The sequence below is a fragment of the Onychomys torridus genome, chromosome 10 (genome assembly GCF_903995425.1).
Source record: "Onychomys torridus chromosome 10, mOncTor1.1, whole genome shotgun sequence".
In the NCBI taxonomy this organism is placed as follows: Eukaryota; Metazoa; Chordata; class Mammalia; order Rodentia; family Cricetidae; genus Onychomys; species Onychomys torridus.
This window is the reverse complement of record NC_050452.1, coordinates 6,488,959-6,736,458: the sequence shown is the minus strand read 5'-3', so window position 1 is coordinate 6,736,458 and position 247,500 is coordinate 6,488,959. Positions and strand designations below refer to the sequence as shown.

General features: G+C 42.3%; 1 pseudogene; it reads right to left on the bottom strand.

Annotated features, from left to right (window-relative positions):
* Window positions 1-44,565: 44,565 nt before the first annotated feature.
* Window positions 44,566-202,898, bottom strand: LOC118592249 (annotated as a pseudogene).
* Window positions 202,899-247,500: the final 44,602 nt, after the last annotated feature.

Sequence of the window (247,500 nt, the reverse complement as noted above, 5' to 3'; positions counted from 1 at the left end):
AGGACATGAAAAAGTTAGATTGCAATGCATAGCATATCACAGATACCCTATGGATATGTAGGAAGAGAGCTGATTATGAGGTCAAGAAGACATCTGATATTTTACTTGTCTTATTTTACTAGTTTATAGGTCCATAAACTAGTTCTGAAAAACCTAGTCATAATCCTCCTGTTGACAAAAGCAAACAAAATCTGTAGTGGGCTGTGGCGGTTTGAATGAGAAATGGCCACAGACTCATGTTTCTGAGCACTTGGTCCCCAGTTGGTGGTGCTGTTTGAGGGATGTTATGGAACCTTTGGGGGTACAGTCTTCTTCCGGAGTGTGGATGAAGATGTGACCAGTCACTTCCTTGTTCTGCTGGCTTGCCCTTTTCCTGTCAAAATGGACTGTCCCTTTGTAACAGCAAACCAAAATAAACTCTCTTCCTTAAGTTGCTTTTGTTCATGGTTTTTAATCATGGCAACAGAAAAGTAACTGATAATTTTCACATAAAGTTAGAGACCAATGTCAACAAGCCTTTGTTGATAAATTGTACTAGTAGTCATATCAAGCAGTGTCAACTAAGCTATTATTCTATCCATTGTTGAAATTGTGTGCTCCATGATTTCAGTGTATTTTTTTAAACCGAGTCTTCATTAGAATCTTGAGATATATTTTCATTATCTTATTTTATAAGTGAAGACACAGATTCAGAATGAATGAATTTTCTACATGATTAAGTGGCAGAGGTGATATTCACAACAAATTTATGAATTCTGGAGTCATCACCTGATGAGCACAGTATGTTTCCTGGGTTCAATTTTATGTGCTCCTACAGTCATATCTGAGAGAGAAACTGGGCTCTAACATGCTGTGCCTGTCAGCCCTGAGAGTCTGAGATCACACAGGTAAGACAAGATATGCAGGTACAAATCTATCTTCTACCCTTGGACAAGAACACCCACTTATCTCTTTAAGAGTATGGGTTTGAGGAAAGAGCTGAATGATAATTAAGTGGCTATGATACAACTTGATTTAGAGAGAAAACACACGTCAGGGGTTTAGAAACTGTGACCCTGCCATAGAAACACTTGCCCAAGGAGCTGCAGCTGGCCTAAGAAGCAGAGGGATGAGAGCTTTCCATACAAAGTCACTAAGAGGCCATGGGGATTCGAGGCTCAGCAGTTACCACTGCTTCTACCAACTTCCTGGGAAAATAATTGCTAATTGGTGAGCTGCCAGCCAATTGTTTAATTTCCCCTTAGGCTAGTTGGACCCTGGTCATGAACACCTCAAACCCATGCTCTCTGGCAAGCCTGCCTGGAACTCTGTTCAGGGATGATATCTGCCTTGCTGTGACTGTGTTCAGGCAGAGTGGGCAAGGATTGTGAGAAGGCCTGTGTCTACTACTGTTCAGGACAACAGCAGGATGGATGGGCCAGTCAGTTTTGTTGTGGCCATGATACCATGCCTGACAGAAACAAACTTGAGGAGGATTCTGTTTGTTCACGGTTTCAGAGATTTGAGTCCATCATTGTAGGGAGGGTGTGGTGGAGCACCACAGCATCCAGAAGACAAAAGACCAGGGGAGGGTTTCTGAGCTAGCAAGAATGCTCCATCTGTGGAACAGTACCACCCACATTCAGAGTGGGTCTTCCCTTCTTGGCTTCCCTTCTCTGGAAAAGTGCATGGAGACACTCCTAAGGATGGGCTTTATCAGTCTCCTAGGTGCTTCTGATCAAAGTAAAAAAAAAAAATATATGAAGTTTATCCATCACAAAGGGCTACCAAGGACCTGACAAAGAATGCTGTGGGCTTGAGCTCCTAGGAGACCACACAGTCAGGGTTGTAGTTTGAGGTTTTCTTTTCTTTCTTTCTTCCTTTCTTTTTTTTCTTTTCTTTTTTTTTTTTTTTTTTTTTGGTGGAAGTTTCAAGACAAAGTTTCTCTGTGTAGCTGCTCACTCTGTAGACCATGCTGGCCTTCAACTCATAGAGATCAGCCTGTCTCTGTCTCCCAAGTGCTGGAATTAAAGGTATGTGCCATCACCACCCAGCTTGTAGTTTGAGTTCTTAATGAACAGAACAGAACAAATGGTGTGAAGAGTCTTTAAAAAAATCTACTTTTTAGCAAATCCTCTAAATATCTCCAATGGTAATGAATATCTATCAATCTAGCCCACTAATTATTGAGATCAGATAAAATGGTTAATATCTGCCTAGAAGTGGACAGGTGACTTCAGAGACAGAATCATGGTGTGGCTATTCAAATTGCTTAACCTCACGTTCATCTTTAGTAGCATCAACTTTGGGAAGGCTTCCTACAAACAAGGTTACTTTTAATTCTTCAGTGAGAAGAACCAGGAGCTTGGCCAGTGGTAATCACATGATTCATGCTTGGTTCTCATCCCAAGTCGTTTTCCAGGTACAGAGACATGTTTCCCCAGAAGACATTAAATGATGTTCTTAGGAAAACTGGTGAATTTCCTGTACGAAGTTTTAAAATGAGCACGATGCTCATGGGTCCTGACAACTCTCCAGTATCCTCGCCTGGGCACCATAGTCATGGCCTGAGCATCCATCCTGGGTTATGAATGTGAGGAGTTTCTTGAACACCAAAATGGAGGAGAGGCTACACTCTCCTGCCTTCCTGCAGATTCATTATAGGCTCTAGTGAGTTAGTGCCTGGAGTTCCTGTGCTTCAAATAATGTGTATGAGTGTATATAAAATTTTTCTTTGTATTTTAAAAATAAATTTAAATGTAAACTCTCTTCTTTGTTCATAATGAACAAAATGTCTAAAGTAGTGCTGAAAATACAATTTGAATGAACAGGAACAGCATCTGGAAGCATGGCTAGTGGGAAGTACGACTGTTTGAAGAGGTTTAATTCTTCTTTTTTTCCTCTCCTTTCCTAAGCAAATGCTCTGGAAAGTTCATTTTATATCAGAACAGCTTTTTCTCAAACCTGTTTTAAAGTTAATTATCAAAAGCTCGCATCTTCTATCTCTTGCCTATGGATCCCTGCTGGGTTTGTTGTTTAGCTTTCCTTGGGAAAGAGCCGCTCTATGGAAGATCATTGACATGATGTCACAGTCCAGGGACTCTAAGCGTGCTAGCTAATCAGCTTAGACCATCAGTACCTCCTTAATGTGGGACTGGGGACCTTGCGGATGCAGGGCGAGAGCCGCACTAGGCTGCAAGCACATCACTTTATTTCTTCGGCTTTAAGCAAGAATAATTTGCCGTTTTTTCCTCCCATCTTTCTCCCTTGTTGTTTTGCCCCTGAAAACCGTGCAGCCAGAGCAACCTCGAGGGTGGACACTAAATCTTCTGATGCAGGCAGAGCAGTGATAACATCTGAACTGAGGGTGCCTTTCCAGGGCATGCTTGACAGATGTAGTGGGGCCTTTTAGGATTTAGTGCTGGAGCGTATCTATTACCGCGCTGCAGCACAGCTTGGCGGGAGCAGTGTGGTAATCTCCCATGAATTCACTCTGACTTATCAGAGCAGCTGAGCAGGTTGCTACAGGACTCCAGGGCTCTATGGCCACTTGGGAAGAGGCAGACCTTCCAAGGGAGGTTCTTTGAACTTCTTTTCTGCAGGGGCGCGTTTCTGGAGTGGGATTCTCCTGTTCTGGAATTTAGCACTCCCAACCCGTTAGCCTTTGAAGGTGTCATGTGGAATTCACTTTTACCATCCTCCTCCCCCTAGCTTCTTAGAATTTCAAGGGGTCAAACTTAATTTCTAACATGGCTAGTAGGGTCAAAGTGAATGCTTTTGTGGCATAGCAGCCTGTTGTGGTCTGTGACAGGGCCAAGTAAATAGGACGTTTGCCAGGGCACTGCTTTTCTCTATCCCTCTCTGACCCTATTTTACCTCCCTTCCATCCTTCCTGTCTTACCCTTCGCCTCTCTCAACCCCTCTCCCTTCTTGCACGTCCCTTCTTTATTCTCCTCCCTCCCCATGCCATCTTCATCCTTTCTTCTGCTCTTTTCTCTGCTCCTCCCTGGCCCTCCCACCTGCCCGGTTCTCTGTAGGTCCAGACCAAGCAGCATCTTCCCTGGCTTCTGCCCCAGGAGTCCCATTTAGTCCTAGGCCAGTGCGCTGTTGGACAGCCCAAACTCTTCTGCTTCAACAATTACCTTGGCATTTTATAAAAATACCACAATTGATCACAAACACAAATTGTTTAGATCGCAGATTAAAGTTTAATTTTGGAGTTTTGCTGTAGGGTTAGAATTAGCTCCAGAGTGTGTGCCACATAGGAGGTGCTGTAATTTGTTTTAAGGATAAGGCCTTCGGGCAACTGTGCATAAAATGAGTATGACTCCTTATTCCCACGGTTGATTTTTGAATGGGAGTGCAATTAGAATTTTTTCACCCAGAAGCACATACAGTCAGAGCAAAGATAATACCATGAATGTATATCAGCTTAGGAGACCTCTCTTGGAAATTTATTTATTGTTCACCAAGTTCTAATACAGACAGAGCTGCACTTTCTAACAACAATAAACTCACCCTTTCAGTTCAAGTCTGCTGTGTTTATAGACCCTTCAGTGCTCACGTTACAATGAGATTTCAATGGCGAGTTTTAATGTCACGCACAGAGATGTGGAAGTGGTTATTTTTCTTTATAGAACAGAATCTTCTAGAAAACATGCCCTGGTAAATCAGTGACCTCTCTGTACCCTCCATGGTGGTGCAGTTGTTCTTCCACAGAATTTTATTCCTCAGTGTTACAGAGCAGCCCCACTACAGAGAGTGGTAGGAAGGTGGGGTTTTCTGATGAGTGACAATCTGTTCTTCACGGGATAAGTTGGCATCAGTGTCCACAGCATCCTTAACCTATCAAACATTAACTGACCAGTGTGCTCTCTCTTTTCCCCCACTCCCCCATCTAATTCCTCTCTCTCTCTCTTTCTTTCTCTCTCTGTCCATTGTTTGTTTTTGGAAAAAAACTAATCTCACTGAGGTTGGTAAATAAAGAACATACCTTCCCATGCTTCTGTATTTATTATTATTATTATTATTATTATTATTATTATTATTATTATGTGTTTTAATTTTATACATCAGCCATGGGTTCCCCTGTCCTCCCCCCTCCCGCCTCCACCCCCACCTTCCACCAGCCCCTCCCCTCCATTCCCATGTCCTCCAGGACCAAGACACCACTGGGGATTCATTTAAACCTGGTGGATTCTGTACAGGCAGGTCCTGTCACCTCCTTCCAGACTGAGCATGTGTCCCTGTGTAAGCCCAAGGTTCCAAACAGCCAGCTCATGCACTAAGGACTGGTCTGGGTCCCACAGCCTGGGTGCCTCCCAAACAGATCAAGCTAGCTTCTGTATTTTTAATTAACCTTATAGACTATTTGGCTCTATTTTCTGAAGGATATTGGAGAACATCCATGAAACCATCCACTGCAATTCCTCTCAGCCCACCTCAGCAAGCTTACTAGCCCAAGTTTCAGACCAAACATATATGCCAAGCCTCTTCTAGTAAACATGAATGGATTACGGTAAATGGCCACCACTGGCATTTTTTATTTTCTCCTGGGCAGGGGTAATTTTTTAACTCAGTCAACAGGTGCCTTGTGTTGGAGCCTGGCAGGTTCACCAGCTTAGTCTGAGTGTCCCACTTGGTGGTACAGTCAGAGAGCGTGGAAGCTAGAGAGCATGTGACTTGCAAATGCACACAGGCTGCTTAGGAGGTGAACATGATTTTGTGAGTCAGATCTCTGCAGCCTGTCAGAGGCTAAAGCTGGTAGGAAGGTGTGACCAGCTTATAGAAGACCCTCATGGTATTACTGCCTTTCTCTTGGAAATAAAACCTTGGTACTTTCTTTGCCCTCAAGCTTTACTTCTTGAGAAAGCAATTCCTAAAGATTCTCTCATTTTACCCACCCCATCCATAAACATCGTGATTTGTGGCATCTGATTCCTTTTAAATATGTTTAAACTTTTAATATAACTAGACCATTTTCCCATTCCCCTTTCCTCCCTCTAACCCTTCCCATGTGCCCCTCCTTGCTCTCTTTCAAATCATTGCTTCTTTCTCATTAATCACTTTTACATACATACATGTATTTACAAATATATTCCTAAATACATAAATGCATTCGGTTCAGCCTTACAATGCTACTTGTGTGTATGTTTTCAGGGCTGATCATCTGGTCCTGGCTAACCAATTTCTGTGCTCTTTTTTGGGGAGGACGGTTTCTACTGCTCTTAGCATCCCTCAGTCACCTGGCATACAATTCTTTAAAACACTGTCCTGATTTCTCCTACAGATGCAAACCATTTGCACACTTTCTCTTTTTGAAAAGTTAAAGTCACACTTCTTTGCAAATTAATCTTTTCACTTAGTATAGTTTAGCTACATTTCCATGTCAGTAAATGAAGACACTCTTACAGGCTACCTATTGTTCTAGTGTTTGGTTGTAATAAACTGTTTAACAAGCCCTCAATGTTGGATATTTGGTAAATTTCAATGTCTTTAAGCTACAGTTTTCATTTCATATAGTGATATTTAAATCTTTCTGTACTTTCTTGATTATCTCTATAGAATAAATTCACAGAAGCAGACTATATGGTTCAAGAAATATTAAAAAATGTGTGTGTGTGTGTGTGTGTGTGTGTGTGTGTCTGTGTGTGTGTGTGTGTCTGTGTGTCTGTGTGTCTGTGTGTACCTGTGAGATTGCATGTACTTGTGCATGCAGGTGTATGTGTTCATGTGCATGTAGTCATGCATGCATATGTGTGCCTGTGGAGGCCAAGGTCTACATCTGGCATCTTACTCACTTTTTGTCTTATCTTCTGAGAGAGGATCTCTCACTGAAGCAGGAGTTCACTGATTTGGTTAGACTGTCTGGCTAACGAGTGCTTATTTCTGGGGCTCCAGGAACGCTGCTGTGCCTGCCTTTTAGATGGGCACTGGAGTGTGGGGCTCCAGGAATGCTGCTGTGCCTGCCTTTTAGATGGGCACTGGAGTCTGGGGCTCCAGGAATGCTGCTGTGCCTGCATTTTAGATGGGCGCTGGAGTCTGAACTCAGGCCTTCATGTTTGTGAAGCAAGCACTACAACTGAGCTTTCTCATCAGATCCAATAAAAAAAATAAGGCCTTTAAATAATTTTGTTGAATGATACAACTGAGTAACTTATACAAATTTATGCTCCTTCCAATTGGATGTATAGAATATTATTGTCCCGAGACTTTCTATATTGTCAGTTTAAAAAATCACTAAAACTTGATAGATGCAGATTCACTGTTTCCTTATTGTAATTCTTGTCCTTTTGGATTTTCTTAATGCTATCTTATAATTGGTATTTGGTGCCAATCTCCAGTTGTCTGATTTGCATGACAACATTGCTTTACTTCTTGGGATAAGAAAGATGCTTTCCATTTCTTGAAATGGGAAGCATAGCACTGTGATGTGGTAGGTGTTGTGTAATCCTTGTTCACTTGAATTCACTTGAAATGTGTTAAAGAGCCAACCAGAGAGAACCATTTCTTTCACAGAATGAGGCAGTTCAGAAATTTAGAGGAAATTTGAGAAAGGATTAAAAATAAGTGAAAGATTTCTCACTATAACTTGAAAACTTTAAGAAATCAAATGGAGTCAAAGTTTAAAATCTTCTATGCACTGTTAATGGTAGAAACTCTTTGGAAAATAATTCGGTTTTATTTTACAAGTTGATATCAGCCCACCCTTTGATCCAGATAACCTACTTCTAGAACAACTACAAATAGTCATGAATATTTCTAGTTGCCACTCTCATAATGATCAAAAGACTTGAAAAGATTTGAATGCCCAAACAAAATGAATATATACACTGGTCTCTATGATGGGAGGAAATCAATATTACAGTGTGGATAAACTTTTTTTTTTTTTTAAATGATGGTGAAATACAGTTCTGGAAAGCCACATCCAACTATTTTATAGTTCTCTAGAGCAAGAACAACAACGCTAAGATTAGTGGTCATCCATGATACAACTGGACGGTATGAATTGGGACTATGGTTGTGTTTTTAGGTGTTCTTAGGAAGATGGAAATGAGAGATGCATTCACATTCAAGAGAATGCATTGAGTTCTACAAGTTCTCTTGTAAGGTTATATAATATGCATTTGAGTCAGTCATAATTTGAAGGCTTTAGAAATTTAAAACCAAGAATAAAAACCCAAGTGAATGCTGGTGGCAAGGATGTGGGTAAGTCTCATAGAAGGAAAAACTCTGTGTCTTTGTCTTGAAGTCATTTCTTGGCTGCTATATCTGCTCATTTTCTAAATAACCAACTCCAATGCACTCCCCCAAAGTCATTGATGGAAATGTGTCTTAATAGACAAGTGTGTAAGGTGGTTCCCAGCATGCTCAGCACACTCTACTCCCCTAAATTCTCCTCTTGTCAAGTGCCGCCCAGTGGATGGGGGTAATGGGCTGGAATGACTCGGTTGGTCACTGATGCCTTCCTTGCCCTCCTGACTGACACTGTTCCTAGTCTCTCTGCTGGCTTAATGGGTGACTTTTGAAAGTCATAATGACAAAATCAGTTTCTTGTTTAAAAAACAAAACAAAACAAAACAAAACAACAACCTTTCATATCTGATTCTACATGTTACTTCTCAGCCTCAATTCTCACCCTAATCAAACTTTAACAAGGCAGTTCAAAGGGTTTGAGTAGGAGGCAGGAAGCTGCTCAGGATATTGGGACAGATTTTCCAAAAAGGCAAATCTTATCAATAGCTTTAGGTCACTTCCTCTTTGTGAATCTAGAGTGGTTAGCATCTTTTTTGATAATTTTCTGTTCCCCTTTCCGCATTGTCAAGAGCAACTGGAGGCATTTGACAGTATCTTGGGGTGGGGCATTTGACAGTATCTTGGGTAGTCTCAGTGCAGAAAGAGGGAAGACCAGGGATACCACTGAGCATCCCATAATGCACAGGGCAGCATGCAATAAAGGAAGCTCTGACTCCAAAGATTCCTGCTGCAGAGTTAGGAAATTCTAGCTTGGAAGGCTTATCTTTCCATTTGGGGACAAAATTCCTGTTGGTGCTTTCTCTTAAAGACTGGCCTCTTGAATAGAATATGGAAGTATCAGGGAAAGGAGAGGATGGCTACATTTGCCTCTACCACATGGATATGGATTGCTGGTGCATTTTCCATAGGTTTTGGTTGGCGATCTCACAGTAATAACTTGGCTAACTTCCTTCCTCTAATTTGGCTCCTGTTTTCTGCTGATTTGATTTGTGTCTTCCAAGGATCTCTTATGAAATAGGTATGTCATAAAAAAAATGAATTGGTTGCTAATGAAGTTGGGAATATTGTCCACCAAGACTAGCTGTGAGCAGCACGTGTCTGCTGGGTGAGAAGGGTTTGCTAGCACCGGGGGTGGAGGATGTTAGCTCTTCCCAAGCCTTCAGTTATTGTGGATTTGCAGAGTGTTGTTCTATGAGGGGTCATTCCATTGACTTTTTTCATTCCTAGGAGAAGAAATTGAGACTCAGAGGGGTTGAATATTTTGTTCAAGTTTTCATAGCAGGTTCTTAGCAGGCCTGAACAAGAACATCATCTCTGTGCTCTCTCTTCACATAGCTGCTCAGTAAGCTAGCTTTTTAAGGACCTGCCTGAAGCAGTACTGTATAAGCAGCTCATCATTTTTAGGAAGGACGTATGTGATTCTGTGTCTGTGAGCAGGCATGTGTTCACATGTAAATGCCTCGGTGCCGAACGTCATCCATGAGCATGCTTTGAGTACTGTTACCCCCTGACCTCCACTGACCCCAACAGGCGAGGTCAGGTCCTGACTTCTAGTGGGCCAGTACAACCTAGAACACACGTCCCGTATTTTTTCGAGTTGTGAATTTGACAGCTATCCTCCCTTTCAGCTTTGGGATGAGAAGAATTTGCTTTTGTTCAAGGCATACAAAAGAATTCTCCAGCAATGATTCTCCACGAATAAGTCAATGACAAACTACGAAGCCATGCTGGTCGGTTTAGGCTCGAGTTTTGGGGAGCTGTTTGTGGGTACTCTTTGCTGGTGATGTGGAGATTACCAAAGCCAAGAGAGGCTGATGAAGACAAAGTTGGCCTAGATGGTGTCATGTTGAGAACTCAGCAACCCCAGGGTGCTCAAAACAGGGTGGCTGGTGGGGCCTTGGTGAGAGCACTGATGGTGAGCAGCATAACACGGCCACTCCCCCTTCACACCATAATGCTTTTATTGTAGATGTCATTGCTGTCCACATTTCCCCCACAAGGACAGCGTCTGAGCAATCTGCCCAAAGCTCATTACATGGTAGATGAGATAGCTCATTATCCTGAAAATTCTTCAATAGCTGCTCATAATAAGGGCAGTTAAGTTCAGAGTGTCCACTACCCTTCAAAATCGCCTTGCTCTCATTGGAGTCTAGTCCAACATTATTTCCACACACTGCTCTTCTTCCTTACCCAGGGCGGGGATGGAGAGCAGAAAGGACAAGAACACAGGTTCAGCATTTGCCTCTGTTGCTTCTGATGGTGCAGCTCCATGGGAGATCCCTTTTGACAGGCTCTTGGGGTTTCCATGTTTATGGACAACGAGTCTCTGCTGTACAGAAATCACCAAAAGAAAGGTAGGATGAGGAGTCAGAAAGCCTTACTGTCCCCTATGGAAGCACCTGGAACTGAAGAGGGACCCAGAAGACACTCACCCTGAAATCTACCTGTTCTCCCACAGTCCCAGGCCATCCAGGATCACCCTTTTTGTATGCTGGTATTTTTTTTCCCCACTGTGTCATGAACATACTCTTATCAAGGTACCCTTCCAAGATCTTGCTCTGCTGTTGGTCCTTAGAACAACCCTTTGTGCACATTTGCCTAGACCCAGCTCAGAGTTCCATGCTATTTTGCAGTACTCTGTCAAGTCCGTACTCCCCATTGAGGCCTCTTTGAGGCAGAGCCAGGATGGAGAGGGCAGGCAGCATTACTCCCAATTTTCCCTGAGAGCCTCTGAGAGTGGGGAGACCATGGTGCTTCCAGCCTGCATCCTAAGCCTTTTCACTTTCTCACAGCCACATGTGACATTATCGGGTGCTTATCATGAGCAGGCAAGGTTTATTCAAGCTTTATTTTAGCTAATTCTCACATCATCCTTTGAGATAGGTGTTATATTATCCTGCTTTTACAGAAATATGAGGCACACAGAGAGCAGATAATTTGTTCAAGGTCATTTAACTAGTCAGGTGTGTGGGGGAGGGAGGTTGGGATTTAAGTCCAAGCAATCTGACCTCGAAGCCAGTGTCATGGTGTTAAATTGCCATTTAGAGGATGAGAACTGGACCAGGCACAGAACACATGGTTTGGGTTTTGTCTCATTTTCACTGCTGGGCTTTGGGCAGCAAGTGATTGTGTTTCTTTTTGAGTCCCAATGGCTTCATTTATAAAATAAGGACTACCAATGGACAGATGTGGGCTCGGAGAATATTCATGAAGCCACTGATTAACTCTAATCCTTATATAAAGTTAGGGTCCTGGTGTTCTTGGCTCTACTTACCTGCTCATGGGTCTGTCTTGCAAATTGTCATTCCACATTTACATCCACATGTGGCCATCCTTATGGTAGGGCATTTTGCTTTCTTGGCAACCCAGTGCAACAGGCATCCATCTTGGTGGAACTCTTGATGCTGTGGCTTGATGGCTTTTTCATTGCTCATAGCCTCTTCCATCTTAGTCTTGCTGTTAATGACACAAACATATGTCTTTGTCTTTACTGAGTTCTCTTCTTTCATCTGCTGTCTCTCTTGACTTCTTCTGTCTGAACTGTAATCTGAACCTGTCCCAGGTTCACTCCCAAGTAACTAACTGTAGCTGGAGAAATCCCCCAACTCTGCTGGATTTTCATTTGATGAGGACAAATCTTAGTACCATCATTTTCTCCTATTCCTCTTGTGACTTTGTTTGCCCTGTTCTCAAGATAATAATTCTGACTCATTTTTTTTTTCTCAGAAATATCAACAGTCTGTCTTATTCTTCCCTTCACAGAAAGAATCTCATTTCTCATTTTCTTGAGACAGAAGCAGTGGATGAGAATTACTCCTGCATATTACCTTATAGGGCAGCCTACCTGCATGAGTGGACATGGGCCCTCTCATCCTTCTGAGTGGGTTCTGCCTGCCTCTGACTCCACAGAGCAGTGCCATGTGTACACTACACACTAGCCTGTCTTATTGTGCTGGTGTGCAAGGTCCTTTCTACCTGAAGGTCCTCAACCCTGGTGCTTCCTCGTCTTCAGATCCACCCTCCCAAAATAATTACCTGGTGCTCTATCTAGTTCTGAGCTTGTTTGCATGTCACCTTCTGAATGTGTTTTCCCTGACAACCCTGTGTAGAATAATGTCTCTTCTTTTGTATCATCACTGTGTCCTTACCCAGCTTTGCTGCAAATTTCTAAACTGAAATATAATCATTATTTACTTGCTTACTGTCTGTTTTTCCTAGGAGAATGTAAGCAACTTGAAGTAGGGAACTCGGATCTTTGCTGTGTTATTTGCATCTGGCTTAAAATTACCTATCATATACAGTAGATGCTCAAGGATGAGCAAATACATGATTCAGATTAGGATCATCTGAATGATCTTAGCTAAGTCATTTTATGCCCATCAGCTTTTGTCTTCTCTTGCTGTGATAGAGCACCTATTAAAAGCATCCTGGGGAGGGAAGCACTTTTTTTTTTTTTTTTTTTTTTGGTCACAATCAGCCTATCACTGAAGGAAGTCGGGGTAGGAACTCAAGCAGGAAGAATGGAGGAATGCTACTTAAAGGCTTGCTTCCTCAGCTACCTTTCTCATGCAGCCCAGACCGACCTGGTCAGGGATGGTACCACCCACAGTGGGTTGGGTTGTTCTTCATGAGTGAGCAGTCAGGACAGTGTGTAGCTGGAGTTTTTCTCTCCATCTCCTGCCAAGCCCCCACAGTCCCACAGCCCACGTATAAAATAATCACTCAGACACTTATATTATTTATAAACTGTATGGCCATGGCAGGCTTCTTGTTATCTACTTCTTCTATTTAAATTAACCCATTTCTATTAATCTATAAGTTGCCACGTGGCTCGTGGCTTACCGGTACCTTACATCTTGCTTGTCATGGCGGTGGCTGACATGTCTCTTTACCTCAGCCTTCTGCTTTCTCAAATTCTCCTCTCTCCTTGTCCCACCTATACTTCCTGCCTGGCTACTGGCCAATCAGTGTTTTATTTACTAACCAATCAGCATAACACATTTGACATATAGAACATCCCACAGCAAAAGTGCCTGCCACAGTCTGGTGGCAACAGTCTCTCATTTGAGATTTCTTCTTCTCAAGTATGTCTAAGTCAGTGCTGAGTTCACAGCAACTAAGCAACACAGGTGGAAGGGTCCCCACAACAGGACAGATGCCTACTCCAGCTTCTGTTCTTTCTGAACAGGGAATATCTTACTGGCCTTAAGATGTTACCTCCGATATAGCTATTGGATTAGTTCACAGGGCTTTACAAATATTTTAGCCTGGACCTGCATCCCTAGTCTGCCATGTGATAGCAAGCTTAAGGGAAAGATGTTCTACCCCCTTGGCCCTTGCCACCTGCAGCAGGCAAGAGAACTGATTCTGACCCTAACCAAATGTGGCATTCAAGAGAGGGGTCTCTGCACCTCACCTGGGCAACACACTAGAGCTGACCCTATTGAGGGGCACAGGTGAGCTGACCCTGAGCTGAGCATGAGAGATCTGGCCCCACCTCTCCTCTGGTGTGGGCCAAAGAGAGATCCCCCACCCCTTCGCCCCTGGCCTTGCTGCCTGTGGCAGGTGGGAGAGCTGAGGTCGTGAGAGAGAGAGAGCTGGCCCTACCTCTCACCAGCTGCAGCACTCAGCTGAGTGGTCCCTACACCTCACCTGGGAAACATAGTAGAGTTTGCCTAGTGGTGTAGGTACCAGTGAGCCAATCTGGAGGACTTGGAAACAGGAGAAGCAGGCCTTGTTGCTTACTACATAGGGTGAGCTAACCAGGACAGTGCAGGAGAGCTCACCCTGGTGTTGAGGATGAGGGAGGGCTAGTAGGCTGACCAACCCAGCTACTACCCATACTCAGAACCAGAGCTGAGTTGGTCCATTCCAACATCTACCCCATCTGTGATCTGCTGGGACATGTGAAGGGGCTGGTCCTGCAGACCCAAAGCAGCAGATCTCCATGACACAGGCTAACAACAGGATGTCCAAGAGGAGTCCCAGTGAGGGTCCAGTATCAATATTGTAGCAGAAACCAGAGGCCATGAACCAGACCAATGATTTTTGCAATGAACACTTGCAAGTAATGATATATGGGCTAAAGGGTATACTGTGTGACTCACTGTGTCACACTACAGCTTCCATGATAATATTTTTCTTTTTCTTTCTCTTTTCTTTTAAACTTTATTTTGTTTTTATGATGGGAGGAGGTGAGATTGCAAAGATAGAGGTGGATAGGAAGGGACAGGTTGATGAGTGGGATAAGTGGAATCTGTAAAAGCCACAAAAAATCACTAAAAAATTAAATTGGAAAAATATTTTTGTTAATTGGTTGATTAATTAATTAATGTGTGTGTGCATATGTATGTGTTTGTATGTCCATGTGTGCATGTGTGTGTATGTGTGTGCCTGACACATGTGTGCTGGTGCCTGTGGGTCCAGAAGAGGGTGCTTGATCCCCTGGAACTGCAGTTTCAGTCAGTTGTGAGCTGCTCAACATGGGTGTTAAGAACTGAACTCTTGTCCTCTTAAGAGCAGCAAGAGCTCCTAAGCACTGAGCCATCTTTCTAGTTACTGCTCTGTATTTAACAGCCATGAGTGCCTTGTGGATCCTGAAGGTTCTCTGCTTGGCTAGATTTCTAAACTGTTTGGCTGGGAGGTGCCAATTCAAACAGTAAAATATGAATGGAGAATGCTGTGGAGATTGGAGCATATGAGTGCTAAGAGACTCCAAGGGAGTCCAGGTCAGCAAAACTTCAAAAAGTGGGCAATGTGAACTCTTAGCTATACAGAAGGAGAGTGGTATAGGAGCTGTGCTGAACACACTCTGGCTAGTCCCTTAGGGCTGTGTGCCCAGTGATCCTCTCTGTTTGTACACGCTGGCTGGAATAGGTACTATGAAAGGGGAATCTTCAGTTTGAATCAAATTCGACAGGCATTTGTCTGGCCCACCTGGTGACATGAGTTCACAGAACCGGGGTGAACTCTGAATTAAACATATTAACAATGGTGACCTTTTGTGTGCGTGCTTTCAAGAGCCACTGTGTTGGGCTTATACTCAATCCCTTAGTGCCCAGGGGATGATACTCATAGCCCATCAGTCATGTCTGTGGCTCCATGCTAGGGACACTATACATGAAGTGGGGACACTTCAGATCACTAGCCATTTCTACCTCGGGTCCCTAGGCCTCCCTGCTTCCATGGCCTGTGGCATTTTCTGCTGTACAGAGGCTTACTTGCACACAGGAAGGGCAGCCCAGAAGTAGCTTCTCTAGAGGGGCCTTCAGGCACCCAAAACAGGAGCTAGCAGATGCATATAACAGAGGTTCCATCATTCTGTGAGGGACAATTCTCCGATGTTACACCTCAGAAAGTTCTAAAAGGTTCCTAGTGGGATTTATTCTTATCGGCCACAGTGGGAACTGGTTTATTTCCCAGCGGGATCTACTTTTACCAGGCACAATGGACCAGTTTATTTTCCAGTGTTCTATCTCATTTTTCTCCCTTCTTTGCTTATGCCTCCTGCATTGGCCTTCCAAGTAAAGTTCCTGCATGTTTACCTTCCCTTGCCATCTGCTTTTAGGGAAACCAAAGCCCTGGCCAGAACTGGTTCCAATGAAAACATCACAGACAGGAGGCTGGAGTTCATGCCTTTGTTTTTAAACAGACTGGCACTCACTTACCCTACCTGCCCTGTGAACCAAGTCACCAGGTCATTGGGCACAGGCCCAGCTGTTGTTGAGATATGGGAGCATTTGACTATATGGACTCCGTGGCAATGGGCAGAGCATCCTCGCGGGACTGGAGGTAGGGCCCACATAAGGCCTACAGCCAAGGTATCTGGGCCCACCTGGTTGAAAACAACATGACACATGCCTTTGAAACACCCACCGTAAAGCCTGGGCAGACATGACCTGACAGGCTGTGTCTGCCCCACTGTGTCCCACACTGAATGACTCAGGAACAGGTGCAGCCACCATATTTCCATCTTCCCAGGGTTTCTGTACCATCCCCAGACATCTGGGCTATGTGTGGGTTGGAGCATGTCCTTTTGGGGGCACCCTTCAGTCTACAGTGATAGAGGGATGGAAGCTCTGAGCAACACTTGGGGTGGTGGAAGGCAAATTAGGCATTTATAACTGAAAAATAAATGGGATGGTGTTTGAGGAGGAAATATTGGCAGAAGGGGTAGGAACTCTAGGGTCTCTTGCCTTCCTTGGTAATGTTCTGGAGTCCTAGTGATGACACTATGTATGCGGAAAGCAGGGCATGCCAGACCAGGAACACCCAGCAAGAAGGTTAGACTCTGCCATAAAACTGGGATAATGATCTGTTGCTCACTCAGATGTTCTGAGAACAAATTGGGATTACATCAGCTACAAGGCTCTAGGTGGGACCTGACTCAGCAGCAGCAGTAGCACTCATGGCCTCCTGTCTGCCTCCCTTTTCCACGCCATAGAGTGGCAAACGACGTAGAGGAGGTCCAATACCTCATTGAACTTCAAAAGAAAACAGCGATGTCAACAAATGATGAAGACATCCAGGATTTGAGATAAAAATTTAGTAAAGAGAAAGAAATACTAAAGAGAAATCAAGCTAAAATGAAGATGGAATTGAAAACCTGAATAACGCAACTAGAAAACTCTAGGGAAGGTCTTACTGGCCGCATGAGTCAAGTAGAAGACTGAATATGAATACTCAAACATACAGTAGAGGAACTAGACCAAACAAAGAATATAAAAAATTAAAACCACAAGAAAGTAACATACAAAGATATTAGCTACCATGAAAAGACCAAATCTGAGTTATAGGCATATATGGGCAATGACATAGACCAGATCTTTAACAATACTTATTGGAGAGGAAAACTTCCCCAAACTAAGAAAAGAAACACCAGCATAGATAGAAGAAGTATACAGAATGTCTAATAGACAAGGCCAGAAAAGAAACTCACTCATATGGCATATCATAGTTAAAACACTAAATACATAGCACAAAGAAAAAGTACTAAAAGCTACAAGAGAGGGAAAAAAAGTAAGCCACATATAGAGGAAAATACACCAGAAAACAGCTGGTTTCTCAATGAAAGCCAGAAGAGCCTGGAACAATTCACTCTATGTGCTAAAAGCCTATGACTGCCCACCTAAACTACTGGACACCCCCCCCCCAAAAAAAATTAGTGTATAAAAAAAGAAAAAGAAACTTTCCATAATGAAAACAGTTAAAAAAAAAAAGCCCCAAGGAGAATATTGGAAGCAAGACTTTGAACAGAAGAGAGGAGTAAATACAGCCAGGGGTCTTTGGAAAGCAAACAAATGACACCATAATTAATGAAATACTAAGAATGATCAAAACACAACCAGTAAAACCAAACCAAACCAAACCAAATGACTGTAATCAACACACACACCTTTAAACAATAACTTTAAATATTCATGGCTTCAACTTTTTAGTCAAAGGATATAAACTAGCTGAACAGATTAAGAAACAAAATCCAAAATCCAAAGCTGAGTTTAGTGGTACTATATTTAATCTCAAAACTGGAGAGGCAGAGGCAAGTCTGACCTACAGAGTGAGTTCCAAGACAGTCTGGTCTACACAGTGAGTTCCAGGACAGCCAGGGCTATGTTGTGAGACCCTGATCCAAAACAAACAAACAAACAAACAAACAAACAAACAAACAAACAAACAGAAAGAAACAACCCAGTTTTCTGTCATTTATAATAAACTCATCTTAGATTTAAAGACAGGCACAAGTTAAAGAAACAGAATGGAAAATCATGTTCCAAGCAAATGAGATCAGGGGCAAACAGCTGTTGCCATTCTAATTTCTAATTAAAACTAACCAGGAGAGACAAACAAGGGTCTTCATTCCAGTTAAGAGAACGATCGCTCCAGAACACATTACAATGCTGAGTGTATGGGCACCAAACGCTGCTGCAAGAAGTTTCATTAACAAAGCAAACTACAACAGCTGTGCATGGTGGCCATGTCTCTAATCCCAGCACAGAGGCAGGCCAATCTCTGTGAGTTCAAGGCCAGCCTGCTCTACAAATGAGTTCCGTGACAGCCAGAACTACACAGAGAAGTCCTGTGTTGAAAAAACAAAAACAAAACAAAAATCAAATGAACGAAAAGCATACTACTGGAATTAAAGGCATATATTAATACCAGTTCAATATAGTAGATGATTTTAACTCCCCATTTCTGTCAATAGATAGATTTTTTTTAGGATGAAAACAAACAAGGAAACTTCAGAATTAAATAACATCTTACATTAAATAAACCTAACACACCTACAGAATATTCTACACAAGCAACAAAGAATATGCATTGTACTCAGTAGCCCATGGAAATTTCTCTGTTTTGACCCCATCTGGGAGATGGACACAAAACAAACCTTAACAAATTCAGAAATAATTCCATGTATCTCATCTGGCCATTAAGCAATAAAACAAAATTAATAGCAAACAAATCTCTAGTAACTGCAAAATCCATGGAGATCAAATAGGGTAGTACTGAAAAATGAATGGGTCAAAGAAGAAATCAAGAAACAAATAAAAAATCATGGAACTAAATGAAAATGAAAACACAATATAGCAAAACCTCTGGGGCACATTGAAAGCAGTTCTAAGAGGAAAATTTATAGCCCTATGAGCCTACATTAAAAAAATCAGAAAGTACAATTAAATGACTTAATGATGCAACTCAAGAATTTGGAAAAACAACAACAAACCAAACCCAAATCCAGCATATGACAAGAAACAATAAAAATAAAGCAGAAATTAATGAAATAGAAACAAAAAACATCAGTGAATCTAATATGTTTTTTTAAGAAGATAAACAAGATCAACAGACCCATGGTTTAACTGACCAAAAGAAATAAAGAAAGGAAGGACCTGAGCAAATAGAATCAGAAATGAACAGAGAAACACTACAGTCCAGAAATTCAGAATCTTGTAAGGGAATACTTGATAGTTTTGGTTGCAAGCCTAGCCTTTATAACAGCTGAGTCATCCCTCCAGTCCAAGGGAATACTTAAAAAACTTGTACTCCATTAAGTTGAAAAATCTAAAAGAAATGGATGGATTTTTAGATTCATCCAAACTACCAAAGTTAAGCCAAGAATAGATCAACAATCTAAACAGACCCATAACAAATGAGAAGATTGAAAAGGTAATAAATAAAAAGCCTCCCAGAAAAAAAATTAGAAAGGCCAGGCCCCAATGGATTCACAGCAGAATTCTACCAAAATTTCCCAAGATTTACAACAAATACTTTACAAATTACTATTTGAAAAGAAGAAAGAAACAGAAGGAGCCTCCCAAATTCCTTCCACAGAGCCAGTATTTTGCTAATACCAAAAAAAAGGCAAATATACAGCCAAACTACAGAACACTGTTCCTGATGAACATAGATGTAAAACCTTCAATAAAATACTCGAAACCAAATATGAGCACATATCAAGAAGATCATGAACCATGATCAAATTGGTTTTATTTTAGTATTGGAGGGATTGTTTAATATACATAAGTTAATAAATATAATAAGTTATGTAAGTAGACTTAAAGACAAAAATCAAATGGTCATCTTAATAGATGCAGAAAAATCCTTTGATGAAACCCAACATGCTTTAATGATAAAAGTCCTAGAGAGAGTAAGACTGGAGGGACCATGCAGCAACATATTAAAGGCTATATATAGCAAACACACAGCCAGCATTAGCCTAAATGGAGAGAAACTCAAAGCAATCCTAGTAAAATCAGGAATGAGACAGAAATGTCTACCATACCACTCCTTTTTAATACAGTGCTTGAAGCATTAGCTGGAGAAATAAGGCAAGAGAAGGAGATTAAAGAGGTATAAATGAGATTAAAAAGAAGCCAAATTATCTCACTTTGTAGATGATATGATAGTATACACAAGAGATTCCAAAAAGTCTGACAGGGAAAAATGCCTAGAAAGCAATCAACAATTTCAGCAAAGTGTTAGAATATAAACCAACTTACAAAACTCAGTAGTGTTTCTACACCAACAGCTAATACACTGAGAAACAGATTGTGACATATTGCCATTTACAACAGCATCAAAGACAATAAAGTAACTTCGAATTAACCTAGTCAAGGAGGAAATGACTCTACACTGAAAACTTCAAATCTCTGAAGAAAGAGATAGAGGAAGATATTAGAAAATGGAAAGATGTCCCCATGTTCATGAATCAGTAGAAATAATTTTATGAAAATGACTGTTCTACCAAAATTGATTTATGGATTCAGTGTAATCCCAATTAAAATGCCCATAACATTTTTTACAGAAAGAGGAAAAAACCCTAAAATTCATATAGAACCCTAAAAGATCCACTGTAGTGAAAGCAATCCTAAGCATGAAGAACAGTACTGAAGGGATTACCATTCCAGATTTCAAAATGTATTACAGAGCTGTAGTAATAAAAACGATATGGTGTCAGCACAAAAACAGATATGTAGACCAATGGGACAAAGTAGAACACCAGAACATGAGTACATACAATTATAGGCACCTGATATTTGACAAAGAATCCAAAAACATACACTGGAAAAAAGACAGAATCTTTAACAAATGGTGCTGAGAAAACTGGATATACATGTGTAGAAGAATTAAATTAGAGCTGTATCTAGCACAATGCACAGAAATTAAATCCAAGTGGATTAAGGACATCAATTTGAAACCAAAAGAATGCTGCTTACTGGCTTGCTCCCTAGGGCTTGCTCAGTCTGCTTTCTTATAATTTCCAGGAATACATGCCCAGGAATGTCCACAGTGGATGGGGCTCTTCCACATCAATCATCAGTCAAGAAGATTCCCTACAGATCTGCCTATAGCTAATCCTATGGAGGCATCATCTGAATTGAGATTCCCCTTTCACAGGTATGTTTAAGTTTGTTTCAAGTTGACAAAAACCAGCCAGCACAGATCTGAAGAGAGTTCCTAATAGAAAAACTCTTAAAAATGCTTCAAAAAGTGTTCTTTATTCTTAGCATTTATGGAAGCACTAACTAAAACAACTTTGAGATTTCATCTCATATTAGTCAGAATGCCTAAGATCCGACAGCAAATGCAGTCAAGATGTGGGGAAAGGGGAACCCTCATTCATGGCTGGTGCAGCCACTCATTGTTTAGACAATGCTCAAAGAGCTAAAAATAAACCTACCATATAATCCAGCTATGTCTATGCCATTCCTTGGCATAGGATTCAAATCGTACACCAAAGGTACTGGTTCAGCCGCCTTCATTGCTACTATATTCTCAACAGTTAGGAAATGGAAGAACCTCATGTCCTTCGACTGCTGAGCGGATAGTGAAAACGTAAGCCATCACACAATGGAATACTACTCATCTGTAAAGAAAAATGAAATTTGCAGGTACATTGACAGAACTAGAAAAGATTATGGTGGGTGAAGAAACACATACCCAGAAGGACAAATTCCAAGCTTTCTGTCGTCTTTGCTTCTGAGGTTACTCCAACTTATATACTCACATCTCAAGATCTGGATCTAGGAAACAAAGATGAAAGAGACTGTGCAGGGGTGGGGCTGCAGGTGCAGGTGACATGAAGAGAGAAATTTAAAAAGTGGAGGGGGCCCTAAATAGAAAGAGGGAGGGAGGTCAGTGACTCAAAAGAGAATGAGAGAAGAGAAACAAGAAACACTAAGGGTGTTTGATAAAGCCTCCAGGAATCATACTATTTTGTTTTTTACCTAAAATATTATTTTACATATGAAGTTATGCTACTTGGGCTGATAATGCTCCCCACAAGAGCCATAGACTAACCAAAACTCCAGTACCAGTCATGAGAGATGGTTTGAGTTATTGGTCAGAGTAGTCCAAGTGACTTACAAAACAATATAGGGCATTGTTGTTGCCCTTGGTTACCTCTCAGAGGCTGGAGGTAAATCCCTGAAAACTTCCTTCCTTTGACTTAGCTTTGATCATATCAGAAATTATTGTGCAAGCTGCCAAGGGAAGGAAGCAGTTAATAGTCCTATCTAGTTGTGATGTCTACGAACTACTACAATGACCAGCATAGCAAGATACCCCTAAAGATTCAACAGTGGCACCCATATGTTGGCAGTAACAGCTATCTAATTGACAGAAATCAGGCTTTGTACTAGAAACACAGCAAACGACATGGACTAGTGAGGTCACGGATACAAGAGAGTCTACTGCTGTCACTTCACTAGACCGGCATCCTGAAACATGTCCTTATACCCAGAGGTAAGTACAACTGTTACCCCAATCAAAACAGCTTCTCTACAGCAAAGGGAGACCATTACAGAAAATCATGAATGGTCAGAGTGCAGGAGTCAGTGGATTATGGGGATCCTAGCCCCAACAGATAAATCTACAATACGACTCCTGCGTTCAAAGTTCAGAAGACATCAAGGAAGGATGAAAGATGCCTAGAGTCAAAGGACCAGGAACTCTGCTGTGAGATCATTTATCCTAGAAATGACAGAGAAGCTATACTCAAGATCTATATAATATTATATGTGTATTATATATAATATATACATGTATATACATATATATATGTATATATATGATAGATACAATATGACTGTCTAAACAAAACCTGAACAATGACAACTTTCAATAGACACACTAAAACAGAAGGGAGAAGTCTCATGGGGTCCTATCCTAGACAAGGAATGGTAACTAAAGACAGCTGAGAGAGGAGAGAGGAAGAAATAGTCTTCCCCAGGGATGAACCCCATAATTGATTATCGAATCCAAAGTGATTATTCCTGAAATTATATATATATATATATATATATATATATATATATATATATATATATATATGAGCAGCAACAAAAAACAGACTCATCAGGTTGTATTAACATATGTATGCATATATATGTGTATGTGTGTGTGTGTATATATATATATATATTAAATTGGTGATCTCTGAATATTATGTTTTATATATAAATAATATATATAAACTATTTATAAACTATATATATATATATATATATATATATATATATATGTATCAATTTGAGTGGGGCAAAGAAATGCCTAAATATGTGGTCAAATCTTGTTGCTGGTTGCATTTATGAGGCTGTTTCTAGAACTTGATATTGGAGTCTACACTTTGCCATGTGGCTTGTGGCTTACCAATAGCTTTACATCTTGCTTCTCCTGGCAGCTCTTTCTCCTTCCTGTCTCTAGTTAGAATGTCCCACCTAACCTTATTCTGCCTCACCATTGGCCAAACAGCTTTATTTATCAACCAGTCAGAACAACACATGTTCACAACATACAGAACAACATCCCCATCATTTCCCTTTTTCTTTCTATTTAAAAGGAAGGTTTTAATTTCAACATAGTGAAATTACATATAACAAAACAGTTATCTAGCAAGAATTACAGTTACAATATCTAGCCTATTTGTATTTGGCAAAATTAAAGAAAATATTTTATCTATCCTATATTTGTGAGTCTAAAGTTTCATATCTAACTTATCTTTTATCATAACCAAGGAAATTTATAATTATCTAGTCTTCAACTACACCAAAGACCTCAGAAAGATTTAATACGACCCAAGTAAACAGGAAGAGCATTGTAAGCACCTTCCAAAAGTCTACAATGACAGAGACAGCTGACTACCTGGACAGTCACCCGAAGTTCTTCTGTAAAGTTGGGGCATCCATTCTTCAGTCTACAGGCCTAGAGTCTCTCAGCCACTTCTCTCTGTGTCTTGTAGAATGTCTGACAGTTTCTTCTGCAAAGCAAGAACCTGAAGGACCATCTTGCCTTGTAAAGTTCAGTGGTCACCTTCCTTTAGGTCCTGCATGTCCAGTCAATACATCATTTTGTCAAGCAGTCCAGGCAAGAACAGTTTCTTGCCCAAATGGCTATTTTTGCCAAGAAGAAGATAAACTCCATATGGAGTGTCTGCAATGCCCATCTTTCTCTCTTAAGTAAATCGGTGCTGCCAGGAGCAGACATGTCCAATTATACAGGAAATATAAGTTTTTAAAACATTTTAAATGCCATATCCTGTATGTTTTTGAAGTGATTGAAGATTACCTACTTAACTGAATTATATCTATGTATACCTAGAAAACATAACATAACTGAAAGTTTGACTATTGTAGAAGGCTATTTATTAATCTGCATTTCTTAATTATCCATTACAATTTAAATGAGTTACCTAAACATGACACCTTAAATGAGAGTAGAAATGTATATATAGTATAACAAAATCAACTCTAAATTTGAATCAATAAACTAAAATCTATACCAATATAAAACATTTTAAACAAGTTGCTCTTTAAAAGTAGATTTAATAATTCACCCTTTTATCCTGTCATATCTATATCCTATATTTTTATATCATATCTCCCCTTCTTCTTTTAGAAAGATATTGACTATGACCAATAACAATTTGTAACCAATAAACTAAATAAAGATAAACACCCATAATCCATTTTGGGGGAAATGTGGGAGTAGTTTTATAGGCTACTTTCTGCTGATAGAGGGCACTGGTAATCTTATGGGGACATAAAGAAAATTTTAGGATTATGGTCAAGTCATGACTGGAGTAGTCTGCGAGGCTGTATTTTCTGAGCCATTTGCCTTGAAGTTTATTTTGGATGTTGGATGATCTGGGTCATGGTGTCATTAGACACCATTCAGGGGGTCTTGGCTAGTCAAACAGTATTAGCCTGGAAACAATCCAGAGGTTCTCATCTTCTGTGGAAACAAAAGCAGAACCTCTTTTTCAAAGCAATGTATCCTTAGACATAGATTTTGAAATCAAGATATCTTTAATGTGTATAATGATTTAACTCAGCAGCTTTTACAATCAAATGTCTCTCTGTAGTTAAAAATCCCAAAGACAATATAATCCAGATTCTCTGTGTGATATCCATCTTTATATGGCTTATTTTTTATATTATTTTTACTGTCTCTTTACAGACTTTAATTTTTATAACTATTTCTTTATATAACTGTCTATATTCATTTTCCTCTCTCTTCCAAGCCTATGTACATTTTTACATACATTGTAAACTATTTAGGGTTTATACCATCTGAATCTGCCTTATTGTGAATCAATTGCTTTAAACTGCAGCATGATTAGGACTGAAATGGCAGCTTTGGCTGCTGGCTCTGCCCACCTCAGCTCTCCAACATGGCAGAACTACCTTTACCGTCAGCTCTGGGGGAACCATACACACCACCAACTCTTGAACTCTTGGAAGCTATGGCTTATGCCTCCATCAAAGCAACATATAGCCTCAAACCCTTTTCTTTCTTTCTTTCTTTCTTTCTTTCTTTCTTTCTTTCTTTCTCTCTCTCTCCCTCCCTCCCTCCTTCCTTCCTTCCTTCCTTCCTTCTCTCTCTCTCTCTCTCTCTCTCTCTTTCTTTCTTTCTTTCTTTCTTTCTTTTTCTCTCTTTGTACTAATAAAAGCTATATCCACCACACAGCATACTGCATGGCTGGGAGACACCTCTGTGTATTACAGCAGGAATCTGCCATGCTGCAGGTCAAGCCTACATACTGCTGTAAATCTGCCATACTGTAGTTAATGGATTGTCTGAGAGACACAACTAGGAAGCTGTTTTTAGCTCTGTTTTAGAATGTTTTGTTTTTTAAAGCTTTCTCGGGTTTTAGGTGATCACTCTTGCCCCATGTTGGGTGCCCTTTGTAGCCAGAAGTCTTCTCCAGTCCTGCAGAATCTCTCCCACCTGCGTCCTGCAGCCACTTGGTCACAAATAAATACATGTAGGCTTATATTATTTTTAAAATATGGCCATGGCAAGCTTCTTGCTAGCTAGCTCTTGTATCTTAAGTTAACCCATTTCTATACATCTATACTTGCCATGTGGCTTGTGGCTTACCAATACCTTTACATCTTGCTTCTCCTGGCAGCGGCTAGCAGCATCTCCTCTGTTCTTTCTCCTTCCCCCATCTCTCTCTTTAGTTGGAATGTCTCACCTAAACTATTCTGCTTCACTATTGGCCAAACAGCTTTATTTATCAACTAATCAGAGCAACACACATTCACAGCATACAGAACGATATCCCCATCACATTTTCTCAGCTGAGTTTCCCTTCTCTCAGATGACACTAGTGTGTGTCAAGTTGACATAAAACTAGCCAGCAATGGCATTATCCATTTGGTGGCGGGAAGGCAAATTCACTTTCTTTTCTTGAGCTGAGACAGGTATCTTCTCCTGCCCTGGGCATCAGCATGCCTGACCCTCAGGCCTTTAGACTCTCGGTAGATTATACCACTGACTTCTCTCATTCTACAGTTTAAATGTGGCATGTTGAAGGACTTCTTGGCTTCCATAATGATATGAACTAATTCCTATAGTAAACCTCTTCCTGTGTGTGTGTGTTGCTAGGTATTGAAGTGTCCCTCAAAGGCCCGTATTTTTAAAAACTTGTTTGCTAGCTTGTGGTGTTACTGGGAAGGGTGAAATCTAGCAGAAGGAAGTTAGGTCATTGGGGCATCCTGGAAGTGGGCATTGGGGTGCTGCACTGTACTGATTCTTCTCTTCACTTTCTGGTTGCTGAAAGGTAAATAGATTTCTTCTACTACGTGCTCCCCATGCTAGGCTAGGCTACTATAGTCCCGGATCAACAGATCAAATGGCCATGGACTGTAACCTCTAAAATATTGAGCCCAAGATAAACCTTTCCCCTTTATAATATGATTGTTTCAGATATTTTGCCACATTGGTAGAAAGCTGGTGTGTGTGTGTGTGTGTGTGTGTGTGTGTGTGTGTGTGTGTGTTTATATCCTGTTGTTTCTGACACTCTAGAGTACCTTGATTAATGTACACAACTTTGTCCAGAAGGTCACCAATGACAGAGTTTTCTTAGGCAAATCCTGAGCAATAAGAAAAGATGATTACTCAGAGACTTTCACCACAAGAATGACATTTCCCATGGATACAGGCAGGGCATTCTCAACATCTCTTCAAAAGAAACCTGCTACCTTAGAAGTAATTCTCTCTTCATCCAAATAAGGGGCAGAAAAGTTTCTTCCAACCTTGATTTTATGCTTACTTCTTAGCAATTCGAGTGTCATGCCCCTGTGTATTAACTAATTTTCATTTGTGTGTGTGTGTGTGTGTGTGTGTGTGTGTGTGTGTGTGTGTGTACCCAGAGACAACTTGTAGGAAGGTGTTTCTCTCCTCCCACTTTGTAAATTTCAGGGATAGAAATCAGGTTGCCAGGCTTGGTGGCAAGGGCCTTTATTCACTATACCATAGATTATACAGTTACCCCTTAGTTGCCCACCATAGGGCATCTCAGCTGAAGTTCAGTTTACTTGTAAGGAATTGAAGCTTGATTCCCTTTGCTAAGTTCAGAGAAGAGGGGCACATATAACTTCTAGAGTCCATTTGGCATCGTGACTCCCAGAATGCTGTGTGATGGGCTTTTGATAACTATGCTAGGCCAGGAGAACCATGGGGAGGTTCACAGCAGGCCTGCTGCCTGGCAACCCACTCTGAGAAAAGCATTGAGAGTTCAGCTTCAGCCTTTCCAGCTCAACTCTCCCTCTCTCTCTCTCTCTCTCTCTCTCTCTCTCTCTCTCTCTCTCTCTCTCTCTCTCTCCTTTCTCCATGTTCTATGTCTGCATTTTTTTTAGCCTCTACAATGGAAACATCTGTCTTAAATCTGAAAGGCTAGTCCAAATGTTAACTAGGCTTATTTAATAGGAAGAATAATGCTAACTGCTTCTGTTTGTTTTCCTAAGTGATCCCCAGGCAGGAGGAAAGAAAATCCGTTGCCTAGAGTGAAGCTACAATCACCCTAAATCTGTATTCATAAAGAAGAGGAAGAGACTGATACTGTGATTATGGCAGCGATTGCTTGGTATCAAGTTCTTTCCTACATTCCCATCAGGAATCACTGCAGACCAACGATTGAGAAACAGAGCTGCTTTGGGGACTGGGTGAGGTGAGGACAGCTCCATTACTGTATGAAGCTGTATATATTTTTAAAAACAGCAGTGTTGGTGTATAATTGGCACATCAAAACTATATACAAAGGTGTACATTTTGATGAATTTTGTTAAATGCACACACTTGGGAAAGTGTCCCCATGGTAACGGTAATTAGTCTGTCTACTGCCCAGAGCGTTCTTGGACCTGTTATTTTTCACTCCAGCCCTCCATCGGCAAGCAGTCACTGATCTGCTTCTGTCACACTGAATGTAGTTGCCTCTTCCAGAGCTTTATATACATGGTCCATGCAGCCTGTGTTGTTCTTACCTGACCCCTTTCATCCAGAATAGTCCAATGTTCATCATGTTGTTGGACATACCAATAATTCTTGCCTTTTGCTATTGAAGAATGTTAATTATATGCATGTAATACAATTTATTTACTTGATAATATATTATTTGTCATTATTTTTGAGATGTTCTTATTATACAGCCTAGGCTACCCTTCATCCAGGGTTTTCTTGCCTCCATATCCCCAGTGCATGGGTGGCAGACAGGAGCCATCACCCTGTTCCATTCCCTCCCTGATAGGTATTTGGAACATTTCCAGTTTGTAGAAAATTTGTACACAAGTCTTTGTGTGGGTAATTTATATTCTCCTTTCTATTGGATAAATAGCTTGGAGTAGAGTGTGGATCCATGTGGCTTTTAAGAAGCATGAGGGATGATTGGAAAGAATCTAGGTCTGGCAGTCAGAAAATCTGTGTTTAATCTTAATTTTCCTAGTTACTAGCTGTGTTACCTTAGGCAAAACACTTTACAACTCTGAGTCTCGAATTTCCTTGTCTGCCAAATGAGATGAAAATTGATCTCCATTTCACACACAAAAGCAGACGACCATGGGACTTAACCCAGGAGGACACTGCCAAGTTTAAAGGCTTCATAGAGCACTTTGGAGCCATTATCGAGAATGAGCTCCCAGAGGGAATCAATTTCTGCTTCAGTTCTTGCTTTGCCAAGAGATGGAACTGTCCAAAGCCTTTGCAGGTGAAGAATTGCTCTTAGTATTTACTTGTTGCCTGTGGTCCCTAAGTTGCTGCAATTTTTCTTTCCCTGCTCTCCTGTCCCCTCCATCTCCTGTGACGGTCCCTCAATGAAGACAGGCCCATTGAGCAAGGCTGAACTATTAGAGTCATCAATGAAGCAAGCTGCAGTTGGAATTAACTTTGCCTTCCTGGCTTTGGCCCTTAAATCCAAATGATGGAAGCAAATCAGGAGGGCAGTGTCAGAGCTGGGACCCTGGACAACTTTGTGGGCTTGAACTTTGACTAAGAAAAACATTGTTAAAGGGGCCTCACTTGGGTGGGCTTGCTTTGCAGGTGCCTGTTCTCCTAGGAGGTGTCAGGCGTGATGGGTAGCATCTCTGGGGTGGGACAGGCTGTGCTGACATCCAAGTCTCACTGTGTACTGACTACTTGACCCAGTCGCCCCTGCTTTGGCCACTGTGAGATAAGATGAATGGCGATGTTTGCAGGCTAGGTTAGCTTTTCTGCAACTCTTTCCACAATATCTAACACAACAACCTGTGGGAGGGCAGTTTATTCTGGCTGTGGTCGAGGAAGACATGGTGGAGTGGTTAAGAGCATAGCTCTGGGAGCTATGGCAGATGCTGCTCACACCATGGTGGTCTGGGATGCAGAGTGAGACAGGAGCCAGGGACCAGAAATAACATTCAAAGGCCTGCTCCTAGCGACCTGCCTCTGCCCTTAGCTTCCACCTTCTCCAGGTCTCACAAGCTGGCAAATACCACTCAGAACATGAGCCTGTTGGAGACAGCTGAGATTATAGCAACACTTTTCACCATATCCCCCAGGATTCCCTAGAGTAAATGTCTAGCCATGCTTTGGGAGTCTGCAGTTTTGCCATCTTTCGCAGCTATCTTCTTCAGGCTGTATGACTTCCGACAGGGTGCTCTTGGGATGGATGGGAGGGATGGCCCCTTGTCAAGATGTTTTCTCCATCATCATCCTCCTAAGATGAAAGGCTCAGTACTAGTTATCCTTTGAGTCGTCAGCCTCAAAACAGCAGTACACTTACCTCACGGCAGCCATCCATGAATAGTGTCTAAATTAGACAACTTTCCTAGAAAACTTTCAGAACATCAGTACAGAGTAGATATGGGAAAGATGGTTGGGAATGCAGAGCCCAGGATTTTCTCTTTATCTGCAGGGCCATTTCTGGCCAGGGGAGGAAGTTGAGGGCATTATTTCAGTAGTCCATTGAAAATTTATTGTTTATCTGCTTTCAATTTTCCACTGTGTCTTCCCAACTCAGTCGTCTGTATTAGTGAATCAGTATTGGTGTCCTTTTACCAGACCAAAGAAAACACTGTCAGATAAGGAGAGTTGCCTGTTATCTCCTTCATTCTCACGCTTTTTCTGAGACTGAGGGACAGAAACAGATGGTGCTCTGTCCATTACACAGGGGGGAAATTAGAGGCCCTGTGAGCTTTTTTTTTTTTTTTTTTTTTTTTTTAAAGATTGTAGGTTTAATGATGAAACTAAGTGGTCAGTTGCTGAGAAAACAAAGTTTGGGGCTTGAGGACTGAGATTTTGTTGTTGTGGGCAAAACTGGAAGGAAATAGCATCCTTTTCCTCTGAGACCTTGGGAGGCCACAGTTCTATAAGCCTCACCCTGCTCCTTACTCACTCCAGAGCCTCCAAATCACTAGGATAAATGGAGGACACAGTTTAGTGAAGAACATGGCTGCCTTTCAGTTCACTACAAAGGGAAGTGATGTGTTTTATTATCCTACTGGTCTCTGTTCTGCAGGGGCAGCTTTGAGAAGGGCTCCCGTCGGCATCACCTGTAGAGTGCTGCTCTTCCTCCCTGCCGAAACCATGCACCGAATCTCAGCTTTTCCCAGCTTCCTTCTGTAGCACAGGAAGGCAGATGGGGTTTTGCAGGCAAAATTTTTAGCATTTTTCTAAGGAACATAGGCATGAGGACATAGGTGACTCACTCAGGGTCATGTAGGCAGTTGGTAAAACTAAGATCTCCATGTCACCTCTGTCATTCCAGCAGTCGTGTATGTCTCCTCACAAAATGTAGAGACTTGGGCCTATTTGGGATAAACACTAACTGCCTGCTTACTAAGGTCCTTTTCTGATGGTGGTGGTGTGGCGGTCAGGATGAAAGCTGCAGATAGGCAACAGTATTTTGCCTGATTCTTCTTAGAAATGGGGCCACAGAAGCACTAGTATGTGGCAGCTAATTCTCCAACAAGATGATCCACTTCCTTTCAAACCTATGTGTTTATATCTTTCATACCCTAAGCTCACTTTTGAGATTCTGCCTCACTCTTCCATTAACTTTCTGGAAAATGGGAATATCACCAAGACTAGGTTACCAGAGAGTTATGTAGAGTGAATGGGAATAAAGAAATAGGTCAGCCAAACAAGTAAGTAGGAAAACGGTAACATTTGTAATTCAGCTCTTTTATACATTATGACATCTCATTTCCTGTTTCATATTTTCAGAACACCAAGGTATTGGCGATTCTTGTTCCTCACCTGGAAACCTCCTGAAGCAGAGTACTTGGTAGTATATGCTTTACACCAAAAATGTCTTATGTTTTGCCTGGATCCATTGCTGGGGAATCAATAAAATGTATTCCAAGGGACAACTATCTGAAGAATTAGTGGCTGCAAAGACTTTCTCATGTTGTTTCCTGTTCTGACTCGGGAATCACTGCTACAGCGCTGGGTAGCAGTCAAGTGCTCACAGTGCTCAGAAGAAACCAACTTCCATGTGTGGTAACCACCTAACACACTACGCTTTCTCCTTTCTACTCTTAATATTTCAAACACCAGAAGAGTTCCTGAAATTTTAGCATATTTACCTACTTCAATATCTCTTTGGTGATTCATCTTCATTGTCAACTTTACTAGATTTGGAATCACCTGGGAGACACAGCTCTGTCTGCAACTTTGAGAGACTCCCCAGAGAACGTTCACTGATTATAGAAGATCCACTTGGAGTGTGAGTGTAACTCTAATTTGGGTCCCAGACTGAAAAAGAAGGAAAAAGTCAGAAAGCTGGATGGATACTAACATTCATCTCTCTCTGCTTCCTGAGTGTGGATTCAGTAGACCAGTTGCCTCACACTCTTGCTCCCATCACTCTTCTGTCATGGTAGACTCTACCTTCTCTAATCATGAGTCAAAGCAAACCCTTTTTTCTTAAATGGCCTTTGTTAACAGTTTTGCCACAGTAGTTAGAGCAGTACTAATGTAACATCTCCTCTTAAAGAGACACAATAGAACAGGTATCGTTCATCTGATCTCCAGTACATAGTCACAACTACCTTAGATGTCACCTTCCTGCCATCCTGAATGTTTTGAGAATGGGCTGTAGGCTTATCCTAATATTTGTATAGTCTAAGGCAAGAGTACAAATGGAGACCCATATGATACATGCCCAACTATCCAAAGGTAGATTAAGCTAAGGGACTATTACATAAAATATATCCATTTTCGTGTCTTGACAATTACACTTTTTAAATGGCAAAATCAACAAATATGTGCAAAGCTGTTCTTTTTATATAGCTAAGTTGGCATAAAATCAAAGATGACAGAATTTGTTACTGAAAAATTCTGTGTCATTTTTATGTCTGATGTGGTAGTTTGAATGTAATTGATCCCCATAATCTCAAAGGGAGTGGCACTATTAGGAGGTATGGCTTTGTTGGAGTAGAAATGTGTCACTATGTGTGCAGGCTTTGATGTTTCCTATGTTCAGGATACCATCCAGTGTCTCAATTAACTTCTTGTTGCCTATAAGATATAGGACTCTCAGCTACCTCTCTAGTATCATGTCTGCCTGCACACCACCATGATCCCCACCATGATGATAATGGACTGGACCTCTGAAACTATAAGCAAGCTACTCTGATTAAATGTTTTCTTTCTAGGAGTTGCCATGGTCATGATGTCTCTTTATAGCAATAAAAAATCCTAACTAAAACAGCCAGTGATATTTGGTCGAGTAATAAAATGAAGGTATTTATGCATTTTATTTTCTTACTTTAATTTCAACAAAAATCATTGATTATGAGAACCTAAATTTTTGCATATGTTTTTCTGTTGACAGCAGTGATCTAAGAAATAAAAATTAAAGTGCAATAAGATGCCAATAAATATGTTTTCTAAAAAACTGTAATTGGGAAATATAGCATATAAATTAAAATTATATTCATGCATACTTTTGAAAAGTTCTTTTTTCCTAAATATTTCAGAATATTATAGCAAAGAATAAAATATAAACTGCAATTAGGCATGTCAACATTTTTGCTTGAGGTTATATAAATAAGAGTAACATTTTAAGTTTTTGAAAATATAATTAAATCTTGTTTTTAAGAAACTAAAATTATTCTAGTTTTAGCACCTAAAGTCCACCTACTTGTTAGGATAAAGCTTCCACCATGCTTCATGAACATTACACCTAGATTTACATATATACATAAATTTAAGAGTAAAAGTAGTGTGTTATTGCAAAATGTTCCCCAGTCACCCTGTGCAACTGCCATAAATGCCATATTTATTTGTGAGTGCCTCTGAAATTATGAATTGAGACACACATAAAAGCATGAAAAGAATGCTCAGTGCTTCTGGGAAGCCAGAGTTGTGCAAGAATGGTTTGAATTTCAGCTATCTGAAGAGGACTTGACATGATAACTCATATGTTTACCTTTTCAGCTAAACAGTTCTAATGCTTTGTTTCTCCATATTGGAAAATAGCATCAGTACCAGTGTCAATAGCAGCATAACCCACAGATGTCTGTGGCAACCAAGTATGGATGCTGTATATTGGGAGAGAGGTGCAGAGAGGTTGTCATTGGAGCCCGAGAGAGACCAGAGGGCAGTGTATAGGGTGGTGATTGTTCTGTGGCAATCATGAGTTCTGAGCACATAACTGCCATGTTTTCTTCAATAAATGCCCTTTTACCTTATTTGTGACAAGTAGGATTCCCTAAACTATAAGGTCTAAGTCAAGAATCGCTTTTGCCTAGGTGTTGTGTGAGTTTTGCTGGAGATACATAAACAAATGTCTATGCACCCAAGATAGGGCACCAAAAACAGACCAAAGAAATAATATCTCCCAATCCTTAGTGGACCAGTGACTTCATTGAGATTGTAACCCCACCCAGTCCTAGCTTAGCAAACCAGTGACTTCATTTAGATTGTAACCCCACCCAGTCCTAGCTTAGCAAACCAGTGACTTCATTTAGATTGTAACCCCATCCAATCCTAGTTTAGCGGACCAGTGACTTCATTGAGATTGCTTGTAGGAATGTTAGAAAGTTCCTTAAAAGAGGATAGATTACCCCAAATCAGCGTTGTCACATAAATCCCATCCTGTCATTGAACAATTTGTGCATGCTACATTCCCAGAGCTCCCTGAATGACTCACAGACAGCTCTGGCAGCAGGTCAGAGAGTCTCTTCTCCTTAGTAATTGTTTACCTCTTTTAAACTCTTAAGGAAGTTTTGTGAATCTTATAAGCTTTCCTGGATTCAGGTAAGTTTTGGTATTTCTGAGTCTTTTGAGTTTCCTTCTTCCCTACAGGAGGGATGTCTCAAGATGGAGGATATTACTATATAATAGTAGGTCTAGGTAGACACATAATTGAAGTCCAGTCACAATATTCCAGAGAAATGTAACAAATCATATCTTCTATCTGTCTGTCATCTATCTATCTATCTATCCATCTATCTATCTATCTATCTATCTATCTATCTATCTATCTTATATCTACCTACCTATTTATCTATCTGTGGTGGTTTGAATGAGTATGGCCCCCATAGGCTCATATATTGGATATTTGGTCCCTAGTTGGTTAAACTGTTTGGAAAGATTAGGAGCTGTGGCCTTGTTGGAGGAGGTATGTCACTGGAGACTGGCTTGGAGGTTTCAAAGGACTCATGCCATTCTTAGTGTGTCTCTCTCTGCTTTCTTCCTGTGGATCAAGATGTGAGCTCTCAGCTACTGCTCCAGCACCATGCCTACCTGCCGGCTACAATGATACTCCATGCCATGGTCATGGGCTCTAAGTAACCCTCTAACCCTGTAAGCCTCAAATAAACTCTTACTTCAATAAGTTACTTTGGTCATGGTATATTAACACAGCAGGAGGAAAGCATCTAAGTCACTGTTCATTTTTCTGTCCATCCATCATCTATTCATCTATCCAAGTAGGGCATGTGGTTGTGGGAAGGCACTAAGAAGTACTAGAAGCTATTAGACACAAATATTCTGCCTGCTCTATCAGAAGTCAGGCTAGGCCATTATGAGATTCTCTTCAGGGCCCTATAAGCCATCAATTCTGTCACCTTACAGGTCTTACAAGCAATGTGCTCCATCCTCCCTGCCTGCATCTTTGAGCAAGTCCTGCTCCCTGATGTAGAGTCCCAACAACCTTGAACTGTGACTCTGCTCTCATCTAGTGCCTTTCTCCCTGGACCTGGCACAGAGGCTAGGCCACAGATGTAGACACTCACCTTACCACTCTCTAGAAAAGGAATGAGCATACAAACTTGTTGTGGGAGTTCATTTGCCCAATGACATTTGTGTGACTAGCCCTATGTCCACTCATGGTTTTCTCTGGATTAAAAACTTAGGAAAAGGCTCTCTCTCTCTCTCTCTCTCTCTCTCTCTCTCTCTCTCTCTCTCTCTCTCTCTCTCTCTCTCTCTCTCTCTCTCTCTCTCTCTCTCTCTCTCTCTCAGTTGGAGCAGGAGCAAGTGGCAGAGAAGTGAGGTTTGTGGTTGGTCTTTGTCACCCTTGGCAGAATGGCAGGACAGGGGCAGCTGGATCAGCAGCCGACCTACTTTGTTCTGTATTCCTGAGTGTGTTATTCTCATTGCACCCCTTAAATTATTGACCAGACTTTTGTGCTTTTGTTGGTTATCACTTCACAAACAGCTTTGGTCTTGTAGAATCAGTCTGACTTTCTCGTCTCTCCCTCCAGAACCACATCATGCTTCCTATATTCAGCATGTGCGTTGGTTTGAGAAGCAATGGCTCCCATAAGCTTATGTGTTTGAATGATTGGTCATTAGGAAGTGGTACTGCTTGACAGGCATTTGGAGGTGTGGTTTATTGAAGTCAGTGTGGCTTTGTTAAAGGAAATGTGTCACTGGGGATGGGCTTTGGGGCTTCAAATGCTCAAGCCAGGCTCAGTGCTGTCTCCCTGAACCAGATGTAGAACTCTCAGCTACCTCTCCAGCAGCATTTCTGCCTATGTGCTGCCACACTTCCTGCCATGATGGACTAAACCTTTGATTGGTAAACGAGTTCTGATTAAACACCTTCCTTTATAAGAGTTGCTATAGTCATGGTGTCTCTTCACAAGAATAGAACATTGACTAAGACACTATGCTTTCTTAATATTCTGGTAACTAAAGGGTGCCTTCCTTAGGGGCCCCATCATGGCCGTCTCTCCTAATAAAGCTTTCTCAGACATGAAGGCTTGTTTTTCCGCTTCAGGATATGAGGTAACTCTCCTAATAAAGCTCATCAGAAGGGTAATTACTCTTAGCTCTCTCTCTCTCTCTCTCTCTCGCTCTCTCTTTCCATATATATATATATATTCACATCCTTTTGTCATAACAGTGGCAAGTTCGAGACCCTGGGGGAATGGATGGCATAAGTTGCACTCTGATATATGCAGTAGTCTCAAGACCTAAGAAGAGTGAATTTTTCAGTTTGAATCTAAAGGCAAGAAAAAACCCATGTCCCACTTAGGCAGGAAGAATTCACATTTTTTTCCAGCCCCTTTATTCTGTTTAGGTCTTTAACTGATTGGATGGGGCCCATTTCTAGAGTACAGTTTAATCCATGGACTCAACTCTTAATTTCAGTCAGCTATACCATCACCGATATATCCAAAATACTTGACAAAATAGAGCTGACATATTAAATTAACTATTATAACACTGTGAGCTAAACATCAAAAAGAACTGTTTAAATAGACATTCACAAATCCATGCGCTTACAACTCTTGCTTGGGAGACTGGGCAATGGTGTAGAAACCTTCCAGTTTCAGCACTGATATAGTGTAGCTCTACTATAGGTTACTCCAGTAACAGTGAGTCCTTATTCTGAGCAACCAGATTAATGTATGCTGTAGGTAAATGTATATATGAAGGGCATACCTGTACACATATCAATGTAAAGGAATGTGTAAAATGTTCATGCTGTATTCATCTAAAATTGTTATAATATCTTGAGGAATATTCATGATATTGTGAGTTTCTGATATCAAAAATAATTATTAGTGTGGATAGATTATTTCCTAATGCAAAACACATGAAATAGATACAGATTTGTAAACAAATCTCATTCAATACCTATGTACTTGCCAAAAGTAAAGTGTCCTAGATTTTCCAAGAGGAGTAAATACTTGATGACCTGAAGTCGAAAGTCTTATAAGGAATGCAAGAGAGAGCTAGTATGTTCCCATAAGTACTGGGGATGGGAATGCACCAGGACACAGATAATATGCATACTTTACACCTCACCTTTTGTCTTCCTACTTGTTCCTAATTTGTAACCATCTGTCCTCTGGACTAGCAACTGATGCTTTCCTTTTTGGCCCAGAGCAGAGTTTGAAAAAAAAAAAGAAAATAAAAGAAAGAAAGAAAGAAAAATATTTTCTGGATTCTCAAACATGTGCCCGATGTGAAGACACATACTTTAATTGTATCATTTGATTTTTAAATAGTCCAATGAGATGAGCTTTTTACAAATGAAGAGACCAAGTCTTTCTTTAAGATAATATTCATTTTTATTTTTGTATATGTTCTTGTTGTCTGTATGTGTATCATGTGTATGCAGGTCTCCTTGGAGGCCAGAAGGGGGTGTCAAATTCCATGATGGTGGAATTGTGGGCAGTTGTGAGCTGTCTAATGTGGGTGCTTGGAACTGATCAGGACTTTCTGAAGGAGCGAGTGCTCTCACCTGCCCTGCCAATGCTCCAGTCCCAAGAGACAAGCTTTAGAGCCAATAAACATGGATCCAAACACTACTGCCCATAGTCCAAAGCTTCACATTGCTCAAATAGGTGTTCAAGAAATGCTGAATCAACTTGAGAGGGTGTGCTTGGGAATACTAGATCACATGAGCAAATAGTAAAGTGCCCACTGCAGGTCATCTTTATCTCTCTGTTAGAGACAGTACCAAAGGAAGCAGATAGTTCTGTGTTCACAACCTGTTTAAGTTTAGCAAATGCATTTTGAATAATAAAACTAGTTTCTACCTGGTAGTCAAATAACTTGACTTTTGCTTCCTTTCCAAGGTACTTTGTCCTTTCATCTCAGGATAAATGAATTAAGTTTGACTTTTGAGCTGAATTACAGAGAGCAGAAGCATGCTAGCATGGACATGTTCATGAGTTTATGGCTTTCTGAGCCCAGGATGGGGCTTGCTAGTCCATAAAGAGGACTTCTCCTCCTCCCTTGATCCCAGCAAGGAAGCTTGGCTCTACAAGTAGAGATTTATACTTAGTACAATGGCAATCACCCTGTGTAATTACACCTGGCCTTACTGGGAAAAAGTTTAGAGATCCATGGGCCCTGCCAAGTGCACCACAGGCAGGAACCCACCCCCTCAGTAAGCTTGCTGATAAGTGAGATGGGCGGGTGGCCTCAACTGAGCTGGAGACCCTTCTTTTTAGAATTAGAAAAACTGGCAAGAATGAACACTCTGCTTACAATTTCTTTTTGCAATGTCTTGCTACTTAAATACAAAAAATTGTCTGTGCTCACCAGATCTTTGCAGGTAACTAGCGTCACCAATTCACCTCAGAGAAGTCTTGTAGTTGCTGCTCTCATGGACACTAAGAGGCTGTTTTAGAGCTTGCTGGTGTGGATTAGACTTAGATCTGCACCTTCTGTTTTCTTGTGATTCCTATTGGTTTCTCTAGTTAGTATGCTGCTTTGCTATGGGGGTCCTCAATCCACCTGTTTCTCTCATCTTTGGCTGTGCATTTGTTTCTAGTTTTCTGTTTCCTTTTCCTTCAGTATTTGAGTGGAAGGTGGCTCCTCCCTTTAGTGGTGCTGTCCTGTTTGGCTTCCTTGCTCTGCTGTCAGGCCTCTTTGGCCTTGAACACCAGAAGATGGGCATAAAAGTGCTTAGAAGCTGCAGAGCACTGTTCAAATGTGTGAGAGAGATTACTATTCCACTAAGAATAAGAACCTTTCTGTAACTCTGAATCTTCAAGCTCTAACCAGGGTAGAGGAGAAAACCTGATTGGACAGGGTGGGCATCTTATGCACCGAGAGTCTACTGTAGCAGTTGAGCAGCCTGTGTTCTCCTCAGTTCTCTGTGAACACGTGCTATAGCCTGCATCTCCTGCTTCTTGAGGATGGAGACCCAAGCCTACATGGGAGACAGAAGGTCACAGAGGGCCACAGATGGCATCAGAGGACTCACAGAGGATAACCCCCCTCCTTGACAAATACTCCTAGTTTTTGGTAGTGTTTTTCAGTGTTAGGCATGCTAGGTAAACACTATTTCATTGGACTACCTCTCCAGCCCTGGTATCTTTTTATGGCTATGACCACAACCTGATTTTGGAGGCCTGAAAAACTGTGCCAGCCCAAGACTGTATTTCATTGTCTTTTGGTTGAACAGGGAAAGGAGTAGTGACTTGATTGGACATCCTGTTATAGAGGGTGGGTAGCAATGGGGCAATGCCTTTGTGGACTTTCTTGCTTCATAGGCAAATTCACATTACCTTTGCAAAATTCATCTTAACAGAGGTTTTAGGACAAGGCTTCCATTTGCCTATGTAGGTCTGCCTCCCCATAAAAGAAGGCCTGCTGAATTTGGGTCTGAATCAGATCTTAGCTCCATCTATAATTACTCCTTTTCAACTGGTGTAAACAAGGCCCAGGATATGGCTACAAATACCCCTAACTTGTTTTTATCTTGAGCAACTTTCTAACTTGAAAGTTGATCTTTATTTTACTTAAACTGTCATTACTGGAATCCATCCCAATCTCTTGAATTAACCAATTAATTATTCATCATCATTGTTATCATCATCATCATAATCATCATCATCATCTCTGTTGGCTCCCTAATAGTTTAAAAATGTTAAAATTTCCTTCTGAAGGGAAGAGGAGGAGTCTTTGCGTCTCCTTAAAAGAGTGTGTGAAGAGCCAGAGTGTGTTTTGGGAGGCAGGAGAGCACTTCATAAGAGACAACTCATACCTCTATGACCAAGCACCCTCAGGATCAGCGTATAGGTGACATTTGGGTCTAACTATGTCTTCACATCTCTACTTTATCCTGCACTCTTAATCCAACAAAAATGAACTGAGCTCCGGGCTGGCAGCAGAGATCACAGAGATCACAGTCCTAGCATCTTCTAGTATCTCTTCTGTTTTAGTTTTACTTGACAAAATGTGCTCCATGGTGTTCTCACCTGCTTTTATGCCCCTGTAAATCTGGATCGCAGTAATCACTTAGGGCCGTGTGGGGATTCCATAAATTGACATTATGAGAGGCATCTTCCATATCCATGTCTCATTCAGCACCTCAATCGCACTGATTGTTCCACAGGATAATTCATCTTCCAAGAGGAGTTTGGTAGTGTTTTAAGTCTTTGTGTGGGCAACGCAAGATGATATAGTGAGTGAAGTGTAGAAGCCAGGACTGGATCCCAGAGCTCAAACAGAAAGTGCTGCCACCTCAATACTCTCTCTTCTGAAAACATGGTTTTCTGCCATCCTGTTGTCTTGCTGTGTGGCAGAGGCCACCCTGGAGCTTGTGGTTTTTCTGCCTTATCCTACCAAGTGCGTGTGTCAACTCGATGAGCTATTTAATCTAGTTCACAGTTCACTTCAGGTGTTGCTAATGAGCAAAGACTTTATGTATTTACAGTGCACAAACATTTTTAATTTAATCAGCTGAATAGTTAAAAGAGCCATACTAGCTAAGTGAACTACTGTTAAAATAAGAACAGAAAGAAATGAGAACAACAACATTAGACATTGATTGGAATCATAATCAGTATTTTATTGGTCCAAAGAAAATAGGAAAAGGAACAAAATAGACATGTCTCCACTAGGAAAGAATAGAAAGATTTGAATATAAAGATTGAATTTCAGCTAAGCCATAATAATGACCACAGCAATTAGTCATCATAAGGATCAATATGCAAATAAATTATACTATAGTGAAGTAGATTGAAGAAAGAGATCGACCATGCGAACACTGAAGAGCTGGAACGTCTGTATTAATATCAGACTAGATAACTTAAGCAGTGAATTGTTGTACTGGGGATGAAGAGTAGTACCATTTGGGGCTGGAGAGATGGTAAGGCCATGGAGAGTATTTGCTGATCTTACAGAGGATAGGGGTTCAGCTCCCTCCAAGCACTGACACTGGGTGCCTTACAGATCTCTAACACCCTCTTCTGGCCTCTGTGGGTACCTTCATGACTCTGGTGCACATACAGACAAACAGGCATGCATATGCCCGTACATACACAATAAAGATAAATAAATCTTAAAAAGAGTATAATTTTATAATAATAGTTTATACACCAGTAGGATATAACAGACTTAATTTTATCAGAAAATAACAGACAGAACTTCCAAATACACAAAACAACAACAACAACAACAACAACAACAACAACAAAAACGAATAGAACTATCAGGAGTTATAAAAACATACAATTATAACGAGAAACTCAACATCTTCTCTCAATAACAAATGAGTTAGAAATCAGTGCAGATGTGTAGAATCTAAACATTATAAACTAACTTGACATAACTGGCCTTTATAGACGATTTCATCCAGCAGCAGAAGAACACCTGATACTCCCCCTGTGACAACATACCACCTGAGTCAGCACTCTAGCTTCTTCTGTTTGTGAAGAAGAAAATGCTTCCGCCTACAGAGAGTGCCATTGTTCTGGGCCTTCGCAGGCCATGGGAGAGTGCATGGAACTACTGTCAGATGTGTGGAGGCCTCACCCTCACTCACTGCTGCTGGAGAACCTAGTAGTAGCTCCAAGAGAAGGTCATTGTTTCAGAAGAATAACTCACCTGGCTTAGGATGAAGTCAGAGATTGAACCTCAATCAAATCTCTAACCCACACACTGTTACCTGGTGAGGAACACAGCAGCCTCTGGCTGTGTCTAAACCTATTAATATCAACATGCTCGCATTGCCCTCAGAGACTTGGCATCGAAAAAACAGTAACACTAGAATTATTGGACTGCTGAAGGTATGCAGGAAAGATCCCTACAACCTAAAATCTTCTTAGGAGATTTTATTTTGTTGGATAATGTATGATCAGTCTTTTTCACCTTTACCTTTCTAAATGCAGAAAATTTATGAGTAATTAGAAATATAATAAAACTGAAGTCTCCATACAATTGACTTCAAGTTACAAGATGTAATTTATGTAATAAAAATTGTAACAATCTGGGTAAAGAGGAAAATGTGAGCTAGAATAATACTTAGCATGGTGATGACATTTCATGACGTCGTCTTTTCTGGGATTCTAATGGGCAAGGGAAGAATGCAGCATTAAAAGAGCTGCAGCTGTGCTGCAACCTGCATGGTTTGTGATTGGTTTGACTGGGGGACAGGGACTGACAGACACACCTACAGGAAGGCTGGGCTTGGGTGGGCTGTGCACTTTCATGGAGATGTACCAGCAATCCAGAAACTCAGCATGTTTATTAGATACAGCTGAATGAATGAGGAGGCAGGCTAGGTAATTTTGGTAGGGGGTCTCTCTAGGGGAGTTGTCTCAGGCTGCTGTCATTTGGGAGGAGGAAGCTGTGGTTGACCCTTCCTGTACATACTGTCAATATCTACACTTGGACCAGAAGGCCTTGCTCTTCCCCAGAACCTGACCTGGGCAAGAAAGACTGCCTTTCCCAGGGGTCCTTGACATGGCCATGCTCACATCAACTATACACATTCACTTCGGTATCTGCTCTCCATATGACCATCTTGACCATTACACATACCTCCCATAGTACATGATGAGTCCTGTGTTTCTGTCAGCTAAATTGGCTTTCTCTGTAGTTGTCCCTCTTGCTAATGTGAAGGCATGCCCACTTCATAGTGTAGTGTTTCATCAAATCCACTGTGAAGTGGAGTTATACTGCTTTATGCCTATAGTTTATGTTCTTTGTAAGAGTAGACTGACATTGCTCCTCTCCTGGCCTTTGTGCTATTACCCTTTTATGTATATTATAAAACTCACAATAGATTTGAACTTGATTTTGCATTAAATAACCAATTATCTTTTAAGTAATTTAAAAACTATAAAACACATATCTGCCCATCTAAGTTTTCTTTTCTAGTACTCTTCATATTTCTGTGTACTTCAGATGTGCATCTTCTACTCTTCCTTCTACTTGAAATATTTGGCACTTCATGTAATGGATGTCTTTTCATTGTGAATTATTTTAGATTTCATATATTTAAAGATATCCTCATTCTGCCCTTATTTAAATGGCTATTTTCATATTGACAACTTACCTCTGTATTCAATAACAATAGATATACTACTCCAATGTGTTCTGGCTCATGTTATTTCCAAGTAAAAATGAGCTCCATTCAGATCTTTGTTTCTCTGTGTGAAAATATTTTCTTCATCATCAATCTTTAAGAAATTTGATAATGATGTGCCTTAGCATAGTTTACTGCTGGTGTGTGTGTGGGGGGGTGAACTTTATAATTTTAAAAAATATTTTAAAATTTCTGGTGAATATTCTTCAATGCTGTTTCTCCACCTCTTTCAGAGGCACAGACACACGAGGTTTCCATCACTGTCCCACAGCGTGCAGGTTCCTGATTTTCTGTCAATTCGGAAAATTTCTGTTGTGTTTTCAATTTGCTAATTTTTTCTTCAGCGCTGTCCAGCCCACTCTTCATCTGATCTTCAAGATGCTTCATTCAGACCTTGCAGTGTTTTTCTTTAGAAGTTTGACTTGGGTCATTTTTCATAAATTATCTTTCAGTTTTTAATTGGCATGATCAAATATTCTTTTATCTTCTTTTTTTCTTTCAGTCTTTGTCTTCAAATCTCTTCCTGGAAGGCCATGCATAACTTTCATTTATTGTATTTGAAATCACTGTATAATTACTTTTGTGAAAACACTGCCTGAATTTTCTAGGACAAAAAGAAAACCCTAAAACTTGTTTCAGGAATGAAGAGAAATGTCCGATTTAAATGGGGAAAGAAGTGCACATAATTACTGCTGCACTGCGGTCATTTCTGTGTCCCGTTTTCTTAAATCTCGTCTGATGACAATATCGAGGACAGTTATGAAAACAGACATTTGCATAGACTCACTTCTAAAGTCTTACTGAGAATATCTTGTTGGCTTTGGAGAGCAGGTCATAGGTGTAGCAGGATCTGCATATGCCTGTTGGTGCACACCATTGTGAATATTTGCAACATTACTTCCAGATTGCTGAGCACTTTTGTAACTGTTCTGGTAAATCCCTGTTGGATTATCTGTCCTAAGACTGGTCTGTATAACAGCATGTACAAAATCACTCCCAAAGCTCCCATTGGTGTAACTTGCAGCACTGTAAACGCCATTGAGTATTAGCCCCCAAATCTCTCTTAAGCAGACTAGGGTAGCCTATGCCATAATTTTCCCTGTCTCTAAAGGTATTAAATCCACCCTTTTGCCTCTGTCATGCCTCCTCTCTCCCTGGAATGACCTGAGCCTCTGTCTTCTTCCAGCTGAAGCATCTTGGGATTAATTGCTTGATGAGCTTCCCAAAGCTCAGAGATAAGGTGGCTCCTTGCTTACGTTATTAGGTGTGAAGAAAGTGTGTGCTGTGCCTGTTTTGACACTGCGAGCAGTTCTTCCAACTGGACGAATATCACCCTCTGAGGAGTTAGGGCAGTCACATCTCCTGCATCCACCCTCTGGAGACCATATCGATAGTGTCAGAATAGCTTTTCCATGTTCGATTCCTTTAGAACCCAGTCTTGCTCCTGTTGACTCTTATCACCATTGATATCCATAGCAGGCCACCCATCTCTTCTCATTTTTTCTGGCAAGTTCATCACGATTCATTATGGTTTCAACAAAAACAATGGTTTTATTCTCCTCATGCATGATCTCTTTCATTAGATGAATAAGTTCACCCTTTTTCACATTATGACACCCACCCACCATCTTTGTTATGGTGTGCACTCAGTGCACCAATATTGATATGAATATAGTCTGTCAGGGAATCTTCAGCAAGCTGTCTTACTTCTCTTGGACAAGCTCCACATTAGAATTTGCCTATAAGGTCTTATTGATCCACAGTTGTCTTTATTTGGGGTTCAAAGCTCATGTCCAGCATTCTATCAGCTTTACCGAGGACAAGGTAGGTTGTTCTTCTCAAACCAGTTCCCCCACACTCTAAAATGTCAATCAGTCTTTCAGGTGTTGCAATAAGGATTTCCCCACCTCTCTGAAAATATGGAATGCTTAACGAATTTTTGTGTCCCCTTGAGTGGGAGTTGAGCAAATCTTCTGTATCGTTCCAGTTTTAGTATGTGTGCTGCTGGAGCGAGCGAACCATCCTCTGTCTTCTTGAATGCAGCAACATTATTCTAGTCACTCTCAGTGTTCTGGTCTACTAATTCTACCATGGACAAGTCTGAATTCCTGGATTCGTCTTTTAATTATACTGACGTTTTTCCTACATCTTTGTAGGACTGACTATTTTTATTGGATCACAGAGATTATGAATTTGTTCTTGTTAGGTGTCATATATTTTAGTGTTCTTATAAACATTTTGAGCTTTATTCTGAGACATTGTAAAATTATTTGGAGGATCATGGCTCTACTTTTTCAGGCCAGCTCAGAGCATTTTAAAACTACAGCAACTTTCTCTTGGCCAGTCACCATTGCTGTCCTGGCTGGCAGAGCAGCCCCATTCCTTTTTCCCATTTCCCCACTGGCCTTGTTTATTTCCTTTTTCCTTCAGCTGGCCAGTGCTTGGCCTACTCTGACCCTCCTCAGCCCTCCACAGGGTTCTGTCTCTGCAGCTACTCCACCTCAGTATCTTCCCTGGATACCTTCACTATCATCAAGAAAACCAGCTTCACACCTTTAATCCTGGAAGAGCACTGTGCTCTGTGTGGATCCCTGTCCTCCCATAGTGACCTGGAACCTTCTGCAAGCAGTAAGTTGGGAAAATACTGTGAGTTTGGATCTGAATCATGCCCACAGCCTCACGTGTTGCTTGGTTGCTACTCTGTGGTGACATTGGCAAGCAGGACTTATTGGAAGGTCTTGGGAGGGCATGAGCTTTAAAGCAGGGGTGTTGTACCCCACTTCTTCCTCTCTTTTTCCCTTCTCTGGTGCTATAATATAATCATCATACTCCCCCCAAGCACAATGGGCCTCCCCATGAGTCCAAATCCATTGGGCCAGAAGATGAGAATTAAAACCTCAAATAACAAGCAGTCCTTTAAAACCCTGTTCCTTGTAAGTATTTTCAGATACTTTGTCACACCAGTGAATGCTGTGGGATGGTCTGTATGTTGAATGTGTTGCTCTGATTGGTTAATAAATAAAACACTGATTGGCCAGTAGCCAGGCAGGAAGTATAGGCGGGACAAGGAGAGGGGAGAATTGGGGAAGTGGAAGGCTGAGGCAGAGAGATGCTGTCAGCTGCCACCAAGAAAAGTAAGATGAAAGGTACCGGTAAGCCATGAGCCATGTGGCAACTTATAGACTAATTAGAAATGGGTTAATTTAAGATGTAAAAACTAGATAGCTAGAAGCCTGAGCCATTAGGCCAAACAGTTTAAATAATATAAGAGTCGGTGTGTTTATTTTATAAGTGGGCTGTGGGACTGCCGGGGCTTGGCGGAAGCTGGAGAGAGACTCCAGCTACAAGTGAAAGTCAACATGAGCTGCCAATAAGATCAGGTGTTAGTCACTGGTCAAAATACATGTTCAGTTTCATATATGTTGTTTGGTTTTTGTGTTAGGCAGAAGGGTGAATTTCTCTCACTCTATCTTGTCTAGAAGCAAGTTTTGCAGTATTCTTTATAAAAGTGTTGATATTTTTATATTTATTTATTTATTTATTTACGTGTGTGTGTGTGTGTGTGTGTGTGTGTGTGTGTGTGTGTGTGTATGTGTGTGTGTGTGTGTGTGTGTGTCAGAATTTACAAAAAGAAACTAGGAATGCTTCCTTTGGATTTAATGCTAAAAGATGCTTTTCCTTTTTCTTACTCTTTTTCCTGTCACCTTACTAATCTAATTCTCTGTCACTCTTGCCTAAGTCCACCATAGCTTTTGTTTATTTTTTGTTTTTTGGTTTTTTTTAAACAAAACAAACAAACAAAACAAAACAAACAAACAAAATCACCCACCGTAGCTTTTGAATAATGCTTAGTCTGCATGCCAGGGTCCCTGTCCAATAGTCACCATTGTTCCTGTTTAGCATCTTCTCCTCAGCCAAGCTTCTGCTGCTTGCCACTGTGGAAGGGTATAGGACAGCAGAAGCAGTGAACGGTAAGGTTTTTCCGCTCTTGCTCTGACCTCGTGGTTTTTAACTCCGCAATTGGTTCTGTGTTTCTTATTTAACAAGACAGTTACATCTACATTTGGCGCCCAACGTGGCAAGAATTCATTAAAAAACCACTTGCCTTGGCAGTGGGTCTGGCTTCCTGCCTGGGCAGGCCCGGCTCCCTAACCCGGGCCTAGCTTAGCTTAGGACTCAGTGCTGTGCATATCGCTCTGTATAAATAAAAATGCTGTTTGGCCAGTGGCCAGGCAGGAAGTATAGGCGGGACAAGAGAGAAGAGAATTCTGGGAAGTGGAAGGCGGAGAGACAGACACCGCCAGCCGCTGCCATGAGAAGCAATATGTAAAGACACTGGTAAGCCACAAGCCATGTGGCAAAGTATAGACTAACAGAAACGGGTTAATTTAAGATAGAAGAAGTAGATAACAAGAAGCCTGCCACGGCCATACAGTTTGTAAGCAATATAAGTTTCTGTGTGTTTACTTGGTTGGGTCTGAGCATCTATGCGCCTGGCAGGCAAGAGAGATTTGTCCTGACTGGGCCAGGCAGGAAAACTCTAACTACAGGCATGGTCTCTGGAGCCAGAGCTGCTCTTGTGGAATATTGCTTTAACTAGGCCAAGATGTGTTACATTTGTTTATGTTGCATTTGTACAAGGATTTAAAGATGTGTTACATTTGTTTATGTTGAACTTGTTCAAGGATGTGTTGCTTTGCCTGACTAAGGCACCTGGTTGGTCTAACAAAAAGCTGAACAGTCAATAGCTAGGCAGTAGAGGGATAGATGGGGCTGGCAGACAGAGAGAATAAGTAGGAGGAAGAATCTAGGCTCAAGAGGAAAGAGAGAGAATGAGGGAGAAAAAGAGGGAGATGCCCCGGGGCCAGGCAGGCAGGCAGCTGCCAGCCAGACACAGAGGAAGCAGGAAGTAGGACATACAGAATGAAAGAAAGGTAAAAAGCTCTGATGCAAAATGTACATAAAGAGAAACAGGTTAGTGGGATAAACATAAGATAAGGCTGAGCATTCATTATTAATAATAAGTCTCTGTGTCATGATTTCAGAGCTGGTTGGCAGCCCAAAAGAAAGCCTGGTACAAGGTGCCATTCAGTCCTACTCTCTGGCAGCTTGACCTTGAGAAATTGCCTTCTTTTATCTGACAGGAAGAACCACCATATTACATATCTTCTAGAGCTGTTGGGACCCTGAGTGAGCTGTGAGAAGCTTTACTGCCATTGCTGGTGGTAAGTTCCACAGTGACATAGTCTATTCTTACAGCTATGCCTCTGGTGCACAGTATTCTTTGTTCTCTAGGCATCTTTGCACACGGTTCTTCCTTCTGGGACCTCTCTATAGCCTCATGAATTTTCACCTGAGGAATCCTCTCTTCAGACTCATCTCAAATTTTCCAGCAAGGAGGTTGTCTCTGCCTCTGGTCGTGGCTGAATCTCTGTGGCACAGGGTAATGTTGTTTTGCTATTATTTTCTCCTCTGTCACTTCCCTATAGCAGGTGCAGAGACTGTGGGTCATCACAGGTCATCAGTGAGTATTAGCTGAAAGATGAATAAAGATGCACTCTTAACTTTAGAACACCACAACAAAAGAGACAAAAGGATGCACCACAAACAAAACAGAGTTGCTTGGATAGGTACCAGTAGGAGTCCAAGGTGCTCATGCAAAAGCACAGTAGATGCACAGGAGAAGCATGCTCAACATGGCCTCTGGAGCCTCTCTGTGAGCTCTAGGCTTCACAGGTCATTTCTCTTGTTCAGTGGTAAAAAATGCTTCTTGGCAAAGAGCACAACCTGGAGATGAGAAGTGAAAAAGACAAGACAAGAAAAAGAAAAGGCCACCACAAGCCAACATTAACAAGGCCTCCTCACCCCTGTCCTTGCTCTGTGGCACAGGTGCCCAGCAAAGGCAACATTATTGCTACACAGCTGGGTTTTCAAGAACTGTCTACCAATATTGACATTACCTCATCCTATGTTAAGGAAATCAAGGTGGGTTGGCAAACAATCACTTTCAATGCTAATTGTCGAAATCTGCAGGTCAGAGCTCTTAAGCTAATGCCTGTTGACTTAATAGCAATTCGGTGTTTGCTCTTTTTTTTTTTTAAATCATATTTTTGCTCTCTTTTTCCTATGGTACAAGGTAGAATTCTTAAGGTAGGTAAAGGGGCTTAAGTTTTCTGAATAGTTGTTTTCTTTCCATCCTTCTGCTCTCTGATACTTCTTTCTTTCCTTCTATTGGACGTTAAGTTAGCAGTAATGTCTGTCTTGGTCACTACCTCCTCTGTAAGGACATTGAGAAATCCTGATAAATCCAATCCCATCGTCTTTTGTCCTCCACAGTTCCTGAACACTGTGTGAGGAGATCCTTCAGGAATGAGTCATTGGTGATGTACTTGGAGTTCTGCTAGCATAGCCATTTCCAAGCAGCTCCCTGATGGTCCTGGAGAGAGTGAATGTTGGCAGAAGCTCAGTGTCTCATTTACAGGGTTCTTGGCTCCACACTGAACCCTGTGCTCCTGGTATTGGCCCACCCAGAAGAGTCTTATCCCACTGTTCCTATGTCCTCGCCTTCCCCTCACCCCATAGATCTCAGGCTACAGTGAATGACAGCAGCAATGTTTGGGGTTTCTTATTTGGGGAAGGAAACTGACAAGGTACCTGTCCTTTCTCTGCTAACACTTGGCATGAATTTGAGTCTATCAGTAGATTTCCACTTATTGATGAGCAGATCACAGAGTAGCCCCTGGGCATGTTTTCAAACTTAATGAAGAAAAGACAGTTCTTGACACTAGAGCACTTTGTCTCACTGACAGCATCAATCAAGATGTGCTCTGAGCTCCTGGATGCTTTAGGAGTGAAACTTTAAACACAAGAAAGGCTGGGGCCATGGGTGGGAAAGGTGTGGGGAGAAGTTTCTAGTTCATCTCAGTGTCCCTCCTCTGCCTACTCTGTAAGACAGAGAGTAAAACCAGGGGTGGGAACTGGTGGTAGCTGGGAGATAATGGAAACAAGAGGGATGACATGTAGCCGTGGCTTTGCACTTGGTGAAGGGTTTGTCATCCTTAGAAGTAAAGGTGTGGTGGTGGGGGATTCTCCTTCAAGAAGTTCACTCTCAGTGGGCATTGGTGGCACATGCCTTTAATCCCAGCACTTGGGAGGCAGAGCCAGGGGGATCTTTGTGAGTTCAAGCCCAGCCTGGGCTACAGAGTGAGATCCAGGACAGGCACCAAAACTACACAGAGAAACCCATCTCAAAAAACAAACAAACAAACAAACAAAAAACAACAATAACAAAAAAAAAATGAAGCTCACTCTCCTTTCTATTAAGTACACTAACCAACCAGTCAATGAGCAAAAAACTGGAATGGTGATGTGCTTGCTTGGAGATTATTCCTTTTAATGATTTTCAAATGTGTCTTCTTCCAGGTGAAACTTCTTTTCTCCTTGGAAGGAAAGCTGCTGCTTCTATAAGAGCACAGGAACTGACAAACGAACAAGAAGAAATGAGACTTGGTGGTCTGAGGACAGGAAGACGTGGGAAGATAAGCCCACATGACCATGAAGGTGATCCTGAAAGGACCAGGTCCTGTGAAGCCCTGCAAACCATGGGTCTAGTTCAGGGCTCTCCAGCCCAGCATCAGAGAGGTGCTCCATCTACCAAAGTGTGAGCTTTCCTGCAAGGCTGGTTTCTGGTCCCTCTTTCTCCTGAAGATGGGCATCCACTTTTTGCTAGGTGTCCTGCTGACCCTGGGAAGAAGAGGGGACACATGAGTTTTCTGTTTGTCATCATTGGGAACATGTGGCAGGCCCAATAGGCTATCCTTCCACCCCTTTATCTGCTTCTCCAGCCATGATGTTACTGTAACTCGGCTAGAATTCCTGTTTCTGTAACTTCCCCGAGCAAGAGCAATGATCTGCTCACATTGGCCAGAAAACTACAAACTGCCCTTGTTATTGCCGTCTTGACACAACTCAAGACAGTCTACTGCACTCTTTAGAGAACACCAATCCAGGGCAGCATTCAGTGGAGCTGGCAACAGCAGCTCACCGACTTTCTTCAATTTCATTCATTTTCTTTTCTTTTGAGACAGAATGAGACTGTCCTTGAACTTGTCATCCTCCTGCCTCAGCCTCCAGAATATTAAGATTACTCACACTGTAATTATGCCCAAAGTCCATGCCTGAGAGCTGTCACTCTGCTATGCTCAGGCTCCTCACTAGAGTGCCTCTAAAATTTTGTCACTTTTGGAAGGGGGAGTGTCTAGGATGGAGTGCTTACCTCCATTGGCCAGGAGTACTTAGGAACTGGCAAATTAAAATGGTATGGCCATGTCCTTATTAACCCAGACTCCTCAGTCAGTCAAGATGTTAGTTATGAATGGCAGCCAAGGGAAGCCACAGCTCCCAGAACTCCCTCTCCGGGGACTGCCCTGGCCCGTCTAGCTCTGCACTCTCTTCCAGATGGCAAATAGAATCTGGCCACTTTGTCTGCACTGGGAATTCAGACCAGGATCCTGGAAGAAAAGATGGGAAGAGGCCGTCTCTAGACTCTGTAGAGCTGCCCCTGTTTCTCACAAGGTCTGTCCACTGCCCAGTTTTCTGAACTGGTTTTAGCTTGTGCTACTCTAACCAGTTGCTGACTCCTGCTTTCTCACTCTTTTCTTATTTGTCACAGCGACTATCAATGACTTCTCCAGAACAAAGCGCCTCCCGAATATCTATCCACAGTTGAGAACCACTCCCAATGAATCTTGCAGCAAGGTGGGATATAGCTTTCTAATAACCTGTCATTATCACAGTGCTTCATGATCTGGCAGTCTGGGACATAGGCAGGTTTTCAGATTAGATGATTTCTAGAGGTTCACTGAATCTCCTTGTTTTCCTAACTCAAGCCATGATGTCATCAAAGGGAATTTCCATCTTAGAATATTAGTAAATTCCTTTGTTTGCACATATGTGGTTAAGATACCCTGGCTAGAGTACATCTGATGAGGAGTCTAGTGAAAATCTCTCAAGAGTCATCTTCATTGGCTGCTGGGGTGCATGTCTCTTGGAACACTGGGACCAGGTAGTTGGGAATGACCTTAAGTCTTACTTGAGATGGTCAGGATACTCTTGCTGTGTCTCCTTGAGCTTTGAACCATTTAATGCTTCTTTGATTGACATTGACAACTGAAGGGGTGGCTTTATGGAACACTGTGAGAGAATGCTTAAGGGGCTTTCCTCTGAACTTGGAGTGAGAGCGGGTGCTGTCTCTTGCTACCCCGTAGAGTGTTCCTGTAGAGTCCAAGCATATCCCAGAGTCTAGAAAGACTGCACTTGCAGCACTACACAGAAAGACAGCCTTGGCTTCCGAGAGAGATGGGACAATGGCAGAGTGGCCGAGCATGGATGCTCTACATGGTCCTGCCAGCTGGTGTCTCCCTCAGTTGCCCAGTCTCCTCCAATCCTCTCTGAACTCTGTCTGAAGAAGTCCCCAGGGCCCCAGCTCTAAGAATTTATGTAGAAAATGGTTCCGTGTTCTTTGAGTCTTGAATGAGGCTGTGGCTTTGATACCTATCAATTCTGGCTGTAGCTTAGGGCAGGGGTGGTATGGGATGGGTAGGAGTGTCAGTATGATCTCTGTCCACACCCCTCCTGCCATGATGACCCCTAGAGCAGCAAAGGAAGCTCAGCTTTGCAGCTGCGCACTGGCCAGTCATGAGGCCCCGAACAGGTGCTCCTCCGGTCATCAAAGTCCGGAAGCAGTTAAACTTGCTTTCACCTTTGTTGCAGTTCTCTTAAAAGAAAATAGAGAGATCTTGGAAAGGTGGAAGGGGCGGCAGGCCAGAAACGTAAAGTGTGTGCAATCACTCAGATACAAGTGGCACCACTAAAAATTGCCTTCATATATCAGCTTATGGTTTACACACTCTGGCAGAAAGGACGCTAAAAGGTCAGCAGAAAAAAAAAATGTCTATGTCAGGCCTGGAGCTGTGGCTTCAAAGGTGGTGAGAAGACACAATCTCAGAAGGGTTCTAGAGGGACCTGCTAAGTGCTTGCTAGGGAAGGGTTCTTTTTTTACTCCTTATTTTGCTTTATTTTTAAGGAAGTTGCCTGCTAACGTCAGCAGAGAAGCTAAGGTATAGACTCAAAGTAACCTTTCGCTCTGACCTCTGGTGACAAGACGGATAGTCCCATTCATCTGTGGGTGAGCAGCAGAGGCTCCCTGCATTTTTTCTCCCTTTTGCCTGGATTCAGGATATATTTGTTTGCAGAGAGGAATGTCACGCTTGTGAATGCACTGCTCAGTCATGTGCCTGCGGTGGTGAAAGCTGTGGAGGGAGAAGAGGCAGGAGGGAAGGGGGGCTGTGTGGAAAGGGCAAGCTATACTCTGGGGGCTTTGAGTGATGCCAGCTCAGATCCAGGAACAAATCTTCAACCAAATGATAATGGAGAATGTGCCTTCCAACCAAAAGGATCACAAAATGCACTGTGAATTAATAATGCACCCTTTTAGCAGTGATTGCCTTCTGAGATGATCTTGGGGAGGACCAATCACCCACTCTCCCTCCAACCTAGGAGAAGGAACTAGAAGCTCTGTGGCTTCCTTGGAGTTTTGTTTAAGGCTGACTCTCCCCTTACTTTATTAACCGTGTAACATTTTAAGGTTGTTTTTTCCTCTGTCTCCTCCAGCAAGTCTCTATTGATCACTGTTTACAGTTATAATCCCTTTCAAATTTATCATCCATGACTAACACCACATGTATTGATTAGCATTGACGGATGTCCCTCTACAGTACAGAACTGCTGTGATCTTGGCCAGTGAATCAGTAGAAATGGAGGGAGGTGGGAACATACTTTCTCCTTCATTTTTCTTCTGGTATTCCTTTGCTTCCCCTTCCTTCCTAGCTGAGATGAGTGCTTTTCTCCTGGAATTGAAGAACTGCTGTGCGTATTTTAATAACACTTTTTTTTTTTAAACCTTCCTTGTAGCTTTTTTGGGAAGAAAAGAAAGGGCTTCTCAGTGACAGTGGGGGAGGGGGGGTTGCCAAAAGGTCCTAGAGGGAGGTCAGATTTATGAGTGGCAGCCAGACATCTTAACCTACAGCCTCAAGTAACAAGGATGTAAAGGCTAGTTATTTTGGGGACACATTTGATGTCACTTGTGACCAAGGACAAGGCACCTGCAGTCTGGAGCCTGAAGGTGCCATTTGTCAGTAGTGGGATTTTGTAACCCCCTTTTGCTCGCTCTCTTCTTTGCCTGTTGTAGATTGTGAAGCTGCCCCATTAGCCTTGCCCACTCATGTTTCTGGGTCTTCCTGTCTTGGAACACTGGTCTGTCTACTCACTCTCATTATGCACATTAGGCACCAAGCCCATGTGTCAAGTCTACCCAGTTAACCTGCCAGACTAGCATTGAGCTGCTCACGTCTGGTCCTTATCTCCAGCCAGCCCTCCATGGGAGACCTGAGTGCAGCCACATCCTCTGTGTGACAGAGCACTAATCCTCTCCCACCTGCCAGGCAAGAAGGCCGAGGGAAGAGTCAATGGCTTCACCTAGGACCAACGCTCCCCACCCTCATTCGTGGACTCCAGAAACATCTTCTTACTCTGGAGGGTTTTCATGTGGTCTGTACCCTAGGAGCAGAGCTGAGGATAGAGGGGAGAGCTATAGAACTCATGAGGAATTTAGAGATCTTCTGGCTTAGCTTACTAACTGCACATGAGGGACCTGATGGAGCTTAAACATTTGGAGTAAATTGTTCCACATCACGAGCAAGTGTGAAGGAAGCCCCACCTCTGTGTCTTCACCAAATAACTCATTTTCCCCACCTTCTGGGGGCTGTCCCCCTGCTCCTCACTTTCTCGTCCTGATGTCCCACTCCTCCCCTCTCCCCATTCCTCCCAGTACTCCCTCAGCGACATTCTAGGTCCAAAGGGGGAGTCACAGGGACTCTTGGCTCAGCTCACTTTACTCTGCAAACCCATTTTCTAACAAATTCAAAGGTTTCTTTACCACAGAGAATTCACATTAAAAAGTTAATTTTCTTTCCAAAGGAAAGAAAGGAGGTATACCCAGTTCCTGGGAGGGCACATCTACATAGCGGTGTGCAGTTCTGTCATGCTATGGCGCCTTTGAATAGCTATTTAGTTGGCTTGTATGGAAATGATATTTTGTCCTCCCTCCCCGCCTCCCCCCACTATTGACAATAATTTGATGTTTTCTGCCTCTTTACTTGTCTATTTCCCAAGTTTTCATGGTCTGTTTGTAATAGTGTTTTGGGTTCTTTGCACTACTTTAAATTAAGTTTCTCATGTGGGTCTTATTACACCTGAAGACTGTTCAGCTATTTGATGACATAGTTGTAAATCCTCAATAAAAAGATCTTTAATAATCAGTTGGCATTTATTTAGTGCACCACCCATCTTATTAAATCTAACTCCTCAGGTTTAGTGGGACGGTTTATTGTGTTTCAGCACTGGAACAGTGGCATTCTTGTTCTGCTTCGGAGGGCACTTTCATTATAGACTCCTGTTTTTAGGCACTTATAATTTTCTCAAGTAGCACATTTATTTCAATGTGCAATCATTCTCAGTTCTCTTCTCCCCCCTCTCAACTTGTACCATTCCTTCCCCCCCTCACGTTTTTTACAAGTTTAATATGGAAATACTTCACAAATTTTAGAGGAAAGAGCTGTGTCAGGGGCTGAGAATAGCTGAGCAAAGCTGCCAGGCTCCTCACAACCCGGACTCTAGTTTGGTGTCATGGTTATCTTGACGCAAATGTTAATGGGGGAGGCTGGCAGTCCCAAGCATTTTCAAGCTCAGTTCAAGCTTTGCCAGCTCTTCCCAGTGGTCAGAAACAGAGGAATCCAGCCCAACAGCCAACAGGCCAGAAGGGAAAACAGACATCCTCACTTGTGACCCGTTTTTGTCCCCTCCTTGTCTGTTTTGTATGGAAGTGTGGGCCAAGCTCTATCACCCAGGGTCTGCACAAAGGGTGTCCCTCCGTGCCTACTCTGTGTCTGGCTACTGTCAGCTCTTCAGATGTCTGATCAAGCACCACTTTCTCCAAGATACCTGTTGGAACTGGATAAAATGAGTTGATCCCCATATATGCGGCTTTAGAGCAGGTGTTACGCCTCTGTTTATTGTGTGGTCCACTACAGCTGGTACATACTGTCTTATGAAATACATTGCACACAGCGTTCCCAATTCCATACCCAGTGCTACCACCTTCAAGCCTGAAGTTGATTGCAGTGGAGTAATTGCACAAAAAGATGGACAAATGGAGCATCTCAAAGTCTACTTCCTCCTACAGGTGCTAGGGATAGTTTGAGACTGAAACCTGTTTCCTCTCTTAAATTGTATACTCCACGAGAATAGGGACTTTGTCTATTTTGGTCTATGTTATATTTCTGTCTCAGTGTCTGGCATATAGTAGGTAGTCAAAAGTCTGAATTTAGAAAGAGAGACTTTAGGATAGATGTAACCTTATTTAAGCAAAGTGATTGGACCATTCAAAAGATCTTAACTCAGAAGATAAAGACTCTCCATGATTCACCTCTAAAATCATTTCATATTAAGAGTGGGCTTTTTAAGAAAAGAAAAATCCTTAGATGTTCAGCTGATTATGTTATGCTTGTGAAATAACTCATCAGATAGCTGGTAAGATTGTGTGACCAAGTACAAAGACAGCCTGTGAGACTATGTGACTATATGACCAGGTAAGGAGAAGATTGCGTTCAGTCAAGAGAAGAGGTTGGGTGATAATTTTTTTTTAAAGATTACTTCATAAATTTTTGTTTGTTTGTTTTTTCAAGACAGGGTTTCTCTGTGTAGCTTTGCGCCTTTTCCTGGAATTCACTTGGTAGCCCAGGCTGGCCTCGAACTCAGAGATCTGCCTGGCTCTGCCTCCCCAGTGCTGGGATTAAAGGCATGCACCACTGCTGCCTGGCCTTACTTTATAAAATTTATTATAAAAACATTGCAAATAAAATAAACATCATACCAAAATTAGCCAGACCCTCAGTCTATACATCTCAATAATTTCTTTACAGTTAGAATAGCCATCTGAAGTTGTAGAGGTCATTCTTGAATGTATTAGTATGCACTTGCCCACCATCAGAAATGAAAATCCATGACAGAATTAGAATAAGAGAAACAGTGAGCTTCATGTCCTCATCCATGACTCATGTCCACTATCTGCATTCAGTCCTCCCTCATCCTGAGTATCTAAAAATCAATGTTAGTAGACATTCTCTTGTAGTGACTGTGGCAGCATATGCCTGAAATCTTGGCATACTGGAGATCGAGGCAGGAACATCACAAGTTTAAGGGCAACCAGGACTATAATCAACACTGGTCCCCAGAAACAAAGCAAACCACCACAAAAGCCAGTTCTGTTATGTTCTACTGGAAGGGAATTCCCACAGGTTTTACTTTTTTGATTAGGAGGTGGATGCTTCTTTGGTTTTCTCTCTTTGCTGTTTCTCTCCATGCATTCACTATCCCTTTGGGAACTTCTAGCTGCCATCTGGTGAAATGCGGTTTGAGCCTGACACTAGGGAGACCTGGCTGTGAAGCTGAGCTTTAGTTCTATTGTGTAGGTTTAGAAATGGATTCCATCCTGCCTGGCCCAGCATTCTCATGACTAAAATATGATACTTCGTATAACTATTACATCACACATTAGACAAATATGTAGCAAGCTGACAGGTGTAAAGTCATCTCATATTTTCTAAACTTTTGCCATCTATTCTCTTGTATTTGGATTCTTATTTTGTTGAAGTGAAAAAAAAATGGGTGCTGCAAGGGTAGAAATACTTAATGCATGGTACTGATTGTGTGAGATAAGGAAGGCCTACTTTGTATCATTGATTTAAAACATTTCTTCTTGAGAGTTTTGTTTTCTGTAAGGAAGATTTGAGTAAGTTGAGCAACCTTCATACTGGGAACTCGTATCCCAAGGATCTACCGGAAGTCAGAACGAGGATGACGAGGCTGTGCAATGGGCCAAGAGTAGTGTATCCTGAAATTGAGACAAGTGACCCCAGTCTTGAGTTTGGATTACCTCCCTAGTGGAATCTACAGGAACCCTGGGAGAGACTGGTGAGAGGCCAGGCTGAATGTTGGCTGTGGCTATGACAGTCTCACCGGCTGGAAGAAAGATTGAGTTCCTGCACTGCCACAGAGAAAGGAAGAGTAGAACCCAAGTTTGAAGCTGGATCAAGATAAAGACAATTTTGTACCAATGTGCAGGGACTAAAGCCCAGCTCCAAATCACCTTAAGGTTTCATTGATCACTAGTGCTTGTATCCATCCCTTAAGGGCAAATGTAAATCTTTTCAAGAGGACAATTTTGCATTCTAGTCTTGAAGTTGCTGAAATGTTTTCTATATACAATGTTATGCAGCAAATAAAAATATCCAGACATATAATGTATAAATAGCAAAATGATACAAATTAAGAGAAATAATATATTTTATAAACACACCAGAAGGCATCAGTGTAATGGAATTATCAGACATTATTTTTTAAATGATCATGTATGTTTTTATTGCCAAGAATAAAAAAGGGATGATTATGAATTTGGAAGGATCATCAAATACTTTAACAAGTAAATATTTCTAGGATTAAAAATTATAATAGTAGCTGGGCAGTGGTGACGCACACCTATAATCCCAGCACTCGGGAGGCAGAGGCAGGTGGATCTCTGAGTTCAAGGCCAGCTTGGTCTACAGAGCTAGTCCAGGACAGACTCCAAAGCTACAGAGAAACCCTGTCTCAAAAAACCAAAAAAAAAAAAAAATTATAATAGTGATTAAGAGATCAAAAATAGGTAATAAATAGATACTGCTGGATAAGAAATAACTTCAGTATAGCTTAAAATAAAATATTCAAATGAAGTTAAGTATAATAGAAAGCAATAAATGAAGATGATGGAGAAGGAATGGGTGGAAAATCATGAATACACAGAAAATCAGGGTAGAAGAGGGAAGACTGGGTAAAAGCAGCATTCTAAAAGACAATGGCTGGCATTTCTTCAAACTGTAGCAAGCCACACATGAATGAGGTAGAGTAAGCTGCATGTGGCACTACTCTGTGAAAGCAAAAACAACAACCAACTTTCCAACAATGACAGCAAAGGCCAGAAGTACATGAACTCAAATAACAGCAATATATACTTCTGTGCCCATTAAAATTATCCTACAAAGGCATAAGAATGTATTTCTAGATAAGCAAACAGAATGTATCACTATAGATCTGCAGGAGAGAAAAGCAGGAGAAATATTCTATAATAATTTCAGACTGGAGGTTGAGAATATAGAAGGACAAGGTGTAGAAATGTGGGTAAATAGAAGTGAGTCTGAGTTATATAAATAACAATGTCATTTGGGAAGAGTGAGAACAGACCGTCTCTGACAATGGCTTCACTTAAGGGTTTCCAACTTTACAAAAGTACAAAACCAATGTTTAGTAGAAACTGTACCTCAGATTCTGAAGTGTTCCAGGACTAGGGATCTATGGTAAGATGCTTTGCCTGATGCTGGGCAGCACTATGGGGCTGCAGCTGCCAGTTAACCCCATGACCACACGGTAAGCCATGTTGCTAAGCTATCATGTTCTGAAGGTTTGTTGTATTAAGCTCATTTTCCACTTAACAATATTTTCAACTTACAATGGATTTATTAGAGCATAACCCCATCATAAATTGGGAAGCATCTGTAAGTATAATTAAAATACACTATAACAATGGCAGATAAATTGGAGAAAATGATGGAATTAAAGTGTTGTGAGGTCCCTGAATCACTGGGAAAAATGAAAGTGTGAATTAAACTTAGACAGAGGTGTAAGTAATGAATGTGTATTTTTATTTCTAGGTAGGCTTAAATAAAATGCAAACATTTTCATTAAAAGAATCCATAGAAAGATAATAGGAATGTAATAAGTATATATATTTAACCAATCAGAAAAAAGAAATTGATAGAAAATAGAACATTGTAAGATAGGAAAAATAAAAAGATAACTTTAAATCCAAACACATCAGCTGCTGTAATAAAGATACACAGATCAGATGAACTGGTCATTTAAGTTCTTAGGTCAGATAAGGAACAGATTGAACCATGTGATGCTGTAGAGATTAAAGCCCAATGAATGGCCTTGTCATACAAACTTTATCAGCATGCTCAAAGCCCTGGGGTCCAAATCTAACACCACGCCATAACAAAGACAAAAAACAAAAAAACAAAAAAACAAAAAAAAAACAAACTTTAAAAACAGGAAAATCAACCAGAAGAATGTAAATACAGCTAAATTAATGTTAAGGAAGATTTCAAAGCACAATATTATTAGAGATAAAAAAAATGGGTAAATTATAATGACAGGAAGGCCAATTTACTGCAAAGATATTACAGGTCCAAATCTGTAGCCACCTGGTAACAGCTCTGCGTGTGCACCAACCGGTTCAAAGGACAACTGTGTTGGTTACCTTTCTAAGGCTGTGACAAAACACCATGCCCAAAGTAACCTACAGAAAAAGTCTAAGTTAGCTTCCAATCCATGCCGGCAGGGTGTGATGGCTGAAGAGCAAGCTGAGGACTCACACCTTGGTTTGCAAACAGGAGGCCTAAAGAGCTAACTGGGAATGGCATGTGGCTTTTGAACCTTAATATCCTTCCTCCCTCAAGGCTACACCTCCTAAAACCACCCAAACAAGGCCACCAACTAGGGACCAAGTATTCAAATTCCCAGGCCTATGGGAGTCATCTCACTCAAACCACCAACACAACCAAAGGAGAAGTAGAGAATTCATAATTGAAATAGGGAAATTTCTATATAATGAAAAAAATATGCAGATCAAAAGTAATAAGGAGATAGAATGCTAAATAGCAGGGATAATCAATCAGCATAGGGAACACATGAAGAATCCACTAATGTACTTTTTATTATGCTAAAACATGTGTATCATAGTTTAACAATTACATGCGTAATTCCCTTTCAGTGGTATCAGACAAATCCACTACTGTGCAACCACCACCACCACCCAACTCCAATAGTTCACTTTTACATCTGTAGGCAGCATATGTCAAATTGGGCAATAGTTTGCAAGGCAGATAAAAACAAATTTTCAAATGAAGTCCTACAGAATGTTGTATAAATAGAGTAAAAGGAACATACTTATCAATAACAAAAAGCTTGAAAAGACTCAACTGCCAACTGCTTGGAATTAACTAATGTTTTTCTTAATAATTATTTCATTGAATAATAATAATGGTTATTAAAATATTTGTAGTACAAAGAAAAAATAGCACATATCAAGACTTTACAGGTGCTACTAAAGATGTGATTAGAAAGAAACACAGTGCATGAATAAAAAATTTAAAAAAAGCTTCTCTGGTAGTTTAAAATCCTGAAGAAAGGAAGCAATATACCTAAGAGTGAAACTTAATGAACACACTGTGACTATGTTATGAAGAAGTTTAGAACAGCCAAAAGTGCATTCATCAACATAAAGGATAGGGAAGACACAAAGAACCAACTAGGAATGAAGAAGAAGATGCAATGCAGATACTGCTGTTATTTTAGAAGAGGAGAGTAAAGAAAATTATATAGCACAAAATTTAGAAGTTTCAAGAAAATGAATGAGTTCTGAAAGAATAAAAATGTATAAGAAAAATATCAAGAAATTGTAATCTGTACTAACAAGTTTTTCACACTATGTTCAGGCCTGCATGATCTGATAAAGGACTTGGATTTTTATGTACTTGAGACCGTTAATCCATCAGTGGTTACAATGGGAAACTTCTACCTCTTGTCTGTTTCACACATCGTGGCAGTAGACATTGATGTAAAAATACTGGTTTTGATGTCCTGCCTTCAACTTTTTTGTTCATATACAGATATGAAATGAATGGATTATATGGTAGATATATTTTTAATTACTGAGTGTGCTTATTAGTTCTAACCCTTGCCACACACATACTGGTAGAATCTTTAGAGTTTATATAGATGGGATCACATTGAATGAGAAACAAATAATTTTACTTCATTTTAAGTTTAGAAGCCATTTGTTCTTTTTTTTTTTTTTTTTGATAAATTGATTGGTGACTTGTGACATTATGTTAATTAGATGTTAAAATGACCACCTTTCCAGATCCTGACTCTAAAGGACAGGCTTCTGGTCTTTACCAAGAAGTGTGATTTTTCTCACATGTTTTTCCCCTTATACAACTTTCTTACGGGGAAGCAGTTTCTTCTGCACTGAGCTTGTGGAGCGATATTCTGTTTATTTTTAGCACGAATGTATGTTTTTCTGTTGTTGGGTGGATTTTGTGTAAATGTCTGCTAGGCCATATTGTCTGCCTGTATTGCTCTGTTCTCTGTCCCTACAGATTTTTCTGTCCTATTTATTCTCGCAATTTTTGAAATATTTTAAAACCTGTTTCTAGTTGTTTCTTACTTCCTCTATAAGGTTTTGGTTTGACAATGTGAATGTTCAGTTATTAAATGCATAAATGTTTAAGATAATAATTTCCTCATATTGAATTGATTCTTTTGTAATTTTGAAATGACTTTTATAAATATGCTCTGAAACCTGTATCACAGTTTTAATGTAACTATTTTTTTCTCTTGAAAAAAAATGCTAAAATAATAAATATTTTGGCATTTTTCCTTTTTAACCAATTCACATTTTTCTATTGAAAGTGAGTATCTGTTAGTTAGTCCTAAGAATTTTTCTGACTACTGTGTTTTAATCACAACGTTAGACCACTTATATTAAGTGTGCTGTTGTTATTGTTGGACTTAAATGTGCCTCATAGAATCTTTTTTTAACTTGTGCCATCATCCAGTCTTGGTTCCTTTTCTGCCTTGTTTTGCATTGTGTTAGCATCATGTGGCTCAGTCTCCTCCCTCCTGCTGATGTGTGACCTGTAGCCTTTACCTCTTCTGTCACCGTGTTGACCACAAGCCTTGGTTTTCTTTATGTGTGACCTGTAACCTTTACCTCCTCTTCTGTCACCTTTATGTATGACCTGTAGCCTTTACCTCTTCTGTCACCTTTGTGTTAACCACAAGCCTTGGCTTTCTTTATGTGTGGCCTGTAGCCTTGGCTTTCTTTATGTGTGACCTGTAGCCATGGCTTTCTTTATGTGTGGCCTGTAGCCTTGGCTTTCTTTATGTGTGGCCTGTAGCCTTGGCTTTCTTTATGTGTGGTCTGTAGCCTTGGCTTTCTTGATGTGTGGCCTGTAGCCATGGCTTTCTTGATGTGTGGCCTGTAGCCTTGGCTTTCTTGATGTGTGACCTGTAGCCCTGGCTTTCTTGATGTGTGGCCTGTAGCCTTGGCTTTCTTGATGTGTGGCCTGTAGCCTTGGCTTTCTTGATGTGTGGCCTGTAGCCTTGGCTTTCTTTATGTGTGGCCTGTAGCCTTGGCTTTCTTGATGTGTGGCCTGTAGCCTTGGCTTTCTTGATGTGTGGCCTGTAGCCTTGGCTTTCTTTACTGTGGGGATCTTACTTGCAGCATGTCGATTTTCATCTAGCCTTTTGCTCAATATTTTCCCTAGAAATTGAAATATGAATATTGTATTCACTAGTGAACTTGCTGTTTTAGAGGATATTTGTAAAAAAAAATATTTACAGTGAATGGTTTTGATAAAATTCAACATGTATTCACATTTAATTCTTAGAAAAAACAGAAATATGATTAATAATGAATGAATTCTCAATATGATCTGTCTGTGAAGAACAAAGTTTTTATACATCCATGTTTAAAGATGTAATATTTAGCACATTCTTATACAATTGGGAATGAGGCAAGGACACTGGTTAGCTCTCCTTCACTGAGCATTTTACTGGAGTTCTCCCTAGCACAATAAGCAGATATAGAAAAATAGGCCCACACTTCCAAAGATGTAACACTCTTATTATTCATCGGCAGCATGATTTGGTTAATAGAAAAATCCTCAAATATGTGCATACATTATTAGAGTTTAGAAATGAGCTTAGGAAGACTGCCACAATATTGATGTACCTAATGGGTGCTTTTATGTTCCTAAAATATAAAATGAAATAATGAAAAGAGAACACAATAGTGTTGAAATATGAGGCTCTTTTATTAGAGTTAAGGTAGTATTTGCTTGATATTTATAAGAATCATTTTAAATATTATTGATAACTTCTTGAGTAGAATTTTCTTGGGGGAGGTTTCAAGACCTCCTCCCTGGCTTTCCTGGAACTCACTCTGTAGGCCAGGCTGGCGCCAAACTCAGAGATCTGCCTGCCTCTGCCTCCTGAGTGCTGGGATTAGAGGCTTGAATAAACATTTTTAAGATGTTAGTTCTTCCTATATTCATCTACAGAGCCAATGAAATCTGTAGAAAACTGCCAGCAGATTTATCCTGTAGATATGGGGAAGCTTATCTAATATGTATGTGTAAATGCCAAGTGTTATGGATAGCTAAAATAATCATAGCAGAACCAGGTGAGAAACACACTGTGTTGTGTAGCAAGCCACGTGTGAAGCAATGGCTAGCAAGACAGTGTGGTGCTGGCATGTGCCTGCACAAGGCAATCACGAGATCCAAGGAACAGGATACACATATTTGGATGCTTGATTTGGGCCAAGAGTAGAACTCTGGCACAGGAAGATATTAAGTCCTTTGTTCAATGATAGAACAGTGTTGATTCCATAATTCCCTAATGAAGGTTGACTATTACCATACACCATACGTGAAAATCAAATAGAGATCACTCATGTGTCTAAATATTAGCAATTCTGAAGATGATTTAGGAGAATCCCTTTATGTTATCTGAAAAGCACTAAATGTTTAGGAAAAGACTGAGCTACATTAAAATTAAGAAATTGTGTGTATCTATTGATACTATAAATATTAAAACACAAGCTACAGAGTGATATTTTCAATATTAAGAACCAACAAAATGTTCATATTCAAGCTACATTCAGAGTGCCTGGCTGGGTGGTGGTGGCACACATCTGTAAACCCAGCACTCAGGAGTGAGTTCTCTGTGGATCTCTGTGAGTTCGAGGCCAGCCTGGTCTACAGAGCTAGCCTAGGACAGGCTCCAAAAAGCTACAGAGAAACCGTCTTGAAAAACCAGAAAAAAAAAAGAGTGCCTATTCACTAATATGAAAAGATATAGATTAATATATCTTTTAGATTAATAGACTAATGGAAAACAGGCATGCAATTTGGTAGATCCTTTATAATGGGAGAAATACAAATGCCATGAACCTGTAAAAAGGCATGTGACTCATTAGTAATCAGTGAAATGCTAATCTAAAGTACAATGAGCTGTCACTATCCACATTTTTCTGGTGATTTGGATGAGAATGGCCCCCATAGCCTCATGTGTTCAAATACTTAGTCCAGAGTTAGTGGAACTATTTGGGAAGGATTAGATGTGGTCATGTTGGAAGAAGTACATCATTGAGGATTTGAGGTTTCAAAAGACTTGTGTCATTCCCGATGTGCTCTCTCTGCCTTCTCCTTGTAAATAAAGATGTGAGAACTTTGATGTTCCTTACACCATGTCTTTGCTCTACCATCATGGACTCTAATCCTTTGAAACTATAATCCCAATAAAATGCTTTTTATTTTTTTAGTAAGTTGTCTTGGTCACGGAATTTTGTCACAGCAATAGAAAAATAACAAATTAAATATTAATATTAAAACGGTAAAACAACAGCAACAACAAATAAAACAAGGTAATAATGACAAATAGAGTTGATGTCAAACAATTGTGCCAGCTTATAAGAATGTTCTGGAAATCACTCAAGCATGACTCACTTGAGTTGTAGCTACCCTACTGTCCAGCTGTTATGTTCCTGGGTCTACAACAATAGACAGTGCGCTGAAGGATGTGTGCAACTGTGCTCACAACACTACTTGTAAGAGCCCCATTTATGTCTTGCAGTAGTGGCATGGAATCCAGACACATAAGAGCATAGGCATAATTTCCTTTAGTAAAAGTCCAGAAAGGAAGAGCAGCTAACCCACAGTGTTATAAAGCACTGTCTTTGAGGGAGGGAAGGACTGTGTTGGAGAGAGAATGTCCTCAGATTTTGTTACCACTGTCACACAAAGCAGGTTTGCTGACATGGGCGTTTGGTCAGGAACCCTGATTACAGTGGCCAGGGTGCATTTCCTCTGACCTCCTGGCATTTTCCAGTCTCCCTTGCTTTATCTTTCTTTCCCTATGTTCAGGAACCAGTGACTTTGGAGTTGCGTCCTCATGCTGCCGTGTGTCTGGTTCCCTCATCTTTGCTTTTATCTTCTGTTTCCACTTTTCAGGACCACTATGATTACATTGGAACCACCTGGGTAATTCAAGATAATTGCCTTATTTCAAAGTCAGCTGATTAACAACCTTAATTAATTCCCATTTGCCACATGCAATGTAACATATTCACAGAGCCTGGGGATTCAAACGTGGACATCCTGGGAGCCCAGTATCCTGCCCACCCCAAGCATCATGAGGACACTGCACTTCCAGTCTCTATTTCTTGAATGTAACCTGAACTGGCCGTCACTTCCTGGCTAGGCTTTATTCTACCACTAACCCTGAACAATTCTGTCTACCTTTCAAGAACTACAAGTTGGGAGCCTAGCATGGCAACAGCCATGTCTTCTAAGTCCCGTGCCGTGCTGGTGATAGACGACACTGATGGCACTTTCTCTTCTGCGGCCAGTGTGCAATGCTATCTGAGTGAAATGACTAAGTAGACCCACTGTGCTTAGTTCTCTTCTGGAATTGTCAGGGGGAATCCCCGGAGCTCCTAAGTTGCCTTGCAGATTGACAATCTTCTCCCTGATGCATCCCAAAAGAATGTCATGTTTCTCACCCTAGAGCAGGGAGTCACTAGATTCCCTAGGATTCTGTTGTACTGTGCTGACTCTTAGTTTTGCTTTAACTGTGTAAGTTAGACATCAACTCAAAAGCCAATTCCCTTGTTCTTATTTTAGTTGTGAAAATAAATTTCAGCACAAGCAGCCATGTAGTAATGTCTTTTCCACATCGTCTGTTGGAGCAGACTCTCCCTAGGATGACTGGGGGGAAGGTGTTCTGTGATTTCAGCATGCCCAATACACATCCATGTTTCATGGAGACATGGCACGTATGGTAATTAGGAAAAAAAAAACCAGATTAGATTATTAGGACAAGTGCATTTCGAGTATGTTCCGATCTTTCGAGTGTGTGTAGATTTCCCTCTTTCCAGTTCTAGCAGAAGAGAATTACAACCACCTTTTGGACTGACTGGCTTGTTTCTTTCCTACCACATCACATTGTTCCCCTTTGAATGAGGTTTGGCTCGCAGGCTGAAGAAAACCAAGTCTTTAGTCCCTGGGGTGTTTGATAGTCTTTATTATACACTTCAAATTCTAGAGGCTTGTGCCTGAGTATGAAGATGAATAAGGAAATATAGAAAAGTACACCTGAGATAAAAAGTTTATCTCTGTCATTCAGTGAAAGGAAAACATATTCTTAGATAATTAGTGGCTTGTAGCCCTTCTGTGAGCTTGAGGTAAAGATTCATGCTACATGCATAATCTAGATTAGAGTTCAAGTAGAGAATTTCGCTGAAAGTGGTCTTGCTTACTAAGAAGCTGGGTGACTTTCCACCTTTGTCAAAAGAAAGACATTTGCAACCCCAGTCTAAAATGTTCCAAGAGACAGTGGGGCAGTGGTGGCACATGACTTTAATCGCAGCATTCAGGAGGCCAGAAGATCTCTGAGTTCGAGGCCAGCCTGGTCTACAGAGTGAGTTCCAGGTCAGCCAGGGTTACACAGAGAAACCCTTGTTTCAAAACAAACAAACAAACAAACAACAAAACAAAACAAAACTGCAGAAGCTGCAGGAGATGACACTGCAAAGTGAATGAAAGGTTCAGGCAGACATCAGGACACCCCCGAGGAAGCAAGGGTGCATGTGCAATGGACAGAAAAACTGAAGTTCAAGTCAATCAGATTGAATTTGCAGAACAGAAAAGTGTGTTACCCAAGGGTGGCTTGCTGGTGAAGAAGCAGACAAAATTAATCAGGGGTCCCATCTAGTTAAGTGAACTACAGGAGACCCCAGCAATGCTAGCAAGGACCAAATGAGAAGGAGATAATGGAGATGGAGACCAAGAGGTTGTTAGGGAACCTGTGGGCTGGGATAAAAAGACCCAAAATACGTCTAATCAAAAATATCAACAGTTGTTACTGGAAGAATGGAAAATAGTATATTAAATGAATAACTGAGAATTTTATCAGTTACTTAGCATAAATCTTTAGTAGTGCATCATAAATTGGGTAGGATAAATATTGGACAGAATAGCCATAAAGCACCAAAGACAATCAAAGGTTCTTAAAAACAGCCAGAGAACACTATATTTTATCTACAGAATTTGATATTTAGACTTTTCTATATCAGCAATAGAATATAACAAAATAATATATTCTATATACTTAAAAAAGAAACTCTCCATTTGGTGTTTTACATAGAAAATCTCTAGAGAACATCTCCAGATAAATTAAATAACAATCACCTTAATTTGAGGCTACCAAAAGGACAGACTTCAGATCAAAGGAAAATGATCACATGGACAGTCTGAGACCCTGGGAGGAATTACATGAAGTAATTAAGAGTGGATGAGGGGTCATCAAAGTTTAAATGTTCTAAGTTCCTGTGACTATTGGGAGGAGGATAACAATTTGAATCCACTTCAAATTTGGTGATTTACTATCAACAGAAAGAGAAAATGGAGAGTGAGGGGCCGAATCTCTTAATCTTAAAAAAAAAGAAATAGAAGGCAATTTGAAAAGAGAAATGGAAACAGCAGGATAGGGCTGGTGAGGAGGCACAGGGCTGGTGAGGAGGCACAGGGCACAAAGGTGCTTGATACACAAGTCAGGTGACTCAGTTCCCAGTTAAAATTAATGGAGATGACTGAGTGTAGACTTGTCCTATGACCCCACACTAATGCCTGACACACATACCCTACACACACATCACACACATATGCAAAAATGAGTTTTTAAAGTAGCAGGGCAATGGGGGTTGGAGAGTTATCTCAGCAGTTAAGAGCACTGGCTGCTCTTCTAGAGAAACTGAGTTCAATTCTGAGCACCCACATGGCAGCTCACAACTGTCTATAACTTCTGTTCCAGGGAATCTGACACTATCACATAGACATGCAGGCAGGCAAGTGCTGTGAGATGTTCTGTATGTCAAATGTGTTGCTCTGATTGGTTAAAATAAATAAAGTGCTGATTGGCCAGTAGCCAGGCAAGAAGGACAGGGTAGGCGGGACAAGGAAGAGGAGAAGGCTGGGAACAGGAAGGCTGGGAGGAGACACTGACAGCTGCCGCCATGAGAAGCAACATGTAAAGACACTGGTAAGCCACAAGTCACATGGCAAAGTATAGATTATTAGAAATGGGCTAAATATAAGAGTAAGAGCTAGACAATGGTAGGCCTGAGCTAATGGCCAAGCAGTTTAAATAATATGAATGTCTGTGTGTTTATTTTATAAATGGGTTGTTGGACTAATAGGGCTTGGTGGAGGCTGGAGAGAAGCTCTCCAACTACAGACAAGCACCAAAGCACATAAAATAAAAATAAACAAATTATTTGAAAAAAATAAAGTAGCAGGGCAATAGAGAACATGTGGTAAGATGATAGAGACAAACCTAAATATAAAATAATCACTCTAAATGGAAATTGATTCTCTGATCATAAAACAAAGACATCACATTAGATTTTTAAAGCATGTTAAATTGTTTTAAAGATGTGCCAAAGAACTTTGGAAAGGGCTGTAGACAAGTGTTATCCTAGCACTTGGGAGACTGAGGCAGGAGGATTATGAGCTTGAGACAAGCCTGGGATCTAGATTGAAATTGCTCAAAACAGACAAACAATAATCCCAAACATAAAGATGCATAAAATTTGAATTAAAAGGATGTCTAAACAAATTCTAATAAAGAGAAGTTTGAGATTAACTTTAGAAAAGAGCACTATCAAGAAAAATGATTCATCACATGATAAAATATCAAATTGTTGGAGGCTGTCAGTTTTACAGTGTAGCATGTTTTGATACTTTCTTCAACAAAGACAGCTAGAACCTTTCAGACAAGTCTAACTCAGGATTTGGGATTCTGGGCTTATTCTTTTATAAGTGCTGGGAGATGGGGCGGGAGGGGGGCGGGGAGAGTTAGTAAGCTTGTGGAGGATGGAAACAATGCATGACAGTTTGGCTAGATGGACCTAGGAAAACAGCCCACCAGTTTATAACACATGCTTTTCAAGGGCACGTGGAGCATGTGTTATCATTCAATGTGCACTGTCAAGTCTCAGCCAATTTCAAAGGTCATTACCACATGAGCTACATTTTATGAACACAATGCAAGTTTACTATAAAGCAGTAACATCAGCTACCTAAAAGAAACGACTAAAAAATTAGGATTGTACCGCAGATGAGGGTTTGGTTCCAGGACTCTTGTAGATAAGGAAATCTAGAGATTTCCAAGCAGATACATAAGATGGTACAGTATTTTGACATAACCTACGTACATTTTTCAGTATGTTTCAAATGTTAAGTTTAAACCCTTTTTAGGTGTACCTATGACAATGTAAATACTATATAAATAATTGTTAGATGCTTAGGGAATAATGAAGAGTCTTCTCATGTTTAATACAGACACAATTTAATTGTTCAAATGTTTTTAATCTACAGTTGGTTGAGCTTGTATATGCAGAACTCACATATGTGAGAGGCCAACTACATACTCCAGCTAATTCATGTACCACAGAGAAAGCACAAAGTGTTTAGGGCTGCATAATAACTTATGCTCCCAACTTATGCTACCATTATGTGGTAGATATCTAGAGCTAAGTTTATAGGCTTACATGCTTAGAAATAAGAAAAGCTGAAAATTAACATACTAAACCCCCAGTTTTAGAAATTGTGCTGTGGGATGGTCCTTCTGTACGCTGTGAATGTGTGTTGCTTTCATTGGTTGATAATAAAGCTGTTTTGGCCTATGGCAAGGCAGAATAAGGTTAGGTAGAAGAATCAAACTGAGGACTCTGAGGAAGAGGGGTGGAGTCAAGAGACACAAGCCAGCCACCCAAGGAACAAGATGTGAGAGGACCAGTAAGCCACAGGCCATGTGGCAATAAATAGATTAATAGATTACATATGAGAGCTACTTAATAATAAACCTGAGCCATTGACTAAGCATTTATAATTAATATGAGCCTCTGTGTGGTAATTTGGAAAGTGGCTGCCAGGTATTTGAGATCAGGTATCGGGACAGAAAGACTCCACCTCTGTTTACAAAGTTGGAAGAGTAGGGCAGTATAGAACCCAAGAAAATAGAAGGGGAGAGTAAAGATAACAGCAGAAATAAAAGGATTAGAAAAACAATGTACAACAGAGAAGACCCAAAACATCCAACATTGATTATTTAGAAGCACTAATGGTAGATTTCTGAAGGGATAGTCAATATGTCAGAAAAGAAGACAAAATAGGTGTTATGGTTTGGATCTGTAATGTCTCCACATGTTTATGCTTTGAAATGCAGGCTCCCTTTGGTGGTGCTGTTTGGGGGAGGTTGTGTAACTTTTGCGACATGATATGTAGCTGGCAGAAATGAGTCTCCAGGGAAAGGCTGTTGAAAGCCTTAGCCTAGCTGCTGCTCCTGGCCTCACTGGTCAACAGCTTCCTGGTCAACTCCACTACATTCTCTGCCCCCCCCCCCCCCCCCCCCCCCCCCCCGCCGCCCCGCAGAGCTGTTCAGCAAAATCTCCCAAAACCAGCAGTCCAAATACGCCTTTCCTCTCTTGCATTGTTCCTTTCTGGTCTTTCATCACATGGCACAAAAGCAGGTAGTACAATAAGTAAGGACCAGGAGACGGCACAGGATGGAGTGCTGTAGAGACACGAAGTGGGGCGGCTTTTCATTGTCACTGTACTAAATGCGGTGTCTGAGAGTGCCCCAATAGGTGTGCACAGGTGATCCAGCCCCAATGGGGGAGCAGCCAGTGTGCACAGGTGATCTATTAATCTGGAGGGTGTAAGTGTAGAACTGGATGACAGGTCTGGTGATGCGGGTTGAGTTAAGATGCACATAGCCTGGGGACTGAAGAGAGTAGGAGCACCCCAAGACTCTGGCTCTCCCTTTGTGATGGTTTGACTGGGAGCACGGAAAGGGTAAGGTGGGTGAAAAGAATGGTGGTTCAAACGCTCAAATTTGGATAGCTGTTCAGACCTGGAAAAGCTGGGCCTTCCTTCTCTGTCTAAGTGTTGACTGACCTGCTAGCTCCTACTGCCCATCACAGGCCTTCTGGTATTCCATCTTGGACAGCTACAAGTGATCTCTGTTCCCTGGAGGTACCACACACCATCACTGTTAGAGTCCTCCCACAGTGACTGCCTCATGGCCTTCCACTCACCTCTGACTGTCTGCTATTCTTTGTGCTCATTTCTATTCCTGTATCTATTGCTCCCTCCTTTTCAAGCCCTTCTCCCCTTTCCCCGTTTCCTGCTTTGTCACATCTCTCTATTCTTTTCCTTATACCTCAAACATTTTTAACCTCTTGTCACCAATTAGGCCCAGAACAGATTTAGGTTCTAGTCTCTGTCACAGCTACCCAACCCTAAGCTGTGAGTGTGGCCACAGACAGCAGGCAAACAAATGAATGGGTATGTCTCTGTTCCATTGAAAATTGTGAAAACTGACATTTGAATTACATCTAATTTTCATTTTTAGTTCTTTTCAGCCACTTAAAATTGTTAAGCAGATAGTGTGCCATAAACACAGGCAGTGAGGCCAAGGACTTGGCTTAACTGATCTCAGGACTGGAATCCTAAGGAAATGAAACACAGGCCAAATGATGGTCCTAACCCCCCACAGCTCTGTCTCTGGGTGTGTGGCTGACACATACCAGCAGTAACAGCAGGTGGGGGGTGGCAGGAGAGTGAGGAGGAAAGGAAGCTTGCCCTGAAGGAGGTGCCCTTTCCGATGAGCCTTGAGGGTGGTGGGTTTCACAGAGCTTCAATTAGAGGCCCTGGTGACTCACCCCTGGTTCTCAATTCCTTTTCTAACTTAAAGCCCGGTCTTACCACTTGTTGTCTGAGGTTGAGAGACATGACTTTCCCAGGAGGCAGACTCCGCATCAGCCTGGATTCCAATGGAGGTTCTCACATGCATTTAGCCTGTAGAATGGGGCAAGGATAGGTGGAGTGTACGTATGAGCTGTGCTGTGTAAGGGTTTTCAGGAGGAAGGGTATCTTGGCAGTTGGGAGCCAAGGAATACCACAAAGACACACCATGCAACAAACCTCACACAGCGATTTATTGGGGAGAAGAACAGAGTAGCAGCCACCTCTGAACTGGGAAGAGAGACAGCAGAGGGCTGGGAGAAGCAGGAGGCTTTTCTGGGCTTCTTGGAGCATGTGCAGTTAGCTAGTGGAAAAGCACAATGAGGCTGGTTGTTAAGTACAGCAAGCCTGGTTGTTTTGTAGCCAATAACCCTAAGTCACTTGGGGGTGGTGGCTTCCCAAGCCCCAGAAGCTCTGAGCAGGTGTTTTGTTCTTGGTCCTGGTCTCAGGCTTGGGGTCAAGCCAGGGGGCAGGGTGTTTTCCCCTAGCCTCTTTTCCCTACATGTTGCTCTGGTTGTGAGCTTAAAATTTAACCTATTTCTAGTCTTGAAAACCAGGTAGGTGTTTCTGCAGTGAGGGAACTTCATGAGTGAAAAGAAGAAGTCCCTGCTTCAAGGTTCCTGGGAAGACCCATTCACGTGGCTCTGATTCTGCCCTTTGTATCCAACATGACCCACCTTGAGCACCAAAAGAGGCCTGTATATTTCAGTGTTTGGTTTCTCTTTCTCCCTCTTTTCTTCCAAGATTTAGCAAAAGGCCAAGGAACTGAAATATGAATTGATTGTGCAAAACAAGCTAAAGTCTGCCTTGGGGCAATATTCGGATTTTTCATTTATTTCCCTTAACATCTTTGCAGTCCTTGAGTGTGTGTATAAAGGAGAGGAGCCCTAATTTATCACAGGGAGCATAAGAGACACTGTGGTTTTTGTCTTTGTCTTCTAATGATTAGATGGTATTGTCATTTAGAGGTGGGGGCCTGAGGGCTAAGAAAGCCCATTTAGGACCCTGGCTCAGGCTAGTGGGTTTTTTTTTTTTTTTTTTTTTTTTTTTTTTTTTTTTTATGATAAGAAAGCTTCTTTTCACTTCTCCCCACAGTCTATCAGCGAAAGGAACCTTGAAAAACTGGATTAAGATTCCAGCTCAACTATTTGCTAACTCTCTCTCTCTCTCTCTCTCTCTCTCTCTCTCTCTCTCTCTCTCTGTGTGTGTGTGTGTGTGTGTGTGTGTGTGTGTGTGTGTGTGTGTGTATCCCGCTTAACCTCTTGGAAAGCCAGGCAGAGAAGCCTATTCTTTAAAATGGTGACAATTAATAATTTTTAATTTGTAGGGCTGTTGAGAGGTCACTGGGAGATAATTAACAGAAAAGTGCTTTGTGAAGTATGACTTTGAAGAACATTTCTAGAGTGTTCTCCAGATCACCCAGTGCTCCCTGGTGCTTTCCAAAGGCCTTATTTGAGATACTGAAGCTAAGGAAGAAAGTCAAATGATTTCTTGGTCCCAGTGATCATCTGTCCCTGAATTTCTCCCAGGGGGTCTGCCCTTGGTGAGGAAACTTCTCCTTTCCCCAAGTTCGGCTATCATCTGCAAAGTCCTAGGTCCTTCTCTTACACACACTGCTAGCAACTTTGAAGTCCCTCTTCCTTCCCTGCAGCTCTGGAATTTGGGCTCCTGTGGTGTTTTTCAAGTGTTTCTTGGGTGAATATGTACATATATGTACTGTGCTCTTCTCTCTGTCTCTGTCTGTCTGTCCATCTGTCTGTCTGTCTTTCTCTCTCTGTCTCTGTCTCTCTGTCTGTCTCTGTCTCTGTCTCTCTCTCTCTCTCTCTCTCTGTGTGTGTGTGTGTGTGTGTGTGTGTGTAGACTTTAAATTCTTTGACCTATCATTCACTCAATACCTGGCCAGCTCTGAGCTCATAGTTAGTAACCGATAAGTACTTCAGGAAAAATTAAGTTGGACCATGTAGATTGCCTGAATTTGAGTTTTTGTTTCCCATGTCTCTGAGCATCTCATAGGCTAGTGAACACTCTGAACTTATTTTGTCTGAGGTTAGTTTCCTGGGGTTGGTATCAGAACCTTTCGCATGTTTAAGTAGTTGCTCTACTCTTTTCTACCAACTGTACAGTATGCCTGGTCCCCAAGGAAAATCAAGGCTGAATGAAAGCTTCCAGAGTGGGTCCCCTGTTCCAACCTACAGCTGATCAGAGATGCCCATCTCCAGATATTTTGATAGGCACTTGAGGGACTCTCAAATTAGATACTGCTGTTGAATTGTGTGTGTGTGTGTGTGTGTGTGTGTGTGTGTGTGTGTGTGTGTACTTGTGTTGAACTAAATGGGTCCCCTCTTCCAGTATACGAAGCTAGCTTCTTTTTCTGGCTACTGAAATATAATAGCATTCAGTCCAGGTATCACATGCATCGACTGGGAACTTGTGTCACTGAGGAAAAAGATGTAAGAAAAGAGGGGCAGGCTGGAGAGAAGGCTCAGTGAGAGCATGTGCTGCTCATGCTAAGGGCCTGAGTTCACCTCCCAGCACCCATACCTGCAGCTCCCAGCTGCTGGTCATCCCAGCTCTGGTGGGATCGGCCTCTGCACCACTGCCAGTCTGTGCATACACGCGCACATGCTAGTAATAAAAATAATTTTACAGATCTGAGGACAGCGGAGAACATCTCCTGGAAAGCTGATCACATTCGGGTTACACAGGAGCTGTCTCAGAAGGGGACCACTGCATTAACACTCCTGATTGCTTTCATCTCTGTATCTATGAGGTATGATTTATCCATGAGTGATTTGGGATCCAGGTTCTGAGTCACAAACATGTGTGGAATCTGGCTTTTGTTTGTTTCATTTTGGTGTGTGTGTGTGTGTGTGTGTGTGTGTGTGTGTGTGTGTGTGTATTTTAGAGTTAGAAATTCATTAATACAACAGTCTGAATACCAATGGTATTTTATAAATTACATTTACTTATCTATTCATTTTGTATGTGTGTATGTGTATAAGTCAGGGGACAGCTCTCAAAAATTGGTTCTCTGTATGTACTGTGTGGGTCCTAAGAAGAAAACTTGAGTAATCAGGTTTGGCAGCAAACAACTTTATGTTCAGATGTACAATGCTCAGATGGAAGATTAGCAGTTTATTCCTAATGGGCCAGACTGTAAATATTTTAGATTTTTTTGGCTGTACAATTTAGTTGCAACCACTAGGCTCTGCCATTGTGAATGGGTGTGACTGTGTCCCAATGAAACTTTGTTTATTGCAACAAGTAACAGACTGTATTGGACTAGAGTTTGCTGACTCTCTCAGATCTAGGATAGAATCTTTATGGTACATCATGCTTTATTTGTAAAACTCAATTCTAGGCCCTTTAGCATAGTGGCCTAGCATGAAACAGATACTCCACAAATACTAAATTAGATGGAACCAGGGACCTTGTGTTTCTAGAAAAATATTGGAGAAATCAGTAGAGTAGCCAGTCTTGGTGAGGAGTGGGGAAACAACAGGATTTTGGATGGAAAGTAGTTATGGTTAAAGAACCTGAGATAATTAAGGTAAAATTCTATTTAAGTTTGTTAAATTTTGTTGAACTGACTAGTAAAACTTTTCAAATAAATTCACACTAAGCATGTGTGTGCATGAGATGGGAAGAGAGAGAAGCAGAGAACGGAAGAGAGAAGGAGAAAAAAAGAAGGGGATACAGAGACGAGTTTTATAAATTTTACACATGATCTTAGCCAAAAGCCTGAGAAGTAATTGGTTTTCAAGTTTATCTGTGACTATAAGATGCAAAGCAACCAATAGGATTCCTTTGAGTCGGTTACCTTGTCAGTGTCCGTCAAGCGAGCTGTAAGTGGACTGAACTGCCCAGACTGAATAACCAGCTCTTTGCATTGGCAAGCCCCTCTTAACAGTTTTAGTGCTTTCGGGACTAGAATGAACTAGATAGATGAGGAACGTATTTCATCTGAAATTCCAGCCTTGATGGCCATGACAAAACCATGTTAGTAAAAGTGTGCCTGTGAGCTCCTGGCAAGCCACTGGATCAAGAAGTGGAAGTCTACAGCTCTGACATCATAGCCTCAAAAATGACCAAATGGCCACAGGGAAGGGTGTAGAGAGATGCCCAACAGACAGCAGGTTAGGAACAATCACAGACCAAAGGAGGAAATTGTACAAAGAAGTCATTCTTGCACAGAGACCGCACAGAGAGCTAGGACAGACATCCATCCCCCATCTCTTGGTCAACTGCCTCTGTCTCATTGTTAATCCATTTATCACCTGATTACATGCAGAGTATCTTTTATTGGAAGTAGCCATTCTCTTGGGTCAGGAGCTGGGGATCCTAAAGTGTGTGAATGGTAGCTAGACACAGCTTCTAGAGCCTCAGGTAGATTGGAGCCCAGGAGCATCTACTTAGTAGACTGTCTTCCTGAAGCCTGCAGGCTCCTAGAAGAAGGTTCAGAGCACTGGAGACTTTACCATGATGGCCCTTGGATTCAAATAGACCCCAAAGTTTCCTGCTTTGTGGGAACACAACTCATAGACAAGGGGTGTGTTGCAGGGAAGCCATATTGAGAGCAGTAGATCATTCTACTTTATGGATGGCAATGAGCTGTTATTAAAAAGAGCTTATTGGCAAAAAAAGGAGCCCACCTCTGGCACAGCAGCAGGGAAAGGATTTTAAAGTTTTAATGGAAAACTAAAATTGCTCAAGACAATTGAGACCGTTCCCTCTTCCCCACCTGTGACTTTGAAATGGATTTCTTTCAGGCAGTAAGCTATTGTTTACCCAGGACAGAACATGCAGAGGTGTGCCTTTTTATGCTTCTGCTAGAACACTTCTGCATACAATTGTTAATGCCAGTCCTTCGGGAAATCTGCTCTTGCATTCACGTGTCCCATATTGTCTTCCTTCCCTTCCTCCCCTACCCCTTCTCTTGCAGCAGAGTAGCAACCCTCCTGCCATTAGCAAGATGTCTATTATAGTGTCATTAAAAAAGCCATAGTCAGTGCGAGGAATGACTCATGTCATGGAGGACTTAATAATTCACTGTAATAAAAGTATAAAGTTTTATGATAAACCACTCTCAGGGGAGTTAAATATAATCCTTAGCAGGTCACACACTGACTACAAAGCTTACATTTGTAATGGTAATTTGAATTTACTACATCGCCTTTAGTTTTTAAGCGTTTGTGTGTCATTAGACCTTATAAATTGATTTATATGTTTCAACTCCAGTATAATTCCGCATAAAAGTACAATAAATTTTATGGATTGGAGATATGGCATCTAAAACATTTTAATAAAATTATTATTCTAAATTCATTTAAATGGCATTGACAAAAGGCTGAAACAAAGATGCCAATGATTCAGAAGTGTCGTGGACTGGATGAGGAGGAAGGGGCAGGTGCAGGGAATTTTGGCGTCGGCATGTCCTTCTCCACGGTCCAGGTCAGCAGACAAGGGGTCCCTGAGGTTGCTCTGGAAGGGATGCCTAGTGCAGTGTGCCTGCGTGGGATATCACGGCTCCCAGGAGTTTACTGATGGTGGGCTTGCAGATGACAGCGACCCGGCTCAAGCCTTCGCAGGGAGGGTTGTTCTGTTATTTGACAAAATGAATGAAATTTTCGTTCTTTCCAAGAAGACCTTGTGTTCAAGCAGGCTGCTGTCCCAGTAGGAACAAAACCTGGTTCTCAGTTCTTGATGGGTTTCCTTCAGTGTCTGGAGGAAAGACTTCAAAAAGGAGGAGGGAGAAGGAGAGATGAGGAAGTGGGGAGAGGGATTTGTTAGGAGGCGGGCAGGCTGCTGCGCTATGCCTGGCTGCCCTGCCTGAGCCTCAGCCTTGTCTTTCCCCTCTTGCATTTTGGAGGAACGTGTCTGGGCCACATGCTTCCTTGCCCTTCGTTATCAGAAAAATAAAGGTCAAATAAACCAGATTATGAGAAATGAAAACAAGACCTACAGAGGGAAACCTCTTATTTACTTTGCGGGGTTCGCATTCAAGGGGTGCAAACACTGCCAGACCTGGAGAGAAACGGAGCTTCCTCACGCTGCCTCTGTATCCCCCACTAACTTCCATTTTTTTCTTGTTGGTATTATTTCAGCTATCAGGCTAGGGCGAAATTGTTATTAATTATGTTTTCCTTCTGACTTTGTAGATTTGGGGGCCACTGCTCCTTGGCTCCTATCTTATAAAAACTTTTGTTTGTGTTTGGCAGCAGACCTAAAGGGCAGGAAAACAGCTCTGGCCTCCTGCAAACACATTTGATAAACTATATAGTCTCTTTAAGGGACTTTAAAGAACGACTTGGAGAATATATATATATATTTCCATTTTTATTTACTTTGAGACAGGGTTTCTCTGTGTAACAGTCTTGGCTGTCCTGGAACTCACTTTGTAGACCAGGCTAGCCTCAAACTCACAGAGAACCACCTGCCTCTGCCTCCGCCTCCCAAGTGATGGTATTAAAGGCGTGAGCCACCACCACTTGGCTTGTTTTTGTGTTTTGAATGTTACTTTCCCCAAAGTTGACATAATTTCGTGTGGAACTTCAAACCCCTTTTTATGTGTAGCCTGACTGAGGGACAATGAAACTCAGATGTCCCACTCTTTCAATGGACACTTTGTATCCTTCACACTCACTCAATAGAAAACTCTTATCCCCAACACTGGGTTAGCTTTCTCCCAGGAAAGAATAAGCACCAAGGGACTCAGTGTGTGTGGCAGTTTGAACGAGAATGGCCTCCATGGACTCACAGATTTGAATACTTGGTTCCCCGTCGGGAAGGGCTAGGAGGCGAGGCCTCGGAGGTTTCCAAAGCCCACCCCATTCTCAGTGTGTCTTCCGTTGTGCCTCTCCTCTCCTATGGACCCAGATGTGAGCTCTGTGCTGTTGCGTCAGTGCCATGCCTGCTGCTCTGCCCCCCGCCATGGTGATCCTGGACTCAGCCTCTGGAACCATGAGCTCCAAATTAAAGCTTTCTTTTCTAAGTTGTTTTGGTCATGGTGTTTTGTCCCAGCAACTGAGAAGTAACTGAGACAGTCGGTGCGCCCCTGCTAAATGACACAGTCAGCTGTACAGGTTGAGGTGCAGTTTACTAGAAACCCATTTGGAGTGTCTTGGGAAATGATTCCTACAAATGTCTCCACTCCTGGTGTGGTGCAGATTAGAACCCCAGTGTGCAGCTGAGAAAAATTACATTGTAACAAGAACCCTGATGGCACAGTGATGGCTTGTGGGAAGGAAGACTGAGAGAGGGTACTCAGGCTCCAGGAGCTTGCTGCTTGCGCCCAAACTAGGCCTACACAGGGCAGGGAGTGGGCAGAGTGAAGTTCTACCTAGTGACAGCTGAAATCTGGGTACATTTCTTAGATTGTCCAAGTGTCCTCTGTATTCACCACTCCACATCTTGCCCAATCATGACATCCCAGGGAATCCAGGCTATCATCCTTGCAGAGGCTGATGACTAGCCAAATTTGGCAATTTCTCATATGATATGATTTGTGTATAAGATAACTTTCAGTATGACATGGCCAGTGTTTCTGTTGCGCATGGACCTCATCAACATGCTATTTCCCTCAAAGCAGGGACTCTCCAGGAACCTCTATTTGAAATGCAAATGAGTCAGAGAAAGGGAATAGATATTTATCAGTCATTAACACCACGGTGAGAATGAGTAGCATCAGAATTTAGGGAGCTACCAATCAGGATCCTAAATAAGGGAGACTGGAAGAGAGGACTGTTGATGAGTGTGATTTTTTAGGGAAGAGTGCACCAAAGAGAAGAAAGAGAAGCTAGGCAGGGGGGAACCAAAATAATGGAGGCTGTAGATTTCCCGTGTGTAGGGCCCTACCAGTGACAGTCACTCGCAGACTTTGCCCCACAGTTACCATTCAAGTGACATGAACAATTCAAAAAGTCTTGTTCCTAGAATTTTGTCCTAAAATCTCGAAATCTTTTTGGAAATTTTTTGGCCCACTAGTAATTAGCCTTGAGCCAACAAGTCAAAAATTTGAATTTATTAAACATATATGAGAAACAGGAAAGCAAGCAAAGCATTTCCATGTATGTTGTCCTTTGATTATTCTTATGCTTGGCCTGGCACTTTTAGATACTTTGTTCAGATTAACTACCCTGGTGGGACAGTTATTGATTTCACTCCCATTTTGTGGATAAGAAAATTGAGACTTTGAGTGATTACCAAAATATTCAGTCCTCGTTGCCATGATCCCACGTTGGGCCACCCTCCTTGGGTAGCTCCAAAGCAACCCTTTTTGCCTCCCAGTTTTGACTCCGAAGCCAACTCTCCTCATTGCTTACTGTGGGCAAATAGTACTGGGTAAAGTCCACTGTTCAGCCCTCTAGTACACTAAGTATGCATGTAGAAAGTGAAATGTGATGTACAGGAAGCTCTTGGCATTTTAATTCCACTCTGATGGGTCTAGTGAACAGTTGTCCAACCAGAGAGACTTCTCAGGTCCCTTGAGTCTGAACATTTGAGGTGTGGTTAGAATTTCATTTTAATAGACCAGGCACAATGGCAAGGGCAGCTTCTCGCCAGTGTTGCTTTTGCTTGACCATTCCACAAAAGCCTAAGATTGGGATTGTGGACCCGTCCTCTTCCCCCAGACATCTGAAGAAGTAAGGTAACACACATGTATAGTATAGAGGTAGTCCATACATCCTGAGAAGGAAGAGCTGTTGGGGAAATCCACTTAGCATTCTCTAAGGAAGCTTCACACTGGGGCCAGAGGGCTGGAGTCCAGAAAATTGGTGGAGATTTCAAAGCATGTTTAGTGCTGCTCATCAGGCTGGTGGAGTTCCTGCCGGATCGACTTGATGACAGAGGGTAGCAGTGGTGAGCCTCACATACAGTGCCTACTCCTGGTCACTTGCATTAGTTTCTGTCAATTCATTGTGCCCTTCCGCCCTCAAAACCATCTAAGCCTTCTCTGTTCTCTTTAAGGTGTGGGTTACCTCTTTCCAGAGCTCAACGTACTCCAGTGGCTGAGGAAATTCTCTACATCATTGTCATCCTTTTCTCCACGTAATAAAAAAGTCTTGGAATCAGTTTAATCTAAAAACCTTTTGAAGATAATCATCAGTCTCTACAGCTGAGACACAAGGAGGATGACATTTCTTAGATTGTCTCTTTCTGAAATACATGTGTCTTAATTGCTCCATACTCTGCTTCTGGTACTATTATTTTGTTATATTCTCTTATTCCTATTTATCCCATCTTATTTGTGTATGTGGGTCTGTAATGTGCAACAGTGAAATGTATGGGGAGGAAGGTGTGTGACCCTCTAGGCCTGCACCATCCCCCAGCTGGAGCTATTAGCCACTTACATGCACAATTAACCAGCTGATTCTTGGATTGAAGGCCAAGGGAGCTAATGGCAGGTACAAAAATTGCACCCATATAAGAGGAGGTTGATCTGGACATTTAATCTTTAAACATTCTTCTTCAGGGTGACTAGGTTATGTGTGTGTGTGTGTGTGTGTGTGTGTGTGTGTGTGTGTGTGTGTGTGTGTTTATTTAATTTACCTGTTGTTGTTTCAGTTCCCTGGTTTGCTTTCTTCATGATTACTAATGGCATCAGTAGAGTTCCCTACTTATGCCATAAATAGCATCTATCATAACCATTCTACACAAGTTCTGGCATATGGATCTGTTGTGGGCTCTTTTAGTATAGAAATAATTTATTGAAAAATATTAATGATATATATGCCTTGTGTGAATGATGTGAATACCCTGTTAAGAAGTGTCCTTGAGAAGGGAATTTGTCTGTGCTGATAATCTATTTTGAGCCAGACACCATCCATTGTTTTATTTATCTTTCTAAGTACCAAGTGAGATTGGTAGGTTTTGTTATTTCACACAAGTGTTTATTAAGGTTCTTCAAAATGTCTGGGGCCACACAACTTGTCCAAGTTCACACCACTCATCTCTGATGTATTTGAGGTTATAGTCTAGATTTTTGCCATACTTACATGTCTGTTCAGCTTGTAGAGATTCATGAGTTCCTATGCCTCTGAATAGATATGAAATGCAATAGTTCAGTCATCTTAGGTGGTTAGAGCTGGTGATAATCAGACTACACAGAGTCCTTTGGGCTTTATGTGTTAAACTGACCATCTAGATTTGTCTAGGCTTTTCAGAACACTACCATACTGATGTCACAGAAATGTTTTCAGTTCATTCTCCTCTTTACTTCCATTTTCCACCAGACTTCTGCATCATTGCTCCATATTTCTGTTCTCTTTATGCCCTGATTTTTCCCTTCTGGAAGTCCCTGCCCTTCATAGAATAGATGCGATCTGGACATTTGACTTTCCCTTCCCTTCTATCCCAGCAAATTCCTAAATGGACCAGGAGGAGGTATAACTCCAATGTTTCTGCCTCTCAGGTTGGGCCTTGTGTCTCCCATGTAGCTAACAGAAGCATTCCACATGAACATGGATGTCTTTAGATGATAATGGATTTATAAAACATGATGCAGCCATTATCAACCACTACCAGTTTCCTCCTTGGGGAAATGAAGAGTAGAGGTATCCCATCACCAGTACTCACTGAAGAAGCACTAAGACCCATCCTTTTTAATTCTATTTTCGGTCCATGGTCCCCAAACCTTCACACATGGTTTTGATAGATTGACAAGGGCCTTCTATAGAGAATGGGTCCTAATAAGTGAGCACTTTTTCTGCTCCGTAAATGGAGGGCCCCAACTTAAATGCTTGCCGTTTCTGGTGGGAAATTCTGGTGACCCTGCAGTTCTTCCAAAGCTACGCTTCCATTCAGTCTCTGACCTGAATACCACCTGTCTCCACCTAACTGCCCCTGGCTATTTCCATTGCAGCCTTCCGAAGCACTAGGGAATGGATTAAATGCTAAGTGAGACTATGATTTCCACGCTTCCCAGCCTGCTCTACTTCCTCAGTGGTACCTCCATGGAGAGTGCCCCCCACAAGTGCAACTTGCTCTCTGCTTTTAAGAAAGAATAACTTTTCCTTTATTTCAAGTCCTAGCAGACACCCACATCTCCTCATCTAGAAGCATGATCCGACCAGGTGCTCCCTGACTAATTAATCATACTCTTGAATTGCTATTTGAATTCTGGATTCAGGGCTTGTTCTCTCTGGTGGGAGGTAAGGCTGTCTGAAGGATAGGACCATATCTTATTTGGTTAAAGCATGTTCAGAACTACTCAAACTGTCTGGATAGAGGAAGAGAAGGAAGGAAGGAGGGACGAGGGAAGGGCACTTCTGAAGTCGATATGTGACTTGGTTTGGGACTGCAAATCTGTCACACTACAACCTGCACAGGAGGGGGATCTATTCCTACATCCCTGTATTACGATGACTCAGCTATCTGAGCAGAAGCCCAGTGTCTGGATCTTGAACCCCTGACTCCACCCATGTGTAGAGGGAATGGAACAATCAGGAATCCCTTGAGGTATTCTTTTGGAGCCTCCCACATCTTGTGCTCTACTGTCTTCTGGTAGCGGTGTACCAGAGGCAAAGGCATAGGCAATTGTAGGAAGGAGGTGTGCAGCAGGCAAGCAAGCCTTGCTGCTCTCTCTAGTCAGCACATCCTGGGGTTACGGTCCCCTGCTTCCTCTGGCCAGATTGGCACATTCAGCACTTCTTCAGCAAGTGTGATCAGTGTCCCCTTTTGTTTATCCAAATACATGATTGGACAATAAACGATACCATGGGAAGCCCAGTGTCAGGGGTCTTTATTCCTTGCTGATTTTAAATGAAACTTGCTGCATAGGATGAAAAGAGCCATTAGCAGGAAAGAATTTAAGCCACATTATAAGGTGGAGAAAATTGTCCTGCATTTGGTCAGTCTGACAAGGTAAAAAGGATTGTGGGGTAGGGGCAAGCTATTAAGGACTGTAAGGCTTCCTCCAACAATGAGCAGGCATGGGGCGAAATCAAGAGCCTGGGTGGGTCTGGAGATAATGCATGAGTGCGTGCAAAGTGACCAGGCTTGAGGACGATAACTTCTGCTCGGTTAAAAACACTCCAAATGCCTTCATGCCTCCCTCTTCCCAACTATGCCTCCCCATCCCTTTGATTTGGTCTGTGGAACTTAAAGCATATTTGAGGTGCTTAAAAGAAGCCTTCAACTACTGTTTAACAAGTCAATACTAATTATTGCTTAGCACTGGATTATGGTCCAGATCATGGAATTAGAGCTGAGCTGTTAGGACACATTTTTGTACCTGCAAAGAGTTAATGAGCACATGCTGGGTCCTTGAGGAAACTGCCAAGCTAGTTTACTGTTTTATTTCCGTGAAGCAGGAACAGAAATCTAATAAGCCGTTTTACTTTTATCTGGATGCCTCCTGCCTTCATTAGGAAAATGAGGATGCTTCATTGTAGCCCAAGTTGGGAAAGTACTTTTTTATATTATAAAATTGGTCGGCTATCCAAAGCGTAGCATGATAGGTATACTTGAGGACAATAAATGCCAGCAAGTCTGGTGTCAACAAAAGGTAGTGATTTCACAACAGAAGGTGTAAGGCTACAGAGAGCAACTGGACATCCCTGACTTGTTCATGTTTGTGCGTGTGCTTGTGTGTGTGTGTGTGTGTGTGTGTGTGTGTGTGTGTGTGTGTGTTTGAATATTTTGATAGCTTGTATTTCTGAAAATGGGAGGGCAGGATTTCTGCTCTAGATCCAGTCTCTTGGGGTTTTTGGTTTAAAGCTAGTTACCAAGACAAGATGGGGAAGGGAAGGAGGACCAGGGGTGAGTTACAAACAATGTGTTTGTTCTGATTAGATGTCCAGCTGCGATGATAACTAGACTTTCCATAGCAACTCAATTCACCAGATCCCTGAGCAACTAAACGGTCACGGCTTTGGGGTCCTGCTGACTGGAGTGGGATTTGAACCAGTGACCTGTAAGCGAGAAATGCTATTTGCTATTGCTTGGTGCAGGTGCCCTTTAGCTTGACCCTCTCACCACCCCCCACCGCCTCCTCAAAATTAACATTTAGACATGTTTGGCACTGAAATGTGGGGTGCAGATGACTGCCTGCTCAATCTGATGGTCAGGTCTAAGGCTGATTTCGAAAAGCTTTGAAAATGCTTGTCAGAATGTAGTATTTGTATACATTCCATGAATTTTTGTTTTCACATGAGAAAACAAAGCAGGGAAAGATAGTTCATATGTGTGTCAAGGGATGTCAGACAGAATGCATAGCTTAAAACCAGGCTCTCCATTTCTCTTTTCCTTAAGTACGTTCTTCTGTGATATACGGTTCTGGATATGTTCTATAAAAACTGGGCGTACACCGAGATGTGAATCGTATGTCCACATAATATATCCATATGGATGTGGATATATTTCTATAACTCTCACTCTTTAGTCCTAGTATGGTATGAAGATGCAGGGATCAATTATAGATAAACAGAAGGGTACTCTCAGGATCCTCCAATAGACTGGCAGTTTCTCAAGAAGAAACGCTGGCTCTGTGTCTGCTGGTATTTAGCTTTGCAAGATTCAGACAAGGAGCAATGCTGTAGTTGATTTATTTGGAAGTAGGAGATGGGGCCAAAAGGAAACTTTTAGTTTTCAGTATTTGCTTACAGCCTTATAAAGTAAGTGTTCCCACTCGAGGTGTTTAATGGTGTGCACAATCTTTTTTTTTTTTAAATATAAGTGTGAATGGGTGCCTTGGGCTAAACTAGCCCCACCTCTTAAACTCTGAGGCTGTGGGAAAGACCCCTGACCTCCAGACCCATCCCTAATTGGCCTATAGTAAAAGAAGCAATTAAAACTAAGAGTCTGATTCATAAAATGTGAGCACAGCATTTAAACGTGTGGTTGGAAGCCACAGGACTTCTTTTCTTCTGAACCTACCTGTAGTGACCTCACTTTCCTCTTCTCCTCTGGGCCCTAGTTCCCTCCATCCTTTCCTGGGTCAAGGTCAGACTCAGGAGTGCTTTGAGCTCAAGTGCAGGGGTGTTACATTTGTCCATCTGTCAGTTTACCTCTTCTCTCTTCTTCCCAGGGTCAAAGTTTTGAGTCATGATTTTTGTTTAGATGTGAGCCATTCTTATTCCACCACTTTTCTGTCGCACCTCACTGTGTATGGCATGAAAACTCAAGTTTGTGACTGTAGAGACTGCAGTGAAGGGAAGATGCCAGGCCCTGCCAGAGACAAGCTTCAGAAAGGAGCTAGAAAGCGAGAAGGACCCCAGAATCCCAAGGCGTTTAAAGACAGTATCAGGGAAACCCTCCTCTGTACAATTCCTGTCCCCCTTCCTCCACAGTCCACTCTCCCTTTGTCCCTGCACCTCCAGCTCACAAAGTTAAGGTCTTAATGTTGCTGATAGGGAGGGACATTCCCAAGTTGAACATCATCCTCAGGAAGTGTTTTACAATGCTTTTAATTTTTTATTTTATGACAAACTCTGAGAAATAGAGAGGGTGTCTAGGAGGAGACACTAATTAGGGCGTAGAAGTCATACTTTTTAAAGCTCAGTCATATTTCCTAGCACAGGAGGCCATTTGAGATGTCTTTTATACTGATGTCCAACTCCAGGGAAGAATTGTAAAAAATATGCCCTCGGGAATATTTTGTTAACTGTCTGGGACAAACTAAGTTGACAAATAATCACTGAATCCAGCACTCAGAGTTTGCTTTGTTTAATAAACAATGGTCTTTCCCTTATTATTTCCCACTGTTTTCATTCCACTCCAATCCACTAAGTTTCCATTTGTTTTCCAGAATGGCACACTAGGCCTCATTATCCTGGACTCTTCCTTTTAGCCTCTCACACGGGGTGGGGGGTGGGGGACTATTGGGCTCTTCAGTCCTCTACAGGGCTGCATCTATACCACACCAAATACCAGGCAGCAAATGACAAAATGCAGTTCTTCTCCCAGATGGCTCCAGATGCATGGCACTGTGTAGACAGAGACAGCCAGATGGCTGAATGGATTTTTCACTTTCCATCTGGGTGCGTGACATGGTGGAGATGCAGCCAAAGCCTTGAGCCAAAAGAAAATGCCAGCCAAGGAGATGAGGTATTGCTACTTTTCAGGCACCTACTTCCTACTGGGTGCTACGTGTGACCTTGGTGTAATTTATTCTCTCGGAAACAGGTCACTGTAGGAGCAAGAATTGTCAACCACTAGAAATAAAATAAAGGAGGCAGACAGACCCAAAGAGACAAGGAGAGGATGTCTCATTTGCTCTCTGGTGAAGACAGGTCTTTTCCTGACAGGGTGGGGACAGTGGCACCTTTGGAAAGCCTTTTCCTTCCGGGTTTCTCGAGGTCAGAAAGCTGGAGGCACGACAAAAGCATGAAGTGGAAATGAAACCATCAAGAGGCTTGCTGTCCATCATGGGCATCACTAAATCTTTTTGAACAACCCTGAGCAGTGAATTATGGCAGCATGGAATTGACTTACAGTTTATTTCTAGTAACAGGCAGTTACTATGTCAAATCTGAAACCATTCAGAAAGGCCTATAAAAATATATGACAAAGTAACAGGCTACCTCTAGCTCTTTTTAGCATGTTTATGAGTTTAAACTGCACTGAGCTTGTGTTTATAGAAATGAATATAGGGATTTCTTATGTTCTCTCTCTCTCTCTCTCTCTCTCTCTCTCTCTCTCTCTCTCTCTCTCTCTCTGTGCTGGCTGTGACCATGGAGTGGTATCCAAGACTTTGGAATGTTTGAACTCCCAGCTGGAGTCACCATTCTGTTAAGAGGCAATTTTATTGATGAGCACACAACTTGGGTTTTCCAGGGAGGTTGAAGTTCTTTTGTGGAGAAGCAAGATAGTTAAGTGACAGATGTAAGAGAAAACCATTTGCAAGTTACCTTTCACCCACTCTCCCCCACACTGTTTGACACTCACTGAGAAACTAATTGCTGCCTGAGTGGGGCCATGGGACAAATGCCGCTGCAATCCAGGCATAATGCGACACCAAATATAATAAGGTAACATATTGTTAAAAGTCAGTACTCTGAGTCTAACAATACGGTGTCACAGACTCATAAGCATGTAACCATACAATACATAATTGTCATCTGCAGAGAAAAGATCTAATTTTGATAATGCATATTGAGATTGGTTGTGTGCAGAATGCCTATGGCTCCAGAAGGTTTGACAGTCCTGAATATCACGTAATAGTGTGTAGCCAAGGAACGTGGGGTGAAGGCAAGGGAAAAAGACTATTCCAGAATGCAAGCACTCCCACTCACAGCTTTAATTTGAAAAGAAGACGGTTCTGTTCAGACAATGAACAGTTTTCCTGAGAAGCATGATTTGCTCTCGGGTTCCCAAATCTGGAGTGCATGTGTGTGCACTCAAGACCTCTTCTCTTCTTTGGAGTACAGGACACATAGTCCAGAGTCTTTGACTTGGAAGAACTTGGGTCCAAATTCTAAAGAAATTCAGCAGAAGCAGGTGAGTTCTGAGGCATCCCATTTACTTTGCACTGTATTTCCTCAATTCTAGGGAATATTTCTAAGGTAAGTTGAGGTACCTGTGGTCAGCATGCTTCTTGCAATCTATTGCACAGTTGGGATATTTTCCTTACTCTTTATTCTTAAAAAGCTGCTTTTGAATACATTGTATCCTTTCTAGCTAATGCTACCTTCAAGTTGAAGGTGTGTTGTAATAAGTCTGCTGACTACCACTGGGATATCTTTGGCATCACGAAGGTGACAGAAACCCTTTGCTCTGTCACACTTCTCATGTAGTGGAGCTGATTTTATTCCCATTTTATATACAAGGAGATAATTAGCCATTGAACTCCATCTCCATTTGTAGCTTCGGACATAGCCATCTTTGAACAGATCACCCCAAGGACAGCTGTAGAGGAAGGAGAGAGAGTCTGTTCTTACACTTGAAACTTTGCTGGAATCCACTGACATGGATCACCAATGCTTAGAGTCCTCTAGTACCAGGAAATTGTGCTCAGCTAGTCTAGATGTAGCTCTGTCCTCTAGAAGATTCAAGCATCTCTTGCCTCCATTGTTCCCTGGAGGCTGCTTTCCCAACAGGCTTTTGATCACATGGTTCCTAGGTGCCGCCTTCTTGAGGGGAAGGTGTCTCTTCATTAATTCCACTCTCAAAGCACTGAGCCTCCACATAGTCTGTGGAGACTAAATATGTGTGGAAGAAGGCTGCCACGTGAGAAAACCCAGACCGCTGTATATTAAAGACCATGAGGATCCTTGACATCACTTCTCAAGTGCATCTCACCCCTTATGGCAGATTTTCTCTTGAGATTTATCCGCTTATTTATTTCTCCATCAACTTTTTATTGCATGTGCTTCGACCCTCTGGAACATGGAGACAAATAAGAAATCAAACTGCACCTTTGAAGAGATAATTAGATGAAAGCACACGGATGTAACTTTAGAAGAGAGAGTGGATATGTGAGGTTTACACAAGATGATGGGTGATTATTTTATTGTTATTTAAGTAGTTATCACCCAAGACAGAAAATTTTCATTGCTTTGGGAATACAGAGAAGGGAAACTATCGATATGAATCACTCTGTGTGTGTGTGTGTGTGTGTGTGTGTGTGTGTGTGTGTGTGTGGTCTTGTACATGTGGAAATGAGGAAAGACATTCTAGGTAAGGAGCTGTTAGGAAAAATGAGTTCTCATGCAGCGGTTTCTTCTCTTCCAGCAGAAGCAGGAATGCCTACGTGGGAGCCGCCATACCTTCAAGATCTGCGCCCCCTGAAGCCCAGCAGATACATGTGGTCACTGAAGCGTCATGAGACTGAAGAAAATCATTTGGAAGGGTCCAATTTTGTTTAAAAACATTTCAAATATTTAAAAAATGGAATAAATTTTGGTTTAAAAATTGTCATTATTGGAAGCAGGTTTTAAGTGTTAATAACTGAATGGGTGATATGATGGGGTATCATCAAATGAGCATATGATACTTAGGAAAGAAGTGTGTGTGTGTGTGTGTGTGTGTGTGTGTGTGTGTGTGTGTGTCCAACAGTGTTCAATGGCAGAACTCATGGAAGGCTGAACCCAGCCAGGGAACAAAAGTCCTCAAGAGACGATGAGCCAGGGAAACCCCATCTCTGTGGAGGAGCAGGAAAGCATCACTGCATTCCCCCTGCCAGGCAGCATGATATTAACTTTCCCTTTTACATGCTAACTCCATAAATCCCTCTAACATTCCAGCAAGGAAGGTGCTATTATGTCTACTTCACATGAGAGAGAAACAAGACTCAAAGAATTTAAGTGACTATCCAAATTAGGGAACCAGGTTCCAAGGAGGTTTTTATCCAAAGAATTGTTGCAGCCTCAAACTACACTTTTCTTCCGAACCTGCAGCATCACACTGGCATCCTGATCACTGCCTATTGTTCAGGGATTAGAGCCCGGGAGACAGTAAATACCCACCACCCACATCGCTCACACACTTCCAGCCCAGGCCACCCGGGTGTTACTGACATCACTGCAATGGGAAGAACTGTGCATGTTGGAAAAGCATGTTCTCTTTGAAGGACGGAGCTCAGAAGACCCTGGCCATCTCTGTGTCACTCTTCCTCTGGCCTCAGCCTTAAGTCAATAGGGGTGAGAAGCACAAGGCTGGTAGTTATTGAACAAGATCTGCTCCCATCTGGTTTTGTTTACACCCCTCTCTGCTCATCATAGGCTGTACCTGAAAGAGGGGTTTCAAACATACACCACTAAAGACTCCATTTGCTATGATCCATTTTAGACCTCTTCATCCTCCTCAGAGTAGATTTTTAGAAACAAGGCAGCAAAGCCATGAACTTCCCCTGGAGACTATAACACACACACACACACACACATTACACACACATTTGTGGCCATGGAACTGGGCTCTGGTCCCACCTCGTTTTCCCCAGGCCACACCTATGACCCATACAAAACATACCTGTGTGCTCACCCTCTAGGAGCTCTGGGTTGGAAAGGGTCATGCCATTGATTAATTTTCCCAGTGGTAGATTTATAATCAGAGGTCAGCACAGACTTTGGCTTAAAATAGTAATTGTGGAATGTGATGGGACACATATTTGAATCACACAGTAAACATGTTCCTTCAGGTTTGCCTTGATAAGGTATAATGGTAGAATTTTGCCTGGAGAGTGTGGCAAAAGTCTACATTTGTGATAAAATTCTACATTGTGGTGAAAGTCTACATCTGATTCCTTTGACAATCTGATGTGCTGGCAGAATCTATGCCGTCAGCCACAATGCAGGCCAGTGACAACTGTAAGCCATGGAACTGTATTTGGTGATTGCCCTATGCAAAGTACTAAGCTTTTATATGAAATTTACTCCCCACAAGAACCCGTTTTATTCCTGTTTACAGATGGATATACCAAAGTGCAGATGGACAGAAGAAATGGTTTGTTTAAAGCCACACGGCTACTGAATCTTGAGAATCTCAGACAGGTATCAAATTGCTAGACTTCAGAATTATTAGAGAAATCTCTTGATGCAGAAGGAAACTAGATGCATGTTTCAGTGATGCATGTTTCAGTGTTATTTGCTAGCAACCGGCCTTAGAAAACAACTCCTCAGAGGTTTTGACAGTAGGAGAAGGGAGGCGAATGTTTTTAGTAGTTAGTGAGGTCCTTTGTAGCAGTAAGTAGCAAATGACCATTATTTATGATTACCAGACATAGAAAATGAAATTATGTGACACACAGATTACTCTGAATTTCAGGTAAACAACAAATATTTTTAGTATAACTATGTCATAAATACTGTGTACAATATAGTTATACTACAAAATTATCTGTTGTTTGTGTAAAATTGCAGCTGACCTGGGAGTCCTGTGCCTTACCTGTCAATGGTGGGGCTGAGGCTGTCTGTTGGTAGATAGGGATTTCCTTTAACATTCATGACTCCTTGATAGCACTACACAAAGGCAAGTACTATTAAAATGCAAAATAAATAATTATGACTCTAAAATCACAGGAGGAAAGAGAACAGTGGAGGGTTGTTTCAGCTTTGGTGTTCTTTGTTAGACACTGGCTGTGTTCGTAGCAAGAATACACTAGGTTTTGTGTCTTGTCTACAAGATAAACCAGAGGAAGGCACTGTGGCCAGAAGCTCAGTGTGGAGGCCGTGAAAATATGGAAAATAAAAAGGAATGGCAAGGATGGGCTCCCCAGACAGATTTTGAAGTGGTAGTGAAGAAAGGACATTAGGTGGCTGGAAAGAGAGATGTTACAAAGTAGGGGAAAGCAGGCATGAGTGTGTGGGACAGACTGACAACACCCCAGGCCTGCTGTATCGAGGGACAGACTGACAATAAATACCCCAGGACCTCCTTGGCGGGAAAGGGAGTCAGTTGGCTTGAAAACTGATCAGAATATATCATGATGGGCAAAGTAATACAATATATTTAGGACCAAGTAATGAATTGCCTGGGGTTGAACAGTATTCATCTGTCCCCATCCCCATACATGCGCACACACACACACACACACACACACACACACACACACACACACAGAGATTCAAGTCCACTCAGAGCCTGGGGGTATAACCTTAATTGCAGATAGGACCTGTGAAGACACAATCTAGTTGAGATGACATCACAGAATCAGCAAAGGCCAGTGTGATTGGTGACTGTGACAAAAGAGTTGTTTGGATCCAGAGAACTGACAGAGGGAGGTAAATGACGATGGAGTCAGAAATCCGAGTGATGGGTCTACCAGACATGCCATGCCAAGGATTTCTGGCTCTCAGAAGCTGAAAGAGACAAGTGAAGGTATCCCAAGAACTTCAGATAGAGAAGGGCTCTACATTGCGATTTAAATGAAATATCCCCTTTAGGTTCATGTGTTTGAACACTTGGTCCCCAGCTGGTGGCACTATTTGGAGAGGCTTTAGCAACTTTAGGAGGTGAGACCTAACTAGAGGAAGTGGGTTCTTGTGGGGTGGGTCCTGAGGGCTACTCCAGCCTGTGTTAGCATAAACTCTCTGCCTCCTGCAGTGCAGCAAGCCTTTGTCCTTGTAGCCAGGATGAACTGTATCCTTTGTATTGTAAGCTAAAGTGAACCTCTCCTCCTGTTGGTTGCTTTTGTTAGCTGTTTTTATCACAGTGATTGGAGAAAGGTAACCACATCGCCAGCACACTGACTTGTAGCCTCTGAAAGTGTGAGTTGTACGTTACCCAGTTTATGATAAGTTATTAGCACAGTGCTAGGAGATGGGCACAGTTATACAGCACATTCCATGTCATCATCTTTGGTTAGAGACAAAAAATTCAAATGCAACTGTGGAAGATTAGAGAGAAAAAACAATTCATTATAAGTTCCAATCTTAATTAGTCCTGGACAGAAAGGACAGGGTTGCTAAGACTTTCCTATAAAGAGTCAAGAGTAAATATTTTAGATTTTTCTGGCAACGGGTTCTCTGTGGCAGTAGCTCAATGCTGCCATTGTGGGGCAAAAGCGGTGGAAGTCTGGATATAAACAAAGGGGCGTGGTTGGGCTGCAATAAAGTTTTATTTATAAAACATGGTAGTCTGGTAGGATGGATTTGTGCCCCAGACTGTCATTTTCTGACCTCTGATGAAAAACAAGACCTTTGGAGAAGTACTGTGACCTACACAAATGTGGGTGTTCGCAGAGGTGCACACCTCTGGTCATGCCGTTTGAGAATCCCCCTGCTCTCTGTGTCTTTTCAAATGAACAGGGGCGTTGAAGTCTTAGTGGTAGTATTTTCTCAGGTCTGGTGACATCTCAGTGTGCTTTGTGGTGTTTTGCATTTACAGACACCATTCAAGGCATCATGGAGGATGTGTTCAGAAATGGGACAGGGAACAATCAAGAAAAGCAGGCTCATGCTTCTGGCCTCACCTTCTTTGAATCCTATGTGATGATCCTCAGCCGAATGCTTACCTTGTGAGCTAGGCATGTTTCTGGAACTTCTTGATTCATTCCAAAAGGCAACTCCACTGTCTGAAGAGAAGGCCTGTTGTTTTCTCCAAGGGATTTGCTAACAGGTCTGATAAAAAGTCCAGACAAAGAATCCCACACTCTCCTTCCAGCCGCATCCTCCAATAGTGCTCAGCTCTGGGGAAAGATCAGAACCACAGCTGCACATGCTGCTTCTGGACTTCTTCAAAGGTCATTTCCACCGTCTTCCAAACTTGCCTTCATCAACTGTCCAGCATTGGAGGTATAGGCCTGCTTCAGCATTTTAGGTAATCAGATGTTCCAGAGATTTGGGGCTACCTGCAGCATCTATCAGTACGTCTGCCAGATGACCAACACTTTTGAGTGGTGGTCCCATGGGGGCTGAGCTCTGAGAGCATTGGACTGCTGGCCTCTGTCCTGGCCTCAGAGGAGCAGCTGTGCACACTCAGATTATCAGTGTTGCTGAGAGGAGCTGGTTTCCCTGCTTACTGCTGTAGTCGTGGGTCTCAGAGGAGTCCTTCTGGCTGATCCTGCAGGATATTTTCTTACCCTCTCCATTTTCGAGTGTCAGTTTCACACTCACTATTGTGGTCTGTCTTGTTAGAGGGTTGCTGAGGGTGTGAGAGCAGATAGCACCCGGGACTCCCTTACGGCTGCCAGGTGCCGTTTGACCTCATCTTTTGAGGTGCCAGGGAAAGGGATGCTAGACTTCTTTTGAAAGCAAAGTCTCAGCTGGACACAGGCAGTGGAGTTCTGGTAAGATGTTCATTATTATAACTTTAAAACTGTGAACATAAGCAATGGATTATGATTTATATTTTATATATGTTAATTATACTGCATAAAAGCACTTGACTAATTCTGATGATGATATTATTTTCAAAACTCCTATAGAATAAACTCCTTTATATGTGGAGAAGAAAAGTATTCTGGGCTTGAGAAATAAAATATTCCTCAGTAGCCATCCAACCACAATGATACCCGCAAATGGCTTGGTTTTGCCTAGCTTCTGCGCTTGCCCCAGTGGCCATTTGACAACTACCTCATTAACGAAATCATTTCTCAGTGCTTTAAGTCATATTTATCTGCTGGAGAAGTAACAGCATCTCTGGCATTCTCTGTGACGCTATCTGAATCGTTCCTATGCAGACTGAATGCTCAGTGATCTGAACTGTTGGGAGTGTGTGGCCCGGTGGATTCCACTCCTATAGGGTGAGTGTCATTAGGTTTTCTTGTTAGAACAATTAGATTTATAGACAGTCATTGCTCAATACATATCATTATTCCATGAGTGAAAACAGAATACCTGTGTCCTGGAAGTACTGAAGCACTGGACCTTTACGTATTGATATATTCAGTGAAATGGTATGACGTAGATGTCTAGGAGAAAAGCAGCTGAGGGAGGAAGGGGAGGTAAGGTCTATGGGTTGGAATTGAGATGGCAGAAATGGTTTGGGTCTAGAGTGCTTTTGAAAGGCGCACATGATGCAGGCTTGGTCCCTGGATTGGACTTTGGGAAATGCTGCCTATAAAGAAGTCTTACTGTTGTTGACATCTTGTTGAAGGGAGTGTTGGCCCTGGCTTCCCTTCTCTCTTTCACTTTGCTGCTACACGGTAAGCAGTGATTTGGTTGTATTGCCATTCCTTGCCCCTTGGTGTGCTATGTCACCACAGGCTGCAGAGCAGTGCATCTGTCTGACCATGGACTGAAGCATAGAAACTGTAAGCTGGAATGATTATTTTTGTTTTATAAGTTGCTGGCTTCAGGTGTTTGTAACAGTTATGAAAAGCTGACTAACTTAGCAACTTTGAGGGCTGTAATCAATCATGGAGGATTAAATGAAATAAAGATCCTTCAGCCAATAGCCTATTTGGAGAAGGGATCCTCTCATGCTTGGAGTAGCTGTCCTTGGAAATGCAGGGTAGACTGCCATCCTAATGTGAGCAACTAGCCAATTACACCACGTTCCATTCTTTAGATTACTCTACAAGGCATTTAAACAGCTGCCCTAGACACAGACCTCAAGAACACTGACCTCCTATCGGGCTGAGGCAGAGTCAGTAAACTCCCTTTTGTAAATGTCCCCACAGTGATTATGGCTTGGTGGTTCTATACTTTTAGCCACAGTTACTTAATTCTGCCAGGACAAATCAATGATTATAAATGTGTCCCAATAAAACTTTATTACCAAAATGAGCAACAAGCAAGATTTGTCCTGCAGACCACAGTTTGAAGACCTCTGGCCTATAGGGCTGAAATATTCTATCTTTAGGACTTACAGTCTTGTGCTTTTAGTTAAGCATGCATGGTGACGAAACCTATATTCTTAGTCTTTGGCAGGCTCAGGCAGTAAAATCAAGAGGCCAGCATAGGGTACACACAAATACACTATCTCAAAACAAAGACAAATAAAACACCCCAACTGATTAATAAAACACACACACATTTATGTAACGATGATAAATAAAGAAGATGTCATGAATTTGGAAGAGAGAGTAGGGGAAATGGGAGGAGATGGAGGGGAGAAAGGGATGAAAGTGACATAGAGGCAGCGCTAATGTACATTCTCAAAACATTATTTCAAAAAATGAAAAAAAACAGTCCTTATATTTCTCTGTTTACCATGTTTCTAACTTCAGTTCTACTGTGGCTTGAGTTGACTAACCACTCATGTCTTCATTTCCTCATTAGTAAAGAAGTGATTTAGTCTAGATGCTCTCCAAGGATCCTGCAATTGCAAAATTCTAATTTATTTCAAGTATTTGTGGCTCTAAATGATAATTATATTATTTATAATATTTTCCAAAGTAACTCCGTCCACCTTCATCCATCTCATGGCAGAAGTGACATTTTGAAGGGGAAGGGTTGTCTGCAGAGTAGGAGAATAGTGCCTCACTGCTGTCTGCTTCCTCTTTCTGTAACCGATGTACTCCACTCCCCCATTGGTTAGCACAGTTTGGAGCCTTGAGCAAGTCTTGCTTTCAGTACATTGTCTGCTGCTCCCAATTTTCCTCGCCAGTGGCACCAGAATTAGCAACTTTGTTTCTTGCCTTTTTCTGTTGCTCCCAAACAATGAAAGGTTTGTCTTAGCCATGCTGGGGTCATGCAGCAATTGCTCACTACAGCACTGCTGGTGTGGTCCAGGAAAGATGTCTGTCTCTCTGTACTTGATTGAAAGATGACTGGAAGATTTATGGACTTACTTCAAGGGAGGCAACACAACCATGGGTGTATAGAGTAGTTCTGCTGTTAATTTCACAGTGCTAACTACACTGTAGCGATGTGGGTATGCAGCTTGGAGGCTGTTACCACTTTCTTACATCACTTTGGTACAACACCAGGCAGGTCTCTTGCTGCCAACAGGCAGGAGTGGCCGCTCTTGGAGAACTGTCCCAGGCAGCCTTTCCCATATTGGGAAGTTCCTTCAAGGAGACCTTAGTCAATGACTAACAAACCAGGAATATGAGCATCCTATTTTCTGGTTTCTTGGAACTCTGGATCTAACTTACCTTCCCCCTTCTCATCCTGCTTTGCTCATTGATCTGAGAAGACACAAACATGTCTGACCCTCCAGAAAGCTCTCAAATCCTTAATTAGTGTCTACTGTACTAGGTCCTTTTCATAATTTTGTGTGAATCTGGACAATAGTGAAAGGCAGGCATCGGTATCATCATTTTGCAGGTCAGTAAATTATGATTCCAAGAGATCACCAGCTTTGCCAGCTTGACCCAACAGCAAAATGGTGAATAGAGAATAGAGAATTCTGAGCTCAAAACTGTGCCTCTCTGTCTCTGGGTCCACACTTGTTTTCACCTATGAGGTCGTCTGCTTCCAGTCAAGTCACTTGTTCTTCCTGGGAGGTCTTAAGACTTAACAAGAAGACCTTGTGTGTGTGTGTGTGTGTGTGTGTGTGCGTGTGTGTGTGTGTGTGTGTGTGTGTGTCCTCTGCCACAGAAAGTGCTCTGCTCTATCCGCCAGGATTTAAGGTGGTATATACCTCCATCTGGGAGAGAGTTGGCAAACTTGGGCAATGGGAAAAAGTTTATATGTCTAACAAAACAAAATGCCAGACTATGCAAAATGATAGCTGCCAGAAATATTACCCTCATCTCTCTCCAAGTTCCAGTAAAAAAATGAAGTTATGATTCTATCCTCTGCTGAAATGAGTTTTCATGGGATTGGAGCAGTGACTGTCCTAATCCATGGACTATTCATCACAGTGGCAAAGGCCAATGTTCGTGTGCTGTAACTTCCCCCTAGTGAGTCTCTTGCATTTCTACAGCCAATGGCTCAACAGGACTTGGACCCATATTTACATCTCTCCTCACCTCTGGCAATCTGGTTATTAGTGCAATAAATATACAACATTTAATAACTCTTCACATTTCCACTTAGAAACCATTAGTTGTCTCCAGGTTGACTATGAGGAACTTGCAATTCCATTCATTAACATTTCTTGCCATGGGCCTCTGAGCAGCACAGGTCTTGCATTCCCATTATGTACTGCCCCTAATCATGGTTTTTATTTCTAACCTATTATTAATGAAAAAATAAGAAATAGTCTTTCACTCTCTCCACTTCTGAATGAGGTTTATATCCCCGCTGCAAAGAGGCCTTTAGAGTGTGGCTTATAGCATCTGACGATTGCCATGGAGGTAAATAATTTAGATGAGTAGGCAGAGTGCACATCTCCCTGCTTCAAGTGAGTGGACGACTGAAGTGGTAGCCAGCTGGGCACACTGTCCCAAAGCAAAGGGAGTCAGAGCTGCATGTCATCTGGAGCAATCAGAAAAAGATGGCCTTTCTTAGGGGGTGCCATGGTGACTCTTGCAGCTTGCTGTGATGGAGGATATGGATCTCTTTGGAACATCTGTAACCAGAGGGGGCCCCAGGTCTTGGGACCCTCCCCCTGTGCCAGACACAGGCATCTTCCCCAAAGGCTTTCAAGAGTTTGCCATGAAGGACAAAGGAGCAGGCAGATCCTCTGGGTGCCCAGTCGTCTTTCCTTCCCTTACTTCAAAGCCTCTGCATTACTTCTCAGTCTGTAATTACCCTGGAGGTATTTTAGACTTGAAGCGACACCAGCAAAATTGCACTTCCTGATCTTGGGAGTCCACAGTTGTGTTTAATCAATTATGAAGCTGTTCACGAGATGGACTTTTCAGCCATAACCATTAAAGGGGAATGGTGATGTAGCCCATCTCCTTGTGCTCAGGGTACAGAATTCGCAATCTGAAATTAAAGAAACACTAGCCACTTGATGTGGTTTGATTTTGTCTCTACCTCCTTAATTAAAAGCATACCAATACCCGCCCACATAACAAACTGACACTTTTATGCCAGACTGTAACCAGAAGTGGGGTGGGGTGGGGGCTGCAAAAGTTAGGTGGGGCTAAAACACTGATTGTAAGACAACGACAGAGATTCCCAACACCACGGTAGCATCTGCATTTATCTAAGTTGAAAGCTTTAAACCAGCTTCCAGGCTATTTAAAAGTCAATTCTGTGTCTGTCTGTCTGTCTCTAGCAAATTCCCATGAACATGCACAACTCATGACCACACACGTGCTGTGCCTTTGCTTACTAGCTGGGTGTTGTTCTTTATGGAGATTTGTGAGCCCGTGTGTTGTGTGGTGAAGTCTATAGAGTTCCAAGGGCAAAAGAATCCAGACCAAGTCTGAAAGAGTGAGTCCTTGTTGACTGGGCCACACAGTGGATGTCCAGAAAAGACTGGTTTGGAAGTGCCTGGTGGGTGCGGGTCTTTCAGCACAGGCTGCAGAGCTGGCTTGAGAATCCTCCCTGTTTGGAGCTCTGCTCCAGACATCCATCCACAGCTTTCAGAGACTTATGCTGTCAGCAAGGGAGCTAATTCCACAGAGCAGGCAGGCCGGGCTCTGCCCCTCTGCTCAGATCTCTCGCCATCTCCTCTCTGGTGCTTGAACCTCAGTTGGGAGAATGGGACCACCCTCTTCATGGGCACGCTTCGGCGTTTCAGCTTCACCCAGGCTGTCTCATTGCTCTCTGGCAATTTCTTTTGATGCTGAGAAATAGGATGGTGTGGTTCTTAGAGCATAAACAATTGCGCCTTGCGTGGTAAGATTCCTGCTTTGCAGCACTCTGAGGAAGCAAGCTGCACCTCAGTTTGCTTGTCTGTAGATGGGCATGGTACTTAAAACACATACTGCAAGTTATGTACATTAGTATTTGCAATAAGGATTGCAAGGTATTCATGACTGCAAGGTATTTTTCCTTTAACTTCAAGCCAGGCTGGAGAGGTGGCACAGTGGTCAGCAGCACTTGCTGATCAATTGTGAGGACTGGAGTTCGGATGCCCAACACTCACAAGCAAGGCACACCGCGCATGTTTCTAACCCAGCTCCTATGGCACGGAGACAGGAGGATCTCTGGGGACTGAGGGCTTTCCCACTTAGGCAAAGCATGCTAACTCCCTCCCTCTGTAGAAAGGTAAATAAATAAATAATTTAAAAGCTTTAAGCTACTTTCATTTCCCATTTTCAGCTTTTTTAATGCTTCAATCATAAAAAGGTCTGATAATAAGAGTCAGTCATTCAGAAGATTTTTTTCAATCAACTGGCAAACTCTCAACCCTCTTTTTTTGTATTTTTTTGTTTTGTTTTGTTTTTCCTATTGTTTTACAGTGCTGGAAATCGAATTTGGGGTTCCAATGTGCTAGCCTAATGCTCTTTCACTGACTCGCACCTAGTCCTTTTCTTTCCTTGTTAAATGAAGAGACCAAGGCCCAAAGTTAGCAACATATTAGGTAGATGGGGTGGGAGTGGATTCTGATTAATCTGGAAGCACCTTCTCACTCCTGCAAGGTCTCTGGGATGTGGGATTGCTGGGAAACGTGGCAGCTCTGAGGGAGCGCTTTCTAATGATGATGCTTGCTGTAGCTTCCTATTCATCCAGGCAGTGGTGGGTGGGATTATTTGAGGGGTGTTTAGGAGGCCCCAAACATGCCCCCTATTGGGCATTGACCCATTCTCTGCCCATTATTTTAGATAATAATTACACCATGGGGAAAATATGAGACCTTTAAAAAAGCTATACTTCCTACTCTGAATATGCAGAAAGCATGGCCCATTTCAGTGTGAATGAAGTAGTTCTACTCAGAAGGGCTTGGGAGCCTGAGGCCCCAGGGAGAAAATTAGTTTTGAAAAGGGAGAAAGTATTCTGAAAGAGCAGAGGTCACTGAAAACAAGCCATTTGGACTCTCCAGTTTTGCCTAGGGCTAGTTTGTTCTGGTGGTTCCAGTCGGGCCCCCTCTGCCCCTCTGCTGAAGCTGCTGAATGAATAATGGATTGGAAAGAGCATTTAGGAAGAAGCCTGAGACTGATTGGGTGACCTGTGGTTGGTAGCAAGTCGCCCAGATGACTGTGGATGTCCATGCCTGCCGAGGGTCATCCTGCAGGCCCTTTAACTTTCTGGATTTGGATTGAAAAAAGACAGGAGCAAGATGGTTCTTTGCTCTCACATCACTTCAGTCAACTCCACAAGATGCAAGGCCTGGTTCTGGCTCCTAGACCACAGTGATGCCTCTGTGTCTGCTGTCACCTGCCAGCCTGCAGGGCCTCTGTGACAGGCAGCCTCCAAGAGACTGGAAAGGATCTGAGAACCTTCCTTCCCAGATGAGGAGGAGCTGAGGAGGTGGTGGCACCAAGTAAGGAACTGGATCCAGGGCACTTTTCTTTCTTAGTGGTGAGCTAGGAGCCTGGCAGAGCGTTGTGCTTCTGGTGTCTAGGGATCCATCTCACCTGGTCCTAATGCACAGCTAGAGCCTGAAAGACTTGGAAGGAGGGAAAAAGCAAAGCCTTCTGCTGCTATGCACAGAGGGATCCCTGCCTTAATTGAATAAACCCAAATCTGGCTGTGAGAAACAGCAGGGGGAGCGAAATCAAGGAACTGCCCACAAGTAATTGACCCACATTCTTCAAAGCTGTCACCCTGGATGAACGCCCTGGCAACAGGATCAGGCCAGACCTCTGCAGAGTCATCTGATGCTTGCCTCCTTGGGGGGAAGATCCCAAGAGCAACGTTTGAGCTGGAGTCCTAGATGGCGAAGGAAAACAGGAGCAGACATCTTAGATAGACTTCTGCCCAGGTGGGAAGACACTCTGCTCTCCATTACTGGGGTGTTGGGAGAGGATTCTGTGGCCAGCTCACCCACACCTGCATCATGAACTCAGTCATAGGAGAGAAAGCATTAAGATCCAGGGCACACACATACACACTTCAGTAGAGACTGGTTTGCCACACTCAGTACAGTTGGTGCAGGGAAAGCACATGGGTAGGTATGGCATGAAGGGCATAAGGCTATGCCACCTAAAACAGATGCCAGGTGATCTGTTGGGCCCAATTTCCCCTAGCTTCAAACCCTTTGACTGCTTCTGGGTCTTGTTTTCTTCTTCAGCACCATGAGAGGGAGGATTCTGTGGTCTCTCCTAAGTTTGTATGGCTATATTAATAACATATAATAGACTATGAAGATGTATGTGCATCAAATGATTGTTGTTGGTTTGTGATGTCTCCTGTAATTTCATATTGTTGGTAAAGTAATGAGGATGACTTCTGGGTAAGTCTGGGCATTTCATTCATTAATCACACTTAGAAATAAGACCACATTAAAGAGCCTTTATTTCTAGCACAGTTCTGATCAAGTTATATGCCCTCAGAGAAGAATGCATATCATATCTCTCTTTTTTTTTCTGAAAAGGAGGGGGTGTAAAGTGGGTGTTTCTGTATCCAGGCACCAGATTCTAATGGAGTCCCTTCCAAGTTCTTCACACATCTGGAAAGCATAATGACATATTCTGTGTAACTGAGACTACTTTTTTTTCTTTTTTAGTTACGTGAGTTAGATCGATGGCTTTAAACTAATTTTAGATAGTAGGTCTGTTTGAAAATTAAGTAAAATCAATGGATCCTTTTTTCCTAAAGTGTCCATACCACACATGTAAGATGTTGTAGACAAAGTAAGAGACTCCTTGGAACTTCCAGACATTCTGAAACTCCAGGTTGCGGATCCTTGCTGTATAGTTAGAGATGCATTGATGTATTGATGAGGATGGAACACAATAAGCTATTTTCTTCAAGGTAGTTTGAAGTACAAGGGCAGGGCGTAACTCAAGCCATAATCACTCTAGAGCCCAAGGCGACACAAGGACGCTAATTGTCTTGCACCTCCCAAACAGAACTTCCGGAGTCACTGCTGTCATCAAAACATAGAAGGCTCTACTGAGTCATTCTGTGGCACACTGACATCACCAGGTTTCTCACGATTTAGGAGGACTGGTCCCATTTCTCAAGGACATCAATGCAGAGGTCTGGCTGAGTCTCTGTGTGCTAAGGACAACCACCTGTCAAGTGATTTGCTGAGCAGTGCCGCATCCTGACACATTGTTCTGTTTTCTATCCTCCATCACTTCAGAATTTCCAGAGAACTGTCAGAACTGAGGGGGTGGGGCACCCACTGCTGCTGCTGAGTTTTCTCTGTCCTCTGCGTTGTGATTCTTTTGTTGTTGGCCATTGGTTAACACCGTATGGTTCTCTGTTATTTTGATTCATACCTCCTCTCAGCTCCCCACACAATGTGGGGACTGTTTGAAGGCTCCTTTCTATCACTTCTCCCGGCAGCATATGACATCTTGGGGATTTGCATTTTTTAATTTAATCATTAGTTTAGTGTTTGGGGGATGTTAGTCATAGGAAGTTAGTCTCATTGTCCAGATGCGTTTTGAAAGTTACAGCTCTTCTCTCTCTCCCATAATGCCCCCCTTGAGCACACCTTCTCCCAGGTCCTTTAAAAAACACTCTGTTCTGGAACTCAAAAATGAAGACATCAAAGCTGGGAGGAATTATTAATAAAGAAACTACATCTGAGACTTCCAGAGGAGTTGAACCTGGCTAGAGTCATGAAGAACTGCCCAGGAAATGGTTTCAACTTGATCTTCAAGAGCCTTAAAAAGTGGAAAGTCCTTCTACAGTTCTCTGGGGAGGCCCGAGTCCAGTGTTCAATTTTCTCTCAACACAAATGAGTGAGGAGAGTTTGCTTCCCTGGTTTCTGGCACCCCCTTTGGAAGCTGGGCTAGTTTCTGTGTTCTTGGGCTTTGTGAGTTACTGTACAGATGGTTCTGCAGGGGAAAGTTGGACTTGAACTTGTGGTAGAGAGAGGAAGATTATTTTAAATAAGCAAAGGCCATGAGTAAAAATGTGAAAGTATTACAGGAGATGTTAGGGCTCTGGGCCATGGACTTAAATAAGTCAACTGAATTTTGTTTTCCTCTTTCTCTTTTCACAAGTACAAGTGAAAAGAAAAGAAAGGTTTATTGAGCCAGGCAGTGGTGGCGCACGCCTTTAATCCTAGCACTCGGGAGGCAGAGGCAGGCAGATCTCTGTGAGTTCGAGGCCAGCCTGGACTACAGAGTGAGTTCCAGGAAAGGTGCAAAGCTACACAGAGAAACCCTGTCTTGAAAAACCAAAAAAAAAAAATAAAAAAAATAAAGGTTTATTGAACATGGCCACATTGGGGAAGGAACAAAGAAAGAGGTTCAGTGAGACCCAAGTTCATCTTTGCCGTGTTAACACAAGGTTTACGTCTACATGGAGGGCTCGAGGTGTGCATAACTAAGTCGTCCTGGTCAAGATGCTACCGTGTCCACCACTGACACACCATTTGGGCTCCCGTATCTTCTACAAGGTGGGCTGGCAAGTTATCAGAACTGTATGACATCTTTTCCTGTGGCTGGTGTCATGGGCTCAGCCTTTTCCTTGCACAGAATTTCTCACCTGGGGAATTCTCAATTCCCAGGGGTCTGTACTGATAGTCTTAGAGCCAAAGGGAGGGGTACAAGCATTCTTTAGAATATCTTTTCTTCTGCTAGGATAATTACAGACAAGGTATAAGATGGGTGTTCTGGCCGTAAGCAGGCGTTCAGAGTGTTTGAGCCTGGCTAGGGAAGAATGGGCCTAGGAGAAGGCCTGCTTACCATGTTAGGCTATATTCTGTAGGCTATCTAGAGCCATTGAAAGCCTGTGCATTTGGGGTTTTAGGATTATCATAGCTTTAGAATTGTCAATTAGATAGTGGTTATCAGGACAAGATGCTTGTGGGAGTCCCTTCTGCCTGTTTTTCATGAGCAAAGGCCAATGATTTTAATAATAATAAAAAAGAAATCGTCAGGGCTGGAGAGACGGCTCAAGTGTTAAGTGCACTTGCTGCTCTTGCAGAGGACTAGAGTGTGGTTCCACAGCTCTGGGGGATCTGACACCATCTTCTGGGCATATGAACACACACACACACACACACACACACACACACACACACACACTTTTTAAAAAAATAAATTGTCATACCCAGAGCATTGCCATTGTTTACATGAAGAAGATAACTTTTCCCTCTTCAACTTAAGCTGCTTGGCTGTGCTCATCTGGTGTACAAGCCTTCCCAGCATTCCTGCGGAGTTTGTGTTATGGTGTCGGAAGATAGTATCCTGCCTATGATCCTAATTCCTCGAAGTGTCCTCCACATTATCAGGAGAAGCTGGGGGCTGGACAGATGTCTCAGTCATTACCAGCGGGTAGTGCTCTTCCACAGGGCTTGAGTCTGATTCCCAGCACCCAGTCCAGCGCCCTCCTTTGGACTCTTCAGTTGTCCACACTCAGTCCACTCCTTCACACGCACATACATATCGTTAAACATAAAAATTAATAAAATTAATTCTTTGGCATCCTGCATCTCTTCCTGGGCCACACCATTAGGACCCACTTGTTCTTCCATTGCCTTCTCTGTCTGGGTGTGCTATCCTTTAAAAAATATTTGTTATTATTATTTTGTTTGTCTGTGGGGAGTGCAGGGACTTGTGTGCCACAGCACATGTGTGAATGTCAAAGGACAACATTGTGGTGTCAGTTCTCTCTTTGCACCTCATACGTGTCTGGGGATCCAATTCAGCTCACCAGGCTTGCAGAACAGATGCATTTACCCACCGAGCCAGCTCATGAGTCCTCTACCTGGGTTATTTTTATTACAGTTATTTCCTATTAGCCACAGCCTCCAGCAGAACAACATATTCTTTGCTCACTCAGGGAACAGAAAGTTTAACCTTTGCTTAGAGTATACCTGTTCATGATCACGATTGACACTAAACTCTGGAGGGGGCATTTCATATGACCAAAGAGTGTCATGATCAGACTTTCATCATGCCTGGTTTCTGCCTCAACAAATTACCATAACTTATAATACACAATGTAGGCTTTCCCCCTCTAACTTTAACATGATATTATTGATTTTAAACCAAGCTATACAATGAAATCATTCCAAATTCAAAGGATCTGAGAATTAACATTCTATACTCACGTGGCAAACTTGTAGCTCTCTTTCGAACCAGCCGCTAAAGTTCTTAGTGTATACATTTCTAGAGATAACATAGATATGAAAACAAACATGCACATATTTTCTCCCCTGTTCTCTCCACTATTACATATATGGTATCACTTTGCTTTTAGTTTTCAGTTAATTATACTTGTATCATAGAGGATCCCATTTCAGCACATCCAGCATTCTCACTCTCTTAAATGTGGTTCCATTCCACTGTGAGGTGTACATGAATTTATTTAACCAGCTCACCAATGGTGGTTATTTTCAATGTCTTACTATTATAAATTGTGCAATAATGATTATGTTTATAGCTATGCCATTGTGCGCATGTGTTGGTACATTTGCAAAATAAATTCCTAAAAGCATTATGGATGGGTCAAATTGTGCATCATTGGTTGTTTAATAGATGTTGTTGGATCCCTCTCTACAGAGTTCGCACCAATTTACACTCCCTCCAGCAGTGTGCAAAAGTGTCTGCATCTCAGGCTCACTGCCCCAGCAAGCTCTTCTCCTTTTCCCTCTCTGCCCATGGGATAGATAGGGCGAACTTTGTCATTGCTGTTAAAATTTGCATTTCCCCAGAGAGAACTGGAGCCATGGAAGAAGACTTTTCTCATTTATCTCCTTCATACCTGTTCTTATCTTCCTACCAGGGCCGTTGAAAATGACCATTTCAGTGGAAACAGGTTCCTTTGTGTGTTCTAAGTCTCATATCTCCTGTCTCCTTCCTTATGCTCTAAGTTCAACCCCTCTCTCCCTCTGGATTCTTTCCACAGAGTTTCAAGTAAGCTTCAGTGGTTTCCGTGTTTACAATATTTGTCCATACCCTTACAACCTCTCCAGTTCCGGCCTTAATTCATCTTTAACTTCCATCTACACCAGACAAAGGGTTTGCGTGTACCCCTGTCTCAACACACACCTTTCACCACACATCCACACATCTTCTCTACTGTTCTACCTTCTCTTGTAGAAGTCACCCACCAATGACCTCCACGGTACTGCTTCTAATATGGACGATTCAACTCTCCTTTTCTTTCTGCTTAGTAACTTTTGTCCAAGTTGACTTTTCCTTGAAAAGCCCTTTCTCTTGATGTCCTCGTGCCATCCTCTGCTGAGTCTCCCTCTACACTCTGCTCACTCCTTTGGCCTTCTTGGTTTGCCCTGCTCTTCCTACCTGGTCCTGTCTTAGTTCCCTCTAGACATATGTAACAATTTCTATCTGATATTCTCTCCTAAAGAGAACTTATTTTAAACCCAGTGATTTTTAAATATCAACTATAGGCAATGGATCCCAAATATTTATCTTTAGTTATCACTTCTTTTGTGAGTTCTGGGTCTGCATGTCCAACTGTCGACTGTCTACATCTTCTGTTGGATCTCTCACTTGCATTTTAAATTTAAGATGTCTAGAACTAAAATCTCTCTTTCCTCCACACCCACATCTTCCGCGCCTCTAGTGTTTCCCTCTATGTAACTGGCACCTTCTGCCATATGTATGTAGGTGCTGCTCACTAAGGCATTATCCTAGAGAGCCCCTACAGCTACAGGCCCTTTCAAATACATAAACAGTCCCATTCATTTGCTCTCAAAATGTATCTCAATGTCACCATGTTTTCCTATTTCAAAGGACCTGCCTTTATCAAAGCCATGGCATCTCTATTGCTCTCCTGGACAACTACAGTAGTTCATACTGTGTGCCTTCTCTTACATCATCTGTGCTTTAGTTACATGACATGGCTGGAGTTCCCAAAGATGCTGGCTGACTGGCTGCTGTTGCTTTTCTTTTTAATACCTTTCATGGGCTTTCTATTACCCTTACAATGGATTTTAAACTATTGCCATGATGTGGCATCTACCCAGGCTTTTCTGATGCTCCTCCTCTCTTCTCTGAGAAGCAAGATCTGCCTCGTGCCAGCATTATATTCCCCCATGTCCCTTGTAAACAGACATGGCTGTGTAACAGATATGACCAAAGGTCTGTAAGTCGAAACGTTTTGGGGGAGTTCTGGAAGGTGCTTCAAGGATTTGGCCTTTTCTTCTTCCCTCTTAAATATCTGGACTGTCACACTGAGGGCTGGATCTCCATTGTTACTCTGTGATTCAGGTGGAATGTGCCATAGGCTGGATGACAATATAGATGGACGACAATGTAGAAAGGTGAAAGTAACCTAAATCCTGCAGGCCATGAAGTACTTCTGACCCTGGAGTTCTGTTTTCTCCACTCCACTGTTGCTATATCCTTGGTTATCCAGTGTTGACGATATTCATTGACACATGGGGCTCCTGCAGCCCCCTCCTCCTTTTGACGGCACCTCCTGGGGACCACCCCATAGCCACTCCCACTCACCTTGCTGGTTTCCTGTCATCTCTTGGACTTGCCACCCGGACCTTCTCCTCACCCTTGTCTCACTGGGTACTCTGAGCCGTTCCTCCCAGCCCACTCCTCTTATCTTTCAGGTCTGAATTTAAATGTCATTCACTTGGAGGGACCTGCTCAGATTCTCTCATGTGCATCCAGTCTCCTGTTTTTCTCACAAAACTCTGATTTCCCTTTACTTTCCCAATGCTGATTACAGTTGGAAATGACATATTGATTTGGAGGTTTTATTTCTGTCCATCTATCATGTCTGTTTGCTCAGTACTTACCCCAGCACTTACTTCTAGGCTAAGAAACACTCAAAAAGACAGGAGATGAATGTAATATAAGTACACCAAGGTTCAGGCAGTGGGACAAGACTCTCAAAGTCCTAACTTTAATGCTGTCCTCAGCAGCTGTGTGCCTTTGCCTAGCTAGCCCCTTCTCCAGTCCTTATTTCACCGCTAGTCAAGTGCAGTTGATGGTGGAACATTCCTGAGGGATTGCGGCAAAGATCAAATAGCCAAATAAAAGTATAGAATCTAACAGAGTGACCTTCACAAAGGAAATGCTTGGTACACATTAGCTATTATTAATGAGTAAATGAAGAAATCAATGGAAAACCCAAGGCCACTTTTGGCATTATGTTATCTAACCCAGGAAAGAGACCAATGCTTCAACAGTGGCCTTCACTGTCTGAGGTCACAGTGTCTCCAGCCAAAAAAAAGTGCCAGCAGTGTTCCCAGGGCCTTTGAATACCCACCTTAGCGTTTTTTGTTGGAGCAGTTCAAATGCGCAGCCCCGGCATGGCTCCCTGGCCTTTGCCTGCCTCTGCTCTTCTGGCCCAGCAATCCCATGAGGAGCAGCTCTGTTGTCCTGGGGGCACATGACTGCTTCTCCTAGGAATGGAGGTCTCTCCTAGGCTGAGGTGTTTTCTGTGTCAACCACCCTTCCCTGACTAATGATAAAAGTTCTTTTTGAGGTGAGACTTTAGTCTTTCTTATTTAAGGTGAAGAGAGCTAACACAAGACCAAGTGAAGAGTGCCGGGAGAGGCTGGCTGGCTTTCTGTCTCCAACCTGGTCCTCATCCAGTTCCGTTAAACCCTTGCAAGTTCAGAGAGGCCACTTCAGAGGCTGGTTTCTTTCTGTGAGGGAAACTCCAAAGCCACAGTCCTGGAAAGGCTTCAGTCATTCTCCTGATGACTGTCCTCCCATCTCAAATCCTTCATGTAGTAAGAGTTGAGCAGGACACACACACACACACACACACACACACACACACACACACACACACACACCCCAGTAATAACAACCTGCTCTGGATTTGCTGTAATCCTGGCTTGAACATTCAAGAGAATACTTGAGTAATACTTACCTACCTCACTGGGGTGTTGTTAACGATCAATTAGTTAATGTTTGTAAAGCACTTTGTAGATGTAGAGTGCTTGTTTAAGTGCTAAGTATTATTATTAGCAAGAAGAAGTTCTATGGTTTTGCTGAAAATATTTTTTTGCAATCATACATTTAACTATAAATAAATCAAGATTATTTCCAAGAGTATTTTGGATGGCTTCCTACTCATTATCAGTTACCTAATCTCTCTTATTCTCCTTTGGGTTACAAAAACCATCTCTTCTTGAGAACTTTCATCTTTGAAATAATTTTAGGACTACCCTGGTGTGTGTGAGGGATAGTTTTCCCAGGGATTGCCTGTTTCCCCAGGAAAGGGACCAAGCATGCTGTTTTTCAACAAGAGCCCCACTCCTTATTTAGTAACTAAACTGCCTCTGAAGAGTCCCTATCTAATTTAGGTCTAAACTGATTAAAAAATAATAAAAGGGATTACATAGAGCAGTTGCCTGTGAAATAGATCAACGACAAGAATGAAATAGTACTGACACCCATAGGGACCGGAAGTGCTTGGTGCTATCGCTGTCTTTAATCTGTCTTTGTTCTTCAGGAGAGTGGGATGAAGGTGGGGCTGAGGAGAGAGGCAGCGGCTCCACAGTGTGCCACTGTCCAGTGGAAGAGCAGCCTTAATGAAGTAGTAAACTGTCCGAGTTCATAGCAGCCTGCAAGTGGAGGTCTTTCTTCCGGTGCCTTAGGCGGTTCCACGGGAGTCTCCCTGGACCGCTAATGAACTTAGCAGACTATAAATCAACAAGGGACACGGCATTAGGAAAGTGAGGTGGTGAGATTGGAGTGTCAGCTGATGAGAGCTGGGATTGTTTCTCCCTGACAGCATGCTGGGTCTGGGACGGGATGTACTCTGCATATTCTTATGCTCTTTTCTAGGTGTGGTCAGACAGTAGATTTTTGCAGCAGGAACTTAAATTGTCCAGATATTGGATCAGTATCAGACCAGGATTATACATATGTCCAACGTGTAATTTCAGGGTAGGTGGGAACAGTTAAAGCCAAATCACTGCCGTTGTAAGGAAATGAAAAGTCAAGCTGCTGACCATGTGCATTTTTATATTATTTAATTAAAAGTAGATAATGGTGCGTGAATGAACCACAAATCAGATAAAAATGGCAGCATTTTCTCATATTTCACATGTATTTGACTTGTGGTTGTGTGACAATTCACCAGAACAGTCTATGATGTCTCCAAATAGAAAATCAGGAGCATAATTAAAATACTTCAGGGAAGAAGCAATATTAACTTCAACTTTGAAGAGAACTAATCTCCAACCCAGCTCCCCACATTGTCATTCCTACTTAACAAGGACCTCCTTATTTTCTTTCGTTCTTTACTTTAAAATGAAAAGAAGAAAATTATCAGAATTTTCCTAGCTCAAAATGTATAATTTAAGCATATAAAGTGTCTTTTATTGAAATAAAAGGAGAGGACTGGTTTACACATTTTAGGAATCAAGATCCCGTATTTACTCATTTTTTGTTTTAATGGAGTTTCATATAGTCAGCAGTTCCACGGACCATCTTTAGAGGTCTTGGCTTCATCCCTGAGCAGCTGTGGGATGTCAGTTTAACTCTTCACGGAACACAGGAGTTTCTGTATAGGATAGGGGATATTCTTATTGAAATCAAAGTTTTCTGCTGCCAGCCAAACATGTCTGTAGAGTTGGAATGGGATGTCTTCTGGCCCTAGGGAGAAACAGGGACATTGACAAGAGTCGCCCCTTTGACCCAATGGCAAGCTTCACTCGAACTTCAGATGCCAACTGCAAAGTTTTCCGTATATTCTCTGCTTTCTGGTCATCATTTTATGATTAAGTCAACTCATCTGTCTTAATAGAAAGGTGTCTAGAGGTTCCTTTAGATACCTTTTTTCTTCATAGAGAGAGACGTAATTTGAATATTTTCAGTGATGGTTCTTGAGAATTATTTGATTTGTCTGGACCCCTGGGTAATATCTGATGTGTTTCTGCATCAGAACCTGTGGATAGCTATCATTCATCTATCCTTCATTCCTAGTTAGAATAAGTTGGGGACTCTTTAGATAAAAATCTTGCATTTCTCACTCCTTGTTGTTTGATTTTTACTTCAGACCCCCCCCCCCACTTTTTTTTTTCAATTCCGGACAAAGAACATGTTATATCAGCAACAGAGAAGAGTTTCAATTTGTCACACACATAGAAATAGATAGATCGCTAACTCCAAGAAAATGAGAACCTACCTCCTATTGTTCCTGAATAAGTCTGCAGGGGAAAATGGCCAAAGGGGGTGGGAACTGGCAGGCAAGTTACTTGAGCAGACTGTTCCTTTGAGTTGGCATCCTCACACTGCATCCATGGGTTTGAGAACATTCTGTAGAAATGACATGGTCACGTCTGAAATTCAACATGAAGATGGTAACAGAAAGCAAGATGAGGAGCCTAGACCAGACAGAACTAGGTGGAGCAAACTTTTTAGGGATCACAGTCAAACAGGCTATAAGCCCAGTGATCCCAAAGAGAGTGTTCACAAAAGTTTCCTTTAGGCTTAGTCTGGTGTCTAGCACAGAGCTGACTCAAAGTGATGATCTGACCTTGTAAAGGGCTGAGCTTTTCCCTGGAGAGTTACAGCTCCCAAGAGTGAAGTGTGAATACTCTATCTAGCTAATGTATTTTAGGATATTTTTGATGGGTTGATCTAATTTTCTATACATCTTTTTAATGGAATTAAAAAATTTCAGAATTATGTGGCTCTTGGTTTTTAAGACAGCAACCCCTAAAATATAGATTGAGTTTTTGCAGAAACCTAAATTAACCCCCCTGTCTCCCTCTCTGAGGTTATGCATGCTGATCCAGCTTCAAATCAACTGGCAGCTATTATTTACCCTAAAATTATAAAGCAGGAAAATAACTTCTCATCTTGCAAAGAGACATTCATGACAAGTTTTGGTCCTGTTATGCTGGCTCTAGTCTGGGTGACTCATATTTATAATGGTCATAAAATATCTCTTACTTGCTTTAAGCAGATTTATCATTAATATTGTACCAGTAGCTATAATTACTAAGGTTACTGCTTCAATAACTTTAAATGAGCTTGAAATAATATCAAGAGAAAATAACCTACCTCTGCATATACACAACTGTCAACATATCTCATGTGTTGTCTAGAAATGTAGATCATGCTAGGAGAATGTGTGATGGGCATGAGTCAGGAAACCAACTTTTAGCCTCATCTGTGCTAATCCATAAATAAGCACCACTCTTGGCATGAAATTTACCTCTTGAATTTTAGACTATCTAGATCTACTCCCATCACTCCCTTATTAAAATTTAAAGGCAAAACAATAATGTATGATGATAGTCTGAGTGGGTATGATGCAAAACCATCCAGAAATAATTTAGGAATAGCTCTTGCTAAATTTGAAAGCACTTGGAAAGGCAGGAATATTCAAGGAGAGGAACCTTAAACTGTCCCTATCAGAGCTGTCTTGGTGCTTTCAGGGATCACTGTCATGCTGGCGAGAACAACCTAAACTTGTCACCACCATATTTTGTTAGATGACTCCAGTGAAATTTGCTATCCAAGTATGGATAAGAAGTAAATGTACATAAGTCCTTCATTTGGAAGCCTTTGTCTTTTCTTCTGCTAACTCAGTAAATTTGTTTAAGCTGTAATGAGCTAAGGGCTCACTGACACCAAGGATCCAGTGAACATTTGGGTTACGGCAGGTGCCGGGTTCGATCTGGTGAATTTTTCTTTCAGACAGCTCAGGCATGCTTCTGGCTTCCTAGCAATGGTGTGGCAGCATGTAAATGACACAAAGGCATCTGCATCACAGGTGGGAAGAGTCATCACACATCTGGAATGATTTTTTTTTCAGGCAATTGGAAAGTGAGGTAAGTGATTGACAGAAGCTTTCTTTTTGATGTGGATGTTTTGATCTTGATCATTAGGGCTGAGTTATTCCCTGAGTGCTTTTTGATTTGTTTAAATGTACATTCCTATAGGTTATGTGTCTCCATCCCACATATGAGGTACCTGAGGTTTAGAGAGTGGAGCAGATACCCATGGATGCTATACTAAATTAGCACAAACTGGGTGTCTTAAAACAACTGAAATTGATTTTCTTTCACAGTTGTAGAGACAAATAGTCTAGACCCAAGATGTTGGCAGGGTTATGCTCTCAGTGGAGATTGAGGAGAAAGTTTGTTCCTTACCCCTTCTCGGTCCAGTCTGCTCCAGGCAGTCCTGTCTGTGACTGCATCACTCAACCTCTGCCTCTGTGGTCACTTGGCTTCTCCCTCTTTCATCTCTCTCGATCCTCTTGGGTGTGGCTATTTTATAAGGCAGCAGGGAGTGTGTTTATGGAACTCCTGGGACAACCTAGAATTTTCTCCTCATTTCAAGATGGTTAACTTTATCACATCCGTGAAGACTTTTTTTTTTAAATAAAGAAATAGTCATGGATTCTAAGGATTTGACAAGGATATTTTTGGGAAGAGCCATTTTTCAGCCTAGCACAGAGATTACATAAGCCTTTGCCCAAGCTATACACAAGTTGGTAGACGTCGAGTTTGAACATTGCCAAGTGTGGGTTGAGCTTCTACTTTTTTACACTCCACAGTGACTCTTGAAATACGTGAACATGCAAGTTCTGATTAAATTTCAGTGTAATTATACAGATTTGTTATTATTGTTTGATTGATAATTCAATAATAATTTAATATTATTATTATTCAGGTTCAACCTTGAACTATAGCATTAAGAACCAGAATAGAAACTGGGCTATAGTTTGAATACAAAATGACTGCCATGGGCTCATGTGTTGAATGCTTAGTTCCCAGGGTTTTGGGCTATTTTGAGAGGTACTGGAAACTTTAGAAGGTGGGACCTACCTGAAGGTTGTTGTGGGTGAGTTCTCAGGGGCTATGTCTTGTCCCTAACTGCTGTCTTTTTATGTTTGCAGTCCATTATGATCTGAAAAGTCTCTATGACATGTTCCCATCTCTATGATTTTCAACTTCACTATGGAGCCATGTTGAATGGGGCCAAGAAATATGGCCTGAAATCATGCACTAAAATTACTCTTAACATTAAATTAATGAGTGGTAATTATTATTATTATACACAAATGAATGAATAACCTCCAGCTGAGAAGAAATGTGGTGACACAGAACACAGAATGGCAGCTCAGTCTGGTGTAGAGAGACTTACCTGTGAATACACAAGAGCCAAGTAGGGAAAGGAGGAAAGCAGGAGCGAAAACATTGTAGAAAGAGTGGATGGCGTGTACCAAGGTAACCATCAGTCTCTGAGAAACTGCAGCGTGCCAGAGAATGAGGCAGCTCATCAATATGAGTTTGTTCCTAGACATAATCCATGGGCGCAGAGTGAGATACAGGAATTTTATAACACAGCAAATCCCTGAGAGTATGGAAAATGTTTTCTGCATTTCTAGGGCTTCTGGCCAAGCATGGTGTCTGATATCATAGATAAGCTCAGTATTAGCTTGTTGACTGGCTTAATGAATGAACAGGAGAGTAAACAATTCGGCCCTGACCTCACCTACACAGGGCTTTGACAAAGTGGTGAACTATTCATTGTCTTGATTGCTAGGCGCTCCCTTTCTAACCCACGGGGCCACATTGTTATCAAGTCTATCCCAGCTACTTGTTTTAGCCATACAGAGTTGACTATGAGCAAAAGGTGGGTGGGGGGCCAGAAAGTCAAAGTCTTTTCATACTTAGTTAGGAAGAAATCTGGGGAGGCCACCACTGTGAGTAGAAAGTCTAGAATAAGACTCCACGTGGTCCCTTTGCACAGCTTTACCCAAGTGCTGACATCCCCAAGAGCATCTTCCATCTATGTCCTCTGATGAGCTTTTTTTCCAGGTGATTGTTTCTCTAATGCTCCATTATCAGGGCACAGGCTCATAAAAAGAATTAGCTTCGGGCATTAAGGAAAGGGACAGTCTATAAGGAAGGGTTGCCCACTCTCTATCTAGTGGGCTTGACTTGCCCAGCTAACCACATGCAGATCATGATTTCTCCTGATAAAGCAGAGGTTGGTAGGGAACAGGGTTTTTTGTAGTGTAGGAGCTAGCAAGGACAGATTTTATTTCTATGCATAGCCCACTTCAGAGGCTGGGGTCTTATAGACTGCCTTGGAACTCACTAGTGAGAGTTCTCATTGGGGTGAAGTCTGGCCTGTTGTTTCAGCCCAAACACTGCAGACAGAAAAGTCCAGCCAGGGAGAAGGCCCCTCAGAGGCCTACATCTGTGACTGCCAGCATTTTAGACAGAAATTCACCAGAAATCAGGGAAAGCCATCCTTGAACCCCATGTAGGGTGTCAACTTGAGACAGGTGTGTTCTTCTTGCTACTCCTGTGGCAGATGCTCTAGGCAGGCCATGAACCTGGCACTTCTGAGGCACTCTCCTCCAGTCATTTTTCTCTCTTTTTTGCTTTCTTTTCCTATTAGTTCTTTGCTCTTGAGGAAGTGCTCTATATGAAGTGCTTAAAATGGACAGTGACTTAGGAGAGTTCTAGACCAGGCTCTGACACTAAGCAGCCTTGTGGCCTATGACAGACACTACAGAACCTCCCTGGACCTCAGTGTCTTCATCAGTAAGTGGAAGAGTGGCCTCTCTGCATAGCCTGGAAAGCTTGCATTCTGACCAAGAAAGTGTATTTTATCTCCCATGCCCACAGGCTCCCACCCTCTTTCCAGCTCCATTCCTCACTAGAATCCTTACTTTTTCCCACTGTTTTTCTGTTTTCTGAGCAAGTGAAGGTTTAGAAGTTGAACTTGATATTGATCTTTTTTGGAGGACAATGGAGCAGTTTCTAAAGTCCCACTTGGTAATTCAGTAGCCATAACTACATGACCAAGAGTTTGACAACTTGATTTGAGAGAGATGGGCCTGCCACATCACATGTTAGGAAGAAATTGAGGGTGACTAACCTATGTTGGTTCAGGAAAAAAGTTGCAGGGAAGACTTGATGTCCCCCTTTCCTGTTGCATATCTGGGCCCATGCTTATTCTTCTTGCATCAAAGGAGTGGCCCTGACAGCCTCATCATAGACTAGGCCAGGACAGTCCTGTTGGCTGTCTCCCTTAGTGTAATGGAAGATGATGCTGGAGAAACTCCCAGGAGACTTTCTTTCATCTGCTTGCCCAGATTATACTTCTCTAGATTTTTTTCAAAGACAAGACCACCTCAGAACATGGCTTCTTCCAAAGGAGCACTGGATAGCTTTCTGCTAAGCCCCAGGGTAGACTGAGAAGTGGCTTCTTCTCTTACGTAATACAGGTATTAAGCTGACTTAATATTCACTCACTCTGAAAAATCCCACTTCACAGAAACATTTTTTTTAACATGAGCCAAAGCATTCTCCCTAATTCAGCACAATTGCGCTTGGTTTATATCCATTGATGTTAAATGATTCCCCATTTAATATCAATTGGAAATGGCTGATTTCCTACCCCAAACAGTACTTAATGTCAATATGGCAGGCAGGGCAGAGCTGTTTTTCAGTTAACTATAGCGGTCCATTTTGTTTGCTGGCGAATGGTGCAAGACACCAGCACACCCATATAGCCACTTCAAGAAATGGGGATAGAGCAACTGGAGATGATTGTGTTCTCTCCTCATTCCACCACTGACCATCTGATTAGAAGGTGGTGATGTGGGAGGACTTGCCTTTTTCATTTCCCTAGGAACTGATCACAGTTTCATAAGAACTGACACTTTATCAGAGGAACTCTGGTATGGTGATGTCCACTGCTTGCTGGGGGTAAGTATTGTCAGAGAAGAGTTCAGAGGTGGGGAAGGGGATGCAGACTCACAGAGAAGAGCCACTGCTGTGCTTCCTCTGCTTGTTCCCAGAGCATGCAGATGCAAGAGAGGGCTCAGCTGCTAACACTTACAGAGCCATGTGCTGTGGGTCTACAACTTAATGCTAGAGTTCAAGTCCTGGACTACCCGAGTCCATCTCATGGACAAGTCTTCTGGTTTCTAATAAAATCAATGACTGACAGGATACTCATGATTCTACAAAATCCTGAAAGGGGCTGCTTCCTCAGACTGCAGATGATCATGCTAGAGAGGAGTGGGCTCTGACTGCTTTTCTTCTCAGTTTAGAGTTCTAAGGTCCACAGCATCCTTTCTTCAATAGCTACGACCCCCTCTGTGGTACTTTCAACTCAGGCGTGGGTGTAGGGAGTGGAATCAGAGATGTTTCTTTGAAGTGGGCATCTAAATTGAAGTTTGAGGTGATGGTAGGTGAAGGCAGAGAGGCATAGAAACCAGAAGGAGTGTTCTGAAGCAGGATCAGCAGTTGCAGGGGTAAGATAACACCGTGCCTCACAGGTTAGTGATATTCTTTTTCTTTCATCTATAACCTTCATCAAAGGGCTAGTAGAAAAATAGATGATGGTGGGTATGCATTAAGTACCTGCTCTTAATCTTAGGTTTGTGTTGTTACAAGCTCTTTAATTGAATTACCTGGTGGAATTCTCCTAATTATTTAACTGATTAGGCATTGTTTTTATAGATGAGGAAACTGAGTCACAAGAGTTTAACATACTCAAAATAACCAAGGTCATTTGTAAGTCATGGAGTTGAAATTCAGGTGTATTCAGACCATAGTAAGGTAAACACAAACTCTCTCTCTCTCTCTCTCTCTCTCTCTCTCTCTCTCTCTCTCTCTCTCACACACACACACACACACACACACACACACACACACACATACACACACAAACTAATGGCCATAACCTTGACCCCTTCCCCCACACACATTTAAAGTCAGTTCTTTTGTCATTGGAGCACCACCTTCTCTGGCAGATGACTGCACTTTTAGGACCTCCACCCCACACTTACATGTTGGGGTCTATGGCACAGACCTGAGTTAAAATCTAGGATAAACCCTTGTGCCCAAGAAGATTGTTAGTGGAACAGAGAAAACTAAAATTGTGTCTAGTAGTTATTAGGTACCAGAATGAAGATTTCTTGTCTGAGAATTACCAAGTTGAATGGATAACCCTTTCAGCTTAAGAATGAGACTTCTAGAATGTTCTCTGGATTCTCAGCATCCAAGCTAGCATGTAACATTTCCTGAGCAGGTCTGAGTATCATATTTGCTAAAGTCAGTTATGCTTCTCATCATGATCAATTTATTCAGAAGAAATAGCAGATCCCCTGCATGGGCTAATCCTGTTGGTTGAAAACACAGCTGCTACTTGAGCATTTCACTGTTTATCTTTTAAAAAAGTGTGTAGTTTTTTCTTCTCCTGTCTTTTGTTGACTTCTGTGAAACATCCTATATGCCACACACTTATATATGACATTCTGATTTGCATATAAACCTATGATGTTAGTTAGGAGAACCATAGATGAGAATTTGCATTTTCTCTGAAATTCTAATATATTCTTTAAATTTTGAGACATCATCCATAGCTATTCATCATTCTTATCTTGTTATATGTTTATGAGTTTTGGACTGACTTTCAAGACCAAATCAGAAGAGGTATGAACATGGATACCCACCAAGAGATCGTGAATTTGACAGGCCCTTTATAGCTTAATGAATCCATAAGCCACTGCTTGGAACATGGTATCAAAGATAGAATGTGTAGAGTAATTCCTAGTCTAGCCAAGAAAAGAGAAATCAGCTATGACATTAGACAGTATTGGTGAGCATTATTTCAGCCATCCTTGTGGTGTCTCCAAATGTCATGAGAACCTTCTTCAATTCAGAGTAGCTCAAGGTCGGTGCACAGAAATACTCAGAAGCCAGACCTTTGGACTATTTATTTCCATACATTTGACCCTGAAGATTGTCTGGTATCCGATTGGAAGAATCTCTCATTAGGGTGGAGCTCTGGGGTTTATGAAGGATTAAGTTTTCCAGGAATGATTACTCTATGCCTGGCTGCAGACAAGCTTTAAACAGAGTCCTGGCTGACACAGTCCTTATAACACAGTTGACAATTATACTGTAGAGTCCCAGGCTTTGCTAAATAAAACAGCTGTTAGACCCGACCTGGGTTGGGCACATGATTGTGTCCATCTTATACATCTGGTGGGAAGCTGGTCTCAGGGTCCTTGTGATGAAATTCTGTAGATTCGGCTCTGACTGCCCCTTGTTCCTTTAAGCCCTCACCTCCAGGAGTACCCAGTAGGACAGCTAATTAAGAGGAAACAGACAGCAGATGAGGAGTGACTTTTTTTTTTCATGGAAGGGATTTAAACCTTTGGAAGGTACACAAATGTAGTCCTATTATTCAAGTTAATTTACAATCCCTCCCCTGGTCTACTGCGAAGAATTTATGGACCTGAAGGAGCTGGAAGTCCCTTAGCAAAGTAAACAAACTGTAACTCAGGTTGCAGACTTCCAGGATCCTCTATCAGCAGGTTTTATTTTCACACCAGAGGTGAAAAGATAATTTGAGGAGTGGCACTTTGTCTCATTGAGAGCAGCCTAAAGGCTGCACAGGGTGCAGCGGGAAGGATCAGGGAGATGGCTCTCTGTGGGTTAACTTGCAGCAACTGTCTTCATCCAGAGGACAATGATGCTAATAATAAGAGCTGGCATTTGCTGAGCCGATGCCACATGGCGAATATTCTCCAGAACACCTGGAAACAGGGCTCTATGGTCTCCATACCGCTGAGGAAACAGAGGTTCTTCCTGGTGGATTGCTTTCCCCCCAAAAGATTATATACTTATACATGGAAAAATATGAACAGGAACTCTGGTGCTGCTTGGACACATCCTCTTCTCCTTGCACTCCCCATTTGTCAATTAAAACACACAAGCGCTGGGCTGTCAGTCAGGGCCCTGCTCGGACCGGCTGTGGGTTCCTGTGTCAGCCCTGCCTTCTGCTGGGCATCAGCTTCCTCATTTGTGCAGTGGAAGAGAGCAGCACAGACAGCTGGTGTCCCGGCCTTCGCCGCTCAGCTCAGTGGCTTACTTTGTCTCTGATTCAAGTCGGCCAGTCCTCCACCCTCACTGGTGGGCCAGCAATGGCTCTCCCTCCAAGGTGCAAGGTGCTGGAGGGGAGTCAGTTCATTTTTACTGCGCTGTAGACCAGATGACCTTGATGTGACGGACTATGGGATCTGGTGACACTGCACACTCGGTACTATTCAACACTTTGGCTGAAAGGGAGGAAGGAATGGATTTATTGACGTGTGACTTTGACTCGAGTCTGTGTATCAGGGTTGTTATTATGTGGAATGATTAGGCTGCAGTGGCAGAGACAAGTTAAACTAGAACAACAAAAGGCCTCCTTAACCTTTACCTGGCCACAAGGCCATCCATAATGACTTGCATGGTTTGTAAAGCCCACTCCCCCCCCCCCCTGCAGCACTCAATACTTCTAGCAAATGAGCAGGGAAGGGGAAGACGGATGGATGAGGGAGAGGTAGTGTCTTCCACGTCTGCATAGTCCTGTTTAGAATTCTGAGTTCAGGTCTGTGTCAAAAAACAGCAATGGCTGAGAGATCATCATCATTTTCTTTGGCTTGAAATAGGAATTTGAAACCAGGTACAATGGTTGCTCGCTGAGAAAACTTCCAACTATTTGTTATTTGCTCAGGCAAATTAGGCTGTTTCTGAAAGATATTTCCCCTTTTGGAGGAAGCATGTGCCTTCTGTTAATGTAGAAGGAACTGCATATGTGGAGCTTTCAATCACACACACACACACACTCACTCACACTGTATCAACACAGGGTCTCCTCGAAAGCCAAAACACCTGCAGCATCCTGTGCATCTCCTCTTTCTCTCTATCCTTGCACGCAGTGTGGCCGACATGGTTTTGGTGAAATGGCTGCACTTGAAAACAGTGGGTCAGATACTGTTCACTAGAGATTTTCCCTCAGTCTTTCCAGTGTTGTGGGAACCACATACAACACAAAATTAGAGGATCATGATGAATTGTATCTTGCAGAGACCTTCCATATCACCTAACCTAGGGGTAAGCACACTGTCCCTGGAGTGACCTTGGGGGCAGTATGTTAGGCTATGTACACATTTGTTTCAGTACTGTGTACAGACTACTGTGTATGTCTGGGCTTCAACAAAACTATTTACACAAACAAATAACAGGCTGGACTTGGCCCACAGATTAGTCTGCTGGCACTTGATATAACCTATTGATCAAATAATGGACTCTGAAACTCAGAGAGGTCAAGAAGACCTTCTGGGCCAACCCCACCAGCTAGCAACAAATCAAAGGCTGAGGATGCATGGAAGAAAAAACATGACTCTTAGTCTTTAGGTCTATAGTCTGAAGACTTAGGTTTACTAGAACTCACTAATATTTTAAAGTTTTTATTGTAAAAACTAACTTAAATGTTAGAGTGCAGAATGGTACTTGATTAGTAGAAGCCGTGGCTGGGTTAGAGCTATGTTGGGGTTACTGACTCTGAAACTCTAAGAGATGTCCTCATCCAAGCAGTGTGCACACACACTGATGCACAGGGCCCAGGCTCCTTCGGGAATGAAATAGCATCATCTTTATCATGGATGCTCAGATATTATGTATGTTTTTTTTCCCCTTCTGGAGATCCATGAAATCTGGAAGTCTTGGGGGAATAGCATTGTAGTACCAAGTGGGCATTAGCAACAAAGTGGGCAGCCAGGGGTAACAGAGGTAGTGAAGAGTTCATGATCCAGGTGGCCTTCAGAGCAGAGCTAGCCACTCTGTGGCCTGACATAGAGTCACAAATCACAGAAGACCCAGATAAAGATGGCTACAGCATGGTGCCCAGAGACTGAGGCAGAGGGAGGTGACATAAAATACAGTACCCGTCTGTCCAGGCCTGTGCTGTTGCCGAGTGCCATGTCTGGGTCCATAGTCCTGCCATAGTTAGAGTCTGCATTGAGATTTGTGGCCTTGCCACCTCAGGGGACCACAGGACCCATGTGTGATGAAATCAGCCTTCCCTGACCCGGGGAAGGCTGGCCCTGCCTCTCACAGGAGACTTCAGCAAGAGAACTGGCCCTGCCCCTCACCACAGACAAGGGAGAACTGACCCTGATGGCATGAGCCTAGGGGAGCTGGCTGCACCCCCTCACCCGAGAGGGGCAGCCCCAGTGGCCTGGATTGACCAGCTCAGCTAGCACAGCCAGGCCTAGGGTTGGCCCGCCCTAACATCTACACCATCTTGGACCTGCTGGAGCTCCTGAAAGGACTGGTCCTGTGGAACCATACTGGCAGGATCCCCATGACTTGGCAGTTTTGGTGAAGATCCAGTGATGATTGTGTGCCAGAAACCGGAGGCCTCTAACCAGACCTTCAATCATTGCAATGAACATTTGCTTGTAAAGCTGATTGGACCAAACAGTACACCATATGACACACTGCAGATCCCAATGCCACCAGACAAATGAAGAGGTGTTGGAGAGGTGGGGAGGGAAAGATGGAGGAGCAAAGAGGTTATTTTGTTTGTATGTTTTGTTTTGTTTTTTTGTTTGCTTGCTTATTTTGTTTTGTTTTTAATTTTCCTTTGGAGGGCGCTGCAGGGGTAAAGGGAAGATATGGGGGGACTGGGAGGTGAATGGAATTAGGGTACATGATGTGAAGTTCCCAAAGAATCAATAAAGAAATTACATTAAATTAAAATAATACAGAATACATTAATGGTGAGTTGGCATTGATGTGTTGTAGCTCAAACTAAATACCAGAAGTGTGGCTGGTCAGTCGAAAGCAGATCTTCACTGAGGGCATTGATAAAGTCAATACCTACATCATAAAAACAGATCAGTTCCTGAATATGACCACATGTGGGATGCTCTACTACCTACCTGCCCTTCAGGGTTATCACACTGAATCTGCCCAACAACCATACAAGGTTAGTAGGGTTGTTATGGGCTGGCCCTCATTTCCTAACAAGCCCTGCCCTCCTCCTCACCTCTCATTAAACCCAGAATGGAGAGCATTTTTTTTCATTCATGCTAGGCACATAGGGGCTGCTGCCGATTTCCTCTAACCCGACTCCAGGCTGAAGGTCAACTGTGATCTGTTCCCACATTTTTCTCATACAGAGGCTCTGCCTAAAGGAGCATCCCCTATCTTGGATATATTTTACTCTTGGTAGAATGCAAGAAAAGTCTGAGCTAGCTGAACTTTGTAATTATATTTAAAGCTGCGTGGGCTTTGTGTGCATTGTACTCATGCAGATACTCCTGGCTGGCACAGCTCATGGCAAGAACTGGCTGTGGGATGGTGAAACCCACTGCCTGCTGGGAGGCAGCAAGCCACAATGCACAGGGAAGGGAAGGGTAGTTTCAACCAATATTATCTAGAATGTTAGGTAGTTTCATAAACGAGAACACAGCCATTCAGTCATTATACTGTATTTTTTGGAGGTAAAAGATACAGCTGGTTTAATTACATGGGAGACCTCTTATCTCTTCTTGTTCCTGGTACATGTACTTACTTTAGGAAGTACAGGCGATGAAAATAGTTCTGTCTGGCAGGTCTAGGATGCTATGCCAGTAGAAGGAAGGCTTGACCATCATCAACTTGATTTAGGATCCACCAACTAGACCTAATATTTAGATTACACTTTAAAAATAAACTTCATAGCACAAATTATTTCCTATTCTATAGAAAAGCTAGAATTGTTTTACAGAGAACATGTCACTTGAAACAGGGATGCCTTGTCAGGTTGCTTTGGGGTAAGATTGGAGAGTTTCACCCACTTGTTAGGAATATTTTTAAATGTGTAGGAAAATGGATGAGTTTTCATTGAGTTTCAAAGAGTTACTGCTCTATCTGTAAACTTTATACATTATCTGAGCATAAGTACATGCACATACATATATTTACTGAACCACTGAAAAATGCATTACAGACATCATGACAATTCACTCTAAATACTTCTTTATGTATTGTTTAAGTACAGAGATTCTTCCAAGTATTATTATTATTATTAGTTATTATTATTATTTTATACTTGTAATCACGATACCTGAAAATAATTCTTTAAGTTTTCAAGGTGTCACCTAAAGCTATGTTTTGTTGCCCAGTCACTAGAAGTTGGTGCACTGCATTAGATGGGGGTGTTTCTTTAGATTCCTTCCACTCTGGAGAGCTACTGGTGTGTCCTGACTGCCCCCTTAATGTGAGTGTTATTTTAGAAGATGTGATTAGTGGTTTACAGAACACCCCATGGTCTGCATTAACTCTACTCTTTTCATTTGCTGTCATTTGCTTTGTCCTCTGTATATCCAGCATGTGTGACTGAGCTTCAATGGTTTGGTAGATGCTGTCACCTCAGTGGTGAGATTTTTTTCCCCTGTGCTTGATTTCACTTCCTGCAGGAAAGCACCTGGACCAGGCCATCCCACTGTCATGGGTCTCAGGTCTGATCTTTTTGTTTGTGTGTTTGTTTTACAAACAGGGTTTCTGTGTGTAACAGCTCTGGCTGTCCTGGATCTTGCTCTGTAGACCAGGCTGGCCTTGAACTCACAGAGATCCTCCTGCCTCTGCCTCCCGAGTCCTGCGATTAAAGGTGTGCGCCACCACGCCCAGCTCAGCTTTGATCATTTGTGACATTGATGACAATGGCAGACTGATGTTTAGCATGTTATGATTTTTAAGTGTTAACTCTGAAATCTTATGAGGATCCTTTTCATCATAAACCTTTTACCTAATGGTTTTAGCTGGTGAAATGGGATTGAATCAACAATTTCACTGAGTGTGCACAATTTTACATACTAATGCGGACGAGCTGCAGTTCTCCTAGGGAAGCAGGTGAGTTCTTCACTCTCCTCATCAAGCACCTTTCAGAGGAGGAAAATAGGTACACCACTTCCAGAGTTATAGGTACCATTTCAGATTTGCTTGCCTTGCTCTGTTTTTGTTTCTATCACAGTGAGCTTGTGGCTTTTCCTTTCTCTTTCTACTGTAGTATACCATATACAAGATATGTTCTATTTGTGTACTGTTTTATATAGTTGTTGTTTTTCCTGATACACACCATCTACAATTATTAGCAGAAGACCCTTTGAACCTGTGGTCTTTGGACTCAAAGTCATTTTGTAAACTGGTTCCTTCTTTCTAACGTAGACAGATGTTCCAGATTTTCCTTGTGTTTTCTCTACCTTAGGCCTGGAAATAATCCTTTCTCTGAAGACCTTGGGCTATATGCATAAGTAGAATTTGCAGTATACAGATCTACTTAAAGATAGCAGTTCTTTGCATCATTGGGGTTTCTGAGGTATTTCTGTGGATAGCTGAGTTTATCTATCAATGAACTAATTATTTAGCTATCATTACAATGTGACACTACAAGTTTTAATTAACTTTCTTTTGTTTGCTATTTTATTCTATGTTGAAACTATCGATTTCTCATGTTATTATATTCTCATACTTGTTTATTCTTTAGTCTATCTAAGACAGTTTCTACATCAATTCCAATTGTATTTGGATGTGTGTATGGACGTGTCTGGATTCCCACAACTCTATGAGGATTTTACAAGTTTGAAATCTCTTCTAATTCAAGAGCTTTCCATTCTGATGTCCCAGGACCCAAGTGAGGAGGCCTTTTGTCTGGCTGGTGCTGGCCTCTTCTGTGTTTTATCTTAGAGTGATAGCACTCATCCCTGGCCTTGTATTAGCAGCTGTACCATAAGGCCCCTTTCTGGATGGCCACCTCTGGGAATTCAGACTTCGCTGGCTAGATATGCAGTCCGAATGTCAGTGTTTTAACAAGATCCTTGGTTTAGAGACTGCTCTTCAATTTAAGATTCATTTGGAAGAGTCAAAGAATTCATGTATTGTCATTTCAAGTTTTTTTTTTTGTTGTTGTTCTGATGGACAAGGATGTTTATAAAGAGGATTTTTGGTAAAGTTGCCAGATATAACCAATAAAAATATAAAATGTCAAGTTAAATTTGAATTTCAGATAAACAATGAATATTTTTTATATAAGTATGTCCCAAATATTACACAGGGCATATGCATGCTGAAATTTTTTTTTTGTTTTTCTGAAATTCAAATAGAACTGGGCATCTTGTATCTTATCATTTTATCTGGCAAGTCTAGTCCCTGAGAGCTCAAGCTGGGGTGTAATGGGGGTGGAGTGTTGGAGAAGAGGAGAGAGAAAGGTACCAAATGCTTAAGAAACACTGCATAGATTTGGTGGGGCAACCTGAGGACAAGCTGATAGCTAGGAGTTTGGAGAAGTGTGGCAGTGGTGAAGATAATTCTTCAGCTGTTACTGCAAGGTCATGGTAATATATGAGCATAGCTTAAGGGAGGCATGTCTTTAAGTCCAATGTTGATGTAACTCAGTCCTGGAAGTTAAAAGCAGTAGGACTGGACGGGAGCCTGCGGTTCTGATAGCTAGGACCTTCTGTTGAGCTTTATTTCTCTGATGCATCTCTAGTTAGCTCACATAGTGGATAAGTGAAGAGTACACGGTCAAAGAAACCCAGGTTCAAGCTTTTGCAAATTTTTAAAACTGTATGCCTTTGGGAAAACAACATGATACTGCTAAGCTCTAATTTTCATTTTTTGTAAAATAATATTAATTATATCTAGCAAATAGGATTGATGCAAGGATTAATAGTCATCGTCTAAAATGTACTCATCATAATGCCTATGATGTAGAGAGTGTAATAAGTATTTGATATTTTTATTACTATTAGCAATACTTTAATATGCATTTTACTATAGTGAAGACCCATCTCCAATTTAACATGAATTGCTGTTCAATATACATAGTGCAGGATATACAGGAACATTTGTCTTCTTATTCAGAGTGTTATATTTCTTCCTAAAAAAACAAACAAACAAACAACAACAACAACAAAATACTCCATGTTTCCCAGGAGAAAGTAAGAGACAAAAATCTCCAAATTTTTTGAAGAGAAAGAAAACTTTAAGAGATAGAATTAGTAGTCACTTTGAGATGTGAAAAGTCACATGCAAGAACCAGGGAGTTACCAATAAATAGGCAACCAGTGGGTAAATTATAACATCCACAGCCACTTCCTGTGTGTGATCTAGTTTCCCAAAATCGCAGAGAGAGAACCGCAGCAAAGGCTAGCAATACAAGTGGGCTGTCGAAATTTACCAGAAACATTCGCTTGTTGAGTTTTGATTCTGCACAAGGCTACTTGTGTTTCTTGCTGTTATTTGATGATATCTAGTTTATAAGGATGATAATATGGGTGGACCAAGAGAAGTTCCCAATGTGTAGTCAATACTGTGAGTGTGTGAACCTCTGACTATACCAGGTGATTTCAGATCAAGCAGTTTTGCATCTAGCTCCGGAGTTACGCCTTCTAGGATGAATCTCATTGTAACCACTACAGATCACATGATCTTGGGCAAATAACCATTCTGTGCCTCAGTTTTCTCATTGATAAAAAGGGTAATAGTTTCCTCATTGCATTCTTGTTGAATTTTAACATTTAAGCTTTAGCATATAATGTTATGTTTAATGAATAGTCCACTGAAGCACATCATCATCACTTGTTTCTCCTTTGCTGTTTGACTAAGAGATGATACTTTCTGTGCTTAATATGAAAGTATTATAAAATGATAAGTGACAAGGCTCTCTAAGTAGTTAGGAAGGCAACCCTTATCTCCTTATGACAGCCCAAGAGAGTGAAGATAGGGCACAGAAGTGCAGCAACATGTGCTGGAAACAGCTGATGGGTTGAATTTGGGTAAGGATAGGGAGGTGGTGATAAGACGTGCTCACAGGTCCTGATCAAGAGGTATTCAGACAGCCCAGAACACCAAGGTAGAGGTCTTAACAGGGGCATCACTAAGGAGAATTGTTAGTGGGTCAAGGTGGTAACTGGATGATTTGTTGTGGAGCCTTAGGGTGAGCAGCTGAACTGGGGCAGCCTGGAAGTGGGTGGATAAACTGGGATGTGGTGCATACAGACACAACTGTGCAGAAGGTCTACTGTCCTTCTGGAATGCAAACAAGAAGACAGAGTCCTTTCTACACAGCTAATGCGTCTTTTTGTTCATGCCTCTCACTGCAGTCACTTCCTCCCATTGCCCCTCCACACTGCCTGCCAAGTCATCTTACCTCCTGCCAAGTTAGCTTACCTACCTGCCATCAAGTCAGCTTACCTACCTGCCATCAAGTCAGCTTACCTAGCCGCTATCAAGTCAACTTACCTCCTGCTTGATCCTCGAGAGGACTTTTACTTACCTCTATGCCCCCACACTGCTCCCTTCATTTCATATTACATCCTGCAGCCAGAGAGACTATTAATAATACCCACAACATGAGCCTGTGTCAGACAAAGCTTACCATAATTCCTAGGACCAGCCTAAATTCTTTGATGAGCATCGAGACTCTCTGGCAAAGTCTTTCTCAGGTCTGGTTCTTCCGGGCATTGACTGAACTCTGGCCTCGACACACTGCACCCCACTCTCCAGGCTATATGTTTACCTGTCCAGAGCGCTCTTCTTCCAGCATCTTCTCATTCTCCCAGAAGGCAAACACTAGAGAAATTATCCCCAACTTCCCAATTAGGCCAGCTTGTCCTCCCTCTATTTTGGGTTCTCAAAGAACACCATGCATTTCTCTTTTCCTATACATTTGAAAATTTTTCATTTGCTTGCAATTTAATTGATTACTAAATTCCATAAACTGGAGATTTTATTTGCAGAGCATTGTCTCTCAGTGTGTTCTTTATAGCACACTCTGCATTTAGTGACTATTTGCTGACTGAATATATTCATTGAACGATGGAGTGAATGAAGGGATGCAGAAATTTAGACAGAACTGGAGTGTTGGATTGTGTGATGGCATCCTGGTACCCCATTCTTCAGGAAACACAGGTAGCTGCGTCTCCTTATCTGGAAATGGCTCAGGTTCCCTAGAGAGACCCACACCTTAAGATGGTTTTTCAAATCAGGAGGGAAGCTTCATTCTGCAAAGTGAGACTATAGAGTTGCATTCTGACTGGTCCATCCTTATATCCACTGTGCAACATGTGGCATAGAATGGTTGTTCAAGGCATTGTCTTCGATGATGGTTTAATGAAGCATTGATGTATCACCTAGGGAGGAAGAATTTTTCCCAGTCTATCTTTGTCACCATTTTATCATGGGACACTTGGGTGAGCATGGCTGCTATCCAACAAGGCTGGCTAGTCTAGGCTGATGCTTTTGAATGTGTCTCAGATCTGCCTCCCCAGAAGAGTATTCCAAATGCTATGTATTGATGTTTGAGCTCTCCACACTTGGAGACATAGCCTCCCCACCCCACTGGCTGTCACTTTGTAAGACAGTGATCTCCACTTTCATGCTGGGTTAAACATGGACTGGGTTTGTCATCAGTCCCCTAGGGTGCTACTCTTGGTTAAGAATCCTCCCCTCCATGGCCTGAGGTTGACTCTGCTTTCTTGATGGCACTGAGGAAAGGGCAAACCAAGACCACAGAGTTTGAGCTGCCAAGAGCATGAGTGAGAAGGAAAGCCAAAGATTCACCCTCCCTCACTGCACTTTGCAAACATCTCATTCTTTATTTCTCTTCAACAATAAGGGATGAATCTTGGGCAAGTCCTTATGCTACATTTCCTTTTCATGGAGATGGTGGCAAAAGCCCAAGGGCCTTTGATAGGTAGTGCTGGGATGAAGCCTGCATGCAAATCACTGCAGTCTTGACTGGATGCAATTGACAGATGTCTAGGTTCAGTGAGAGTTTGCATTTCCAAATAAATCAAATTCTACCTCATGAACGTCTAAGCTAGGGCATTTCCCAACTTGGGCTGGGGTTGGAGGTTGCTTCGGTTGGGTGATGGGCACAGACTTTCAGTTACTATGTAAAGTTGTGTCCCTCTGATTTCCTTTGGAAATTTTGTGACTTTGTGTTCTGATTCTTTCAGTGCAATGGATGGGAGATATATCTAAAGGGAACTGAGGAGGCTGTGTGTGTGTGTGTGTGTGTGTGTGTGTGTGTGTGTGAGAGAGAGAGAGAGAGAGAGAGAGAGAGAGAGACAGAGACAGAGACAGAGACAGGCAGAGAGAGAGACAGAGACAGACAGAGAGACAGAGACAGACAGAGAGACAGAGACAGATATATAGAGAGACAGAGAGACAGAGACAGAGAGACAGAGACAGAGACAGAGCTTTGTGACTTCTTGCTGAAGTTTCTGCACACAGAAGCATGGCAAGAACAGCAAGTGCAACTTTGGAAAGGATTCATACGTCAGATGGCAATGACAAGATCTGCTTCCAGAAAGACTTAGAATTTAGGGTGCTCCTCAAGTGTCAATGATCTCACTGGGACTCAAGGTACCTTGAAGGTCAGGGGTTCTTGCCCATGTGCCATTGTTCAAATGCTGTGTTATTTCAACTGATAACTCAGGCTCCCATAAGAGGTTCTAAACAAAAGGTAAAGGGACACACGATGTTCAGCATGGGTAATTTAGGGAAGCACTCTGTCTCTCCCCTAGGGGAACCATTAGGAAGTGAGGTGCACAGCTTCCCAGGGTAGGTACAGTCAGGTGGAATATTGCCTTTGCGGAGGCAGCACTGATGCTCACTAATGGCCCAGTTATCATGGAATAGCATATTGCCATTAACAAATGATTATACACATTATTGGGTAGCTCACAGCTAATGGGACCTGTCACAAGATCTCAGAAGACTGGGCTTGTGATCTGTTGATAAATAGATACGTGCTACACGTGGGTCAGTCATTTCCTTGTTGAGAAGGGGGAAGGAAATGAAGTGACAGCCTTGGCAAATCCACACGGACTGTGGCTAAGTGCCTGGCCAGGATTTGGCATCAAAGCATGAGGCCGGGGTGGACTGAGACGGAGCAAAGTCTCTGTCTCTTCTGGTCCTGTGAATGCAAAGGATGGCTGTGGATGAGGCAATGACAGGGAGGATGGGGAGATGGCACAGTGAGTTAAGTGCTTGCTGAACAAACTGGGGCCTGAGTTCAGAGCCCCAGCATGAACAGGAAAGCCGAGCTTCCAGGTATGGCTTTGTACCCTCAGTGCTGGTGGGTGGGGAGGAGATCTATGGGTTCCCTGGCCAGCCAGTCTACACAGTTAGTGAAATCCAGGTTCACCAAGAGACTTAGAAAACTAAGGTGAAGATTGAAGAAGAATGTGCTGGTGATGGCCTCTATCTCCACATGTGCACACATGGGCGATTGCACTTGTGAATGTATATGGACACAAATATGTGTTTTGGGCATGCACACATACACACATGCCCACACATTCTCTCTCTCTCAAAGTACATTGGAACAGCAGCATTTCAGAAAAGGATGCTTGGTGCTGGCTGCCTGCTTATAATTCATTTATGTGCCTATTTTCCTCTGTGTGTGTGTGTGTGTGTGTGTGTGTGTGTTGTATTCTTTGGAGTCTTCTCAGACTTGAAGGTGTAGTTGGCAAATGGGAACTAAATAAGAATGAGACTCTCCTGGCAAAGTAGTCTAAGTAATTTAAAGCATAGTTGAACTGTATGCTTGTCCTGATTCAATTAATCTGAGGTGATGTGAACGTAAGTGTGACCTTCAGGCCACACATGCAAGTGTGCTTTATTCAAACAAATTCAGTCTGATTTAACTCACCTTGCTGTGAAATGCAGTCTCACTAGTTTGAGTGGAGGGTAATGAGCAGGAATGTCCTACAAAGCCCAAAGCCTGTTTGCAGTTAGTCAGCCCTGGGTACTCAGCATGCAGCAGTTCCTTGTCGCTTGGTGAATGCAGGGCTCCAAGGAGCCATGTCTTTTCAATGTAGGGAATCTTCTCTGTCTGGACTCAGAATGGTCCATTGTGCCCACTGGGCCAGAAATCACCTCCCTATGGCATTGTCATAGAATCCCAAATTTTTGTATCTGCCCAAATCTATGGGTTCTCAAGCTCTTTGCAGGCTTGAGGGTTCCCCAAACAGATGCATGTGCTTCTTTCTCTGTTTCTCAGAGAACTCCTGCTTTCAGCATTTGTAACCATCTACTGAAATATGGTCCTTGCTTCTCTTTAGGAACCAAGGAGGAGGAGACAGCAAGAACAAAGACCTCATTACATCATAGATTGCTATGCCTCTGTGGTGGTGATGCTGATGACAATGATGATGACCAGAATGGCTTTGTAGTTTCAAACTTCTACCTGGTTTGATCCTCACAGCAGGTCAGGACAGTGTGCCCAAAGTAAATGGAGAACAAGTTTCCTGAATTGTCATAGAAACCACAAGGTCTCTTTTGTTGGTCCAATGTCTTTTTCCTCGAAGAAGGTCACATCCAATTCCCTGTTTTGGGACTTCTCAGGAAAGTGACTAGAAGTGACCAGGTCATGCACACCAGAAGTATTCACAGCTGAGATGTTGAGAGCACTAAGCTCACACACTGCTGGAGGGGAGGAGCTTCCGACATCAGATGATGTCACCTTCTGCCGCAGGTGACTGCTTTCCCTGGAGAGGAAAGGAAGTTTACTTTGGTGTTATTTTTCTCCTCTGCATTTATCTCACTAAATTTCTGCTGCTCTTTTCTTTACACCAGGACTAACTCCACCTAATTACTCTGCCAGTGAACGTGCTTAAGAATGGAACAGAGGCAGCAGGAAAAATAGTGCCCTAGAAGAAAAGAAAATGCTCTATTTTTCCAGTGAGACACAGATTTATTTCAGTTTTAGTGGCTCTTACTCAAATTCATCAGAAGTAATTAATGAAAGAGAGCTGAAGTCCTATGTGCATTTGTGAGCATGCACACCCTCCTTCCTAGGGTATTTTCCTTCTTCCTGAATTATTTGAGCTGTTTGGTCTATTGGTTCAGTCCCCCAAACCCAGAGCAGCATTGTCATCCCTTGCTTTACAACACAGTCATTATATCCCTAAACCACATTGTGATACACAGTGCCTTCTGTTTACGACTCCCGAAACTCCCACTCCATATATCACCTGCCATAAAACCCATCAAACTGCTGCTACTAAAATGGTGCACAGTGGTCTAAGCAGGAGCCAGGCAAATTGTGTGATACCCTACTGTGGTTAATGAGAGTGAAAATGTGGTTAGGATTTTATTCAGGCGATGTTCATTTGCAGGGCCATTGTGTGAGGTAGCAAAGGCAAGACTCTTTTGTTAACTCGAATGACAATATATTTTCTATCACATGGAGTGGCCTGCACAGAGTTTGCCAGGTGATTTGTCAATTGCAAGTAAGTCAAACTGTGACCTTGAACTATGAAAGTTTTATGGTTTGGGGGTCTTGAAAACTAATTAATATACTGAGGTTGTCCGGTTGAGCATTAGAAACCTGTTGCCAGAGTTAGAAGTGCAGTAGTGTGATTTGACTCTATGAAAGGAGAAAGAGTTGAAGAGAAGGATCTGTTTCTGGAGAACAGATAACATTTACTGTCTTTGGTCTGGATGACTCTTCAGAAGAAGATGGAGGAAAGGAGAAAAGTATTGTTATTTTCCTTGTCTCTGTCTTTTTTTTTTTTTTTTTCTGTTTTCTGATCTTGACTTCTGCACAAAATTCTTAGCAATAACCAAGTTTACTCAGATACTGAAGGATGTTTAATGATCTTTACCCAAGAATCAAACCAATTTGGGCATGGGATGTCTTAGCATTAAGAGCACTGGCTGCTCTTCCCAGGACCCACAGGGTGCTCATAAGTGTCTATAACACCAGTCCCAGGGCATCTGATGCCTCTTCTGGCCTCCAGAGGCACCAGCAACGCACAGACACACAAGCAAGTAAAGCCCCCATACATAGAAAATACAAATTCAAAACAAAAATAAGAGTGGTTCCATGACATTGTTCCTAAAATAAAGCTAATTCAAGGGAAATCTTCTGTCTGTCCTCATCACCACATCTAGAGTTAGTGCATTTTTATCCCAAAGAAATGATGTCTTCAAGAAGTTTGATAACGCCAGGCATTTCACTTTAGGCAAAAGAATGCAAATTTCTCTCTTGTTTATCCATGACCCACCTTGTTGTCTTGAAGCTCATTCTTCCTTGTTAAAACAACTGGGGAGTGCAGAGGATGTCAATGCCAGCTATGTTATAAAACTTTTGTCTATCAACCATGGTCCATTTATGAAAACTTTAAAGCAAAATGGAGGCACTGTGTGTCCAGCATGTCTGATCTCATCAACTCCTTCATTCATCACTGAGCTGTGGGCATCCCCAGAGCACACCCTGGGCCCTGTCATGGAAGCACAGTCCTCCCTGGCTTGCTCTTGCCTGTGCTCTGAGTGTCTCTGTTGCTCTGCAAAGGTGACGGCATAGCTCTTGCAACAGGAGTGCTAGTGTCAGAGGTGGTGTGGGCGCCCATGAGAACCAGACACCAAGGTCTCTCACTGTGAAGCACTTACGTCTCATCCATATCCATTCAACACACACAACCTTGCTATAAGGAGGGGCTTCTTGGTATATTTCCAACTTTGCAGGCTGAAGCAAAAACGCAACCCAGAAAGTCAAAGTCATTTTGCAAAGGTTAGTTGGGTAGGAGAGGGAGAACTTACTGTGACTCCTTTGTTCTTGGGCCTTCTCTTCTTTGACCAGTTTATCCTGGGTTCTCAAGTCCCAGGTTTAATCCCCTCCAATGATGAAGCTTCTCCACAGAATTTTACATCGTACATTGACATGAGAGAATATCATTGGCAAGGAAGCGCTAAGCTCACTTCATACATTTTTCTGGCTGGTCTCCTCTGCAATGACCTGATTTCCTTAGAGATTCTTATCTCTGAATTCATGTCTTGGCAATCCTAATCACGGCAGGAAGTAGCATTAATATTATCAGGAAGTACTAAATAGGGACTGAAAGGTGGATCCCACCCACAACGCTTTTGTGGAGGAAAGAAATAACTTCTACATACTTTCATGTAGGCTTTGTTCATGAGCCCTGTTGCTTTACCACTATAAGGCCAGGGTAAACAGATCATTAAGACAGACACAGAGGGGTAGCAAAGAGGACTATGATTCTCCATGACATCACTATTTTCAGGCCCAGCCATTCTGTGATCTGTGCTATTTCTTCAGGGGAAATCTGATTTCAATTGAGTCATATTGCCTTTAAAAAAAGTTCCAACTCCAAACAGCACTGCAAAAAGGAAATTAAACTATAAAAAGTGCATTAAGGTAAGAGTAGGGGTCTAAGTTACTGGCCCAGGAACAAGTTAAAATCAAAGTTACCAGCAGAACCCCTAAGTTCCTCTGCTGAGATGTTACAGATGCCACCCGTGTTTACAGCTGCCTGATCTGAGACAGTCTGCCTGGTAGTGAGCACTGACATCATCAGATGCAAACCAGTGTTTGCAACTGCCTGATCTGAAATAGTCTGCCTTGCAGTGGATACTGATGTCATCAGATGCCATCAGTGTTTACAACTGCCTGATCTGAAATAGTCTGCCTTGCAGTGGATACTGATGTCATCAGATGCCATCAGTGTTTACAACTGCCTGATCTGAATGAAACAGTCTGCTTTGCAGTGGATACTGACATCATCAGTCATCCCCTTAGGACTTGGGAATCTCCATGTTCTTACAAGAATCTCTTGCTTTAACAGTTCTTGTGGAAAAATCAGAGAATTAGAAACTGCCATTTCATAAACCCAAGGGATGGGCACGTTCTAGCCAAAAATACAGTTTTAGTCAGGGGGCTCAGTGGTAGTCTGTGGGCTCACAAGGGGTCTTGATGGCCCTTAATTTGTTTGGATATATTCTCTCCTTGACTCAGCCTCTCTGTTCTTTAGAACTCATGTTTCTTCGTTGAGGAGATCTGCATTAGGGTAGTCGGTTTGGTGAACGGGGCTGCCTATCAGCTGCTCTACCCCGAACAGTTGATTGTCTACTATCCAAGAGTGTCATGAAGACCATGCAAGCCACCAAGAAAGTGGACAAGCTCCGGAAAGAACAGAGCACAAAACGTTTGCATTATCATATAAGACAAAAGAAGAAACAAACCAAAGACATAATATAAGAAACAATGTGGAGGACAGGTTTCCTGTTCTGTAGGCATGTAGATGTAACATGGATTTAATGTAAGTGTGACTGTGCCCTTTCTAATTATTTCTTACACCTGGATGTGGCCCATGGGAAAATTCTCTCTGAGGCCATGCATTTAGGGTCTTGCATATTTTCAGGTTTCCTTATTAAGTAGAAACCAGAAGCCTTTTTATGTCTCCATGGGGACAGCCTCAGAGCTCGTATCAGCAACAAAGAAACTATAACCTGAGGTGTTGAGGGGTGTTAGGGCTGAAAGCCTAAAGGGCTCCGCCCCGGAGACATGGGATACTAGGGACCTGAGCATTCTGGACTGCTGCTATGGCTTCAGTTTAACAATAAACAGTTGTCACGTTTAAGAGAAGCACCAATGTTAGCAAGTATAGCAGCTTAAAGAAAAGTGTGCGTGAATGTGGGTACCTGTGCACACACACACACACACACAGGAGTGCATGAATGTGGGTACCTGTGCGCACACACACACACAGGAGTGCGTGAATGTGGGTACCTGTGCACGCACACACACACAGGAGTGCGTGAATGTGGGTACCTGTGCACACACACACACACACACACAGGAGTGCGTGAATGTGGGTACCTGTGCACACACACACACACACACAGGAGTGCGTGAATGTGGGTACCTGTGCGCACACACACACACACAGGAGTGCGTGAATGTGGGTACATGTGCACAAACACACACACAGGAGTGCGAGAATGTGGGTACCTGTGTGCACATACACAGGAGTGTTTGAATGTGGGTACCTGTGCACACACAAACAGGAGTGCGTGAATGTGGGTACCTGTGTGCACACACACAGGAGTGCGTGAATATGGGTACCTGTGTGCACACACACGCACACACAGGAGTGTGTGAATGTGGGTACCTATGTGCACACACACACACACACACACACACACACAGGAGTGAGTGAATGTGGGTACCTGTGCGTGCACACGCACACACACACACACACAGGAGTGCGTGAATGTCGGTACCTGTGCACACACACACAGGAGTGCGTGAATATGGGTACCTGTGTGCACACACACACACACAGGAGTGTGTGAATGTGGGTACCTGTGTGCGCGCACACACACACACACACACACACACACACACACACAGGAGTGCGTGAATGTGGGTACATGTGCACAAACACACACACAGGAGTGTGTGAATGTGGGTACCTGTGCACACACACACACAAACAGGAGTGTGTGAATGTGGGTACCTGTGCACGCACACACACACACACACAGAGGAGTGCATGAATGTGGGTACTTGTGTGCACACACACACAGGAGTGTGTGAATGTGGGTACCTGTGCACACACACACAGGAGTGCGTGAATGTGGGTACCTGTGCGCACACACACACACAGGAGTGCGTGAATGTGGGTACTTGTGTGCACACACACACAGGAGTGCGTGAATGTCGGTACCTGTGCACAGACACACAGGAGTGCGTGAATGTGGGTACCTGTGCGCACACACAGGAGTGCGTGAATGTGGGTACATGTGCACACACACACAGGAGTGCATGAATGTAGGTTCCTGTGCACACACACACAGGAGTGCGTGAATGTGGGTACCTGTGCACACACACAGGAGTGCGTGAATGTGGGTACTTGTGTGCACACACACAGGAGTGCCTGCTGCCTTATAAATTTGGTGAAAATGTTCCAGGCCTGACCACTAATACTGAGAAAAATGTGGTGGATAAGGAAGGATGGAATATCTTTTCTGGGTAGAAAAAAAATCTAGGCAATAGGTATTAATTGAACACCTGGAGACACAGACTATTGCACAATCGTTATCTGTGATCGCCTCTTTCAAATGAGGTTGGGCATGCCTATATTTGTTATTCTCCACTGCTAATTGTTTCCAGACTCATCAGAGTACACTTTCTGATGGTTTCCTCATCAAAACTGGCCACCTGGGAGATGCCCTGGGGTCTTGGTTACTGGCTTGAAGAACCTTAGTGATCGTCACATTGCTGACCGTGGTGAGACATAGCATAAAGTCAGGGGGTTGTCAGTAAACGCCATGCTTCGTGGGCTTGGGGAGGAGAGCTGTGGTTTGTGTGATGTGGAGATGAAGTCAGGGGAGGAGAGGCATGCTGGCAGCTGCAGAAATGTGGGTATGTGGGTAGACTCACCTTCAGGCATACCTCCGTCCTGCAGTCCTGGGCCAGCAGGGGGCGCACAAGGTAATAAAGAGTGAGAACAACGTGACTGCTCTCTGGACTCAGGAATTAGAGCAGGGTTAGGGTTAGGGTTAGGGTTAGGGTTAGGGTTAGGCAGGGTCTGACACCCACATTGTGGGAACTCAGGCTCTGTCTGCTGTCTTTGCACAGTCAGCCATGTTCTGCCCGTTGCTTCACTCACAAAATGTGTTCCACGGTTATGAAGAAAGAAGCCCCAAAGCAAGCTGGCCCAAAGAGGTCCCAAACGAACATGTAAGAACTAGACAAGAAAGAGGCACAGCGTCCAGCTCTCGACTGTTCTTTGACACAACTTCCCTAGTCCTCTCTTTGAATCATCAGGTTACATGAGAAGCTCACAGAATATTATAGCTCAGAGGACCTGTCACTTGAATATTTCCTCTGCCTCAGGAAATGGGCTAGTTAACAGAAGTCTGCAAATCCATGGCTGTTGGAAAAGATTTAGGGGAGCTAACCCAGCCTAAGCTTTTTGGTGGAACATGCATTTAAAAACACCGCTGCTTTGTGCTTATTCCAAGGGAACTTCCCTTTTTTTAAAACAGGCAAATGTGATTGTGGTTCTCCTCACAGAAGACTCCTACCTCACTGGATCCATTCTGCCAACCCCTATGGAAAGTCCACAGGTTCATCAGAAAACAATACAACTTTGCCTACCTCAGGGCCTTTGCATGTACTTGTCCTTAAACCCCACTCTCCATCTCTTCCCCTGTCCTTTGTCTAGCTATTTCCAAACCACTGAGCTGGTATTTCTGTCTCAGTCTATACTTTTTCAGGAGACTCCTCCCTCATTTACAGACTGACTCGGTCACCATAGAGTTACAGGCATTTTCTATTGTTCTTCATAGCATTTAACAAAGTTTACAAAGACACATGCATTTTTGTAACCATTTTCCTCACTCTAGTCCACTAGACAGAAGGGACTGGACCTCTGTCTTTCTACAGAGTATTGTCTCCTCAGAGTGAAATATGGGTCTGGTATGGGTACCCGATAAGGTTCCTTAAGTATTTATTGGTTAAATGAAATAAATACAAACAATGGTTATTTACCAGCTGCCATTAACATACATTATCTTCTGCTAGGCCATGGGAAGATGTGGAGCTTAGATCAACATGGACGGGAGACTCTGAGGAAGAGGAATGGGGTGAAAGGGGGCCTAAGAAGAGCCAAGAAAGAGAGAGAGGCTGTTGTGAAGAGCTAAGGCCTTGCTGGCCAAAAGCTGCATAAGGTCATAGGTAAGATAGGTGGTGACCATGGCACTGAACCTGAGATTGGTTAAAGTAGCAGCCATCGTTCAATACTGGAACACTACTGCTATGGCTCTTTTCCATGTGTCTCCCACCCTGAAGTCTTCTATGCCTCCTGATCCCTTCTCTGGGTCCTTGGAGATTGGCCATGGTTCCATGTTGGATTTGGCCTGAGTTGGGGCCGGAGAGAGAAGCCAGGACTCCTTCCCAAGTCTCCGAGTGGGCTTCCTGTCCCAGCTGTGTGTGCTGTTTGTACCTCACTTCTTTTGCTTTCTCCAGTGATGCCACATGATCCTGCCCTGCACCTGGTGACATCCTGTGCGCTAGGTTGGTCTGCCACCCGGAAATGGGCTTATGACGGCCTCATGTTTGAGACATCATTAGGAAATGCCTCTTAATTCCTAGGCAGTGTTTTGGCTCTAAGTGTCTGGGCTCTGTTCATGAAGGCTAGGCATCTCTTTCCACTTTCCCTGTCTTCTGTTCATGCAATGACTGTACCACTAACAATATGCCATCAAATCTAAAAATCTTGGACTTAAGCAATAGGAGTTAGAAAATTCCAGTGACAGGGCATGGAGAACAGGCCCCAGACTCATAGTCAGCAGAATCGAGGTTAGTATGGTTTTTTATTCCTTGTCTTGCTGGTTCCGAGGCTAGTGCTGCACATTTCTCTGCCCCATCACCTCCAAAAAGGACCACAAAGGGAAAGAGAAAGCTTGCTGAAGAGACAGCTTTTCTCCTGGTCTGGGTCCTATTTTACTATTGGCTGGTTACGTTTTTCTCCCTAGTCATATTGAACACGTGCCCCGAGATGTATAAAATGTCCAATTATGAAGATATTCAGGAACCAACTCAGTGTGCAGACACTTAAAAGACAGAAGACAATAAATGTTTTTAAACAGATAAAACAGTATGTCTCCTGATAGTCTCAGCTCCCTAACCAAATACTCAGAGTAGAAAAATACTGAGACTGAATTTCCAAGTGTGGAATTGAAGAATGACCATTTATAGCAAGCCAAAGTCTCTGTCTCTCACTTCCGAGTACCTGAAGAGGCTGTGCAGAGGTATCACTTCAGAATCTGCCAAGGAATGGGCTGATGCTTTGATCCACAGGGTTCTTCTCTCTGAGGAGCTCCTAGCCCAACCCAAGGCATGAGACATTGGAGAGAAGGCACAACATATAGTTTTCCATTAAACTTAATGGAACTGGCCTGAGAAGTCGCCCAGTACTTGGTAACCTGGAGGAAGGGAAAAATGGAGATTTAAGGTGAAATGCAAACCTATTGTACTTACTTTGAGTTTCTCTGGGATCATTTTAACGATCAATCCCATGTTACACAGCATGTGCTTGTCTGTGGACAGACTCCAGGTGGCTTGGAGACTCTGCTGTGGTTTCTTCTGAATTCCTGGAAGTCACTTTCCATAATCCTGAGGCTTCCAAGGACAGCTGAAGTGGTTGCCTGCTGTACCACCTATGAACCCTTTCCTGTCACTGTAGTGGAGATAAAGAAAGGTAAATATAAAAATATCCAGGCTGAAATACCCCTCTGGACATTTTACTGAGCTGCTCTTCCCCGCACTTTCCAGAAGCTGTTTAGCTGAGGGAAAGCCGGGCTTTTACCACAGGCCTTGGAGTACTTGCCATATAGAAAGGACTATTTATAGGGCTAATTTCTAAGGATGTTGATTGGTTCACAATAGAAAGTCACTTAAATAATAATTCCAAACCTTGCTGTGTTGTTTAGGGCAGTTTGACTCAATTCCAAGAATACCAAAAGACATGCTAAATACATTATTTTAATTCAATTTTATTTCCATCATACAACTCAACTAGTCATAAGCATGTTGTACAGATTGGGATGGGTCCCTTCACTCCTCTACATTTCTGTCTCCTTCCTGGGGTTGAGGAGTTTGGGCTCAGTGCTTATGCATTGCACAATTGCTCACGCTATGTTCTATGTGGGGTTTCTGGGTGGCCCCATTCCTACCAGTCATGACAGGAACAGTGTATTACGGACACTAGGTTTGGCTTTTAACCCAGTGATACCCGTGGATGACCCCTGTATGCACAGTAGTCATAAGGCATGTAGCAGACAGAAGGCATGGTGTAAAAAAAAGGAGAGGAAACACAGCTCATTGGAGATGAAGGTTATTTCATTCACCTGTTGATGGATTACCATTGTGGGCATGTGTTAAAATGTACTAAATGCCAGAAAACTGTGAAAGGTGGGCACACACACACACACACACACACACACACACACACACTTTTTTTTTCTTTTAGACCCAATTGAAACTTGATTTCTTTATGAAGACCCAATCCCCTCATTAGGAGCTCAAAAGCTTGTGAGCAAGGTGGGTACTTTACCAAGGTGGTGTCTTTGTCACATGAAAGAAATGACAAAGTTTGGTCACAAGAACCTCTGGATTCTCTGGTGTTTTATCTTACTCCCGTGTCTTCTCTCTGTTAGTGACTAACTGAAATGATGTATTTTAGCTGACATACAGTGAGTGGCAGAGACACTGTGGAGGCAGTTATGTGTGATAGGTGCTGCCAAGGGACAGGCAAGCTGGACAAATTTATAACTGACACGAATGGACTTTGTTGTGAGCCTTACCCTGTACCATAGGGGTCCAGATGAGAAAGAGAGAGAGAGAGAGAGAGAGAGAGAGAGAGAGAGAGAGAGAGACATCCCTAGCTTACAGAATCAGAAAGGTGTCTTAACAGAAGGTGCCACTGAGTGCCACGTCCTGGTTCTGCCAGGCCAGGCCTACCTCTCCTAGCTCGTGCCTTTGGAGTTCCTGCTCCTGTGGCTTGATGTTATATTTTCCAGTTGTGCTTATACAGTGTCTGTTATTCGATTAACACTCCTGTCACTGGACTGTAAGCTCCTGCAAGGTAGAGACAGTCCCTTCTTCTTATTATAGCATCTTGAATACTAATGTATAGAAGTCAGTAAAAAATATTTAATAAATGGATGGATAATGGTGAGTTATAGGGGGTTTGAGAGAATGAAAGGTCTTCTGGATGGGAGGGGACTGAATCATTGCCAAGAGTAAATGGTGTACATTAACCCTCAGACGGCTTGTATAGAAGTGACACACTGTACCACATCCTCATCAGTGAGCCCTGGATAAATCCTGATAGCTGTGTGGAGTGTCTATGGCCTTTCTAGAAAAAAATAGAGAGGAGGATGGATAACCTCTGATTTGCATAAAACTCCTCTTGTAGCTAGTAGGTGCTCATTAAATATTTGAGACCCAAATGGGCATATGGATGGATTAACTGATGCTTTCTGTCCTACAACCTTTTGGAATAACAGGCTATCATTGCCTCTCCCTCCCCCTCCTGCTTCTCACTTAAGCCATGTCTTTATGCTGTGAGAAAAATGGCGCAATATGGGGAAGAGAAAGCAGGGCATCTGGTTCACCAGATATGCATATGGCCACAGCATATGGCAAACCCAGGGCATTTGACCATCGTGCTCATTAGGACGAGCCGCAAACGGGGTGCCTCACACTCACTGTGCCTGTGTCATCCCCCTCAGCATGCCGACCTGGTGCTAATCATCATCATCACGGGCACGTGCCTTTCAGAGCAGGCTACTCTCTCCACTCTTCACCTTCCATCTCTCAGAAATGCCCTTCTCTTTGTATTTACTTTCAATTGCCTTCAAACTCCCAGGCTGGGTTTTCTTCTGCAGATCCTCAGAGATGTCTACAAACCACAAACAATGACCCCAGCAGCTCATGGTCTTCTCAGGTGGGTGGGAAGAGGGCACAAGGTTTATTTCCCTGTGATTAAACACAGCCTATACTTTTCTAAAAATATAGGATAATTATCTTTGCACAGACAAAAAGACACCCCCCCCCACTCTAGATCCCATGGTTTTCACTCAGGGATGCCCCAACTTCAGGAAGAACACCAGGGAGATTGCAACCCACTCCAACTCTGGCAGACAAAACAGGAAAACCAGCAACTCTAACCACTCGGGCTGAATGGATCTTCAAAAGCCAAGGAACCGCACTGTGCTTGCATTTTGTGTGTTTGGCACACCCTCACCCCCCAAATCTAGCACCAGCCTTTCCAAGCCCACTGAATGCTTATATGCGTTCCTTCTCCTCAAACTTCCTCCTCCCGCCTCACTAAGAAATTTCCAGTTCTTATTGGTAATGGGCGCACTCTCCCTTTGGTTCATTTGCATATTCGATTTTTGTTCAGGTGGTTCTCATTGCGTTTCAAACCATGAGAAATGAGATCAAAGCTCACGTTAACCCCAGTGGCGTCCCCTTCGCCCCTCATCCGTTACTATCCTTTGTCTGTCATTTTTTAGTGAATTTTCAATCCAGATGACAATACTTTCACACAAATCAATTAGTCAGCTTCCCCAGGTAGGTTTCCTGGAGCTCCGGTACACCCCTGCATTCCAACCGCTCAGTCTATCCCAGGTCCCTGATTGCTAGATACACATCAGTCCTTTCATCTGCCAGTAACTATCAAAAACTAGTAACAAATTTGTCCGGAAGGATTTATTCTCAGCACACGTCCGATCTACTCTTTCTTCTTAAGCATTGCTGATGATTTGATTGAACCCAAAATAGTTGCAGATTTTTCTCATTTAATACCCACTACATTATTTCAAGGTAGGAAAAATGCAGACACTCTTTTCTCTTTCAAATAGTTTTATAGACAAAGTGAAAGATTTTTCATTCTTGCTTCAAATTCATTGTGAAAACAGAAGGCAGTTTTCCCAGATGGAAATCTGTCATATCATTATGGAAATGTCAGATTTCTACCCGGGGCATATTGACAAAAAGCCATGGTTTTTGCCCAGGGGGTGGAATTTCACAAATTTTCCCAAGAAGAGCTGTGCTCCCTGGTAGAAGACAGAGGCAATTTCCTTTCCTACTGGGGGCTCGCAGGATGGATACTAAGAGGTTCAGGCAAGCCCAAAAAGAGAAAGGAAGACTAAAATCCCCATCACCAGCTGGCTCGTGCTCAGTGTCACTCCAAGCTGTGCTGCATAGTTAGGTCACCCTCAGTGGTACCACACCAAATCAGTGTCTCCTTGTATCAGACAGAAGGGAGGGTCACACCTGATCCTACCACCTAACTATCACGTTAGTTAATTGATGTGTCGTCCTAAAGGTACCCCTGAATTTTGGCAATTTTGTTTTTCTCCTATGGGAAACAGCATTTGGGATCTTCGCTAGCAGAGTTCTTGTGTGCATTAGAAATATTTGCAAATCACATCCACGTTAATGAACGATGGGACATTTCAAGGCAAATGAAGCAACCCTAAACATTTTCATCTACTTATAGTCACCAGAATCTCACGCTTTAAATAGATGAAAGAGAGTTTGAAAGGCCCAAGTCATGACAGAAATAGCCCTGGGACATGAGTTACTCTGTTATATAAAGTCTTGCTGCCCTGTGTAACAGCCTACAGACTAACACAATACAAATGGATCTAAAGATTTTCTTAAATAAAGATTTGATATTCTCAACCAAAGCTTCCTCCAAAGATTACATTAGGACAGGCACTCAGATTTACTAATACAAATATTTTTGTAGCACAAATACCTGCATTAAAAAAATACCAATAACTTCAAACTTCAAAGGTCTGAACTTCAAAAGGTTTCTTGCATTCTGCTTGATGGGACAGCATCTTATGCACACATGCTTTTTCTCCCCTGCTAAATGCCTTCATAATGAGCTTGGGTTCAGATTTTGTGAATCGGAGCCAAGTAAGTCTATTTTATTATATTTGCTGGGAAATGAACTAGCTCGGGGTAATTAGGAAAGCAATTTTATTAGCTTCTATTTCATAAAGATTGTTTTTTAATCAGAGTCAGAACTTACTAGAAATGATTCTGTGCTCATTGCTTGGGTCTCAGGAAATGAAGGGAGGCACCATAGGTCCTAACCCACAGTAAAGGCAACGTGCTGAAGACAGAAGCTGTGCTCTTAATCTCCTCCAATGCTGTAAAAAGAAAGCCAAGCTGACGACACTGTAAATAAAAGGGTCACAGCTAACGAGTACCTGTGTCTAGTTTATTACAGACGAGAGCCTTGAGAACTAAAGCACCTACAGCTTGCTTTTAATTGACTGTGAGTCTTGGATTCAAGTTGTGGCTTGGTTTGGGGGCCAAGGAAAGACAGAGAGAAGGGAAGCCGCATTAGGTGACTCTCATCAAGAGACAAATGGGATCAGGAATTGGGCCGGATAGTGTATTTAGATAATATACTGCAGCTGTGAAAAGACAAATGTCTTCTGGGCAAACAGTATAGACAGGGGGCAGGTGCTTATAGGAAAATGGAGATCCCTGCTCATGCTTCTCCTGGCAGCCACGTCTGAGCCCAGCTCACTGTTTGGGGCACCTCATTATAAGGAGAACATCAATACTGTAAATTAGCAGGAACTCAGAAAAGGGTGACGAAAAAGATAAAGGGATTAGAAGAGATGACCTATAAAGAAAGGTTAAAGGAACATAACATTTAAAGCTTGCAGGGAAAGGAGCTGAAGGGATGGAAGGCTATGCTAACTGTCTACAAATATTTGAGCAATAATAATTTTAAGGAAGAGAATGGCCTAATAAGAAGTAACGGCTTGAAGCCGAGGAAAGGGGAAGATGTCGGTTAGTGGACATTAGGAAAAATTCCTTCCCAGTAAGGCAATTAGGGATTGAAGTGAATTGAACTGCTAGTGTGTGTGTGTGTGTGTGTGTGTGTGTGTGTGTGTGTGTGTGTGTGTGTGTTGGGGATGGAAGGGTCTGCAAGTGTAGTGAGTGTATAAGGAGAGGTAAACTGAGTATTTAGGGATCTGCTCTGGACAGGACAGCCTAGCCCTTCCAGAGATATCTCTGTGCATGTCTGCCACTGTAACTGAAGCTTTTAAAATGTGCATGTGCAGGGTGAAGGCGGACATGTAGCCACTGTCCAAGAAAAGGGCCATCATATTCATAGGGGAAGTCTTCCCAGGAAGCTGTTCTTTTCTACTGTTGGTCAATAGTGTTGGTGTTCCTCCTTTCTCTTTCTAGCCCTCAAGACATTTACATAAATCACCACACAGTACCCCAGAAGTCAGAGCTAGAGTGGGAAGGCTGGGTACTTCTGACAGGGAAGCCCGCCTAGAAATGAATGGTATGAGGTTGTGCACATCCATTTCTGTTGTGCAAGCAAAGGGAAATAGAGCAAATTGCCATGTTTTATCATGTTGGACGAGCTTGAGCAGGTGACACCTTGATCAGGTGTGCATGTATAATCATCCCCCCACAAATAATCACCATGTGGAATAATACACCCCCCCCCCAAATCTTGCAGTTTCAACTTATTCTCTACATCTGACTCATAAATCTTGGCCTTGAATATGAATTGAGAGTCAGAGGTGCAGGCTCAAGGGTTTGTTGGATTTATTCAACTTTAGCCCTTATTTATAGACATAAAAGTATATTATTGGTTGTAATATCCAAACAAAAGAAGACAGATTGCAAGCATCCATTAAGGTTTTCCCAAAGGGAAGGGCACATTTCTCTCAGGTCTTTCCTCTCTCCCTTGTAGTATTAAGATGATGCCATAAACTTGTAATTACTTTGTCTTGTTCTTGGGCACTTCACATCACTTCATACAGAGACACAAATCCCCTCTCTGATCAGAACGCACTGAGGAATTTGGAGGCTTCCAATTCAGAAACCTGTGAAGTTTTGAATCCATACTATTAAACTCTGTTTTCTTGGGAGAAGGATACATTTCAAATCATGGACATTGCATTATGTACATATGGTGAGGAATTAATCTTCCAGACATGGTTTTCTTACTACCAGAAAGGAACCTTATTTGGGCTAGCATGGAAGAGCTATGTGAAAAAACATTACTGCATTTATCATGGAGACTTTTTTTTTAAAAACTCACTAATCATATCCGGGAAAACAAAGATACTTTGTAAGAGGGATCACTTATGCATCATATTAATAGATGCTTGGCTTTTAGAATAGTTTATAATGTTTATTTATGCACATGAGGGGCACATGGTGTGCGTGTGGCAGTCACAGGACAAGGAGGAGGAGGAGGTTTAACTCTGTAGGTTCCTCAGGATTTGAACTCAGGTTGTCAGACTTGTTGGCCAGCGCTTTTACTCACTGAGCCCTCTTTCTAGCCTGGGTGTAACCCACATGGCTGTGAGGGTGGCCAGCTGCTGACTCTCCCAGCACATCCCTTGAATTCTGCAAGAACAAGGCTGTGGAGTCTCTGTTTCTATCTCCTTCCTTTCCCTTGACTCCGACTCGCACTGCTGGATGCTAGGCACTTCCTTTTCTGACCTCTGCTCCTCCACCAGACCTGTGGACTGACTGGGATTTCCCACGCACTGGCTCACGTTGTTGCCACCTTCCTGACATCCCTAGCACCAGTTCTGCAGAGAGGAGGGTTTCTGTTCTCAAGCTTTGTATTTCTTAATAGCTGTAAGCTGTGGAGACTGAGTGGGAAAATCTCTCTGAGTGGCAAAGTTTGCCACAGGATGAAGGAGCCAGAATCCTGTGGTTCCTAATATGATCATAAAGCTACTGACTTGTTTGAGAGTCAGGTGGAAAGGGTTAGGGGAAGTCTGCTTCTTCAGCTGTCTTTCTGCTCTGGGGAGGCAGAGCCTCTTGCTTTATTTCACCAAGGCCACAGGGATAAGGAATCATTACGGAGGAGCTCAGTCCCTTTCATCATGTGATACCTGCTCTGCTGTTCAAAACCAACAAGCAGATGAGAGATTATGGGTGCTGTTTACCACCCTCAGCTGTTATTTGCAAAGTTTGGTTCTAGGTCTTTGCTGATTTCCTCCAAAGTCCTTTCCGTAGCAGCTCCCCCCCCCCATTTCTTTGCATTCTTTATGTCTTAGGCCTCCAGCTAAACCACCACCTTCCTGTGAGTTCTGCACACATCAACGTTCTCTCTTTCTGAGGAGGCATGTGGTATGTGGTTACACTGTTCAAACCTAAATACAGATACACGCTAAAGAGCTTCTTTGTCAGAGTATGGGCATGTCCTATGCCTCGACCATCCTGCGTAGCTATTAGCATCTGAAAACTTAATCATATGCTCTAAGAGGGGCTTTCATAAAAAAAATTTTACTCCTGCATGTTCATTTAAGATTTAGACTTGACATATTAACGCCAAATTTAAAATTGTGTCCTCTTCATTGCAATCCTCTGTAGTTACCAGGTTCTAATAAATATTATGTCCTCCCATCACGCAATTAAAATTTTCCACCTCATTTCACAATGCAAAACATTCACATGTTGTCAATCATTTTGAAACATGATTTTTTGACATCATATAATTTCACTTCATTTTTGCAGACAGACATCGCACCAGGAGATTATTTAAGAAAGAATCCTATTATATCTTTATTTTTCCACCAAATTTCATCTTCCAATGCAGTCATTTGTGTGCATTTCAGTAATTTCAACAATAAACGTGCGAAGGAGAAGGAATGGAAGTCCTCGGGCAGAAACTCACCAATGGCTGGCTTTGGCAATCCTCAGGGCTGAGGCTCAGTTGCCAGGACCAGTTAGCAAACGCGGTTTAGCCATGGGAAGTTTGCAAGCCTTGATGCAGAAGTGAAAAGGTTGCTGCTTCAGACAGCTACCACCTGGGGAGCTGGGAGAAAAACATGCGTGGGCTTTTGAACTCTCCTCTGTTTAATAACTAGCAGACACTAATGATTTGCCAAACACCCTGATTTAAAATGGCGGGAGCGGGAAGCAAGGCTGCCTGCTGGTTGTCAGGTAGCCCACCTGTTCTCCATACTAAAGTTCCCCTGACCTGTGCCCAGCGGAAAGCTGTTATCCTTTAAAGCACTTCTAGACGCATGTACCTCTTGTTGGGGTCTCTGGCTAACACTCTGCGCTGCTGTAGGCCAGAAGTTCCTTCCTGGAAACTCCATGTTGCCTTTTTAATGAAGGCAGATCCTCGGGGAATGATCTCTCTCGTGCTCAGCCTTTTGCAGGGGGCGGGGGGGGAGGGGGGAGGGGCAGCTGGAGGGGGAGGTTGCCTGGTGAGGGGACCGCTTCTCCCATCTGAGCAGGGAAGGAGAGCAAGTGGAAGTGTGGTCCTGGAACTGCGCTCTGCAGTACCAGCAGGAGGAAGTGGGCTTCCCAGTTTTTTTGTTTTTTTTTTTTTTTTGAGAAGGGTCAACAACATTATCCAGGTCCAGGTCCAGTGTCTGGGAGAGGAAAATAACAAAACGAGGCATGAGTGTGGGAGAGACGTGACTAAAGAAGTGTAGTGATGGACCGGTACAATGGGAGACAAGACGTTTGGAGTAGAAGGCGTTTTGTTGTGACCTAAAGTAGAAGAGGATATTAAGTGCCAATTTGTCATCATTTGTTATCCCAGGAAAGTTAATTTGATTAGCCTTCAGCCAAGATCACGGGGACTTTATAATGGTCTGAGTCATTGTTTCCAGCTCATCGTATAGTAACAAGAATACAAGACCCACTTACCTTACACTAGGTTTCTTCCTCCCTCCTTTTCTAGTACTTGGTTAGGCTGTTCTAGATTTAATGTACATTCTGGAATGTTAAGTGTCAATAAGTAAATCAGAGTGAAAGTTTTGGTAGCATAGGAAAGAATTTTTCAAAGTTGGTTACCTTTGATTATTATTTTAATTACATTCAGGATTTTGTTAAAGGTTAATCTGTAAAAGTGTATGGAAAGTGTTGAGATTTCACAGGACATTCTTAAGTATGTACTATATGCTATGCTTTATAAAATTGTGTCTTTTAAGGACACAGTGACTCAATGGATTTGATATTATTGTCTCTGTTTGACACTGTGCAACCCAAACTACGTGAGTGGAGTGGCAGAGCTCAGAATCCAATCTCCTGCGTCCTAGATGTTTGTTCAATGATTGCTGACAATTAAATCCATACCGTATTCCTTTATGGACATTCATACATGATTACCCATTAACTATACCCGCATGTGTCAGAATTCCCATCTGCTTTGTGATGGACTGACTTGAAAAGCTGGGATCCTTCATGACTGAAGCACAGGGCACTACTTCCCCATCTCCCTTCTATTCAAAGGCCTATGTAATGCTCTTTAAAACCCAAGCCAGAGGGTTGTCCCCAGGGATCAGGGGGTGCTTAACGTTGTTCTCTCAAGCCAATTGTGCTACAGTAAAGATAGCAGTTAGCATTCATCACCCTTGGTGATTTCTTCTCCCTCTCCGGGCTTACACAGTACTTATCACTGTGATACTTAAGTGCACTGACATGCCTGCTAACTCCTCGTGAAATAACATGGCAGGTGGAAGCCCCTTCCTCTGAAATTTTCAGAGCCTAGCCAGCTCATGGACAACTGTGGAGCCTTGTCAGCCTTTCACTGAACTTCTACATTGTCTACACTTGCGCAACAGTGTAGCAAGCAAATTTTTATGTGGTAGCAAGTATTTGCCAGATATACTGAAAAGTCAGCGCTGTTGTGTGTCTACTTATTAATTACTCTGGCAGGAACAACGTGGTGTAAAGTAGAAAAGGTGCTCCAGTCGGCTTTAAAGAATCATTAAAAGGCTTCACGAGAATTTCATGCAACCCACTTGTACTAACAGGAATGGGGGAATGAAGAACTTTTAGGCCCTCTTCCTCATCCCTTCATCTCTTTTCTGTTTCTTTTTGTCTTTATTTTAATTTTTTCTAAGGCCATTTTCTTGGCTTACGTATTACCCACCATGGCTGCCTTCAAATGGCGACCTGAACCTACAAATCTATGTAATTTTTCAGTTCCTATTCCTCACAAAGCAATACCATTTCTAGTTTGCCATTTCAGATTCCTGAGAGAAAGAGTCCCCTCCAGTCCAATCATGTGGCCTTTTCCCTTTCAGCAGCGATGCCCGAGGAGGGTGGGTAGAGACGGAAGGATTCGTGTGTAGGTCTTTATCTATGGGGAAGGTCTCGTGAGAAATGGAGCAAGGGTAGAGAGCTTCATCTCTTTACAACCAAGTTTAGTAAGGATTGTATGTGGGGAGTGGGCTATCAATTTTTAGATCACAGAAGAGTGGAAAAAAACAAAACAAAGTAACTCCAACGTAGAATCCATACATAGGATATTTTAGGCAGAGCTGCTGCAAAAGAGCACCAGGGAGAGAGACACCTGTCCGAGATTTGGTGTCAAGTCTTCATTCTACCCTGGCTGGGATCACAAAGCACTGAACAGAAGCTTAAATTGCAGTTTCAATACACAAGCCAACTTGATGTGATTGGAGGACAGACTTCAGACTTCTTCCATGCTGCCCACCCGGCAACACCTAAAAGTCGTCTCATCCACCTGAACCTCTGTGCTGTTCATACGTCTGTTCAGCCTTCTCCAACCATGGCCAGGTGGGGATAGCTCCAGTCATCTTTTCGGGCACCAGCAAGCTCTGTTCTCTCTTCTTCTGTTTCTCTCAGGAAAATAACCAGCTTTCCAGAAATCTTGAGTAGATTTCTGTGATTTACCAAGAAAGACTAGATTAGACTTAATGTTGGGAAAGATTCCACTGAAGGCCAATTTCTCTGGGTCATGGTGTTGTCTTACCTAACTACTTCCTCAGTTCACTAGATTTCAGTTGGAGGAAGAAGGTGATTGTGAACTAAGAGTATCTGTATTCCAACAGGCTGAGGTATCAAGTGCCTTCCTTTCATTTCTTGCTCCCAAGCAAAGGATTATGCAGATCACAGGATGACCAATATGGTTGACGAGTAAGAAATATGATACCACCCTATCCCCACACTTCTCTTTGTATCTCCCTCATCCTCACCCCTACCCCTACACTTCTCTCTTCATTTCTCCCACCCTCAACCCTACCCCCTACATTTCTAATTCCACTTAGTATTTCCCATCCTTATTTCAAGTTTCTCTTTCTGTTTGAGGCCCCTGTCTTTCCCCAAATCTGTATGGTAATCCTTAGGGTATGAGATGGTGTGAAAGATGGAGGAAACAATTTAGAGCAGACAAGGTGACTAGAAATGGCCAGGAGAAGGAGAAAATTTTACAGTAAAGGAAACAGACCCCAGGGTTGTAACCAATCTTGTTTCTGGAGCTGAGGAACACAGGTTCCCAAGATACAGAACAAACCCTACCTGTGCCCACAACAGGCTCCTGGTTAATCGTTCGCCACCATAACCATTTCCCAATTCCACAATGGGCCTTTTCATGGAAAAAAAGACTCCAAACCTCTCTCCTTTAATAACATTTTCCATGTAAATATTATGTTTGTGTAGATTTTTCTTATTTATCTAACAAACATTTCTATAGTGCTTATTATACACCAGAGACTGTTCTAAGTAGTTTTAAAGCAAATATTATTACTCCCCTTTACAAATAAAGACAGAGAGGGAAGAGGGCACAGGTAACTTATTGCACATCAAAACTGTTACAGAGAGCTTCAGCTTGTGCCTGGGCTGGCAGACCTGCCCCCTCTCCCCCAGCACACAGCCTTTGCTCCCAGCTCTCAGCCAGGACAACACTTCTGAACTTGAGGATATGTTGGTGGGTATACATTTTGGTCTCGTTAAGAATCCTCCAAGAATTCTCTATATCCATACAATGATGACAAAAACATGCAGTGGAGATAAATAACTGTTTTTACTTCCAAGAAACAAGTTTCCTATCCGATTTGTCTTAATATATTGATTAGCTAGTATGTGTACATACATAAATAATATTTTACATATACAAACATACATATCAGAATGTGTGTGCTTATACATATATATTCAAATGTTACATGAATATATTTTGCCTAATCCATAGACAGTGTCATCAATATTTCTTCTTTATTCTTTTTTATACCAGCAGCTTTCTTTATGCATTTCCATTTTTCAGAGTGATTGGATTAGGTCGCATATACTTCTCCTGAAATATTAAGTACATACAATCACATCCACACACATTGGGCCTGTAGTTATGATCTATCATTTCAAAAATCCACACGGTAACAAAGAACACAACAGGGCTGAGTGCAGTGAAGTATTAGGTCCAAGGAACCTCAAGCCATTCATCTTCTGCAAATACAGGGCCTAACAAGACCCTGGAGTTGCTATCCCGTGGGCAGGTCCTTTGTGTTAAAGTGCTGAAATTACACATGAATGCACACACACACACACACACACACACACACACACACACACATACTATACTGGTCTCCTTACACTTGGCCTCATGTTTGTTTCTGAGGTCAAATCAATTTTATACAGAGTTATAGTCAAGTAGGCAAAGGATAGCTTACCCAATGTGCCATTCCTTGGCTTTTTTACAAGGTGATAAGATACCAGCCCAAGTGTCCATCTAACTTGTTGAATTTCATTCTCACATCTATTTTTGGAAAAACATGCAATATGCAGAATAGAATAGTTGGTCCAGACAGATATCATTTTAAATATCTGATCGCCTTCATCAGATAATGCTCCACTTATTTCTCTTCCTTAGGAAGTCCTAGGCTGAAAGTTACACACCTGGTTCTTTTCCATTTCTCAGGTTTTTCTATGTGTGGTAGAAAACAGCGTTCCTGCTTCAGAGACAAGTCATGTTTAGTATAGTATAATTTCCCAGCTGGTAGATCTCACTGTGCCTACTTCCTAAACATCTCCATATTTCCCACCTCAGGCCATTTTATTTTATATTTTGCCATTTGATTTTGGCATGCTGACAAAGAACATGCATTGGCTTTACTATCCTCTTTCTTTAAAGACCAGCGTTCAGAACTTCTGAGTCCTTTTTCTTTGACTTAGAACAGTTTGGAATTGGTCTAAAGTTGAATCTATAAGTAGAAAGAAAACAACTTCCAATCTCTTCAATATTTTCACATACAATTCATGGAAAAATAAATTTAATTCAATTAGTCAGTTCCAAATGGAAAAATCTTGTATCTTGTAAAGACATGACATTACTCACTGAGTAGTCCTATCCGTAGTTATTTATGTCATCTACAAAACTCAAGCATCCAGATTTAGCTGGTCATTTTGTCTATACAACTCACCATATAAGGATTCTCTTACATATGTACAGATGTGTGGTTAACATCATGGACCAAACATCCTGATTATTTTGTGAATTTTTTTTTTTTTTTGCATTTCAGCTGGATGCTTTGGCTTTGTGCACACAGATTGCAGCATGCTTGCCAGTATGTATCCTTTTGAATCTGCTTTATTGATGTAGAACAAAGTTTCATTTACTCACCGATTTTAATTTGAAAAAGAAAAGCTAATGAATGTTGGATTGCATTCTTTAGAGAAGGTAATAAGCCTCATACGTTTTATAAAAAGCTACCGCCCTCTGATTGTCAAAGTTTACTTCTTTCTTTCCAGATTCTTCTTTGTATTGTTTTACAATCTAGGTATATCTGTTTAACATGAAATGCAGAAAATGACAGGGCTCAGACAGCTACTGCATCCAGTGACAAAGATTACTGTCATCCTGGCTCATCAGTTAATTCATCATTGGCAATGGTCCATTCCATTTCCTGGTAGCCTAGCAACAGCCAATGATGGGGAGGGCTGTTTGCCATGTGACAATGGTATGTGGTACTTTCCAGAATGCTTTTACATAAAAATAGGATGATAATTTATAAATTTACATTTTTATTTTAATAAATGGGAATATTTGGTTTTAGGAGTTGACATTCACACGGGAGCCAATTTTATTGTGCAGACCACGATTTTAAAACCCTGGGCTGGTGACTGGAGAACAGAAATGCAGCAGTTTCACACATAAGTGGGGCTTAAAGTTGAGAGCCCAAATGCCTTACTTTACCTTACTGTGAGTTATGCTTTCTCACAGATTAGGCACACAAAAATAATATAGTGACATGACAGCTATTCTTACAGCAGTGTGAGTACCCACACACTCACACACACACACACACACACACACTCACACATACACACAAACACTCACACACACACACACACACTGTGAGATTTGGGGTCTGAACTCTAATGTCTTGCTATCATTATTGTAATTTTATAAAAGCAAAGAAATCTTTGAGCAACAACAACTGTCGTCCTCATACTTAAATTCAGTTTCCCACAGAGCTCCTAAGCCTCTGCTGATGATTCAGGGCTCAGCCAGTCATTTAAAAGCTTGCTCATTTGTTTTCACTGACCGAGTTTCCCGGTTTTAGTGTGTACGGGTGTATTAGCTGCCCTTGCAGCTATCTTCTGTTGAAGAAGCGATAGAAAGTCCTATTGAAATGTCAGGATGCGTTCTCTCTTGTTATGACAGTATCACTAAGTAAACAGTTTTATTTTTGTGCTATAGTTAAGAAAATCTACAATCACCTTCATATTTTTTTTTGAGAAAAATCTATATTTAGCCCCATCTGCAGGGACAGGAGTGGAAAATAGGCAACTACCTAAGACATGAATTCTGTTAAATATTAAAGAGAACTCATCAATGATTTTATTAGTCTCTGAGCTCAGTATAGGCCTCACTGACATCTAAAGCCTAATGATTTTTTAAAAATATATTTAAAGCCTTGCACTGCACCTTTAAATATTGAACAATATTGAAAAATATTGAAGCCCTTTTCGTATATTAGCTTTAGGCAGAACTGTTGTGTGATTTCCTCTCCTCTCATGACATTGTAATGATGTTACCACATACAACTTTATCTTGCATGAAAAGGTGAAGTCATGAGTGATTTCTCCAATTTAAAAGCACTCAACCCTCACAGTGCTAGAAATGAATATTTTGCATATATTCATGCAACAATGATTCAATTTAAGATTTCTATTTTCAAACATTGCTTGAAACCTTCAGTATGTTAGCAGTAAAATTGCCAAAATGTGTAATAAGATTTATTATAGATGAGTAGCATTTTATTTAGTATTTCATGTTAACACGCTTTTAGGGTTACCTGCTTTAGCAGGAGAATCTGTCTTTCTAATCAGAGATAACATTTTATTGTATTTTTAAAAATATTCCTCTGAAACACACTAACATATATTATGGCACAAACTGAATGCTTTTTTTTTTCTGGCAATGTAAATCTAAACATTGCTCATGTCGACACTCAGCACCCTTACACAAAGCCACTCTGGTTAAAGAAAGGGGCAAAAGCAAGCTTTCTGTGTCAGCTCTGACTCCTGCCTGTCCTCTGCAGAATGTCTGTGGACCCCTTCCCGTGCATCCTTAAAGTGGGTTAAGAATTTTCTGTGGAGGATCCACTTTCCAGGGTCTTGTCCCATACCTGCTTCTATGGTGAGGATGCTTGATGCCATAGAGAATAAAAAGGCTCTAAGTTTCTACATCAAATCATCAAGGCAAAGTACAAGCTAGCGAAAGCCCAAAGCTGAGGGCCATGTTCCTGGGAGAGGTCTGCAGAGATGGAAGAAGGAATGTGTCTAACTGTGGCTACTATGGACTCTGCGATGAGAGAGAAGGCTTGTGCAACCATTCTACAGTCATGCCTGGGATCCATGTCCCCGTAGAGCACAAAGAGACATGAAGTCTTCCCATTTCTGTGGTCATGGTTCATCTTAGTCTCTAGATGTGTTCCATCATTTCAGCAGTGAACAAGAGGGCCTTCACAGCCTGGCTTTGTGGTTAAAACAACATCGCTCCTCTTCCAGGGTTTCCACACACACACACAATCATGCTACTGCACAAGGCAGAGCTCTGTGTTGTGGGTGAATTTCTGTCATGTGTCTAGACACAGAAGGACATACTGACTGATTGTCACTGAAGTGACACCCAGAGTTGCCAGCAGCTAACCATATTCACAGTCACTCATAGATGACACAGCAATACAAATGCAAAGTTTTCTTGGGTTATCTTTAATTTCACTGTATAAAAAAGTTAGTGCAAACTGGAGCAGCATCGTGGCAGTTAGTGACTGGTCCTGCATTTTCAGGAGGGAAAGATGGTGGTGATCTTATTAGGCCCCTGGGTGGGCCAAATTTTCCTAATTACATGGAAATCAGAGCAGCCTTAGACTGTGGTTTCTTACCTGTGAGAAGTAAACACTCCCCTGCTGTCACTAATGTCCTGTAAATCATGTTAAAGAGAAGCATAATTAACATTTTTGATCAAATCAAGCTTCAAAGCTAAGAGGTGCTTGAATGAGTAAAGCCACATTTCCTAGTCAATTGTGAATAGATTCTCCAGGAAATGACAATACTTAGGGCATCTCTGCGCTCCCTTCTAGCTGTCTACCTTTACTCTTTGAACACCTACACAAGGTGAGGGGAGCTTTGGGAGAAAAGCCTCAGCAGTCCCTCATTGGGTTTCTGGGACCAAAGCTCTTGGGAACAAAGGGTATGATGTAAGAAACAGTGAGGGGACAGCCACCCTGGATCTAAGAAGAAGCCTTGGACTTTCTATGTGCTAAACAGAACCTTTCCTGGGCATGGCCGATTAGCTCTGCTTGTCATACACAAAGCATTTAGGGAAAACAGTGTTCCTGGTTAAAAGACAGGTGGCTTGGCACAAACTATTCCCATCTTCATGTTTTTAAAAATGTACATTGAAAAAATATTCATCAAATTGCCAAAGGCTAATTAGAAATGAAGCTGGTATGCAGGTGAGTGCCCAAGTGAGTGCCCAAGTGGGATAGTTGAAAAATATTTCAAAGGCATTTAGCCCCCCAAGGACACCATCCCGAGACAGCCCCTGGAGTCGGAGTTCATATAGGAAACAATGCTGTGCTTTCTTTCAAGGACAGAAAAAGAGGGTGGGGGAAGAAGGGAGGAGGAGGGTGAATGGGGGTGGGGAGGAAGAAAGCAGAAGCCATCTCCCCAAAACTTGGGTGGCAAGTATCTTTTGAAGTCAGCAGTTAACTTGTACTCACACTGGAATTTTAGTGTGGTCTGAGGCTGGCTCTGGCTCAGGAGCGTCATCAAGAAGCATCGTCAATAAGCAAAGCAGATTCAGGGATGGGATCCACTGCCTCCCCTCGCATCATTGAAATAGAGGGACAATCACTTGTTTTAAGTTCCTCTTCTGAATACAAGAGAGGAATGTTCCCATGTGACATCGGGTGTTAGAGTAACATATCTGGGATTAGCTAAGGCTCCTCCTACAACTTTTCTGGTTCCTTTTAAAGCACAGCATATGAATTTGCTTCTATAACCCCAAGACCCAGTTTTGCTTATGTCCTCCGCCTTGGTTTGAGATGAGTCTCACAGAGGAAGTGATCTTACTATGTATCAATTGGTTATGTGACTGAAGAGGAGTATTGGTATGTATCAGGGACTAGATTATACTAAGACTACTTATGTAAATAAATAGAATAAACAGGAGTCCAATCATTGTATATATCCTGGAAAAGAACTGTGTTTTCTATTAGATCAAACAAATTACAATCATTTTAATCAATGTATACATTAGTGCATAGAACAGAGGGGCTGTAGGTTGAATATTTCCAGAGTCCATTTCAATTTTAAGGTTCAAATACCATTTACTGATATGCAAGTGTCAATGTGTGTGCAATAAAATGCACATTTTTAGTTATATGATTTACTCTTTTTAAGAAATGAATTTTAAAATACAAGAACTAAGAGTGCTAGTTTATACCTTTGAAAGTTGTTTATATGAATTCATAAATCAGAAAAACCCATCTTTATTAGGCCGTGAGTTCTAAATTAAGACTTAAGAAATGTAGATAGTACAGATGTGCCTACTGATTCTCTTTTCTGGGCTGGAATGCTCAGAAAACAAATGGGTTAAAAAGACAAATCTGGGCTGGGGAGATGACTAAGCTGCTGAAGCACTTGCCTTGAAGGAAGGCGTGAGGACAGGAGTTCAAATCCTCTGGGTGGATGATGTGGTTGCCAGCCTGCAATTCCGGCCTCAGGAGACTGGAAAAGGAGATCCCTGGGGTGCTCTGGCTAGCAAGTCTAGCCACATCGAGGAGCTCTGGATTTGACTTGTAGACCCTGCCCCAGTAAATAAGATGGAAGTGGGTGATTCCCAGCATCGATGTCAGGCCTGCTCCTGACTCTTGTGCACTTGTGCATTCATACCCACATATGTGCACATACGTACACCAGCAAATGTGTAAACCATGAACACACCTGGGGGAGGGGTGAAGGGAAAAAAAGGCAAATTTAGCCATGTTGAAATTGTCTCGCTTTCCCGACACCCCACCCGGATGCAATGCTCCTTTCTTATTTTGTTTTGCATTGTTTCTGATGAATCAAGACAAACTGGTTTGTATTTAAAACAAAGAGAGGCATACCAGTTGCCATATTCTGAGAAGTATGTTTGTTCCCTCTTTACAGAGAGGGATCTCATCAACGTGAACACTGTCCCACAGGGGCTCTACACCATCCTTCATCTGATGATGGGCTCCCTTTACACTTTCAGGAGGCTGCTAAGTCAGCTTAATCATTTCTATCCAAAGAGATGGAATAGACAGTGTATTCAAGTGATGGCTAAGTTTTAATCTTAATAGGTTGAGGGTCTTTATTCAAATAGCATCCTCTTAGGGAGGTCGTTACTGACCATCCTATGTTAAATTGCATAAAATTTCTCTCTGAATTTGCTCATTTTCTGTTAATATGTCTCTAAGGTACACACTACCATCAGATCTGACCCCCACCCTACATACACTTCATAAAAGCTCTACAGAGGGAAATACTGTTTGTCCACAGACTCACCAAATCTCCAAGCCCCAGACTTGTGTCTGATACATGTAGGCAATTGAGAAATACTCAGTAACTAAGTAACTGCAGTAAATGGATTCAACTTACCAAGTAGGCTTAAAAAAAAGTAACAAATTTAATAATTCATCAAGTTTAATTTCCTCATTTGTTCTCTGTCTCCTCCTGTCTTTGCCTGTTGGATCACTTTCTTTTCTACTTGTTGTTTCTTTGATAATTTATGTGACATCAAAATGTGGTCATAGGAAAAGAGATCATTTATTTTATTCTATCTCCCATAGACCAAGGAAACTGGCTATGTCAGCCAGGGTTTTGTTTCTGACTGGTTGTCTTGACACCTTGAGGCCATTCGCTCCCTTCCCTGGTGCTGTGTTTCAGTCTTTGTAGTTTCTTGGCATGGGAATTTGGTCATAGAATACTTGAATCATGATCTAAACTAAAAGAATGTGTGTAGGTAGCTTTCATACCAAAGATGTTGTTTGTTGATTCAAATACAATTATCTGACATATAGCTATTGGCTTTCAACTGTGTATGTTCTATCTTCCTTTTGTTTTTAAGGATATTACACACACACACACACACACACACACACACACACACACACACACCTCTTTGGAAATCATCACCTATCTATCTGCTGATCTAACCATAGAGAGGGGAAGAAGAGAATGGACAGGAAGTGATCTGTTGGGTGTGTGAGCATGAGCACACTTCTGTCTTTGCTCTAGGCTTTCACAGGGAGGGGGATAGAAACATGCCTTACACCTGCTGGTAGCTTCTGGGAGATGTTTGGGGTTTTCCCATGGCTTCTACAGAGGTGGCTGTGTTTCAGAAATGAGTGAATATTCAGAACAGTCTACAGGCTGTACACACTGAGTAATCATGAGGAATTCTTCAAAACAACCTCAGGTTGGTAAATTTTTCCACCCAAAATAATAATAATAGTAACAATAGCAGAAACAGCAACAATAAACAAGATATGCCCTGTATGCTTCCACCCAATTATTAGCTAATAATGCATAATTATGATTAATTCCACTCTTTAAATGCGGATTCTAAAGAGCAATAACCATTTATTTGATGTTTTCACGTTATTTTCCTGCACGTCCTTTATGTCAATTATGTGTTGTCAGGCACATCTGATTGTGCTCCAGTGTGGTTTCGATGGTTTGGTAATTGTACATTAAAAAAAAAATAACAACACGTGTTTAGTATAAAAATTAATTATGTTAAGCATTGCTACTAATTTTGCCAGGCGAAAAAAAAATGTCATCCCACAAATTTTGCACATAAAGCGGGTGGCCAGCCTACTTAGGGGCTTTATGATCTGTGGCTGAGTCTGTGAGGGAGCCGTTTCTCAGAGCTGAGACAATGCAGTGGACAGCAATCTGCCACTTCTCGGGTCCCTGTGTTCCCTTAAAATTTGTCTTTGGCCTCCACCTAATCAACCATTTCCCAATCTCAATTATAATAACACTGCTGAAAATATCGTTTTGAAATGATGCTGCATTGTAAACTGACAGAGCTTCTGCCAGCAGGCTGGACAGTCATGGATGCAGCTCCCATCTTTTAGTTCCGTCCTGTTTATAAGAGGCTGATTCTAGGTAATAACGAAGAAACACATTAGCTATGCTGTAGAAATCTACCCAGAAAATTCTGTGGGAGCAGGGGAGGGAGGGAAGATAACAGAGAGAGAAAAGGGAGAGGCAAAACTGGGTGGAACTGGATGGAACAAAGTCTGCTCAATATTGCAACCTTTGGGGAATATTTTATTGTGATGTATTAAAAAATCTAATTCTTAAAATAATGTTCTGCTCCTGTAACTCAAAATCATGTTTGGTAAGGGGCACGGGGGGGGGACGGACGGACAACTAGTCAGCTTTATGTCTGAGGTCTTATTACTTTGATGCTTTTTTATTTAATCAGCCACGAACACAGTTACCAGCAGACGGTGACTTTTCCCTGAGACATGCTTCCTGCCTAGAACTCTGCCTTGTGACTGTAGGTTAATGTTAATGAAACATGAAAAGGCAGGCCCTTTTTAGGAAAATTTGTTATTAACAAGTAAAGGTTTGGTAACATTTGGAATCACACCACGAGTCACACCATTGGGAATATGGCTAGAGCAGACTTGAGAGTCAGCCTGCCGTGTTCAAGTGATAAATTTGTTTACATCCCTTAAAAGTTCTAACTCTGTACAGACGAGGTGACATCCTACTTTTCACATTCGTGTTCAATTCACAAACATAAAGAGACTCTGAGCCATTAGGGCAGCTTTCATTTTGGCTGGGGAAGGATGAAATGACAGTGAGAGTGCCTTTCATAGCAGAAAATAATTGTATACTTTTCTGATTATTATTTTTGGCAAGGCGTGCACATTTCGGCTTTCCGGTGTATTACATCATTACATTGTATAATGCATCATAATGATAGAGTGAATAGAGATGAAGAAATGCCAGTGTCTGCTCCCAGTTTAAAGACAGAGAGACATTGCATGCATTTTCAGCTGGGGAGGCTGCTGCTTGGGAAGTACTCTCTGAGATGAAACAAAGCTGCCTTCCCACTTGGCATTCACATTAATTGTGGACTTGCCAACAGGCCAGTTTCACTGGCGTATAAATTAGTGGGGAATAATTCCACTTGTCTCAAGAAATAGAATATCTGAGGACTGCTTCCTGAGCTGAAGATGACTGCTTTTTCTGTTCTTTGCACTCAGAGACACAAAAGCACCCGGTGTTCTCCCCCAGCATACCTGTCTGAGAGGTTACAGTGGCCAACAGGACAAATACATTTTTTAAATTATTATTTTAAACAGTCTACTTATGTGTGAAAGTAAATCCATTTCAAGTCCTCATTATTGTAAAACGGGAGTCTATGAAGCCCCAGAGAGGAAATGGAAGCACTCTGGTTGTTATTGGTAAGAATACCAGGAGATGCTAAGAAGAGGCAGTGATGGTGGTAGCTGCTATGAAGGGTGTGCCAACGGGAGCTAATGTAGCTGTTCAGGGGAGAAAAGGGTATTTTATTCAATAGGTTTATTTATTTGTTTTTGTAATTATGTTGTGTAATAGTTTTTTCAGAGACTAATTTTTAAAGATTTTTGCATTTTTATTTTATGGCTATTTGTTTTGCATGCATATATGTCTGCACACCACATATGTGCATCGGCCACATAGTCTAGGGAAGGGCTTTTGTATCCCCTAGAATTAGAATAAAAGCTGGTGTGAGCTGCCTTGGGGGAGATGAGAATCAAACTCCAGTTCTCTGGAAGAGCAACCAATGCTCTTAACTGATGAATGAGCCGTCCCTTCAGCCCCCTAATTTTTTAAAAGAATAATACAAACCTGTTTGCCTGCCAAAGCATTTTATACTTTAGTTCTACAGCAATGACCACAAATATGCACATTAGTTAAATAATATACTTCAGGATTTTGTAGCCCAGGCTGGCCTTGAACTCCTGTTTTTCTTCCCTCGGCCTTCTGAGTGTGGGGTACAGCCCTGCACTCTGGCCCCTTTAGCATTCTGTAATGAGCTGTCTGAGAGGCATTTGCTCGTTCACTCAGCCCCGTGAGACTGGTGCGTGCTCTGTGCTCCGTGCTCTGCTAGCTAAGGAACAGGACTCGACTGCAAAGACCTAACAGTTCCTGCCACACCAGCATTTTAATGTTCGCAGAAAAGCTATCTCAAAAGTCGTTTTAATTGGGTTATTCAGACTCAGATTTATTGAGAAAAGGCACATTGGCCTAAATATTTTTTCTATAGTTTTAAATCCTAGCCAAAAAAAAAAAAAAGGAAAAAGAATGGAACCAGAGGGTGGGTGCTTTTGGCTGGGTGTGGCTAAGTGGTATTTTGTGCTTAACCTGTACACAGCCTGAGTTCAGTTGCCAGCATCAAAAACAGTAGCAGTAGCCATCAGTTTTCAGATGAGAGAATACTTTGTGTTTTCTCCACTTTGTGCAGTATAAGGTTTGCTTTACCAAGTAAAAAATAAAATAGAGGTGTGCTTAGTTATTGAGAAAAGTCACAGTCCGGAGTTAGCTAGCTAGCCAGCTAGTCATTTATTTAGTGTTTATTGTTTTGTGTGACTGGCTATGGTTGCTGGTACCCACATACTACAGCTGCTAGTGCATTATCCTTTACAAAGTTCTTAGACACAGAACTTTGTTGTTTGTGGCTAAAACCAAGGGCTTCTGAGTCATGTGGATGAATAGCCCTGTGATCTTAAAGTCTAGAAGCTTCAGTAAAACCCCAGAAAATTAGAATCCGTCGTTTTTCAGGTTTCTGATGAGTAGATGAGGTGCTCCTTTCAAATAGCTTATAGAAAACTCAGCAAACGGTGCTATTCTGTTTTAATGATTTCTAGATCTCGTTACAACTTTATGAAAGGAATCCGCTAGTGATCCCACTAGATGCTCTTGCTTATTTTTATCTCTGTATGACTACAAGAGCAGGATCCCTTTCCCAGGAGTCCTCCATCATCTTCTTCATTGGCATATTTACCACTCATTTCTTAGGGCTTCGTTAGGGTTCTCTCCTGACTTCAACACTTTAGTTCAGTACATTCACTCCCCATAAATATTTATCCAGTCTCACTGTAGACTGCTGGCCAATGTGTTAAGGGCTAGAAAAACAGTGATCAGCACAGGAGAGGCCGTGGTTCTTGTCACCATGCAGCTTCCATTCCTGCTGAGCAAGTGAGCCCCTGTCAACACTGCAGGATGACTGTTGACTTGCTTAGGGGAGGTAAGGTTCAGACAAACAAGAGGGCAGGTCCTGAGGCACTGGCACAGTCTGGGTTTAAAGGATTTTCTCAAGAAGGTGGTGTTGCATTGACGTCTAGAAAAGGCCAAGGAGAAAGCAGACCACTAGGTAAGATGAGAAGAAAGTCTATCATGTTCTCCACCTGTGCAAAGCTCGGAGGTACTCCGCCTGCCACCCAGGAGCAGCTGATTTCAGAACACGTTTTCTAACCCCATAGTGAACAGTCAGTTGCCTCTTCTTGGCAGTTCACATATAATTACTGTCAAAAATATTTATTTGACTTCCTTCCAAATACACCTCATTCATCTATCCATTCATTTAGTCAACAAACATTTACAGAACATCCAGGGAGGTCCTTTTCATACTTTGCATATCAATTCTGTAACCACACATCTCATAGGTGTGTCTTACATCTCTAGATCTAGTCTTGTTTAGCTACATGCAGTGGTTTCTATGTCAGAAACTTAATCCCTAATACAACAGTGCTGAGAGGCGGGACTCTCAGAGGTTATTAGTCATGGGGGCTATGTCCTCAGGAAGATGTTAGTGTCATCATCATGGAGGTGAGCTAGTAATCACAAGAGTGGGTTTCTGGAGAAAGGATGTGCTCCCTTTCTTCCCTGCTGTGTTTTCTTTCTACAAACTCCTCTGCTATTTGATACTGTCCACCCTGTTATGTGCCCCATCAATCTTAGATGTCCCAGCCAAATATATGCCTACTGTATATTAAACCAAAGCTTACTCCGATTATACACCAAATATACTCCTATTGTTTATAAACATCCCGGCTTGTGGTATTCTGTAATGACAGCAGAAAATTTCCTAAGACATCGCGTTAAAACCTTGTGAATAGCAGACATATTTCATCATTTGATGTCCCATTTAATGACTTCCACATAGTTGCCACTCTGGAAGCTGATGATCTTTGACCTTTGTGTGAATCTCTCCCACAGCCATCGTCTGTTGCCCTTTATAAGTCCCTGGCAGCATCCTACAATGTTGAATGTTTCTAGCCTAACAAAAAACATAATTAGGAAGGTAAATCTGCTGAAGCTGAAACAAATCATTTAATTCATTCCACAAGCCAAATGGAAAATGATTTTGAGATTATCCACCGTATTGGGTTATCTGCTCTACTGCTCCGTACCATTAGCTCAGGCAGTTGGGAATTGCTTGCAATTCACAAAGAAGCAGATTGTGTTTGGTTTGCATTGGCTGTGTATCCTTTTCTGAAGAGGCTATGAGTCCTCTCCAATTCAGTGAAGGCAGCCAGTCAGGGTGGCTTGCAAGCCAAGTCGTGCGGGTTCTCCTGTATGCGGGTTCTCCCGGTGTTTGTGTGCAGTGTGAGCATCTGCACATGGAGACAGGCTTTCTTCTGTCTAGCTTATCTGTTCAGGGGCCTTGGAGTGGTTCAGTCATCTGGGCTTTGGGTGACAGAGATTCTGCTTAGGATTCCCTGTTTCTTAGGAGATGTAATAGGCCCTGGCACTTCCCTATCTAAAGCCCACATTGCCTCAGTTTCTAAAGGGTTCTAAAACCTCCTTACCATAACAGATTTCGGAATACTGACCATGCTGAACATCTTCGTGTCCAGGTTCTCTTGGACACTTTAATGCCACCTACACTGTTCAGAATATGTTCCTGTGTCTACTGGGGCAGAATGGTAAGGCCACCATGAGTCACTCTACCCTGAGACACACTTGCCATAATTCCAAGGTGACATTTAAAGAAGACCAGTGAGAAAGTTCACAACTGTGAAGCAGACAGTTCGAAGGCAAACTGTCCCAACACTACAGTTTTGAAGAGAATTTGGCTATTTGCAAAGCCTAAGACTGAGTCTTTCCAAAACACGCTGGCAGAGAGGAGTGGGAGAACATATGGATGGATGGATAGATAAGTAGAAGGTTATCGGATATGTGAAGATTAGTTTCTCTTGTGTACTTGCTCCAAGTATGGCTAGACAGTCTTAAAAGAGTTTATCATCTTCCTCAAATTAATTTGGAGGGACTTTCTATTATGTGGGGTGATGAGGCTGCCAGTGCTTGGATGCCAAGCTGCATCTTTGGGGCCAATGTGAGTTACCCTGCTAAGGTTTGGCCTCTTAGGCCAACAGAGGCAGAGCCAGGCATTGGAAGGTATCACACTTTCTTATGGGGACTTTTTATGAATTTGACAGTACTTTCTCAGAATATAGGAGGGCTGAAGTCTTAACGGGGAAACAGTTAATAAAAATGTAACATCTGATTCAAAACAGATTGTATAAACTGATTAAGATTTTGTTATATCATACCACAAATGAGCTTTTAAATGCTAATCCAGATAGAATAAAAGACAGTGGATAGTATTTTATTTTTTAAAGTAGTATAATTTTTGAATTAAAAATATCACTATAGACTAAAGACAGGACATTGTCGTCTGTGTTAGCAGTTTGTAAAACTACAAAACAAACAAACAACAAACAAAACTCAATCAAACAAACAAACAAAAACCCCTAACCAACTTGGCATGGTACCACATGATGGAAAGGACAGTTCAGTCCCTTTGCCCTAAGAATACTCCTAAACTGTTAAAAAAAATTTCCATAAGACTTTCTTTCTTTCTTTCTTTTTTTTTTTTTTTTTTTAGTTTGGTTTTTCGAGACAGGGTTTCTCTGTGTAGCTTTGTGCCCTTCCTGTAACTCACTCTGTAGTCCAAGCTGGCCTCAAACTCACAGAGATCTGCCTGCCTCTGCCTCCTGAGTGCTGGGATTAAAGGTGTGCACCACCACTGCCTGGCTCCATAAGACTTTCTTAATACCATCATCACAAAGAATCCTAGGTTCACTCTGCTGTCACCCCCATAGCATTTTCTTCTTCTCTGTGTCTCTACACTTAAGACTGACTCTGAAGGGCAACTGATTAGAAACTAGTCACACAAGTACAAGCAACTGGATTGCACCACCCACCAGGAACAGGCCCTTCCCTGACATTGTGACTACAGACCCATGAGACCCTGTACAGCGAGACTTCCAGCAAGCAAAAGCCAGACCTCTGGCTTGCAAAAACTATGAGATAATTATTGTATGCAGCTTTAAGTTACTATATTTGTGGTCATTTTCTACCCAGCAATAGAAAACTAATATAATTATTCTTCATACAAAATATTCCATAATCACACTTTCAAATGGCTGGGTCTGTTATACTCTTGTAGGATCTAATGCATGAAGTTATAATTCATCTATACTTTTTGACCTCTGCACATTACAATAGTAAATACCTTGCTTTGTATTTATGCCTGGACTCCTGTTCCTGGCAACCCAGCTGCTTCCAGCTCCCACGTGGAGGTCTGATGGCAGAGGGTCAACTGTGTGGTACCCAGGAACCATCTAGCATGTTCCATAGAACTCACGGCCCATTTTATATTTGTCTTCACAGGCTTACTTGGTCCAGGTAGGAATAATTAACTCTAAGGAGCCTGGGAGCAACTTCTGGGGACAATTCTTGCTTTACTAAGAGCCCTAACGATACTGGAATTCCCACTAAAGCTGTTCACTGATATTCTACAGGACTATCTAGACAGCCTTTCAAGTTGGTCCTTTTCTGTTTCGCCCCAGGGAGAATCTGACCAACTATATATTCATTGCTATTTTCCCCATTATTTATTACCTAGACAGAATAGCATGATTAATTATTGATCATAGACCAGTAACTGATTAAAGTGAGGTTCTGATCAGCAGTCAAAAGTCATTTGTTTCCAGGCATTCGTGATTCCTGCATAGAGAGTGACAGAACAATACCCTCTCTAGTGCATAAAATATGACACCTGTAGACAGACTGGAGTTACCAGCCAGCCTCAGAGCCCTTCACAGCACTTTGTCTTAATAAATGTGAAATAATGATTTGCCAAAAGAGAGAAACTGTTTGGAAGATTTACATGTAGTGAAGACAATGTGAAATATAATAGGAGGTCTAACTAGAATTTGTTTCTCACGGACTGAATGCTTTGCTGAAGAGAAGCTCACCAGGAATAGCTCCTGACCATCTGGGAAGTAGATCAGATGTTGTCTTGCCCCTCCTTCCCTCTCTCCCTCCTTTCCTCTCTGTCTCTCTCTCCCCTCCCTCCCTCCCTCTCTGTCTCTTTGTCTCTCTCTCTATCTGTGTCTCTCTGTCTCTCTAATTTCCTTTCTTTTCTTGTTCCTCTCTCTCTTTTTCTTACAAGGTTTTCATTTCATAGTCCTAATAACAGTCTATGACTGCAGGAAGCCAGAGAAGGCACTCAAGGCAGGAACCTGGAGGCAGAGACCACAGCAGAGGCCATTGAATGATGGTATTCCTTTGCTTGCTTTCTCTGGGTGGTCCCTGTCCTTGCTGGCTTCACAATTACCTGAGTATTTAATGGCACAATGTTCTGGAAGGCAGAATGGTGGGATGAAGGGTTTTTGAATGACATGCTGGGGAACCAAGTGAAAAACAGGTATTTGGTAAGCAGGGTTCCAAGGCAAAACATACCGATGACGGTAATAGTTTATTTTGAGAGTTTCCTGGTAGTTTGGAAGTAAAGGGAGGACTTGGGTTCTGTAGCTCAAATATCTTATCTAGGTACCTACAAATATCCAGCCATCCAATCAAAGGTTTCATAATTCCTTTTTCAAAGGCCTGTTATCATTGTTTCTACCTACCATCAAGTTGACCACCAAGCCTTCTGCTTAGAGATGTCTCCAGAGGTGGGTAGCTTTGTGAAATCTCTTCTCTGTCTCTCTTTCTCTGTCTCTCTCTCTTTCTGACTTTCTCTCTGTGTCTCTCTGTCTCTCTGACTCTCTCTCAGACTCCTTCAGACCTTCACAGATATTGATAGAAGATTCTGCTTTTGTCTTTAAAAAAACCTGTCATTGTTGCTCTGATAATGGCAGATGAGAGTCAGTTTAAGGAGACAGTCCCCATGGGGCCAAGGACAGCAGTAGCCCTAGGGTGCCAAGCAGTGCTGCATGCAGAGACAGGTGTCCCCATGTTTGGGTGCCAGGTCCTTCCTCCACAGCCCTGTGTAAGCTTCTCTGGAGACTCAGCTCATTCTAGAAGCCAGCAACCATTCTGCTGTTTCACTTTCTCCTCTGAACAGTTGCACAAGCTCCAAGTGGCCAGTTCATTTCAAGAATATTGTTTCTGTCCACTTTGGATGCTTTCCAGGACATGCAAAAACTGAAAGCCCAATTATGAAAATCAAATGAAGACTAGAAGCTGACCATGTCCAATTTGCGAATTCTTCATCAAGGCTGAAAGTGAGACTGGAACCAGTTTGTGCTTTACAAAAATGAACAGTAGAAAAACACTAAAAGTCCTTTAAAACAAGTTTTTAAAAATGAGGGCAGCAAGCCTTTATCCAAAAAGGCTAAAATTCACCAAAAAAAAGGAAAAGACTTTATAATTGTTAATTGCCCAACTGTTAATTCTTGGGAGGATTTCCATTGAAAGTCCCTAGGGTAGAAGAGAGCTGCCTTTATTGAGTGAGAAGTAAGAGATGGTGGCATGTGTGGCTGATTTCAATTCTCAGGCACTATGTGAACCCTGAATGTGGTTACTGGGTTTTCTAATCTAGAGTTGTAGATGCTTTAGGGACATTCAGGGAAGATGATGGTGTTGAGGCACGGGCCTGAGACTTGAACAAGCCAAGCTCTTGAGCTCCCATTCTTTCTTTCTGTAGCCCTGATAGAGTTACCTAACTCTCCACTGTACTTTCTGTTCATATGTAACACAAGTTCAACAGTGCTGAGATGCAGTTGTGAGATTTTCATGAAGTAACACATGTAAGCTCAGTAGTGTCATGCCTGACATGGAAGAAGTGACTGTTTTTTTTTTTTTTCAAATAACTCTTACAGGAAGTTTGGGTGACATTAGGGAATAATTAGGGCTTAGGCTCATACATTTGCTCACGCATATTCAGAATGTGCTCTCAAGTCAATTAAGAACAGAATGGTGCTTACAGAACAATTTGTGAACGCAGACTTCTAAATGTCTGTTTGAAGCATGGACAACAGAAAGGACAATGGCATCTTTAGAAGACAAGTCTATTTGCTGAATGCCCATTGAATAAGCATCATATGCCAGACACTGGGCAATGGCGTGGGAAACAAAGATAAATAAAATATTGTTCTTGGCTCAAGATTTTATAGTCTTGTTACTCTGCGGACATGTTAGCGGAAGATTATGAGTCTGTGTGAAAAGTCCCATAGTGGAGATTCAGATGGTCGCAGGGGACAAAGAAGGACACATGGAAGAAAGAGTGTTTAAGCTGAGATCCAAAGAGCTAGTAGGTGGTTTGCAGGCAGGCAGGTGAAGGGAGGACCTGCCAAGCAATGGGAGCCAAGCAGAAGGAGAAAGCATGGAAGACCGTAGTGATTCAGTTCTTCTGGAACACAGAGCACATGGGGGAGATGGTTGGGGGAGTGCAGCTGGATAGGCTGGCCAAGCCTGCACACTATACCACATATTCAATTGAACCACCCAGATGAGGAAGATGAAGAAAGACTCATGAATGATGCAGGGGAACACAGGCTAGAGTCGGGTGCAGGCCACCCATAAAACTGTGGGAAATACGACGCAAGAGCTTTTGTGATCTGCAGAGGCATACAGTCTGAGTATAATTGCTAGCTGGACTTACCTGGCAGCCCTTCCTTGGCCAGCTCTAGCAAGCCTCTTGAAATTCTAAACAGACTACAGTCATGGTGCACTCCAACCCTGGTGACCGATAACGTGGCTTAGCCCAAAAGGTTAAGAAATGCCCACTGTCCCACTGTCCATGAACTTCAATTTGTTGTTGAAAGGATATACAAAAATGAAAAACTACACATTTCCTAAAAATTCTGGCTTCTTGAACACTTTAAATAAAAACTGTGACCACTTAGATATTATATCTAAGCATCAGTTCTCACAACTATCTACCCATTTATTTATCCATCATCCATCTGTCAACCTGTCCATGATCACCTTTGGGGAACCACAAAAGCCACTACTGAGCTTTAACAGATAATATGAATCAATTCATCGACCACTGGATTCTGAAAATAGCTGGGGGAATTTAGGATGCTAGTGTGGAACCATCTTTTGTTAAATTTAAACCCCATAAAAATCTGTTTACTTGTTCTCATTATGCAAATTTTGTGTTTGTTAATATCTAATGTGCAGTTTTATAAACGCAAATGTAAGTATTTTGCACACACATTTTCTCTGTGTGTGAATAGAATGTTTCAGAGAATTCCTTCCTAATAAAGTAATTACTGTGGACATAGACTTTTGATAGATGCATATGTATATAAATATGTGCATCTTTGTTTGTATATGTGTATATATACTTTCACCTTGATTCTTTACATATGCTAATCTGCATAGAACAGATAATAATATTAAAAGAAAATTTGGTAGTCCTTTATGGATCCATCTTTGTGAATTCATTTTATATTCATTGTAATAGCATTGATCAAAACGAATTCATTTGGTATTCATGTAGATGTCACACGTGCTTCCATAGGTGTCTCATTGTAGATTAGCATTTCTCAGAGGACACTTAAAAGAAGTGTTACTGAAAGTCTTCATTACACATATTGCTGAGATTAGTCCATTAAGGACCATGTACTTACATAATACTAATGCATTTCTGCCACTTAAAATACTACATTACCCATTTCTGATATCTAGCAAATATCTAAGGCAATTTTGAGAATTACTGACATCCCAAGGAAAGTAGTACTTTCATGATCAAGCCTGTATTTTGCTGATATTTTAAAAGCTAAGGTATATTAGATACAAATAAAAAGAGAATTAGAATGAAATTTATGTGATGACCACAATGATATTTGAATGGCTTTACATAGTCAGGCACCAAAAAGAAAACCAACCAACCAACCAACCAACAAACAAAAAACCCAAAAAACAAAAACTCACCAGTTTTTGATTTTTGACACAAGATCACCCTTTTCTTTTTTAAAAATGTAAATGAAGTAAAGAAGTTGTGGATGACATATTTGTCCAAAAACACTGAATTCCTGGTTGTACCCTTCTGGAGTTAGATTCATCTAAGAAATAAAAGCAAATAAACCACCACAAAAATAAACATAGGGCCATCCATCTTGCCTATCTATGCCTTCCTTGCACCTTTCCTGATGCTATCCTGGGCAGAATTTTTGTTGAGATTATTATGAGTTTTGGCCAGGAATGGAAGTAGCTCCCAGGGTATCCCATTGCTGGAGCATTTCAGAGAGGGGCATGAGTTTTTCTGATTCTTGGTTGCATGGGAATTTTTACACCTAAAGACCTGGTGCAGAGCCATAGCCCAGCATGGCAACAGACTTGCAGGTCCATGAAGTAAAGATTTGGAGCACACAGGGTATTCCAAGTCCCAGTGGGAGTGTCTTTCTCATTCTTGGAATCACACTTTGAAGAAAATAATGTTTTGAAGAATGGTGTTTCCTGCTATAGTGTTGGTGGGAATGAGAAACCTTGCAGCCACAATGGAAAATAACATGGCAGCTTTTCAGAAAATTAAAACTAGAACCACCATATGATCAGGAAATCCCACTTCTGGGTATTTATCCAAAAAAAGATAAAATCTGGATCTAGAAGGGTATTAGCAAGCTCATGTTCATTGCAACACTTCCCACAACTACAAAGATGTGAAAACACCCAAAATGCCCATGGACAGATGAATTGATCAAATTATATCATGCACACACAATGGAAAGTTCTTCAATTTTAATAAAGTCATTGCTATGTACACCGACGAGGATGGACCTTGAGGGCATAAAGCTAGGTGGAAGAAGTCAGTCACTAAAAGATAAATATTACCCGAGAAGTCTAAAACAAACTCGTGGAATGAAAGAATGGAATGGTGGTTTGTAGAGTTGAGGGAGACTAAACGGGGAATCACTGGCCAAAGGGCTGTATGTTTCAGTTCACCAAAATGAGCAAGTCCTGGACACCTGTGGGCAGCACTGTGCCTAGGCACAGCTCAGTTTTATACTTAAAAATCTGTTGAGACGGCAGGTCTCCTTTAATGTTTCTTTAAGACAATAAAACATTTGAATAAACATATTTTTTAATTAAAAGGCTTGAATTTGGGGTCATGCATGGGAGACCTATAGTGCTTCTATGATGCATGACTCCTCAACTATAGAACCCCAATTCTTCTCCTTTGTACAGATTTCAGTTGTTTTTAACCTTCCTCTGTGTGGATAGCCTGACTGCTGTACACACCTGTTACCAGACCCAAGGGCTGTCCCTCAGATGTGCTTTCTCCTTCCAGACACTGTCAGGACACATCACCTTATTTGGTGCTGACTCAGTGGGAGCCAAATTTCCAGCAGTCTACCAACTCACACCTGCAGAATTTGCCGGCACATCCGTTTTGCAAACACACAAAATGGGTAATTGGGCACACAAATGCCTATTTGCATTGCAATTTGGCATTTGTATACACAGTGATGGATTTTTTCATGTGCAAATGAGAGGGACACAAGAGCAAAATGGATGTCCTCAAGTAAGAAGGGTGCCTTTAAAACACATACATCTTTTCAGAGCCCCGCTAAAAATGTGAGGAATGCCAGGAAAACAGAGAGTGGATATATCATCACCTGGCCTCTCAGGTACAGTCCCAAGGGCCCCTGCCACTCCGACCCCCCAAAGAGAACAGCCAGCCAGAGATTTTTCCCATAACAAAGGACTTGGGGGAAGTATCACAAAATCAAGTAACAAATATTAACACTACGGCTGTCATGAATGTAAGGAGTTTTTACATTCTTACAGTGTTTGGCATTTTGTGATGACGACTGACCGTATGATTATTCTACACAGTGCCATACAGTTCTGCTACAATGGTTTTGAGGTGTGTCATTCTGTTTGGCAGTAAAATTATGCACACACGTATACACAGGAACATTTGGAAGCATACGCTTTTGAAACTAATTAAAAGGAGGTAAAAAAAATTGACGATGGACTTGTGCAAAGGATGGGTGCGGCTTTAAGGTGCCTCCCACGCCATAGCTCATTCTCTGGTTGGTTTGTCTCTTCCATCGATCCTTGATGCTTTAAACCTAAGTTGTCCTCATGCAAGCCTCACCATGTCCCGAGGGGTCCAGGAAAGGAAGTCAGGCTCACTCAATGTGTCCGAGGCATGTAGAGTGCCTCCTTTGTCAATCCCACACCCATGTCTGTCCTAGCTTGAGGCCTTGGTCCCCTTCCTTAGAACCCCTGTGGTACTCCTTTTTGCTTCTGGAAGCTCCCAAGACTTCCTCTCTGCTCTTTTAGACTGGAATTTCCTGTTTGACTTTGGCTTTTCTTTCTTCCGTTGTTCAGGAAGTTCCTGTGATGCTCCAAGGAACCTGCTCCTAGAAGGGTCTACTTCTAGCTTAGTTTGGGCATTCCCAAAGCTCACTCCCATGAGTAGTCTCACCTGAGCCCTCTTGGAATACTCAGTGCTGGCTGTGCCCTGACCTATGAACCAGCCTGTGTGTGTGTTTCTCTGTGCAGTCACCATGCATGTCTGATGTAACATACTCCCCACCCCACCCTCTCCAGACCCTTGCTGTTTTCAGTGTCTTCCTCCTAGTATCTGACTTACTGGCTCAGCCTCTCCATCTCCTGTCCTTCCATTTTCATCCCAAGGGCCAGCAAGCCTTGCTTGTAAGGTCTCAGGATCCCAACCTCACCTTTCCCTTCAGCCGGCACTCTTACCCTCTGACTAACTGTGACAGTTCTTCCATTGAAAGCCTCGAAGTGCACTCACCTGATTCTGAGCACGTCATGTCACCATTCCTCACACAGTAAGAAAGAGAAACTTTCTGAAATGTTTCTCATTCTACATAGACTTTACTCTTCCTTAGCTCCCGTGAACCTCTTTCCTGTGTGTTCCTGGACTCTTCTGTATGTGTGTACTAACGTAGCATTTTCCTCCTCTTCGTATTTCTCTAAACCCAAGTACACTGCTCATGGCCAACAGTCTAGAACTTCAAAGAAACTAAGTCTTTCTCAGCCCAACACAGTATTGCTGACTTACTCCTTCAGCTTGAGGAGGGTCACACCAGCAGTTTAATAATCCTGTGATGAAAATTAAAGAAAAAATGTGTATACATATATTATACATGATTATTTATACATATACATATGTATATAATATGCAGTGGATATACTTACATATACATATCCTTTGCCATACTTAGCCAGTCATACAGTAATACAGAAATTCTAGCTGAATGCTTGTTGACTTCGCTTACCTCTCCATCATAGGGAAGCTCAGTAGAAGAGGCTGCAGAGTTAGTGGCTGGGCAGAGCCATGAAGCTCCTCTAGTGTCCTGCCTTCCCAGTGAGGCAGCACATCAGGTTATTAGTATTGCTTTATATTTAAACTCTGGTTCCTCCCCTTTCCGCCTCCTCCAGAGGAACAAGGGCCTAATAGGCTTCATGTACAACTGCCTATTTTTATTAAAGACAAGTGTAATCTTTTGTAGACCAAATGTCCCTATCATAAATGCTAACAGAGAAAAATATTAGGACTCATTTATTTATGAACCTGTTAATAATGAGGTGCAGTTATGAATAAAGGCTCTCTCAGCAAAAGCTCCTGAACAAACAATGCACAGTGGGGAAAAGGAGCTAGTTAGCCTTCTTGACTCAGATAAAGCTATGGAGAAATGACAAGTGCCAGTAATTAGCGTAGCCTCTTCAACAAGATAACCCTATAAATCTTTGTCTATTTCAATCACCAAAGACTCCGATCCAGTGCAAATTAAACCTGGGATGCCATCAATTTCTGTTAACCTCTCTATATTGTTCTGTGTTCATGCCTATGTGATAGATAGATTTTGTCATGTTATTAAATGGTGACATCTCCACACACGTGACCTAAAAATCTGTTTGCTCCTTCGTAAAGTGTTCTTAATCATCTCCCTTGTGCTTTGCAACAGGACAGACAGCTCTGGGTATTCCCACATGCTGCACAGGAAGTCCTGTGTTAAGAACTCAGGATCTATGTTTGCTGAGCAACTGAGACCTAGATGGAACACTAGTCAAGGTCTAGATTATAGACCAAACTGTTTATAATATTCACATAGCATTAAGAAAGCCATGATTGACAGTGTCTTGGCCCTGTGTGTTTCTTCCCTCTCACCTGGCCCAGCCCTCTAGCCTATTTTAAAAGGCTCCCAATTATCCACATCTTAGTAGCACTTTTAATCTAGGCTCTTGAAAGTTTTTTGTTTTGTCACCATCAGTAGGTTTTCATTAGTTTATTAATTTGCTATTATCAGAAATAAGAGCTAAAGCTATCATCCAAATTGGGGTGTGGTTGGAAATGATACGAAATCCTTTGACCTAAGGTAAGTTCAGGTTTACATGTGGGAAATCTGGGGCAGGCTCAAAGAGGAAGCCAGTAGAACATCCAGGTGCTCTCCAGGTACTTGGTCAGGTGGTTCCGTTGCTCATGTGTGAAGGAAATGTTCAGGCAGGCCTGAGGAAACATCGCTCAACTTTGAAGGCAAGACCTATGTGTCGCCTAACATGCTCTGTGCCTCAACTCCACTTCACTAACTTAAATAGGGTTAAATCAGGTATTTGCTACCAGATCTGGGTTCCCTCCTGCCCTCTTCCTGGGAGCATGTGCTCTGGGCTGAGCCAGGTTTTGTTTGAAGGGTGCCTCTTTCTACTTTGCTTAATTCTGTGTGCTCTCTCTCCCTTCTTTTCAGTGAACAGGCCAACATACTTGGGCCCTCATGATGAGAAAGGTGTTAGTAGTTATGAGGCGCTAGGAACACGTCCCGAACACGACAGAACCACGGGAGAGTTTTATTAAAGAGGACAGAGGTGACAGGCCTGTGTGAAACACACGTGGGGAGAGAAAGAGACAGAGAGAGACTGAGAGCCTCGTGCAAGATGGCGCCGGCTTTTTAAAGGTTGGGCCGCGCATGCGTACAGGGACTCCTGTGGGTACTCCACGCATGCGTGTAGATTACATGGCTGCGCGCGCGCTTTATGCAACCACGTAAGGCCACAGAGTCCCGGTCCCGCGAGATGTCTGACCCGGAGATGGCTATTCTACACCGGAAATAGTTAGGCGGTCCGCCGGGCAAGCCCAACCGTGTAATTGTCTATCAAAAGGTGCTAAAATTCAGCTTTTGCATACTTCTTACTTTGGGAGCTGATTGGCATAGGTCCGTGGAAACATTAAATATTACTATTTAAATTTGTATTTGCACAATATTTTAAAGTACTTATTCTCTATCCGGTCATGCATAACAGCCTACAACAGCTAACTGCAGTAGGGCATGTTTAGATGTTGTTTAGAAATACAAGTTTGCTTTGTGCTAAGCGGAGAAGGGTGTTTACTACAGGAACTCTTCAGGGTCTATCTGCCTTGTGAGAGGTCCCCTATGTGCTACATAGAAAAGACCAGTAGAGTCACTCTGATCTTTAAACCTGGGAAACTTCAGTAGTTAAGAAAGGTAGTAATGTAGGGGAAGGGAAGACAGAAGGAAAGTCAACACACACACACACACACACACACACACACACACACGCAGGTGTGTGCATGCACACCAAACACTCACATGGCTTATGTACCTGTGCACCTTGTTGGTAAGTGCTTATGACTGGGGCTGCTAGGTCACAGGGCAGCTCTCTGAAAGGCTGGCTAATCACAGAAACCCTGAAGCAATAGAGGGAGGAATTTTATTCAAAAGCTCCATCAAACAAACATCTATGACAAACGGAAGAGTCTGCGTTTTAGAGAAAGCTGTGTCTACGTTGCACCCCAGGTACTGAAAACTTACCAGGATCCAATGCTCCTGCTCACAGGCAAGATTCTCTGCATAGTTCCATCCAGTCCTGCTGCTGACTGGCTCACCGGCTGAGGCTCCAGCACCAGGGAGGCCACTGGAATGAGGCTGCCATTTTTGCTCAGTTCTTCCTGCTAGCTTCCCTCCAACCTTTCCTCTCCCTTGGCTTAGGCTTTTCTATAAAAAGTGTAGGTGCATTCTGAGTTTCCCTCTGCTGAAAAGGAAGGAAGAATGAAAGAAAAGAGGGGGAGGGGAGGAAGGAAAGAGAAAAAGAAGAATAAAACCACGTGGGGTTTAATTTTCATTATTTTTAGGTGTTAAGTTTTTGATGAGCATACTATGTCTTAAACTACTGTATTAGAATGCTGCTTGACTCACTTCCAAATTGAAGACCTTTTAAAAAAAACTGAAGCAGTCCAATAATTTTAAATCACTCTGCACTGTGCATTGCAATTTAAAATTATTGGAGTGCTTCAAATTTTTATAAGCCCTTGAATTTGGAAGTGATCAAGGTTCTAGGCATACTCAGTGTAGAGCAATTTAAAATTATAAGAGCTGTCAAATTTTTATATAAGCACTTCAGTTAGAAAAGGGATTTGGGTTCTGGGCATGTGCAGAGAAGAGCCATTTAAATTATTAAAAGTACTTCCGATTCCCCCCCCCCCCCAGCACCTGATTTTGGAAGTTTTGGTGTGTGGAGCTGAAAGTGGCAACTTTCTCTGCAAGAGCAAGTGTGAAAAGACAGGGGTGCAGAGGCAGGGGTCTTTCAAACAGGCCTGCACTGGGGGTGCAGAGGCAGGGGCCTTTCAAACAGGCCTGCACTGGGGGTGCAGAGGCAGGGGCCTTTCAAACAGGCCTACACTGGGGGTGCAGAGGCAGGGCCTTTCAAACAGGCCTGCACTGGGGGTGCAGAGGCAGGGGCCTTTCAAACAGGCCTGCACTGGGGGTGCAGAGGCAGGGCCTTTCAAACAGGCCTGCACTGGGGGTGCAGAGGCAGGGGCCTTTCAAACAGGCCTGCACTGGGGGTGCAGAGGCAGGGGCCTTTCAAACAGGCCTGCACTGGGGGTGCAGAGGCAGGGGCCTTTCAAACAGGCCTGCACTGGGGGTGCAGAGGCAGGTGGCATTCTGGTGTGATCTGGAGGGCACCAACTCTCCCCAACAGCTTCTTCAGTGGCTTGGCATCATGTCACTACTATCCTTCTTTTGTTCTGGAAGACCCCTGTGAAAATGTCATTCTTGCCAGATGTAGGGTTGCATGCTTTTAATCCCAGCACTCAGGAGGCAGAGGTAGGTGGATCTCTGTGAGTTTGAGCTTAAGCTGGTTGACAGTGAGTTCTAGGCCAGCCAGCCAGGGCTATTTGGTGAGACTCTGTCTCAAAAATGAAGTAAAATAAAACAAAATGTCAGTAACTTGAGATAAAGCACAGATGCATGTGGGCTTCTTGTAGTTTGGATCTGAAGTGTCTCCTGCTGGCTTATGGCTTTCGGAGCTTAGGTCCCAGATGTTGGCATTGTTTTGACAGGTTATGGAGCTATTGGGACACAGCCTAGCTGCAGGACATTGGCTACAAAGGTTGGACCTTGAGAATTCTATTTGACCCTGCCCCCATGCTAAACTCTCTTTTTCCCAAGTCAGCAAGATCTGAAAGAGCCTATTGGTGAAATTATTAAGGCCACTCCATGTAGTTAAAAGGGAGGTTTATTTTGTGAGAAACTTACAAATGAAGGGATAGGTAGGTTGCAGGGTCTGGCAAAGGTATGGCGCAGTCCAGCGGTGTTCTCTGGAGAACTCTGCTTGGTCTACCTCCAGTGTCCAGGTTCTGGGCACCAAGAGAGCCCCCGGCATTCGGATCTCAGGTCTTCAGCGTCCTCTCTCAGCCCCACCTTGTAGGTGTGACCATTACCAAAGCCTCAATGGGGTTGGAACTTCCAGGTCAAAGCTGGAATGGCTACCCACTACAGGAGTCCCACCTCAGGCTGATGTCACTGTGCACTGCACGGCTCCAATCTTCACGTGCTCACGCCTTCTCCACCAGGATAGACTTAGCAAATCTTTTTTCCCCTAAGTCACATCTATCTGCTTCTTTCATACAGCCATGAGAAAAGTGATGAACCCAATTGTCATATGGGATTGGCACATGCCTGAAGAGCATGAGCTGTTTCTCTTCACCAAGGAATGGGGCGGGGGTTAGAACATTTTGGTTGTGAAGAGGAGAGAGATGGCTGTCTCTCGAAAGTCTTGAAAAGGCAGCACAGGCTATATTGGTTTCTAAGGGTGTGCTGAGAATATTCGAGATGGTACCATAAGAGGAAATGGTCAAAAATCACAAAGCTTACTTTATCCGTGTCAAGATTAACTGAGTACAAAGCCCTCCCCAGTCAAAACCAATCATTAAGAAGGGTAGATTTTCTGATACTTTTAATGTTCATTTACATTATGGCTTGTATGGGATGTCAATATTCTCTTTTCTGGAAGGGAAACATTATCCATGTGAAGCATTTTAAGGGAGAAGTTGAAAGGCAGGTAGACTCGACAGGTTCAGCTAGAAGGTTGATTTTCTTCATTTCATCTTTTGGCTGGTGAATTCTCACCACTGCATCATTGCTGCGGAAGGAAGAAGGAGGGCACACAATGAAATGAAGACAATGATTCCCGTGTAAGGTTTATCTACAACAAGGGGAAAGAAAGACAAACGGTGTAGGAGGTAGACTCTGCAACTGTGACGTGGATAATTGCTCTCCTTGGTGGGGCCTGGGACTCCAGTACAAATTTTACTTTATCAGAAATGAGACAATCACAACGCTACATGTGACTTACTATTTGGAAAATATCTTAGGAAGGATTGGCCTTAATCAGGGGTCTTCACCTGTAGCAATGATTTACACATTTGATTTCCTTCAGTGACTGCAGATTTTCTCTGAAAGTTGAAAACTCATTTTCCTCCATTGTGTTCCCAGAGCTCCACATGTCTCGCTCAGGAACCCACAGTCAAGGTAACAGCCTGGAGAGAACCTGACCTTCTCCAGGCTTCAGAAAAAGGAAACACTACCCTGGCCTTAATGCTGATTGGAGCTGGGCCCTAGACAATGTTTAGAACGTTTAGACCATTAATTTTAGTAAACAGTTTGCACTTCCATAAGAAGTAGTGAGATTGGCGTATCTCCACCTGTTCAAAAATTAAGTGAATGGTTCAGTTAATCTTGCTAGGAGCATGGTCAGAAGCCAGCAAGCGCTCCTCTGTCCTCACAGGTGGTATCTATGGGGCACAGCTTTTCCTGCCTATCATAAAAGCAAGAGGCTAACATGTTTTCCTTCCTTCCTTCCTTCCTCCCTCCCTCCCTCCCTCCCTCCCTCCCTCCCTCCCTCCCTCCCTCCTTCCCTTCCCTTCCTCCCTCCCTCCCTCCCTCCCTCCCCTCCCTCCCTCCCTCCCTCCCTCTCTCCCTCCTTCCCTTCCCTTCCTCCCTCCCTTCCCTCCCTCCCTCCCTCCCTTCCTTCCTTTCCTTCCTCCCTTCCTCCTCCTCCCTTCCTTCCTTCCTTTCCTTCCTCCTCCCTCCCCCTCCCTCCCTCCCTTCCTTCCTTCCTTTCCTTCCTCCCTCCCTCCCTCCCTCCCTCCTTCCTTCCTTCCTTTCCTTCCTCCCTCCCTCCCTCCCTCCCTTCCTTCCTTCCTTTCCTCCTTCCTCCCTTCCTTCCTTCCTTCCTTCCTTCCTCCCTCCCTCCCTTCCTCCCTTCCTCCCTTCCTTCCTTCCTCCCTCCCTCCCTCCCTCCCTCCCTCCCTCCCTTCCTTCCTCCCTCTCTTCCTCCCTCCCTCCCTCCCTTCCTCCCTCCACTCTCTCACAGGACTGGGACTACAGGCCTGTAATATTGGGCCCAGTGGGAGGTGCTATTTCCGAGTTAGTAATACAGGGACAGCTTTCTGTTTCTTTCAGCTGGATAAATTTAAAGCTAAATTGCCACTCCGTCGCATGAATCCACAATTAAGAAATTAATAAGTATATTAATTAATGAGCTACCATCTGTTTATTGAATACAAGTCATTGTGTTAGGTGCTAAGAGATACTGAGATAAATGAGAGACAGTTATTTTCAAGAAATAGCAATAGAAAGATGGGCACAAATGGTTAGATTGTAAGATAGATTTTATTGTAATCTATGTTTATAATCCAGTATAAAACATGATAAAATACAACATATTCTATAGTACTGTTACTTTTTATAGTGGGCCTGATTCACTGTGGTATCTGCACATACAGCCCAATTATTTTACACAGGTTATTTGTTCAATAAATACATGTTAATTAAATGGAGGAAGTAGAAAGAATACAAACCAGTTCTTAAACAGAGCTTCTTAAACTTGAGCCAAGCAAAAATAACTTGGGACTTCTCAGGGAATACTGGCTTCCCAAGGCTTCCTCCCCAGAGATCTGGATGTAATTAGAACAGAAATAGTTGTTTTACAAAGCTTCCTATCCTAGGCTGAGAATGTTGCTTAGTTGGTAGGATGCTTGCTTAGAATGCAGGCCCTGAGTTTGGTTCCCAGCAACATATACACTGGAGAGGTGGTTAATGCCTGTGGTCCCAGCACTTGGAGGTAGAGGAAAGGAAGAATTCAAAATAATCCTTGACTACACAGCAAGGTCAGACTGGATACCTGAGTATCCAGGACAAACAGCTGAGAAGCCTCCTTCTAAGAATTGCTGTACCAGGGACCTCAGTGGAGGAAGAGATGAATTGCACCTGGCTGGGGGAAAGATCAGGAAATAAAGCTACTTTTTATAGGTAGTAGGGTCTGAGCCTGAAAGGTAGCTATCATACGTGCAGGGTTTGCTGGTCACTGAGGCAGAAAACATGGCAGTCTTAGTGGTTGTAATAACATGGGCAAAGGCAAAAGAAGATCGGGCATAGTATGTCCTGTAAGAATCAAGGCTAGGTTGGCACTGCAGCACACTGTGTGACGAGGAGCGGGAGGAACAAAGAAGGGGCTGGAACCATTGAGCTGGCTTGCAGAGTAACTACTGCATCTCCTCAAAGCACCCGGATTTCTTCTACATCTTCTGTGGGAACTGTTGGAGTTTGGAAGCTGAAAATGGTGCACTTACCTCTATGTCTTAGGAAAACACTGGGGCACTGTAGAACATGAATGGGGTACATGGTACATTGGGAGAAGGACAATAGCTTGGAAGTTCTGACTTAGGAGCTGCGAATCTGAGACCTGGTAGGATGGGACTGGGGCTTGGGGTTTGGGAGACAAGTGTGAAGGAGCCTTGGATGATTTGTTGGGCAATTACAAAGTGAGGATGAAGACCAGGCTTCAGGTAATGAATGCTCAGAGGGATCCAAGAGGGGGACTAGGTCCTAAAGGAGGGAGGTATAGGTAAAATGCTAGCTGGAAACACTTCTTAGAAGTTCAAGGGCAAAAATCAGTGGGGTTGCAGAAGGCATGACCTGGAAGCTTTTCCTCTCCTTGCTTAGGCCTTTGTCCCTGGTTTTATTTTGGTTGTCAGCACATGAAGCAAGAAGATGTTTTGTTTAACAGCATCTGTCAAGTGTCCATTCTCAGGTCTAGATTCACCAGAGCTTTTGTCTTAAGACTTCTAGAAGGTGGCCGTTTGCAATGCATGTGCCTTGCTCTGAAATGAACATTTTGAATAAAAGCCAGTCTTAGAATTAAGTCAGGGTAGAGTGGTGTCAGGGGTGAAATTCAAAAGACAATACGTAATAATTGGTTTTAAAACAGGTGCCAGATGAATCACAAGGTCAGACATATGAAAAGAAAAAGCTTTCTTGAGGAGACTTGGGGCTGAGGCTTCAGGAGCTGTCTGGAAGCCAGTGACAGTGATTGTGGTGACATCCAGGTGTTGTTAGCTTCCGGGAGGCTGCTCGCCATATACAATGGTCTGGATACACCACGGGCAGGCAGTTCTACCTCTCCTGGCTGCCCACTGTTTCCACAAAAAGCTATTTCCACTGCATGCGCTGTCATTGATGGATTTACCTCTAGAGACTCCATTGGTCTCGGGGAAGAAAGAAAGTCAGAATGTCACTGTCTTTGCTGGAAGCCACTGGTCACTGATGGGAGTAGTTGCTGAACTGGAGTGTGGCATCCCAGAGAAAAACATCCATATTTGGATCAGAAAAGAAGATGAGATGTTGCCTGACATTACAAATTCACACTGTAAGTGAATGAAGAGTGGCATGCTCAGCCAGCCAGGTGCTTTAGTAGCAGCATTGTCTGTCGGGGATGAGTTCTGGATTTCTGATCCAGGGCTGGCCTTCCTAACTTTTCCCCTCACAAGTCACTTCAGTTTGCACATCTGTGAGGTCCTAGACCATAAGATAAAGTGTGAATGCAGGCTGGGATTAGGAAGACTTTTTGATCTCTTGACCTCTTATTCTTTGCCCCACTCACTACTAGATTTAACTCTTGTTGTTTTCCTGAAGTACAAATTTCAGATGGCCTTTGGGAGTTTGTATGCATAAGGCTGGGATCCAATTTTCCCATTGGAAGGATGAAAACAGTGATTGTACAACTGAGTATTCCCTCCACTGTTATGGCTACCTTTCTTCCCAAGACCTTCTTCTTATGTTGCTGGTATTGAATACAAAAAGATATTTATTTATAGATTTATTTTATTTGGTGTATCTGAATGTTTTTTCTACATAGATGCATATGTACCACCTATGTGTCTGGTGCTCTTGAAGATCTGAAAAGGATATCAAATCCTTTGGAACTGGAGTTATGAATGGTTCTTGGCTACCATGTGGGTACTGAAAATCATGGCCAGGTCCTCTGAAAGTATGACAAGGCTTCTTAACTATGGAACCATCTCTCCAGCTCCTAAAATAGATTTATGTTTTAAGTCCAAGTGTTGGTATTAACAATTTAAACTCACCAGGATCCTCTGGATCAGGGCCATCCTGAACATCATCCCCAAAACATCATGAACTCTGACATACCACTCTGACCATGGCCAATACAGAGCTAAGTGGTACCCTCATCTCATACTGCCCACTTTCTACTCCTCCAAAAGTGGGAAGTGAGACAGTGTTTTTCCTTTCTCAGATTCACATTCTGGTCATTTCAAATGTAGCTGCTGATCACAGAGTTCCTGGGACTAGTTGCCAAGACTCAAGGCTCTAATATGACCTAATGGTTCAATCTTAGTGTATTAGTTACTTTTCTATTGCTGTGATTAAACACAACAACCCTGTGAGTTAGAGGCCAGCCTGGTCTACAAAGTGAGTTCCAGGACAGCCAGGGCTGTTATACAGAAACCCTATCTCAAAAAATCAAAAACAAAACAAAACAAAACAAAACAAAAAGTCAAACCACAATGACTAAGGAGACTGACTTATCAAATAAGAGTTTAATTGAGCTTATGGTCTCAGAGGGTTAGAGTCTGTAAATGGCATGGGCAGAGCATGGCTACAGGAACTGCTCAGAACATACATCTTTAACCTCAAGCAGGAGACAGAGCAGGCACTGGCAACAGAGAGAGCCTTTGAAGCCTCAAAGCCTGTACTCAGGGACACACCTCCTCCAAGTCCATCCCCTAATTCTTCCCTAACAGTTCCGCCAACTAGGGACCATGTATTCAAAGACAGGAACATATTGGGGGTGAGGGGACCATCATACTTGGTCACATCTTTCCACTTCAATTTACATAGTTTTAAAAATGTAAATAATTATAAGATAATAAGAACAAATAGTAAGAATAATGGAGTTTATGTATTAGATGAGTTCACATATTTTGTGTTTAGGATGGAGATAGTATCTACTCCAGTGCTGAGTTCTTACTGCTGTTGTAATCCTGCATTATGATGCAGTTAGAGTTTGGGCCTGGAGTGTCCTCCAATGGCATGCATGTTATCATCTTGCTACTATAGAGAGATCATAGAAACTTTAAGAAGCTAAACTTTACTGAGTAGAAGTGTTTCCCAGTGTGTTGCCTTCTTAAAGGCTTTAGTGACCTTTTGTGGAGCCTTGGCCATGCCTGACTTTGGCCAATTCAGTCTTCCTTAGCAAAGGTTGATCTCAGAGCAGTCATTACCCTAATCTTAGAGGTGAACTCTGTAAGAGTAAGATATAGTCATTGGAACCACCTTCAAAACGATAGTGTTCCTCCTACCAAGCACAGCCTTTCCATTCCATCTTCTATCTCGATCACCTACCAGAGTGCCTGGCACATGGTGGAGCTCAGTTATGTGTGGAACATGTAAACGAGGCAGTGTGTGGTGGGCTAAATGGCCAGGCAGGGCGAGTTTATAAAGTGAGAAAGAAGGAATGGGCCCTTGGGGAAAGGATGACATTTCCAGTCTTTGGTGTCCCTGGTGGAAGTGTCTTGTGGGACACCTTTTCAGCTGTAAATGTGTCCCTTTTTATCTGCAGTCATAGACCTTCTTCACTTCTAATTATTTAATTTAAAAATTTCTAAAATAGCGGACATCGGACACTCAAGACCTGTACTTATGTAGATTTATTATAGATTTTATTTTCTATTAATTTAAAATTAATTAATTCATTGCATTTTTAATTTCATGGTTGCTCAGGGTTTGCCTGCAAACTTTATAGTATGTAGGAGCCCTCCAAACTTGGTAATCTGGTGAAAATTTCCTCTATTTTCTTTCCATTCCCACTACGTTGAAGGGGGAACTCAAACGTGGTGAAAATCTCCACCTGCACATCAGCCTCCATCTCGTTTGATATTTAAATCATTTTGGTTCTAGTGCTTCATGGGACCTGAGAGATGGACAGGCTAGCTTCTGTCAGAGAGAGCTAGCTGTAAAAAAAGCCTTCTGGGTGAGTTTTCTGAGTTAGAACCTAACTATCTCCAGGTCGGGCTTCTGTGACTTTGGAAGGGGCTATTTTCTTTCAGGATCTGCAGACATCTCTGAACTTGTAGACAAGTATGTCCACCCAGCCAGAAGGCAGCCCAGCTTGCCTCAAGGTCAGCACAGCACAACCCATTCCCATAATTGAATCTAAGCCTACTGTTACATCGCGACTCGCTTCATTTCATTACTTAGAGAAAAAATGTAGCCAAAGTGGGGAATGAAGAGATTTTTGTTGCGGGGCTCCAGCCTTTGCATCACTGTTTAGTAGCCTGTCCATGTGCCCAATGCAGATGCCTAGATGCGCCCGCAGATGTAGGGGAAGGACACAGAATTTTTGGAGCCAATTTGTACCGTGAAGAATGAGAACAGCCGATGCTTGTCTCGTGACACACTCCACAGAGAGACACTCGCAGTCGCCAGCCAGCTTTTCCCCTTGAACAGAAACTTCCCTCCTCGCCTCTCACTTCACACGCGCTTTCCCTAAACCTTTCTGGCTGGAATCATGTTAATGTTGACAGCTCTCCCCGCCCCCATCCCCTTTGTTACTGCGTGCAGCCGGGGGAGAATGGGAGGTGAGCTTGTCGGAGGAGATGAAAGATGGCAAGAAATGGGTGTTTGGGGACCAGTTCTTTGGTGACATGGCTCCGCTATCCTTTTTTCACTCCGGCGCCTCACTCCTCTCTCGCCTTCTCCCTCTCCCGCGCTCCCCCTTCAGCTCCCTCTCATTCTTTCTGAAATGGTGTGTGCCTCCAGTAATTTACATAATACTCTTCTGACACCTTTACTTTAGTCATCAATCACGGTCCCTTCTCTCAGTCTATCTTTTGTCTGAGCATGTCTCTTCTTTATCAGGCCATGCACAAAAGATTAATTTCACAGTTTTTCTCCCTTCTTTCTTTCCTTGCAAGATACAAAGCTCATGAAATGACAGAAGCAAGATAATGAAACAACAATGCAAGCAATTTTTTTTTGTTCTTGCAGGTTGGATCTCAAGATACTTTTTCTAACCTCATTGTGTGCCATCTGTCTTAGAAAAGGTCTGCTCTGTATTTTTTTAAATACCTTTCTGATTCTGCTCAGTACCTGGAAGGGGGGTAGATTCCATATTTAAATCAGGTCAGAGGCTTTGGTTTTCCTAATCTCAGGGACAGTTAAAGCAAGGGGCCCACCTCTAATGGCAGCATGGACTACTGCACAATGCCCACACCCCAATTAATATTAATGAGGTCTTATGCATAGCCAATTGATGACATTTGATTGACTCACCCAACTACCCTTCAACCTGTCTTATAAAGTGAAATATATGGTGAAGAGTGTCTTGTTTGCATATGCATATGTTCTTAATATTAATTAGGCTAATGGGTCTAAGGACTTGGAGATAATATGGACAAAGAAGAAAGAAATTTGCCACCCACAAGACAGTAAATTGTTTCACATCCTGTCCCTGCATCTGAACAAAAGAGGTTGAACTAGAAGCTTAGCACAACTTGTGGCAGTCTCTCTTTCTTTCTTTCCTGGATTCTACAGGACTACTAATCTTGAGAATGGAGCATGCCTGCCACAGACATTAGCATGATTTACCGTCTTCTCACTCAAACTTGCAGCAACTTCTAAACATAAAGGCCTAGTTCCACAGGTCAGCTCTGGCAGTGAGGGTGTTGATGCTGTGACTTCTAGCAGATTTAGGAATATGTACTGAACACAGGACAAAGGTTGTGTCAAGAGGAAGTGTGTCTAAGAACACCTACTTTAGCACGCCACAAATGGCGTTTAGCCCCTCAGAACAGCTGGTAGAAACCTTTTGGTATAGCTTAATTAAGCCTGGGGCAAACAAGTGTGTGGAATCCTCATCGATCTCATTGTTAGGTGTGGGAAGAACATGCTGAAGCTCTTTTTGGATGCGATGGTGTTTGGCTCCCATGGTACCACAAGCATAGTTTCTGACTGGACACAGGGGAGCATCCGAGCACTTGGAGGTTAAGGATAGAGGATTTCACAAATTTGAGGCTAGCCTGCTCTGTATAGTCAGCAGTAAGCCAACTTGGGCTGCAGAGTGATATCCTATCTCAAACATCTTCTTTTCTCTGCTAGCTCATGCTCTGTATATTAAAGGGACATTCACATAGGCAAGTCTTAGTTCTCGGATCTGACTTCCTTTATTCAAACACCATGGAAAACAGATTCCACATTCCATCTTTGCCAGCTCTGTGAAGGACGACATTAGAACCCTCTTTGAGAAATCACTGCTCCTGTGACTTGAATCCAAGAAGTCTCACGGAGTATGTCCAAGGTTATACATCTCACACAAAGGACAGGGATTTCAAAGTCTTTACCTTGGTTGTCCAAGGTGAAGGCAGCTCAAGGTGGTTGTGAACAAGGTGAGTCCAAAGTCAATAAAATCAGCAAAGGATACATCTGAATAGAGGGACTTTATGCTTCCTTTGAACACAGCTGATGACTCAGCTGCCACCATGGTGCTCACGAAAATAGTTACAATCAGAAAAAGAATGTGAGATAAGAGAGAAAAAAAACTCAATTTATCAATAGGTCCTCGGGTGTTTTAGAACAATGTGTGTTTATTTATAGGCAACATTTTAGAGTGAAAACTCTGGGGAATAAAGTCTCACTGGGCAAACATCTAGAGCTTGCTAAGACTGCTCACAGATGGAGAATGAAGAGGGGTTAGGGAAGAAGGGATTTGCTACAGCCACTGTGGGAAGAAATCCAGCAGGGAGCACCAGACACAGGGAAGAAAAGGGGGCTGGGGCCCAGATAGGACCCTGTCAACCCTTTCTACTTCAAATGCCCATCTTCTCCAAATCATGGCAGTTGGGCACAGCTTGATCCTGAAGCTCTAGAAGATTCTTATCGATGTTATGCTAGGCTATGTCCTTCATCTGGCTTGCTGGCCCCAAAGTGTGAGTGTGTGTGAGTGTGTGTGAGTGTGTGTGTATGTGTGTGTGTGTGTGTGTGTGTGTCCATGAATGTGCAATTTTTGAGGAAAGAAGGGGAGAGAAAAAAGGGGTTTCACTGCAAGAACATGGGGATTAGATACCCCACTTGTCAAAGACTCCAGCTTGAGCTGAGCATCTGTGGAGCCGGTAGGGGTCCATGATGGCGAGTCCTCTCTGATAACCGTCTATTCTGTTCAAGCTTGTTCCTTTTTCTCTTTTAAAATAGTCTGTGCTGCTGAGAATGCTTTGACTGCATTGTAAAGATGTGACAGGTAGTGAAAAAGAGTGTGTATGAAGCAATCACAGAGCTGATGTGCTTTATTCTCGTCTCACATTAAATATGTGTTCATTAAACAAGGGCTTGTTTGCAGAGACAGTGGAGGAGGGAGGTGGGAGGAAAGAAGGGAGCAAGTGTGCCTGATGCTGGCTCTCCACACAGCTGCTCAGCAGGAGCCAGCCTAGCAGGACAGCAGTGTGTGGGCTCAGGATCCAGCTTCCCCTGTAAGCCTAGTGAGCTGGATCTGTTACTTAAGATTCCTGCACCTTAGTTTGTCCTTCGGGAAACAAGCCCCAATAAGAGTAGGAATTTCTATGAGATTGTCCAGTGCAGAGCAAGTGCCCAGTCTGTGCTAACTCTCCTTACATCATTTTCTGTTTCTCTCCACCCACTGAGTACTTTAAACCACTTCCTTTCCTCAAGAAGGATTCTTGAAATTCCTATCACTCTCTTTTAGTGACTATGTGTTAGGGTTGCCAGACCCTGTACTCGCTGCTGAGCTCAAGGAAGGTGCTGGCCTCTGAGAGCTTAGATTTTAGCTGTCAGAAAGGTATTTAACAGCTGGACACAAGGGAACATGTGGGGTGTTAAGAGGGAAGATTGATGGACATGACCAAAGAGACAGAATAGGGACTGGCTTGGGTTCTACGTCGTAAATTGGGATGTGAAGCGCAGGCCAGAGAGCCCCCGGAAGGAAGCCATGGAGGGTTGGATGGAGGTGGTAACGATGGCCACAGGAAACTTCCAGATGTGAAGAATGGAAAACCCTTGCCAGAGCCAAGCAGGCTGATCACATGGGTCAGCTGTACCTTTAGAGAAGTTGGCTATACTGGAAAGCCAGAGGAAGAGAGGACAGACAGACAGACCAGCTCCTGGGGTATGATGGGGCAAAGGTAGCTGCTCTCCCAGCTGTCAGACAAGGGCTCATGAAGCCAACCTGCAGAGGGCAGGCTTCTTGTCCCAGTATGAGGAGGGAGGGCCTCTTGGAAGGCTGGACTGGGATCCAGGCACCAGCTGCAAAGCTGGCTGACTTTCTTTCATCAGCCTTAGGTTCCCGCCCTGATCTGCTAGAAGGAAAAAGTGTCAAGACCATCTGAGGAGAGCATGGAAGTCATTGCCCCCACAGTGAGTAGAGCTGCCGTCTCCTATGCGGGAAGGAAGAGCAGAGAAGGGCAGGGGAAATGGCCTTCTTCTTCACCATGCTTCCTTTAGGCACACAGGAGGCGTTTACACCATGCATGCAGACAGGTAGTCTAGCTTCTCTCTCTTCCTGAAGACTGCAGTTGCTGGTCTCATCTTCCAGTCTCCCAAGTTATCAAGGCAAAGAGAGGCCAGGCTTCTGCAGAGAATAGAAATCACACACTGACCAGCCCGAGAGGCCCAGCTGTATGTCATTTGAAGAAGCTGCCTGTCACTCCCCTAGAGTTCCCGAGCTTGCAGGTTGCTATTTGGATCGACATGTGGGAACCAGAATACTTATGGAATCCATTTTGGAGTTGGCAGCCAGAACAAAGAATCAGGGCTGGAATGGAGCAAGGAGGTGTAAACGCGGACCAGAGCTGGGGGCTATCTGGTGTCTTCTAGCTGACCCTTGTATGGCAGGCAGCATGGTGGGGTATTGGAAACCCTCTTTGGAAGAGGTCATTTAAACCCATACAGGGCAAAAGGGGGTGAGGAACAAATGCAAAGAAGATATCAGGGCAAGTGTGAGGGCCATCTCGCCTATCCAATGGGACTTGGCCCAGTGCTTGGAGAGCTAACAGTAGTCCTAGTGATGTAGGTTGGGGTCCTCCCTGCATTCTGTAGGATAGGGCACTTGTATTTCAACCTCTGGGTACCATCTTCCCACCCCCCATTCACACACACACACACACACACACACACACACACACACACCCTAGTGAGTCTTGTTCTGCTTGAAAACACTCTTAAATATTCTCTGTCCTTCATATATGGAGAAAACCCTTTAGGCGTTAGATACTGCAGTAATTACTGTATAATGGGGTAAATACTATACTATAATAATTAACTTGTAAACCTTGAAATAACATTTACTGTAATTTAGACCAAATATGAACTGTGAGTAATGAAGCCCGATCCAACATGAAATCATTTGCAGGGTGCTTTAAACATATGCCCAGGAAAGAGAAAGCAGCAGTTTGACATCGTTACGGAAACAGGCCCAAACGAGGCCCTCCCATACTGTGAGTGCATGCAGCTGCCATTATTCTGAAATATCTTGTTAGCATCTTTTTCCCTTTTTAATAACTTGCCTCCCTCTTGCCTCCTCTTAAACTGTCCTTTCAGGCTGTCAGAAGACATGCAGGCATTTGTTTGGTTTGCAATTTAGTTTTGCCTCAATTGATTGCAAATGCTTTCTACAAAACTAACATGTAAAGCCTGGGCAGGAATCTTAGACCTGAGCAAAGGGTGAGAAGGTCTGAGTAAACTGTAGCTGCTTCTGCAGAGTGGATCTAAGGGACAAAGCTGATTTTGAACACCACATTGCCAACATCCCTTGGCACCTGGAAGTAAGGAGGCAGCTTGCTTATTTGGCACACCATAGCCTTGTTTCTGAAGTCCTTAGCTTCCTGGACTCTGGCTTGTCTTCCGTGAGACTCTGGAAGGTAGGTGGAGACACAGAGTTCCTCTCTCATGCCCCATAACTTCTCCCCAGGGATAGGTAGAGATTTGCAGCACACTGATCCAAATGAAGTATTGCTCAAAGTGCATGGTGCATGTGGTATGTTCCTCCAGCCACTGAACTAGGAAAGGTGCCCCTGCCTGTCTCTGCCATCTGCCTGTCCACAGCTCTCCTCCTCAGAGCCATGCTTCTGCAAGCAGTTTGACTCAGTTCCAGATTTTCCCTTCTCTGTTCCACAACCCTTCTTTAGTTGGACTCTAGTCAACATTTCTAGTATTTCTAGCATTGACATTGAGCTTCTGTTCATTTATTCTCCCCAAGAACCTTTGATTTTTTTGGGGGGTAGGGGGGCTGATTCAAATCCTGTCCTGCCTTTCTGGTTTGTTACCTATAACCTTTCAGGAGCCAAGAGTACTTAGGTGGGAAAACCAGCCAGCCTTTAGTGTGCACTGGTGAGGGACATCACAAAGCTCACTCCATCTTCACCAAATCCACATGATAAAGGTTTTATTTCTCATCCTATTTTAGAGCTAAGACAGCTGACAGGTACCAGAGGCTTGTAGTGTGTCTGGGACCACAAGCTTGGCCTGCCAGATGATTTTCCTTTGCTTATCGTGGCCCAGTGATGCCGGGCTAGCCAAGGACAGTCCACACCAGCCACATACTCAGTCCACATGCTCCACATACTCACCAGTGTGTGACTGAAGAGCAGGGCTGAGAGGTCTGCAGACACTGCAGAGGAGCCTGGGAAAATTTCTGCACTCCTCACACCTCCCTAGGCAGCTTCAAGATGCTCTGCCTGCTGGGAGTGACGGGCCATATACTGTGTGTCTGAATCCCGGCCTCCTCAAACTGAATGATCAACTCTATTACCTGTTTGTTAGACTGTGGGTAAGAACTCATGTTTTTTTGTTTTTGCCAAATTCACTCAGGCTATGTTTTGGTGATAGGGGAAATCATCTTCTCAGTGTGTCCCACCCACTAGGGCCCAGCCAGGGTCACTGTCAGCTATTCCACTGTTCAAGTCCTTACTTCCCTCCTCTAGAAAATGGCCCTGTTACCTCTTGTTACACTTGCAGCTGTGCCATTAGCTGCAATGGGGGTAAGGTAAAAACATGGCAAAACTGGTGATTCAGAGACAGGCTAGCTGTCTCCACCATGAAGATCTCCACTGAGATAAATGATTTCTGGAGGAAACACATCCAACCATGTGGGGTCAAAAAGCTTAGTCCTTGTTTGTTTGTTTTTTCATTTCAGGTACAGTTCACTTGTGTGTGACATCCCCTTTGCTGTGTTGAGAGTCATCACCTTTTGACTGTTCCTTCTGGAGTCACCTGAAAAGGTCTATACTCCTTTTCTATCTACTGTAAGTCACTGGCTCTGACATCTGCAGATGGGTTTTCATGAGCTCTGGATCCCACAGCCTCGGTATGTGCATCCTGATATTTAACACAATGGCTTGAAATCATATTTATTGTTTTCTTTTGCAGAGAGGGATTAGAGATGGTGGAGTTGAATGCTTTAAGCAGTTTTTCAAGAAACAAAAGGCTACATTTTTGAAATGCCAACTAGTCCATATTGAGACACCAGGAAGACGCCTTAGCTCACGCCCCTCCCTCCCTAGAACAGGGCAGAGGCGGCACTGAGATGTGACCATTGAAACAGACTCAAAGTCAATGTGCATAATTACTTACCACCAGTGGTTAATGTGCCCTGAAATCTCCCAGCTCCCCTCAGCCTGGGGCTCCACGTTTGATATTCAGATTTCCGTGATAAATGCTTGGCTGACACCGTTTCCCCCAAACACCTCAATTGCACACATGCCTCTTTCCTTTGCATTTAGATGATGGGCCAAAGAAGAAGGAAAGCCCCAGCAAGCTGTCATCTCACAGCTGTGGAGGGGAGAAACCTTGCCCTGGAATTGAGGAAAGGGGCCATGACACACTTCTCCCTGAAGATGCACACACTCATCTTGGAAATAAGAAAACTGAGACTCAGTAGTGCGAGGAGCTTACCACGGGCCACACAACCACTTGGCTAGTTGACTCCAAACAAGAGCTTGCTCTCCTACTATACTTACTGTGCAGTTGTGTCTGTGGACTGGTTCTTGCTGGCGCTCATCCCAAAGCTTGGTTCTACTTGTATTGTTCTGGCCATCCTTCTCAAATACTCTTCTCTCTATGGAGAGAGGTTCCCCCAGGTCTTCTTTTCTAAATGCCTTGGTCATGGGTACAACAGGAAGAGTGAACACAAGGCAGCATTCTGTTCGTCTTTCTTGCTCTTCTTGAGCAGTCTTGTCCTCTTTCCTGCAAGTCTGAGCTCTGATCCTAAACCAGATTCTCATACTCAGAATATCAGATGGTCACCCACAGTCACCCATTATCTGTGCGCCACACCCAGCCCTGATGCCTGCTCATGTCTTCAGCCTCTGCATCAAAGCTTACCTGCCCTCCTCTCTCATTGCTTTAGGTGGTGTCTTCAACATGTCATTGTTTAGAGAGATTGACTATGTTGCCAAGCACATCCTCCAGCCTTGTCCCAGAAGAGCGACCATGATGCTGGGGTTAGTGCACCATGGACATGGAGGGCAGGGTAAGGAGGCAGTGACTTGAGATAGTCCTAAAACAGGCAGAAGCCCCTGTGTCTCTAGGCCAATCTGATGCTGTTTTCCTTACTTCATCCAAGGCATGTAAACACCTTCAGGAAGCACCAAGTCTAGGCACCCTGAGAGTATAGACACCATTCAGAAGCACAAGGAAAACTTGGAAACCCAAACACTATCTAGTAGGGAGCTTCTACAGTACAGGAGCAGGAGTGTTGGGGTCCCCTGGGCATCCAGAAACCTTTGTGTAAGAGATGGTGGTTGACATAAGAGTTGAAGTAGGGCCTGGGGGTGGTGTTGATAAGTATGGAGAGAAGAGATTTTGCATGGGGAGGAACAGCACCAGACGAACACATGGCGGGGAGCCTGCATCTGCTAAGCAGTGTGACAGATACATGTGTGCTCTTGGTTTCTGACTGGCCAGCAAGCCACCATAGCGTGCTGACTTGCAAAGCAGACCTTAATGTGCAGGGCCCAAAGGTACCTGCACACCCCTTTGTCCAGGGGTCAAGACTACCTGTGAATGGAGCTCTTGCCAAGGCTTGAGGTACCATCCCAGGCAGGGCTGCTTGACTCTGCTTGCACCTTGTGCTTACTGTCTTCACACGAAAACCTCCACTCTGGCATCTGCCTAGATGCCTTCTTTCCTCCCATATCAATCTCTAGCTTGGATTCTTTAAGTGTGTAAGTACCCACTCCCTGTGAACAAGAGAATGCACAGAACACAGGAGGGTCCCACCATAAGTGCAGGGATGTAGCAGCTGGCCATTGCATAATTTTCTCTCCTTTAAAAAATAAATTTGATTAATTGATTGATGATTATATGATGATGATAGCGATGATGATGATAGTGTGTATGTGTATGAGTGTGTGTGTGTGTGTGTGTGTATGTGTACTTAAATATGGTGTGTATAGGTGGGCATGCATGCTAGAAAGAGCATGTGTGTGGAGAGATCACCAGACAAGTTTGCTAAGTCTACTCTCCCTTTCCTTTATATGGGTTCCCCCAGGGAATCAAATTCTAGTTGCCAGAATTCTCAGCAAGCATCTTTACCTACTTAACTCTCTCAATGGCTCTCTTAGAATTTTCTTCAGACCAAATTGTCTTTGCCTCCATGTTCTTGTCTCCCAGGCTGATGATAGATTCATTCTCAGGGATCATTATGTTTAGCCTGAGTTCTAGAAATTGTTATATAAGCCTAGTGTGGGCACCTCATTGCCCAGAGTCAAGCCTTCTTTGGGATACATCAAGAAGGATGTCACCAGTCACCTCTGAGGGCTTGCACTACCAAAGAAGGACATGGGTGGCTACTGGTCAGCCAATCTCTCCCTCATCTCTCTGCAGCTTCTTCCAAGCCATGCATGCCTCCCTGTGACCCTGGGCTTCACACAACCTTGGTAGGGACTTCAGTCTTTCAGGAAAGAGAGAAGAAGGAGCCCAAAGCCATAAGCTTTTGTCCTACAGTATAAATCTGGAATCAAGTGAACACCAAGGGCTACCCTTAGGAGGAAAGGTAGCCTTCCCTATAAATAACAGGGAAGAATACAGATAATAAAATCCATAGTCAAATTAGTGTGCCAATATATTGTCAAAGGCATAATCTCACCTGTACTTTGGATTTTAAACTTACATGTCTAGAAAAATCCTCTCTGATACAGTTTCATATTCTATAAAATAATGATGTAACAATAATAATAATAATAACTATTATTATTATTATTATTACTTCCCAAGGTTGTTACAAGAACTAAATTACTTAATACATTCAAGTTATATAGAACAGCACCTGGATTGTAGTTAAGCTTTTAAAAACTGTGAGCTGCTTCATTAGTTATTATCCATATGACCATTAAGATGCCACAGAGGACTGGAATGATTTTATCGTGAGTATGGTGGTAGGCATGCACTCCATTAAAATCTCTTGCCCGCTGCAATGCTCAATACGTTCTTGGTGATTCTAACGTGACAGAAGGAACAGGATTTGTCCCACAGATCCCAGAGGAGAGTCTGCACCCTGAATAACTATTCCAACTATTGCTCACCATATGTCCACAACCAAAAAAAATAATTTTAGAGGGCAGGAAATGAGCACACATGTGCACGTCTGCAGAGATAGCCTGCTGAAATCGACACGTAAGACATATTTACCACCGAGGCAAATGCCTTCATGTGTTTGTGAGTAGCTATTTCTGAACCTCCAAAAGGGAAGGAGAGAGAAGCCAAATTCAAATGGCATCATGCGTTTGTTATTTTGGAGCAAGGTTATGTGGAAGGAGAGCCTCCCTTCTGCCTGGAAAACTTTAAGGGGGAGAGATGAAGTATTTAAAGGTATTTTAATGATCATGAAAGGCACTGGCTTAATAGGGCAGGAAACTACAGTTCTCTTTTTAGTCCCAGAAGGAAAATAACAAGGCTGTAGCATAGCCTTCCCAGAGGAGTCATAAACTGGACTGCAAAGAGGCAGCCCCTAGAGACCCCCTCTCTGAGTCTCTGGGGCCTCTTAACTGTGGGTCTGTCTGCCCAGGGTTTCAGTGAGCTTATTAATTAGTGATCATGGCACCAAGCTTAGCTAGCAGTAACCTGTGTCTGGTTAGGGAGAAGCCCTTACCTTCTTGCATGTAGGGTTAGGGACCTTCCTGAATGAGCTGACCTATTTAATCTCTTTTCTTCTGGTTTCTGAGTCCTCTGCTAGCAGGACCCCTATCTGCGTCTCCATCCCTATCCTCTTCTTCTTTCCTACTCAGAACAAAAGATTGGGTCTTCACTCAGAGCTTCCATCATCAACATCACAAGCAACTGAGTCTCTGCATATGCAGTCCTTGCATCCTACAAGCTCACCATGGATGACACCAAATCAGGGAATACTGAACCATGGCTTCCATTTTTCCTGCAAAGCTTTAGTTATACTATTTTCAGCAACATATAACCTTACTTTACATTATTCTGCATAAATACACCTTAAAAGCTGCTGTCTGAGCCCTGGGGGTTCATCAAGACCTGGGACCTAATGGAAGGGAGGCCTAGGGCAAGCCTGGGAGGTCTTCCTCTGTGACCAGCCTGTGAGACTGCCACTAGGGAGATTCCCTTGTACTTTGGGCCAGCATCATTATAGCCAATCATATTCCCTCTACTGAAATACTCTAACACTTCTTTTCTTTCCACACTTCCCACTCTGAACTGGAACCATTCTTCAGAAGAGTTGACAGTTTAGTTTGGTTGCCCTGAGTATCCTGAGTGGCTTGACTCTATTGGATAGAAACCATCCTTCGACCTGTGATGGGGTGTTGGGGGAAGCTCATTAAGACCACATGCTGCAGATGTAATGCTGTTGGCAGGCTATGAGCCCACTGCATCAGCTCGCTTCTGACATCACCTCCAGTAGCCATTTCATGCATGAGGAGAGAGGAGAGAGTCCCAAACAGAACAGTTCCAAGTGAGATGACATCATTGCAGAAGGCATCTCAAAGAAACCCTGACATGAAAGGCACTCCAGAGTGTTTAGCAATACACTCAAAGCTGTGACATTTTGTGTCCACGTTCTGAACAATTTTCACACTGGAAGCAGTAGTGGCTTCTCAAGGAGAAATCTAGGTATATTCACACATTCTTTTACTCTGGTTTAATTATTTTTGTATTTTACTTTATCCCGGTCACCTCTTTCCCTCTATTTAAATTACACAACCTCACCATTGTAACTTCAGGGACTTTCCTTCTCATCCCTCTGCACTGGCCCTTACACAGAGGGCCATGTGACTATTCTGGATTGGAATTTATGACAATTTTCTAAATACGGAGGAAATCAATGTAGGCAATGGGCTTACCTGGTGCTTTGTTCTGGGGTCGAGTCTGCGAACATGTAGGGTACATGCATGTTCTTCAGCTTGAGAGGAATTATCAGTGGAGAGTATCATGATGTGACTTAGGATGATCTCCATGTAAGCCTCCAGAGCAGTCTGAAGAATAGCCTCATAATTGGGAAGTTGGGGTGGAGGAGACTTTCTGTCCATCAGTAGCAGAGAAAGACTTGAATGTCCTGGGATGAGCAGTGACTGCTCAAATTTATACAGTGTGTCAGAATGAGGGGTGGGTATATATTCTTGGCTCAGGGTCATACCTGACTAACATGTGTCCCAGGGACCTTTATGCCTGGAGGAAGTTGGTTTGGCTCTTTGCCAAATCTTGGCAGACACCTGTGCACTATCCAGGCCTCTCTAGATGTTCCCCTCTTGGTGGCTGATGGGTTCCCTTATTTTGTGATCAGGAATGCCAATGGTCCTAGTACCTGAGCACTCTGATAGATGTAGAAGTATAGGGGCTCTGAACTGTATCTTGGCCCATGAAGTGTCTTTGGGGAATTTGCCTGTGAGGGATTAATCTGATTTGATTAGCATTTATGGGTTTTTAAAGGTGTATTGTCATAAATACAATCTCACCCTGCAGGAAACATTTTCTTTTACAGTGTGCTCTCCCCTACCTCCCTCCATCTCTGTTTTCTTGACTTTACAAGGAAGAATTGGTGTGCTCAAGATACAAATGTCTCCCTTCCCTTTCTCTTTGGTTCATCTCAAAGGCAGTGAGAATGCCCCTCTTCCAGCGGGGGTGGGGTGTGCTTGCGGGGGTACACAAACTGATTTATCTCAGCCTTTCAGATGCTTGCAGGACACCAGCATCATAGGGTGCCAAGTCCTCCTCAGTCCTCATCTGGCTCCCAACAAGAGCTCTGCCCTTCAGTAAAAGCACAGAATGGCCCTTGAGAGCCCCAGTCACACATGCTTTTCTGAACTTGGCCATAGGACAGACAGGGCCCAGGGCTTCTGCTTCCAGGCAGCCCCTGTGAATGCAAATATGGAGCTGAATGCTCTCTTCTGGAAGGGCAATTCTCTTTGGGTATGAGAGGCGAGCATTGTGAGTGGCAGCCATAGCTAGCCAGAGCACAGTGGCTGGTACCAGCTTTATTCACATTATGTAGCATAATACATGCCATTTTAGAAAGATAACATGGCAAAGGTCAGACAGACTCAATACTCCAGGCTGTAAGACTGCATAGGAACAAGAGGGTATTGGCATCACAAAGGCAAGATGGGGCCGAGATTGAGGTCACTCATCAGCTAGGCCACCCAGAGACTCTTCTGTCCTTTCAGCAACATATCAGGACACTGGATGAGACTTCCTAATGGCAGAGTTATGGGACGTTAAGTTGCCTATTGATTGTAACTTTGGAATACAACTGGCTGGGAAGATGTGTTGAACTTTAATTTGGTTTTCAGCATCTCTAAGAAGGGGCACTCAAGGCCTAACAGATCGTAGTAAAGTCTTAACAGCTAACAGAAAGCTGGTCAGAGGTTGTCCGTTACCTTTAAGGAAAATAAACACACAAGGATCTAGCTCGGTTTCTCAGCTAAGTGACCAGCGGAACCAGCTTCCAGTCCTTGGTTTACTTCTCGAGAGCGGGCACAGCACCTCGCCAGGGCAGCACACTAGAGCTGATCCTGCTGATGGGGCCTCAGGAGAGCTGGGCCTGTGGGTGTGAGAGCTGCCCCTCATCTCACCCCAGTATGCCATAGGATGACAAGGGTAGAGGAAATATGCCCTTCTCCCTACCCCTTGCTACCCACAACAAGCTGGCCTCAGTGCATGAGAACAGAAGAGCTAGACCTATATTTACCCCTGTTTGCTTAACTCAATAAACAAATAATTAAAAATGGTTGGAGAGGTTTATCAACATCTTAGGCAAAACGTATGGCATTTCAGTTATAATAACCTAATTTATGTGTTTAAGCTCCTCCAAGGTCATGAATCTAAAGAGTGGTTGGTTGTGTGCTCCTGAGAGGAGGGAAAGAAGGATTTGTTTACATGAGTCCAGAAGAAGTGTGTCCTTAGAAACAAAAATTGCCTCCCTTTCTCCTGGAGTTCATAGCAGTTGATTTCAGGATTTGCCATCCTCTGATCATATCAACAGGCCCAGTAAGTGACTGGACCAGAGTTCTGGCTAGGGTTAATGAAAGTCTGTGCTGCTCTAAAAGCTCCTGTCCCACCTCTAGCTGTTCCAGTAGCTGAGAGAGGGACCCGCAGTTTCTGAACTAAAGGCAAAGGCCACAGAAAAAAAGACACCCTGGTAGTGTTGTAGACCTTCGCTACTGAATTTGAATTCTAATTCAAAATTGAGCAGATGAGCCTTTTCTCTACTGTGTAAATTTCAGTCTTATTGAAGTTCCTGGTGAAGCAGGTCGGTGAGTTGTCTGAAGAGGAGAAGATGCAATGGAGGTGTACAAACGCTCCCAGAGGAGAGCAGCTGGTGTGGGTGACATGGTTTCTGTCCTGTTTAACACTGTTCTAAGAAAGCGACGGCTTGGGTATAGGACACAATACAGCCTTCTGACCTCTGATTTATATGATAACACTTAGTCAACACTCTAGTTTCTTTATAAACACTGCAACACTGCAACACTGCAACACACACACACACACACACACACACACACACACACACACACACACACACACATACACCTGTATACACATGCACATGCATGCACACAAACATACACACTCTCACACACAGGCACATATACTGTCATTTCCAGAAAGTTCTGGTCTTGAAGGACTCTTACTTCAAACAAAATTATTTTCTTCCCTGACCATAAGAGCCGACCAGGTGCCACACAAACCTTGGCATCAAGCCCTTCTAAAATCCAAATATCCATACAGATAAGACAAAGACCTCGGCCATAGCAGATGTTTGCCCTCTCAAACATATCTGGTCTTTCCAGAGTCCATACTCGTAAGAACTCTTAGGACTCAATCTCAGTTGGTGACTGCATTTCGTATTTTATCCAATTCATAAAGAAAGTCACCGCTGTGCTTACAAAGTCCTCAGGTGATTCAGCTTCACCTGTTTTCACTTAACCGTCCATTCCTCCATGCAAAGGAGTTTGAATGCAGACACTGTAAAAATCTGTGTTTCCCATGTCTCCTCCATCACTGGGGGCCTTCTTGAGTCTATCCAAGGAGCATCGGCTTTCCCACTTTGCACTCCCTGCACAGGGCAGAGGCACCAGCATGGAGAACGACTGTGTGCATACAGAGATGCAGTGGAAGCTGGCAAACAGACTACAGCATCAGTTTGCTACTTCTGTCAGCTCCTGAAGGGAACTGCAGAGCCTGAGGTGCTCCCTTTCTTTCCAAACCTGAGGTGCTCCCTCTGTTCCCAAACCCCTTTCTCCTTGGACTGGGGTGAGTCTCTTGAAGGTGCCAAGTGATTCCTCTCTGGGACCTTGTAAGAAGAAAGCACAATAGACAGGGTAACGATGGTTTCTACTCTGCGACTTAGAGAAATATTTCTCTCAGTCTCCTTTCCATACTAGAAATGTAGAATTTAATATTTGGAAAGAATGTGCATGAGTGTGGTGACCACTTGGAAGGAAACTGTGCCATTGAGTGAGGCTGGGACGAGGGTGGAATAGGGATATGGTGGTTTCCTGGTAGACTCTTCCTAAAAGATTGAGAACTGTTTTCTCAATCACAGAAGTTGACTCCCAAGTGCCATGGCCCATATGCACAGAGGTGCTTTCAATAATCCCCATGGCCCCGCATAGATGGTTTCACTCTGTTGCCTACAGGTAAGGCAGGGGTGTATGATGGAAGTGCCTAGTTGTCAAGTGAAATATGGCTTTGTAGTACGAAGTGACCTAGTTTCTTAGTTCTTTGATCCTTGATTATAAAGCCTGAACTAAGCACATGGCCAAATGGGCATGAAATTTCACTATTCTGCAGCATGTAAAACAATGATAGCTTTAGCTCTAAGCGCCTTATGTGTGTCAACTCCTACAATCCTCCCAACTACCTCTCAAAGTCAGGAGTCCAACCCAAGGCACTGTGAGGTAGGCAGCTTGCTCTAGAAGGAAAACAGTGCCCTTTGTAAGGATAGAATGGCTGTTGGCTTGGGAAGATTTTTTTTAATGCAGGTTCTGGGAAGATTTGCCCATGAAAACCAACCTTGGCCTCTCCCTCTAAGAAGGCTGGGCATACATGCCCATACTCAGCACCAGTCAATTCTGACCATGAATATGCCTTTCAGCAGCATTCAGCTCCTCTTTTTCTGACCTTTCTTTCCATAGCTGTATCCCTGGTAGCTTGGCCTGCCAGGTTCCTGCAGCCTAAACAATCTAGCAAGAACACACTCTATCTCAACTGCCAGGATCCCTGCATGGACCTGCTGCCTGTTGTTCAGAAAGACATGCAAGAACTGGGAACTGGTCCACCCTACCTACCACCTCAGCTGAGGCTCAGCCAGAGGGAAGGCATGGTTCATACAACTGGAGCATAATAGGAACTCTTTCTGAGGCAGTTTGTATTAGCTGCCCCTCTCCTTTTGGAAATCATATGGCTGTGTCAGTAAGTGGAGTTTAGGAAAGAACCCTGTGGCCATGTGCCTAAGGAATAGTCTGGGCATGTTGGGAATGGAGCTTGGAGCATTCACCAGTTGTATGTGATGCTCACAAGGTCCTTTACCTCGCTGAGCCTCCATTTCCTTCTCTTTAAAAGGAGAATCAAGGAAAGCATTCCATAGGCTGTCACAAGAACATATGATATTACAGGCTAATACCAATAGGCATAAGCCTGATGGACTCCATGTCTGAGACGTTTCCAACACTCTCTCCATAACTGTTATTTATAATTGAGGTTCAAAAAATTGGAGGTTACTGTAGGCTGACAGGTAAGGGTAGGGACTTGTAAGTTCTGGTGGTTCTAGAAGAACTGGCTAGACTAGAGGAATATAGTGTGCAGGTGGGGCAGTGTGTAGACATGAAAGCTCTGCAGTGCCGAGCTCATAAGTTGAACCTTCAGAGCCCTTGCCTTAATTGCCAGGAAGCAGCTGATCAGCTAGTGAAGTCCAAGCCTCTGTGGGCTAGAGAGATTACCACCTGCGGAGAGCCAGGGTCATCCAAGGAGCACATGGATCAGAGCCCACCTCGCTAACTCTTAGAGGTTAGATAAAAAATGAATTCCTGTCCTGTGAAGGCACTGGGAAGTTATGGTCATTTGCTGTACCAGTCACCTAGTCCTGACCAATGCCAGTTAGAATATATAGACACCAAAACCAAACAGAGCTGTTGTATTAAGTTAGGTACAAAATGAAAAGCTCAGACTAATTTGGTAGAGGTTAAAGTGAGAATGAGTGAAAAGTGTTCCCTTGGGCAGAGTCACATAAACTAGTGACTAATTAGATGAGGGCTGTGTGTGTGTGTGTGTGTGTGTGTGTGTGTGTGTGTGTGTGTGTGTAAGGATTGGTCTAGTCATAAAGAAAGTGATGGTACCACTGTCATAAACTAGGCTGTCAGAAGGTAAAGTGGATCTGGGGAAAGATGAAACATATTTGATCTGTGATTTGTGGTGCATTTGAGAAGATGGTAAAAGGATGTGTCTAGACAAGAGTTACTCAGCCTCTGCCTGATCATTAGTCCTGTAAGCCCACAATTCGTTCCCTGCCTCTGTCTCCTGGTGGAGAGAAACCAACAGCCCTCTAAACACTGTCTGATCCTCCAGGACAGTGCTCAATCACTTCTGGTTGAAAGCTAGAGGAACCTGGAGATGTGGGTGGGCTGGAGTGGACTGGCTTCTGGAAGAACTGTGTTTCTATAACCAGGCAATTGTAGTTCTGCGGGATTCAGCCTTTTGCTCATTTTCAGAGGTTAGGTGCCTAGCACAAGCCCTTTGGATGGTGTTTCTAGGATATTGGGCCCCTCTCAAACCCTAAAGAGGCCTGAACTCTTGTGTATTTTCTTCAACATGTCAGCTGAGCCCAGAACACAGCTTTCGAAATGGAATGAGCAGCTCTCCCAGACCACAACTAGCAGTATAGTTTGGGAGGGTACTCTTTTCATTTCCTATGCTTCATGATTCTTTCTTCTGCTTTTCAAAGGACATTTTTACAAGGTACTATCCTATACTGCTCTGCCTGTTCTCTGAGAAAAGATAAATATTTTCAATGTGTTTTCTGAGACATGCTCCCATTGAGAAAAACGTGTCCCTTATGGACATTGTTATTTTGACCTCATTACCTGCATAGATCAGAGGGAATTTGACAAACAGGGCTCTGAATGTCCAGGAAGCCTCCCTTATTTCCAGTGGAGCTAGAGATTGGCACCACTGGGGGTCCACCTTTGCGTTCCGCAAAGGGATGTGGCAGGGGCTGAGGGGAGTCCAGTAAGCAGGTCCATCAATAAGAAGCCTGAGAAGGTGACCCTGCTCTTGGTTCCCAACTCCAGGATCCCACTTAACAACAATAGTGATGAGAGACTGGAGAGCAGGTTCAGAATTCTACAGAGGCTCCAAGACTACCCCAGGGAAGCTTGCACAATCCAAGCCCTTCCGCTGCTAACCTCAGCTGCTTTCTCCCTGAAAGACATTTCCAAAGAGGTTTCAGTGGATGCACAGTGACCTACTCCTCCAAGTCAGACTAAGAATTTTCTGGTTTTAGTGCTGAAACTCTTGCAACCCTGGGAAACTCTCCAGTCTTTGAGAACCTGGGAAGGTTCGGTTACCTTCCTTGAAGGAATGGGCCTGAGGAAAACTCTTGTACCCTGAGGAAAATGCGGAAAGCTTAATAAGGTTCCCAATTACATTTACAGCACCCCGGATATTAGACTTTTAGCCTTTTCATCTTTGGGAAAGCCTGTATTATATATTCGCCCCAGAATCCTAATTTCAGGCTTTTATTAGTTAGGTGACTTCAGGTACATTCTTTCTGCTTTCTTCATGTCACTGTTCACATCTGCAATCTTGGGTAATTCTTCTTACTTTCACACTCCTGCATGGACCGAGTGAGATCAGTTCATATAAAACACTTGGCATATAGGCTGCTGAAGTAGACAGTAAGTGACGGTTATTACTATAATTAGTACTTGGTTCTCTAAGCCCTGTATTAATGGGTGGTAGCGGCTATAATCTTGATCTCACAAGCCAAAATCTCAGCTAACAAACCAGGACAGCATTAGATCTCATCTTACCTGAATTACCCAGAGCTTCTGCTCAGTTGATAAAGCTGGCCTGGAAATGTCATGAAATACTGTCTACTTGATGTTGAGACTCCATTGTATTTGCTCCCTTCTTTTCTCACTTTGCTTTAACGGATCTTCTCTAATTCCTAATCTCTGCTTCTTAAGAACCTTAAGTTTCAGTCTTTGGATTCCTTGTATTTTCCCAACCCTGATCTTAACCCACCAGTCAGTGTCAAGATTTTAAATATTATCTTACCTGAAAACTTCTGAAGTGTCTCCTGTGCCCACCTCTCTTCTTATATATAGTTTTATATAACATTTACCTATAGATATTGGGGTCCTTTGTTTCATGTATTTGCAGTGTCCAGACTTGTCCTCCCTTCTGATGAGAATTCAATGATTCTGTTATTTACTCCTTGTCCACTATTCTATCACATACTCCATTTTGGTTCTTGAAGGCCATTTCACTCCTAGAATCCTTTCCATGATGCCATATTGTGGACAAATGAGGCTGTAACATAAATTCTTGCGGGGAATCCTTATGGTCTTTCCTTGAAGCATAGAGGACTGAGTAAAGAAGAAATCACTTCCTCTTGTAATGCAGCTAGGGTTAGAAACATTATGGTTATTGCAGTCATATCCAGGGACATTACCACTCTCAGTTTATCTGTGCTTTATTTGTATTTTCCAGTCTTTTAAAGATCATGGTAGGAGGATGAAATAATGCAACTGACTTTTAAGCTAATGTACAAGAGTTTGATGTATATGATGTGGCATTGCAGACAATTGTATCACCCCCTTTCAACATTGTTGTCCCATAGGATTTTGAAATTGTCTTTCTGAATATCTTATGTATAGAATGAAATGGAAATGAAAATAATAATTAAATAAGTACTTCGTGTTATTTTGGGTCCAATCTTTTGAATAACATTAGAAATAGTAAATATTATTTCTTGAGGGCAATTGTAATATATGAAAAAACCCTGATTGGTGATACATAACCATTAGTTTAACTTTCTGTGTGGCTTGGACTGACTGTTTGCCCTACCATATAATTTTTTTATTAGTTTGTAGAATAAGAAGTTATGCTTTTCTACTATCAAAGGTCTTTCAAAGTCTTAAATTCTGTTGTCTCGAGAACCATTTGGTCATCTGGCATTTCAGAAATTTTCCTGATTTCTCATGTTGTTACCTGGGTATTTCTTTCTTTAGCAGAAAGTTGTGTCTGATTTCTGTGTGTATACTAATGCATGTGGAGATGTGTCCATGGAAGGTAAAGGTTACAAGTTTGAAGAATTAATGACTTATTGTGACTTTCAGACGGTTATTTGACTCAGTCTCTTTCTTCAGACAAAATCATATTCAGAAGTATCTAAGCAGATGAAGTATGATTGTATTTTGAAATTCACAACTCTTACGAGTTTTGGTTTCTTTTGAGAAATTCCTTTATTCTCCTTGGAGATGGGTGGATACACATCTGTGAAATATGAATTTATACCGAATCAATGAGAAAAGTCCAATAGGAAGGACTGATAGGCATATGACAAGAAATGGAAGCAGCAGACATCCCCTTATGTATAAGCAGAAAGGAGTACCTACTTGCCTATTGTATCTACATACCAAATTTTCTATCATCTATTTATCTGCCAATGAATCTACAAAAGCCTGAAAAACAAATAGTAATACTCCTCAGTGATTCTGCCTTCCAAGGCAAGGGAATATCAGAAGCAGTTATCCACACTAATCCTAGACATACCACCAAACAAAACTCACGGGGAAGTGTGAATTTGAGGGCCATTTAACACTGTGAATTTCCCCCTTGTATAACAACTATGGAAACATGCATGATAATTGACAATGCAGTGCACACAGTGTGAATGTGAACAGTGTTCATTCGGCCTCATAATTCCTCTTTTGATGGCTGATGGTGAGCCTGTTCAAGAATGTTACACCAGCCCTTACTAGGGACAGTTCTTGTAATTGAATATTGCCTAACATTCCCTACAGGTGTATTCATATGGCTTGGGCCAATAACTGCCCATTGTGCCTAGAATTTGAGTTTTAGATTCCAAATGCATACTGAATTATTTGCTTGATAGCTAATTGGTAATTTCTTCTTTTTTGTCTTTTATTTAATTTTTAACCTTCCTCATTTAGTTGTTTCTGTCTTGGGTGGTTGAGGCAATTAGACCCCACAAGGAATCCTTGCCCTGTGTTGAGCTTCCTGGCAGTAGATAGGAACATCACATTGTTAACATCACATACCTGGGGACCAGAAGTATATTCCAAATTCAGATGTTTCAAAAGGCTTCATTGTTTTTATTTTATGTATACGAGTATTTGCCTGTGCATATGCATGTGTACATGCATGGATATGTGTGCATGTGCATGTGAGTGTGTGTGTGTGCGTGTGCGTGTGTGTGTGTGTTTGTGTGTGCCTGGTATCTCTACAAGCTAAATTCATTGGGACTGGCACTACAGATGGTAGGGAGACTGTGGTGGCAGTGGTGTGGCTCTGGGAATGGAACCTGAGTTCCTACAAGATCAGTAGCACTCTTAAGAGCTGAGACATCTTTCCAGCACCCAAAATATGAACTTTTTTAAAACCTAAATTAATCCTAATTAAACTTTCTAGGATTCTGATTTCTTCTGAATACCATGTGTCCCAAATCCTGCTGACTCCTTAGGGAGTCTGAGAGAGAAGGATAAAGCTGGCCACAGCAGACCACTTTGGGTTGATCCAGGCACTAGATGTGTGGCCTCCATGGATCAGCTTCCTGGTTTGAGACAAACAAACAAACAAAACAAACAAACAACAAACAACAAGTGCATGCCACCATAGTTGTGAGCAAGTGAAGAGGAGAACACTTTAAATACGCCTGCTGTATGCTGACTCCTCAGGAACGTTGAATGTCTTTGGAAGGATCTGGAAAGGGGAATGAAGACTGACTGTGGGGACAGCCAGGTGCACTGAGACCACAGGGTGAAGCAAGGGCTGACACACCCCTGCATTTCAACCTCACAACCATCAGCCCTCTGGGAAAGATTTGAAGTCTACAACACAGACAGATTTTACCCCTAAATGGCAAGGAGGTTTTAGATTTGAAGAGCACCCACTGTGCCTGGTCATGTAGTTGTTCTGTACAAAACTGATTAAACAAACAACTGTGCTTCAGAAGTTGTAAAAGCTATGTTCGTGCGATATGTACCTCAGTCTAGGCATTGGGTATCATACCTTGCATTGGTTCACTCTTTGTTGCATTAAACTGCACACTAGGTAAATTATAAAGCAAAAGCTAGGGCTTGAGGTTCTGGAGGTTCAGGGTATAAGCACACATCTAGCAACAACTGTCTTGTTGGCATGTTCTGGAGGTGTGCAAAAAGGTGCACATGGTTTTCATGGTTGTTTTCTCTCTTCTTGTAGAGCCATCATGGGGAAATCTACCCAAATGGTATCTGATCCCATCCCTAAACTCCACCTCTAAAGATGATGGGATAAGATTCTACTCTCTTTATACTTCACAGCACGAATTAAATTTCAACACAGAGAGCCTCTGGACATACATTCAAATCACCTTGAAGCCATAGTGTAATTAATTTATTTAAAAATCTTTAAAAATTATAAAATGTGGGTACTGGGGTACATGAGTAAAAAATGGTGCACAGGGCTTGACCTTAAATTTCTGCCCATGCTGATAAGAAGTGAAGTGGTTAAGGTACAGATTGGACATTTCAAGTCCAAATTCACCAGGCAGGGCTCCACCTTTGCCCTGGGACTGTCCCAATACCACAATCTTACAAACTGAATAGTTCTGCAAAGATTGGTCTATACAGAAGAGAAAAACAATTGGTTAGGCATGTGAGAGAAGAAAAAAGAGAAATAGAACGTGGTGATTATTGCATTTCAAGGTGATTTTAGTGTCTATTAAAATTACAGCTGAATTTGAGCAAATTTCTTTTTCCTCAAAAATTTCATGATAAATATTTAATTTGTCAATCTGAGGAATTTTCAATGACATGTCATTAGCAAGCTTGTGCTCACTCAGGTACACATAAGGATATAGAGGCATTTCTCCTGCATTTGGTGGTTTTTTCCTGTCTTATTTTGTGCTTTTGTGTATTTGTTTGTATAACCTCTCAAATCCAGCCATAGCTGCTCCCTTCACTACCAGGCTTCTTTCCCCCCCAGATATATCTCCCAATTCTCTTCTTGTGCAGTGAGTCTCATGGGCTGTGGAGGGTGGGCTACAGCAAGGAAACACTATTCGATTGTAACATTGTATGGGTTGTCATGGCTCTAATGACATTGGCCACCTAACTGCGAAGAAAAACCTTTGTGATGTCACATAACAGGTTGCCACAGGCTTGACAAACCTTTGTGAAATAAACAAGAGAAAGGAGTTGAAAACACAGCACATCTCTGTCCCCACCCCTGAGTGCCCAGCACTACCCATGGCCATTCCTGTCCTGCTTATTAGCCCCTGAAGGGCATTTTTAATATAAAATATAGATAAAGTCTTCCCAAATCAGAAAGGTCTCCAAGTCTCCAATTTAATTGGAATGGAAAATGCTAACTAATTGGCATCAAAATTTGATTTGTGGAAGAAACCTCCTTTTTGTTGGAAACACAACAGTGTGTCTGGGAATACAAGCCCAGTCCTTCAAAAATCATCTGTGTGTGCCGCCGAGGAATCAATTAAAGTTGATCTGGCATATCTGCGTTTGACAAATATAAAGAAATCTCTGATTAGGCAGAGAAAAAAAGCGCTTCCTTTCTTGCTCTCTCTCTTCCTCTCTCTTTCCTCTGCCTCTTCTTTTCTTCTCCTCATTTCCCTTTAAAGGCAGTAGGTGTCAGAGGGGGTGGGGAGTGATATGCAAAACACGGCCTCCATAACCAAAGTAGCCTGCAAAATTAGGTGTCAGCATGCAAAGCTTATTGATGTATGAATGTGGAAAATGAAAGGCGGCAGTAGACAGCCAGGGCTAAAGGTGAGGCGGGCACAGCGAGAGCAGCTGTAGATCCACGTCAAGGTGCTGCTGTATGAGCTCCGGTTTTTTTCTGGAGGGCCACAGCCTAACAAGGTAAGCCTGGCCACGAAATGATGGAACAATACAATATAGGCACACACAGTGTGAATACCAAATAAATTGACATGGTGTCTCTCCACCCCCTCCTCCCACTCTCCCACCCCCTTCAAAGTATGCCTGTGTATTCATTAATAAATTCATATTCCGAGTTTTCAATAAAAGAAGAAAATGCAGTGTAAACTGGAGTTACTTAGTGACACCCAGCTCATTGCTTTTTATTGTTGCTTGCAGCTACGAAGCCTTCACAGTGCACGAGTAGAATTTATTACTGTCTGTCTCTGTGGCAAGTTGGCGAAGTGCGCCTTTTGAAGAAAATTGACCCACACTTCATGAATATGATGAAAAATGCCAATAACACTACAAAGACGAAGCTCTTGACATTACTCTGCAAAGAGCTAACGACAGTAATGAAAGTGTTGCAATTACAAATCATTACCTCTTTTCCAGCCAATCGCTGGCTCTCGCTCTCCTTTTTTTGGGGGGGGGTCTTCTGTATTGCCCCTGGTGCTGTTTCGCATAGCATGATGGGGCATTGAAGGTCCAGCTGACTTCTCAAAGAAAAGAAAGGAGGCAAGAGGCAAAGAACTGAAGGGTGGGAGGGAAGGGGACACATGGGCTCCTAGAGAAAGGGTGGTGATGGTGGTGTGTACGTTCTTAAAGCCAGGGGTCGCAAGGTCATGACCTTGCTGTGGCTCTACCATCTGAAAAATGGAACCAAGAGCAGCCCATCTATTTTGCTAAACTGCTCTCTCCTAGCGGGAATCTTTGAGTCTGGCTAAAGGAAGAGTCGCTTTCACTTTTTTCTGTTATTATTTGTTATAAATTCAGTTTAGATATCATTACATTGCTTACTAAAATAATGTGTTTCATGTGTTTTCACTGTAAGGCACTGGCCTCTAGACTAGAAAGAAGAAAAACAGGAAGAGTAATGGAGAAGACATTGGGGAACAGGCCTATCGTCCCAGCACTTTGGAAACTGAGGCTTCAGGAGGGTCACGAGTAGCCAGTCTGTACCATCTAGTAAGAACCTGTCTCAACAAACTAATGAAAACCCAAAACAAATTAGCAAAACCAAGAGAGGAAGAGCCTAAGTGCAGGCTCAGACTTGGACTTCCACATACTGCAGTGACGGAGTGCTGTAGTGCTCGCCTGTCGTGCTGTGACCTCCGTTTGCTTGGTTTTCATTTATTTATGATCTAGGCAGAGGGAGGATCTGAAGAGATGTTTTTTCCTGACTTATGAACACTCCTATTCTTTTTTATTGTTAATAGCCATGTGTAGGCAATGAATCTTCGTCATTTTCACTCCCCAATCGTTTCCCTCACCCCTTCCCTCTCTTGCCTCCGCACTTCTCAACAGGCCTCTGCCAGGCTCTCGTCTTCTTTTTGAACATAGACTATTGAGCTTAATTAGTTATATGACTAAATGTAGGTGGGAGGTGATTTAAGAGTAAGATGAGACATCTGTGGCTGTGCCACTGAAGAAAATGGCACTCTCTACAGCCAGAATTAACTGCAGTGGTCCTTCTGGAGGGGTGGTGCCTCATGGGCCCCTCACTCACCCATGGTGAGATGTTGTCAGGCCCAAGTGCAGCTGTGGTTATCTGAACAAGACTTGCATCAGACTGGGCCCTTCAACCCCTGTTCTTAAGAAAGAGCTGACACCTTACCTAGGAACATGACAGGATTATCTTCTGCTTCTCTTAATGAAGGAGGCTATAAAAATATCTAAGAGGTTTGTAAAGAATGTTTGAATTCATACATAGAATTAGGGAGGAGTTTTTTGTTTGTTTGTTTGTTTTGTTTTTTTTTAAAGACACAGCAACACTCAAAGAAGTTGCCCTGAGATTGGGGTTAAGGGCCAAAGGCATATACTGTGGCATCTGCATTTACTGTTTTGTGGCCTTCCTGTCTTTGGATCTAGACAGTAAATGTCTGTTTACAATGTTCATGAACATTAGACCAGTCTCTCCTTTTCTATTGAGCTAGCATTAAACAAGGATGTCCTAAAATTTTAATGGTTCAGCATTCTAGAAATTAATTCCTTATTCATAAAACAATCTTGCATGAGTAATGCTGGGTTTTAGAAAGCTTTCAGTCTTATGAAGCATCTTTTAAGGTCCTGTTAGTCGCAGCCAGTAAACAGGAAAAGAAAGCTTTTCACTGACTCAGAATGGAATTGCTTTGACTCCATTGAGAAGACGTCCCCAGTTCCCACCTGGAGATGAGGAAGAAAGTTCACACTGGACACCAGCTTCCTAGGGAAAACCTTTCCCTTCGAGTGTACCTTCAGCAGTGGTCGGTACAGGGAGTGTCAAGTGTGATAGTCAGCTAGTCAGAGCTGACTCTCGACCACAGAGAAAAGCCTTATCTTCAGTCATGTTGTCAGTGCATACTTCCTGCAGCTGGGCCCCAAAGTTCAGTCGTGGGCAGACACAGTGACGTACTTATGTGAAGGACAACAGTGCATGGATGCCAGACTACTGGTTTTATAGTAGAAAGAAAGAAATAGCAAGATGAGAGACTTTGGAATGAGCTTAAGTCATTCTCAGTTCCTAGGTCTCATGCAGGATAAAGGTCAAAGGGAGTGGTGTATCCTTATATCACTGACAGAGCTAACTATGGGAAGACCTCCTTCCCAGGCTATTAATGTTGGGGGAGACAGCCACCACATCAGGTCCTGTCTGCTCTGCTTGTCCTTGGAAGGTTGTCACAAGCCCTTCATCATCACAAGGTCTGGTATCTGGACAGAGTAGGCTGTTCCAGCTTAGTGTATCTATTGTCCTAGCTCTGCTCTGCCCCTCTGCCTAGCCAATGTTTGTGCTGATGGCAAACGGGGAAACTTCTGGCAAGGATGCTCACTGAGCATTGATCTGACCACTCCCGTAAGCAGCAGAAACAACAGCAAAAAGCCTTCAACAAGGATGCTGGAATCATGGACTCATTCTGATGTAAAAAAAAACCACTTCTATCCCTGCTCTCAGGCTTCCTGTCAGCTGAATCTGTGTGAGCATTGCCATTTAGACATGGTGGAGCTAGCACGGTGATGCTCCTTGGGCTTCTTAGCTCCACATGCTTCTTCAGCTTGGATTTAGTGCAATTTTCTCATTGTTTTTTCCAAATGCTTGTGAATAGTCCAAACTGGCTCCATTGTTTTCAAAGGAGTAAGTGGGGAGTTTGAGCTCAGGAGGGGGCCGTTTTATTGTCCTACAAGTACAATATTTCTTGGTGGAAATAAACAACAGATTGTTGAAAGAATGTAGCAACTTGTCAGCAGTTTTGGGTCGAGGTAAGTCAGTAGTTAGGGATATTTTTTTTCCTGCTTAGAATTACCCCAGGGAGAGGCTGGCCTCAGGAGCTCAGCAACCTGGCTCTCCTGCTTTGTTACTTGCCAGAGGAATTTGAATGGAATTGTATACATAGATTCTAGTATCTCCGGCCATTTCCTAGCTGGTACCGCAGCCTCCCTCCACTTTTGCATTTGCTCTACACTGGATGACCACAAGGCCTTGGCTAATGCCTTTTAATATCTAAGCCTTGTACATCTAGTGCTTGGTTAATAACAGGGAAAAAGCCCTGGCGACTCACCTTGACCTCAAGAGGAAAAAAACATCCTTTTAATAATCTGGGAGTTTATTTGGATCGAAGGCATACTGCATGTTACACAATCTTCTTAGAGAGCATGCAGGTCATGAAGTGGCACCCTTGTTTTTTATGAAGTCAGCAAAGACATATAGGGGCCAGGCTCACTGCTTCTCTGAGAGCCTTCAAATTTATCTTTAATATGTAACCCACCAGAAGAGCAGAAGCCCTTGCTGAGTTTAATGGGCTTTTCTCTGAGAACTTTTCTAAGTGTCTAACCTTTGTTGCAATTAAAGTTAAAGGTACATTTTCTGAATATTCTCAGAAAAGAATGTCCACCTATTTTTTAGGTTCAACCTTCCATCTTCAGTACCTTATAACTTTTAACTTTCATCCTAACACTAAATCGGGAACGACTTGAGGGCAGAGGTAAAGCATGAATCAGTAGTGGACACTAATGCTTTAAGGTGAGTTGTAGATGTGGAGCACAGTCTCCGAGCCGTGGAAGTTCTCAGTCAAGGGCAGTTTGGGCATCAGGGACAGTACACAGTATCTGGAGACACTTTTGTTTGCTACAATGACCAGGAGGCATGGGAACTACTGGTATCTAGTCATTTGAAGCCAGAGATGTTGCTAACATGTTGCAGCATGAAAGACAGGGCAGCAAGATGTTGGTAGTGCTGAGGATAAAGAACTCTGCTCACATGCCCCACAAGACAAGCATTCAAAACACCTGCAAGATTGCTGTTGATCTTTGGAAGATCCATTCAGTAATTATCATTTAGACATCTTTTATGCTGAAATTCCACCAAGGCACCACCTGGAAGCCTTCTACATTTTCTTTGTTCCTATCCCACCTCCCAACATCTCCCCATTTCCTGTCTTCCTTCCTCTTGCCATTTTTCAATAACTGTGGTAGAAATGTCAGCATATTGCAAGAGAGAATGTGTAGAGTCAAAAGTACAGCTCTTTGTAGTTACTCATTTAATCACAGCCATATCTTTTCTGGACCATTCCTTCTGAAGATAAATATGTTTATGCTGCAAGTGCCACCCTGCACAGCTTGGTAAGCCCTTTGGAGATGGCATCGGAGGTAAAGAAACACATTCACAGGATGTTTACCCTAATGATGCTCTCAGAAGCATTTGGGAGTTTAAACATATGCTCCCAGCATCTCTCTCTATCTTTACATGGCTGCTAAATTGTAGAAAAGCTGTAAATAGAAATAATGGACCCAGTTTATTTTTAATTAGAAAGCTGCTGCTTATAGCTGCAATCGTGACACCACCAAGCATGCCTTCCTTTCATTTGGAAGGAAAGAATAGAGAATTCCTAGGGATTTGAATCGGAGCCAGGTTCCCCGAGTCGGCTGGTCTCTGAACCCCTGCAAATCCAATGCCTTTCTGTGGCATGTGGCCATAGGCTGATTCTCTGCACTACTTAATAATGTCTTTAGAGAAAGCACAAATGCCACTGTTTCTATCAAGTTAGGAATAAATATTTCAAGGTGCTATTTTGTTTTCTCATTTTTTCTTCACATTTAATTGTTAACCTCCACTCTTCCATTTAGTAAAATAAAGAGTCATATTTAAATTGTTTCTACTTCTTGGGGATGTTCCTGTTAGCATTTAGGCTTGGGACAGAAGCAGTTTTATTACTATCTCACAAGTTAACTGTATTCTGGAAACATAACATTTATCCTTAGATTATATTTCTGGGGCTCTGGTTCTCACCATTCCCCACCTAGTTGTAAGATTATTGAAAATGAGGACAAGTCTAGTATCCGATTATTTTAGGAATGGTTGGGTTAGCAGAACTCTTCATGATTGTGGCCTAATACTTTTAAATGAAAGTGAAGGAGTTGCTTAGTAAATGATGGCAAACTTTGAATTTCCTCTGCATTCACCTCTTCTCTCAACTGCTGTGATATTTGGCATCTATCCTGCTTTGAAAGGGGTGCCCCTCTCTTCCTCTCAGACACTTGAACTCCCCCCTCCTACAAAGTATTTCTTATTCTGCAACAGGACTCTCAACTTAACGTCTAGTGATCTACAGGGAGAACACTTACCGTTGTGGATTTGGATTGTAGTGAGTTGATTAAGAAGAGGATTGGATACATCATGAGAGTCGGCATGTTTAGTGATGCCTAATTAGGCTTAATGGGAAATGCTGGGAGGAAAATGGGTTGAGAGAAAGGGCTATGTTAAGGGATGACTTAGGAATGTGCTCTCCAACATGGTGGCTACTAGGCACACATGCCTGTTGAGCTCTTGTGCTGTAACTAGCTGAGCTGAGTGTGAATGTAACTATGAAACACACACAAGGTTTTAAGAAACTAGCTTGAAGTACCTTTTTTTCTTTTTACAAATATAATATCGACATTGTTATATTTTGGATGTCTTTCCTTAGATAAATATGTTATAGCCTGAGTTTTATCCATCTTCCTTTTGCTTTTCAAATGTGGCTACTAGAAATCTTAAGTATATCAAGATCATATAGCATCAATTGCCTGGGCAATTTCATTTAAAAGTATTAGGCCACAATCATGAATAGTCTTTCTAACTGAAACATTCCTCAAATGATACGGTACCAGGCTTGCTCTTACACCCATGTGCATCCCAGCAACACACTCTACAACAATCACAGAGTTCCACTTCCATTCTAAATATGAGATATATCTCATTTATAATAATGTTTGTGTCTTGCCTTGCATTTCTATGGCCCATGCTGCTTTGGAACATTCTGTAGGTATTCCTGCAGAACACATTCCTGTCTACAGCTGAAGTCATAATCAGGCTGTGGCTGGCTTACCCCACACTGTATGCAACAGTTTCAAGTTCCGTAAGTAGTAACCTCTGAGGTCACATAATCAAGAGCAATGACAGCACTAAGGAGTCCCTGGATAAGTGTTGTTACAACTCTGGACCTAGCATCACATATCAAGATGCTTTTTTATATGGGAATCCATAGAAGAGTATCTTCTTAGCTTTCTTCAAATTCTCTGAAGGACCTCTGATCAATACTTCCAATGGGCAGCTCCAGTGACCACCAAGGCTGTGAAGTTGGAGGTCCTGCAGGTCTGGGCACCATGATCTAGTTGTTCTTATCCCAGTTGAGGAACATGGACCTCAAGTAGGACTCTTAAGGTAGCCCTGTCACTCTTGTTCTTTAATTTGGCGACTTGATGTTGATTTCAGCATAAAGCTCATATCCTATAGGATGGCATTTAAGCTCAGTTTTGTGGAAAAACTTCTTTAGCTACACATCCATAAGCATTACAGTCCCAAGCTCTGCAACAATCTCAGTGTCACTTCTGTTCTCAAAGGACATTCTTGTCTTCTTTTTAAAATTCTTTCCTTTTCTACCTTCATGAATATAAGCTCTGTTCAATATTACACTAAGTTATAATATAGCACATAGAGGATATACTTGCTTATTCCTCACAGAATTAATATATAAAATAAAGTCCTCAAAGATCACCAATAAAATGATATGAAACATAATTTAAATAAAAGCAAATGATAACAGAAAAACTGAGGTATATTAAGCTATGACCAGTGAAATAAATATAAATATATTTAAACTTATTTAAATTTAAGTATTCTATCAACTACTATAAATCCTGCTTAAAGCCATGTATGGTGGCACAAGCCTCTAATGCCAGCACTTGGGAGACAGAGGCAGGTGGATTGCTGTGAGTTCAAGGAAAGCCTCATCTACATAGTGAGTTCTAGGTCAGCCAGGATTATATAATGAGACCCCTGTCTCAAAAAATAAATGAATCTTATTTGTAGATTTAATTCCTTCTCAGTGTTCTTTTCCACTAATACTCAATAAATTCAAACAAAAACAAAAGATTTCTCTGTCAGTGCTGGCAGACCAAAAGGATACTTTTATGTGGAAGTTGTGAGACATCAATTGTGTCAACTGTTTAAAAGAGAATTTGTTGCTATCTTATAAAAAATCAAGATGTATATGACCTGGAAGTCATATTTTTAGGAATCTGTTCTACATAAAAATTAGAAGAAATGCACAAACATACAGATACAAAGTTTCATAGTGATACTTCAGGTTAGGTTGAGTAAAATTTGGATCAATACTGTCACATAGTCACCAAATAATAAAATCAAAGTCACCATTGGACCACTTTGTGGAAAGATGTCATTTATTAGAAAGCAATGCAGTGTAATAGGTAGCTAAATGTTACTTTTTAAGCTGGATTCTTCCTGTATATTGTATGTTCTACTACTAGCATCACATTACTTCCTGTATACTAAGGTCCTGTGCATTTTTTCTCATTTAGTTCTTGAAATAGTTCTAGAATACAGACATTTATTAACTCTACATATTATGAAAATAATAGGTAAATAAGTTGGGTAAGCAACTGGAGATGGCTGAGCTGAGCACAGAAGCCAGTTAGACTCCAAGCTGTTCTCTGTGCAGGTTGTGGGAGTAGATGGTACATTTATATGAAAGCAAGTGAATTTATATGAAGTTATATTAATTGTCTGTTAACCCTTGGAGGCTGGGGTCAGCAGTAAAGAAAGGACTTACATGTTCTTTGATCACTTCAGTAGATGAGATCATGGTCAAGTTATGAGTGATTTTCATACTTTGTACTTTTCTCTATTTTCTTCTTATTATTATTAACTAAATTTATACATGTATTTTACATCCCAATCACAGTTTCCCTTCCTTCCCTCCTCTCTTCCCCTTCCCTCACTCCACCTTCTCCCCACCCTAACTCAATCCCCATTGCACTCCTGTTTCTGTTCAGAAATGACAGGCCTCCTGTGGGTGTCAACAAAGCATGGCCTATCAAGTTGAGGTAGGATCAAGCTCCTCCCCTTGTGTTAAGGCTGGGCAAGGCAACCCAGTATGAAGAATAGATTCCTGGAAGCCAGCCAAAGCATTTGGGACAGGTCCTGTTTCTACCAGTAGGAGTCCTGCAAGTAGATAAAGCTACACAACTGTTACACATATCTATGTAGAGGGCCTAGGTCAGTCCCATGCAGGTTCTCTAGCTGTTGGTCCAGTGTCTGTGAGCTTCTATGAGCCCAGGTAAGTTGTTTCTGTGGGTTCCCTTGTGATGACCTTTATGTCCCTGGCTTGTACAATCCTCCCTCTTTCTCAACAGCAAGATTCCCTGAGATCAGCCCAGTGTTTGGCTGTGGATCCCTGCATCTGTTTCCATCAGTCAGTCACTGGATAAAGGCTTTCTGATGAGGATTGTGGTAATTACCAATATGATAACAGGAGATGGCTAGTGCAGGCTACCTATCCACTATGGCTAGGAGTCTTACCTGGAGTCATCCTTATAAATTCATGGGCGTTTCCTTTGCATGAGCTTTCTACTTGACCTTCCTCCTCCACCCATAGAGGCATCGAGACATCTTTCATTACTCTCCCCTTCCATCTACACCTCAACCTGATTCCTCATGTTCCCATCCCCGCTGGCACCCAGTCTACTCAGGAGATCTCTTCTATTTTCTCTCCCCAAGGAAATCCATGTGTTCACTTCCCCTTTTGGGCCCTCTTTGTTGCCTAGCTTCTCTGGGGCTGTGAATTGAAGCATGGTTATCCTTTACTTTATAACTAATATCAACTTAAGAGTGAGTACCTACTATGTCTGTCTTTCTGGTTCTGGGTTACCTCACTCAGGATGATGTTTTCTAGTTCCATTCATTACTTTCAATTTCCTGATGTCATTGTTTTAATAGTTAACTAACACTCCATTGTATAAATGTACCACATTTTCTTTATCCATTCTTTGGTTCAGGAGCTTCTAGTTTGTTTTCAGGTTCTGACTATTACAAATAATACTGTTCTGAATAGAGTTGAGCAAGAACTTCAAGTCTTTGAAGAAAGAAATTAGAGAATATATTAGAAGATGGAGAGATCTCCCATGCTCATGGATCATTGTAGTCATTTTCCTTTGGATCACCAGCTCACCAATAGCAACACAGAGACTAATAATTAATTTTGAAAACTCAGCCTCAGCTTAGGCTTGTCCAACTAGTTCTTATAACTTAAATTAAACCATTTATTTTAATCTACATTCTGTTGTGTGGCTTGTTAACCTCATTTCTTCCTATTGCCCATGATGCATCCTCCCTGTCTGCCTGGTGACTCCAACTTCTTCCCAGAGTTCTCTTTCTTCCCAGAAGTCCTGCCTGTACCTCCTGCCTAGCTATTGGCTGTTCAGCTTTTTATTACACCAATCACAGCAAAACATTTTCACACCATGTACAAATATCCCACAACATTTCCCCCTTTTTGTCTAAGAAAAAAAACAACAACTCTGACATAGTAAACTATATACAGTAAAAACAATCATCAGGTAAGAATTATATTCACAATGTCCAGTCCATTTGTATTTGGCATATTCAGAGAAAATACTCTATTATCTATCTTATCTTAAGGAATTTAAAGTTTCATTCCTAAACCATTTTTATCATAACTCATATTACCATCCTAAAACTATCTTTTTAGACCCCAAGACATTTTCTTAGATAAACAATTTAAGCTTTTATGTCTCTCAATCTTACACACTTTGTATCTTTTTTTGTGAGATTTTTTTCTGAATTTGGTAACAAGGATAGTTGTAACTATAACTATCTCTTCTTGAAATTCATCAGAAACCCAAGAAGGATATAATACTACCTGAGTAAACAGTAATTTCAGAGCAAGCAACTTCCACAACTATAGAAATGACAGAGACATCTGGCTGCCTGGATATTTATCCTAAGTTTCCTCTGCAACATTAGGGCATTTGTATTTGGCCTATAGACCTAGAATATCTGAAAGATTTTTCTGTGAAGCAGGAATTTTGAAAGACTATCCTACCTTGTCTTGGCAAAGTTCGGCATATCTGTATATCTGTAGTAACACAAGTAAGAAATGTGAAGTATGTTCAGTCAGCTAAAGATGGTTTTTTGTTTTATGTTTGATCTAGTGAAAGGCATCTGTCAAGTTTATAAGTCCATTTAGACTGGATAACCAAACCTCTATCTATGCCATATGAAAGGAAGACATGTAATAAGTCATGAGGATTCTGTAGCCATCAGGATTTATCTTGACTCATCCAGTCTCAAAGTTGTTCTCATGCAGAGGGATCATCATATATGCTACTTGTCCTATAGTCTTTCTTGATTTCTTTTTTCATGTGTGTGGTCAAGATTTTCAAGAGATATCCCCCAATCATATCTGATCTTCATTAATTTTGAAGAGAACCATAACTTTTTGTTTCCTATGGAAACAAAGGCATAATCTCTCTCCCAATGCAATATATCTTTTGACTTCCATTCTAAAGTGAAGACACTCATGAAATACATAAGCTGGTTTAATTTAGCAGTTTTTATAATCCAATGTCTCTCAGCAGCTATTGTTTTTGTACATTAGCATTTAAAAAAAATCAAAGTCAACATACAGGATGCAGATGCCCTATGTATTTCCTATCCTTACATGGCTTATTCTTTTTTGTTTTCTTTCTTTCTTTCTTTCTTTCTTTCTTTCTTTCTTTCGTTTTTTGAGACAGAGAGACAGAATTTCTCTGTGTAGCTTTGTGTCTTTCCTGGAACTCACTTTGTAGCCCAGGCTGGCCTCAAACTGCCTGCTTCTGCCTGCCTCCTGAGTGCTGGGATTAAAGGCATGTGCCACTATCGCTCTGCTGGCTTATTCTTTTTGTATTACTTTACTGTCTTTTTACATAGTTGGTTTCTTTATTTAGCATCTAAGCACATTTTTAATCACATTGTTACCTTTTTAGAGGTTTTTGTCAGCCTGGACCTTGACCTCTACCTTTTTTTCCCATATCTGCAGCCTCCTCTGACCATGTGAGCCAAATGTTAAACAGCTAGGTTACCACCATATGACTCTGCTTTGCATATGGGGTCCTGGTGGCTGGCTCTGCCTCCCTCAGTTCTGTGAGAGCCTTGCCTTATGCTGGCAGGCACAGAACCCAGAGCCCCATTTATCTGCTCCAGCTTTGAGGATGTGTTATGTCTGTTTGCCTAAACAGGAGTTTGTACCCAGTGTCTGTTGCTCAAGTGCTTGGTTGTGCAGCAAGGCCTCTTAGAAGGGCCATGTCTCTGTACTCCAAGTCTACCCAAAAGACTACTTTCTTGGGCCCTATGTGGATATTTGTACTCTACATTGGGCATCATATGTAGTCAGATTTTTCTTTGAGATAGTAGCTCACAAATATCAACATGGATACTTTTTATTAATTATGAAAGCTCAGCATTAGTCTAGGCTTGTCCCACTATCTCTTATAACTTAAATGAACATGTTTATTTTAATCTACATTCTGTCACATGGCTTGTTACTTCATCTTTCTGAACTGCCCATGTTGCTTCCACCACATTTAGCAACTCTGACTTCTTCTTTTCAGAGATCTCTCTCTGCCCAGAAGTCCCACCTTTACCTCTTGCCTAGCTATTAGCCATTCAGCTTTTTATTACACCAATCACAGCAACATATTTTCACACAATGAACAAATATCCCACAACAGACTAGTAGGTTAACATAGTAAAAATGGCCACCTTATCAAAAGCAATCTACATATTCAATGCAATCTCCATCAAAATTCAAACACAATTCTTTGCAGACCTTGAAAGAACAATGCTCAACCTCATATGGAAAATCAAAAAACCTAGGATAGCATAAATAATTCTGTACAATAAAGGACTTCTGGAGGTATCACTATCCCTGCTTTTAAGCTCTACTATAGAGCTATAATAATAAAAACAGTTTGGTATTGGCATTAAAAACAGATAGGCAGACCAATGGAATTGAATCAAAGACCCTGACATAAATCTATGTATCTATGAACACCTGATTTTTGACAAAAGAGCCAAAATTATGCATTGGGAAATAAAAAGCATCTTCAATACATGGTGCTGGCAGACAGACATGATTCTGGAGAAGGAGCTGAGAGTTCTTTGTTTTAATCTTCAGGCTACAGGAAGTGAGCTGTGTGTCACTGGGCACAGCTTGAGCATAAGAGTCCTTAAAGCCCACCTCACAGTGACACACTTCCTCAAACAAGGCCACACCCTCTCCAGCAAAGCTACACCTCCTGATGATGCCACTCCCTATGGAGCCATTTTCTTCCAAACTGCCACAGTATCTGTGTATAGATACATCAAATGCTCCAGCTCCCACCAACTTCTACAATAATCCTGCATAGGAAAAGGACAAAGTTCAGAAAAATCATTCATTGCTTAATATAACTTGAAAATTGCCTACCACAGAGCAGTAACCCATTAGGAATAATGTTTTAAAAGGAATGAAACTCACTTGGTTACTCATATGCTCACCTACTTTGTCTCCATCCTTGAAAATAAGAGATTGTTTAGTCACCTGGGAACAACTTTAGGTCCAAAGGATCAGTTGGGTGTTTCTGGAAACTTAAGTGTGATTATTTCTTTATAAAAGATTGTGCTGAGTTAAAAGTACAAGCTGTGTCTAAAGCCCCTAGCAATAGTCTGAACTGTGATAGCCACAAGAATAATTGACCTTCAAGAACTGTTGGAGCCCCCCAGGGTTCCAGCAGACTTGGGTCTGCTGAAGTCTGCTGGGACATGTTCGGGCCTGTTAGGGCCTGCTGGGGCCTGCTGGGGCCTGCTGGGGCCTGCTGGGGCCTGCTGGAGCCTGCTGAGGTTGGCTTACCCTCTTGGATGCTCAGATGGCTTTCTGTAAATGGGTGAAAGGATAATCTTTGCATCTACGCATTCTGGTGGATTTCAATTTATTAGCATTATCTTTCTCCACAGAACATTGCCCCCAGCAGACTAGGGAGTATAAACTTCTAGAGGTTTTATGCCAAACCCCAGCTTGCTGATGGCAAGCCTTCCTTGATATTTAATCAGGTGGAAGGGGTTTCTGTGTCACAGTATCTTACCCTTTGCTAGCAAGACTTTGTGGCCTCCTTCCAAAAGAAGAAAAGGAAGCTAGGCACGTATGTGAGGAACAAACAGGACTGACATGGTCATTGTTTTTTGAAGATTTGTACATTCTCCAACATGGGTCACGGGTTCTGGGGAGCTATTCTGAATGGGCTGATTTCTCACGTTCAGGAAATAGCACATCAGTCATCTGAGAGAGAACACTGATACTATGTAAGTTAGAGAAAGAGGCGGAACAATTAGAGAAGGAGCAATGGAAGGAGCCTAAGGAGGACAGTGACGGCAGTGCTGGTGATGAGCGCTTGAGTGACAACCCATCCATCGAGGTCTTAAAGTGTTCCCTGAGCAGGTGCAGAGATCAAAGCAGTCATCCACTGTCACCCTGTCTCTCTTTCTTACTTCCAAATCTGGAACATTTTATAAGGCAGTGTTTGCAGAATGTCACAGAAATTCTTGAAGGAAGGAATCATCCAAAGGGGAAATAGAATGTTCCTAGACTGTTTTCATGTAGTTAAGCATGAAATCATTTGAAATAGTCATTTTGAGCTCCCTATACCTTTAAAGAATCATTTTAATGGAGTGTCTTACCAGACTAAGGAATAGTTATAGTTCTCGATTTTATTGAAGACCACCTCTTGGTGTTTGTCCAAAAGAACTTCATCACAAACATGGATTTAAAACTTATAAGGAGTAACATGTATCTCAGATATTCATTGTATTTTGTATCTGGCACTAAAAATGTATGGAGTATTTTTAAAAATAAAAATGCTTGAGTTAGCTAATATTTCACTACAAGATAAACATTTCACTTAATTGCTTAAAATTAATTGATTAATTAATTAAGTAATCTTCACTTAAATGCTGAGGATTTACTATTGAAATACTCCTCAACTGCTGGGTATGAGGCTAGGCAGTCAATAGGTTCTAACACTGCTTTGAGGAAACTAGTAGAAGAGATGAATAATCTACTACGAGGCCTGCACTATGTGACCAGAAAATTCAGAAAAGTGAGAAGACATGCTAGGCTACAGAAATCCATGGAGATCACAGTGCAGTCCCGGGGAATCCTGTTGGGGTGGTCTAACTCAATGTGCATTCGTTTATTTATTTAGTAAACAACTACAAAACAGTGCATTACATTCAAGCGCATGTTGAGGGCAGTGCCGGCTCAGGAGGAAGGGCAGTTTTAGAGTAGGAAACTGCCCAAGTGAGCTTGTAAAGTATCAACTACAATTTGTAGTACGGTGAAACCTGACTCACCCTTCCATATTATTGATACAGAAACTGGGTCAGCATGACAGAAAGAACCGGAATCCTGGACCAGGGACCTGGAAACAGTAAGTCTGGGTAGGTATCAAGATTCCCTCTTGCTTTTTATTTCTCCAGCTAGGGAATGGAGCATTGAGCTTTCAGAGCAGACACACAAGCTCAGGTTCTCTAGGACAGATGTCCTGGTACAGTTCATTTTATATGTTTGAAAAGGATTGTTCCTGAGAATGCCTCAAAGAACTGGTGAGGATGTAGAGCTAAAACAGAAAGAAAATGAAAAAGAAAACTGGAGAAAGAAGGCAGGAACAAATGCTCATTGTGGGCAGACTCTCTTCTAAACTTGACTTCTAGTCTTTAATCAAAATCAATAAAGGAGGCATTTAATCCTATCATATCAATAAAGGAAGAATTGTCTCATTTTATGCATGAATGAACTAAGCCTTGGGATGGCTATGAATCTTGCCCAAGCTTATACATCTAGCAAGTTGTGGAATGAAGAGTCCAACTCCTGTTTATAAAGCTTCTATCAGGTTTCTGGTCTTAAAATTGTATTGACTCTAAGGACAAGAGCACTCAGGGTACTTTACACGTGACTACTCACCTTTTCTCTGAGGATGACAGTACAATGCTAGCCTGCCCTGCCTAGCTTCTCGCCATTTGGTTTGGTTGCATTTGTGGTGGTGGCAGCTAGAAATCATGATTTTTTTTTTTCCTTGCAGTATCACATAATATTCACCACTCTCTTACATTCTTAATATTAGTTCCACTTTATAGGACCAGGGACCATGGCTGGATTGAGGCCACCTTTCTTATAAAGCACAGAGGTAGGTCTTAGTCAGAGACTTTCAGTTCCAAGTCTGTCTTGCTGGGCTAAGGTTGTGGCTTTGGGTAGATTGCTTGTATAGGATGTGCAAGACTCTGGGTTCCATCTCTGGTGTAGGGAAAATACCCAAGTCCATATTACTTTTCTTATATTTAGGTTTCTATATAGTGATATTTTACTTGTATTGAAATGTGATTTTATTTGTATGTCAATAAAGTTGCCTTGAGGTCAGAGCAAGCCAGAGCAGAAGCCGAGCAGTAGTGGGGCACGCCCTTAATCCCAGCACTTGGGAGGCAGAGCTAGGCGGATCTCTGTGTGTTCAAGGACATAGCCAGTATAACAGACACACGCCTTTAATTTTAATACCAACCATAGAAGACCTGGAGGTCTGTACAAACAGGCAGTGACGAGGAGGTCATGTGGCTGGGTTTACAACCAATGAGGGAGGAGAACAGAAAGTCTTTAAATAGACAGGATGCACAGAAGTAGGTCTCTTGCGGAGAGGAAGAACAGCAGAAGCAGTGAAGGGTAAGGTTTCCCGCTTTGGCTCTGACCTCGTGTTTTTTAACTCTGCAACTGGCTCTGTGTTTCTTATTTAACAAGCAGGATACATCTACATTTCTGCATCACAGAAAGGAACAATTGCTTGCAGGTAATTGAAGGCCAACAGTAGCAGGTCTACTATTTCCAGTTTGGGATGGACTCCAGAATTTGAGAATTTTATCAGCTTTGTTTTTCTGTCTGCACCTGAAATCCTTCCCCTATATTTTGTTCTGGAGCCAGTTTTTAGGGGCTGAGTCTGACCAGTTATCCAAGAACAAGATGCCAGGCTCCAGATGTCCTGCTATAAACTCCACTTTGCAGAGATGTCCGGGCCCCACAATCTGTCTGCATAATATCCTTTCTCTGTAGAGAAAGACATTAGAAAAAGGATGACTTTCTAAGGCAAGGGACAGGACAGGCACCTCCACTATTGTGTGATAACCATCTGTTTAAGGAGTTAATTGGTCTCTCACCTTCAATATAAAAAATGCACCTCCAACTTGAGGTCATTGTATAGTTCTTACATCAAAATCTTCATTAAACCAAACCCCAAGTTGTGGCATAGACCACACTTTATTTTTCTTCCTTCCTTTTTTTCATTTTCTTTTCTCTCCCTTCTTTCTCTTTTCTTGCTTTTTTTATGTCATGGAAATTGAAATGACTGCCAGGAAGGCACAGAGAAAGCTTGTGTGACAGATGGAAGAATTTCTGAGGCCAGGGAAGTCTGTAATTTATATTTCTTAGGGCCAGTACAAAGCACTATCCAAAGAGTCCAAACTGCCATGCTTCAGGAGGCTGGCCACTGAGCTGCTAAATGTGGACTGTCTGATAGCTTTGGGATTTCAGGATGTAATGATCAGACAAAATCCTTGTCCTCACAAAACTTACAATTTTTTAGGTTTTTACCTCTCTCAAAGGTGGGTTCTAAAATGAAGGCTGAACTCATAATGAGGCAGAGTAAGAACTACTCAGGATGATTTAAGAGCATATTTTAAAGATGTGTCCATCCTCTTTTCCCCAACAAACGTAAAACAACTATACTATCTGCTTGTTACTGTGTCAAAAACATCACCACTTGGGGTGGATTGCTGGCATCTTATGAATGTGGAATTTAGAAACATGATCTTACTAGCATGGAAACATTTTTGATGAGCACCTCAACATGTGGTTACTTTTTCATCCAACACAGACATCTGAGGACAAAACTCTGGGCAGTGGAGAGACCCTGCAGGTGGATGAACAACATGGAAAGGTAAGACAGTAAAAAGAGAACATGGTTGTGTATAGTGTTACTGGCTGCTCTTTGGCATCTTCACAAAACCTTGTAGTAAAATGTTGTAAAGATTTGTCTTCACTTTACAAAAATACAGAATGAGAGTGACTTACATGAATAGTGAAGATACTGTTTGCTTCTGCTATTATCCAAGTCTTTGAGGACTCCCTGTTATCCACCTTCACCCTCTGTTTAACTACTGAGGGAACTACGCTCATGATTACTATGGCCAGCTAATAATTCTGGTAAGGGATGCTGGGGAGAAAAGAGCCACTAAATGAATATTCATTCACTGCTTCTTTTTCAGTTTTAAGCTGTTGAACCAATGAGGAGACAGAATATATATATTATCTATATAATCCTTCCTACAAAGGACTAAGATGATGAGTAAAACTCAACCCACTCCAGGATCCATCTACTTCTCCAAATGACTTAATGACAACAATGCAATCAATTGCTAGCCTCTGATTCTGGTGTCACTGCTACATGGAATGCCTCCCAGTGCTACCCATGTCTAAAATAGCCCTTCTGTTGTCCATAAAGCTCTTCCTTCCTCATGGCCTGTATAGGCCACTCTTTTGACTTCTGACAGGTCTTACCATTTTCTTTACTGTTCTGCACTCTCAGACGCCAAGTTCTTAGGTATTTGTACTCTAACTAAGCTGTCCACAATTTGCGGAGAGAGCTGGGGCCTTACACATGTCTAGCATTTAATGAGCCACACGCACTTGCAGTGTTTCTGAATTGAATTGAATCATTTATCTGCAATTCCATTTCAATGCTAAGTTGCTAGCCTTAAGTTGGGATGAACAGTGCCAAAGAATAGAAGAGAAATATTAAAGTTGGTCAAGTCTTCAGTAGAACACTAGAAACCCTAAATTCTCTCTGAGGTTTGGAAGGAACACATGCTCTGAATTCACAATTGTTCATCCCTGGGAGCCAGAAGGTAGAAATAGGGTGAAGGGAAACTGAGAGGAAAGGGAGATAAAGTACAGGGGAGGGGACCTGGAGACTGCATTTGAGGCTACAGCTATGAGGGCAGTTCAGGCCAGGGTTTTGTAGTATGGTATAGTTCTGGAGGAAAAAAAAAGACACCACACCAGAAAAGATATTCAGCTTATTATATATGAACTCATAGAAGGAACTGGGGTAGGAAAGAAGGGAACATTCTAGAACTAGAAATGTAACTGTGGACATGAAAAAAAAATTGAATAAGAAACCTTAGACCCAGATCCTAGAAACCGTGGTGTACATTGGGTGTTAAAAGCATGCAGTGTCAGCCAGGGTGGATCTTGCAGAACCTCCAGCTCATGGGAACCTGTTTCCTTTCCCTATCCTCAGAGAAGAAGACTCCCGGAAGGGAAGGCAATGTCACGAGGTGGGGTGCTGGGGAAATGGGGCTGAGAGAGTTTGTTTATTCAGCAGGTAATTTGCCTCCCTAATCTTCTGGTGCTGAGGCCACAGGCCACCCATATTGGGTGGCAGATTACACCTTGGCCAAAGGCAAGATCAGGCTCTGGGGAGAAAAAGGCAAGTAGAGAGCAAAGCTTTACTTAACAACTCTATGAATAACCCCCTAAACTCTGTTGTTCTGACGGTGTCGACTCCATCATTTGTTCTGGGCTCTCTGGTTGTCTTTGCCACCATGAAGCTTGCATATTCCTGACGTGAGACCTGTTACTGCTGGAAGAAAGTAATTTGAAGTTGGAAAACATCCAGAAGACACAGGCAGGTGATGCTTTCGCCTTCACAGGGATGGCGCCTGTCCATGGCCTCAGGCACAGTGGTGGTCTGTTTTCCCAACTGTAAAGTGGGATAATGACTCTGCTTTGACAGAAGCACCATGGGAACAAAGCTTCACCAAGTCTCTCCTTTGAAGTCAGTGTGTTGTTACTGGGCTAATGCCCTCACCCTCTCCCTTTGAAGGCACAGGCACAAAGCTGAGTGCATCTCAAGCATGCTTCTCTTACTCTCTTTTCCTCCTAGCAGAACTGTAGGAAGGGTGCCTCACATGGTTGAGAGGTTAAATGGGAAGAGGCAATATTTGAGAGGCAGGAGATAAACTAGCCAGTGAAGAACTTCAGATACCAGCAGCTTTCATGAGCATAGTAATTCAGTGCCTATTATTGCCAGGAGCACCACCCTGGACACTGGCTGACTTTATAAAGTGTTCCCTCAGAATGCTGCAATGTCTAGAAAAACTCTGGGTATTTTCAGGGGCTGCTTGTTGATTCTAGAAGCACCATTTACAGTGTGATAAGGACCACATGATCCTGGACAGCAGTCAAAGGAGCTGGAAGTTGGAGAATTTGTTTTCCAGGGTGGGTATGTGTCCTTCTGTGGTGGTAATGTGGCAATTTCAACGGGAATTCCAACTTGTGAGACATGTGCCTTTATATTCAGATTTGACCTCAGCACAAAAACTGTGGGCCCCATTTCCCTCTTCCCAGACTGATTCTATTAATTTCCCCCGATGGCACGTACAACCCTGCAGTGACGCAGCCCTCGACGCGCTCCTTATCCATCTCTCAGCAGAGAGGCCATTTGGATGAATATATGTTCCCCATTTTCTTTGCATTATAAATTCAGTGTTGTGGGGAAAGGAACAAAATGTAATGGCAAGGCCTCCACAGAGAAATGTCCCTATTTGAGAAGAGGCGTTTTATAGGGGGACAATTGACAGCCTCCCACTACACTGGGCATATTTTTTTTTTTTTTTCTGTACAACTGCATCACTGCTAATGATAAATGAAGAATGTTTGATAGCTGGCTCCATTGTCTGACAGCTACAGTTTTGGCCAGAGGGCCATGGCAGGCTTTAGACTTCTGTTCAAAATGAGTTAAACATATTAGGCATTATGAAGGCACAGAAGCCTCCAGAATGAGCGCTGAAATGAGAGATCCGGGTCGGCTCCTGGGTACACAACTTGCAAAGCAGATGTCATTCTAATAATGTGTGATATAGAACATGCCTGGCCTAAACCCTGCTGGATGAAATATGAAGCCCCGTTGGTGATATTTAATACCATTTTATGAGGTGCCATCTTATAAAGACAATGCCCGCCGTATGTGGAATGCTTAAGGTATTTTGCCAAAGGCATAGGGAGGTATCCGGAGTAAGTAGAATTTTTATTATTTTATAAGCCTTTACTTTGTAATATTTCTGTTTCCACATTATTGTGAGGGCTCACTGCCCTAACCCTTTGTTGAGGAAACCTGATGAGCGGCTTGCCACTGGATTGACGGATAGCCCTTGCTGTTCTGGAAGAGAGAACTGGTTCTTACCTGCATGCATTCTTCAAAAAACCCTCCAAGAAGAAATGCAGCTTTGCTACAAGCATTCTTCAAGCAGGGACTTTGAGGCCAGCATACAAAAATATTGCCATTTTCCAAGTGGATCATCTCTAGGGCTAATGGGGGATTTGTGTGGACTGCTGCTACTAGAACAATTTCTCCTTCCTCTACAGATTCTGATGTGGAGAAGCCAGAAAAGCTGCTAATTTGGGGTTCCCTTCAGGGCATCCCAAGGTGGATGACGCTTGCGAATAGTAGCAATAGTAGCCAAAGGATAGCCAAAGCATTATTGTGGGGCTTGCTGCTTGAAAGTCCTAAAAACATCTGAGTGTGTGAGCCAAGATGGCTCAGGGCCAGCAGTTTCCCTGTGAGGTGTGTGCGGTGCAGACAGGCAGGCTGGTAATGAGAGTGCCCCCTTCGAAGCCCATCACACCCACATGTGTTGTTTGAGCACCTTCACATTTACCACCACGTTCTCCATAAGACATTCCAAAGCGAAGAGCCGCAGAACTACAGGATTCTCAGGGAAGGCAGCACATACTACATTTTCTGAGCAGTGCCTGTTCTGTGTATCTGATGTTCTGGGCAATGTCATTTGCCGGGGGAATCTGTTATGTGACATGTCCTGCACAGTTACTCATGCAACAGAGGAGAGTTTTCTTCATTTTGTTGTTGTATTATGAAGAATTATCTTTGGGCTTTGAGTTAGGTTTAGGTTTCAGACAGTGCAGGAATACGTGAAATAGTCTCCCACATCATATGCTAAATTATATAAGCAAGGACAAAATTCAAAATCCAGGACAAGCTATTTGCATACATCTCTGCCTAACAAATGTGAGTGTTCAAGTCAGTGTGAGTGTGAGTGTGAGTGTGTGTGTGTGTGTGTTCACACATTTATGTAGACGTCTTCGGCTTCCATCTTATTGATGATAAGGTCTCTCTCTCTCTCTTTTTTTTTTTTTTTTTTTTGGTTTTTCAAGACAGGGTTTCTCTGGGTAGTTTTGCACCTTTCTTGGAACTTGCTTTGTAGCCCAGGCTGGCTCGAACTCACAGAGATCCGCCTGGCTCTGCCTCCCAATTGCTGGGATTAAAGGCGTGCACCACCACTGCCTGGCTTTTTTTTTTTTTTATCTGAGGATTGAACCCAGGGCCTTGCGCTTGCTAGGCAAGCACTCTACCACTGAGCTAAATCCCCAACCGAGGTCCCTCTTTTGCTGTTTGTCTGTCGGTATACCAGGCTGACTGGCCCAAGCTTCCAGGGATTCTCCTTATAGGAACTCTGAAGTTATAAACCCTGAGGATTCAAACTCAGGTCTCAATGCTTGCACAGCAACAGCTTTTTTGCACTGGGCCAGCTCTTGAACCCACCACAGTGTTCTCTAGTCACCCTGAGCATACAGACAATGCCAGACTTTATTGATGAGTGTGTCCCCTAGATAGGATGCTAGAATGGCTACTCATCACCACTATTTCAAAACTCTTTTCTATACATATTTTGGTGTTTATTTTCCCATGGGTTTATGCCAATTGTTATGTTCTCACTAATGGATAACTGAATTAAATATCACTAACTGATAAACTATGGCAACAGAAGGAAAGGAAATGTCCCTCTGTTACAATAACACACATTTTGGTAATATCAGGGAAAGTAAGGCACCGAGAGAGGCGCTGTTGAACTGAGCATACATGTAACATGTATGGAGGTTCAAGAGTTATTAAAATTCAAAGCACTTTGGATTCAGGTTGTTTCACAAATGTCTCAGATCTTCTTCCTCTACTGTAAAGAAACCAAGATTGGACATTAAAGCCTGTGGACATGGGGTGTGCTTGCTTGAAGATTTGAAGAACATAATCTTCTGAAGGGACCAGAAAATTGCAGATAGCCTGCCTGTGTGTTTTACCCTGAAGTAAAGTTGGAATCATTTATTTAGGTTATGTGGAGTCACATGCTTTAGCCACTGATTATCTCACAATATGCCCCTGTGCAGATGACTTGAGTCTATCCACGTTCATATTCTTGGTACAATAGCAAGTAGAATGGCAATTGTCTACAATGAGATGGGTGTCTGTGCCTACATTTGTGGGAGAGGGTTGGTATTTGAAATATGGTGACCGAGTGATGAGCAGGGGATGAATACAGATTTTGGAACTTGATGTCCCATGTCTGCTTTTTTGTACAAATAACCTTGAGAAGATATGCTAGTCTTTCCCAACCCATTTCCTCATCTGTAAAAGAGGATAGTTATATTTTTCCCCACCGGCCTTGCACTATTTCTTGGACTACAACATGATATAATGTGCAACCTTTGACATTGTCCATGAATGAGTTACCTCTGCTGTGGTTGCCACTGCTTTGAGGACCATGACCATGACTGCTATTCATCCTGTACACCCTCACTCTGTGCTCTGTGGCTAGCAGGATAAACACTGTTCTCATTTCTATCCTGCTTTGCTTTTGAGGAAATTCATGTGCTGGACTGCAGTCTGGGAAACCAGTCTTTATCCTATTCCTTTCATTTTATACCCTATACCTTCTTCATTCTATACCTTCTTCATCTTATACCTTCTTCATCCTATACCGTATACCTTCTTCATCCTTTACCCTATGCCTTTTTCATCCTTTACCCTATACCTTTTTCATCATATACCCTATACCTTCTTTATTCTACACCCTATACCTTCTTCATCCTATACCCTATACCTTCTTCATCCTATACCCATGAAATGAGGGCTTCCACCAACCAGAGTTTTTCACAAAGGTGGGTGGCTTTCATGCTCACAAGTACCTGGCTATAAGCTGAGTAATTATTTTGGGAAATCTACACAAATGGTATTTACCAGAAGAAAGATCAATGATGTGTATATAAGTAGAAAAAGAGGGATTAACACTTGGCTCGCCTATGTGCCACTCAGGAGAGAAGGAATCTCTGCCTGGTAACCTACAGGGTACAGTTAGGATGGGCACGTTTGACATCTTAGATGCCAGCTATCTACAGCTTCTCTGTGTTCAGTCCTTTTGACTTCTGCTGAGGTTCTTCTTACCATGAGGTTCTAGCCTTGGACACAGAGAGTGCCTAAGCAGCTAGACTCAAGGATTTTGGTTTGGAAATAATCTAATCACTATAAGTACATAAATGACTCCTCAGAATTTACATGGGTCTCTTGAGCTTGAATTTCAGGAGTCTTCCAGAGAGAAATGGGCTGCTATGGTAGCATAGAGTCTGTTAGAAATGCAGGATAAACACATGAAAGAAATGAATATGAGGACTCATGGAATACAGCATCTGTGCCCTTCCCAGGAAGACATAACTTTTGATAATCTGTCTTGTGACACCATTGCCTCTGATCAGAACTCTTCAAATATTACAGGCAAAGTCAGTTCACATATCAGTAAGTCACTCTACTATTGGCTTCCTTGATTCATTCTCTCAGTAAGTGAAAGCCGTGCAGAGATAGGGTCAATTAAACATAGTTTGTTATGTATCACATCCTGGCCTTGATTAGGTTTATTTTTCTTTTTTGACCCCTTCCATTAATTTTTTAAAAAGTGGTTTAAGGCATACAATAATGGTAAAGTTATGGAGTATGCAGTTTGATATGTTATGAAGTATTTTTATATTTACAGAACTATTGCCATAACTAAGGTAGTAAAAATGTCTCCCTCCCATTGCTCAAAGATTCCTAGTATCTTTTTAACATTTATATCTACCACATTAATCAGCAAATTTGTCATTGACTTTTTGCTCTAGTCCATATGCTAAACCATGCTCTTGTTCTATGTCATTGTAGTCGTAACTGAGGACCATTTTAACCTCCTTCAACTCCAGTGTCTAGTGAACTTTTCTGGATTCACTATTGCACTTCCTACTCTAATACTTCTCCATTAATGACCTCCTTGTCTGGATCCTGCCCCACATTTTTCTGCTAGAGTCATGTTATTTCATGGACCTGCTGGGTGGTCCACCTGCTTAACTGCTGCATCCCTGACACTGACTTACTGGCAGCTTGCTTCTGTCTCTTGTTCACTGTCAGTTTCTATATGGCAAATAATTTTGTACTGCCACTGCTCAGTGCCAGACCCTTGTACTGTCTAGGATCTAGCTGGCTCCGTTTCCCCACTGCCAGATTCTGGAAGTGTTCCTGAAGAGCTGATTGACAATAGTGACCTAATCAGGTTTTAGCTTTTGAACATCTTGGAGTGAATCCATCCCTTGTCATTTGAATTTTGTACTGCTAAGAAAACATCAACTTCTAAAATTAAACCAAGACAATATTGGCTATTTTTTAATTCCTAAAGCTCCTTTGAGTCACAAGTTACCTCAGTGGTACCAGCAGGAGAGCCACTGACCTACAGGTAGGTTGAACTGAGTTACTAGTGAGAAGACGATTTGGATAGCTGGAAAGAGAATAAGTTATGGAGAGAACTTGATCCCAGATGGTGAGGACAATCAGGGTATTGCAGATACGATGGGTCTGTTTTCTGGAGGATCACTATGGCTTTCTGTTTTGAACACTCAGAGTTTTCTTTACTTGGAGTTGCCCAAAGGACACAGATCAATACAGCTTCTCCACCTCTGTCTCCATTAACAGGAAGGAGTGAGCTTGAGCAGCAGTACATTTAACTCAGTTTTTTAGCATGTGTAAAGTTAGTACCACGGTCAGATAGAGCTACTTGGTGTTAGAGTTAATTGGCTGAAACCATTTCTTCTCTCAAGTTTCTTACAGTTTAGTGGACAGGGAGGAAAAACTCCTGATCTAATATCAAAAGTTGTCTTGTGGGCGCTTCCTCAGCCCTGGAGCCAACCTGTTGAAGGAACTTTTCTTGCCTTAGCTCATCTCACACCTCAACCTTAGACCTGACTTGGGACAACCTCTGCCTAGGGTGGTCATTATCACCACAGAGATGTTCACAGAACACTGATGCTTGACCTGCATTTGTGGTAGTTCCACTCTAAGTGAAAGACAGTGTGCTCATCCTGGTGAGATGCTCCACTGTGGGGACCTGGAAACAGTGGTCATCCTTTTGCATGCATCACTCACTGAGTCTTCATTTCTGGATTGCTCTTTGTACCCAACTGAAGTTTTTCCTGCATGTCCTATGAAATAATCAATGATGTTTTTGTTCCTAATAGTGTTTTCTTCTAGGAGATGAAACTGTGGAGGGAGCTCAGAGTGAACAAGATAACTAGGACACATCCTTCTAGAACTCTCCTACCTGTGAGGGGAAAGTGCAGAACCACAGACATGTCTTCATGTTCCTGAATATCCTCAGGAACACTGCTTGTTGTTAGTGACATTAGCCAGCAGTCATTCATCCTAACATACTCATTTTTAATTCAAACTAGTGCTGTATCCAGATACTATTAGTTGTTTAGGAATCTTAGTATATTTCCAAAATACAATTAATTTATATTAATAAACTTAATATATCAATTCACATAGGTTTTTTAAAATATGGTCTCATATAAACATGTAAGAAAAAACACACATCTTCAGACTTCTTCAAAGATTGACAGTGGCAGCTCTAGAGTATTGTGACATTGTCTGGTGTTCATAAGGTGCTCTATTGATTTGAACAGCCCTTTTCAGACCAGTAAGCTTTATACTGGGTCTCTGCCATCTGTTAAACTGTAAAACTAGCCTTAGCCAAACACCTTTATGTCTTTCTTTGATGGAATTGATGTTATTTGTATGGTTTTATGCATGTTTATAGGGAGACAAAAGAAAATAAAGGAAACAATGTGAATAGCATAAATCCTACTGTAGTTAGAGTTTTCCTGCCTGGCCCACAGTCAGGAAAAATCTCTCTCACCCACCAGTACCACAGTCGCTCAGACCCAACCAAGAAAGCACACAGAGACTTATATTGTTTACAAACTGTATGGCCATGGCAAGCTTCTTGTTATCTACTTCTTTTATCTTAAATTAACCCAGTTTTATAAATCTATACTTTGCCACGTGACTCGTGGCTTACCAGTGCCTTACATCCTTCTTGCCATGGCGCAGTCCAGCGGTGTTCTCTGGAGAACTCTGCTTGGTCCACCTCCAGTGTCCAGGGTCCCAGAACCAAGCGAGACCTCTCCTCTCGATCCTGGGTCTTCAGCTTCCTCCCTCAGCCCCGCCTTGTGAGAGTGACCATTACTGAAGCCTCAATGAGGGTTGGAACTTCCAGGCCAATGCTGAGATGGCTACCTACTACATCCTACAGTTGGTGATGGAGCATCAGTGTGTGACCCATATAGATAAGTAAATGAATCCCCATCTTTTTAATTTGGCATGCAGTTAAATTTCTTCTCTTCCTATAGCTTTTTCCTTGAACCAACTTGTGTTTTAGAAGGATTGGGCAACTGTGATATGTAGGGAAATAGTGCAGTAGTGTCTCTTTAGAGTAGGAAGTAAATAAGAATAACAACACTCCCCTGCACAATGCACCTAGATATAAATCAATCATTAGATTGTTTTACTTTTTAATCACTCATTTAACATCTGTTTATTGTCCTCATATATACACTAGACAACTAGGGACATAAATATAAATTTGCAAAGTCTCTTCCTCAAATGTGGCTGATAATGATCTTTATTTCTTTAAAACAATTAACTTCCAGCACAGAACACACCTTACAGGCTAGATTCCTTAAGTTTGTACAAAAAGAAGTCAATTTCCCAAAACATGTTCTGTGGAACACTAGCCTGGATGTATCTTGGAATACACACACACACACACACACACGCACGCACGCACACGCACACACACACACACACACACACACACACACACACACACACGGTGGGGAGGTAAGAGAGGGAGAGAAAGAGTGAGATCTGTAACCAATGGTGTTTGGAAAATGACTAGCTTTTACCTTATTTGAGGAGTCACAAAGCACAGTCATATATTTAAGACTGAAAATTTTTTACTAACTATTGTTTAATCCAACATTTCCAAGCTCATTTAATTGGGGTACCCCTCTCTAAAGTAAGTGTAATAATTCCCATGGAACTCATTTTAGGGAAATGCAGGATTAAGTAAAATGCCCAGAAAAAGCGTTCAGTTTCTCCCCTGACTTTGTAGCAGAGGCATCATCCCTTAGAGGCCTCATTACTTTGCCTTTTACACTTTTGCTCAGTAGCATTGGCAATAATGGCATATATATTTAATATACAGACTATGCATACATGTATATGTATAGTTTATAAAATTAAATAACAGAAGACCCCAAAACATACCAGCCTTAAAATTGGACCACTTTCTCTTCAAATGTAGCTCTTACAAAATTACAAATGCTTCCAGGAAAATCTTAGGTACATTTCCATCCCAAATCACCTGGACTACTTTTCTATTATCAACTGCATGAGTAGAATTTAATGAGACCAGCTCAAATAAAACTTGCCCTCATACTGCCTTTGGTTGTCGATTTCCATTTCCTGAACATCACTGATGGGGTTCCACCCAGACTCCTTGCTGAATCTTTGAGGGATCCTTGTATGCTTAAGAACCATAAATCAAGGTTAATTGAAGAAAAATGAGAGAAAATGTGTTTTTATGTTGCTCTGATGGAGCTGAGTCTGGCCAATAATTGCAAAACAATGTGTAGTTGAAAAATAGAAGCTGACAATTCAAAGCAGCAGATATTGATTGCATGGGATTCCAGGATTGTACAGGACGACGCAGTCCCCTTTCCCCCCGTGATTCCTTGGGAAGGGCTGGGAAACCAAGTACATATTGCTACAGTAATCATCTTCAGTGAACTAGTATTTGGTTGAACCAGTCCTTTGTTTTGGGTTTCCAAAGTTGACTTCGTTCCCTTAGCAGTGTGGTACAGATTTCTTTTATGTACAGCTCTTGTGTCAGGCATCATGAGATATCCCCAACCTGCTTCCTTCTGGATATTGTTGCTACAGTCAAATGGGAAATACATAGAAATAAGAGATTAAAAAATGTAAATTTTATAAACAGAAATCAAAGGTCCTAAATCCTTAGCAAAGAAAAGCTAACATAAGTAAGAACATTAAAACACACACATAAATAGTGCTTCCAGGCTGAATATGTTAAATAATTCAACAGTTAAGTCATAAGCGTTCTTAAACTTAAGTATAAAATGCCCTTGACAATATTTCACAGTCGTGCATTTCTTTAAAATATTTAGCATTCTCATTAAAGAGAATGACTTTAGTTTATATATTAGTTACACTCCTGCTTGTTAATATGAGGGAGTTTAGGAGAAAACAGCATTCTTATGTATATAAGCAAAAGGCAATTTACATACAAAGTTGGACAACTATTCACTTTTTATTTATTTCTGAATCATCAGCATCTATGTATAGCTATACAACATTTAAACAAATCTGTTCCTTAATGTGCGATATTAATATTCTCGACCCCAAAGTGCCATTTGCTAATGCCATTGTGAAGACAGGTTCCTTCAAAACTACATGGAAGTCTGTGCTTTAGAAAGACTTAATGAACCTTACACTTTTTGGAATCCCGACACTGTAATGCCTATTACATATTCATTGCCCGAATGGAAGACTTCCTTTAACTCTGCGATTCCTGGTCTAGTTCTCTGTAAAACATTGTCAAAAGTCACCAGAGACTCTCATGGAAAATTGTGACTCTTGATAGCTGGTTGTAATAGGGAGTTGCAGAGTGGGGAAGCCAGGAGTCTATCGCCCCACAGGGAGACGTTCTGACAGACAAATGGATGGATAATACAATTTTTAGACATAATGGGATGAAAAAGTTTATGCCAGAAAGAAGTGAATTAAAGTTATTACTTTAAAAGAAAGTCTGAAGTTTGAAATAATCAGAATTTCCAATGTGTGCTTCATTTTCCTGCTTATATGCAGAAGAGATTTCTAGAACAGCGGTACTGTCGGGGGATGTAGAGTTACTAACGAAGCCTCCATAAAATTTTAGCTACCTCTTTGGAAGTATCCACACTATTAAATACAGTAGGTTTGTTTCCTCCCATATTTTAATGAAAAAAATCTAACATTGTTCTTTCACGTTTCCACATTCCCATCACAGAAAACAAAGGGGCTATGTGCAGGTATGGGACATAAAGGGAGACAGCCTAGTATCAATTTCACCTCAGTGAAAAGGCTCCTAAATGCTTAGTGACAGGGGCAGTGGGTCTCTGCTGATGCAGTGAAAACTGATTTGAAAGACTTAACGCCCCCTATGTCTTGATGCCAGCTTGAAGACCAGCCTAAAATTGTCCCTCTCTCCTTAAAATACACCTCCTCACCACTCACCTTCATCCTCTTCACTTTCTCCATTTGCTTTGGACCCTTAGGAATCACTGACATTCTACTTCATTTACCTGAACACTCATCCATCCTCCCTGTACACAGCACTGGACCCTGCTGTCCCTTCCCCTGCTACTGTTCTTACTTCTTTGCACAAATGATAGTCATGGAGTCTCTTTTGTGCTCAAGTCTGGAGAGCACTCTGACTTTTCGCCTTCACATTTCAAAGTGTCCCAGGTTGGGACTACTGTGAAGTGAGTAAGGAATCCTCAATGGCAGACCAGCAACTGCTTGTTTCTTCATGCACCCTAAGGCTCCTTCTTCCTGGGCCCTGGGTCCAGCAGAGTGCTTGGCGCACAGCTGGAGCTCCATCTACACCTGGCAAAGGTGAAAGTGTCCTCCTCGAAGGACATAAAGCAGATTGCACTTTTGTCTGAAGACACATCTTAATAAAATTGTCTTCTTCTTAAAATTTTTGAAGTCAGGTAACTATCAGTATATCCTACCTGCTAGAAAATGATTTGATTTAATTCCACAGAAAAAGGAATAGCTGTTCTTGGGAGGAAAAAGCACCCCCACCTCCCCACCCCATGCTAAGTAGGGGCTGGAAAGAAGGCTCAGCAGCGAAGGGTGTTTGGTGCTCTTGCAGAGGACCTGACTTTGGTTCTTAGTGTCCGCTCCTGTAACTCCAGAACCAGAAATCTGATGCAGTCTTTTGGCTTTTATGAGTACCTACATGAATGTACACATATGCATACACACACACACACACACACACACACAGAGAGAGAGAGAGAGAGAGAGAGAGAGAGAGAGAGAGAGAGAGAGAGAGAGAATACATCTTTTCTTAAATGTTTGGTATTTGCCCTTCCTAGGACACAACTGATAGAATTGTCAGGTTGCAAAGTTGTTCTCTTAGTGGTGCCACATAATAGTTTTTAAAAATCATATCCAATGAACTTGGGAATCCTGAGCATCAGAAGAAAGCAGGAAAGGCTGAGCTATAGCTAATGACAGAATACTTGCTCAATAAGAAGGAGTCCTTAGGCTCAAAAACCAGCATTATACACAAACTCACACATGCAAGCGCACACACCAAGAAATACTAAGAATAGTCATTGATACCCAGTTGTAAACATGTAATCCCAGCACTTAGGGTTGAGGTAGACAATCAAATGGAGGATAAGCATGAACTACAGAGTTCTTGTCTCAAAAAAGAAAAAGAGCTGGGCAGTGGTAGTGCTGGTCTTTAATCCCAGCACTTGGAAGTCAGAGGCTGGCAGATCTCTGTGAGTTTAAGGCCAGCCCAGTCTATAGCGTGAGTTCCAGGATAGCCAGGGCCACATAGAGAAACCTTGTCTGGAAAAAAGGGGTGATAGAAAGAAAAATAGTAAACAAAAAGTAAAGGAAAAGAGAGAGAAAGTGATAGAAAGAGGTGAGATTTCATCATTCTCTTTCACTTAATTCATTAACTGATGACTTATGTGTTCAAAGGGCTAAGCTGTGGCACATGTATAAACAACCAACATTCTGGCTACTCACAGATTCCTAGGCACTACTATTGAACCCCAGTGCTCAGCATTAGTGGGAAAGACTAACCATACACTTTGGGAGATGAGTTTTGAAAATAATGTACAATGCTCATGACACATAAATCAAAACATTACATTGTCTATCATGATGTAATTTTGACAATTATGCTTTAATAAAGTAGGGACAACACTCAAATTAATAATAAGTTTGTGATGAAATTCAAGTTTTATTTGTTTATTTAAAATTTAAATAACTTTGTGTGTGTGTGTGTGTTTCTGTGTGTATAGACTGGCAGGACTTGGTTCTCTCCTTCCACCATGTTGGCAGTGGAGAATAAACTAAGTCATTAGGGTTGACAGTGAGCTTCCTTATCCACTGAGTCTACCCCCATTTGAACTTTAGGAGCATCACTTCGTTCAAAGCAATTACAAACTCAACTTTCACTTGGAAAGTGAAACTCCAGTGTCTCAACTTTAGAATCATCCATGGACTTTTTATTCATAGGCTACAGATGTAGATGGAGTGTTTATATTTCTTTTGATGCTTTATAATAGCATGGTTGTGTTTCTAATGGAGACATAAGGATAATTATATTAATCAGGATACCTTTGTGGCAGCAGAGCAGTAGTAGGAAACATCCGCTAACTCCTCATGTTAGTTCATGAGACACTTTCTATGATGTTATCCCTTCTGATTCACATAGGATTCCTGTGGCATGCAGATGTTAGAACCCCTAGCATATTCAAAACAAAGGCAGAGAGAAGCCCAGGAATTTAACTAAGGTCAGATGGTAAGAGCATGGACTGACCATTCTGTTTTCAAGCCAAATGGAGAGAACATTCCTTTCCTGATATCATTAAAGTATATCAAAAACCACATCACACAGTAAAACCATCACTGAGTTATTCTATAAAGCATGCCAAGAACTACAGGCCTGGCTTCTAATAGTTTAATTATATGTGCTTGCATTAGCATATTATATGCATTAAAGTACTTCTGGGGGTTATTTGATGCTTGCTGGGATGACTTCTGGGTTTTAAAAAGTCATAGC